Below are 262927 nucleotides of genomic sequence, written 5' to 3'. Positions count from 1 at the left end.
TGATGTAGCACGCCGTGGAAGACCATAAAGCTTTAGTCGCTTTTATTATTCTAAAAATCTATATCGCTGTTTATTTGTTAAATAAAAAAAACTACTGTTCCTACTAACTATCCTCAGATACTCGTCAATCCATATTGAAAAACTGATCAATAAAGTATACAAAGTCGTTGTTTGTACGAAGAACTGTTCAATCCTAAGTTGAGATTCAGGTCGCTTCTGGTGTGATTTCGTAAATGAATGTCCGGAGAATTTGGACCCCGATTAATTTCTCAACACGGTCTTAGGAAAATTATCTAATTGACGTAACAAATATGGATTCCACAAATACTAGTCAAAAATCTAAAATTAAATTAATCATCATATTAAATTTAATTAACTAAAAAACTATAAAATTAGTATTAATCGAACTTATGTGTACAGTATAGTAAGTTGGATTTTAGTATTTTGATTAGCTTTGGTTGATTTAATTTAGCTTTGATGAAAATATGTTTATCTGATTTACTATGATGGTTATTTTAATTTACATATAGAATCTGGGGGGTAAGGAAAGACACTTTTGTAATTTTATAAGAGCTAAGCTATATTTTTATATTTGTATAAATACCATATAATTTTGATTGAAGATATTCATTGGTCTATCTCAAACAATTTAAGAAAATAGAAACAGAAAAAATATGTATAACTATTAAATAGCACTATATTTTGCCATGGTTCTTTTTTTTTTTATATAAATACGGGGAATATAAAAAATAAAATTAATTGTCCTTATTTTTACAGTGATAGGTTTATATGTTCCATTCATATTTTTCTCATATTAGCGCACAGTATTTACATACAGTTTAGCACTAAAATGAAGATTATACAACCAACTTAGAATAGGACATACAAATTTATGGGAGAGTTAGACATATACCTCAGTCAAATTCTCTACGATAAAATTTTAACCGCAAATTATTTAAAAAAATTAAGAAAATAGCCTAAACTAATACATGACGCATGCATCATATGATGGAGATATAGGTATACGTTGAATTATTTTTTAATTATTTAAATAATTTAGCTATAATTTTAATAGAGAATAGCTATTTGGCTAGTCGATATAGTTTCTTCAAAATTTATTGGTGAAATATTGAAGTAAGCGTGTCCAAAAACCAGGACTTTCTAATCATGTAATGGAAATATGTATGTGTATATATAACGCGTATAGAAAAAATGTTCTCTTTATTGTGTACTCCTGCTGTCTAATATATATATATATATATATATATATATATATAGAGAGAGAGAGAGAGAATACATTTTTAGATAGAGAAATTTCTTTAAGTGGGCTTAAAAATTGATTAAATATCAAGATTAGACCTTAACCTTTTAAAATATCTAGAAATGGACTTTTGGACCCAAAACGGACAAATATACCCCTTAAACATTTTGAATAAGCTTTCCCTCCTCCTATCTCACTCGACATCTCTCTCTCTCTCTCTCTTTCTCTCAACAAAAAAAATCAAAAAAATTCCGGTACGATTCAGTACGACCTTGTACGACCGTGTACGATGTGATACCATCTGGTACGAGTGAATACGATGGCGTACGATGGAAAAGGTTCGATCTCGGGCGGCGGTGGAGATCAGAAATCCCGAGCTTCAAAACCAAGTAAAAAGGTAAGTTTTCATGTAATTTCTTGTTAAACTTCATTGAAAATAGTTATAATAGAGTTTAGGACTTAGTTATTCTCTGATTTGAGTTGATTTGAGGTGATTTGGGTCGGATTTAGTATATTAGGGTTTGAAATTAGGGCCAGTGTACGATGAGATTGATGCATCGTACGATGTCGTACGATTCTGTACGATGTCGTACGATGAAATTCATAGAGCTCTACGATGCGATACGATGGTGTACGATGGGTTTATGTTTTCTCAAAAAATTGTCGTACGATTCTGTACGATGTCGTACGATGCGGTACGATGCTATACGATGATTTTTAAAAAAAATTTAATTTCTTGTTTTACGATGATATACGATGCTGTACGATGCTATACGATGATTTTTTTTAAAAATTTAATTTCTTGTTTTACGATGATATACGATGATGTTTTAAAAAAAATTTAATTTCTTGTTTCAAGATCCCCGTATGCGCGGCGCGCGACTGTCTCTGCGCGGCGCGCGGTCTCGGGAAATTGAATTGTGATTCTGATTTAATTTTTTTGTTTTTTTAGGACAATTTGAACTACATATACAACGTCTCATTCCCGGGGCGTATCACCTACGGTGGGACGGGGATCTTGAAGCTTGTACGGAGTAGATTCGATGAGCTCGGGATAAAAGAACGAATCCTCGGGACTCCGTTCGAGCAATTTTTTACGGAGAGCGAGCTTGGTTTCTCACCGGTGCTCGTACATACTCTCCTTCAGAAGAAGATCGAGGCGACGGTACAGGGGGAGATACATTTTGGTATCGGAGGCAAACGAGTACGATTTGGACGCCTCGAGTACGCACTCGTCTCGGGGATGACCTATGAAGACGGTCCGACCAAAGCCGAACAAGACGAGCGAAACAACGATCGATTGATCACGGATCACTTGAACGGCGTTGCCGGAAGCAAGTTGAGCGCGTTGATCAACGCGTTCACCATATGTCGAAGCCCTGACGATGCGTTCAAGCTCGGGCTGCTCGTATTCGTCTATGGGTATCTTCTGGGGCAGCCGGCCAACAAAGTCATCGAAGAAAGGTGGCAGAAATTTCTATACATCGTTCAAGACCTCCCCTTCTTCTTCAAGATGCCTTGGGGAAATTTGAGTTGGGCAGAGACGTATTCCAACGTCTCGGTGAACCTACGGCGTTATCACGAGACGCTGCAAAAGAAGTTGAAGGACAAGCCGGATGTGGCACAGAAAAAGGCCAAGTACACATTGACGGGTAATCTCCATACCCTTCATTACTGGGCGTACGAGGCTATCCCAGAGATCGGGATGAGGTTCGGGACGAACCAGGGGATTCGTGTGCCCAGGATGCACTCGTGGTCTAGTAATGTGCTCATAATGGGCAAAGACATCGAGGCGGTCTTGAATAAAAAAACGGTAACTTTTTATTATTTATCGTTTATTAATGTATTTTACATTATTTTGGAATATTGGTAACGTTTATTAATGTATTGTAGGTGGGTGTTCTTCAAATGCTGAGACCAAGGGCACCAGAGAAAGAAATGTTCACTCTCCTCGAGACACAGACGAGCAAATGTCTGTATCCCATAGACGTCGAGGGAGAAGATGCGACAGAGCCGCGAGACATCGAAGAAGAAATAGATCGAGTCGCGACTGTTGCAGAAGATGCCATCGTCGGAGACTCCGACGACGAACACGTGTCAGACACTCCACGTGTTCGTCTTGCTAGTCCGACCACTCCCGCAATGGGATCGAGGCCCACAGCGACCTCTCGCGCCGACATTCTCGAGCCCTTTGTCATAACACGGGAAATGTGGGAAGAAATGCGAGCTTCCCAAGAACAACTGCGAGCATCTCAAGAACAACTGCTAGCATCCCAAAAACAAATGATTCAGTCACAAGGGATAGTCTTACGTTCTCTTTGCACGACCAGCCGTAGAGTTGAGCGCATGAGTGTTAGACAGGTAAGATTTTGTGACAAGTTTAAATCAATTTAACGTTTTAGAGTTGAGTTTAAATTTAATTTAACGTTTTAAAGTTGAGTTTAAATTTAATTTAACGTTTTAGAGTTAAGTTTAAATATAATTTAACGTTTTAAAGTCGAGTTTAAATTTAATTTAACGTTTTAAAGTTGAGTTTAAATTTAATTTAACGTTTTAGAGTTAAGTTTAAATATAATTTAACGTTTTAGAGTTAAGTTTAAATATAATTTAACGTTTTAAAGTTGAGTTTAAAATTTAGAGTTGAGTTTAAATTTTATTTTAACGTTTTAGAGTTAAGTTTAAATTTTTGTGACAAGTTTAAATTTTGTGACATATTTTATTACTTTGACTTTCAGCTTTCTATGTGGAAGAGGCTGAACATTTTGTTCGAGGACGCAACGGGCTTGCCTGGGGGTGAAATTCTCACGACCCAAGCTGATGGTCGTAAACGCCGGACCCCTCCTCCTCCTCCTCCTCCGGCGGCTAGTCAAAAGCCGGCGTCTCCATCGCATGAGGCAGAACCGTCTTCTACGCATCGCGAGTCATTGAAGAAGTCAGAGCCGTCTTCTACGCATCGCGAGTCATCGAAGAAGTCAGAGCCGTCTTCTACGCATAGCGAGTCATCGAAGAAGTCGAAGAAGCCGTCTTCAACGCATCGCGAGTCGTCGAAGCGATCGGAGATCAGGCCGGTGACTTCTCCCAGGTTGTCGACGTCTTCGTCGAGTCCTCGTAGAGAAGACATTTCGGATAAGCTACGCCCGCTCACAACTCCTCTAAGGAAAAGACAGAAGGCACAGCTTACTCCGGCACGTCCAGATCGGCAAGTGCGACAGAAGACGTCGCGTTGGGCCGAATTCACTGATCCGACGAGGCCCAAGTATTTGGAAAAGCCGATCCCCAAGTTCAAGTCGTTGAAGGACGCGAAGCAAAAAGAGTTTGATAATTTCGTTAAGTGGGTGAGGATAAAAAAGTGGGACGGCAAGTTCATGGAGTCTGTTCGACTGAAGACGTGCGACGGAGACACGAATTTCTTCGACACGATATTGACAGAAACCAGATGGCTACATGATTCGGTACGTTATTATATAATTTCACTTTCCCTATCAATTTAAAATAACGCTATATGTTTGTAATGTCTCAGCATATTGATGCTATGATTCACATGATTCGGGCTCGCCAACGAGCTCTCGACGGATATCGGCAAGACGTCCGAATCATGGATTGTCGGTGGGTCCAGAACGTGTACGGCCGATGCAGAACGGAAGAAGCGAACATCAAGAAGGCCATCGAGCTGGGAGCAGAGCCCGAACCCGTGGACTGGGACATGAGGGCTACTATTAGCCCGATGACTGGGTATAGGGACACCGATATTTTGCCTTGGGATGGTGCTCGCGAGATCCTGTTCGTCGTGAACTTCCAGAACCTTCATTGGTTCACATTTCGGATCGACATTGACTGCCAAAAGGATCTCATGCAGTCGTCGAACAATCAAAAGGACTTCACTGAGCTGATGGAGGTATGTAAAATGTTATGTTATTCACAATTATTACCTTAGAGCAACAATTAATTAAATTATAAGGGTTACTTAACATTGTTAAAATGTTTATTATTCAGACTTGGAGTCGAGCATTTGCTAGGATTGTGGCCATAGGTGGTTTCTTCAAGAACCATCCCTACTCTTACCGGGAGAATGGGCAAGGTGAAATTAAGTTCGCTAACCTGACGTGGCTCGTCGAGGACAACGTCCCACAATGTGCATACAGGTAAAAGTTTTTTTACTAGTTAATTGAACTTTTTTTTGACAAGTTTTAAACAATTATGTTTTTATTGACAAGTTATTTTAGAAGTTTGGTTTTTTTTTTACAAGTTTTTTGACAAGTTTATTGAACTTTTTTTTTGACAATTATGTTTTTATTGACAAGTTTTAAACAATTATGTTTATATTGACAATTTAAGTTTTTAAACAATTAGTTAATTGAACTTTTTTTTTCAAGTTATGTTTCAACTTTTTTTGACAATTTCTTTTACTTATTCTTGTGTTGTAGCAGTGATTGCGGGATGTTCGCACTGAAGTATGTCGAGCACCTAGTACTGAACGAATCATTTGACACTCTTCAAAGTGTCAATATGAGAATGTTCAGGAAGAAATGGTGCGTGGACTTATTCTACAACCACCTTATCCCGTGATTTTGTATTTTCGGATGTTTATTTTTTATCTTTTTGGTTTTCTATGTAATAGTACCTTATATGTTTATTATCGAGATGATTTGTTGACTATTGATTGAATATGTTTTTTATTGTACCTTATAAACATGTAATTCAATGAAAGAGATTCACAAAAAAAAAACATCAAAAATTCACACATTCACAAAGGGTTTAGAACTCGAGACATTTGTGGACGAAAACAAGTCTTGGGACAAAAGCGAGATGAGATCTTCGTCGTTCTCACAGAGTTGAATTGCGAAAACGTCCATGAGACGGATGACACTCCATTAAACAAGATAAAAAGGTCACTCAAATAAACGTTAAAGTTTTAAACTTAAAAATAAAAATAACACAAAGTCTAAAGTTTTAATCCCTCCAAGTACATGTTTTTCTGTTATGTCCCCTACCACCACATTTCCCGCATTTTCGTTGGACGACAATCTTTTCGCCTTGAGATGGGTATCGATTAATTCTTCTTCTTCCTTGTTTACTTTTCTTTGGTCGACCGGCTTGCTTCTTTTCAACGGGTTCCGAAACTTTCATGTTTTTTTATCTCATCCGGGACATCCCATTGATCTTCATTGCCAACCGGATATATGGCTTCCTTGTACATCTCAATCCACGTCTCCTTCAAATAAAAGTCACTGCATAACGAGTACACGTCCACGCTTCGATGTTGGGTTGCTGCGATAGAATGCTCGCACGGGATATTCAATTGTTGTGGTAGTCCGCAAGTGCATGTCTTCGCCATAAGGTCTACATCGAAATCACCTCTTACGTCTTTGACATGACATTCATATAGACCAAGTCCGTACGCATTGACGAACTGTGCCTTATTATTTAGCTGTGCGAGATCATTTTGCCACGTTGGTGTCAATTTTGTGTTCAACGTGTTCGCTATCTCTTCTCGTTCAAAAAACCAAGTTCGGAGTGTGAATCGAATAAACTCGAGCAACGTCGTAATGGGAAACGTCCTCGCATTCCTTGTTTTGTTGTTGAAGCTTTCTGCGTTGTTGCTCGTCATTAGGTCGTACCTATATAAAACATACTTGATTTATATAATCAACGACATAAAAAATTCAGTACAAAAGAAGTTCTAGACTCTTACCGTTTTCCAGGAAAGAAAGCTCTGGCCCACCGATCGACACCAACTTCTTCGAGATACTTTGCCATCTCGACATCCTTACGTCTCAACTGTCTAAAATTAGCTTCGAATGATGTTTTACTGAAGGCGTAAATGATGTTTTACTGAAGGCGTAAGCCGCATCGTAAAGTTCAAAGCGACAATGGTCTGTCTTGAACTTGTGTTGGACATTCAGTTGTAAATGATGGTAACATGCTCCGTGAGGGATACCAGGAAACACAACCTCGACACCATGTATGATGCTAACGTGGCGATCGGATATGAACGCCAAATTAGGTACGTCTTCACCGATAGCTTCTCGCAATCTTCTCAAAAACCAAATCCAAGAAGCATGACACTCGCTATCTACAACTCCGAATGCAAGTGGATATAATTGTGAATTCGCATCCATTGCAATTGCGCAAAGCAACTGTCCCCCGTATTTTGTCTTCAGAAATGCACCGTCCAATGCTATGACCGGCCGACATGCTTTGAAGCCTCTACGACACGCCCCAATGGAAAAGAAAGCATACTTGAATTTGTCACCATCTTGCACAAAGTCTGTTAACGTCCCAGGATTCTTTTGCTTCAACATGTACAGCAAAGACGGTAACTTCTGGTACGATTGTTCCGGCGTACCCCGCACGTACCCAATAGCTTTCTCCCTGGATGTCCAAGCTTTCAAATACGATATGTTCACACCTCATCTTGTCTTCACTTCTTCCCTGACGTTATGCGCCGAATACTCCGCCATAGAGTTAATTGAGTACTTGTCTTTAAATACGTGACCGATGACCTATGGTGCCGCTCCTCGATGGCCCTCTGTTCGAACAACACGCCCACATGAGTGTTTACCCTCGTACGACGTAATCTCCCACATCTCAGACCACTGCACGACACCCATCAACCTCCATGTGCATCTCTCGTTTTTGCATAGAACATACCATCTCTTTTTCGAAGAAGATTTCACTCTAAATTCGAAATTATGTTTCAACGCGTACAAGTTGATATGTTTCTTCAGTTCATGCTTGTTTTCAAATTACTGCTCAATATGTATTTCTTCTGAGCTACCTGTTACTTTCAAAGGTTAGTTAAACAATATGTGGTTCATATTATACTTGAATCTCATTTGAATCCACTTAAATTACCTGTAGAAGAATGACTTGGATAATGACTCGGGCTTTCCTTCACAACATCATCGGCGCTGAACTCGGGTGCTTTCCATGAATAAGGAACGATAGGTGATCCGATCATCGGAGGATCACGCTGACATTGACCCGATGGTTCACAATGACCCGTTGGTACCGTAAACGTTTCCACAAATTCTTCATATTCTTCGGGATTGGCGAATTCTTCAAATTCTTCACCTCTACCATTGTTATCTCCGTCATATCCATCACTATTCTCTTCATCACCATCGCCACCTTCGTTTTCATCACCTTCGCCATCTTCGTATTCATCACCATTGTGTCCATCATATTCGTCACTGTTGTGATTACAATCTCTATCACGCCTGTATACTTCGTCACCGTTTCCGACACCCTTGTACTCGTTAAACAAGTCATCGTCACAGCCACCGTCTTTGTTTTCAATTATAGGATCATTTTGTCGATCCTCGATAACAAGAGTATTCCGTCTCTTCTTCGGTTCATTGCGAGACACCATTCCAACTTCCACATCTTTCCCTTTACATACTCCTCGATACGCAATAGGTGCAATGACCTCGATCTGTTTCGGTACCAAACTTACACAGAGTGGAAATCTATTACGATATTTGTGCTTCATAAAATGCGAAACATCACCATTGTCCTTCAATACGGCAGGACCTACTGGAATTGTACCGACTGCGTATGGGACTTCGAGTTTTAAGTCGAACGCGAATCTGTCTAACTCGAACTTCTCGTATAAGAAATCTACTAACTCCGTGTACGTTACCTCTTTCGGAATTACGAATGCACGAAATTCTGCATTGGTGAAAATCCATTGGTGTCCTTCCTTCTCCCAAGTGCCGTTAATCATGACAAAAACTGCAAAAAACAGTAAAACTATGCAAAATAAGCTTCTATATCGTACATCATCGTACAGCATCGTATACCATCGTACAGCATCGTACATCATCTTACAGAGAGGCATCGTACGGCATCGTACAGAATCGTACAGCATCGTACAACATCGTACAGAATCGTACAGCATCGTACAACATCGTACATAACGCAATTTTTATTCTAAATTTCATCGTACAAAAATTTAAATTTCATCGTACATCATCGTATACCATCGTACAAACAAGTTAAACCCAGATTTTGGACTTTGTTTTCAGATCTGATCGATTTTTTTTTGCTACATTCTATCATATACAATCATAAACTTTGTAAAAATGATTAAGTTAGTAATCTTACCCATGATTCTTTTGAAACCCGCTTAAGTAGAGAGAATTTGAGTAGATTTGAGTGGATTTGAGTGTGATTGAAATGATAAAAATGAAGTGTGAGAGATGTATAGGGTTCAGAGGGGTATTTTTGTCCGATTTTGGGTCAAAAGTCCATATTTAGATATTTTTAAACATTAGGGTCTAATCTTGATATTTAATAGCTTATTAACCCCACTTAATGAAATTTCTCTTTAGATATAGGTCTACTGGAAGTCTAGAAAGCAGTTATCCCCATTACCCGCTACTGCAATAAAATAAACTAGCAAATAAATATAAAGGTGGACCATATGTTGTAATAGTTGGAAATTGATATGATATGTAATTTTTATTTTCTTTTGAAAAAGATATGCTATGCAATTAGATGTATCATATTAGCTATATCATGTTTAAAAAATGAAACGTACCTAGAACTATATATTTAAATATTAATGAGTAATCATCTAACATGGTAAAAGATAAAAGGTTTTTGGCGGTATAAATCTTTAAAGTTTTTGGCTGGATAAGATTTAGTCCTTAATGTTTTTTTCGTCGGGTAAAATTCTTAATCTCTGTTATTAGACTCGCCGTTAGTCCCTAATACGAATTAAGACGATAGTTGCAATCGGATATCCACGTGTAAAAATTTAATGATAAGTAAGAGTTATTTTTAATTAGAATACAATATATTAAAGACATTAATAAATAGAGAGACTGAATAATAATTCATTTAAATAAGGGGAAAGACGAGCCCAAACATCGATGAAAAAAAAATCTTAAATCGAAAACCCTAAATTTTGTTCTTTCTTAATCTAGTTCATCACATGATCACGAACATCAAATAGGTGATGAATAGACATCGTCATCGTTCTATAGCAAATCACCGCGAGCGTCGAGGCGAGAAAACTCTGCGAGTTTAGGTCAGAACTCGATTTCTTATAGCAAAGCTCCTGAACTTTGTTTCTCGTTGTCGTTCTATAGCAAATCACCACAAGCGTCGAGGCAAGGAAACTCTGCGAGTTTAGGTCAGAACTCGGCTTCTCATAGCAAAGTTCCTGAACTTTGCAAATGTGGTGTCGCGGCTGTGCAAAGGACAGCGTGGGCGGATTCAAACCCTGGTAAAAGGTTCATCGGATGTTACAAGATAAAAGTAAATTTTTTAAAGCTATTTTGGTGCTTTTTGTGGTGTAAAATGAGGGTTTTTAGTATTAAACTCTGTGAATTTGGTATATGTTATGCAGTCAGATTGGGGATGCGACTGCTTTAGGTGGGTTGACCCAAAAATGCGCACAATGTAAAAACAAGTCATTCCAGGGCTGTTGAGAAGAATTAACCAGCTAGAATTCGAGAATGGTCAGTACTAAGAACAAGTATCAACAATCAAAGAACGTGGAAATATGATGTCATATGTAACTGTTATAATGGTTATTTTTATGTGCGTAATGTTCATATGTATATGTGTTTGATCAGTACATAGTGTCACAATGTTATTTTATTATGTATCAGACTTGAAAAATGGAATGAAAATCTTAAGTTCAGTGTTAGATGTGTGTCATTGTTAGTTGCTCGTCGTCGTTGTGGATGCTCTCAAAGTTGCTCCCAGACCTATAGCCATCAGAGTCTTCATTTTGATTGTCGACGTCTGGACAAACCTGGTTCACCGACAACCATCATTCCTGATAGTGCTTGGTGTGCTGATCCTCTTTATACTCTTTATCGTCAACATAATCCTCCTCTACGAGTTCGAAATCATCAACGTCTCCATTAGCGTGCTGATCGTCTTCCATCTTTGACGACCACGAAACGAGAATTTTTGGGTTCTTCGATTTGGGAGTTTTTGGGCTTTAAGAGATTTTCGAGCTCTCGTTGGTTTGAGTTTTTTAATTTTCAGTTCTAATTTCTATAATATATTTATGTCATTTCATTGCATTTTATTTTTTAATACCGTTTTATTGTATTATATAAGTGAATTAACATTTGTTGGAATCGATCTAGGGTTTGAGAAAAAGTTTAACGCTTCGTTAAGCGGCGGAATTTTAAAAATTTTCTTTTTAAGTAAAACTAGTTTTTACTAACCTAGACAAGAGCATGTACATGTAAATAAAAACTAATATGAGCTATTAAAGTTACTAACCTTTCTTGAAGCTTGAACCTTGTAGAAGCTTTTGGAAAGTTGCAACGCTCGTCTCCCCTCGCAGCACGTCTCTCTTTCTTTCCTCGGCAACTCGAGCAACCACGAAAGTTTCTATCACTAAATCACTCGAAAAGAAGGAATCAGTGAGTGGGCACTTTTAAACACTACGACTTAAGAACGAGTCTCAAAGTCGCAGAGCTAAAGACTAGGTCGAGTGAGGACCTAGGTGCCAAGACAAGAGAAAACCGAAAATAAACTAGAGAGAGAGAGAAGAGGACTTCGGCCAAGTTCTAGAGAGAGAGTCTCTCAAATCTCTTAAACTTGGATGAATGAATTGTGAGGAAATGAGGCTCATATTTATAGGAGAGGTCTCACCTTCAATAAGGTAGTTTCCTCTTCTATAGAATATCACATATTCATGAGCAATTTCCTCTTTTTTCCCTTTGAGATACTCGGCCAAGCTAGGGCTTCTAGAAGCCTTGATTTGTTTCCTATTTTGTTCAAGGCTTGCCTTGTCTCTCAATGTGGCCGATTTCCTTGTGCATCCTTATGCAAATTTGTTTCCTCTTTTTCTTTTGGCAAGTATCTAAATACATTTATGCACAAAATAAACTCTCCTATTTCTCTATTAGGGTAGGCGCCCAAGTCTCTCTAGAAGGAGCTTCTAGAAGCTTCTTCATTTGTTCATGACAACATGAGAAAGGCCCATTAAGAATTTTCAATAAAATTCTCATGAAACGAAATTAATTCACAAGGCCCAATGATCAAGTCATGGTCGAGTGAAACATGTCACAAAATGACCTTGTCAAAAAATTTATTGACATTCATTTCATCCTTTGTCTCAAAAGACAAAAATACCCTTTTAACTATTTTCGTTCTTGTTTTGGCTTAGCTTCCAGTTTAACTATTCCTATCGATGTGATTCGTGACAGTGACCTCATGGACCTAAATGAACAAAGCTTTAGCTAAACACTTGGACTCAAAAGTTCACAAACCTTTTCCAAGTTTAGCTTAATGCCAACTGACTCCACTAAAGAGCTGACACTGAAAATCTCTCGGTTCAAATGAATTTATTTTCTACTCAAGAATTCGACCTAATTATGATGAGCGGATCCACTGAATATTATCTATGTTTACCCTTCATGAATGTCATCAGCTAGTCGAGATTTACTAAATTACCATTTTACCCTTCTAGCTGTTATTTCCTCAACTCCTTTGTCGCTTGTGAATAAGTTAGAAACAATGTATTGACGAGGAGCTAACAAGTCACATTGTTTCATCCAAAAGAGTCAAGACTCAATTTGGACACTGGCCAGTTCATTTATTCACACTCCAAGGAACAAAGCATGAGGTGACATACATTGCATTTCAGCAATCTTGTACATGAATTCCATATCTATGAGAACTTCACAAAGTTACTCATGACAGACTCACAACTTAGTACTTCACCAATAAGCCTTGTTCGGAATCACATAGTGAGTCCGAACTTTGACTTTCTCAAATGAGAATACTAAGGTGTGAAATGGCATGTCTCATTTCAGGATTAAGGTAAGCATGATGCAATTCATACATAGTGACTTCGAGACATAAGAGGTTAAATGGTTTGTTCTTATATTGTCTCTAGAAGTGCACTGGTCAATTCAGTACCTTCGGAAGATACCTAGAAGAACTATAGAGTCCCCAACTCTCAATGCCTCATAACCAGACATCATAGATTCTTCTAACAATCATACTGAGGTCAATAGTCCTTTGACCCTAAGATTGCGAATATATCGTTTTAAGCAAACTACGAAGAGTTTGTTCATGCAAATCTACATTTGTCTCTTCGCAAGTTGTTAAGTTTGTTTATGGACTAAAAGACTATGGTTTTATCATAAAGCTTCAGACAAGGAAGATTGAATGAACGTTTCAACTTTATTAATGAATGAATAGGCAATTACAAGCAAGAGTCTTCATGAGACTTTATTACATCAAATGTTCAAAATAAAGACTACAACTCTTCTTGTGGGCACCATTGACAACAACATTAATAATATATCACCGTTACATCTCAGCTATTGATTCGTATTGGGACTAACGTCGAGTCTAATAACATAGACTAAGGATTTTACCAAGCGAAAAAAAATATTAGGACTGAATCGTATCCAGCCAAAAACATCAAAGATTTATGCCGCCAAAAACCCAAAGATAAACGAACTTCATAATTTAATGCCATATATATTCTTTTAGATAAAAGTAATAATTTAATGAATTAGTCATCTCAGTCTCAATAATATGCATAATACAATATGGTGCTTCATAAAACCCGTATTTTTCCTAGCAAAAGTTTATCAAAAGTGGTAAGAGAATGAGCAGCAAAATTACAGACCCGACTACTAAAAAGAAACCTAATATTACCACTAACAAAGAGTTTAATAATATCATGTACTAAGTTTCTTGTTTCTAGCCTATAATGGACCTACCCTTGTCAGTATATGTGAGTCAGATTCGATGTCACACTCTGTAAGCCCTAGTCAAATCGGTAAAGATTTTTGTCCCGACTCACGACTCCAGTAATAAAAAGCCTAAAATCTGTTTAAAATTGTACACGTGTCAGGCAGTGTATGGATAGTATAAAATCGTGAGTTGTGTCAGATAGCAGCACTCTAGTCAAATACAACATACAATTCCAATCGTCAGTTATGTCTCTTTGAACGCTGAATCAACATTTAATTTAAACCACCCCAGGATTGGTCTAGTCCAGTAGTCTTTCTTCTTCCATCGGGGGTCCTCTTTCGTGCTCCTTGAATCCCGATTGTAACTGATATATTTTTCAAATAGATGACATGCCTGTTGAAAAGCCTCAGAACACTTTCTAGCGTGTTGTCGCTGGATGTGTTTGCTTCGCCATTTCCAGTTGTCCCAGCATACCGCTCCAAAGATACTGAGCTCCCTTTTTACTTTGTGTATCTCGAGGTCGTCGAAGATATTCTAAAGCTTGTGCGTGAGTCAAACTTCTCTATATCTTTGAATGGGGTCTCCACCTAGCTCTCTCGGATCTACAGGCATTAGAAAATTTGGCTCGTTAAATCGAATTCATAACCACATAGCGAGCACTACGTGGTAGTCGGGATGTGATGATCGGCTAGATTTTCTTTAGTTGGGATGATATCATGGCTTTCTCTCCATAAGAAGAGTTTAGTCTTCGGATGAATGATTAGTTTCCACACTCAGCTCCAGTCATTTGACATATGTTTGGAACCCGATGTACAGCCTAATATTCCCAGTTCCATGACAAGACGATAGCTTGCTTTAATTGAGTACCATCCAATATTGTCATAATTCCATACCAAGAATGTATGGACCAGCGACAAGAATAAAATTTTCATTGATGAGTTGTTCATTCTTGGCCTCACTAGAATGAATAAAAGCGCTTACCATGATATGTATAGGTAATGTCTTTCGTTATTGGACCTTAAAGGTCCTTACTTTAGGAATCCAGTGATCTCTATGGATTTTAATTGTTGAACCATCCCCGACTCGCCAACGCCATGCGCGATCAAGTAGTTCCTTTTCCCAAATGAGACTCTGCCACACATATGAACACTCGTCAATTATTTGAGCCTTGAGAATGGTGGAAATATTTCGAGGACTCGTCCCACTAGGGAATTCGGATAAGTAACCAGCCATCCACACTTGATTGGCGAGAAGTGCTTGATTGAATTGGATACGACAGAATCCTATATCATCATCCTCTTTTTGCCTACATAGGCTCTCACACCACTTCCAATGCATTTTCTTTTATTTTCCTCAGGTCTCCACCAGAATTTAATTCAAAAGAGTTTCTTTGCCCCAATTTAAACGAGTCTGTTTCTCCAGCCATGTAACTTTTTGAAGAGCTTTGTGTGGAGGTATTCGAACTGTACTCGCTTTGCCTAGGCTGAAAGGGTGGAAATCCTAAATAGAGAGTGAGGCTTTCCGGCATGGAACCAAACGCTAGCTAAAATATAATTTTAACGTTTAAAGAATCCTATATAAACATAGCTACAGTAACCAGTATCAAAATTGACAAGTTTCATGTGGCTTATTTAGTTATCGTTTTGATTGTATAATAAATAAAATGTTGTGGAAAAATTGAGAAATGAAGAATTTGTTTTCTATCTATAAAAACTGGAATATTGAGTTGGAGATTAACACTATTTATTCTAATAGAAATGCATTTTAGAGTGTAAAAAAATGCATTTTATAGTAAAGAGGATAACTACATTTTATTTTTAAGAGCAAGAGGAGTTTCACTAAAAGCTCTCTGATTTCCAACTGGCGCCACGAAGAGGAAAAAAAATGTCCAAAAACCATTTTTAATTAATTATTTATATTTTACATGAAAATATTCAGATTAATCTTTCCTAAAAAAAATTACAACTAGCCTCCTAAATACTCTTGATTTTGCATAATATTTTGCGTTTTCACACGGTGAGTTGACTATACTCTCTCTTCGCTATTTATACTCAAATATTATTATATAGAAAGATGAAAATATACGATGGACCGCCTAAAAATTGAGATCTTGAAGTTGTTAAAAAAAAAAAACGAAGACCTTGAATCGAAACTGACTTTCAAAGTCAAATTAGACGTTATAGTCTCACTTTCTTTCATCGTATAATTGTATATGCGTAATGGATTCTAAAATTTGATTTCTGTGGAAGTCGGTGGTTTGGTAAACGAGTATGTATACCAATAAACAAGTCAGACATTACAATTCATACAAATAAACTTCTTAACGAGAACAAGACTTTGTTTCCCAATATAGAACTTCATCAACGGAACGTTGAAGAAAAACTACAAGTACGAGATACTTCTTAGAAAATTATGCTTCGTTCTAATTTGAATTGGCTCTCACGTACACATTGTTTTATTTATCGTTTGTTTGTTTTATCAGACGTACACGTTGTTTTTGGCATGACTAGAGTGGACTAATCAAAAAGTTGGTTTGATTTAAAAAGTTGATTTTTTTTTTTTTTCAGATAAATGATATTTTTGTCCTTCAATTTTGACACCAATAACAAGTTGATTATCGAACAAAAAAAACTACATTTTTACTCTTTCGTCGTAATCACAATTTCCCATTTGACCCTTTTGTTTATTTTTGTGTCACAAAAATAAACGTAAAATTTTCATGTGACTATCACATGATGGTTATGATAATGCTCGTATATAACTTATTTTTAAAAAACTAAAGAAACAAAATAAAAAAAACATAAAAAATCCTCATACACACACACACACATATATATATATATATATATATATATACACATATCTATACATACACATACACACATTCATGAAATTAAATCGTGCCATTGTTTTATGTTCATTATTTACAGATCTTTTACAAACACAACAAATCAGCCGTAAAAAAGATACATCGTCGTCCTCCTCAGCAAGTCCGGTGCCACCGACGAGCTCCTCCGCCTCTGAGAGAACTCTTTATTGCAGAGAAAGCCCAAAATCCCAAAATCTTACTTGATTCAGAAGGTTTTACCATTTTAGAAACACCCAGAGAACCACGACAATCATGCACCTGAAAATACAACATAATATCATCTCTCAGTTGAAACTCATGTTTGTAATAACTAATCGCAGATTTCATGAAATTCCCAACGACTGGAATCTCCAAACAGAATTCAGTGAAACCGGGATTCACAATCTCCCACGTAAGAAACCCATTCGACGATGAGTCCAAAAAAATGGAAAATAAAACGAGATATTTCATTTCAAAATTATCTCAGAAATCTAAAAACAATTACCCACTGAGTCGGAACTTTTAGAGGACCTCAGAGCTTCTGTCACTACCGACGACGATGCCATGGCCATCAAAGAAACAAGCATGAGGCGAGCATTTTTCCAATTCCTCCTCCTAGCTATATCACGGCCTGATTTAGCTAGAAGGGAGAGAAGCGAAAGAGAGATTAATTCGAGAGAGACCTATCCCGAACCTAGCGTCACCGGCGGTGGAGGCGACTGCTTCATGGAAGCCAAACCACCTCAGAATGCACCGCCGGAGGGAATTGAATGTGCAATTTGGGTTCAATCACCGCAAACTCTGACGGAGAAGGTTTTTTGGTTGGTGTCGAGTGATTGTTGTGATTAGGCATGAATTTAGTGGAGGAATTGTTGTGTTCGAATTGGGCATGGCTTTACGGGTTTTTTTTTTAAGAAGAAGAACAGGGGCCTCAGACCGAGCACCTCCAACAAAACTGTCATTAATATCTGGCATCAGCCAAAAAAGAGTTCTGCACAAGGGCCGGAACATCCCCAAACTTACAAAAACCTTCCCCATATTGTCTCTACGAGCCCATTGACAGATCAAATGAGCCCCTACATTTTGACTCCTAGGAACCCATGTGAAAATACAAGAAATAAAATTCTGCGAGAGTAATAAAATCCGATCAAAGAGGGAAGTACAAGTCCAAATTGGACACTCATATTTTTTTTCAAGCGCGTCCATAATTGTCTTGTTATCTCCCTCTATAATGACTCTCCTGTGATTCCTAAAAATGTCCCGCTGAACCGCCATGAGAATTCCGGTGAGCTCTGCTTCAAATGCCGATTCTGCGGTGACACCGCTCCTCCAAGCCCAAAGCACCTCAGCCTGTTCATTTCTCGCCACCAGCCCTGCTGAGGTCACTCCTCCGGCGAAGGACGCGTCGGAGTTCATGAGAGAGGTAGAGATATATAATTTTTGTTTTTTTATTTGTTACATTTTTAAACAAAACTTACCAATATACATTTTTTCCAACACATGATTGGCACATGGTCAAATCCCGTTTATTTTGACAACATAAGTAACAGAAGGACCAAATGTGAAATTATAACTATAATGAAGGGATTAAAATGAAGATTTTTTTGTTTAGAGAGAAACTTGTAAGATGCGGCACAGTTGATGGGCGAAAAATATTAATTTTTCTTTTTTTAAATGATCATTCTCATGGACGAGTATTTGCGGTTTGACCCACTTGCAATGGAGACTACATATCTGTTTTGGTGGCGCCGTGGCGGTGTATCCAAGAGTTGGGTTGACCAAAAGTTGGTTTGACTTTTTAAGAGAAAACAAAAATCAAAAGATCATTCTCATGGACGTGTATTTACGTTTTGACCCACTTGGAATGGAGACTAGAAATATGTATTGGCGATGTATCAATACACAAAGGTTACAGAAAACGATATATAAACAATAATTACGAGCTCAGACAAACAGGACATGTTATACATATTATAGTTTGACATATAAAAAATACTTATCCTTAGTTACATAGTTAAAATGAGATAGTACTAGGAGACATAAATTAAAATGTAGAAAAAATTAGACGAACTAAGTCCTTGACATGTTCTAATTACAAAATAACTAATTTTTCAAAAAAAAAATAGTTAAATTTATTGAGTTGACAATTTGGCAAAAAAATCCTATCAATTTTGACATTTTATTTTTATGATTTAAGGTTGAGGGTTATAAGGTACATAACTATTTTTAAATTGACATTTTAAAATTGAATTTTAATAATTTTAATGTAAGTGTCAATGCAGTTTTTGGGTCAACACTTAGAATCAGCCGTAGTTCGGTCTAAAGTAGGACCCTATGACCGCACGTAGGTTGAATTTGTGGTGATATCTTCTCTTCTCGTCGTCTTTGCTTCGCCAGAAAGAGGATTCCGATTTTCCGTCACTTCGTCAATAGTTTGTCTTTGTATTCATCGTGTTTGTCACATTCGTCGAGTCTCTTATGTTCTTCGTGATCTTTGGGTTCTTCGGGTTCTTCGTGATCTTCGGATCCTTCGTGATCTTTGGGTTATTCGCGTTTGTCGTGATCTTTGAGTTCGTTGCAATCTTCGGGTTCTTCGCGATCTTCGGGTTCTTTGCGCTCTTCGTGTGCATCGAGTCTTTCGAGTTCGTCGTGTTCTTCGGGTTCGTCGTGTTCTTCGAGTTCTTTGCGATATTCGGGTTCTTCGCGTTCTTCGTGTTCGCCATGTTTTTTTATCTTAAAAGACAAGAAACGTGAACTAGAGGAACACGAGAGATTTCTCTTGTCGCGCGCCCCGACTCTCAAACATTAGTCGAGGTGGGGGTTAATATCTCGTCTCAAGTATCGAGAGAGAAATTTATAGTGAGTTGGGAGTGAAGCAAATATTTTCTAAGTCGAGAAAGACTTACCTTGAGTTGTGGATAGAGAGGGGTATTATAGATGATTGTCCTTGGAGGTAATAGGGCCTTAGAGGGCCATTTTGGTTGAGGGTCTTTGTTTGGCCGAAGGTTTGGTGAAGGCCGATAGTTTCGTGCCGATAGTCTCGGCCATGAACTGCGACGATAGTTTTGTGCCGATAGTATCGGTCATGAAGTTCGCCTATAGCAGTTTCGTGCTGATAGTCTCGACCGCCGATAGTTCGGAGATTCTTGTCTTCACCGATAGTCTTATTTTGCCAAAGACTATGGGACGCCGATAGTTCGGTTTTGAACTTTGCCGATGGTATGCATGAAGATGATTTAAGATTGTCGATAGTTAGGTCTTGAACTTCGCCGATAGTTCAAGAATTCTTGTCTTTGCAGATAGTCTTGCTTTGCCGAAGACTTTGAGACGCCGGTAATTTAGTCTTGAATTTCGCCGATGGTATACATGAGCATGGTTTAAGCTTGCCTATAGTTAAGTCTTAAACTTCGCCGATAGTTCAAGAATTCTTCTCTTCGTCCATGGTTTGAGCTTTTCGAAGGCACAATCGTGCCGAAGACTTTGCACGCTGATGGTCTTACTCCTTCATGCTAGCCGATAGTTCTGTGAGGCCGATGGTTTTGGTCCGTCGAAGGCATAAGCGTGACAAAGACTTCACATGCCGAAGGTTCTTCTGTGCCTTGCCGATAGTCTTATTCGTATGTATATGTACGTGTGTTCATATTTATGCATAAATATATATATATATATATATATATATATATATATATATATATATATATATATACATTGCTGCATTTACGTATGCATTTGTATGTATATATTTATTTGTATATATAAGTTCATGCATTTACGTATACATTCTTATGTATATATATTTAGGGTCCATTAGGAAAATAGCTAATTTAAACGTTTGACATTGCTAAATAGCAAACGTTTAGTAAATCTTAGATAAATAGACACTTTCAGACGTAAATCTTAAATAAATAGCTAGCTTTGGTATATTAAAGTGATTATTTACCTAAGATTTACGTCTGAAAGTTGCTATTTACCTAAGATTTACCAAACGTTGGTTACTTAGCAATGTCAAACATTTAAATTGGCTATTTTCCTAATTTTAAGATATATTTATGTATATGTGATTTTTCTTTTTTGTCTTGCGGGTCAAGTTTCGGAATTTCACCTTGAGTGTTGATGACGTTAGTCTCGGAGATTTTCTTTTGGGCTTGGTGCCTTGTCGTTTTTTGCTCTTGGTGGTGTCGTTTTTATATTGTGAAAACGACGGCATAATAGTAAGCATTTATGAACACTGTTAATATGAGAAAACTAAATATAATCTCACAATATAAATTAACTTTAAATAATAATAAAAACTTCCTTTTACATTTTAATGTACCGGAGAAAAAAAACATAGTTCAAACTTCAAACTATGGGTGAAAAAGTTTATTTAGCTTTGTGACGCATACGTGACGAAGTTAAGGCTTTTTTAGAAACATGATTCAAAATGTTGGTGCTAGGATTCTAACCATGGTCTTCTCTTGTTTAAGAGCCTCGACTTTTTTTTTATACTTAACGGAATGACCAAATGAAACCAGTTGTACTGAAAACTAGTTAAAATTTATCATTCTGTATTTTGGAGTATATGGAGTATTATCATTCTAATTTACCAGTTGTACTTTCAATATATCTGTATTTTGTTTTCTAATATATGGAGTATTATCATTCTAATTTTCCATTTTTGTTTAGCAGTTCTCGGATCTATTTTTTATCAAAAAATTGGCTACGTAAGCCACAGAATCTATAACAATTTAAATTTGGCCAACGTTTTATAAATAATCTGTAAATAGTCAAGTTGCTTACGTAGCATCATATTAATTACGGTTTTTTTTACAGCTTTGCCTTTGAAACATTCGGCTTTGTAACTGTAATTTAGGCAGTTTTTTTTTTTAATTTGAATCAAATATTTTAAATTGAATTGGTAAGTATTAACTGAAATTTCAAATTGAGGACGAGAATCTTTGAATATTTTTGCGCATGTTTTTAGGTGATTAGTTTCTAATTTCGTTACATAACATTATCTTACAATCTGTTAAATTAAAATATTTCCATTTATTGATAATCTTTTTTTGGCCGATAGTCTCTCATTATATTTTGGCCGCCAATTGTAATTCAAATTTTACAGTTTTCGAGTGGACTTCATGTCTTTCTATGGTCTCATTTCGAGGTTGACCTTCTTCTTCGAGGGAGACTTTTTCGCCATTACTCGTTATTACTGTAAATTATGTCGGTCTGCAAAACAAATCCACACCATGCAAATAATCTTAAAACTTGAAGACCGAAATGGCCATTTCTTACCGAATCACTCTGTTTTTACTAACCTAGGTTTGTCTGTTGCTGTCTTCACTGGAATGGGTTCGTTAGTCGCTGTATTTCACTCGCCTGAGTTTGATTGTCACCGTAATCAAGCGACGGAAGATAGTGTCGGCTAAAATTTTGAATAGGTTTTGGGTTTCGGTCGAGATTTTTTTTGGGTTTTTTGTTTCCTTCAATTATTAATGTTGTTGCGTGTTGTGTGTGAAAATTAGTATTCGGTTTTAATGACATTCCTCGATTTGCTCAATTAGTTAAGGCCGAATATTTTATTACGATTTCTAATTAATCGTGTCCAACAAATGGGCAGGAATTTTGAAGGGTAAATGAGTATTTTTCAATATTGTTAATAAATCCAATTGGCTATTAACATTAAATTAACAAAATGTTGGCTAAAAATGATTTCCTTATATCCGGGTGGTTAGATACCTTAATAACCCATTTTTTATTTATTTAAGATATAATTTATTCTTTAATACATAATCTCGCCAAAGTTCTTGCTTCGCAATGAAACATGTCCGGGTGTGTTGAAATTGAAAAGAAAGAAAGAAAGAAAGAAAAAAAAAACACATTTGAGTTCAAACCAGTACTAACATGGATCAAGATATTCAATATTCATTAATTAATCACAAAAGTTCACTTTTTCAACATTTTAAATTACTTTAATGTCTGACGAATTACAACCAGAATCAAAAGAATACTAAACAATATCGATCCATATTCATCTTCGTACAAATGTTTATTCCCACAAACGACGTCAAAAATTAATTTACTTGACTTTAAATAATACGTATTCGTTTATACATCATTTTTCCTAAAGAAAGCAATAAAATGCAAACTTACACGGCCGCGGGATAACAAACACGAGATAGGCGGGTAGCGAGACGGGATGCCGCAACAAACACGACGTTAAGCCCAACAAAAGCATCGTCAAATAAAATTTACAAAAGTTTATAACATATCATAAAAATAGAACTTAAAAGGGGAAAAGATCACATTCTACTTTCTTCGCAGTTACATAGCGGTAGCAGTGGAACGTTTCTAGTTCAAGAAACATAAGAAAACACGGTGAAAAAAGAGGAGAAATTCAAGAGAATTCTTGAGAGAGTTAAGGCGAAGAAGACGAAGGAAAGTTGTACGTCGCTTTCTGAAAGAGCGACATAAAGGCCCATTGGACCAAGTGTATACGTCTTATTTGGTCTAGGCTTAAATGTTCTATTCGCAAAAAAAACGTCTAAACCTCTCTGAAACACGATGGCACGTTGGCCATGTGTCAGCCTTTTATTTACCGCAGTTTACATGTTTCTCCTACGACGAGCGACGTCTAAGCGTGGTTATTTACCTTTTCAAATGGTCAATTAATTTATGATGATGTAGATATTGCTATCTATTTTTATGATGTAGATATTGCTATCTAGATGTGCGTAGTATAAACGCATATGGTCTACGTACCATTAATTAAATTTATAAATCTCTCAATAGTTGTTAGCCCAAAAATCTTGTTCTGAGATCCCAAAAGAAATAATTAATTTTGCTCATTGTCATGCTTACATGTTCATAAACGACTTACACAAAGACATTTGTTCCACATGGACTAATGCCTTTGTTGATCTAGAGACTTGTTTTAGACATTGGTTCCACCTGGACGACGATGACTAAAGGTTTGCAGTTAAATTGTGGACGTGAAGTAACTTATGAGTTACGGTGCTTCGATAGACGTTGGTTTGTAATTTGTAAATTGATGTGGAAGACTCTTAGCGTCAGTCTTTAACCGACGTGAATATCATTTTGTGTAGTGGTGAGATTACCATGACGAACAAATTGGCCTTGCTTCATTAAATATAAGCATATGTTAACCCTCGAACATGTTATCAGAAAGGGCTGGTTAAAAAAATTAAATAAAATATAAGAAGATGAATCTTTGAAAGACAAACGAAAGAGTACTTACAAATTTTGATGGCTATGTTTTAAATAAAAGCTTGATGAATTTCTCTATGTTTTTTTTTTATCAAATAAAGACCATCTAAACATATGTCGATTTTTTATGTACTAAAAACTTCTCGAAAATATTTGCAATTTTGTAGCGGGTATCAAGTTGCATCAGATCCTATCTTGATGCATTGAGGCATATAAAATTAGCAAGATGTAGGAAAAAAATTATCCCGAGAAATATGCAGGGAAAAAAAGTCACAAAAAGATAGGTTTTGTACTTAATATGATAATAAATAAATAAAAATAGACTAGAAACATGCAAATAAAATGGTTAAAAAACAAAATATTTTTTCAAGCTTAAGTTTTGTATGGCTCGAGAACATTTCTTGATTTTTATATTTAAGAAATAAACATGTATATTGTTAAGATTTACACTATTGCCGATACGATTATCATCATTATTACTATTCTATTTGAAATTTATCTTATGTGTTTGTTAGTTATTTTTTTCATTACAAATGGTCTATATGTTAAGTCGGCCCTATTGATTATTGTCATAATAATAAGTAATTAAGTATGATTTAATAGAAATTCTTACAAGATTATTTATGATTAGTTTAGTTCTATTAACTAAACCAACACGTTCTCAAAATTGACTTGCTTATCAATCACGAGAACTTCCGTAGTGGAATGAATTGCGACTCCATCAAAGATCAAAGAAAGAATATTCTTAATAGATCTTAGTATGGCATTAAACCTTGAGCGACTTGGAGGGCAAGTTGAGAGCGCGTTGATATCATCCACTAGACACCTGTCGATTACAGAACAACTCAACCAAACAAAACTCATTAATACAAAGCATCGTTCTATTGTAAAATATCCATGAGTCAAGGCTATAGCAATGGGAACAATGTTTAGGCCATAGAGATCAATTCACATTATCATTTGGCATCACACTTTGACAAAGTCAAACATAGTTACTTTGACAATATCACCAAAAAGCCTTACCATTCTTATAGGTTTGCTAATTTTACACCATAATTGTAATAAGGATCGCTTGACAAAGGTCTCACCCGAAGTTCTAACTAATTTTGAAAAAGACAATTGACAAAATATTAAAAATAATTAAATATCACCTTATTTTAAGGAGATCTAGTAATGCGCCATATGGGAAAACTAATTATTTTTTAAAAAGAGACATGACAAAAAAAAATTATTTATTGGGATCAAAGCATACCTAGTACGTAATGCTTCATAAAAAAAAATAAAAAAAAAATAAAAAAAAAATATAAAAAAAAACTGAATTCTCTATAAATTAGAATGCATCATAACATTTTTTTTTTCTAGAAACCGGGAGCTTGGGATCATTTTCATTTGATGTAAGCATATATTAGTTTTATTTTTCCTTTAGAAAACACTAGCATATAATTAAGAGATTTCGCTATAATTAAACTCATTAAACATTTATAAATCACAATTTTAATTTAATTCTAAAATGTAAGTATCCGTATCTTCAATAAAAATGATGATATCCTTAAAAGGGGCCTTTGCCCATCGCCCAACCTCGGGGCCACGACTGACAAAGAGATGATTACGTGGAAATGACCTCCAAATGTTTTTTCAAACTCAATCCCTAATTTACCATATTCACTTTTTATTTTATAAATAACTCTTTTTACAATATTTTCTTGTTGTTTACAATTTCATTTAACTTTTTCTTTGATGTTTACCATTTCATTTAAAATATAGAAAAATAGTGTTGTCGCTGAAAATTAAACAAAGATTTAAGACTTTTGACGGATCGACCCAAAGTCAGACCCAATCGGGCTATGCCTTCCGTGCGGCGTGCACTTGTGCTTGCGCAGTCGCTGACTGCGTACATACGAGCTTGGGCTCGGCTTGTGCCTACGACGTTAGATGGGCTTTTTGACTCTCTAGGCTTTTGTTGGACTTTCAGGGGGCATGGTCCGTTGGACTTTTTGACACGAAAATCTTCGCCAGTCACGAAGATTTTTTCGATTTTCCAAAAATGATCAACAACAAATAGCATGAATATTTTTTATAAAAAAATAGCTATTTTTCAAATGTTTGAAAATTTGAGGAAATCAAGAAAGACAAATTAAGCATATTTGTGTAACTTTACCTATGGTTATCAAGCTTGGTAATTATAATTTTTTTTTTTTAAAAAAATCATGGGTGCTAAAGCCCACAAAGTGTCCAAAGATCCATTCATCACTTTGAATTCCAATAATAGATAGAAGCTCGATTCCTGCGAACTGTCCATTCATCATGGGTGTTAAAGCCCACTAACTGTCAAAAACTCATGGGTGTTTAAGCCCACGAATTCTTTTTTTTTTTACGAGTAATTTTACACCAGAGTGTGATGTTGTGAATTCAATCCCCACCGTGATATTGTGAATTCAATCCCCACCGATAACAAAGTTGTCCTTGAAAAAAAAATATGATTTTACAGGCGAATCAAAATGAGCTACAACCATTTGACGCTCAAGAGCTCCTCAAATTAAACCGATCCTCTGTGAAATTACACAGCATCTAATTTGCTAGCTACACTTTTAAATAAATAAAAAAACTGAAGCTCCAGCTTGACACCTTGACTCATCGCCAAGAGTCTTCTTCAATGTTGCAATGATGCTAGATTGACGGGAGATTAAGTTGATCTATGATCAACTCTTCTGATTTCCAATTCATCCTCACAACTTTTGATCATCTCTAATAAGTAATGTTCAGTAACTAATCAGGTAAATCTTCCACAAGTGGCCCTTAAACTACCAATACTTCGCTGCAATTTGGGTAAAGGCTAATCTAGTATCTCTAATCTTTCTAAAAATGATTTATTTGAATTGTGCCAGTATTATGTATTGTTTATCCAAAAGTACAAAGTTTGTCGACAAGAGAAACTAGGTCAGTTGATAACTAACCCACACTCCCCTTAATTAAGGAGATGAGTTCGAGCAACCGTAAAAGTAAAAATGATAATGTGTGTGTGTGTGTGTGTGTGTGTGTGTGAAGTTTGTCTGCAGTACAAATAAATATTTAGCAAAATTTTGAAAGTCACATGTCTAGGTTTTCAATACAGATAAAAAAAAACATAAACAAATAAATAAAAAAACTAAGCGCTAGCAAATGGCATTGTTACGAAAGAAATTACTAAGTTTTTTTCTTTTTTAATCATCTCCTCATTTTAGTGGGAGGGTGTTTAGCACTGAAATATCATATCTTATCAGGAATTTAAGAAAATAAATAAACAAATAAACAAGAGTTGTCACTTATTACTGTGAAATAGTTTCTTTCTTCTGTACCAATGGCTTAGCAAGCGTTTCAGTAAATAAAAGCTCCAGGAAGAGGAAGACAGAAGCCCCTAATTCCACACAATAATAACAGTGGTCGGCTCTTAACCTAAACCCGTATACCTTGTTGGTATGGATTTTTCTCTTTTATGATCATAAAATGATCATCATAACAAAGAGCAGGCTTTTATATAATTCAGTTAAAAAAAAAAAAAACAGTAACTACGCTTCAGTCCTGTCTTTGCTTCCATGGATTGAGTTCAAAACCGCAACCACTGTTGTGAGGCTCGAATATGTTTTACAGACGATCCCAATAACCATCACATACCTTCCTTATTTTCTTTGCCACAAAACATGAACCTAAATCTTATAGAGCATTTAATAAAGAGCTCTCCCTTCATGCTAAGATACTAATCCTTCACTCAAAACATTTTCAACCAAAAATACAGCTATCAAATCAAGTTTTAGACTCACACACAGCTATAAAACCCAAACACTAGGCATTGCAAGAAACGGTCAACAATCAAGAAAGAAATAACCAAACTGCTCATTCAACAGCCGGCTTTTATGCTCTGTTTAACCTAGTCTATCGGGGTCTATAATTTAGCAACATGTGTAATTTTATGGTCCTTAATAATAGAGATACGCAGAACAGGTTAGTTTAAGACTACAAAAAGATTGTGGGTTTGAGTCACGAAATAGATTTAATGCAATCAATACTGGTGATGTTACTGTATATATTTTTTTTTTATAACCGTGGTATCCGGGTGTGACCCGACTAATATCCACGAGGCCCTGGCATTATCGACCGGGAGACTACCCCAGTGGCCCCAATTGTTGCATCCAGGGGGAATCGAACCGGGGATGTGCAAGATCCCAAGAATCGCCCTTACCACTAGACCAACCCCTTGGGGTTGTGATGTTACTGTATATATACATGTAGACATATATATATATATATATATACACACACACATACATACAATGATGAGGTACAATCACTCATGAAGTAATATGTAACCTTGGATGCGCTCACAGCTCAATATTAATCACCAGTGGTGATAACAAATCACCGAAGATATCTAGCTATGATAATAGGCCTATAAAAGCTTATATCAAGTTAATTGGAATTTCCCTGTAAGCAGTGTATAAGCATTAGAGTTACTTGCTAACTCTATAGATAGTTCTGTGTGAATTTGTGAAGTGTATGCATATGCATAGCATTAGCACACACCATTAACACAGACATTCTGACAAACACAAAATAACTTCACAAAGAGTGTATAGGCATTAGACTAACTTTCTGATTCTTTCGGTGTGAATTTTCACAGTGTATACATATGCTTATAGATCACACACCATTCACACAGGCATTTTTTTCCACACACAATATAACGTTGCAAAGAGTATATTATCATACATGTCCATAGAGAAAAGGTAGTAATCATAGCAGTGTCTAACATCCAAAGGAAACTCCATATGTAAAATCACAGTCACGCACGCACACAATTACACACATATATATTTATCATCTCAGAGAAATTCATTCATCTAACCAAATCAATGAATCAGAGCGATCACATTCATACCTCTCCGGCTTTCTTGGCGGACTCGACATCCTCTTTGGCGGATACGGCGACCACGGCGGCGGGGATCTTGACATAACCGACCTTCTTAGGGCTGAAATCCTCGTCGGAAGCAAATCCGTCGTAGTAATCGTCGTCGTCGTCGCCGCCGTGGCGAGGATCGGCGAAGAGAGACCAAGCTAGGTACATAGTCGCGGCGGTGAGAGCTCCGCAGCCGACGCCGAAGAGGAGCGCCACGACCACGCTGAGGATGTCCTTGGTGCGGTCGCGGAGAGAGCTCAGATCGTAGGGCCAGAAGGAAGGGAACGAGGTCTCGGCGGCGGAGGAGGGGACGGAGAACTGATCGGAGTCGAAGGACTCTTCGTCGATGAGGATTAGGGGACGGGTTTGTGTGACCTCGGTGAGGACGGTGACGAAGCCGACGCCGGAGGGGGAGGGATTGGGGAGGCGGCGGAGAGAGAAGGAGTATGAGGAGATCAGGAGAGTCTTGCAGGGTCTGGCGGCGGAGACGCTCAGTGTCGCCGCGGCGAGGAGGAGGAAGACGAGGAGATGAGTCCGGGGTTGACTCTTCATGGAAGAAGCCATGTTTGGGTTTCTTTGGTTTTCACTGAATTTGGGAATTTTGGGGATTTTGTTTGAGATGAACACGACCTTTTGATTTGTCTACGCTTCTATTGTTTGTTTAGTAGTAAACTATTTTCAATTATGCAAAATAATAGCCCACATTTTATGCCCTCATATTTGCAATTATGCAAAAATAATGCCCTCTCATTTTCAATTATGCAAAATATTACCCTAATATTTTATATTTATGCAAAATAATTAGGGATGACAACGAGTAGGATCCTGCAAAATCAGACTCTACCCGCAATTTTTTTTTAAAACTTCAAGTTTATATCTTATTCATATTCATTTATTTTTAATGGGTCTGAGGATGGGTAAAACCCTAAAGAGTACATAAAATCCATGAATATTTTTTTTACATATTTAATATTAAATTTATTAATAAATCTAAAAAATATTTAAATTAATAAATACGTACACTAAAATTTGCTTAGAATTCATAAATATAATAATAATTTCAAACGGGTATTGTATGAGTAAGGTCCTAAATAGGGTTCTTAAAAATCATACCCTACCCGTAGCGAGTACGGTCTTACGGGTACGTAGGTAAACGGGTAAAATTGTCATCCCTAAAAATAATGTTCGCACTTTCTTATTATACAAATTTATACTCATTCTAGTTTACTATGTGACAATTAATACTATTTTAAGAGTAATTAACATTGATATAATTGTTGAGGTCAGATTCGAGCCTCAACAACCACGATAAAATGTTTGTTTCATTTTATATTTAGAGTGGGGATCTAAAAGAGCCGTCGTATATAAACAATAACAAACTCGAAAAATAGAGATAACAATATTAAACAAGAAATGAATCGCTTTTATTAATGATTTTATCTCAATTACAAATGCCGATCTCAACAAATCGAACAATGAATAGCGAGCTCGGAGAATATAACTTAGAAGAGAGAAAGCGATAATTTTAATAAGGGAAAAGAAGGTCCATTTCTTCTCGGAAGAAAAGAATTTATAGACCGACGATGTGCGCAATCTTCGGGGACACGCGTTGGTAACTTCGTCCTTCATAACCTCTCCTTGTGTCACGATGTGTCGCCTGGTTGAACGGCTAGATGGAAATCGTTAACAAGTTCGAGTCTCGAGGTGGAATGCGTTTTGACTTCGTGGATGCTTCCTGAAGAAGTGGGCTGAACTCATGATACGGATACGTGTCGGGCTAAAATGGTTTGTTGAATATACGCGGTAAAAAATGATGAACGACAACAACGTTATCGTTTGACTATCGTATATGTCGTTTCGGCCACACGAACTTTCTTAAGTTACTAGGATTTTCGGTCCATTAATATTGATTTTAGAGAGGCCGAACTCTACACCCACAATAATCATCATCCTATTTTTGCGAAGTTCACAACAATTTTTTTTTCTTTAGCATTCTAACTTATTAAGCCACATAAAACTTGTCAATCGTTTTGTAGCCAATATTTGATTAATACTTGAAAAATAGTCATTCTAAGGGACAAAAAAAAAACATACACGAACCGATTTTAATTCAAAAGAATTGCATGCATGATTCTTTTAGAAAAAATAATTTGACTTTGTCTTTTTTTCTCTCTCTCTCTCTTTATCTTACACTATTTTTATCCTTAAATTGCAGCCGCGTATTTCTTAATAATTGAATATACATATATTAGTTGGACCATCTCTTTGTTTTAATAAAAGAAAAAGATATAAAATGAAGAGCATGTATTGTATACTTATGTCTCTTATTTTTATACCAAAGAAAATATACAAGATAGTCATTTAAAATTAACAGATTAGTAAAATAGTCGAAGTTTTAACTTGTCAACAAAATATTGTTATGTAATTAAAAAAAAAAAGTTTGACAATTTCATTAAATTTTTTGACAATACAATTTATGATCAGTTTCAAAAAAAATCACCACAGGATTAAAAAACAGAAATTACACGGATTAAGCCACTTGAAACGTGGCAATTGCATTCTAGCCTACGTTTGAACAAAGTTTCTAATATAGCCAATTTGGATGACGTGACATTATTATTCATTTAGCAAATTACTATATTAACCTCTATTAGAATCGGCTTAATACAACATGTAGTCAACGTTTTGATTATAACCATATATTGCAATTTTTTACAGATCCTTGTTTTGATCGGCATTGAGTATTTACACACGTTCAATGCTTTCATATTTCTTAGATTCTTGGCTTTCCATTTTTGTAGCGGTATTAGTTGAAACAAATTTAGTTAATGAATGTGGTTCGAATATGTGCTAATTCTTAGAGGCTGTTAATTGTGAAAACTAGTCTAATTCGTTGTTCTTTCCAGTTTTGTAGCATAATAAGTCGAATAAAATTTGAAGATTTAATATTCGATATTATCACCTACATCGCTGATTACTTTGATCGGCATTGACTTTTTAGGGCGATTATTAGCTTAATTAGGGCATAGATTTTTTTTCCTTTTTTACACATAGATTTATTGTTAAGGGTAAACATTATAGCCGTGTAAGCAAATACAGTGTAAATGTTTGTAAATTTTTGTTTATCTCTGCTGCTTTGTTAATTTCTGTTAATTATGGTAAATTTACATATGTGCAGGTAGAGCCGATTTCTTTCCTTTCCTTTAATACGCATTTAATACGGTCTTTTTGTTTTCCAAATTTATTTTCAAATTTGGAACGAGCCATGAGTAATTACGTGTATTCATTATCCTATTTGACTTATTCAATCAATAAATATTTTCTTTCCATTTTAATTACATCACCGAATTTCCTATTATGAATTCAAAAATCTGAAATCTTCTTTGTTAATTTCTGTTAATTATGGTAACCTTACATATGTGCAGGTAGAGCCGATTTCTTTTCCTTTCCTTTAATACGCATTTAAATAGATATCTTTTTAAATGCACAAAATTGGATCCGAGATTTACTAGTACCATAGTTGACTTTTGAATTTGGTCTTCTACAAGCGTTGGCTACTACTTTTAAAAAGAAAGCACTACAATTACTTAGGGGTATTTCAGTTATTTTGTACCTGTAAATTTCAAAAATTGGCTAGATTAAAAAATTAACCAAACGTTGGCTAGATCTCAAAAACCATGTTTCAATTTGGCTACGTTGCTAGTTTGCCCGTTAAAAAATTATTAAACCATGATTTATCATTAAAAATCTGTATCTTAACTATTTCACTAATTCAAAAAAAATATTGACTATTTTATAAATAAATACATTAATTTTAATCGTGTAGTTAACCGTAACATCCTATATTATTTTGAGGTATCCCTTTTTATCTTTAAGCTCGCAATTTTGCATGTTAACAATACAAAAAGAAAACTTCCAACTGCAAGAAATTGATTCAGTAAATAAAGAGATAATTCTCTCCTTATGTTGTATGGCTTCAATTTTCGTGGTCTAATATTAGGGTTTGCAAGAGTGACGAAATTGGTTCATCATTTTTGTTAATCGCGTTTTTGGATTAGCACCAAGAACCGTCCGTGGTTCGATCTAGGGCTGGACCCTATGACCGCACGTAGGTTGAGTTTGATGAAGTTCTTCTCTTCTCGTCGTGTTTGTGTTCTTTGTGTTTTTCGGATTTTCTAGCGTCCGGGTCTTCGGATCTTCGAGTCTCCGGGTCTTCGAATCTTCCATGTTCTTCGCGCTCTTCGTCGGGTGTTCGAATCCTTGCATGCACTTTCACCTAACCACAAGAAAACGTGAATCTAGATGGACACGGAGGGTTTTTCCTCGGCGCGTTCTCCGACGCTCAACATTAGTCGTGTTGTATTGTGTTTTTGGTAAACGATTTGTACTTGCCTCTATGTTTTCCAGAGAGAGAAAGTGGTGGTGTGATTTTTGTAGAGTTTTGATAAGTTGAGAGAAACTTACCTTGTGTTGTGAATGAGTGGGGTATTTATAGGAGCCAAGAGTTTGGTGAAAAGTACTTGATTGAGTAATGGAGATGGTTGGGTGGTCTTGACCGAGTGAAGACGACCGGGTGATCTTGGCCGAGTGAAGATGACCGGGTGATCTTGGCCGAGTGAAGATGACCGGGTGATTTCGGCCGAGTGAAGATGACCGGGTGATCTTGGCCGAGTGAAGATGACCGGGTGATTTCGGCCGAGTGAAGATGACCGTGTGATCTTGGCCGAGTGAAGATGACCGGGTGGTCTTGGTCGAGTGAAGATGACCGGGTGATATTGGCCGAGTGAAAATGACCGGGTGGTCTTGGCCGAGTGAAGATGACCGAGTGAAGATGGCGGGTGGTCTTGATCGAGTGAAGATGACCGGATGGTCTTCTTTTTTGGCCGATCGGGTGGTCATTTTCTTTGGTCGACCGGGTGGTCATTTTTGTGGTTTTATCTTGAAGATTTGTCAAGAAGTCTCGCTTGAAAACATTCTTTGAGAATCTTTTTTGAAAGACATTTTATGAGTGTTGACTCGGAGCTTGACGCGTGAATTTACTTGTGGGTTTGGGCCTTGTGTATAGGCTTGATGTTTCATTTTTTTGCTCTAGGGGTTCATTCATTCCTTTGTCAAACTACCCACTAAAATAAAAGGAACTCATTGCGATAAGAATAGTTACACTTATTCCATCTATGGCATGACAAAAATATTGTTCGTGCCCATGTAAGTGTGTATCGAGAATATATGAGATCAATTTCTCAAATATTAGATTGATTCTATGAGTATCTCAACTTTCAAACATTTTTATATATACTTTGTTATCTAAAATTTTAGTATTTTGCCATTTTTAAAGTAAAAAGAAATTAAGTAAAGTTAAATAAAACTATAAAAGAATAAAAAGAATAAGTCAAATGAAATCGTAAACCATAAGGAAAGAGCTGTAAAAATGAGATATTTTTGAAATAAAGTAAGATATTATCATGGTAAGAATAAAAAATGAAATATTCACGAATTGTTTTTATAAAAGAGATAGCTTAAGTAATTTTCACTTCAAGTATTTTGTGTCCAATAGGTGAAATCCGAGGCCCGGTTTGAAAATTTGTTTTGGCCCAATTTAGTTTTGAAATTATTTTTTCATTTGATCTAGCCAGACGTGGAACAAAATTATATCTATACAGATTCAACGTTGGATTAAACACACAATCTAACTTGTCACCACAAATACCGATATTTTGTTATAATATTGAAACACAAAATGTTCAGTGTGCAAGTATCTTGTATTTCGCTTCAAATATCTATCTTAAATATAAGAGCCACAAAGGCTATATATTTGGTTTTTTTTTTCTTTCCCATATTTGGTTTTGTTCGATTTGAAAGCCCAGTAAGCCATTTTGCCCACTGGGAATCTTCAAGTGGATATCGTCTAAAATTCAAAGGTGCTCTGTCATTTGGGTGAAACGACATCGTAGCGTCGGTTTAGATCGAAACCATTGATTACTCCTTGATCCAATGGTCCTTCCATCTCTCCGGCTGAATGTATCACTTAAAAAAACCCTAAACCAGTTTTTGAGATTATTACGCATTGTTTGTCCGGTAGGTTTTTCTCTTATTCGTCATCTCTCTAAGTGGTTTGTTCTTGAGCAATTGTCTTGATCGTGTTTCCTTGTGAGAAACTGGTAAAAAGAATTGCCTAATTGAGAGTGTGAGTGATTGTATTGGTGAGATTGAGAGATTGGCGAGATTGAGGGTGTAATCGAGACAAAACTAGTACAGATCGAGTTCTCCCACGAAGCTCATCGTGCACGTAGATCATTCTGATTGAAGAACGGGAAAAAATTGGCTGTGTTTTTTTCATTTAAAGTTTATGCTTGTGTGATTGAATCTGATTACGATTAGACTCATTTTTGTTTAGGAACGATTCCAATAGATAAGGTAATTAAAAGTTACAATAGATTTAATGTTTCTCTTTCTTGTTCGGTCTAGTCTTAATGTTTAAAACCTGATAATCTAATTTTGAAATAAGCTTGTGATCTAACCAAATCATGCACACTCTGACCTAAAATCGCTAATCCTTTAGAGCTCAATCTCTTTCTCCAAATTATTTCGGGCCGGTCTTTTGCATTTATCAGAAATTAACTCTTCCTCCGATTTTGTTAGTTTAAACTTGCTCCATGTACAAGTTATGTGTCTTCATAATATTATAGTTCAGTCATCTTTAAACCAACTGTTAAGTCGTGTTTTGGGTTCACACTTACGGGCACGTGACATGAGCGGACTTGGCCACGTGTCTTCGAATTTGTGAGATTAGTAATGGAATATTCCTCTTATCAAGTATTTCTCAAGTTCTTGGACACTTTTGTAGAAGAAATATAATTTGGCTTGGAGTCTTGGGTTTAGAGAGAGTGAGTTTTTCTTCTCCCACTCTAGAGAGAATGGAAGTAGATTGTTCCTTTTTTTTTGTGAAATTGTGTGTGTGAAGTGGTTTTGATTTCTCTTTGTTCTTGATTTCGGTCTCAAATGTATTTTTAGAGAGAGAAATAGCTGAGTAGAGAATTTGGTATATTCTAGTTAGAGAGAGAAAAAGTCATCATTTGACAAGTATTTGTTTTGGGTATTTATAGCGAGGTGGTGGGAGTTGGGGTAGGCTTGTCATTTTCTCTCTCCTTTTCATGGGGGCAAGGACGAGCGCTTGCCTAGAAGGACGTCGGGGCACCTCCTGGATACCTCAGGGTCGTCCAGCCTAGATACTTCGAGATCGATCCGACCTGGATGCTTCGGGACCGACCCAGCCTAGGTACTTCGAGATCGATCCAGCCTGGATGCTTCAGGATCCACCCAGCCTGGATATTTCGGGGTCGATCCAGCCCTGATAGTTCGGGTATGGCTTGGATGTTTCGAGATCGACTCTGTCTAGGTATTTGGAGATCGATCCAGCCTGGATGCTTTGGGATCGACCTAGCCTGGACGTTTCGAGGTCGATCCTGCCTAGGTACTTCGAGATCGATGCTGCCTGGATGTTTCGAGATCGACCCAGTCTGGATACTTCGGAGTCGATTCTCCTTGATACTTCGGGGTCGATGTTTCCGATTCCTCCTTTGGATCGGATCTATCATGCCACGTCGTTTTGGGTTGGGCTTTCGTGTTTTTCGGACGTGGAAAAATCCCTCGCAACACAAACCTCATTAAATAATGAACGACCTATAGGTTTCCTTTAACGTACTTGTACCCATTTAAATTTTACAAGTGAAGGATTACCCACCTAAGTTACACCCATTTGCCCACATTAACAACAATTAAGTACGTTTGGGTTGGGTCTCAATCGTGAGTTTTGGATATGTCCCTACATATTAGTGCTTTGTGATCGTGTTCATGTGACGATAAATTTGAATCAATTGACCACTACCAACTATTTCCTGTTTCATCTTTTTTTGTTTCTTGCCTTTTTCCCGATGGTGGGTTGGCCTTTAGAATTTAGTGGGTTTTATTCCTTTTTTTCAAATGCATTATCAATCTCTCTATTATTGTTATATTACTTTTCATGAGATAGAGAGCTTTTGCAAGTTCCCTTTTTTTTTTCATTTTGAATTTAGAGAACTTGCGAATCTTTTTTTTTTTTTTTTTTTTTTTTTTAGCAAACCATAGAAAACAGTGTAATGCACGTCACAAAAATTTGTGGAAATATGGGCATTAAAAATTCGTACATGATGTCCGACTCCAACTTCATTAAAACTTGATATGACACATTTTCTTCCCTTGTCTAGTCTAGTCACTAGTGTATAAAATTACAAAGTTAGAATTATTTTTTTTTCCCTCTTTAAAATTGACATAAGATCACATAGCATTATTTTTTTTCGCAATTGAAATTTTAAAAATGTAGCTAAATTAAGTATTATATACTTCAATTTATATTCTCTGTTCCTGAAAAAAATGTATATTAGAGGGTAGAGTCACCAATCAGCTGTGTAATTCAATGCGAGGGGAAATTGAATGGAGACTTGTTCTTCTCCAGGTCAATGTAAGATCGCTTCAAAACTATGGACATATTTTTTCATTTTTCTATTATATGTTTCAACGATCCATAATGATATGTGGTTTTTGTACTACAACCAGATCTTTATTTTTTGTGTTATTTTATTTTCATTCTCTAAATTTGAGTAGTGGTATCTTTTTTTTTTAACGTGACTCTCACTTAAAAAATGTTATTATATGAAAGTAGAAGGTTTTCATGGTTGTTCGTGTTACCTAAAAAGAGTGGTAACTCACAATTCTTATTATTATTTTGTGGTGGATCAATTTTTTTTTTTTAAGAATGATTTTTCCTTAGCTTATTATTTCTTTTAATGTTTATCAAACTTTCTTTCGTATTATCAAACTTTACATATAACTTCTAGTCATTATTTCTTTTAATGTTTATCAAACTTTATATATAACTTGTAGAGATTTAACTGAATGTGATCATGAAGACGATCTTTATTTGAAACTCTGATAAAATGTTACAATAATGATCTTGATTTTTAACAATACGAAGACGATCTTTTTTTAACAATAAAAGATACAAAAAAATGGATACAAGTCAAACTCTCAACGCTAAAGTTAATAATCACAGTTTTCATAAATTTGTAAATGTCTATTTCTCTTCTCCCAAAGTTTTTAAAAAATGCATAATTTGCGATCTAGACGTCTATTTATAATAATTTTAGTACCATTACAAATATCTCGACAAAATTATTATTTTGACACTGATGGTGAAGACCTATTTCTGATAAGTTGTATATTTTCTATTAATCGTGGTTGATAAAAAAAAATCTACTACATACGAAATTTAAGAACAATACATAAACTTTTTCGATTTGGACGTTTGGATTAAATGATAGAGAAGGTATTACGTATTTATACTAATAAATATATATTATTTAAAATTACACCCATGTCTAATTTTCTAACATCTATTATATAAATTTAATAAGAAATAATTATATTCAAAATAAGCATTTCAACTAAAGTAATTCCTATTAAATACTCTATCTAAATCCAATTTAAATTGTATATAGTTTTCAAATTGAATTTAATTGTCTGTAGTTAAATTTACCTTGGAAAAATCAATCATGGGCATTTAGAACATATAGATGAAAAATTCGTCCGTCATAAAATCAATACAATTGAAATCCATCTATTCCTAAATGGAACATTTATTCCATCCATCTCAATTTTTTTAATTTACATTTTTTTATATAAAATTCGGATTAAAAATTCGTTACTCCTAATTTTGTATGGAATGAATTTATTCCAAGAAAAAGTATCCGTTTATCCATTACGTATTAAGTAAATCTGGGCGACGAAATAAAGAAGCCAAAAACTTTAGTTCAATCCTTCGAGTAGAGGCCCACCGGAACTTTTGTTCGAGTGCGCTTGAAAAATGACTAGAAGTACATGGTACAACCCGGAAGCCTTTGCTTCCGGGATTATACCATCCATCTTGGATTATTTTTAAAGTTTTTTTAGAAAGAGCCTTCGGACTAATCTCCAACGGCCATATTAAATCTTCTTACATGTTCATGCATCGAATTGTTTTTTGCTGTTTTTTATTTATTAATTAATTTCCTCATTTTCTTATTATTTTAAAACCAAAAAAGTTTTGTGAAATTTCAAATCGCTAATGATCGAAATCTTCAATTATGTTAAAGACCGGAAGAGACATTAGGCTGGAGCTAGAAGCGCAGTTCCGGCTAAAACGCCCAAATTTTGCAAGGGAAAATAACACATATATATCGTGTGTTTCAGTGACATGTCGAGTTTAATATTTGGTTTTAAAAAATGTCGAGTTCATACTCTATGTTTAACTAAAATGACGAAATTATACCCTAAAATAGATAACAATGTCACAAATCTTCATTGAATTGATATTAACTATTGTATAAGAAAACCGAATCAAATTTAAACCAGTACCCTAACTTCTAAATTCCCAATTTTGAAATAAAAATAGTCTTAAGTTGAAATTAAATAATAAAATTCATATCTCTCAAAAGATGACTTCATTCCGTGTTCGAATTGCAACTCTGAATTTTGGATTCTCTGTTCGAATATGTGATTTTAATGACTATCAACTGTCGATTTTTACCCATTTGTTTATTTTTGTGTTCTTCACCATTAAGAGACTGTTGTTTATTTTTAGTTTTTAAATAAATTACATATATGGCGCGAATGAATAAAGATAATTAGTGTTACATATAAATATCACAGTCAACGTCAATGAAAAGTCAATAAAAATTCAATAAAAAGAAGATTCATCACACTGTTATCTATTTCATGGTATAATTTCGTCATCTTTATTAAATAAAGAATATAAACTCGATATTTTTTAAAACAAAAAATTAAACTCGATATTTTACTAAAACACAATATATATTTGTAATTTTCCCAATTTACAATAAGCTTGGTTGGGTAAAAAATGAACAAAGCTAAATTATATAATAAGCAAATGCATAGTAGAGCAGATTCCTATAGATACTTCATTTAAAATATAAGACCACGAATCACACAGAATATCACAACCGATCCATTGAATGAAATAAAAAAATCTCATAAAAATAGGAAAATATTCAATGATTGATTGGCTAAAATTTTATTAACAACGAAGTACAAGGGAGTAGTTTAATAAAATAAAATTTCTAGTCAGAAATACCATAGAAAACGACAGAAAATGACAACAACTGACAACCAAAAGAATTAAATAAAAAGTTACAATACAATAATAATAAATAAATAAATAATAACTGCCGTGTGTGGAAGAAGTTTAATAATGCGATTCTCCTGAAACACCACCACAGGCGTTTTAGAAAGGAGAGAGAAAGCTGAGCTCTCTGAGAGAAAGCTGAGCTTCTCTCTCTCCTCTTCTGTATAAAGCCCTCTCTTGACTCAGACATTTCTCTTTCTTAAATTTTCCATTCTTTATACGCGAATTCATTTCTGAAAGCAAAACATTATATAATTAAATCGATTTCTTTTTCTTCCTTTGCTTGAACACCACTCCTCTCTCTCTCTCTGAAACGCCTTTTAATTCACTCTCTCTTTCGCTTGTGAACTTTCTCTGGAAAATCCGAAGGAGTGATATTTTTGTTTGTTTGTTTCTGTTCGCTGGTCTTCTATTCGATGGAGAGTCTTCAGGGGAAAAGGAAATCGGCGATGAGCGTTTCTCTCTTCCGGACCCTATCGGAGTCCTTCGCTCCCGAGAGACCTTCCGCGACGAGGACGAAGCCTCCGAGGGATTTCCGCGGCGGCGTTGTCGGTCTAGGGATCGTCGCTGCCATGAACGGCGGCGGAGTAAGCTTCTCGGTCTCATCTAGGTCGAGTCCGATCCCGATCGTTTCTTCAATCAGAGCCGTGGCGGATTTCAGAGGCGGACTGTATTTGGACGGCGACGCCGATTCCGACGGCGGAGGCGAGGTCGACGAGTCGTCGGAGAGCTACACGTGCGTGATTTCACGGGGCGGAGGCGATTCGGTGACGAAGCGAGTGTATTTCGACGGGAAGCTTAGCAAAATCGACGGTAACGAACGCCCTGTGGTGTCCGGAGTTTTCTCTGCGTCGCCGGATTTTATCGACGGAGCGGAGGGAGAGTTTTGGACTTCGGATTTCTTGAGCACTTGCTTTCTCTGCAAGAAGCAGCTTGACGGACTGGACATTTTCATGTACAGGTAAAAGAAAAGCACCATTTTTTTATGGTTTCTCTCAGCTGAAGTTTGAATTTTGATTCCATATTACTTTTTTTAATTTCGCTAGTTTGATTCTTCTGAGTGATGGTTAATGCTGCTTTACTCTTCAGAATCGGTCTGTGAATTGTGCTGTTTCGATTACTGAGATTTTGTTTGAGGAAATTTTCTTTTTCGCTTAGTTAATTTTCACTCTCGCTGAGTCTGAGTTTTCGTTGTTCTAATTCTGTGACAGCGATTATTTTGATTGAGTTTCATTCATAATAGGTTTTGTGATGATATTTTGAGATTAGACTTCCCAAATCTTCATAGCATTTAAAATTTGCAAGCTGTAAGGTTGTAATTACTGAAGTAAAACACATGCAATGGCTTCAAGTTTTCTAGTCACATTTGTTTGGCATTCATTTGCTTGCTCATTAAGAAATTCCAACCATGTCTCTGTAGCTTAAATGCTATAGAGAAATGAGCCTTTTATATCGTAGACCAGAGGCAACAGCCTGGCTAGAATATCACAGGCTGTTTGGCTAATCATTGGCTTGATTATTGACAAATGATTGTCACACTTTCAGGTCAAGGTTTTGTTTTCTCAGTCCAACTCTCCATAATTCATTCAACTCATAAAGAATGCAAGTTTTGTGGTACCAAAATAAAACATCTATCTTTCAGTCTTTATTGCTAGTTTATGCAGCGTTTATTGAGTTTTTTGGGCGGTTAAGAATGACATTTGTGTAGAAGTAGAACAGTTATGTGTTTCCTATATTTATCAGAACAATACAAATGTTCAATTTCTTTTCTTTTTTCAGAGGCGAAAAAGCATTTTGCAGTTGGGATTGCCGCGACAAGCACATCATAAGCGACGGGTGCAAAGAGAAGTGTAGTTCCGAAGCTATGAAATCTCGTGATTACGCAGCGTCTTTGTGTTCAAGCCCTCAAGTGATCCTAGCTCGAGTCGCTGCAGCATGAATGTTTCCGCAGTTAATATTAATACTGAGTTAAATAAATGGGACTTCAAACAGCGTCCAAATAAACTGCTACATCGGAAAATTTTATATATTATACATGAAGTAGATACTACAAAAAAAAAAAAAAAGTTACTATAAGATGTTTTTTTTTTTTTTTTTTTTTTTCTGTGCTGGCATTAGCAGTGAGATTCTTGTGATGATTTCACGCAGTGCAAGTGCACGAAAGTTGCAAACATTTATATTTTTGGAACAATATGGTCATGATTTTTATAGTGACTGTATACCAATCAATCTCACAATTTTTCTATGTGGGTAAAACATGTGAATCTTGTCTTGGTGATTTTTTTACTTTTCTTCAATTTATGAATTCCTTAATCAAGTATATTTTACAGTGTATGGATGAGGTGCTTGACCGCTGACCAAATAATTCTGTGTAGATCCTTAAAAAAAAAATAATAATAATTCCGAGTAGAAATCAGTGTAGAGTTGTACCCCATCAACAATTAATATTATAGAAACAAATATATTTCCTCATTCAATGGAAGACTTGCACTGACAATCCACCATCAATGTTGCCAAGTTCTACAAAAGTGATTTAACTCCAATGTAGAAATTTTAACAAAAAGTACTTCTACACAGATCAAACCTTTCTTCTTCTCTCTCTCTCTCTTTTTTTTTTTTTTTTTTTTTTTTTTTTTGCGACCTCTGCTAATTCCTAATTGTGTTCAGAGATACAACCAGCTACACCTTGATATTTCTGAGAACCAGTATTATGAAGAAAACTCGGCCAGAGAAGTCATGTCAGAATTGTCAAAGCTCTCTCTCTCTCTCTCTCACCAGACATTTTCCTGAAGAATAGCCATCTATCAGCTTAAAAGGTCATTTATGGTAAAAGCATCAAAGGCCAATCTCAGGTCGGTTCTCTAACGAGTAACAAGTATCAATGACGTCCTCCAAAATCATTTTCGTGTCGGCTTTCTGGTTTAACTCCAACCACTGTGTTTCTCGAGATAAACGAACAATCACCGAGTTCCACGTGGAATAATCAGGAACAACTCCGTTTTCCGTCATCAGCGAAAAGACCTTCAGAGCCTCCTGAAAATCACCTCCCTTGCAAAGACCATCCACGACATGACCGTAACTCTCGGCATCGAGAACGCATCCTCTCGAAACCAGGTCTTCGATCAGCTTCATTGCACTATCTACTCTCCCTCGGCCGCAGAACCCGAGAACGATAGAGTTAAACGTCGAGGCAATGGGCGAAAAGCCACGGCCGATCATCTCGTTCGTCACCTCAAGAGCTTCTCGGAGATGCCCTTCGCTGCAAAACCCGTCAATCAACGAGCTATACACTAAAGCGCTCGGGAACCCGCCTTCGCTAATCATCTCATCGAAAACGCTCTTCGCTTCGTCGATTTCACGCTCCTCGCACAGCGACAAAATCTTCAAACTCTTTCCGACGGCTCTCGGGAACAATCTCTCCATCTTATTCAGAAACTCGAGAGCCTCTTCTCCGCGGCTTTCCTTGTAGAGACCGTACACGACGCTATTGTAAGGGCTGATCCGACCCTCGCACCCTTTCTCGCCCTCTTCCATTAGCTCCAGAACCCGAATCCCGTCTCTCACTCTTCCCGAAGAACACAAGCCTCTGATCATTCCGTCGTACGTAGCGAAGTTCCTTTTCACCCCGACGGCCTCCATTTCTCTGAACAGATCGAAAGCCGATTCCACCGACCCCGATTCGCTGAATCCGGACGCGAGAACGTTGTAGGTTTCCGTGTTTGGAAGACATCCCTTCCTCTCCATCTCCTTGAGAATCCCGAGCCCGACTTTGGGCTCTCTCAGCTCACAAAAACCTCTGATTATCGTGTTGTAAGCGACGGCGTCGACTTCCCCGCCTCGGCTCTCGACCCTCTCCAAGACCCGAGCCGCGTCCGAAACCCGGCCCGACCCGCAGAGGACGCCGAGCAATTTCGTCAGAGCGACGACGTCGGGGAAAAAACCCGATCCGAGGCACTTCTCGAGCATCGCGAGGGCTTGCACCGAGTCCCCTCGAGAGCAGTACTCGGAGACGAGGATGTTGAAGGTCACGCTGCTCGGCTCGGCCATCTCGTCGAAGAGCTCTCTCGCCCTCGAGACGAGCCCGTTCCTGCAGAGAGCGTGGATGAGCGTGTTGTAGATCACCGCGTTCGGCGAGGACTCGGAGTTTGACTTGGACTTGACGAGAGCCAAGAGCTTGAAGGCCTCGGAGATTCGGTTGGTTGAGCAAAGACCCTTCATGAGGATCGCGTGGGTGTAGCTATCGCTCCCGACCCCGCCGCTGCGCATCATGTGGTTCTGGAAGAAGTCCCGGGCGAGGTCGATGCTCTGCTTCACGAGGAGGTCGAGGACGGCGTTGGAGATCTTCAGTGACGTAGCGCCGCCGCGGAGTCTGGTTGCGAGCTCGGGGATTTTGACGGCGGTTCGGACCATCCCGGCCCGGCCGAGCCCTTTGACGAGGGTCAGGAACGTGGACTCGTCCGGGGGCGAGCCGAGGGAGCGAGGCATTTCGTCGAGCACGTCCTTGACGGCGTCGAAGCGACGGAAAGAGCAGAGCTTGTGGACTAAAGCCCGGTAAGTTGATTGGGAGTGCCTGAATTTCGGGAGCTCCGACGCCCAGCGGAACGTCTTCACGGCTTCGTCGGCAGATTTCTGGTCCAGTATGAGACGGACGACCTGATCCTCCGTCAGGGTCGAAGAAGAGCTCAGCCACTTCGCTTGTGATTGGCGGCGGCACCGGAAAAACTTCGCCGCTGCGAGTTGGACCCGGATTATGGGCATCGGTACTACTTCACTGTATGAAAAAGCCAGTGACTTGATGAGCTTGGTGAGGAGGCTTTGTATAAATAACCTTATAATGAATTTTATTTACATCATTAGCTTAGGTAAACAATTTGCAACTTTAATGAAATAAATCAAATACCTATCATACCATTTTTTTTTAAAAAATGTAAAATAAAAATAGCAATCAGTGCCTTCAAAAAAAAAAAAAAAATAGCAATCAGATCTCTTTATTATATTATTTTTTATATTAAAAAAAACGAATTTGACCTAAAAAAATATTTAGGTCATAAGCATTTCATCATCTCTAATAGAAACTACTCACCCTAATCTAATCCAACTTTTTTTTTTTCCTTAGTCTTTCTTCTTCTTTAATGGAAATCTCACTCTAATCATCATTTCCAACTTCAAAATTCGTGAGAAAGAACTCAAGGCTTCCATTGTTGAGTTCAACAAGTTGAAGAAATCAAACATTTGTAAGTTTATCTCAAATTTCTTACTTTAAATCTCTTATTTACGGAATATTTATATTACTAAGTAAGTATTTTGTAGTTGAGAGTTTAAGAATACAAAAAATGTATCAAGTGTGTGATTTATATTTTTATTTTGGACTGAAAGCCTGAAAGTTTCGGAAGTTTTCGAGGAAAAATGAAGAGGTACGACCAGGTCAACTATTCTGGAAAATTTCTCAGTCGGCTTGGTCGACTTGGTTGAACCGGTTGATTTGGTCGATCTAGTCGATCCAAGAACTCATATTGTGAATTTTTTTTTTTTATATTTTATTTGTAAAATCCATAATATTTTTTTATTGATCTTGTTGATATTTTTTGTACTCGGGTAGTGAAATTTTATATATTCTAGTTGCTAATAATTTTTGTTTTTGAAGGTTATGGCGGAGAGTGTTGTGTATTTTCAATATGATGTAGAATTGAGAAAGAAAGACGGAGAGTCATACGAATGGAGTTCAATGAATGAAGACTTAAAAAGTATGATACTAGACGACGTAAATAATGTTACATTCTCTTGTTTTGTTGAAAGAATACGTGAAAGGCTTCTTGTGAACACATCAACAAGGTTGAAGTTGAGCTATATATCTTTGATCTCAAAACCAGCGAAACCTAAGTATATTTTGGATGATATTGACGTCAAGTGTTATCTTTTAGACCGTTGTGCCGTATCTCATTGTCGAAGTGTGTTGTATGTCGAGCTTTATTGAAGAGAGCGAACGTAACGAGGATAAAGCAAATGAAATGCACGAGAAGGAGATAGAAGAAAAAATTCGAGATGACTATTTTGATGTTCACATTGAGGCTCCGATATCGTCCGATGTTCCTCTTACATCCATCCAAAAAGGTAATCTTCCAAGTGAGCCTACTTTTGAGCACACATCCGATCGACATGATATGACCATACGTTCAAATATGGGTATTGAAATAGATCATTGTGAGATATTAGAAACCAATGATTGTTGTACGGCATACATCTATGAAGATGGTCTAAATGTTTTCGTCGGAGAAGAATTCAAGAGAAAAGAAGACGTTAAGAATTTGGTCATCGATGCCTCGCTAAAAGCTTGTTTTGATTTCAAAATTATAAACTCGACGAAGACATTATTTGTGGTGAAGTGTGTAGTTGAGGATTGCGAATGGAAGTTGCGAGCGGCGATCGTCCCAAACTCTGGTAATTTCTCTATCCGAACATACAATAATATACATTCATGTTCTTCTAATGCCTTGGATAAGAGAAACCGACAAGCGACTGCGAGTTTAGTAGCCGACATGTTGAGAAAAGAATACCCGGGCCAACTTGATACATCGGTTCCGAAGGCGATCATGAATACTATGAAGAATCGCAGGGTGACAATATCGTACCACAAAGCTTGGAGGGCTAAACAAATGGCAGCAAGTGGTGCACCACATATGAGCTTTACGTTACTTCCCCGTTACTTGCACATGTTGAAAAAATTAAACCCCGGAACGGTCACACATTTGGTTGTAGACGATAATCAAGTGTTCAAGTATTTTTTCATGGCGTTGGGGGCATGCATTGAGGGTTTCAAGGCAATGAGGAAGGTGATTGCCATGGATGGTACTTTTTTGAAGAGTAAGTACAGAGATACAATGATTGTTTCCACAACTCAAGATGGTAACTACCACCAATATCCTCTCGCATTCACGATTGTTGACTCTGAGAATAATGATTCATGGAGGTGGTTTATGACAAAACTACAAGAGATAATACCTGATGATGATGAGTTGGTCTTCATCTCAGATCAACATCAAAGTATACTCAAAACAGTGGCCGAGGTCTACAAAAAGTCAACACATGGATTCTGCGCATGACATCTTTCTCAAAATATCAAGACACAGGTTAAGAGTAAAGCACGTGACGACCCTGAAGTTGATAAGGAAAAAAGAAAAAAAAAGGTAAGACATATCGTTCTGTAGCAACTAAGTTCATGGATATTGCTGAGTCATACACAATATCAGAATTCAATCAACTCTACGGTGACTATAAAAGTAGGTATCCAAAAGCAACATAATACCTTGAAAATAGTGTTGAAGTTGGAAAATGGGCTAGATGTTATTTTCCGGGTTCTCGTTACAACATCTTAACTACAAATGGCGCCGAGTGCATCAATGGGGTGTTGAAGAAAGCAAGAGCGTATCCTTTGATACCTTTGGCCGATGCAATTGTGGAAAAAATTTCTAAATGGTTTAATAGGCATCGGAAGGAGTCATGTTTAGGATCTTCCTCTCAACTCTTAACTCCAGCGATTGAGAAGGAATTACATTCAAGATACAAGAAGTCGACGTTCTATGAAGTTCGATAGTTGAACATGAGTACTCTTGAGTTCCACGTAACAGGAGAATATGGTAGTTTTTTAGTGGATTTGGAGAAGAAAACTTGTACTTGTAAAGTTTTTTATATTGACAAAATTCCATGTGCACATGCCCTAGCTGTTTTCCCCGGTGGTCCAAACAACATGTATACGCTATGCTCGAAGTATTACTTGAAAGAGTTATGGTCATTGGCTTATGTTCAGACAATCTACCCTGTTCCAAAATTGTCAGAGTGGATAGTCCCAGATGATGTGCAAGATGTAAAAGTCTACGCTCCAGAGTTCAAAGCCAAGCGTGGAAGACTCCCACAAACGAGATTTCCTTCAGTTGGAGAATACCGAAAGCGTAAGATTAGAAGTTTTGGCCAATCTAGTTGAAATTTGACATGATATTGCGTATTTCTTAACATTATGTTATTTATACTATTTTGTTTTATTTGAATGTTGAACTTAATTAACTATTTTCATGATATTATATTTTCTACTTATTTATTTATTGTTTAGTCTTTAGTTTTAAATTTTGAAAATATTTGATTAACCCGGTCGACTAGTGTTGAGTTGAACCTATTTTCTAAATTTTGAATGAAAAACAAAGACAACCACAACCTATTTTACGTGATCGTCCAAACAGAGAGCACACTAATCTAAATATTTGTTCGACCGGAACTACCAAAGACCGGTTGAATCAGTTGCCTAATATTGAACAAAAACTGGTTCATAATTACTAGTGCGACTGAGATGACTAAATATACGTCGAACTAGTCGTCCTAATAATGAACAAAGACTGGAGTATTTTTCATGCCAACGAGTTCACTAGTTCGACATGCACAAGTGGTTAGGTTAGTAATAGAGTGGTTCAACTAGTTCAACGCGTCATAAATGGTTGTTCTGGTCGGACTAGTCTTATACTGACAACTAGTTGAGAGTCGTCCTAGTTGGCTTGTTCAAAATAACACAACTAAAGTCTATTTGAACCAGTTGTCTCGGTCAACATATGAATTTACTAGTGAGTCTTTATAGTCAAACTTAATTAATCATTAATTAGTAATATAACATAGTCTTCATGATGATGAGAAAAACTCATTAGTCATATTTAATTTCTCAATTAACATAAAATTGATATTTCATCATGTAAGTATAACTTGAGAACTTGGCTAACAAGAGAATAGTCGACTAGTTGTTATAGACGGTCTTTCTGGTCGTACTAGTCGTCTATTGACAACTTGATGAAAGTTGTTCTAGTTGGCTGGTTCAAAATTAGACAACTAGTAATAGTTGAACTAGTTGCCTTGGTCTACTTATGAAACTACTAGTGAGTCTTTATAGTCGAACTTAATTAACCATTAATTGGTTTATAACTTGTCATTTTAAACAATTATTGAAGGTCTAAGATCTTATAAAAATAAGTAATATAACTTGAACGATGATATTTGAAAAACATATGATCATTTATTTACATTATTAAAGTTTAATTTTTCAAACACTTATAATTTACTATAACATCTAGTAATATAACATAGTCTTCATGTGTTCAACGTGGGTGTAACTTCATGACGATGAAAAAACTCATTAGTCATATTTAATTTCTCAATTAACATAAAATTGATATTTCATCATGTAAATTAATCAAAATATAGATGTGATCATCTTAAAATATATAAGTATAACTTGAGAACTTGGCTAACTAGAGAATAGTCGACTAGTTGTTATAGACGGTCTTTCTGGTCGTACTAGTCGTCTATTGACAACTACATGAAAGTCGTTCTAGTTGACTAGTTCAAAATTAGACAACTAGTAATAGTTGAACTAGTTGCCTCGGTCTACTTATGAAACTACTAGTGAGTCTTTATAGTCAAACTTAATTAACCATTAATTGGTTTATAACTTGTCATTTTAAACCATTATTGAAGGTCTAAGATCTTATAAAAATAAGTAATATAACTGAACGATGATATTTGAAAAACATATGATCATTTATTTACATTATTGAAGTTCATTTTTCAAACACTTATAATTTACTATGACAACTAGTAATATAACATAGTCTTCATGTGTTCAAGGTGGGTGTAACTTCATGACGATGAAACAAACTCATTAGTCATATTTAATTTATCAATTAACATAAAATTGATATTTCATCATGTAAATCAATCAAAATATAGGTGTGATCATCTTAAAATATATAAGTAAAACTTGAGAACTTGGCTAATTATAGAATAGTCGACTAGTTGTTATAGACGGTCTTTCTGGTCGTACTAGTTGTCTATTGACAACTTGATGAAAGTCGTTCTAGTTGGCTAGTTCAAAATTAGACAACTAGTAATAGTTGAACTAGTTGCATCGGTCGACTTATGAAACTACTAGTGAGTCTTTATAGTCAAACTTAATCAACCATTAGTTGGTTTATAACTTGTCATTTTAAACAATTATTGAAGGTCTAAGATCTTATAAAAATAAGTAATATAACTTGAACGATGATATTTGAAAAACATATGATCATTTATTTACATTATTGAAGTTCAATTTTTCAAACACTTATAATTTACTATAACAACTAGTAATATAACATAGTCTTCATGTGTTCAACGTGGGTGTAACTTCATGACGATGAAAAAAAACTCATTAGTCATATTTAATTTCTCAGTTAACATAAAATTGATATTTCATCATGTAAAGTAATCAAAATATAGGTGTGATCATCTTAAAATATATAAGTATAACTTGAGAACTTAGCTAACTAGAGAATAGTCGACTAGTTGTTATAGACGGTCTTTCTGGTCGTACTAGTCGTCTATTGACAACTTGATGAAAGTCGTTCTAGTTGGCTAGTTCAAAATTAGACAACTAGTAATAGTTGAACTAGTTGCCTCGGTCGACTTATGAAACTACTAGTGAGTCTTTATAGTCAAACTAATAAACCATTAATTGGTGTAATCATTAAAGTTCAATTTTGGTCGACCTGTCCAACTAGCTAATAGTTGTACTAGTCGAATCGGTTCATTTATATTGCCATGGAGCATTAAGAGAATCCGCAATATGCCCAAAAAAATTTGAGTGCCGTAGGATCAAAGGAATCATCGTCCTAATTGGCAACATAAATTTCTCCATTTCACTTTCGGAGAAACATTCTAAATTACAATCGAACACAAGAAGCTCTGTGTTTATGATATCAATCTTGATAGCAACCCAATGTTTCTCACCAACATTCAAAGGGAAGTATATGGAATTTGCTCCACGCCATGATCTCCCAAATTTGTGAGATGTTCCATCGAAATACTTAATGAATGCGACATCGATTACGTCTTTGTTACTTCCATGGTTGATTCTTATAAATTGGCCAAAGATCTCATCCAATACAACACAATCTTGCTTGATGATATCATGATATTTGTTTTTCCTTTTCCTAACTCCATACATCGCTTTCTCTAAGTGCTAGAATATTGAAAGAAATTCTACGTCAGATTAGATTGTATAATAACAAAAAAATTTCCAAATGAATTTTACATAAACACATACCTCACTCTGAAGCCAGTCGCGCGTTAAAATTTTATCGAAGAATATCCACGGTCGACTTTGGAGACCACAAGAACGTGGTAATTTAGATGGAGAGTCGTAGTATTCCTTGAAAGAGCTTCGCATATCATCCGGTAAATGCATCGGATCATATACCTTTACTGTGCCTTTTACAATAAACGCTAACCTTTGTGTCTCCGAGTGCTCTTAAGACTTGTTCCAATGGAGGAGATTTTTTTTTCTCTGACATCCATCGACAAATTTTAGGCTCAAAATCTGAGACCTCATCTCTAAGCTGTAACAATTATGGAGAAAGTGCTGGAATGCACTCAAAAGGCAATAACTGCATAAAAAAATATATTGTTATATAATAGGATCCAATAAATTATCCACATAGCAAATATATAAACATTAATTTTTTAATGAAACTTACTGTGAGTGGGAGAATGAAACCCGGTAAATTGCATGTAGCTTGCTCGGCTTTATTGTCAAAAGCCGCAGACGAATTATCCTCCAAGTCCATCCTATGCACTAGTACAAAATATAGCATCAGGTGCGACTTTTTTCGCACCTGAAAGTGCAAAAGTCGCACCTGATGACACTTTCAGGTGCGACTTTAGATGCGACAAAATCGCATTTGAAAGTCCGCACCTGATGATTTTAGGTGCCACTTTTCGCACCTGAAAGTTATGACTATCAGGTACGACATTTTAGGTGCGACTTCTCGCACCAAAAGTCGCACCTAAATATACTCCAAAATAATATATTAAAGCGGGATATATAGTATCAGATGCGACTAGTCACATCTGATACTTTCGCGGGAAAAGTATCAGATGCGGCTAGTCGCATCGGATACTCATTCCCGCCTAATATGTTGGCGGGTTACAGTACAATTAGATGCGACTAGTCGCATCTGATACTTTTCCCGCGAAAGTATCAGATGCGACTAGTCGCATCTGATTATCTGTAGTTTTTTTTTTAAATAGAATCAGCATATAAAAAATTCTATTAGAATCAATATTTTTGTTGTTAAATTAATTAAATTAATAATAATAATTATATAATATTAATTAGAATCAATTATAAAATGTCACAAAGTATATATCAAAACATGTCAAAAAACAATTAAAACTTAATTTTAACATAATATAAACTAATCACATTATTAAACATGTGAAATTATCATATTAATACTAACTAATTTACAATCAATTTAAACTTTTAACCTAAACTAATAGAATTATTAAACTTAACCAAATTACTAAACATGATAAATTATCAAATTAATACTAATTAAGTTACACATTAAATTAAACTAATCCAATTAAAATTACTTAACACAATATACAATACTATAATTAGTAACACATATAAACTAAACATATATGCAATATACAAACACACACATATATATATATATACATATATTATATATATATATACATATATTAGTAACATATATACATATATATACTGAAACAGGAAAAAAAATAAAAACACTAACCTTGCGTCGGAGATTCAGCAGGGACGGCGGAGACGGTGAGGTCCGGTGGCTGAGGCGCTGTCGGAGATGGAGCAGGGACGGCGGAGATGGTGAGGTCCGGTGGCGGAGCTGGACGAAACAGAGAAAAATAACAGTGAGAGAAAGAGAGAGCCAGAGATAGAGTGAGAGAGAGAGATAGAGAGATAACCTGGTGGCCGAAGCAGGGACGGTGGCAGTGGTGACTGAGGATGTCGGACCTGAGGCGAGGTCCGGTGGCCGGGTAAGAGGCGGAGGACCTGAGACGCGCGGTAGCTTGTGGTGGTCGGTGAAGGAAGAGGCCGAGAAGAGAGGGACGGGGGAGATGGTGGTCGGAGTCGGCTTTGAGACCGGAGAAGGGAAGTTAGCAGAGAGGGATAGAGAAAAAAACTGGGTTTGAGCGGCTGCTGAGAAGAAAGGGTCGATCTGCGTTTTTAAACAAACCCTAATAATCCGATGCGACTTTATCGCACCTGATAAATCTTCAGGTGGGACTAGTCGCACCTGATACCTCTACCGATGCGACTAGTCTCACCGGATTATAATTAAAAAAAATTTATTAGTCACGTCAGATTAATGAAATAAAAGAGGGGAAGATGAGGCCCGCCTAAAAATTTAAAACTATCTGATGCGACAAAGTCGCACTTGAAAGTTTCAACATATTTTCAGGTGCGACTAATCGCATCGGATTGTCAAAATCAAAAGACAATTTGAGCGAATTTTTTCGGCTTCTGATTGACTATCCGATGCAACTAGTCGCATCTAAAAGTTATTTAGATGCGACTTTTAGATGCGACTAGTCGCATCTGATAGTCGTGCGCATCAGAAAACCAATTTTGTAGTAGTGATGTAGATTGTCCATCAAATAGAAAAAAGAAAATGTCCCCCAAGGAAACTTTAGACAAAAATCCAAATCATCAACCATTCTCAAAATACCATCACCAATGTGGGCACTATCTTTTTTCAGGTGCGCCAAAACTGAAGAGATGAAAAGCAAGACCGTCATCTTCTTTTTTTCCAATTGTAGTGCCGCGGCCCTCTTTTTTCTTGCAGCAGCACTTAGCTTCTTTTTTGGACTTTGACCTTCTTCAGAAAAATCACTCAACTCTAACAATCTATCCCTAACATCCCTATACGAAATCACCTTCTTTTTCTCAAAATGCTTCTCCCTAAACGAGTTAGTACCGATCTTTTTCCATCCTTCGGGATATTTTGAACACGGTAAACCCGATATCAACGCATACTCGATCATAGAAAATCGAATTAGTTTACCGTTCACAAGAAACCATACTTCCACTTCCTTTTTTTATTGTATTCGACGACATAACATCATCCACAATGGCGTCAAATTCATGTCCAAGTATGTGGGGACTTCAATCAAGTGCCCAAATTGAGTCTCTTTGAACCAATCTCCTTCATTCTTCTCTTTATCATAAACTGTTTCGAAAACTTTAACGAACTCCTTCAATCGACATTTAGTTGATAATTTACACTTGAAGTTCATCCTCTCTGAAATCAATCTCCATTTGGGCCGAGGAGCATCAAGAACCTACAAAAATACACCTAATGTTTTTTATTTGCAAAAAAAAAAAAAAAAAAAAAAAATTAGTACAATAAAATTGGATGAAAAAGTTACCAAATTTGTATCGTCACGAGTGTCATCTCCTTCTCCATCTTGCAATGTTCGATCATTTTGCGGAACTAAATCCGTTTCTTCCGATCTATCTCCAGATTCCATATTGCTTCTAGCAAAAAAAATAATAATAATAAACTTGCTTTTTAGTCTACTAGGTCGGCATAATTTGTGGTTAACCTCTATAATTTCGTGTGTTTACTTATTCTTTACATTCCATTTATTAGACAATGTTCATCGAGTGACAGACTGTTATTGACATGTTCTTTTCATGTTGGAAAAATTTATATTCTTTCTCAAAATTCAAATTCAATAAAAAGATCTTTTGAACTATGTTCTTCTTTGTAGATCATGGATAGGCCTTTTGAACACGAGAGTCCAGTTTGACCAGACCGTCCTCCTCGTCTGTTAGGATCACTATACAAGGACATAACGTGAGGAGGAAACTCATTGAGATTTTGAGGTAATTTGTTCAAATTTTTATGTATCCTAACTCTTCTCGCTTGAGATAATCTTATTGGCATGTATTCTTAACTAAATCTGTTTATTGTCTTTCTTTACGAACTCATCTTCTTAATCTGCTCATTTGTTTTACTGCATATCAAGATAAGAGATGGTAATATGAAGTTATGTTTGCCTAAGTATTATGCTTCATCTCACAAAAGGAGCTAAAAAACTAAGCACTTTTCACTTCTCAAACAACAATAACTGCATGAGAAATAGAAACAACATCAACCATCAAAACCGATCCAAATTTCATAATCCAATCCCTAGAACTCAGATTTTAATAGAGGAAAATTTTGAATCCCGGACCTTATTATTGAAGAACTTAATCGTTCGACGACAACCACCCAATCCTTTCCGGCACTCGAGACAGTCGTCCTCCGTGCGTCCAACTTCCGGCCGCTACTTGCGCTGCTCCCTCTTCCTTGTTCTTCGCCCGACCGCGCGCCTCTCCTCGTCAAAACCTCGCTCTTCTTCTTCCTCGGCCGCCCCTTCTTCTTCTGCACGACTTCGCGACCACGCTCAAGCTTAGGGTTTCTCTCTCTCCGTCTTTTTGGTTTTCCGGCCTCCCTTTCCCCTCTCTTCGCTTCTTCTCTCTTCTTTTTTTTCGCGTTGGGTTCCTGGTTTTTTATTTTTATTTTTATTTTTATAAAGTGTTGGGTTCCTGGTTAAAAGGTTTAAAAGAGGAACAGATAGATACGGCGGGATGGGAGAGCTGTACTAAAAAACCCAGTAGAAAAAAAAAGGATAATTTAGTCTTTTTATGTCTTTTTGGAATTTAAATCGAATAAATTTAATTGTAAAAGGAAATGAGGTTTATAACCGGTCCTTATACGGAAAGAGCAGTAAGGAGAAGGTTATTGGTGCAAAAAGTTCGCTTGGTGAGTCGATAAACTAGAGGATGATCAATGGTCATAATTTTATAAGGGAAAGCAAGACGAAAATGTCGATTTTAACTTTTGATTTTTAAAAATATCAAGTTCATATCATCTATTTAACTAAAATGATGAAATTATACTCTGAAATAGATAATAATGTTACAAATCTCTTTATCATTGATATTAACTCTTATATAAGAAAAATCGAATCAAATCCAAATCAGTATCTTAACTTCCAAATTCCCAATTTTGAAATAAAAATAGCTTTAAATCGAAATTAAATAATAAAATTTATATCTCTCAAGAGATGATTTAATGCCGTGTTCGAATTACAACTCTGAATCCTAGATTCATTTGTAATTTTGATAACTATCAACTGTAGATTTTTACCCATTGCCTCTATCTGTGTCATCCATGATTCAAAGGCTGTTATTTGTTTTTTCGTTTGTAAATAAATTACATATATGGCGCAAATAAATAAAGATAATTGGTGATTACATATAAAATTATAGTTAACGTCAATGAAAACTCAATAAAAAGAAGATTCGTGTCACTGTTATCTATTTCAAGGTATAATTTCGACATTTTACTTAAACAAATGGTATGAACTCGATATTTAAACTCGACATTTCACTAAAACACAAAATATATGTGTCATTGTCCCGTAGTGGAACATAATGTTTTGTAGTTCTTTATAATTATATATCAAAAACTTGGTTACATAAGCCACTATATGAATTATAAATTAGTCAATTTTTGGTAAATACTTTGTAAATAGCCAACTTGCATACGTGGTAGCCTATTAACTGCTTATTTTTTTACATGTTTGACCTTAATAATTTCGGCCAAGCTTTTAAATTAGGCAGTTATTTTTTTTTTTTAATTTGAATCAAATATTCAAATAGATTAGGCAAGTTTTCAAGCGCGGAATTCGAATTTTTCAGCAGATTTTGAAAGTTCCAGCCCCATCTTTCTAGTTGATTTGGTTTCTATTTTCGGTTGATAGCATTAAATTACAATATTTCAATATTTTCCATTTATTGAAAATCTGATATATATTTTGGCCGCATTTTTCCTGATCCCTTTTTTTGGCCACCAATTTTACATTCAAATTATATTCCCTTCAGAGGGTTTGATAATTCCAGATTGTTGAACGTCAAAATTTCTTTCTCACTGTTTATCACAACCGTCTATTCACCATGGCACAAGAACATATCTGTAAATAAGCTTTACATTTACAATGTATTTACATTTACTTCATCTTCTTCTCTTTTCTGATTTCGGTGTTGACCTTCTTCTTGGCTAGAGACTTTTTGGCCATTTCTTCTTATTTGTGTAAATAATCTCGGTCTGGAAAACCAAAACAATCACGCATGCAAAATAAATCAAAACTTGAAAAACAATAAAGGATAAGAAAAAATTTCAAACACACTTACACTTATAAACACTCGGCATAGAGAAATAAAGTCCCAAGACCCATTTTTTTTATCCTTTTTTCCAGATTTTAAACCCATTCGGCCATTAACATCTTTCACTCGAAACAAAAGAATTCAAAACCATTAACACTTTCACTCGAACTAATTTACACAACTATAAACGACAGTCATTTTTCATTTTTTGAAACGCAATTATGAAAACCCCTTTTGATATCATGAAAATATTTTTTTATCGACAAAATTTTTCAAAACAACCAACATATTTTAAAAAAATCGTCCGAACGTTAATCGCTCTTTCTTACCATGTTCTTCGCCGTCGGGGTTCAAATCTCTTTGTTCTTCAATCGCCGGTAGATATTTTTGCTTAGAACTTTTAATGGATTTTAAGGTTTCGGTCGAGAGGTTTTTTTTTTTTTTTTTTTTTTTTGTTGCGTAAAGATTATGGTTGCGTGTGATGTTTGATTTTCGGTGTTAATGATGCTCCCTCGATTTGCGGGAGTAGTTGTGGCCGAATATTTATTTTCCATTTAAATTAATGGATTGAAAATAATTGGCGGGAATTTGGCTATGTTAAATAAGTCTTTTACTAATTTGTTAATAAATCTATTTGGCTATTTACAAGAAATTAACCAAATGTGGAATATATCCCAAATTAGCGGTATGGCTATATGACTTAATAACCCATTATATATTAGAGTCTCGTATCTCCATGTCCACATCGCTTAAGAATTCAGTCTTCAATCAAGCGATTACCACGTATTATAATGTTATTGGCAAAGTTCACAATTCAGTTCTAACCAAGGACTTAAATGCCGGTGAATTTCTTGGATTTTCGCCGGGAAATTCATTTCCGGTGGTTTAGCGGCCGACGACAGTGTGTTGTATCGTTTCGTCGTTTTTTATCGAGCGAAAGTCGTGGAAACGGCTTGTCGTTTCGCTAAAAAACGACCTCCAATTTTCGTTTGGTTTACAGTATAAAACGTGTGTATATTCCACGAAATTCTCCGAGAGTCAGAGAAAAAGAAAAAAAAACACGAATCTCGGCTTTGAATTACAGTGAAGAAGACGAAAGTAGATATGTCATTTTTTTTCTTCAAATCTAAAGCTTTTTTTCCTGGATTTACAGGCCAACAATGGTGTTGGTTGTGGTTAGAGGGTGAGAAGGAAGAAGAATATGGGCCCACCACATTCAATTGCAGATTTTAAAATTTAAAAAGAAAAACATTGAAAATGAAAGCGTGTGTGTGTATCACCAAATATTAAATGTGAAGTATATTATTGCTTGCACTTAGCCGGATTTTCTTTACCTAATATTAGCTAGTGAGCAGACGTGTCAGATATATATATATATATATATATATATGTTACGTATATTAAAGGATAGTTATATATACATATACATAATATCTATAGAGTAAAAGAATATATACATTTTGTCAAAAAATAAATATATTAGACATATATATAATTAAACTTCTAAATATATACCTTGCCATAACCTTTTAAAATAAATATCATACGTATATTAAGTATCATATATTTTAATTTAAAACTGAAGATATATATATATATATATATATATATATATATATATTTTAATATAGTATGCCACATTTTTTCAGTTCGGTTTTTCGTCGGTTTGTCGGTCTTCCATCGAAAACGGCATATCAATTGCCCTTTCGTTCGGTTTTCCGTCGACGTGTCGATTTTTCGTAAATTAAAAAGCTCGAAACGGCAACGAAAACGACATTTGAAACCTTAGTTGTAACTAACTAGCTTATGATATAAGCATTGTATCAACTTCTTTTTTGGTTAATAAAAAAGTTTTCACTCTGATCTTTCCAATCTAAAGTTTTTCCCCAATTCGTTCTTCACTTTCTCTCTCTAGAACTCAAATCGTATTATAGTATCAGAGTTGTTCTTTCCGCATTCAATATTTGATCGTCGTTCCTCTACTTTTTGATCGAGTATCTACATCGACGGATCTTATCTTCGCTCTCATTTTCAACAATGGAGTCGCAGATTAATTCACCAGCGAATCACTTGGGAAGCAACTTTCAGCGATCAACGATCGGTGATCGACGATCTAGCGAGTGTGTATTATCTTCATCATTCAGATGGACCTGGTATGACTCTAGTCACTCATCTCTTAAATGGACATAATTACAACTCCTGGAATTGCTCGATGCTTATTGCTTTGTCTGTGAAGAACAAGTTAGGGTTTATAGATGGTTCGACCAGGGTTTGGTCTCCATTTCTTCATGTCAGCATCGTTGCAGCTTCGCGCCTTTTCTAACGCTGATTGGGCCACGTGCTCTGACACACGGCGATCTGTCATCGAATTTTGTGTTTTTCTTGGGGATTATATGATCTCATGGCATTCAAAGAAGCAGACCACAGTCTCTAGTTCCTCAGCAATCACATCAAGTGCGGCTACTTGGAGATTTTGGTTTCTCATCCTCACCAGCTCTTATTTTTTACGATAACCAAGCTGGTGTGCATGCTACGAACCCGGTTTTCCACGAGCGTACCAAGCACATCGAGGTTGATTTTCATTTCGTTCGACATCGGATATTCAGTCAAGCTTCCACCGGTCAAAACGCAACATCAACTTGCAGACGTGTTCACCAAGTCTTTGCCTGGTTCGCCGCTGCCTTTCGTCCACCGTGGGGGGGGGGTGTATTAGAGTCTCGTATCTCTACGCCAGCATCTCTTAAGACTTCAGTCTTCACTCAAGCGATTTCCACGTGTTATAATCTTATTGGCTAAGTTCACAATTCCGTTGCAACCAACTAGCTTACGATATAAGCATTGTATTGACTTCTTTTTCACTCTGATCTTTCCGATCTAGAGTTTTTTCCCAATTCGTCCTTCGCTTTATCTCTCTAGAACTCAAATCGTATTATTATATCATACCCGGCTAATTGACTTCCCATGGATGTGATGAGTCTCGCTGATGACACGAACATGGTGTTTTCTCCGATAAAAAGCGACATAACTGAGTAAGTCTCAGTGTTTTCTACCTTGAAGACTTTTTTTTTTGAATTTCTCCCTTGACTTGAAGACGTTGAGAAAGCGAGAAGAAATCCAAGAGAAAACAGATTCGAAGAAGCTGTATCAAAGACGCTCGTGTCTTTGACAAACAATGTTTTATTAGTTGGTCATTCTCTCATGTAGGGTTCTGGGAGGATTTTGTTTTTCTTTTAAGAATCGGTCAAAAAATGTTTTTTTTTTTTTTTTTTTTTTTTTTTTGGGTTAGCAAGTAGTAGTATACTTTAAAACTTTAATATACTCGCACTTCACATTCACATAGGTTGATAGCTAGTCTTACTTGTCGCCATTGATTAGTAAATGGAAATTAAAGCAAATTCATCCATTTCGATAGAAATATCAACCGAAGATTTAAAATTAACCAGGATTTTGGTACTTTTTTTTTTCTTTTTAATCGTGGTAGATATAATTTACTTTTATTGTAAGTTTTAACCTCAGCCAAAAATGCCAAAAAGTACCATTTATTTTTTTCTTTCTTAGATATAATTTATCTTTTATTGTAAGTTTTAACCTCCGCCAAAAATGCCAAAAAGTACCATGAAATATTTTCATTAAAGATATCATCTTCGGGACCAAAAAAAAAAAAAAAAAACATTACAAACTAATAATTTAACTCTAAAAACAAATAAAATCTTCAAAAGTAACATGTCCACCTCCCAAAATTCAACCATATTTAGGAACCCTAACTTGGAAGAATTTCCAAGATCAACGGGAACGACAGTCAGTTCCAAATCACCACTGTAGAGGCCGGACTCAACCTTCGAGAGACACTCAGTCTCGTGCATTGCTCTAAACATAAACATAAATAAGGCAACGCCCCGGTTTTCTTTCATTATTAATTTGATTCTTTTCAATTTCAAGTAACATGATGCATAAATTGATTTTAATTATTTGATGACAATTAAATAAATTGGTTATTTTTGGACACGAAAAATGGACACAATACAAGCGAAGAAATGAACTAGTCTACTCGAGCAAAACAGACTCTGAAAATGTGAATATGAACATGAATTTCAAAAACAGCTTGGTAACTCCAAAACCATACCCATATCAATGTTGGAATTGCGCACGTCAATAGAGAAAAGCTCGGCCAGAGACACCACCAACAAAAACCGCAAACAAGATTATTAAGAGATTTGAGTTTTAAATTGTACGCATGTGCTAAAAATTGCTGATTCCGATGACAATTACTACGAGCTATCTGATTCTCATGCTGCTTCGGCACAACTCTGTCTTCCAATATCGAAGCAGCAGCGCTCATTAGTTCTTTCTACGAAGCTACTCGCATAATCTTATGGGGCTGCAGCACATAAATTGAATCCAAGCACCGATGGTTAGTCGATCGTTTTTCGAACATTAAGGTTTTGATCAAAGTGAACACCAATTCAGACTCACCTCTGCTAGTTCCTTCTCGTGTTTTGGAATAAAAGCAGTGTCAACAATGCCGTTTTTGAAATCCTGGATTATATTGCAAGATGAGAGAGATGGTTTAGATTTAATGGAATAGGGAATATGTAGAGAGTACTGTTTTTTTTATCTTTTTTTCCCTGGCTTACCTCGATTTCCAGGATAAGTTTGTGGTACTCAATGGTCGTAGGAACACCTGTTGAATCCAAATACTGATTGAATAAGACTACTTGCATGTCACAGCTAATTTTGTGGATCGAAATCCGAGATTGAGAAGGAAAAGAATCCTTTACCTGTAATAATGGTGTCCTCGAGAGCCCTCTTCATGCGCTCAATTGCCTTTGCTCTAGTCGGTGCCCACACAATAAGCTGCATTGAATTAACATAATCATCATCATCGTAATCAGAAATCGGAACAGCCGAGATCGAATGAACAGAAATGCAGATTCGTGCGTGATTGCAGTTTATAACAGCCAAAGACAATAAACATGTAAGCTTGGACATACCTTTCCAAGGAGGGAATCGTAGCTCGGAGGAACCACGTAATCAGGATAAACATGGCTATCCATTCTGACGAATGGGCCTCCAGATGGAAGATAAGTTGTTATTCTCCCTGAAAAAGAAATTCACGTCGAGCAAAGCTCTGCATGCTTCAGATATGGATGAATGTATACATATACTAATCCCTCTGATTGGTACAAAGACTGGTTTAGTTAAAGACCACATGCTAAATGTTTAAAACATACCTGGCCCAGGACGAAATCCTTTGAAAGCATCTTCAGCATTGATACGACATTCAATTGAATGCCCTCTAAGCACAATATCATCCTGCAGATTATAAGTCCGTTTATCGTTAGACTTCGAAAGATTTGTTTTCCCAGCTAGGCACGTCTAAAATGTTCTCTTTGGCTTACCTGACTATATTGTAGTTTCTCACCCATCGCAACACGGAGTTGCTCCTCAATCAGGTCGGTCGAGGAGATCATTTCTGTCACCGGGTGCTCAACCTACATTTCGAACCCAGAATACTTATTAGTTTAGCCGGAGTTGAATGCACTATTACATGGATGAAAACCGGCTTCCTCGAGATTTCATCCTTACCTGAATTCGAGTGTTCATTTCCATGAAGTAGAAGGAACCTCTTTCATCCAAAAGAAATTCAACTGTTCCGACGCCGATGTAGCCGATAGAGGCCGCCGCAGCAACCGCTGCATCACCCATGGCTTTCCGCAACTCAGGGGTCAGCGCCGGAGACGGTGCTTCTTCAAGCAGCTTCTGATTCCGCCTCTGTACAGACATATTAATCGATTGCATCAATAAGCTACTATTCCATGAGTTGTGGTATACACAAAATCGATAGTTTTTTTTATAAGAAAATGAGCCTAAGATTATTAATGGTAGTACCTGGATGCTGCAGTCACGCTCCCCAAAATGTACAACATTGCCGAATTTATCTGCAAGAACCTGGAAAACCATTTGACGAACCAGTAACGAACCTAAGAATTAATTGATGACCATTAACGATCTATGACTTAACTGACGACCAATTACCTGGAATTCAATATGCCTTGGGTTTATGATGCACTTTTCCAGATAAACTCCGTCGTTTCCAAAAGCAGCCGCAGCCTCGCTCTTGGCTTGCTGAAAGGATTTTGACAGGACTCAGTTGACAAAAAGCTAAAAAAAGACGGATTTACACTATCAAATACAGACAAATAGATAGGTGAGAAAAATGGACTTATATCTTAGATGATATCCTTTCTACTTCAGGCTCTAATTATTAATCAGGCCTGTATGGTTGGTGTGAAAGATCGTTGATCTTCAACAATCATTTATTTTCAATCTCAGGCTGAGCAACACAAAAATTATTTGAGATATTGCCCAAACATACGAAAGCTAATACTGGAACTTGGAAAATACTTAAGACAATGTAGGGTAAATTGGAAATTTATTATTTGAACAAAATCCATTTTTGTGATGATACCTGCAACAGCTTGACAAACTCATCAGGTTCTTTAGCGAGGCGCATACCACGGCCTCCACCGCCAGCTGTGGCCTGGGAAAAATAAAACACTTTTGTCAAACTATTCGGATTCAAAAGACAGAAGTAAAGTAAATCTATACAATCGGAGCATCTCCTCTTTTAGAAATTTATTAAACAATTGTAGAAGATGGTTTTACCTTGATCATCACAGGAAAGCCAATCTCGTTGGCAACCCTGATTGCTTCCTCTGTCGTCTGTGATAGCAAATATCAGTCAGCGATTAAAGAAAAGAAAGATATACGATATGATTAACCACATCATAGTATACGAAATAAAAAAAAAATCTGAAACAATATAAAACATTGAGTTGAGTAAGATGCCTGAAGTAATCCTTCACTTCCTGGAACAGTTGGAACACCTGCTTTCTTCATCGTTTCTCTGGCCGTCGCTTTGTCACCCATAACACGGATACTATCCGGCTGCAAAACCAAATGAAGTATTATATTAGACTTTCACGCAAACTTGAGAAATGAAATTTGCTCATACTTTAAAGCACTTATAAAATTCACATTAAAATAAAATTTCAGTCACATACGTTAGGTCCAATGAAGTTGATTCCATGCTCTCTGCACATCTCAACAAACAAAGCATTTTCAGCTAGGAATCCATATCCAGGATGCAGCATCGTACATTTGCGGCTGATGGCAGCAGATAAAACATTTGGAATGACTAAATACCTGGAAAATGCCAGACAAACAAACAAAAGTTAATAGTGACTGCAAATGTAAAAAAAATAAAAATAATAAAATTGAATTAGAATGAGAAATGACATAATTTGAATGAATGAAAAGTTTATAATCACTTACGATTGGTTGCTCGGTGCTTCGCCGATGCAAACTGATTCGTCAGCCATTTTCACATGAAGCGCATCTTTGTCTATGGTTGAATAAACAGCCACACAAGGAATCCCCATCTCGTGAGCAGTTCTGATGATACGAACTGCTATTTCTCCCCTATTCGCCACTAGAATTTTCTCTTGTCGGCACTGAATATCAAGAGCTCCGCCTAGCTTCTTGGACTTAGCCGTGCCAACTCTGACCCCCTGAGCTCTTTGACTTGGAAAGTGCACTTTGTTACCCACCATAAAACTGCATTGGGAACTTCTAATTCCCTTGGGTACCCACGGAAGTAAACCCTTTTTTTCATTTTAAACAGAATAAATAAATTAAATGTGTCAGTCCAATCGGGAAAAATAGAACTATAAGTTGCAATATCAGAATTTCTCATACAGAGGGTTGATCTTGTAGCTCCACTGTATTTAATATTGCCAATATGATAATTAAGAAATGGAAATCTTGAGTTTTTCGATTCAAGACTTGAGTGGAAAACGACATTGTCGTGAAAATACAAACATACATCTTGAAAAAGTATATATATATATATAAAATGACTCAGTCCAATTACAAAATATAAAATTATAGTAAGGCACAACTATATCACCAATACTCGTGAAATCAAGAATCAGATAAAGTTTTGATCTAGTAGCTCTACTCTATTATATTGCTATGTGATGGTTAAGAATGGTAGTCTTTGAGGTTTTCGATTCAGTCTGATCTCCGAACACAAGACTAGAGTCGAAAAACCACTTCAACTTATTGTGAAATATAATACGAGCAAAGTCAGATTATAGCTGCGCGTGTTGTGTGCGAGCTGAGTGAGAGAGAGAGAGATAGAGAGACTTACGGGAGGAGAAGAGACAGATTTGCAGATAGGCATTGTGGCTTCCATGGCTAGAACAAAGGCACACAATTGCTGGTGAGAGTGTTTATACAAACCAGAATCAGCATTGATAGATCGCAATGGGGAGAGAATCAATTAGATCTAGCAACGAGGGAAGGAGAGAATTACCTTGCAGAGAAAGAGCTCCGATTTGGTAGAAGAGAGATTGAGAGAGAGAGGAAGAAAGAGTGTGAGAGGGATTTTATGAGAGAAACAAGTGACGATGAAACCGAAGTGAGTGAGTTTGCCAACTCCGCCTAAATTTTGACCCGTTTGCTTTCAAAACGCCTCTCTTCCTCTTTGCTTATCTTTCTTTTCTTTTTTTCTTATTTTTTCTTAAAGACAAATTATAAATTAGAAATTCGAAAAAGCCTCGCACACAAGAAAAAAAATTGATAATTTTTCTAATAGCTGAATGACTTTCGATTAATAGTTCAAGTATTTATATATTAAAAATATAACGTAATTTATACCAAACTCTTATATAGTATATAACACATGCCTTTTATCTTAGTTTGAGCTATTTTTTTATTATTAGATAATTAAATTAAGGATAATTAAGTTAAATGATCTTCCGAAAATAAGCAATTGTTTTTTATCTCACATTTTGTTAATTTATGGTTAATAGCCAATTGGATTTATTAACAGTCAAAAGTAGACATGATTGCTCTTAGTTATTCTCGCCCATTTTGTGATCACGAGTAATTAGAAAATCAGCTGCAATATTCGGTCATTAATTCATTAATTTATGGTCATCATAACTGTCGCGTTATTTCTGGAAGCAAATTAAAATTCATTAATTTGTTGCTCCTCACTCTCTCCACAACCCACCCTCTCCTCCGAATCCACCACACCACTCCACCAACACCCTCCTCCTTCTCTCTCCGCCTCCTCGCCGACGACGATGACGAAGACGACGGAGAAGAACAAATCTCCGGCGGCGGAGAGAGTTGCGCGTACTCGCAGCCGATCATGGTCCTGGACGTGATCTGGAACCTCGCTTTCGTCCTCGTCTCGTTCTTCGTCCTCTTCTCGACGTTCCACGAGAAACCCTCGACGCCTCTCGGGCTTGGGTCTCTGGGTACACCTTTCAGTGCGTTTTGCATGTGGGTTTCGTGTACTTTGATGATCGGAGGACCAGGAAATTCTCGGATCTCCTTGGATTCCCACCACCTGGGACTGATCTCTATCGATCGGCCCGCCCGTCGTCCACGCTGAGAGGCAGATCTGCCACGAAGAATAGCCTCGTCGCCGAAAAAAACTCTGGCGCCTCTCACTTCGTCCTCCTCTCCGCGATCTACCATGAAGAACAGCCTCGTCGCCGGGAAAAACTCCGTCACCTCTCACTTCGTCCTCCTCTCCGCGATCTGCGTCCAAAGGTCCCGATCGGAATCATGGACTCTGTGAAGAACAGTTTTTTTTTTGTTGCTCACATTAATAGTATGTTCGTGTAAATAGAAAACATATTTACAGTATATTCGTGTAAATACGAAGCATATTTACAGTACATTCATTGTAAATACAAAGCATATTTACAGTATATTCACTGTAAATACAAAGCATATTTACAGTATATTCGTGTAAATATATTGGGCACGAAAATTCTGGAAATTATGAATATATGGAAGACAAAATAATATCAATAAATGAAGAATATATTTACAGATTTTATCCATAATGAATTGCCACGAAAATAGAAACTAATTACCTAAAGTCAACGCTAAAAACTTCCAAATACATAACAATAAATGGGCTGAGAACTTTCAAAATGTGCAGGAAATTTCAAATTTCAAATTTGAAAACTTCCCTATTCGGTATCATTATTTAATTCGAAATTTGAAAAAAAAAAACTGCCTAATTAATAAAATCTGCCGAATTAAATAAGGGCAAAAGTGTAAACCTAATTTAATTAATAAGCTGCCACGTAAGCAATATGGCTATTTACATGAAATTAACGAAATGTTGGTTAAAAAAAATTGCTAGTGTTTAAGATGGTTACGCTGCCAATTATTTGTTAAATTAATTTAACCTAACGAATTCTAACTAATAAAACTATTTTTTACATACTAAAAAATACCCTGAATTTAAAATAGGGTTATTAAGTTATATAGCCACATGGTTATAGTGAATTGTGATATAGCCCACATTTCGTTAATTTCTTGTAAATAACCAAGTTAACGTATTAACAGATTAATAAAATACTTATTTAATCCAGCCAAACATGTAAAAAATGTAGTTAATAGGCTGCCACGTATGCAAGTTGGCTATTTACAAAGTATTTAACAAAAGTTGGCTAATTTACAATTTCTATAGTTTAGGCGGCTTAGGTAGCCAATTTTTTTGTTTAAAATAATACAAATATTTTCATTTTAGATCTTTAATTATTTTAGGTCGTTTTTCATTAATGATCTTACATGGATTTTTTATTATTATTTAGTGACCATTTGATACCAAAATCCAGTAATTTAATCAAATGATTGAGTCACCGCTTACCACTATCACGTCACAAGTTCGAATTAATGGAAAAATTCTATGCCACAATAATTTTCTAGTTGGTCCTTGAAAAAAAAAAAAAAACTCAATAGCTGAGAGCATCAACTGCGAGAGCACACGAGATGTGTAGATATCTTTGAAAGAAGATATATTTGGAAGGTTGGCGGGATCTTTCTCTCTCTTTGAACTCATGGCTCACCATCTTCTTCGCTGAGAGGAACATGAATTTGTATCGAGATTTAGATAAAAAAAAGTTCAAAAGATGAAAGAAAAGACGCCGAAAATATCATTATCATCCTCGTGGAGGCTTAGTTTCTATGAGAATGTGGTCTTGTAGGCCTACAAAGGAGATGTACTTGACACTTTCTCCCTTCTATGCTACAACTTTTTGTGAAGAAAGAAAGATGGTGAAATTAGGAAATTCTTGTTATTATGAGAGACGAGCATACTCTTTGATACACTTCTCGTTCCACATGCTCTTAATTCATTGTTTGCTTGCCCAATTTTCACAGAGAGAGAGAGAGAGAGAGAGAGAGAGAGAGAGAGAGAGAGAGAGAGAGAGAGAGAGAGAGAGAGAGAGAGAGAGTTTTTTGTTTTTTATAATAATAATAATAAAATGATTGTTAAATATGAACTTTTGATTTAAAACAATTAGTGATGTTGGAACTAAAAAGTAACATTGTGTATTTTAGCCGATGTAAAAAAAGAATTAGTAACAAAGTGTATCAAACCTAGGATATCAGTTATTTAAATCGTCATTTTTTTTAATAGTGTATGTTTAAATTATTTTAAAAAATAGTCTTTTTAAAATAAAATAAAATTTTAAACAACAAGTTAAATAGATCACAAAAACAAAAAATATTTAAATATGAAGAAAATGATTATTTATATATTTTGGTGATAAAAACTTTATTCGTGTAATTCTTGCGATATGTGAGATTTTCATTTTTTATTAAATTTTTTTTGCTTTTACTCTTAAATAGTGTAATTTATCACATAATAATATATGGGCTTTATATTTAATTTTAAAGAAAAATTATTGTTATTAATTAAATGATTACTTTAAATTAATTATTCAAATATAAATAATCCAACATGTGTCTACGTCTCCATAATACATCATAAAAAGTTTAAATGAGTTTTATGCATAAATTTTCCAACTATACAGTAGGCTCTTTTTTAAAAAAGTCGGGTGGTTAGACAAATCGTATAATTAAATTTGACTAGAGGGAGGTCTCCTTCAAGAAAAATAAAAGTTAGTAAAGTCGATCAAATAATTAAGCTATAGTAGAGAGTCAATTATATAATAATTGGAAAAAAAAAGGTATAATATCTTTTCTTTCTTTTTAACTTAAATAAAAGGAGAAAAGAAGTATATTTCGGTAATAAAAACTCAAAACGTTTGATTGGGTAAGTGAACTCTTCAAGAACAGAAGAGAAACCCCAGCCCAGAAATCTTATCTAATTCCCACCTCTCTCTCTCTCTCTCTCTCTCTCTCTCTCTTGTCCAGTCCCCGAACGCTCAGCGTTGACGCCACCTTCGAACGCTCCGTCGTCCACCTCCGAACGCCGATAATCTCCGGTAAGTATCTCTCCAACTCTCTGTATCTGGTTTTTTAGGGTTACGAAAGATTTTTTTTATTTACTAAATCTTCACACATGATTTTTATTTATGAAAAGCTGTGTTGTTGTGTGTCCGTCTCTGTCTCTATGTGTGTGTGAGTGTATGTATTTGTGTGTGTGTGTGTGTCTCAATCTCTGTGTGTTGTGTGTGTGTCTCTGTATGTGCGTATGTCTGTGTGTCTGTGAGTGTATGTGTTGTGTTCGTGTGTGTGTTGTGTCCCGTCCTTAGCACATATATGAAAGTAAAAAAAATGTGTTGATAATGGTATTGCTGGAATGGGTTGGAATTTCACAAAATTGATGCCCAGAGACCATCCATATGATGCCCAGAGACCATCCATAGGAATGGTAGCTTATGGTTCATATGTTTTATGTGCTGATTTTACTATTTTAGGTATCATTGCATTGTGAACTTGAGCCATGGCTTCGTTACCAGTCCGAGAATGGTCGGGTATAAATACATTTGCGCTCGCTACTCAGACCAAGCTGTTTGAGCTGTTGGGAAAACTTAAACAGGAGGTTCGTTTTCTTTTCATTCCGGTATCTTTAGAACTTGTTTTCGTTTCTAATTCGACTTCTGATTTTGGTGTTTTGTTTGGACACATACTGTAGAATGTGAACACATTGACTATACTTGTGATGGGAAAAGGCGGAGTTGGAAAATCCTCCACCGTGAACTCAATCATCGGTGAAAGGGCAGTTTCCATAAGCCCGTTTCAGGTGGCTGAATAATCTCTCATTTGGGCTTTTTTTTTTCTGAGCTCGATGTGTTTTTGCGTATATTATATTACATGTCTTGTTTTGTAGTCTGAAGGTTTAAGGCCAGTGATGGTTTCGCGCTCCAGGGCAGGATTTACATTGAATGTTATCGATACACCCGGGCTCATAGAAGGGGGATATATCAATGATATAGCTCTGAATAACATAAAAAGGTATGTTCTCTTGGTCAATGTGCTTTTTTTTTTTCCGACGGTGATCTGTTAAATTTTTACGAAGCCTGTGAATATCTTTGTCATTGTGCTTCCGTTTGGTGTTATATATTCTGTGACCTCATTTTTTTTTATTCTCTGTGGGATTTATGTATTTATTTATTAATTTTTTTTGTTTTGGCTATCTATCTTAAACAGTTTCCTTCTGAATAAGACAATAGATGTTCTTCTCTATGTGGATCGCCTAGATGCATATCGGGTCGACAACTTGGACAAGGAGATAGTTAAAGCCATAACCGACAGTTTTGGCAAAGGAATCTGGAATAAGGCTTCGGTGGTTCTCACACACGCCCAGCTTTCTCCACCAGATGGTTTACCATACGAAGAATTCTTCTCGAAAAGATCAGAGGCTCTTCTAAAAGCTCTCTGTCTTGGTGCTGGGTTGAAGAAGCCTGAGATGCAGGTATGCGGTGACTCTTTGTGGTTTGCAGAAATTCATGCTTTATCTTCAACTGCCACTTCATACACTTCAATAGTCATAAGAGGCTGCGTATTTTCTTTATATATTTTTTTTAAAATAAAAACAGGAGGCTGTGTATTTTAATGCATCCTGTTGAGTGATTGCATATGTGTATATATAGACATATATATTCTCGGAGAAAAGAAATCCATTATATTTTCTAATATCCTTTTGAGTCAACAGATCTTACTCTCTACCTTACATAATATAATTCTCGGAGCTTGACTTTCCCAATATATGGAATGTCTCAAGTAACAACAGGGCTGTAATTCTCTTTTCTGTTGTAATATGCATTGCTATACACTAAACGATATATTTATCTTATCAACGGTGAAGTAAACACCTATAATCACAGTAGGTAGAATCAGTTACGAAACCTATGAAAGTTTCTCTTATTTCAACAGTTAATTTTACAATTATTTACAGAAATTTAGCGATATAAGCCACAAAAACATAAGCATTTGCATTTTAGCCAACGTTTTGTAAATTTTTCGTAAATAGCCAAAAATATGACGTAACCAACGTTATTTACACATATTTACTACAAATTTACTCTGCGTTTTTGGTCATTTTGATAGCGTAAATAGATTTATGTGGCTATTTACCAAAAATTAACGAAACGTTGGCTATTTAGAAATTTATAACGTTTCATATGGCTAGATAGCCACTGGACCCTTATTTTTATTAGGATCGAACAAGAGAGTGATTTGTGGGGTTTTCAGGCGTATCTGTTTAGCAAAATTAGTCTGACGAGCATTGATATAAGTGTTGCAGGCGAGATGTACTGCAATTATGTTATCTTTTTTTCTTTTTTCTTTTTCCTTTTTTTTTGTTTTTTATTTTTATTTTTTATCTTTGGGCATCTATGTGTATTGTCATCGCAAACTTTTTTTTTTTTTATTTCTTTCTTTGAGTGCTCATATTTTCTTTCAGGGTCCATCAATTCCCGTTGTTTTGGTGGAGAACAGCGGGAGGTGTAACAAGAACGAGAACGAGGAAAAGGTGGTTAACTTTCCTTCACAACCCAATCCTTTACCTTTTGATCCTCCAAATCTCTATACATAATCACTGCTCTCTCAAAGAATTAACGATGAGACTGGCTGTATCTTTTGTCAGGTCCTTCCGAATGGCATTGCTTGGATCCCAAACTTAGTGGAGACAATCACAGACTTGGTGCTGAACGGAAGCAAGTCTATTTTCGTTGATAAGAAGCTGATTGAAGGACCAAACCCTAACGAGAGAGGGAAGTATTTCATTCCTCTGATTCTAGCCGTCCAAGTAAGCCATAGATTTATTACCGCAGTTTTTTTTTAGAAACCACACCAATTGAATACCTCCATAATGTTTTTTTTTCCCTTTCAGTTCTTCTTTGCCATAAAGCCGATTGAACGGGCAATCAGGAGCGACATTGCGAAGGAGAGAAGACCCGCTTGGGAGATGAGGGATACAAGCTCGGGAAGCCGTAAGTTGTGATTGGTCTGCTTGTTTTTGTCCTTTTTCTTATGCACCCATTAGAGCTCTACATTTTAAGTTTCTGCGGTAGCCAAAATCTGCGGCGATGGGATTGCTTACATCCTAGAAGAGATCTGAGTCTTAGTATTTGTTTAGTTTTATTGTTCTTCGGTTCCTGATTTTTGGTAAAACTGTTGGGTCTTTTTTCCCTTAAATAATGGTTTAATGTACTTGCTAGTTCTTACAATGTTTAATATTAGCCCATCTAAGGCTTATTTCTCAACGGAACACCTTTGGTCACATATGAGTATAATTGTGGCATCTTATAGTAAGAACTGTTTGGTCACATTATAAGTATAAGAGGGAGCTTAACTTTAATTGGCTTCTCTAATAAATGGAAATTCAATTTGAAAGAAAAGCATAATTCAATAAATTATAAAATAAAATTAGTTGTTTCGATGTTGTTCACTTATTATCTTTTTTTTTTTTTTTTTTTTCATTTTTCAAGTACCCGTAAGTATATGAGTTTGTTTAGAGAACTATATTTCATAAATAAATATATTTACCATCTGTAAAGTCACCCTTGTTTCTACGGCACCAAGGCGTCACCAAAGTATTATATCTTATACAGAGACAAGTTTTAGTTATGATTTACTTCAGGCATTTGATATAAGGGAAAATAACACATTTATACCCTGTGTTTTAGTGAAATGTCGAGTTTAACCCCCAGTTTTCAAAAATGTCGAGTTCATACCCTCTGTTTAACTAAAATGACGAAATTATACCCTGAAATGAATAACAGCGTCACAAATCTCCTTTTCATTGATATTAACTCTTATATAAGAAAAACCGAATCAAATTTAAATCAGTACCCTAATTTCCAAATTCTCAATTTTGAAATAAAAATAGCCTTAAATTGAAATTAAATAATAAAACTCATACCGCCTAAGAAATGATTTCATTCCGTGTTCACATTGTAACTCTAAATTTTGGATTCTCTGTTCGAATATGCGATTTTGATGACTATCAATTATCGATGTTTACCCATTGCCTCTTTCTGTGTTCTTCACGATTAAGAGACTGTTGTTTATTTTTTAGTTTTTAAATAAATTACATATATGGCGCGAATGAATAAAGATAATTGGTGTTTATATTATAAATATTATAGTCAACGTCAATGAAAAGTCAATAAAAAGAATATTTGTGACACTGTTGTCTATTTCAGGGTATAATTTCGTCATTTTAGTTAAACAGAGGGTATAATTTCGTCATTTTAGTTAAACAGAGGGTATGAACTCGACATTTTTGAAAACCGAAGGTTAAACTCGACATTTCACTAAAACACAGGGTATAAATGTGTTATTTTCCCTTGATATAACAAAGGTGGGTGCTTTTTATTTTCTATGCATGCGGTCGAGGTTGATTTGTTATCGAGGGAGGTACTTTAGAACCCAGAACTTAGAATTGATGACAATGATGATGCTAATAACAAGGTAATAGTATATAACCAGCAAATTACTTTTGCAAAATAACCACGTTTATCTTTTTCTTTTATAGATTTAGTGGTAAAAGGATGGTCACAAATTATGAAGAAACTAAAATTATAGCTACCCTTCTATCAAATAGCGGAATGGCTACTTTTAATCAAAACTATAGCTTAATCATTCAAACATTAATCATATAGTTCAATTCATGTGTCTCCCAAAATATAACGCATATTAATTTAGGCTATTTTCTTAATTATTAGATAATTAAATTAAAGTTATAATACGAGGATCTAAAGTGGCACTCTCGATAGTTGAATTTTAGTGTATATAATTGCTTTCAGATTCTTACAATAATAAACAGCACATCCATGCAGGGACGAAGCCAGAATTTCATTTTAGGGGGGGCTAATTTGTAAAAAAAAATTCAGGGGGGGCTAATTTGTAAATTTTAAGGGTAAAAATTGTAAAAATAAAATAAAAAGTGGGTAAAAAATGCAAAAAAATTTTTTTGAGGGGGCTATAGCCCCCCCTCATTGTAACGTGGCTTCGTGCCTGCATCCATGCATTAGTAAACTAAAAACCTGTTGTATTTTGATTCGAACCTAAAAAAAATGGTATCAATACCAATCAACTATGCTATATGGTAAAGGACACTTCAAACACTTCCTCTGAACGATTTGTGATGTGAATGTGATACACAAAAGAAGAGCTGAGAAAAAACTATTGGGACTTCCTCTCTTAACAGTATTCATTTCTGATCTGAGAAGCATCCGCTGAGAAAATCATGACCTCATATCTTTCCCACTAGCCTCGGCGCCTTGAAAAATGCATCTCCTTCAATCCCTCTATCATCAACCTCACACCTCTGCAAAATCTGCTCATTATCAAACTTCTTAGTCCCCTCTTTAAACAAATCCAAGTACCCTATTGTGCTCCGAATCTTATTGGTGTAAAATTGGTAATTAATGAAGTCAATCACGTGTCCGTACTCATCAAAGGGCTCCATGTATGGCTCGATAACTGTGTGGAACCGTGCGATCGTCACCACTGAGATCACTCTCCAAATATTCAGTAGACTGGCCAGCTCGCTCACGTAGTAAGCGAAAGTTGAGCCTCGTGTAGGGAATTTTTTGTAGTCATTATCGTGAGGTAAGAGTAATTCCAATTAAAGATGCAACTTCGGTTGATTAGATTTTTTATAGGGTCTAGTGGCTATCTACCCATATGGAACGTTAGAAATTTTGAAATAGCCAACGTTTCGTTAATTTTTTGTAAATAGCCACGTAAATCTATTTACGCTATAAAAATAACAAAAAATGCAGAGTAAATTTCTAGTAAATATGGTTATTTACGAAATATTTACAACAGTTTTTGGCTATTTACGAAAAATTTACAAAACGTTGGCTAAACGCAAACACTTATGTTTATGTGGCTTATGTCAAACTATCAATTAATTTTAACCGAATTTTCGGTTCAAATTAACCGAGTAAACTATCAATTAATTGAGGTTAATCGAAATTTTTCAATAAATTAATAAAAAAAATGATATAATTAATGTTGTAATTATGCCATATATAAAATTAGAGAAATTTCATTTTCTAGACTCAAAAGTTATGAAAATATCTCAATTAGACCCGCTAGTTAAAAAATATCCAAAATTGGACTTTTGTACCAATTTTGGACGAAAATACCCTTAATTCAAAATAAATCATCTCTCCATCTCTTTCCATCTCTTTCATTCTCACTCTCACTTTCTCTCCACACCAAAGAACACCAAATCCGACGTGAGCCCCATTCTGACGCCCAACCACACCAAATCCGACGAGTTTCAACGCCCACCACACCAAATTCGACCGAATTGGAGGTGAATTTTTTATTTTTTTTAAGGTTGATTTGAATGAGATTTGGAGGTGAATTTTTTTTTTTTTAAATATGGGAATTTCCGATGAAGATCATCGGAATCCATCGGATTCGGTCGGATCCGACCAAATCCGATGGATTCCGATGGATTCCGATGGTCTTCATCGGAAATTTCCGATGGATTACGACGAAGACCATCGGAATCCATCGGATTCGGTCGGATCCGACCAAATCCGATGGATTCCGATGATCTTCATCGGAAATTCCCATACTTTAAAAAAAAAAATTCACCTCCAAAGATGGATTCCGACACGTTCCGACGAGTTCCGATGGATTCCGACACGTTCCGACGAGTTTCCGAAACCCTCAAAAACTATGAAATTTTTTTCAAAAACGATGCGAAACCCTCAAAATATCGAAGCTAAACATATACCCAAATTCCTAAAAAAAAATTGTGATGAAGATGGTTTAAAAATGAGAGGAGTATGGGTTATTTGAATTTCAAGGGCATTTTTGTCCGAAAAGTGTCCAAAAGTCCAATTTCAGATATTATTAAACTAATGGGTCTAATCTTGATATTTTCATTGTTTTTAGGTCTAGAAAATGAAATTTCTCTAAAATTACTGATATTGTTGCAACCAATGGTGCATAAATTTTGCAACGTGAATAGACACTGGTATTGAATGTCAATGAACTGAATTTACTTTGCACAATTTCTTAAGATCTTTAGGCTCCGTTTGGAACCCGGAAAATAAGAGGGAAAAGAAAATGGAAATCCCTCATATTTTACTTAGGTTGTTTGGATTGAGGAAAATATGGTAGAAAAAAAATATGATGGAAAATGCGAGGGAAAGTGTATAACTAAAATGAGGATTTCATTTTCCTTCGAAAATCAAATGGAAAATGAGAATGTCTACACATTTGTCTATGAGAGGATCACATTTGTCTAGGGTAAAAATGTAAAACTTTTTAAAAATGAGCAAAAAATGTAAATAAAAAAATTTAAGGGGGGCTAATTAAAAAAAATCATGGTAAAAATGATTTTTTTTAAAAAAAATTGGTCAAAAGTGTAAAAATTTTAGGGTAAAAATGTAAAACTTTTTAAAAATATGCAAAAAATGTAAATAAAAAAATTTAGGGGGGCTAATTTAAAAAAAATAATGGTAAAAATGAAATTTAAAAAAAAAATGGGTCAAAAGTGTAAATTTTTTAGGGTAAAAATGTAAAACTTTTTAAAAATGGGCAAAAAATGTAAATAAAAAAATTTAGGGGGCTATAATTAAAAAAAATTCATGGTAAAAATGAAAATTTTTAAAAAAATAATGGGGCAAAAGTGTAAATATTTAGGGTAAAAAATGTAATTTTTTTTTAAAATGGGCAAAAAATGTAAATAAAAAAATTTGAGGGGGAGGGAGCTAGAGCCCACCCTAGACTTGAGTTAGCTCCGTCCCTAGTCTTATCGTTACTTTCCCGTCAATTTTCTCTCATATTTTCTATGACTTTCAAACACAATTAGAATTTTGACTTTTTCTATTATTTTCTGTTTTATTTTCATTTTCTCTATTATTTTCACTTTCTCTCTTATTTTCCGGGTTCCAAACGGAGCCTTAAGAATACTAATATTTTTTAGCTTAATGTAGCTAATTTGTCACACAAGAATTTAAAGTGTTGTTTTCCTTTCTTTCTTGTGGTACACGGTTAAATTTAAGTCTCTTTGAGGGAGAAAAGGAAGAAAATTATGTAATAAACAAATTTAAGTCAATTAGAAGTAGAAGTGATAAGTGATAGATTGGGTCAGGCTTATGAACAGTAAAACTTCATCCATATATTAAGAATCATCCATATTTATACTACGTAGATATATATATATATATATATATATATATATATATATATATATACACTCGCGCACGCTTAGTTACACTCAAAATAGCCACCAGCTTATAGTAATGAAGCATTGTTTCCATCACACTATGCATTTTTTTTTATATCTTATATCTAGTATAATATAAAAACTGTTCAACTATATGTATTTATACCTTGTTATCTCTACTTTTTACACCTAATTTTTTTTGGAGCAGTGGTCGTCATTTTCATTGGTAAGCAGTGTTGAAATGATGAATCACGTATATTATATGTTACAAATTCTATTTACAATTTTTGCATCATGGATCTCATATTTTTTTTCTCGTCCAAAACAAATAAATCATCCGAATCATTTTATTAAAGGACAATCACGACAATAAGAATTGCCAAAGAAAAGAGAAGAAATATTGAACTTCAAAACCATAGATCGCATCGGAGAGTTGGCTAACTCGGTGTAGTTAGAACTCAATAAACCCCGGAGATCCTCACTAGTTTAGTGACTCAAAAATATTTGCACTAAGCCTTAATATTGACCCTCTCAGTTAATATGTGCAGAACCTGTACATTGTCATTCAGATTGCCTCTTTGAGTTACATATACACTCCGGGTATGGATTTTCATAAAATGACTCTTCGGTCCTAAAGCGTCCTCGACCTTTGATTCCCGCCACCGGGCCATTTCTCTTCCTCGGACCTCCATGCCTGTTAGCATCAAAATGTTGTTTTTATTACCACAAAAGTTTAAGTTGCATTATTGAGTTCATTGAAAAATTCAAACATAATTTCTAGTATATTTTTTTCTTAAATTGAAGGGGGTTAACTAAGTTCTTTATACGACCTAGGTAATTATGAAACACAAACGGAAATTTTGTTGATAAACTTAGTCCACTATGGGAGAGGTGAAAAAACTAAGAGAATAAATTAATCATTCTTGTGACTCGCCCCAATGACCCATTTATACTAATAAATATTTGTATTATAAATAAACCACTAATTTACCCTTCCGGGTCTAACACTTACCTATCCTAGTTTATTATCTGGTGAGGACAATCAAGGAAATACTTTTCCGATCGAGTAAATGGTTCTCATAAAATGAAAGGAGCAAAGCAAAAACGCTACCTGTTTTTATGCATCAGCTGAACTAGACGAGACACTGAAGACTCTTCCAGCTGTCCATTTTCAATCTTGTCAAATATTTCAATAAGTCCTTTCCTGAAATTGCAAACAAACTTTTGATGAAATGATGCTATAGTGGATAAAAAATCAATTTCAAGTTCAACCCTTATTTTTCAGAAGAAAAAAAATAATAATAATGAAAAAAGAAACGGAATACGACCCCTTTGCAATGGATGTTGCGAGGGGAGAGAAAATCATCTCCTAATAAGCACGGTGCTGTAAATTGACGGGCCAAAAGATCGCAATTTTGTGTATAACTTAATAGAAAAAAATGGTAAAACGTATATTCATATTTACTACTATCCTCATAAACAACCGTTTCACAAATTGGTGGCAAATGGGGCAATTTCTCAAAAAACAATTTAACATCCATTGTTTTTCGAGAAAGTCAAACATGCATTGTTTTTCGCAATTTTTCTATAGTAGTATATTCTATATTTACTACTAAAGAAAAATTGCCTCGTGTATGCTAACAGAAAAAGCAATTTCAAAGTTTTTCGAGAAAGTCTCTGTTTTGATGATAATGAAACTAATGGCTTGAGAGATGAAAAAAAATGAGCATGTTAACAAGGGAACCATAATTCATCAACTGGACACCTAAATCATCGACTTGAACCCATAATGAGATGGGCTTCGCGAACTAGAGTTAAGCACGTGAGAATTCAGATTCGTTAAAGAATTCAATTGATAGGTTATTACCTATCCGGAGAGATGGTCTTCAAGTGACCTAAGAATCTTCTGTGACCCTCAACAGCTCTAGCCATGTTACCAGAATGTGTTGGAACAAACACATCACTTTCGACCGAAATAATGTAATCAAGAGCTGCATTCTGAGATGCGTGATTAGCGAATGCTCTCAGCTCTTCCTTTGAAGCAAGAGTTTCCTGTCACCACCGACTATTATTAGTTCATGATTACAGCTTCCAAGAATTTTTACTCCAATGCAAAGGTAAGGGAGGGAAAATCAACAAACCTTGAAAACAAGATTCGAGAAATGAGCTTTGAGCTCTGAAATGTGAGAGTCACCACCATATATTTCTCCAGCAGCAATATAAACCTGTGTGGATGAAGGATAGCCAAGAGCTCGAAGAAATATCCCAACCTCCTTCGGGGTTAGTGGACAAAACCCTCCTTCTCTTTGTTCTGTTGCATTTATTCGTTTAACCTTCCAGTGGTTTGTGTTCTGCCTAAGAACAAGTAGAAAAAAAAAATTATAAAAGCTGCTAATACGATCTTAATATCTGTAACTCTTAATGCAAAGCAATATATATCTCCTCACCTCATTATTGTGAGCTCTTCAGATTCGGCATTAGTCAAGCCGTTTGTACAGCCAGTGAAAGCTAGCATATCTTTCTCATACCGCAGATGAAGAGCAATGTATCTATCCCCACGTGATCTGAGACGCTCCACCAGCTTCTGTGGTGTCACTGTCATGCATACTTAGTTAACAGGAAGCCCCATAGCAGACCTCTTAAATGCACCAAGATTTGAGTAAAAGTATGATTACGAAGGTTTATGATACTATACCAGGGTGTATTTGAAAAATTAACTTGTATGTTTCAGGGTTGACCACTACATAAAAAAATTGACCAAACTTGCTTCACTCTCTTTCTCTCTCTTTTCTAAAGAGTCTTCTGATTTTAGCGTGATTTTGGTGAATTTGGCGGGAAAGGAACAAAGGATTTTCTCCTGAGTCTGTGTGGGACAAGATCAATGGTTGGATTGTCCTTTAGCTGTTATTAATGATGAAACCTTTGCTCAGTTTCTGTTTCCTCATGCTATACCTATTGGGTTGTGATAACGATGTAAAGGGGACTTTATTTTAGCTTACTTGATCCCATTTCTCTTTTATCTCCGATTAGTTTTCCCTGGTTTTTTTATTTTATTCTTTTTCTATCAACCATATTTTGTTTAAAAAAATAAATGTTACTCTAGAATTGAAATTCAATACTCAGAATTTAATGCAAATATACTAACATTAAAAGCTTGATGAATGAATAATCGTATCTGACCTTTCCAAGTCTCTCTATTGGGGGAGAAAAGCGGAGGGCTTGATATAAAGCACGACACCTCAGCCTCTGGATATCAAGAGGTAGATCATTGTTCGCAAGACGAGAATCCGATTTCGCAACATGAATAACCTACAGGAGCTTATTTTATAAGTATTGAACTAATACCAAGAAGAATCACTACAGGTACAATCAGTTCTCCGGTTGTAAACTAAATCATGAATCATTTTATGTGTGTAGCCAAAGGAGAATTTGAATGAAAATCTCTGAACAATATAGAATCTAGATCATTCCAACCTGAAAGTTGTGCTAAAAAAATATAAGAAAATATAGCCCCTTGCAAGGCATTCAACAATAAACTTGCTGACTTATATCTCTGACGGAATTTGACAAGTTCAATGATAGAATTGTTACTTGTTTTGACTTTCACTTGCACTCCACAGTGACCGTCATGGGAATCTACACGTTCAATATTGTCTTCTTATCTAATAGTTTTACTCTATTTCCATCTAGGTTAGTATGTCCCTGAGAGGGATAAACCCAATTAACTCAAATTGACTTCTGTAGAGTGAGAAAATAAAATAATTATTAAGACTTATTAAAAACTACTACTTTACCAAAGACAGACATGAACATAAAAATGCACTCAACAGGAAAAAATCGATACTGGAACAACATATTTTAACAAAAAAAGGAAACAAGGGACACTTTTATTAAACAACGGCCATGCCGAGAAAAATACTGAAACAACCTTGAGCCAGACTATTCACAATCTTGAGGCAAATACATATTTAAGAACACGGTATCCTAGTCCAGGATCTGCTAGAAGCTTAAACAAACCTGATAATCTTTCCACAGCTGTGTCATCTCTTCATAGTAACCAGCACTGGACCAAGAGCCGAAATGCTTCCGAGCTCTAGGAGCTGTTTCCAATTCCTTAGGGAGATCCTTGACTATCCTCACATCTCCTCTTAAGCTCTCAATAAAATGAGCTTCATCAAATATATCTGAAAATACACTGATAATGGACCCAATCAGTAAGAAACTTTAGATTGAAGGACATTCTAATGCTAAAAACAATTTGTGAATGGACGAACCCTAAAAAATCAGACAGAGAACAATTGTGATTGACTACCTTGAATCGTGCCAGAATGACTTTTTATCAAGTTGAGGAATGACCAGCGTTGCATTCATAATCCGTGCTACGGCCACCATGTCCGCTATCTATAAATATGTTACATTACTAAAGTTTAATTGAAATTGCACATCAAATCAATTACCAAAATTAAAAACAAAAACGAATATAAAACAGAACAGGTGCGCACTTGTTTCAAGCACCAAAGATAAATAGAGAGAAGTCTTAAGCTGCAGTATAGTAGAAAGCAGTTTCAAATTACTCTCACATGAATTTCATGGAGCAACAAAGTTACAACTAGCCGAATTGCGACAAAGAGCATACATTTAAATATACACAAATGATCATTTCAATTTTGCCACTACTTGATACTTAGTTTTCGTTCCCAACTATTTTCTAGCCTCGATATGAATATCAACAGCAATACGTAGAAAGTCCTGCAAACATAATCAGACTTTGGCATTATTCAAATAACCAGTTTATTTTTCAGCCTTTGAAAATTTCAATATTCTCTTCTGCCAGTTTCACTAAACACATGTGAGAAGAGGAAAAACTTACTAAAGATTATTTAGTCCTCTGTAAATATATAACCAAGATTAAAATGATTATGACAAGTTCTGTTCAGTGATCATATAAGAAGCAGATGAGAAATCAAGGTGTTTTGTTCTAAGGTCACAAATTTGATAAAATTGAGCAAAAAGATTTTGTAAGGTGCAAAATATGTGGAAAAATAAAACCATTAAAATTTTAATTTATTTGTTTTTAATGTTGGCAGGATATACTTACACCGGTACGCATCTGATTTAGCCCTCCATTGCTTCTTACAGTCATGTAACGCTCTGAATTCGCGAAAGCTGACAAATCAATCATTCACAAGAAAGTAAATTTCAAAGGGAAGAAAACTTAACGAAGGCACTGCCGAAAACAACACATTAGTCGACTGATATATCTACAAGCATCATCGTTCTATCTTCAGTCAAACAACACATTAGTTAAAAACTTTGATAATCAACTTTGCTGGGAATTGAAACGGAAAAAAAAGTATCTCAAGTTATGGAAAGAAATACAATACTGACCCAGTGCACTAACTTTTTCCTCTATGACATGCTTATGAGTTTGTTATATTTCATATTTGGCAAACGAATTTCTTACCCTTATATTTCATTGTTGGTTTTACGCATTTATGCAAACCATAACTAAAAGGAGCATCCCAAAGTTGCCCGTCCATTTTCGGGGTCGGAAACAGATCAGACTTTCTATCCTGAATAAATATGAAAGGAGTCAATTAGGAAAGACGAATAGTTTAAAAGGCTGATTCTTCATCGCTCGTTACGAGCTATATTTTTAAAAAAAGTTCTAGCAACAGGTTTGTCTCATTCCTTTGTTTCTGCTTCTCGAGCACATATTTCGGGCCTGAAGTTATTCAAAACAAACTTTTCAATTTTAACCTTTAATTTTTCCTCGCCGGGATTGCCATTCCAACGTTTCTCGGCCAGTGAAGATGGCTAAATGTCTTATTATTGCCCTATCAAACTGAAGGCTAGAGAGAATACCAGTTATTTAATCTATCTAGAGAATCTTAGGTAGTAGATTTATTGAAGTTTTAGTGAAGTTTCAAATTTGCCTAGACTTCGCAAATTACACAAGTACTAAATTTGAAACGTACAGAAAAACCAGACAAGTTTGAGTTTCATCAGAACCGTTCGTACCATCTATATTTCCCTCACAAATTCATGAATAAACCTCTATTCGTTTTTCATCTACAGACTATTCCTTACAGTCTAGCTGAATCATGGCTACAAAATGCTTACGCGAACACAGCGACACTCATTTCAAAATGTGGAGATCGATAAAATAAAAAAACGCTCAGTCACACTTAGCCTAACAAAAGCGAACGCCAATTCTCAAATCGGAAAAGAATAACAAATTATAATAGAGAGAGAGAGAGAAGGACGTACCCGATGGGATTGAGATTTTCCGGGGAAAAAATGCCGTTGCTCTTCATCTTGTAAGGAATTCCTTGTACAAACAAGGAAGACGAAGATAGAAAAGACAAAGAAACAAAAGATTGTGAAAGAAATGGCGAGAGGTGATTTTCTTGAGGGAAATCTGGAAGTTGAGTGTGTAGTCGCTCTATGGTGGTGGTACGAAACTCTAGTTACCATTTCAGATCTCTCTCGCTCTCTATCTCGGCCAAACAAAAAAAAAAGAAAGAAAAAAAAAAGGCTACTATGGCTTGGTTTTAGACCCTTGAGAACAGAGCTAGATTTCACCGTGATAAAGGATAAATGTTGATCTCGCCATATTGTTTGGAAATGGTTTAACTGTCTAATGCCCATTTGCAATTGAGGGAAAATGAATGTGATATTTAGAACATCTGAAAAATGTAAAAAATGATTTTTTTTTTAATAATAAAAAAAATGAAAAATGTAAAAAAAAAATAATAATAAATAGACACGAACACGAATTTTACATGTATAAATTTGAATAGATTTTATTTTGTTTAGGGGAGATCGACACAAACAATATCAAATAGATGTCACTTATCAAATATAATCCAAAACTTCAAATTTGACACAATTAGAACTAGAGCTAAGTGAGAGAAATAATTATTTCTCCAATCACTCTCAATCAGTATTTCCTAATATTTCTCCAACTACTCTCAATCAATTATTTCTTTCCAAATTTGACACAATCAATATGTCACGAACTGGATGCACTTTGTCACAAACCTGATGTATTTCGATGTTAACAATTTTATTTTAATACTTATTTCTAATGTGACCAATCGTATACAGGGGTGGCGGAAATATGTCTATATGTTAAGCATAGTGAGAAATGAGTACAACCAGGTATATACCAAGAGGGTAGTACTCTTACACTTTTGTTGTCTACCAACTTGAATTACCCAAGTTTGATGCAAACATTTTACGCTCAGTTGAACGTGACCCCTGCAACGCATTCAATCGGCGTTAAACATGAAGCTAACGGGCTTATACCGCCAACCATAGAAGACAATGAAAGTTTGCGATGTTATTTGCATTTGAGGAAGAACGAACAGAACCGGACGAAGTTGAATTTTGTACTTGAGATTAGTCAAGAGTCATTTGAGGATAAAAAAAAGTGGATTGGACCTCTTCTCCACGCGTTGGATCCACTCCAACATCAAACACAAGCGAGAGTGGATATGCTGGCAATCGAACCAGGATCATTCCAAACATGCCGAGTCTTATATCCGGAGTCACGGAATGGGACTTACAAAGTCCTGAGGCTTTCGTCAATGATACTGTTGGGCTGGATGACATCAATACTTTTGCCCAAGCGACACCGACATCCCAACCCTGATGCCCTCCGCCACCGATTATTTTGTCGATAGAGGCTCCATCACCGACTCAACAACAGGCAGAGCCCCCTCTTCCGCCACCACCACCCACTCGATCCCAAAGAAAAGAAAAGGTACCGAGTCAAGACAATGATGGGTGTTCGTGTACGGCTCCAAAATCAGGTACATCTGTCGATTTCATTGATACTGACGTGTTGGACATTTTATATCCGATAAGTGTACAAAAAAAAGATTATATGTAAACAAAACGATTTTGTTGAAGCATTTGCGGATGGATGAAATCAATAATCATTGTCATTTCAAAATGAAGAACTCGTCTCCGCTCAAACTTTATGTCATTTGTGCGGGTCAAAATTGTGATTGGACGGTCCGGCCAGTGAAACTGAATAACACGGACGCTTTTTTTTTTTTGCTTTGGAATTTTTTTTTTTTTTTTTAATATTTGGGGTTTAAAACATTTGCTTTGGGAGTAGAGTAGAATGCCCATCAGCGACGGTGGTGGGTATGGGCGAGTGAACCATGGATTCAACGATTGAAGTCCCAATCTTCACAGACACCAATCTCAACACTCACATAGCACTCTCTGTTCATCCCCACATTCCCGCTCGCGATTTCAAGAGTAACAACCCTCTCTCTCTCTTGGTGTAATCCGAACCCAAATATAAAAAATAAAAATAAAAATAAAAAAGAACGAAACTTTGATTGAAAAGGCTTTTTCTTTTTTACGAATCTGATTGTTTCATATCTGATTCCCTGCGTAGAGCAACTTGAGGCGGCTCACTTACAATGCTTCCCCGAATCAAAGGAGATTGAAGTGTACGGACTACTGGTACACTTGTTTTTTTTTTGTTGTTATTTTTTATTCTCATGTAAATACTAATTCTATTTCGTTTGTTTGGGCGTGACGTGGGAGTTGTGCTTTGTTGAATGAATGGTACAGGTGAAGAAGAAATCGTTTCTGTATCACCTTCCCGACTCGCTCCCCATCGAGCTCGCTTTCGAGGGAGTCCGAGGGGCTTGGTTTCTTCACGTACAAGCCAGGCCTTCATCCAAATGTGTCGATTCGGTCACCGAAGACATTGATCAGAATCGGATATCTAATGACAGTGGCGTCGTAGATCCTTTGGAGGGAAAAGAATCGAGAACGAAAGTTCCGAGGAGGAGAAGGAAGAAGAAGAAGAAGAGAGACGGAGAAAGTTTCGTGATGAAAGACTCGAAAGCCAACGGTGGTTCGGCGATGAGATCAACGAGTGGAATGTCTTCGGAGGCGAAGTCTGTGACGAGCATCATTAGGAGATATTTTCCGAACCCCGCTGAGAAGATATTGTCGGGTACAATGAGCCCGATGGATTCAGAAGTGACGTCGAAGCTCAAGAAGGGCAACAATGGCTGTGGGCCGCGAGTTAGAACCCGGCCGAGCATTCTTCTTTTGCCTTCTTCGCCCGGTGAGATTGCTGGGCCTGAAATCGGGGGACGCCTCGTCACAGCCATGAACAATCTCGGGATTTTCTCGGGCAACAAAAACTCGGCGCAGCAGCGTCGCAGAAGCAGAGCTTCTCGTGCGAATGTGATTATGCGTTCGGTTTTTGAGATCAGTGATAGTGATGGCTGAAATCGCTTTTGCGTTCCGCGTGGCCGCGGTTTTTTTTTTTTTTTTTTTTTGAGCCGTGATAGCTTGTTTGTTTTATATGCTTGAGCTTTGAGAAAGAGGATTTGATCTGTAGAGACGAAATGTGTCTTCTTGTCTCTTTATTACAAAAAAAGGATTCTTACTAAACTGATCTGATTAATGACTTTGAACCTTTTAAGGAAGAGATTTGTTAAGAATTATGGGTATTGGAATGGAACCATTGCTTGTATTACAAAAAGAAAAGGGAAAATAAGTAAACATCAAGATAAATATAGTCAGTAGAAAATATGAATACATGGTTTTGGAAGTCTGCTATCTCAACAATTGATTGCTAGCCCAGTCTCTTGCCAAATCAGCAAAAGAGAAGAGATATATCTATTGACCATTTCTAAGCACACGGACACTTTGGCGTGTCAAAACGAAACTATGATGTCGATTTTCGCAGCATCTCGCCTCCTTGGATTTCCGGCTATCGAAACAACCTACGGAGCATTGAACTTAGTCGTAAATATTGAGATTGTGCTCACAATGTAGGACGTGTTTGGCGTTCTTGGGATCGTTTGCCCAAAGTCATGTTTTGTTCGATACTTGCACTATGTGAGCTCCATGAATGATAGTTGATGAATGAAATTTTAAGTGGGAAACTTGAGAAACCAAGCTTCATCTTCGTGTTACTTCACATTTGAAAATCAACCTCTATGTTGAACAATTTAAGAAAACCAAGCTTTTGGATAGGTAAAATGCCTAAAATACCATTGTTAAAAAAACTTAGAAACGATTAAAAAGATAAAGCCAAGAATTTCGAAATCACTAGAAAAATGAATGCAAGATCTTCGAAAATATAAAAATGAAATCAAATTTGTTTAAAATAGATTATTCAGATACTAGTGATTCTAAATTTTTTTTCTTTGATCTTTCTAATCGTTTTGAAGGTTTTGCCTTCATGATGTCTCGTATTTTTTCTTTACTTTCAAGCAAGCATAAATGCAAGAGATCTATCATGATTGAGTTCTTTATAATGGGTCTAATACAAAGAAACATGAGTTGGTAAAATCATATTATACAAAATCATATAGTTCCAAATAGAATCTCTTTAGAAAGAAAATCTTTTGTCTCATGGTAGATGTTTCTAGTGATTTCGAAGTTTTCGCTTTCATTTTTCTATTGATTTCGAGATTTTTTGGAAGGATATTTTGGACGTTTTACTTACCCAAAAGTTTGGATTTCCTAAAATGTTCAACATGGAGCTTGAATTCCAAATGTGAGGTAACATTGAGCTTGAGTTTCCCTTTTAAATACACAAAATCTTGCTATGTATGTCACAAAGAGTGTAACCATGAGGAGAGATGAGTCAATTGTAATAACTAATTTAATGAATACTCTTTTGTCGAATAAATTACTCAATAATATCAAGAAGAGTCGTGGTATCTAGTATAATTTAGTTGGTAATTTCACACCACCTCTAAAGTGAAGGTTGTGAGTTCAATCCCCAATGACAACAGAACTGTCATTTAAAAAAAAAAATGCCAAGAAGAGTCCACTTCCGAATTTTTAATAGAATAACGTAACAACAAATAAATTGAATAAAATGAAAATTACTATACAAATGAGAATAAACAATAGATAAACGCAGTGTAATCTTGCTATAAATCCATGATTACAAACCTAGTCAACTTACTGTATATGTCGAGCAGTGGTATACATTAGCGGTCAGCGGATTGCTGATGTGAGAGAAGAGGTGGGCTCACATGTCAGGTGATCCCACTCTTCTCTCACATCAGCGATCGGTTAACCTGGATGAAAATTATTTTTCATGTCACATTATATTAAATCCAAATATGAAGAGGTGTGTAGAAATAGAGAAAATTAGGTTACAAACCTAGATAAACGTAACTAAATACTACAAAAAATATACCAACAACAAAAATTATTAGAATATAAAGCTTCTTGGGGAAAATAGATTTGATTTTAATTTGGGTAGGATACGAGTATTATCCATTAAAAATTATACGGGTATAAGTAGGGTATACTTTTTAAGTACTCTACTCAGGTTCCTACTCATACGTTACCCGCTTGAAATTATTATTACATTTATGAATTCTAAACAAATTTTAATGTACGTATTTATCAATTTAAGATTTTTTTAGATTTATTTAATTTTTTCAAGTATTTTTTTAGATTTGTTTATTTTTATTAATAAATTTAATATTAAATGGGTAAAAAAGTAATTATGAGTTACTCAACACCCTCTAAATTTTTACTAGGATCTAGACTTATTAAAAATAAATAAATATGAAAAACGTGGATATAGTCTGGTTTTGCAGGACGCTATCCATGTCATCTTCTAAAGAGCAATGTACAAAATAATGTAAAATTTACTCATTTTTAATTAAATAATAATTTGATTACAAATTGCGTCGTTATCCGAGTAGACTTTGCGGGAGATGCGCGTAATAAATTAAATTTAATCATTCTAATAGAAACGATTGGAGTACAAAGTATAATATTAAGGAAAAAGCATCGGAAAGAGAATAAATCTTAATTCGAAAATACTCAAAAGACGTAGTAAGGAAGAAAACGATTACCCTGCCTCGGCGTTCGCCTAAAATCCCGAAACCTTGAACAATAACTGCTTCCCCATTTCGCTTTTCAAGAACTCCGAATCACAAAGCTTATAAACTCAGAAAAGTAATTTCCTCTCTTTCGCTTAATCGGAGAAGATTGGAAGCAGAAATCTGAAAGTATGGGTGTAATGTCCAACAAAATCGGGCGAGACGAACTCAAACATGGCGATCATGTTTATTCATGGAGACAAGCCTATATATATGCTCACCACGGTACTCATTCTCTTCTTCTCCTGTGAACTTTTGACTCTTAGATTTAGGTTATATTTAGGTTTTCTAGGTTTTATCGGCTAATCAATCATGTAGTCAATTTGGAGATGTTTGAGATTTCTGCTTCCTGTCATTTGTTCTGTTTTGTTTTGTTTTTTTTGTTTTTTTTTTTCTGATTCACTAGATTGTCTGGACTAGGTTTCCGTTTTACGAATATGCTCACTTTGTGTGGAGAATAAAATGTTAGTAGTTTCTGAGCCACAGTTTAAACATTCGATTCGAAATAGCACATGTTCTTCAGCATTGTCAATCCTTTTCCGTGAGATGAGAGTAACGAGACCAGAATACCCAAATTATGTCCATAGTTGTCATGTCAAACAAGCTTAATTGCCAGCAGCTCTAAAACTCACTATCAAGACTTGTTTCACAAATTTGTCTGCCCTGGGTTTCTGTTTAACGAATGTGCTCGCTTTATGCGGAGAATAAAGTGTCAGTAGCTACTAAGCAACAGTTTAGCATAGGATTTGAAATGGAAAATGTTTTTCGCAGCATTGTCAATCATTTCCATTGGATTAGAGTAATGAAACCAAAATTCCCAAATTATGTCCATGTTTGTCATGTCGAAGCAGCTAAATTGCCTGACAGCTCTAAAACTCCTAGCAAGACTTGCTCCACAAAATTGTCTGCCCTGACTTTCCGTTTAACGAATGTGCTCGATGTCAGTAGCTACTAAGCCACAGTTTAACATTTGATTTGAAATAGCAAACGTTCTTCTCACCATTGTCAATCCTTTCCATGGGATGAGAGGAACGAGACCAAAATTCCAAAATTATGTCCATGTTTGCCATGTCGAAGCAGCTAAATTTCCCAGCAGCTCTAAAACTTACCATCAAGACCGGTTTCAGAACTTTGCGTCTCTATACTATAATCTATATGAATAGATAAATCAAATAAACTATGTCTATTAAGCACCCATGTAACAAGTACTATTTCAGGGATTTACATCGGCGACGAGAGCGTGATTCACTACACCCGAGGGGCGGGGCACGAGATGGGGACGGGGACGTTTCTGGACCGCTACATATACAGCTCGTCATCATCAACGGCGAACTCTCTGGGGACTCCGTGCCAGAGGTGCGGCGACCAATCGGGTCTGGACGGTGTAATCAAGTCCTGCCTCGACTGTTTCCTCTCCGGCGGAAACCTGTACCGCTTCGAGTACAACGTCAACCCTGCCTTCTTCCTCGCCAAGCCCCGCGGCGGCACGTGCACGCTCGCCAAGTCCGATGAGCCCGAAGAGGTCCTCCGACGCGCCAAGTTTCTCCTCGAGAAAGGGTTCGGAGTATATGATCTTTTCAAGAACAACTGCGAGGACTTTGCGATTTACTGCAAGACGGGCTTGTTAGTTTTCACGAGCCTGAGTGTGGGTCGGAGCGGTCAGGCTGTTTCGATACTTGCTGCGACCAGTGCCGTTGTTTCGGCTCCGCTCAGGTTTCTCACGACGAGCACGCCCGGTCTCGCGGTCGTGGGTTACAGCGTGTATTGCGCTAGCAGATTGATGACGGATATCGGAGTTCGCCGCGATGTTCATAAAGTTTCGGTTGAGAAACTGGTTGGGTGCTCTGCTTCGGCCTCTACGGCCCAGGCTCTGACCGAAGCTCCCAAGAAAGATTGATGCTCCCAAGAAAGATTGATATCCGAATTATCTTGTGCAATGGAACAGAAGACTAGTGTTTATTTTGAAAGAAAAAAAAAAAACAACAAAAAAACTTGGAATTGGGCAAAGACTATCGTCTAGACTTTTTTTTTTTTGGATTGTTGTGTGTAAGTTTATCTGGTTACCATTGCCATAATTTGTTGTGTGTAAGAAAATCGACACTCTTTGTACCCAACATTTGGTTTTTATTGCCATGAATGAGGGAAAACTCTATGATAACATTCTTGTTTCAGAAATTTCATGTTATTCTGTTGATTTATTAAATACTTGGATAAAGATACTTCGGTCATACTACTTAATTTTTTGGTGATATCTGTTCCCGGCTAAAATAAAAAAGAGAAATCAAGTGATGAAACAATAAGAGCAAACAAAAATTAAACCATAAACAAAGGCTAACTTTTCCCCCAAGTAAGCATTGAAAAGATAACAGTAGTTGAATACAAGCCAAGATCATATATGTGTTTAAACGTATGGGAACTTTATCAAGTAATACACTTGCTCTACTATTACTTTCAGTAACTATACAAGCTTAAACGAAGCCTGAAGTTGATGGCCGACAACAGTAACTTCTCCAAGAGCGAGCAACTACCAAGAAATTTCATGGCTGATCGTTGGTTTGATTATGATCCCCAGAATCACTGACTAGAATGGCCAAAAATCTCCGTCCGGATTTTTCACGAGGATCTGATTGTACTCTGGTCTCGATGTCTGTGATCAATCACGCGGAAACAAAAAATACATAATTAGTATGGAGACCAAACAAAATTCGATTCCATATGTAATGTGTGGAACTCTTCTTAGTTTAAAGATCCAAGGAAATTCTATTCCATACCATAGTGTATTCGAATCACTGATAAATGATTTAAGGATTGACAAATAGTGAAACGTTAAATCGAGTCAAACTACCATAACTGTATCACAAGGTTTCAGGCACCCTGAGTGTGTGCTTACATAGAAAACCGTAAGAAAGTTTTAATTGAGTCTGAGAATCGACAGAAATTCGATATCATTTATCCAAACAGAGAAAGAAACGATAAGTTCTCGTCTATCTTTCGGCTAAGCCGTGTTGAATGAATAAAGTCCCGATGTTTCTTTAGAAAAAAAAAAAAAAAAAAGTTCTCGTCTTTTAAGGCTCAAGAGAACCTTTGCAGATAAGAGGCCAAGCTAATTTCAGAGGACTAATTAAACAATCTAATAATCACAGGAATCATACATAACAACACATATCCAAAAGTGATAAATGAGCATAACAAGATCTAAACCTGAGCAAAAACTAAATAAAATTCTCTACTTTCTTGGATTAAGGAAATCCTCGTTGATTAAAGCGCTAATTGACCATCCAATTTGCATTTTTTTGTTAAAATCTAAATTTAACATTTCCAGACTAGTCACAAATGCTGTTCGAATTGACCAAAAAGCTCATACAAATTGGAGATCAGATAACAACTAGGGTTTTAAGGTACGAACCAGATCTTTAAAGATCAAGAATGCGACGAGGAAGAAGAGCACGAAGAGAATCTCGAACTCGGCGATTCTAACAAATCGGAACACCGAGTTCACCGCCCGGGTCAGAGTTGACTCGTTCCTGCTTCCGCTTCTGGCTCTGCCTGCCATGGTTATGATATTCCTAACTCCTGTCTATGTTTTTATTCGGTTAATAACTCAATTCGTTTAAACGAGAAATAGAAATACAATATTAATCATGTTACAGGAGAGAAGTTTTATTTTCTAAACTTGGATTAACAAAACATATATCATGATTCAACTTATTATTTACAATATTTATAAGATTGGACTCGTGTCTTATTTTTGGATAATACCCCTCCAATCAATTTTTTTCGCTTCTTTATCTCTCTAACTCTCTCTCGGTTCTCATTATTCCGATAATCCACCGATGATATTCTGATTACCTATGACGATCTATGATGATTTTCAGTGATCTCCACTGAATACGCGCAAAATTAATTTAAAAAAAAACCAATTTCTTTTTTCATTTTTGACTCTATCATTGAAAAAAAAATATTGAATCTCATTGCAAACAATCACAAATCATCACGAATAATCGCAAAACCATCGCAAAATTTGAAGAACAACTTCTTCTTTGGAAACAATAACTACAAAACCCCTAAAAAATAGTAACTACAAAATGAGTCGCTATTTCCCCTAATTCCATTAACTTTAATTTTTTTAGAAAATTAAGAAAATAGTCAACTTAAACATTTGACAGTACTAAATAATCAACGTTTGATAAATCTTAAGTAAATAGCCGTAAATAAAGACGTGGCTTAAAATATGGAGGTGACTATTTATCTAAGATTTACGTTTGTAAATACATAAAAATGATTATTTACCTAAAATTTACCAAACGTTGGTCATTTAATAATATCAAACGTACAAGTTGCCTATTTTTCTAATGGATCCTTAATTTTTTGAGATTATTTGCGATGGATTGCAATGGTTTGTGATGGATTACGATGGTTTTCAATAGGTTTAAATCGTTTAAATGATTTTCGTCAATAGCGACTACAAAGGGAGTCGCCGCTGCCATTAATTTTAATGACTTCTGATTCGTTGCAATTATTTTCAATGGTGCGATGGTTTGGATTATTTGCAATGACTACACAAGTTGAAATAGTTTTAGGAGTATTTTTGTCCGAAAATGAGTCTAATTTCGGATAGAGTGTAAATCACAAGTCCAATTTTGATGTTTTATTCATTTTTAGGTCTAAAGAGGAATATATCATACTAAATAAGTTTATCGTCTAAGCATGAGTTGTTAATTAAATCATGAGCCGCTATATATGATGTTGATTTTTGTTTTTAATAATTATAAGACAACTTTACTCTCGAAAAATTAGAAGATAGACTAACTTAGTACATCCGACAAAATGAAATCAAACTCATTTTTAAAATAAGAATGTTCCTTTAAGTGCAAAGTGGCTCGTTCCGTCTATGCTAGCTACCATCGTGATAGTAACTTGTCACCAACACCAACACTACCTTGATCCGAATATATCACACATTTTTCAAATACTACTAGAGAAATTTTGTATTGTAAACCTCATGTCACCTTTTTTTAGACCACTTAACATTGTGGATAGTAATGATTATGATAATGGTGTCATTTTCAAACACCTGATGTCCACACTCATTTCTTTTTTTATAAAATATTAATAAAATAATAAAACACACCACTAATTTGGGTAGAGGGAAAATCACTTCAAATAACTTTTGTTGTTATTTTTGTTGGAGTGTTTTTTTTTATTTATTTTTTTTGTAAGATACTAAAATAAATGATGTGGATAGAGAAAATAATTATTTTTATTTTTTATGATAGTGTAAAAATTTGGCATCTTTTAGCTGCTACCTATAAGATTCTAGTAGTCATTTTAATCAGCGAACCAGTTACACGCAGCCACTTGGACAATGCTGCTGCTGCAGCCGTAGTGCTGTATTTCTGTCAATTTCATTCCCAAAATAATGGAATGTAAAAAATTAAGAATGCCACGTGGCACGCATCTTGCCTTTTGTGTTATGATCCAATCCAATCACATACAAAGCAAAACACAACTCCATGCCCGTGGACCGCATTATTATTTAATTAAATGAATTGTTTAAGTTCATTCTCTATATTTTATAGATAGTACTATCACTACATACATACACTGTCTCTTCACCTTAGAGAAAGCTAAAAGGAGAAAGAAGGTTTTCTGAAGCAAGAAGAAAATGGAGGTAGGGTTTTTGGGGCTAGGGATAATGGGAAAGGCCATGGCCTTGAATCTGCTCCGCGATGGCTTCAAGGTCACTGTCTGGAACAGATCTCCTTCTAAGGTCTGCACTTTCGTTTGCCTAATATTTCCCCATTATTTGCTTTTCTTCACGGTTGATTGATTCATATTCTGCTCAAGATCGTTGAGATTCACTGTAATGAAATTACATAAAATAAATCTCGCAATCCAAATCAGTTAGACATATCCTTTATATGTTGTAGCTGAAATAGATTTAGAATCAGCTGTTTGGAATGAATGAAAGACAAACATGAGATTGATTGATTGATTGATTATGTTGTGTTCAGTGCGATGAGCTTGTGGAGCACGGTGCTTCGGCAGCGAAATCCCCTGCAGAGGTGGTCAAGAAATGCACGTACACCATCGCGATGTTATCCGATCCTCGTGCTGCTCTTTCGGTTCGTGCTATTTTTTTTTACCTCTGTGTGAAAATTTCAATAATCTTCTCTTAATCGTCGAAACTCGAATTGCACAGGTAGTCTTCGATAGAGACGGCGTTCTCGAGGAGATTTGTGCGGGGAAAGGCTATATAGACGCTTCGACAGTTGATTCCGACACTTCTACCAAGATAAGTGAGGTTTGTGACTTTATACTGCGAAAAGAACTTCAGTTTTGGCAGTGAACGTTTCTAAACCGGATTCAAATATATTTTCCTGGTAACAACTTCGATTAACTAGATTTTATGACAAATAGTGGAGTAGGATCATGAAGAGATGATAATTAGAAAACGTTTTCAGTGGAACTTATTATTAGGTAAAAGAAGACACAGCTATATTCGTCGCTGCTTGTACCTGTTTCTCTGGTCAACTTGTAACTGATTTGGATAAGCTTAAAATGGTTTATACGAGGTATTTATAGGCGATTTCTGCAAAGGGTGGTTTCTTTCTTGAAGCTCCGGTTTCGGGTAGCAAAAAGCCTGCAGAGGATGGCCAACTAATTTTCCTTGCTGCAGGAGAGAAGGTACTAAGATTTTTAAATATCAGCAACACCATTTTTCTATTGAGAAGGTATTACGCCTATGTTGATCAGTTTCTTCCTATTCATAAATATATATTGTATTTTTGATGTATTGAAAGCATTTGTGATAAGTTGGGTGACATGTGATCAGTTGCTCAAACTTTTGGAGAAGAATCTCAGTAGTACTTGCTTGTAATTGTTTTCATTATTCCGAAATTGTGCGCGCCCAAGGACGTGCATATTTAATTGATATACTCAACTAGAGCTCTTGAAATTCTGAAGTATTCTTTAATCTACAACACAAGCATGCTCTAATCTGCACAATTTGTCTTTTGAAACGCAGCAATTATACGATGCAGCGACTCCTGCCTTTGAGGTCATGGGAAAGAAATCTTTTTACTTGGGAGAAGTAGGAAATGGTGCAAAAATGAAGCTAGTTGTCAACATGGTCATGGGCAGGTAATTTCTTTGCTTTGGCCATGGTAATTCTTAGATGTAAGACCAAAAATCCTCCGGCCGAGCGTGAACTATCCTTTCAACGTACCACTAATCTTATTTTCTTTAACCGTATTTTGCTTCCTGTATATTTATCAAGTACGAGGACGAGTTCGATGCATTTAGGATTTACTTCCATCCCTCTCACTTGTGAAAAAAATTCATATGCCTAGGTTTACTTTACCCACTCCATTTTTCAGGATTTCTTCCGTCCCTCTCACTTGTGAAAAAAATTCATGAAAAAATGGTGAGACAAGCTATTAGAAAAATGGATGCAAACCAATAAGTGCTCTAAGGCAGACTATCCCGAAACAAGTTACTTATCTGGTAGTGGGTGATAGGATGTTTAGTAGAATAGTGAAAGAGCATAGACTCCATTGTTAGTCTCACTCTAGTGGAACTTTCTGACAAAGCAAAATTAGTTGGATTAAGAGATGGTTGATACTTCATGTACGCCAGAAATGTACTGTTGTCAAGAAGTTATGTTAATGGGACCTCTTCAAATGTACACAGCCAATTCAGCTGGAAGAACGTAAATGATGTAATAGAGCCATTGAATATGAGAGTCCTATCTCCAAAGCTATTGATGCTGATTCTGATCTACGTGCTTCTTTCCGTTGATGATTGTCAAATAAATGCTCATTCAGGAGCTTTTTGTTCTTGAATTAAACAAGATTATACATCCCAAATTTAATTGCTGCCCATAATTTTTTAAATTGTTGGAATACGTTGATAAATCAAATTTCTTTGTCAAACAATACTTTCTTGGTTGCGAATTCATATGCGCAACTCACTCTAGATTACTAAGCATGCATGTTTTCTGTTTTTGTTGTTGCAGCATGATGAATGCTTTCTCTGAGGGTCTTGCTCTTGCTGGGAAAAGTGGACTCGATCCTTTGACTCTTCTCGACGTGTTGGTAAGAGAGAATCACTAACCGAGGATTATCGGCAAATGGTACCCAATACTGAGAGGATGATTTTTCTGGCAGGATTTGGGTGCAATTGCTAATCCCATGTTTAAGATGAAAGGACCGACCATGATCAAGAGCAGCTACTCTCCCGCGTTCCCTCTGAAGCATCAGCAAAAGGACATGAGACTAGCGCTCTCTCTCGGGGATGAACATTCTGTGTCGATGCCAATTGCTGCAGCGGCGAATGAGGTAAATCATGTTTTTTTTTCCTTATTATTATTTTTCTTTTCAAATTATGTACCCAGTCATGTTTCATGCCTAGCTGTTTGTAAAATGAGTCTGGGCGTGCCCTTTTCTCCGTTTGGTGACAAATATTTCGCATCTATGTGATTAAGGTGAATCTTAAAAAAAAAGCGAAAACGAAAACGAAAATGAAAAGCCTACTTGAGCTTTGAACCCAAATTTAAGATCTACGTAACAATAAAAATCTTAAGAAACGGTTTTTAAGCTGAATAGTGAAATTACTATTGTTTGAACAGCAAGTTAAGTATTTGATTCTTTTTAAATAATTGTAATCAGGCATTCAAGAAAGCGAGAAGCATGGGACTCGGAGACCTCGATTTCTCAGCTGTTCATGAGATTATTAATGCTCAAGGGCCTCCATCATCTTGATTGAATTGGAGTTCTGGAGAAAAGAAAAGATAATCATTACATGAGTGAATAGATGTTCACATTGTTACCTATGACTCAAGTTTGAGATGTAGAACAAGGATAATAAAGGGAAGGAATATTTGTTTCAATTATGAAAAGAAAACAGATTGCCTTCAAGATAGAAACAACATGAAATTTAAAAGGTCAGTATATGAAATTCATGTCCTTAGGTCAATATATTGTTTCTCAAAATATAAGAGGTAGACTACTCTTGATTAAAATTTTTAAAAAGCATACATAAAATTCAATTATTTTACCAACTACTATGCAATATTAAAAAGAATCTGTTTGAAGGGAATGGACTAATCCTCTAGCAAGAAGTTATGTGGCACAGAATTCTCTTTAGATACAGCTTAATTTATAAATTTTTAAGAAAAATACACTTCGAGGCAAATTTTTTTTTTTTAATTTACCTGTTCCGTTGTCTTCGAACATTTGGACCATTTCAAATGGAGTTCAACGTCTAAAATTAATTTTATCAACTTCAATCGAGTAAAAAAAAAAAAAAAAAAATAGAAACGACATTTATAGGTATATCAGTAAAATTCCACTGATACAATTAGTAGCAAGTATCATTTTTTTCTTTATAGGATATCAATTAATAAAAAAAACAAATAGAAACAATATTTATCAATGTACTCATCGATAAGCAGTATACAAATAAAATCCTATGCACAATTAATAATCGGTATTAATATTTTTTTTAATAAAAATACCCCATTAATATATCCGTTTGATAGCGTAAAATCAGAATTTTGATATCAAATATCAATATTTTAATAGTCAATTATTTTAAGGGTATTTAGGTCTATAAAATCATAATTTTCAAATTTATGATATTTACGTATAGAAACCAAACTCATATGTGTTATGACTTGTGAATTATGATCGAGTGCTTATTTTCTTTTATTTTTATTTTTTATGGCAACTATGATCGAGTACCTGTGTCAAAACTGTACTGAATAATAAACTAAATAAAGTTCGAATGTCCGAAGGTATATGATGATAATTATACTCGAATGAAACAAATAAAGTTCTAACATGAATGTAAAACAAAATGTTTTGCAACTTATCAAAGCTGTGAACGAAGTCACATCTCTCCAGTTCCAAATCTCCGCTCTTCCTTTCTCTCTCAAACCCCACGGCTCGTTGGTTCTGAGTCGAACTTCTTCCAAGAATGAGAATGGAAAATATCAGTTTCAACCTTCTCTTCGAATCTTGCACAAGACTCTGCCTCGCGAAACGTCTTCACGCACTTCTCGTAGTTTCAGGGAAGATCAACGACTTATTTCTCTCCACCAGACTCGTCAACGCTTACTCTTTCCTCGGCGACCTCTCGCTCTCTCGCCGTACCTTCGACAAAATACCCGACAAGGACATTTACACGTGGAACTCCATGATATCTGCTTACGTACGCACCTCTCGCTCGCGCGAAGCTTTGGATTGCTTCGCTGACTTCACACTCACGTCGGGTCTTCAACCCAACGGCTATACTTTCCCTCCGGTTTTGAAAGCCTGTAGAGACTTGTCCGATGGGAAAAAGATGCACTGTAAGGTCTTGAAGCTGGGTTTGCATTGGGATATCTATGTGGCCGCGTCTTTGGTCCACATGTACACGAGGTTTGGCCTCGTCGGCATCGCACGAGAGCTGTTCGACGAAATGCCCGTGAGAGACGTTGGATCTTGGAACGCGATGATCTCGGGGTTTTGCCAGAACGGGAACGCCAAAGAGGCGTTAGAGGTGTTGAGCGAAATGAGGTTGGAGGGCGAGAGTATGAATCCCGTGACCGTCGCGAGCGTTTTAACCGTCTGTGCTCAATCGGACGATGCCTTGAACGGAGCGCTCGTTCATTTGTACTGCGTGAAGCGAGGTCTGGAATTCGACTTGTTTGTGTCGAACGCGCTGATCAACATGTACGCCAAGTTCGGCCTTTTGGACAACGCTCGAAGGGTGTTCGATCGGATGGTCGCGAGGGACTTGGTGTCGTGGAACTCTATAATCGCCGCGTGTGAACAGAACGATGATCCGGTCGCCGCGCTCGGGTTCTTGACCGAGATGCATAGAATCGGAGTCGAACCCGATATGTTGACGGCCTTGAGTCTGGCTTCCGTGGCGGCCCAGTTAGCCGATCTTCGAAAGGCCAGGCCGGTCCACGGATTCGTTCTGAGGAGAGGCTGGCTCTTCGAAGACGTTCCCATCGGAAACGCAATCGTCGACATGTACGCGAAATCGGGTGCGATAGACCACGCACGCCTCGTCTTCGAAGGGCTCCCGAGAAAAGACACGATCACGTGGAACACGCTGATAATCAGCCTCGCGCAGAACGGGCTCGCGAGCGAGGCGGTCGAAGCGTACAAAAAAATGGAACAATGCTCGGGCGTGACCGCGAACCAAGGGACTTGGGTCAGCATTTTGCCGGCGTATTCCCATCTCGGAGCGCTCCAACAAGGGATGAAGATTCACGGGCAAGCGATCAAGACCCGGCTCGACTCGGACGTCTTCGTCGGGACTTGCCTCGTCGACATGTACGGAAAATGCGGTCGGCTCGCCGACGCCACGTCACTATTCCATGAAATTCCGCGAAAAACCTCGGTCCCGTGGAACGCCGTGATATTCTGCCACGGAGTGCACGGGCACGCCGAGCAAGCCCTGAAGCTGTTCGACGAAATGCGCGTCGAGGCCGTGAAGCCCGACCGGGTGACCTTCACCGCCCTTCTCACGGCTTGTAGCCACTCGGGCCTCGTCGAAGAAGGCAAGCGATGCTTTCGCGCGATGAAAGAGGAGTTCGGGATCGAGCCGAGCCACACGCACTTCGGCTGCATCGTCGACATGCTCGGCCGGGCCGGCCGGCTCGGAGAAGCGCACGAGTTCATCAAAAGCATGCCCGTGAAACCCGACGCCTCTCTCTGGGGCGCGCTCCTCGGAGCCTGCAGAATCCACGGGGACGCCGAGCTGGGAAAGCTCGCCTCGGAGCGGCTCTTCGAGGCCGACCCGGGGAACGTCGGGTACTACGTCCTCGCATCGAACGTGTACGCGAATTCCGGGAATTGGGAGTTCGTGGACGAGGTCAGGGCTCGGGCGAGGGAAAAGGGGCTGAGGAAAGTCCCCGGGTGGAGCTCGATAGAGATCGGGAAGAAGGTCGACGTGTTCTACACGGGGAACAACGAGGATCACCCGAGGCACGACGAGATTCGGGACGAGCTGGCCATCGTGAACGCCAAGATCAAGAACCTCGGGTACGTCCCGGATCACGGGTTCGTGTTGCAGGACGTGGAAGAGGACGAGAAGGAGCAGATTCTGTGGGCCCACAGCGAGAGGCTCGCCATCGCGTACGGCCTCGTGGCCACTCCCGCGGGGACCACCATCAGGATATTCAAGAACCTGAGGGTCTGCGGCGATTGCCACAGCGCGACCAAGCTCATCTCGAAGGTCACCGAGAGGGAGATTATCGTGAGAGATTCGAACCGGTTTCATCACTTCAAGGACGGAGCTTGTTCTTGTGGGGATTACTGGTGATATTTCTTTATTTTTATTTTTTTTATTTTTTATTTTATCCATTTCTCTGGAAAATTTTGCATTGTTCTTTTTACCGGTGTTGCAAACTCACACCGGTCTCGTCCATTCCTGTTTAAACTGGTCATCTTTTACAATGCTATCAAGAAACCAGGCCAGTCGTTGTTAACATAATAATCACAGCTTTCCTTGTATACAAATTTGATGTTATACCAAATACCCTTTACCTCTGAGTAATTAAAAACTATTCTTTACCGAAGAAATTTTGGACACTACGCTACGCTACAATCAGTATGTGTCAACAAAACCAGGTCGGTAATGATTTTCATCAGCGACGGCTGATGTGAAATACAGGGTGGGTCCCACATGCAGGTGGATCCCACTTGTATTTCAGCCGCTGATCGATGATGTTTAGCACCGCTCTTTATTTTGAGGATTCTCAAGGTTTAAAGGCCATTTATTCTAACGGAAAAATGATATGAAGTAGCCAATTCAAACTATGACTTTTGCAAAATAGCCATATTTTCATTAGGTATAGCAAAATAGCCAATTGAGAGTACTACGATTTTTAATCATGCCTCGATTAATTTTAATCCAGCCTTCATAAAGCTTACATTCTGTCTTTATAGTTCGTTGGGATTAAATTTAATCCAGTCTAGATTAATCTTACTTAAGCTTAATCTTACTTAGGCTAGTTTGCTTATAGTTGACAAACTATGACTATTTTGTAAAAACTTAAGTTCTATTTGGCTATATAGCCGCTTGACCCTATTCTAACGAGAGCCCTCATTTTGAAGATTCTCAACCCTCAAAAATATATATATATATATATATATATATATATATATATATATATACACACACGTTACGCACGTGGTTAATAAGACTTATTAGAATGTACAATTTATATTAATAAAGATTATTTGGCTAATATAATTAAGTTAAAGTGTTGTGGGACAAAAGGTTCAAATCAAAGCTGAAAAATAATTGTGGAGACTTTGTAAATTAAATTATTTAAATACATGCATTGGCATTTGGCAAATGAAGAAGAAATTTTTTTTTATTAGAGCTAATTATACTGAAAAATATAGATAGATTAAAAGAGCCAAAAGTTAGACTTCACTGTAGATATTATTTTTCTCTTGATTTTTATCTTCGGAGACCATGTTTGTGGGCATTTTGAACCAATGTGTCTTGCCTAGAAAATTTTCAATGCAGTCTTTGCGCTAAATAGATTTTTTTTTTATTGAATCTTCAACTTTAAGCTATTTTACCGAGACATCATTATGGGATAACCTGTTTGAAATAGGATATTTACAATAATAAAATAAATGCAGGGGAAAAATTATTAAGCATATGTCGATGTTACACAGATTTAAGACGATGAACCAACAAATTGTATCGGATTTTAATTATTTTAATTTAGTGTCTTTTAGATTGTATCATGCTTCAGCTTTTCAAAGCTTTCATTTTTATTGATTTAGTTTCTTTTTATAAATGGATGAACAATGATTTAAACAAATGATATCCTATGTTATGCTTACCTCTCTCAACGCTTCTTTGTTTCTATGGTAACTAGACGGACGCTTCGGCCTTGGATATCAAGGCTGTCGAGTTTAACATAAAGAGTTTCTTTCTTAGTCCATGTAAAGAATACAATATCAATTAGCTAAAGAAATTGTTATTTAATTTATTAATTTTATAAACCCCTATCTAAGTGAGTACCACAAGTAGTCACTTTTATCAGTTGTTATCGGTTGTTGTTTTGATTTTCTTCCAACAATCCGGTTCTGGAAAATGCATCGTCCTTCGAAATTCCAATGGGTTCGTTTATACTACTCCACGATGATGGCAACGAATCAGTGTCGATCTCGCTCCTCAAAGATTGACGTGTAAAGCTTGGTTTTGTCGTCAAAGGATTAATCTGTTGAAAAAATAAAACCCACGTTAATTTTTATTTCTTTCAATCGTTCTCGTGATGAACAAACAATGAGAAATGACGTACCTTGGTAGTGTTGTACACGACAGTCTTACATTCCGGTAGATTCCTTATCGACCAATAACATACATTATTTTGAGAATATGTTATTATATATATATATATATATATATATATATATATATATATATCTCTTTAAATAATTTTATATTTTCTTTATTAAATTCTTTTTTTTTTTTTTTTTATATTTATTTCCCTTCACCTTCACCTTATATGTGTCTCCATATTTCATTGAAAACGAACACAAGTTTTATTTATCCATGAAAGTCTAATCAATATACAAAATAATTTTTTTACATTTTATTATTTATTCGCGACTTTTAAGAGTTTTTTTTTAATTATTGATTTCTTTAATGTCAATTGTTTAATAAGCTTGATACCATAAATTAATCTCTACCAATTTTACTTTGACATTATCACTATAATATTTTAAAATCATTAGCGGGTGGTGCATTGCTAAAACTAGTACGGCAAATAATTTCTAAATTTTTAATTTTTATCGCGTAACATAGGTATAATTTTGTGCCGTCTCAAACTGAAATTTCTAAAAAATAAAAAATAGAGCGTGGCATGTTACGAAACCGTCTCCTCAAACTCCACAGCATCGCCGCCGGAGCGGCCAGTCGGTCACTGAACAAGGCAGCCAAACCACCGCCGTCTCCGATAAAAAATCCGCCGATAAACCCGTGGCCGAAACACCTCGACTCGACGAGCCTCCTCGCGATCCTCTCCCGCCAAGAAAACCCCGAACTCGCTCTCCAAATCTTCCACTACGCCGGCGAATCTCGCTCCGGATTTTCCCATACCTACGACACTTACCTCTTCATCATCCGACGGCTCTCCAGATTCGGCGCTTTCCACGCTGTCGATTCCCTCCTCGACGACCTCCAACGTTCCGGCCTCAAGTGCGGCGAGTTCGCCTTCATCGCTGTCATCAGAAGCTACGGCCTCGCCGGGCTTCCCGAGAAGGCCGTCGAAACTTTTCTAAGGATGGAAAACTTCGAGGGCGTTAAGAGATCGGCTCGGTCTCTGAACAGTCTGTTGAACGCTCTGATTCAGAACGAGCTTTACGATTCGGCTTGGAGTGTTTTCGAGAAGAGTAAAGAAAGCTTCGGCGTGGTTCCGAATGCTTTCACGGGTAATATCTTGATGAAGCTGATGTGCAAGAAAGGCGATTTTGAAGGTGCGCTTAACCTGCTCGACGAAATGCCTAAGCTTGGTTTAGTGCCGAACGTGGTTTGTTACGTGACGCTCATGAAGGCCCATGTTTCGGAGAAGGACTGGGTCAACGTCGAGCGGGTTTTCGATCTGATTTCGGCTCGCGGGTTGGAACCTGACGCCGGGGCCCACACCGCGTTGATGGACGGGTATGTCAAGCAAGGGAGGCTAAGCGAGGCGGAGAAAGTGATGGACGAGATGGAAGAGAAATGGATTCCGAAGATGGAAGCCACGTACGATATCATGATCTCGGCGTATTGCAGCGAGAACATGCCCGAAAAAGCGCTCAGCTTGCTCTCGGACATGATAGATTACGGGAAGTACACGCCGAGCTCGGCGTTGTGTCTCAAGGTCATCGACGCGCTTTGCGAGCAAGGGAAGCTCGAGGAAGCTCTCTCTCTGTGGCGAAGGTTTCTGAAGAACATCCATTTCTGGGACGACGCCGTGTGTGGCGGGCTCATAAGCTGGCTTTGTAAGGGCGGGAACACGAAGGATGCGAGGAAGCTATTTGAAGAGCACGAACGGGTCTCGGTTCCGAGCCTCTCGACTTACAACTCGCTCGTCGAGGGGATTTGCGAGGAAGGCGAGCCGGGCGAGGCCGAGAAGCTGATGCGAGAGTCCATGGCGAAGAAGGGCGTCGAGCCCGACTCTCTCACCTACGGCTCGCTCGTGAGAGGGTTCTGCGGGAACGAAGGAGCGAGAGATGGCTTGAGGATTGTGATAGAGATGCTGAGAAAGGGATTCGTTCCCGAGAAGCTTACTTGTGCATTGCTTTATAATAGGCTTAGAGAGTCGGGGGAGGAGGGAGATTTGACGCGAGCTCTTTCACTAGCAATGTCGAGTGGGGAAATCAAGAGAGACTCTTTGATACAATCCCAATCGGGCTTTGAACCCAAGAGTTTACTTTGAATAGATCGAAAAACGAAGAGCCGGCCAAGTCTCGATTCGTCGCGCCCCTCGAACATAGTATGCAGAGCAAGGAAGAGTGAGACACAAGAAGAGAAACCCTATTGTGGCAGAAGGATATATATTAAGGGCTGAAGTTGTTGAAGAAGTTTAGCTATACGCCTTTATAAAAAAGTTCATTTCAAGAAAATACCCGCCTGCTATTTCACGGCTTCGGCTCTACTACTTCAGTTCTACAGAGTTATGAATAAAAATTGAAACTTTTAAAGGCGTACATCTAAAGCTCTCAACTTTCCAAGGTTAATATTGTCTCTCAGCAGGAGAGATTTATCAATCAGAATATCTTCAGAAGCTTGATTGGACTTGTATCATGATAAGAACCTTACTTCTTGATGTAATCTAACAGAAATATTTAGTGGAATTAGAAAATGAAATCGGTATTGATAATGAAAGAGGTATAAATAGCCATCGGAATTTGGATAGAGTCAGTGCTCTCCTACTTTTGGAGGAACTCGGATCGTTTCTCTCATTTTGGTGTCAGCTCAATCTTCTATCAAAATAAGACATGCCATTATTTTATTTAATTAATAATTTATATTTATTTAAAAATAAATTAAAATAACTAAATTGGTTTATTTTGATTTTTATTTTTATTTTTAGAAAGGTTTATTTTGATTGGAGGGATACCAAATAAGACAACAAAAAAAACAGAAGATCTGAATTCATTTTGGAGAGGATCCTATTTTCTTGTTATAATGTCACACATCAATTTAGTATTTGAGTAATATGCTCATTATAAGCGTGTGACCCACACTTCTAATCTCTTCTATCATACTCACTTCATTTCAATCTGATTGGACGCTTAACATCACTCAGCCGCCCAAAGAGTCACATTGTCCGCAAGTTGTATTCACAAAAATTGTTCTGGGAGGCTTATCATCACTCAGCCGCCCAAAGAGTCATCTTGCCCAAGTGTACTCGTGAGAAAACAACCCCGAGCTCCAAATTCGAAGCTGAGCGTGGGAGTTCAGACAGGCTCGACCGACGTACCTCGGAGTGCTCGCTTAAGCTGCGACACATGAAATACGAGATGTGCACTGCCGGCCTTGAGCTAAGGCGGGCTAGGCCCAGGCCTAGGGCTCCATATGTGGATGGACCTAAAAAAATTTACACTTTTTGCTTATTTTTAAGAAAATTTACATTTTAAACTCTAAAAATTTACACTTTTGGCCCATTTTCTAAAAAAATTATATTTTTACCCTGAAAATTTAAATTTTTATTAGTATTATAGGACCCCAAAATATTGAATCGCCTAGAGCTCCCGGTGAGTTTGGGCCGGCCCTGGAGATGTGTCGTAGCCTTTGGCGGTAGCTCGAGACGGTAGGCCACATATTCCACTCGAGCAAGGACCTGGAATGTCTAAATGTGACAGGCTACATAAATCTTCAAAATACAACATTTTTTCGATGAAAAATCTAAAAAGACCTTAAATATTGAATCTTATGATATAAAACAATACAAAACGTGTAATAAAGTTATGTAACTAATAGTAACTTATCTATGTAAAATAAATTAAGAAACTTAGGAATGAAAGATAATTTCATTTATTAGCGTTAGTTTTTTTTTTTTTTTTTTTTTTTGTCCTAATCATTATTTTTTCCCATTAGACAACAAATTTTTGCCCTGATTAATAAAGATACACATATATAAATCAAATTTTTGATATTATCGGCTCATAATCCTAATTTCATCTATTAACACATACTTATCAAATTTCTCTTTTCTAATTATGCCAAATAGATATCATTTCTAATTATCGTTTTATATAAAAATAAAAAAAAAAAGTCAGATTTTTCTTTAAAGAGCCTACAAATATATTGAATTACAAAATATCGGAGGTTTGATATAATGTCCTAGAGAAAGCACCACCGTCACCATGTTCCGAAGCCTACGCCTCCCGAAGCCTATCGCCGCGGCGGCGAGTCGCTCATTCTGCGCAGAGGCACCATCACTACCACCATTGCCACGAGCTCCGCCGATAAAGAGATGGCCACTGAAACTCCCTACGAAGGAGCTGATCTCAATGCTGAGCTACCACCAAAACCTCGACCTCGCTCTCCAAATCTTCCGCTACGCCGGCGAACACCACCCCGGATTCCGGCACACCTACCAGACCTACCTCGCCATCATCCGCCGCCTCGCCCGGAGCCGCGCCTTCTCCGCCGTCGAGCCTCTCCTCTCCGACCTCCGACGCTCCGGCATCGTCTGCCACGAGCACCTCTTCATCACCGTCATCCGCAGCTACGGCCTCGCCGGCGACCCCGAGCGAGCCCTCAGAACCTTCGTGGAGATGGAAAGGTTTCGCGGGGTCCACAGGACGGTCCGGTCGCTGAACTGCGTTTTGCTCGCTCTGGTCCAGAACGAGAAGCACGAAATGGTGAAGTGGGTCTTCGGGGGATGCCAATCGAGGTTCCGGGTCGCTCCCAACGTGGTCACCGGAAACATCTTGATCAAGGCCTTCTGCGAAAAGGGCGACTTGGAAGGCGCGCACAAGGTGCTCGACGAAATGCCGTCCATGGGAATGGTCCCGAACGTGGTCACGTACACGACCATCGTCGGTGGCTTCGTCTCCCGAGGCGACATGGACGGAGCCGAGAAGGCTTTCGCGGAGATTCTCGACCGCGGGTGGGTCCCGGACGCGACGGCCTACACGATCCTGATGGACGGGTACATAAAAAACGGGAGATTCAGCGACGCGATCCGAGTCATGGACGAGATGGAAGAGAACAAAGTCCCGCCGAACCACGTCACGTACTCGGTCATGATCCTCGCGTACTGCAAGGAGAACAAGCCCGGCGAGGCGCTCGGGCTCTTCGAGGACATGCTCAGGGCGGGGACGAATTCCGACGCCCCGAGCCCGGCTCTGACTTGCAAGCTAATCGACGTGCTCTGCGAGAACGGGAAAGTCGAGGAAGCTTGTTTCCTCTACAAGGGTCTGTTGCGTGGGAGGTGCGCCGCGGACAACGCGATCGCGAGCACGCTCGTTCACTGGCTTTGCAAAACCGGGAAAACGACGGAGGCGAGGGTTTTGTTCGACGAGCTCGCGAAGGGGTCGAGGCCGAGCTTGTTGACCTGCAACACGCTCGTGGCGGGGATGTGCGAGGCCGGCGAGCTTTCCGAGGCCGCGAGGGTGTGGGACGAGATGGTGAGCTTTGGGCTGCGACCGAACTCGTTCACGTACGGCTCGCTCATCGCCGGGTTCTGTGGGATCGGGAAGCCCGAGGAAGGGATCGGGGTCCTCGAAGAGATGGCGGCGAATCGGTGCGGGCCCAACAAGGCGACTTACGAGAAGCTCATCGAGGGTCTTTGCGTGGCGGGGAAGAAGAGAGAGGTGAAGCGGGTTCTTTTCGTCGCGATGTCGAGCGGGTATGTTAACGAGGAGTCTTGGGATTATTTCTTTGCCAGGTTTTTGGGGAAATTGGACAATGGAGTGACTATTCTTGAAGAAGTTTTGGCGGAGGATGTTAGTTTGAGTAAAGACCTTGCTAAATAGAAAAGTTCGTTGCTTTTTTTTTTTCGCTGTTGGATTGACAGCTCTCTCTTATTAGCCATAACAGTTGGCCGTGGAAGGGACACATTTTTCAAAGAGAAGACCGTTCCAAAGTTTGGGGAGAGAGACACTTGGGAATCAACTCTCGGTCCGATCAGATCCGAGTTTATCACCCCAGAGTTTCGGTTTTGGACTTATTTATTATTCTTTCTCCCAAATTGGGCTCTCGAGTGTGTGTACATATATGCGTCCGAGGTGAGGTCGTGGTGGTTAGTATATCTTATACGAGAAAGAGCTTCAAATTTCAAGTAGTTTTATTTTGAAGTTTTTGCCAGTAGTTTTACGTATCTATAAGAAAACAGAAATACGATCAAATATGCTTAAAAACGCTTTGAAATCATTTTTTAAGTTGTCGTTTGGGATGTGATGAGATCTGTTCATAAACAAGACTGTTTCATAATACGATGGAATCGGCCTCGATTAGAACTTTACAAGTTAGATGTGCTGCGTATTAGAATTGCATCGACATTGAAGCTATCATTTGGGATTCAGAAAGGCTTTGTCATTGTGATTTCGGCACAACCCATACAAAGAAGCACAGGGGTATTGATCAATGTGTCGACTTTTCGTGGATTTGGATTTGAAATTGCCTTTCCACTTTGTAGATTCATATGATAAGATGGTGGTTCAATGCGAGGATTGAAATTAAAATATTAAGTTGTTTCCCCGGTATTTCAATCCCTAGTTCAGAGGCTTGTGCTTGTTTCTCATGAGGTTCGCCTTAAGCCTCAAGTGCCAAATTTTAGAAATTAAATATAAAGTTGTTTTTCAACCTCAAGTTTTCCGCTGCAGGATTCTCTCGACAAAAAGTTATTTTTAGGGGGTATTTGTTTGGAGGATGAATAGTGTCATCTTTAAGTCTATATTAGTTTTAACTTTTAAGTCCCTTTAAAAAAAAAAAAATCTATAGTAGTTTTATTTCGTATTCCATTTAGGAGGACTTAGTAGTAGGATTTGCTTAAAAGAAAAAAAAAAAAAGAAAATATGAGTATGTTGAGCAGAAGAAAAGAAACAAGAGACGTTAGATTTCTAAACATTTAGGCCTTGTTTAGTAGGAGGAAAATTAGAAGAATGGATTGACATGGAGAGATTTTTTTGTGAAAATAAATTCATTATCTTGTTTGGTAAAGAGGAAAGAAAACAAATTGAAAAGATTATGATGAATTCTTTTCCTTGGGACCCACACAAAACAATTCTTTCTAAATTGGAAGGATTGTGAATGATGGAAACAAAAAATGAAAGATTATTACAAATATAACATTTAATATTCTAATTATTATACAAATATAATGGCAATTTAGTAATTTTAATATACAAAACACTAGTCATTTTTCTCTAGTATACCAAACAAAGGATGGATTCTAATATTTTCTCACACTATACCAAACAACTTTTTAAAAATTTATAATCTATCATTTTCATTTCTCTCTTCCCTCTTATTTAATCTATACATTTTTTTTTCTCTCATTCCTACAAAACAAAGCCTTAAATTAGTCGAAGAAAGAAACGTAGTTAAAAAAAATAGTCAAAGATATTGTCAATCGATATAATAATTGAAAAATACCAAAGGAATTTTTGTTGTAATTGTCTACAACTATAATTAAAGGGTAGGTCGTTGATTAAATGGGGTTACCTCCTGATATAGATTACGAATTCCAAGATCTGATTATGACACATAAATCTAAGCATGTTTCAAAATTTGACCATGGATCTATTCTAATATCTACTGTAATAGATGCTAATTGTTTTTTCGTAATACAACCTTTTGTATATAATCCGAAAAGTTCACTTTAACCGAAACTTTAAACATCTATGCGACAAATTAAATGTAAAATAAATATCTATAAACAGCTCATTCATAGCGCTATTTTAGAATCAATTAAACAATCCCAAATCATCCGGCATCATGTTCAAATTTGATAAAATAGAATACTTAAAATCATTTGAAAACCGAGTTAAAAAAAATATCATTCAGAAAATCTCACGAATTACTTTTAAGTTTTAACATTTTTTTTTACATCAGGGATATCTTAAGTTGTTAACTAACATGCATTATGCAATAGCCGTTACAAAATTTAAAATTCTAAACGCAATAAAGAACATCACAAAGATGCCACAATCGAGAAATAGTGTTTTGGGAATGGTGAGAATATTACAAAACTACAAATACAAACAAAAGATTAAATTAAAAAAAAAAACAGAGGTTAATTTGGCTCATTAATTTAATGATAAATAATAACATTAAAAATAGGTAAAAGATTGAAGTTTAGTGCGGTGGGTGGTTCAGAATCAGAACCATGGTCGTCAGTCTGAGAAGAGACGTAGTGGTGGTAAAAAAGATTAATGAAGATCTCTCCAGCTTTTCCCAATCTAACGGCTCTATTCCTCTCAATTTGAATTCCTCTCTCTCTCTCTCCGTCTAAAAACCCCCCAAACCCAAACACAAACGGCTCTCATTTTATTTTGAAATGTTTCCTCGGGCAAACAAACCCACACATCCCTTATCCGTTATAATTTAAAATTCCTCCAAACTCTCGTCTTTCTCTTTCTCTTATTCAAAACCCTCGTTTTTTTTTTCAATTTTAGAAACCTCGTTCTTCTTCTTCTTCAACAATGGGTGCTTGTCTTAGCACGAAAAAAACCTCTTCTTCATCTTCTTCGGCTACGACTGTTCCTCGTAATCCTTCTTCTGTGCTCAATACTTTCAGCGTCGCTTTGTCTTCCACGGCACAAGCGAGCACCGTGGTCGTACCGGTTCTAGATCCGAAACCGGAGACCAAGCCCAGAAAACAACAACAAGAGCAACAACAACAAAAACCAGTCGATGAACACGAATCCGCTGCGCCGGCAAAGAAGGAGGTCTTCCTCATCAAGCACCGGAAGAGCCATGACGAAAGGGACCGGAACGCGAAGCAGAGTTTGAGTTCGAGTTCGAATCCGGATCCGGCGTCGGAGCACGATGAGCACTCCGAGGTTGCGGTCCCGGCGGCGGCGGTGGCTTCCGCGGCTCAGATCCGTACATCGAGCTGTACCAAAGAGGAGGTGGACGCGATCCTGATCCAGTGCGGCCGGCTCAGCCGGAGCTCCTCCGGCAAAGCCGCTTCGTCCTCCGCCGGAAGGAGATACTCCGGATCCAAGCGGAGCTTCGACTTCGACAGCGCCGCCGCCGAGGAGGCTTCCGGGAAGAGCGAGACTCCGGCGACGGATGACACCGCGTCGGAGAAGCGCGTCCGCGAGCGGCGCCGTCACTCTCCGTCGCCGCAGGGGCGGCGGCGGAGGACTCCGAGCCGGGAGCGAGAGAGGGAGAGCGATCACCACCATCACTCTCAGCGCTCTTCCAGCAGGGAGCGCCGAGTCAGCCGCTCCCCGGGGCGCCGCAACGCCGATCCTTCTCCGCCGGACTCCTCCGTCGCAGCCGCCGCCGCCCCGGCGAGTATCTCGAGGCCTGGGAAAATGGTGTCGGTGCCGGCCACAGTGAGCGGCGGAGATTCGGCGACCGGGACGGTGAAGAGGGTATTGGTGAAGAGAAACGCCGCGTCGCCTCGCGCCCAGTCTCCGGCGAAGGCGAAGCCGGAGCCGCCGATCCTCAGCAGAAGCTCGTCGAGGAAGGCCGAGATCTCGCCGTTCAGGAGGAACCCGCTGAGCGAGATCGACTCGAATCGTTCGCAGAGCAGAGGCAGGAGAGAATCCGAGGGATTCAACGACGAGGTAAAATAATAATCGATTCGTCCTTCACATCTCCGTTTCGAATCGAATGGAGAACTAATTCGATAACGTGCACAGGTTCAGGTTCAGAAGCCGAATTCAGGGACGAGTCACCGAAGCAACAAACAACAGACACAACAACAAGCAGCGACGGTGGAGACGACGGTGGTGATCGACACCAAGCCACAGAGCTTGACGAGGACGAGATCGGCGAGGCGGTCCCGGGACTTCGATTTCAACTCGGAGGCGATGAACTCGACCCCGTCCTACACCCGGCTCCTCCTCGAGGACATCAACAACTTCCACCAGAAGAACGCTCCGACGCCGGCGCCGGTGACTCTCCCGGCCTGCGTCGGAAAAGCCTGCTCGATCCTCGAGGCCGTGGCGGACCTCAACAACAACAACAGCAACAGCGGTTCTTCCTCTACTTTCTCGGAGGAACAGTACAGCAAGACCTACAACAACTTGGGAGGACCCAAAGACCCGTTCTTGGAGTCGGAGATCGGCTGCGATGATGACCTAACGGAGCCGAGTTTCCACAAGTACGTCACCGTCAGAAGGGGAGGAGGAACGGCTGTGGATGCCGTCGGAGAGGACCAAGAATCGTCCGGAAGCAACAGCTTTGTCGCCGGCGGGAGCAACGGACAGCTCAGCGGCGGGAACTGGGGTCTCTCGCCTTCCTCGTGGGAGCCAAACTCCGCTGATTCCACGGATTGTTGGACGTCGAGATCGAGAGAGGACGACAGGCTGTGCGGCGCCGGAGCAAAGAAGAGAGAGTCTGGGATCGGTCGTGGCCGACTCGGCGCTGCTAAAGGGCTATACCCAGCTCCTGCGGTTGCCGCGGATTCCACTCGGTAGTTAGTTTAACCAACCGGGGTTTCGTAATTTCGTTGATTTATTTTTTGTTTATGGATTCTGGTGGTTGCATTAACTTTTTCTTTCTTTCTTTGTGTTTGTTAAATTGTACGGTTGTTGCACACTTGCAACCAATTTCAAATCAGAAGCCAGTTCATTTGCTGCTTGTACTTTCAGTCGTTGTACATTTTTTTTTTTAATGTGTGTGTGGAATTTAGGTCAACTCAACCACCACAATGTGAAATTGGATTTTCCTGAGATACAACTCTACTTTAATTACAAACCCAAGAACACTCTCTGAGCCATACATAATACATTGACATTGTAATCGGTGTGCAAATTACAGTTTGTATTAACATATTTACTTTCTTGATCATACAATTTTGCAAGTGCATTGTTCGCTAGTGCCGAGGATTAAACCCGAGTATATGGGATTATGGATCTGATGCGCTTACCTACACTACCCCACTGCTCTGCTATGAGCATATGTGTTTCGCCGGAGGAGTGTACTCAAGATTCCATAAGCTTACTGGGTCAAAGTCTCGTAGAATCTGAGCCAACAGCAGCTCCGAGATTCCAATCAGCACCAGTTGAATGTTTTCAATTCGCCAAAATTTATCCGTTTCTATTCCTTGATTTCCTTGTAGTTAACCATGTATATTGCGCCGATAGTAATGATCGCACCAGCTAGTTGCAGAGTCGAAAAAGTCTCACCGAAATACAGAAATCTGAAGGGAGGTGAAGAGGAAAGAAACATCAGTAAAAAAGCCACAGAAAAACCTGTACCAGCAGTTGTTCGCTTAATGACCTTCCTTACCCGAATACCGAAGCAAACATCGGTGTTAGAAATGTAAGGGAGCTGAGCTTCGTCAGGCTGCCTGAAATGGAAGAAAGGCAACTTTACGAAACTGAGGAGAAATGTGAACACAATAAGCGTTTCAAGTCCCATACATACCTTTTGTTGCACTGTAAAAATACACGCCGTAGCTGATGGCGCTTCCGAAAATGGAGGTATACAAAAGCGCTAAAACATCAGTCGTTGTAAAATCCCCAAGATTCCCACTGACTGCGTTGTCATGATTAAGAATGGAGATTGCGATCAGAGGCAAACCTCCGAGAATCATGTGCTGCAATGAAACTGCCTAGCGTTAGTCTCTTGCAGGTCGATCTTAAGATCTTAAGGGCGAGAATACTTGTAACCGTAATTAGTTCGATGAGGGGTGCTTTAAAATACATGAAAATTGACGATCCTAGGAAACAAATGAAGAATAAGAGGACAAGAGCTCCCAAGTTTCATTATAAATGCACCTAGCATCTGCTTTCTCTTTCCCTACTTGCAAAAATCACAGTCAACAAATAAGCCAAACATCTGACTTATGCATTAAAGGTCAACAAAATTCGGGGGGAGAATGTTAAAGAAATATCACTGGAAGATCGTGCTGTTAGATCAAAACCAAAAGGGTTTTTATCAATGTTTTCCATTCTTTACAGTAAAACTAACATTTTAGTCTAATTAATCTAATTCCGATCAAAGATACGAAAACGATAATTTGAGGCCTACCCAGCCAGTTGCCATAATAGGGTCGGAGTACTTGGAAACCCAGCGGACCATTACTGTGCCGATTGCCATGCTCTGAGCTGCGAGAAGCATCCACCACTCTCCGCTACCCCACACTGAAAAGTTGCTGTCCAACATAAGTGCAGGCACCTACAAACAACACCACCGCATTGGAATCGAGAATCATAACATTTCTCAGTTGAAGTGAAACGAAAAGGCAAGAGGTAAAAAAAACTTTGTCTCGCATTGTTCCTAAAGCAATCAACACAAAAGCTCTATCCCATGATCTCGTAATCGAATCTCTCATTCACGGCTCATACAAGAACCTCGGAGTCCTCTTCTTTACTACGGACGCCGAGAGCATTTAGCAAAAAGAGAACGGTACGGAATCATGACTAGTTCTTCTATATGTGTGTTGCTAAGACCTATAAACACCATGAATTATAACGCTCCACTGTTTCAGTGTCAGCTAAAGACCAATAACTCACTTATCCTATCCGACAGCTATATGCGCGCTGAAATAGCCAAGACAACTATACTCCGTTCAATCATTCATGAACGAGTTCATATATCTCTTTCTCTTTGTCCCCGTTTTAAAAGACACGCAGTTGTTCTTGTACAGGATGATCTTAGGCTAATACAACAAAAAAAACTTTCATAATAGAAATAATAATAATCCTGCAACAATACTAATTCTCAGTTTGTAGCCATTGTTAAGGAAATGATTCCATTCCGCGCTTGCTTAGCTAGTCTCTATCCTCTGATCTCATACTCTAACTCTCTCATTAACAGCTCATAAAAGATTCTCATAATCCTCTTCTTTGATACGACTGAAAATCAATTTCCATTTCGTTTTACCTCGAGAAGCAAAAGTCCAACAACACCAAGAGCAAGCCCAGCCGCGCCAACAAAACCAATGGACTCACCGAACAGCAACGCCGCCAGTATCGCCACCGTCAAAGGCTGCGAGTCGATTATCACCTGCAACAACAAATCGACATATAACTCTTCAGACCAACACAGATCTGATCCTCTCGCTTCCTCGTTTAAACGCGTTCAGAGCATTACTTACACTGCCGAGACCGGCCGAGGTTTTCTGAAGCCCGAGCGCAAGGAATCCCTGGAAGCAAGAGGCGTCGACGAGACCGAAGAGAGCGATTGAGAGCCACGCGGCGAGTCCGGACGGAAACGGCCGGCCGCGAGAGGCGGCGAAGGCGACGAGGAGGAATCCGGCGGGAACGAGGCGGAACGACGCCACGAAGTACGGTCCGGCCTTGGGGAGAACCTCCTTCATCGCCACCATCGCCGTTCCCCAGAAGAAGAAGGGCGAAATCACCACCGCCCACTCCCACGCCTCCTCCGCCGAGAATCCGAATCCGCCGCTCCTCCGCGGCCGATCCTCCATTTCCGGCGGCGGAGACGAGATCGAGCACTCGACGTCGGTGCCGGTCCCGACGCACTCCACGGCCGAGGGTTTCTGCTCGTTCTCGGCGACGGAAACGCGGACGTGGCGACGGAGATTCCGGCGAGTGATCATAGGAGGAGAAGAAGAGACTGTTTTGAGGATTCGCTGCGGGTTGAGGATCGGGATCGGCGGCGCGAGGCGGTGGCAGGACAAGGAAGCCGTCGCGGCCGCCATTTTTGGACTCCAAACAAACTGTCACCCACTGGTGTGGTGTGGTGTGGTGAAGAATATTTTCATTTTCATTTTTAATTTATTTTTTTTAATAGTGACTGAGTGTGTCGATGTGCACAACTATTCGCCACAGATATTTTTACCTTCACAAAAAAAAAAAAAAAAAAAAAATTAATAATAATAATAAAACAAAAGCGATGATGATATTTGCTTGAAATGACCAGTATTCCAAAACGAAGCAATTGTGTGGCGTATATCCACTCCAAAGATGTTGTGGTGGATTATGAGAAACGAAGATTTTTGGTCCACTTGTTTGCTCATTGCTTCCTTCTTTTTCTCTCTGCTTTGCTTCTGGTTTGAACTTTGAAGAACTAACATTAACTGACGAGCTTCTTCTTAAAAAAAAAAAAAAAAAAAAAAGAGAGAGAGAGAGAGAGAGAGAGAGAGAGAGAGAGATTGATCGAGGAGCATAGTTTTGTTGAGTACGGCAACGATAATAAAGTAGCTACGATGATGCTGAGAGGTCACGGTGGAGAGCTTCGTTTTACTTGTTTGATCGAAAAACCACACACTAATTTAATATTTATATCGAAACGCTTACATCATCAGATGGCGATGAAATTAGTGTTAACGCCCCGAACCAGTATTGTTGCATGTTCTACAGTACAGGAATCGTCTCCTTCCGCAGGTGATTGAATAATGCTGTTTTTATTATATATATATATATATATATATATATATATATATATATATATATTTGTAAACATATACCATATTTAGATGAGTTTTGGATTAACTCTACAAAGATCAATATTCTTTAGGGAGATACACAAATATACGTTGTTCTTAATTGGCATCCATATAATTGTTGTTCATATCTTAGTTTAATTATAGAAATATTTGTATTCATCCTATCCAAGATACTACTAGACGTTAGATTTTTTTTTTTTTTTTTTATTTTAAATAAAAGCTTAGACGGCACACAATCGTGCTAACTAGTGGAATAAAGTTTTAATTGGTGGAATAACAATTCGTACACACCGGGGCAACATTTTTTTTTATGTATATATTTGATTAATAGTGACAAACACTATAGCGAGCAGTTTATTAACAGCATTTTAAATCGTAATTGGATAGCCGTGGCTGGCGAAGATAAGAAGGAAGCTCCGAAGGCAAAGGCGGCGGCAGCGAAGCCCAAAGCGGCGGCTAAAGCTCCGGCCAAGCCGCTGCCTCAAATGATGGAAGAAGATATAATTCCATCACTCAAATCCATCCTCGAATCCCAAAAGGATCTCACTCAGCTCCAACTTTCATTCCAAAACAACACGGTCAGAACATCATTATCACTCCCTCATTTATTTAAGGATCCATTAGGAAAATAGCCAATTTGAATTTGATATTGTTAAATAGTCAACGTTTGATAAATTTTATATAAATAGCCACCTCCAAACGTAAATCTTACGTAAATAACCATTTTCATATAACAAACGTTGACTATTTACTTAAGATTTATGTCTGAAAATTGCTATTTACCTAAGATTTACTAAACTTTGACTATTTAGCAATATCAAACGTTTAAATTGACTATTTTTCTAATTTTCTGTTTATTTAATTTATACTAAGATGAAAAATAAATGTACAGTTGGAAGGCTCGTTTGTGACGGAAGGCGAAAAGCCGTATTCGTTTTGGGCATTCTTTCCCAATGGATCTCTCACGGGCCCGAAAGGATTCACTTTGTCGTCCTATGGCCTGGGATCGGGCAGCATTGAGCCTTTTCTCGTGGACGAGAAGAAGATCACCGCCAAGCAAGTCGTGTTTTGGGTTGAGAAGCGGCTTGCGGCACAAGGAATCATCCCCATCTGGAAAGAGTGATCCGAGAACAAAATATGACCTTATAAACTAGTTTTACATAGTTTCTTTCACTTCTCTTTTTTTCAACCGTGATTCATGCAATTTTGCTACAACGTTAATATGCTTTGCATAATCTTGAATAAGGAATAAAATTGTTAATACCTTATATTTCACGTTATAATTGGGTTTACGTATAGGTCACGCAAGTACTAATAATCACATGCAAGTACTTCAGCAAACGAAATACATTCAGCAAAAATGTGGACTACTGGGATTAATTGACATGTGGGCACTTAAAAAGACTGTCTGTAACTCTCTTCTATTTAGATTATTAACATTGTTATCAAATATTTGTTGATTTCATATTTCCTATGCCACATATTTTCATCAGACATTGTAAAATTTAAGCACTTTTGCTGCGCCTTGATTTGCAGAACCCAAAGTTATCAATTCTACACTTGACAGCACAACAAACTATACTACTGCTACATTAACCAGCCAAAATATAGTTACAATGAAGAGAATTAAAGTAGGTTCTGTTTTTTTTCTTTTACTTTTTTTTTTTTTATCTGAAGAGCTCGTACGCGGCAGGCACATCGTGCAATGGATGCCCTTTCTGATTTCTTTCCATAATCCGGCGAGCAAGAGAGACTTGCTTTCCCACCACAAATATGAACGCCTGACCCGTTCCCGAGGCCCCTCTCGCGGTCCTTCCGACGCGCCGGACATACTCGCTCGGGTCGCGAGGAAAGTCGAAGAGCACAACGTGATTCACTGCTGCGAAATCCATCCCCCGAGACGCCCTGCCACCATTGCATTTTTTTTTAGAAATTTCATTTTTGGTACTGAAATAAGATTATTTCGCAGAAAGGGTGCGATTTATTACCTGTCGGTGCAGACGAGAAACTGAGAGATCTTTTCAGGGCGGGAATTGGTGAACTCCTTGATATTGGCGAGGCGTGACTCTTGAGTCATGGCGGCGTGGAACGGTAGAACCTGCACCTGAATTTCTTTTTTGTCGAAGCGTTTTAGCACGTTCTCGACTTTCCTGCAAGTCTCGATCTGCCAGTTTGACAGCGCTTGGAATTGAGTAATGAAGTTGGAACAACTTGGGGGCTTTGTCGCAAATGATTTACTAGGATTGTTGTATTTACCTTGTTGCAGAAAACGATTGTTTTGGGGACTCGATTACCCTCTACAAGCTGCAGGAGCGCGGTTTTTTTGTTCGCAAATGCCGTCTCTGGAATTTTTTCCGTTTCATCACCACCACTACAATCTACAAGAACCTAAAATACAAAACATGCCAATCAATATTCGAGAATAATTTCTGTCCATCAAACAGTTCTGAAAGGTCATAATTTAAGAAAGGCCTTTTAGCTCAAACATAAACTTTGATTTTATTATATGATACTTTTTAAAATTATAAACAACCTATTTTGGTTTATAAATGTGTTTCAAGTTGTTTACGTGCTGATTTTATACATAGAAAAACATATTAATAATTTTTCTTCTTTCGAAAAGGACTAAAAGGCACAATGCTAAAAGTTATCAACTAAAATTCTCCAAAACGTTCAGGGGATATTCAATAGTTTAGGGACTAAAATTCTGCAAAATAAAAAAAAAGGTTATGGACCAAAATAGCAAAATCCTAAAAGCTCAGAAATTATTTTCGCCAAAATGCCTTTAAGAAAAAGTAGATCATTTATATCAAGTCCAACCTCCTCAAGGCCAACACTTGTACGGTGGATTCCAGGTCCCATGATAACCTCGCAATCAGGGAAAACTTCTACCAACTTGTTGTAAATGGCAACCGGTAACGTCGCAGTCACAAATAGGTACTGTGCTGTCACAGGCGACGAGCTGATCAAACTCTGTAGCACTGGTTCAAAATCTTCGTCCTTGTACAGTATGTCTATCTCATCCAGCACCGCACTGCAATGCAGGATTTTAGTGTAGTCACCGGTAGTGATTGGTGGAATTGTAACAAAATTACTCGAGAAATTTCATTTTATGTGCAATTGTACGTCAAATTCAGTTTTTATGTCTAAAGTTGCATAAATTCTAAAACTATGCATATTTTACCATATTCTCTCATTGCACGGCACGGTACTCTTCGGGAAAAACAAAGTTGCAAGAGATGCCGTCAATATTTTCTTCTAAAACTATGTTTTAAGGGTAATTTGGTCAAATTGCGCATAACTTTATGTGCAGGCGCAGATCTGTAGTATATATAAATCACGACAACCTAACAAAGCTCGAGGAGTGAATGTAAGGAGAACTGATTTACCTTCTTAAATTAGATAGCTTCAAGAAACCCTCTTTCATCAAATACATAAAGCGGCCGGGTGTCGCTACAAGCACATCAACACCTTGTTCTAAATTCTCGAGTTGAGTTTTCTGTCGAAAACCACCTGTCACCACCATAGACTTGAAAGGAACTCCATTTTTCGATATCGATCGACAGACTCCCAAAACCTGCCATGTACATGCTTGCATTATTTACAGCTAAGAAAACATTTCTAGGTACTTGCTTAAGAAATTAAAAAATAAAAAAACGGCCTAATGTACAGGAAACAAACGTAGAAAGCAAGAAGTGATCCCTTAGACTTAAATACAACATTGCAAAGTATCAGCGCTTTATTTTATTGAAATATCGCCCGACAAAAAAGAACAGGCAACATAATATAACGAGTCCTGAATCTAGCAGTGAAAACGAGTAGACCTACGAAAGAGCATGTAGTGAAAGCACAATTTAGTGAGTAGTAGTAAAAACCTGAGAAGCCAACTCTGCAGTGGGTACTAATACAACAAGTCGTGGGCTCCGCGCAGTCGACACGCTTAGCCCTGCAACTTCTTCTTCCCTAAGGCGCTCAATCACGGGCGTTAGATACGCCAATGTCTTCCCAGACCCACTTTGATCTGCCAAAATACAGCTCTTTCCCTCTTTAACAGGTGCAAAAGCCATGGCCTTCAATTGACGAGGTCATTATAAGTTGCAGAATAAAACAGTCGTTATACACTCCAAACCACCATATACTAAAAATTGTTAAAACAGTCGTTACAGTTGAAATTATCATCTCATCAGAATCAGATGCTTTATATTATCTTTCTTTTTCACACTGTCGATAAATTCACCCAATTCCACATGGCACACCATTCGGCGAGAAGCAAAATAGTAACAGTGGTATGCAATTAAATTTGATAGTATATGAGAGTAAAGACTGAAAATAGTTGAAACAATCTCTCATCTAATCTGAATCATTTTTTTTCCCCCTTTTCCTCCACACCGTAATCAAATCCATCTATATTAAAAATTGTTAAAACAGTCTCTATTGAGTTGAAATTATCATCTCACCAGAATCAGATGCCTTATATTATCTTATTTTTTTTCACACCGTAGATAAATTCACCCGATTCAACAAGGCACACCATTCGGCAAGAAGCAAAACAGTAACAGTAGTATGCAATTAAATTTTGATGGTATACGAAAATAAAGACTGAAAATTGCTATAAAACCCTCTTTCATCTAATCTGAATCAGTTATTTTTTTTCTTCTTTCTTTTCTTTCACACCGTAATCAAAATTCACTCGATTACACGAAAACATTCAACATTGAACAAGGCGTGTATGTGTAATGTATACCTGAATATGCGAGGGTCGCTGGAATCGCTGCTTCCTCAGGCACTCGATCATGAACTCGGCGCACCCGGCGTCCCGAAACGAACGTCTGCTATAAAAGTCACCGTCGGAACCCGGTTTCTGACGCTGAGCCTGCTCGAACGACTCGTCGTATCTCAGATTCCATCCTCGAGAAGACTCTACAGTCGGTCTCCTGTTCTCCGACCTGTTCATATCCCTCGAACGCTCCCACCGCCAAGGGTCCGAGCCTCCCCTGCCACCCCTCGCAGCCTCGGACTCGGAATCCGAACCGAAATAATCGAAATCCTCGTCGAATTCTGATGACGGTTCTTCTTCGTCCCGTTTTCTCCGTGGAAACTTGTCGTTGACCTTCTCTTCTTTTACTCGTTGCTCCGGACGAGATGTCCTCACTCTCTGAACTTTCAGTCTCCCGAATTTCCCCGTCGAGCGCGCAACCGAAGGATTTTCGGACCCTGAGGCTGAAATAATCATTTAATTGTGTGTGTTTTACAACTAATCCGAAAAGAAAAAAAAAAAACGAAAGAAGAAGAAGAAGAAGAAGCTTTACCTGAGGGTTTGTGGGAACTCTGGGAGTGCTTAAACTCCGTGGTTGAGTCGTTGCGAATAGCCATGGAAAAGCAGGTGAGAGAAGAGAGTTGAGTCTTCGAGATTGGGAAAAAGGTTCGCCCATGGCGGATGAAGAGAGTGTTCGATTCGTTGCAATCCAAGTTTATCAGAAGCGAATGAGATTGGCAGCCCAACATTGCTCGAGTCCGTACGAATTCCAGTGAAATGCTTTTAAAATAGAATTAGGGCGTTCAGCTCTACTTCAGTAAGCTTTTGAAGCGATATAATTAATTAAGTTTGAGATAAAATGGAAAAAAAAAAAAAGAAAAAAAAAAGGGAGATAAGAAATGAAAACCTTGTCCGGAAGACGATGAGAAGAAATCCAACGCTGCTTATGGTTTTCTTCAGTTCAGGGAATTTTTTTAATTTTTGTAATCAAGTAGTGTAACAGTCTCTCGTATCTTTACTCAACTCCTTACGGTGGGTTTGGATAATCTTCCCATTTGCGCACGTACAGAAATATATCTGCCGTGAAAAGAGAAGATTAAATAAAAATGTGCAAAAAAAAAACATATTTATTGATTTTTTTTCTTTTAACTAATTAGAGACTAAATATCTCTCGATTTATTTAATATACCTTTATTTTTTTCTCACAAGTAGACTCATTAAAAATAAAAATAAAAATAAAAATGTAATTTTTTTACTTCAATGTGTATGATAAATTTTCACTAGTTTAATTAGATACCAAGATCTAAAGCACTAAGCATGGATTTTTTTTTTTTTTTTGAAAACGTGGGCGGCACCACGCAACTCACTAAGTATGGATAATATATTTCATTAAATGACTCCACTTAATACCTCATTTCATTAATGACTCGACTTATAATGTAGTCAATGCACTAAGACTCGAATACTATGTCAACAACACGACAAGTTGTATAGTTATGGACATGCATCCTTCATGCGTGAGCTCTTCGAGAATTGTGTAGGTAGTAGGCCTTAGATCTCGAAGGGCTTGTTGGCCACGAGTGTTGGATAAGATGAGTTGCGGTCTCGTGGAGTGGGCTGCTTCAAACGTTACATGGTCGAGGAGCCAAATGAGCAGGTGCTGAGGAGGGGCGTTGAGCATTCCAGAGCAGCTGACACAAAGTAATTTGAAGCGTCGGACAAGACCAAGTGTGATTGTGGTAAGCGTCAATCATCATAGGGCATTGTACTGGTAAATCCCGAGTTGGCGAGTGTTGAGCGAGTCCCGCGCTGGACAAGCATCGTCATGCTTTGGACGGAGACGCTTGAGTGTCGTACGGATGTGTGAGGCACTGGTTGAGGCAAGAGCGCAGATGCAAGGGCACTGGACTAGTAGTCGTTGGGTGTTAGACATATAACCATATATTAGGACGCTAGATGTATGAGTGTTAGATACTTGGGCTTTGGACCTTGCTTTAGCATCGAACAACTAGTAGAAGTAGAACACAATATGGGAGAGTTGGTTAAGTATCGAAGGAAGTTGAAGGAACACAATACTTGGACTTTATTATTTTAAGAGATAAAAAAAAATAAATATAAAAATTAAGGTGGAGATAGAAGGAAGTCGTATCGACACAAACCTATTTCACACATTTTTTTTCTTCTTATTCGACAAAACCTACAAATCTCCAAGCTTATCAACATTACTTTCGTGGGCTGCCAGAAAATTCTCTAAGCTCAACCAAGGATTAAAATCTCGCATCTCGCGGCCGCACCGCACTTTTTTGGGGGGGGGGGGGTATCTCGTCTCGTACCGTGGTATCTCGTGGTATTTGATGAACGTTCGGGGTATCTCGTACCGTGTGGTATACCGCATTTCACTTCACGGGATATACCGCAAAAAAAGGGTATTCCGCGGGGTATTTGAACAACTTTTTAATTATGATTTTGTATAAGTTTAGAATACACAATCTATATAAATTTTTAAAATAAAGTTTTCAAAATTCCAGACATGAAATTCTATGTAGAGTACAAATCAATACACATGTAATATAGAGTTCTCAAGCAAAGTCACACTAAATAAAGAAAACAAATAATTATACACATAATAGAGATTTCTCACACAAAAAAAGTAGAGTTCACAGTCATTGTTGTTACTCGTAGGTAGAGTGTCGGGGGCCCTGAAATGTATGAGGTTGTTGGTCTTGCATCAGGCAATACTCGTACCAAGTCATCATGTGAGCATATGTAGTCATATAAGTCTCCACGTGACGATCGTAATTATACTGATCTAATGCTTCATAAATGGAGTATTTTGGGAAACCTGGTCGGTAACGAATACGAGGTTGGGGCTCATGTGGCTGGTAAAAATCCCTTAAAATGGGGGGAGAGACAAGGATGACGGGGACATGCACGGGCACGGGGACTATCATCGGATACTCAGGATAACTGTAAGACCCGTCATGCGGCTCAATTGGATGCGAGGATTCTTGAGTCCTCCGGTGTAATCGAGAACCCACCGAAAAACTGTGACAATTGATCAACATCTTTGCTAGTAGAAGAGAATGACATTGCATCAGACAAACCTCCGTACGTATTGCCTCCATATCCTGACTCAAAAAAGGTTGGATTCATGCGGTCGTATTCATCGTCCGTTTGTGGTACGCTATATCCACCACCGCTGCCGAATTGAGGATCGTATCCACCACCGCTGTTGTATTGCCCGCCACGTTCTTCACCACCACCACCACCACCACCTCATATGATTATAATAAAAACGGAATTAGAAAATAAAAACTTGTTTTATTAAATTATGAGAGCAATCTTACCTGCGTTATCATCCGAGACATGACCAGTATCATCCGAAGAACTTGAAACGTCTTGAGTCTATCGATGGGAGGGAGGGGGGGCGGACGTTTTCGTTCAAAACTTGGTTGACATCAACTCCAAGATTTGCAGCCTCTTCAGCAATGTGCATATCTGGGTTCTGATTTTCGTCATCTAGGTGAGCAGGATCAATCCAGTGAAGCATCTCATCATCTCCTTCATTTTGGGCTCCCGACCTTTCAAAAGCTCGTTCGATGATGTCCAAAGGATCTAAAGGCACCACTGAATTATCGAACTTGTACTTCATGTCTCTCATGTTCAGCTTCATGTTATAACTGCAAAATACAAGTTTCTCCAACCTCGTGTATGCTAGGCGGTTCCGTTGCTTTGTGTGCACTAATGCAAATGTGCTCCAATTCCTTTCGCATGCTGATGAAGACGCGGTTTGGGAAAGGATTCGCATAGCTAATTTTTGCAATGTCGGAGTAGCATTTCCATAAATCTCCCACCAATTTGCTAAAATACATACACATTATCAACCTTAAAAGTCAAACTATAAACCATCTTAAATCATTACGTGAAATTATTGCCTGCTGCTAGAGTACCCCTCGCTGATATCGCACTTTTTTGACAAAAGTCTCCTTTAGCGTCTCGAAATGTTAACAACTGTATATTTGAAAATATAAATCATTAGAAATTAATATCAAAGACGTGTGCATAAATACCAAAAATATATCCCTAAAAAAAATACCAAAAATATAAATACCTCGTGTCCTATCCTAGATGAACCATCGTGTGGGTGCAAAACGTCAAAGACCTTTGTCACCGATGCCATGTGTGTACTATCCATATGAACCTCTCTGTTGTACTGTAACTTTGGATTAAGGTAGTAAGCTATATTAAAAAGAACAGATAATTGTTAATAACTATAACGTCTAAAATAGTTAACCTCATTAAAAATGTTAAACGTAACGGTTACCTGCTTCATGTAATGGATGACAAAGTTGGCTGGTCCACCTGTTCTCGACAATATCAACAACCCATTTTTTTCCCGTGAAGTCCCTCCAATCTTTTTTTTCATCTCATGGAATACGTAGTATAATAATCCCATGGTTGGATGAACTTCGGTGTCGACCAATCGTAGACAAATGTACATCGGCTCAAAGATACCACACACGTCGTCAACTCCGTGCCAAAATCGTTGGGACAAAACATTCTCCGAAACAGATCTACCTGTCTGCGTATGAGCTAGCTTGTGATCGTCCCACCATTGACTCGTAAACATTTGTTTCAGCGCAGCTCTTTTTTCGCGAAGACTTCTAAGAGCCAAATAGTTCGTAGCGAACCTTGTTGTCCCAGGACGCACAATTTCACCTGGGGAAATGTCTCTTAGATTGGATAATAGTTGACCATGATTGTAGATGAACTTTGATATCATTCTAGCTGCCTTAACGACGGCTTCAACGTTCCCTCTCTTCCCGATATCTTCAAACATCAAGTCCATGCAATGAGCGGCGCATGGAGTCCAATATACATTGAACCTATAAAACTTAGTACTTAATCAATATGATAAATTTGAAATTAAAATAACAAATTTCAAATACAAGTTCTACCTCTTCATCAACTTTTGCCCAGCCTTTTTGTAGTTAGATCCGTTATCCGTCACGATTTGTATAACATTGTGCTTCCCAACTTCATTCATGGCATCTTTGGGGATGCCATAAATGTAGTCTCCGCTCTTGATGTTGTTGGATGCGTCAATCGACTTTAAGAACACCGTCGTTCCAGCACAATACACCATTATATTTATGATGCTTAGCCTGGTGGGGCCCGTCCAACCATCAGACAAGATCGTACATCCAAACTTCTCCCAGTTCGGCCTTTGGTCATCGACATATTTTGCATATCAATAACCTCGGCATCAAGATACTTGTTGTGAATATCATACGGAGACGGCAACAGAACGTTAGGACCTACAAAACAAAATACTTAATAAATAAACTAAATATGATAAATACGAAATTAAATATAACAACTTTTAATTCACTTACCAAACTCCTGAGCGGACTGGATCATGTTTCGAAAATGATGTGACTCCGCCTTAGATGCCGGAATGTGCTCGTGAACAAAGAACTTGCAAATGTTCCGTCCGAGTTTCATCGCGTATCCTGGTATGGACATCACATCAACCCTTTGTTGCCGAGAACTGGGGGATTTGTATAAGGATGGAGCTAGAGATGATGATCGTTGCAAACGAGGTTCCGCTGAAGATCCACCGGGTCCCTCTCGTTCTGCCCTCCATTGCTCAGCTGCTTCTTGCTGTCTCACCCTCTTCATAGTTGATCGGACTAAGACCTCCTCGCCATCGTTCTCTTCATCTGACTCGTATCTACGAAGTCCTTTGGTGGTTTTAGACCGAAGATATGCTCCAAAACTACTTTTGGACTTCTTCTTATCGGATACGGCGAAAAGACACTCTCTCATCTCCTCCCTTACTTCTGGAGGACACTTATCACACACCGTCGTACTTCTTCGATTATCTGTAGCGGCAAGGTGATTCTTCACCCTAGTAACACCTCCGCTTTTCATCTCATGGCCACAAAAGTTGCATACGAAACCGTTCGTCTTTCCCTCAATGGGCGTACAATATTTCCGGGCCGGATCCGAACTCATTCTTCAACTATTAAATCTGAATTAACAAAATATATCAACATTAACAATAATGAACAACGTGACAATAACAACTAACAAAGAATTAGATCAAACAAGCAATAAATAATAAAAAAAATTAATTACATTTAGATCAAATTAATTATTAATTACATCTAAATTCTAAATCAACAAAATAAAGATTTAAATTCGAATTAAAAAAAAAACATTTTAAAGATTGCATATTTAATGGGTTATTATTATTATTCTTATTATTATTATTATTATTTTTTGTTGAAAAGTCAATGTGTTATTGATTTGGTTCCGTGCATGAATCTTGCCTAATTAATGTATGTGATAATGATATATTCAATATTAAAGACCAAGACCCACGTTTCCAACTTTCCATTCCTTTCCACTTCCCAAAAATTGTTAAAAAAAAAGTAATTAAAAAATGATATCACTTGCTTTAAAAAAAAATCATTACAAAATGAAACCAAACTTGCTTTTATGAATCGGAATCTACATGTTGCCATCTTCCTCATTTCATTTTTTTTTACAGATGTGCAAACTTCTTCTCTTCCCCTAAGCTACCAAAAAGAAAGTTTCCAGCTTTGATTTTTGAGCAAGTCACACACGGAAGTTCACCAGATTGCATAAAAAAAAATTCAAAACCCAGATCTACAGTTACCATGTGGGATAGAGGGAATTGCGCGAGATTTGGGCGAAGTTGGACAGCTACGTGAAGGAAAACGAAGGTCCGGCGCGGGAAGACGAGAGATTTCAACAGATCTCGCGATGGAAAATGAGAGATTTGCAGAGCTTTTTCTTAACGATGGTTTTGCAGATCTTGCTTTGGGTGATTTTTTTTTCATTTTTTAACTTCGTTTGAACGAGAAAATGAGGTAACTTCGTTTTAACTTCGTTTTTTTCAAAACGCGAGATATATGGTGAGATATCGCGAGAAACGGACAATTTTGCGAGTTATTAACGTCTCGCTCAAGCACCTAGGCGAGAAACGAGAACTCGCGCGAGATACCCCCATCTCGTGCGAGATTTCAATCCGTGAGCTCAACATAAGATGAATGATGGTTTTTTTTTTTTTTTTTTTATAATAAAATGACGAATAAATTGAGATATATTTTATAAAATAAAATATAAATAGAAGATCCGATTAAGGGTATTATGGTCATTTTTGATATTTTTTTAAGGGTTATATAGGTATATAGCCACACGGCTATAAGGGAATTTGATTTTAGCCAACCTTCTGTTAATTTCCTATTAATAGCCACATCAATCTATTTACAGTATGTTAAAAGACTTGAATGACCTCAAATAATTCCCGCCCATTTTCACCTCGAAATTAAAAAAAAAATCGTGCATTAATTAGAATCCAATCAAATCCCGCCCTAAATTTTCAACGCATTAATTAAAAAGGAAAAAAAATTAATCAGCCATAACTACATCGCGCAAATTGAGGGATACAATTAACACGAGATATTAAGCCATCTCACTAAAACCAAATCTTCACGCAGCAAAAAAAAAAGATAGGAAGCCGAGAGAAAAAAAGAGAGGAAGACGAGGAAAAAATTGGAATCATCGGACGAACGACGAACGACTAACGAAATCAACGAGAAAAGGTATCTTTGTAGCCGATTTACTTCACAGTTAACACGATTTTCTCATAAGGTGTGTTTGTACATGATTTTTTTGTTTATGGGTTGTTCTTCTTCGGTATGAGATGGTTTTTTCCATTGAAATTAGGTTCACGATCCGGGAAAAAGAGATGACCTGCATTTCAAAATCGGAGGGAAAAAATGATGTTCACGCGCGCGCTCTCTTCCCGTAGCTCCACAGCCCCAACGCCTACATGTGGAACACCATGATACGAGGTTGTTACATGGCCGGGATTGCAAAAGCCTGCGAGAAGGCTCTGAATATGATGATTCGTTCTTGTTCGGATGGTGTATATTCGTGTAAATACAAAACATATTTTATTCGTGTAAATACAAAGCATATTTACAGTTTATTGTACATTATATTCGTGTAAATACAAATGATATTTACAGTATATTCATTGTAAATACATAGCATATTTACAGTATATTCGTGTAAATAAACTGAAAAAAAATTCTGGAAATATTTTGGACGTTATAAAATTATGAATATATGGAAGACAAAATAATATCAATAAATGAAGAATATATTTACAGATTTTATCCATAAAGAATTGCCACGAAAATAGAAACTAATTAACTAAAGTCAATTATGAAAACTTCCAAATACACGATAACAACAAATATGCGTTGTAAACTTTCAAAATCTGCTGAAAAATTCAAATTTCAAATTTGAAAACTTCCCTATTCGGTTTCAATATTTGATTCAAAATTTTAAAAAAAAACTGCCTAATTAAAATAGCGGCCGAATTAAATAAGGACAAATGTGTAAAACTAATTCAATTAATAAGATGACACGTAAGCAAGATGACTATTTACGGGAAATTAATGAAAGGTTGACTAAAACCAAATTGCTAGTGTTTAAGACGACTACATAGCCAATTATTTGATTTTTTAGTGATAAGTCACAAAAATCATGAAAAGAGTTTTTTTTTTTTTTTTTTTTTTTTTTTTTTTTTTTTACAAAAAATTAGGAAAATAGCCAACATAAACATTTGACATTACTAAATAGTCAACGTTTGGTAAATCTGAGATAAATAACCGTATATAATGACGTGGCCTAATACATGGAGATAGCTATTTATCTAAGATTTACGTCTGTAAATACATGAAAATGACTATTTACCTAAGATTTAGTAAACGTTGGCTATTTAGCAATGTCAAACGTTTAAGTTGACTATTTTCCTAATGGATCATTTTTTTATGTGATTAAATAAAAAAATTAGAGTATAAACATATTATAAACAGTAATTTAAAATGATACATGTGACATTTTTAAAAATTCTGAAAATAATCACAATCGATTAAACACAAAATACATATCATATTTTATCTGACTTAAATTAAAAGAGAATCATTACAACGTCATCTCTTATCATTGCCCATCCTCTTCCAATTTAATTAGAAAATAGTTTTCCAATGATGGTCTGTTCTGAAGTATTTAAGCTTAAATTATTTTAGCAAAACATAAAAGAAATATCTGTAATAGAAACATATAAATCTTAACAAAACTATTTCTTTATTTATTAATCTCATTTACGTTTATCTTAGTTTTTAGTATTATGTTATTATTTTAATGGTGATATTTTAAATTCAATATGCATTTTTTAATCGTTGTTATTTTACTATTTTAAACCGTAAAGAAAAATAACAAGGTTAAATTAAACATGATCTAAAATCGAAGGAGCAAACTAGTTGGAGAATTAAGAGACTGCGGAACACATTAAACAAAGAGGGTTTTACAGGTCTCTCGGTGCCCTAAATTCGAGAAAAAGAAGAAGAGAAAAAAGGTTAGAACTTCAGAGTCAATTTAATATTCGATTTGTTCTTTGATTCTTTGTTCGGAGTCGTTGGCATATATGCCTTTGCATTTCTATTTTCTGTGTTGGGGTTTTTGGTATAATCATTGACAGTTATCGATACCATTTTATTTCCGTGGTGGGTATATAAGGATTCTAAGTTCTAACACTTCTTGTCCGATTGTGTTTCTAAAACAACATTTCGCTTTGTTCTTTGATTCGTTGTTTGGCTTCGTTGACATATGTGCCTTTGCATTTCTATTTCAGAAAATAGTTATACTTCGCTAAATAGCCAACGTTCGATAAATTTTAGATAAATAGCCGTGGCTTAATATATGGAGGTGGCTATTTATCTAAGATTTACGTCTGTAAATACATAAAAATGATTATATACCTAAAACTATTTAGCGGTATCAAATGTTTAAGTTGACTATTTTTCTATTTTCTGTCGTGGGATTTTTGGTATAATCATTTACAGTTGTCGATGCCATTTTATTTCCGTGGTGGTCATATTTGGGATCTAAGTTCTAACACTTTCTTGTCCGATTGTGTTTCTAAAACAAAATTTGTCACTAAGAAATCAGGAACGACCATACTTCCGTGGTGTGTATGTTTGGGCACTAATAGTTTCTTGTCCGATTGCGTTCTTCGCTAGTTGTTTGTCTTTGAATTTGCTTCATTTGGATCGTGCCTGACTGTGCATTTTTCCTGTTTCCTGATGTGTTTTTGAAACAGAATTTGTCTCTAAAAAATCTGGAACGAACGACGATGAAGAGGCAAAAAATGTCAAAACCTTGCTCAACCCAACCGCACAACAGCGATGAAAAAAGTCAAATGTCCGGTCTTTTCATAACCGATCTTCCTTCGACCATACTCTTCGAAATCTTTCTGGAACTTCCGACGGAGAGCATTGTGATGTGCAAGTCTGTGTGCAAGGCCTGGCGTGGTATAATCTCTGGTCGCGAATTTGTGAGGACTCACTTGGCTAAAGGAAAGGAATGTACATTGATCCGGGACATTAGCCACAACAGAATCTCGAGAAGCATCTACCTTTTCGAGGACAAAGATTTCAGACCGGGGTATTGCCGGTGCAGAGCGGTTAGGGAGAAGTGTGAACTTTGCAGAGCGGTCAGCGCACCGGCGAAGCGACGACTAAAGATTCCATTGAGGAATGCCCAATATATGCTTAGCAGATTGGGTAATGTTAGCGTCGACGATGCTAAATTTTGCGTTGGAAGCGCAGACAAGAGCAAACATCATATCAGGTTGACGTCGTCCCGTGATCACAACTACGAAGTCGTGAACTCGTGCAACGGATTGCTTTGTTTGAACAAATCGTTTTTTTGTCGAGGTTCAAACAACCTGATGTTGGTCTGCAATCCGGTCACAGGCGAGTTTATGTATCTTCCGAAGAGTGCTTGGGAAGAATCTATTATTCGGCTGAAACGCTTTGGGTTTGGTTTCAGCCCGAAGCACAATGTGTACAAGGTGATCGCAATGGGCAATCACTCGAGAATGGCTCCCGAATACTTTGGGATGGCTGAGATACACACGATCGGGACAGACTCGTGGAGAAAGCTCGATTCGTGGGCGTTTGATAGAGGTTCCTTATACTCCCCGGCCTATCTTGACGGAGCACTGTACTGGATTCTCCGTAAAGAAAATGAAGACGATATCATGATTTCATTTGACTTGAATGAGGAGCGATTTCAATCTCACTCTATTCCATTTAAAGCAAATTACAGTTCGGCTTTGCGAGTTCAAGGAGGCCGTCTTCACATGAGCGATACTTCAGCCAATGGTCGAGTGCATGTATGGGTGATGAATGAAAACGGAAACCCCGAGTCTTGGACTAAATTGTTTTCCATTGATTCTATGCTACGACATTTCGACGGTCAATTAGTTTGTTCCACAAACAACGAAGTGGTAGTGATGCTCTGTCGTCATAACGGTATGTTTATGTATTTTGATGGGTCAAGAGGGCTGAATAGCATACAACTCAAGTTTCGTAGCGTTAAATCAACCTTTGAAGCTGTTGCTTTCACTCCAAGCTTCATTTCCCTCAAGGATATTGTGGGGCTGGGTAATGTTGAAGTTCACAGCATCAATTCAGGGTATAGATGTGGATTCGTTTTTTTTTATTTTTATATTTTATTTTTATTATTCTGTACTCTGCATATTTTACATAAGTTGCTCTTTTTCAGATTCTTTATCTAGTTCTTAAGCTAGCTAAACATTCATTTTCACTGAAATCTTTTTATTGCAAATTAAAGACCGTTTTGAATCTTATGATTTTAACTGGTAATGAATTAGTAGATTTTGTTACTATAGATTTGCTTTATCAACGCCCAAATTGTTTGAATATTTTGCTTCATATTGAGTGGATATATATCATATTACTTATCATATTTATATTATCAAGTCTAGTGTACTAATATTGCCTCAAACGGTTGATCTAGGTGTGGAAAGCTAAAGCTCTTTGAAGAAACCCGTCCTCTTACATTTCGAGCATGAAGCTAGTTTTGGCGTCGTCCTTTTAAGGGACCGTGAAATCTCTCGTGTTGGAAAATTAGTCGTCTCGGTTTCAGATCTTCTCTCCACTGGGATTATAACACATCAGGTTTATGGGTTCATTTAATTTTTGTCATTATGTTTCCTTCCTTCTGGTCATCGCTCTCTAAAGTAGAAACAAGAAAGAAACAAAGGTTTTTAATTTCATTACATGCGATGCGTATACGAGTTGTTAGATAGAAAGGGTATCGGTAACCTTCTCTTTCTTTTACTCGTTGCTCCGGTCGAGAGGTCCTCACACTCTGAACTTTCAGTCTCCCGAATTTCCCTGTTGCGCGCGCAACTGAAGAGTTTTCGGATCCTGAGGCTGAAATAATTATTTAATTGAGAATGTTTTGCAACTAATCCTATAGAAAGAAAAAAAAAGTAAAAAAAAAAAGAAGCTCAACCTGAGGGTTTGTGGGAACGCTGTGTGTTTAAATTCCGTGGTTGAGTCGTTGCGAATAGCCATGGAAAAGCAGGTGAGAGAGGAGAGTTGAGTCTTCGAGATTGGGAACAAGCTTCGCCCATGGCATATGAAGAGATTGTTCGATTCGCTGCAATCTAAATTTATCAGAAGCGACTGAGATTGGCAGTTCAACATTGCTTGAGTCCGTACAAATTCCAGTGAAATGCTTTTAAAATGGATTTAGGTTCAGCTCAACTTCAGTAAGCTTTTGAAGCGATCTAATAAAGTTAATAAAACGAAGAAAAGCTTTTGAAGCGATCTAATAAAGTTAATAAAACGAAGAAAAGCTTTTGAAGCGATCTAATAAAGTTAATAAAATGAAGAATTAAGGGCTATTGACATAACTAGGAGTAAATTATGGTGGTTGGACACATAACTACTTTTTTTGAAAAATGGCACATTTAGGAGAAGTCAAATGAGAGATAAATATGGTCAACTGAGAGAGGAGAAAAAATTACCCATTTTAACCTCCATTTAAATCCGTAATTACTTCAGTATCACCCTATATACCTAACCCCTATCCCTTTTCTCTTCTGCCTTCAACCGAACCCACCGAACCCAGCTCTCAACCGAACCCAGCCATCTTCGTCATCATCTTCGGCTCTCTTCTGCTAACCCAAAAAAAAACCGCCGTTTCCCATCCCAGTTTCTGCCTCGTCATCATCTTCGGTTGTCCCACCTTTGTTGCCGAGGTGTTTGAACTAAACCGCCGTGAAGAAATTTTCCGATCACCGATCATCGTCAAGTCCATCCGATGACCGGGTTGGTGTTCATACCAAAGATCTTCGCCGGATCCCTGTAAATTTCGTGCCCAGATCTGCATCAATCAATTCAATACAGGTTAGTCTCATATATTGTTGATTAAAAAAAATCCGGAACCCAGATTAAACATTACTGAGTTTAGTTACAGGGAAATCACTGAGAAATGTATGTTTTTTTTGTTTAGTTATGTTTCTGTAACTAATTCCGGTAGTTTTCTTGTGTAGTTACGTACACATAACTAACACGCCACACTGTTATGAAATGAGTGTAATTCTCTGTAACTAATAATTTTGCAGCGGCTATGAAAGGAGATATATTCACGTACGTCAAGCATAGCGGTGAGTGGCTAAGAGATGATTATTACCAGGCCGGTGTTTCGTATGCAGCTCTCATACCGCCGACGACCAAGTATGAAGATTTGACAAAAGTTCTGTTCACGTGTTCCGGGGGAAAGTTAAATCAAAACAGTCATAAGGTTGTTAGTGTGAAATATGAAACAGAAAGGGCGGTAAAACCAATAGTAATTGACTCCGACATTAGTTTGGCATGTTATTTACATATTCGGAAAGAGAAACCGAATACATCAATAATGTCTCTGGTTTTGGAGATTGAGTCATTGAAGACTTCTTCTGCGCATGTTGGTTCGACTCCGAATACCGGAGAGAGTGGTTTTCCAGGAGCAGGTCTCTTACCGCCTGTGATGAAACGTGAGTCTCCTCTGCCAGCCGGTGAACCATCTGACAGTAGTGAGAGTGATCCTCCTCCAGCTGCCGGTGAAACGAGCCAGCCCCCTTCTCCTGCCGCCGGTGAACCGAGCCAGCCCCCTCCTCCAGCCGCTGGTGAACCGAGCCAGCCCCCTCCTCCAGCCGCTGGTGAACCGAGCCAGCCCCCTTCTCCAGTCCCCGGCGAACCGAGCAGTCCTTCGCCTTCTCAAGGAGCGACAACAGTTCCATCATCGGATTCCACGCTCTTGGACGTGATGGACATACATTCTCCCATAAGGGTATGTAAAGGAGGATTGTATGCTAACAAAACCGCGTTGCAAAAACATTTGAGCATGTATGCAATCAACAATCATTTTACGTTCAAGGTTAGAACGTCTACTACACAGTATCTCCACGTGGTTTGTCGTGATGACTCTTGTAAGTGGACCGTGCGTGCAGTTAGACTGAGGAAAACACTATTATTCCATATAAGGAGGTAATACTACAAAAACAATTAGAGTAGTGTAAATCTTTCCAAGCTGTCGTCAGTTTACATGCATATAACTTGTTATTGTGCCTGATGTTTGTAGGTTCGACCCTGAGCACACTTGTGCTGCACAATACAGGCAAGGACAACATCCTCAGGCGACCATGTATTTGGTTGGGGAGGTTGTGAAACACAGACTCGTTGATCCAACATTATCACCATGTAGGCCCAAAGACATCATGGCGCACATGGAGCAGGATTACGGAGTACAATTGAATTATAAAAAAGCATGGAGGGCTAGAGAGAAAGCTTTAGAATCGTTATATGGGACTGAGGATGGATCGTTCGCAAGGTTGCCTACATTGAGGTACGTGATGGAGATGGCCAATCCAGGTTCTTCATTCGACCTTGTGACTACTGTACGTTCTCGTCGTTTTAGATACTTCTTTATATCCCTTAGCGCGTGGAAAAGAGGATGGAAATACCTTCGTCCCGTAATTATCATCGACGGAACTTTTCTGACGAATTACTACAAAGGCACGCTGTTTTCCGCCTGCGGGATGGATGCAAACGAACAGATTTTTCCACTCGCCTTTGGTGTTGGTGATTCAGAGTCTACGGAGTCGTGGGTTTACTTCTTAACACAGTTAAAAAAAGCAATTGGGGAGAGACAACACCAAGTGATTGTGTCAGATAGGAACAAAGGAATACTTCAGGCTGTTGGAAAGGTATTTAGAGAATCCGATCACGGGTATTGCATGTACCATCTACTGAAAAATGTGAGGAATAAATTCAAAGGTTTGACGAAAGAAGCGGCATGGAAATTTTCCGGTGCCGCCAAGGCGTACACTCACGTCGAGTGGGAAAGGTTTATGGGTATGCTTGATGAAGAAGATGAGGGAATCCGAACCTACCTTGAGAAGGAGGTAGGCCATGAGAAGTGGGCTCGGGCACATTTCACCGAAAAAAGGTACTCCATCATGACCTCCAACAATGCCGAATCTTTGAACTCCGTGCTTCTCAAAGCTCGGGAGTTCCCGATCGCGAAGATTTTTGATTTTTTGAGGGAGAGGATGACAAAATGGTTTTACGAAAGAAGAGAGAAAGCTCTTGGTACCATGACTGCTCTCTCTGTGGATTCGAATGCAAAGCTTATCGGGTACATCGGGCAAGCGTGTGGAATGCAGGTAATAAGTAACTAATATATACGTGTTTTAGTTACCAATACGTAACTTATAAAAGTGTTTTAGTTATATAAGTTGGTCTGGTATTTAGTTACCAATACGTAACTTATATATGTGTTTTAGTTTCTTAAAAGGAACTAAAATATAATAGTCATATGGAACTAAAACAGTTTAATTGTGATTGTGAAGGTACGACCGTCGTCGGTGTACGAGTTCGAGGTCATTGACAGGGATGGTCAGTCATGGGCTGTAAATTTGACGAATAAGACATGCACGTGTCGAATGTTTCAAGTAGACAACTTTATATGTCCTCACGGGATCGCATGTTGCCGCTTTCGGAACTATGTTGTTGAGGACTACATTTCTTTGTTTTACACTACAGAGTATTGGAAATCTTCTTATACAGGTGTAATCCATCCACACGGCAACGTTGAATCATGGTTGATTCCCGACAACGTGAAACAGATCATAGTCAAACCACCCTCAACGTACGCACGTCAGGCTGGCAGACCGAAAAAGAGAAGAATACCATCTCAAGGCGAAGGTAATACCAATGGTTGTCGAAAATGTTCTCGATGCGGAGGAGTAGGACACAATCGGGCAACTTGTCGTAGTCCAATTCCGTTGAACGAAATGCAATAATAAATTTGTTATGAACTTTTAATTTCAGTTTTATGGTGTATGTGACTTTGAATTTTACAATAAATGTAGCTTAAAATTAAATCCAACATTACTATATGAAGCACTGAATACTATTTATAATCGATCATTTAGTTACGTACATATAACTGAAATCGATAATGTAGTTACAAACAGGTAACTATTTGTTACGTACGTATAACTATAATCGATAATTTAGTTACAAACAGGTAACTATTAGTTACGTACGTATAACTATAATCGATAATTTAGTTACAAACAGGTAACTATTTGTTACGTACGTATAACTATAATGGCTAATTTAGTTACAAACAGGTAACTAACATCGATAAGTCGTTACAAACAGGTAACTAAATGTTGTTGACGGCAATAAATGCAAATGTAAACATTATGGTGTAGGGCTAACTATAAATTCCCTCAACCATAATTCTACGAAGCATTGAATGCTATTTAATATAGTCAACAATATAAATGTATCAGGTTTGAAAGCTTCCATTATCGTTATTAAATGCCCTCAACCATAATTCTAAGAAGCATTGAATGCTATTTAATATAGTCACCAATATAAAGGTATCAGGTTTGAAAGCTGCATTTGTTATTAAAGGCACTCAGCCATAATTCTTAAATCTGCATTTATTGTCGTCGTCATTATCCGATTGGGAATGGTTTTCCCTATCAGTTACGAATCGATCATTTAGTTACGTACGTATAACTATAATCGATAATTTAGTTACAAACAGGTAACTATTAGTTACGTACGTATAACTATAATCGATAATTTAGTTACAAACAGGTAACTAACATCGATAAGTCGTTACAAACAGGTAACTAAATGTTGTTGACGGCAATAAATGCAAATGTAAACATTATGGTGTAGGGCTAACTATAAATTCCCTCAACCATAATTCTACGAAGCATTGAATGCTATTTAATATAGTCAACAATATAAAGGTATCAGGTTTGAAAGCTGCATTTGTTATTAAAGGCACTCAACCATAATTCTTAAATCTGCATTTATTGTCGTCGTCGTTATCCGATTGGGAATGGTTTTCCCTATCAGTTACGAATCGATCATTTAGTTACGTACATATAACTATAATCGATCAGTTTGTTACAAACAGGTAACTATAATCGATCAGTTTGTTACAAACAGGTAACTACAGTCGATAATTTTGTTACAAACCGGTAACTACACTCGATCGTTACAAACAAGGAACTATTATTAGGAAAAGTAGGAAGTACAATTAGAAATCCGAAGAACTAGAATAACAAAGTTGAACTATTATCAGTCCTTCTTCTCCGCTTCCGAGGTTGGCGCAGAAACCTTGCCTCTAGTGTTTGGGACTTCCGCCATAGCTCCATTGGCTTTCAAAAATTCCTCCCAATTCTGGCCGAATAGTTCTTCCATCACGGACGGAGCAACCAATATGGGACTATTATCCTCACATCCTCTATTCTCCAAATATTCATTGTATTCAGCTTCTGTTAGGTCTGCCCCATACTTGAGCCTTCTTTTTGTAGAACCCGATGAAGAAGCTTCATCGCGTATTATGATTACGTTCGGAGTCGCTTTGGTCGTGTCAGGCTTTCCTTCCATTCTGAATTCTAAAAGTACTAATTCCTAGGGTTTTTTGTATATATAACGTTTTTTGGGGGCTTTTTTGGGGCTTCTTGGGCCTGAGAGACTATAAACGTCTTGGGCCTGGGAGAGGCTTCATAGTTATATGTAACTAATTTTATGAATTAGTTATATATAAGAAACTACTAAACTCTAATTTCTAGACTGTAGTTACGTATACATAACTACTATTATGATTTAGTTACAAATGAGTAACTACAATATAGATTTTAGTTGCATGTGCGTAACTAATTAACAGATAGAATTTGATAATATATAACTAATATTATGTTTTAGTTACATATGAGGAACTATTCTGAACTCATATTACGTTTTAGTTACATAATTACAAAATACTTGTCCCAAAATACAACGTCTAATCTTAAATAACACATACATACTTGTCTCCAAATATGAACCCTATATATAATTTTCCGAGTCCGAATTAACATTCGGACTTGCGTTTTTAAGTGCCCCGTGCTTATACAAGTCGATACACAGCTTCTGTCTAAACATTATCATGTCGTCTTGTTTCAGATTGGCCAATGGAGAGTAATGTACAAGAAATTCTGCAGCTTTGATGGTGAACATGCCGCAGTCACCACTACAAAAAAAGTCACCAAAGTAGTGTTGTTAGATTCAAGTAACTCATGATCACATCAATGGTATAATATGTTTCTTTCATTACCCGTTACGTTGTTGTGGCATGAAAGACGCGTACACTACGTCGAAAGACAGTGAGCTATGATATTCATCTGTGCGAATATCCCAAACTCGTTTACAGAGTATGATTGGAATCAGCTCTGCCATGTGATCGATGACAGCATATCTTCCGGTGAGCAACGAGTCGTAAACAGTGACAGACCTCTCAGGGATGGAAATCACCGCAAGGACCCAATGGTTGCCTTTGACATGGACGGGAACATATATAGTCCCGGCTTTCACCCACGGCCTTTCTGCTCTATTCCGGGGTCTCTCAGCCAGAATTTGCTCAACCAAGGCGTGTCGTCCAGTCCAATCGTAATTATCTTTATCTTTCAATTCATCCCACTCTTTGTATGTTTTTTCCACTAGCTGACAAAAGTGACTGTCCGCAGTAGTGTACCTATGCGTCACCAGTTTTGCTTTTTTCCTCAGGTAGTAGAAAGCCACATTTAAGTGCTGCAAATTAACATAAGTAACAAAAACAATGTAATTAATTATTCATACGTATCTAAATTAGAGTAATTATTTATCCATAGTTACTAAATTATAGTCATTAGTTATCAACATGTAACTAAATTATATTCATTAGTAATTCGGACGTAACTAAATTAGAGTAACTAGTTGTCCATAGTAACTAAATTCTAGTTATTAGTTATCAACATGTAACTAATCAGTTCTCCATAGTAACTAAATTATCGTAATTAGTTATACGTACGTAACTAAATTATGAGTACTTAGTTATTAGGACGCCACTAAATTAGTTATCCACATGAAACTTACGGAACCACTGAGCCAAGCTGCCGGTGTCCAAATCTTGTAGAACCAGGTCTTCTGTGAAATGACCTCTACACGAAAATCAAACACCCTTGGCCATAGTTCTTCTTCCAATTTGGTGTACATAAGCTCATCGTCAACATCAATAACCCTGTTCATCAAAACAAAAATTAATAACCACCATTCAATCATCCTCAAACAACAAATTAAACAAAGGGGACTAACTTCTTTAATCCCTTCAACACCCACTCCTGCATTACTGGCACATCGCCATCGTTCGGGGGCGCGAATGGGTCCGCCAGTGGATGCTTTAAAGGTTTGGGCCGCCCTCTTGTGAACTTTGAGTAGATCTTCGGCTCTACTGTTGGCGTAAAATGTATTGGCGCCCGCCTTACACGTGATTGTCTTTCCGGTGATTCACAAAGGGAAATCACCTGGTCAGTGGTCACCTCAGATGCCTCTCCATCCACTGTTTGAGATCTTTCGGGTACAGTGAAATTACATTCAGATCCCGACATGGCATAAGACTCAACCCCTCCATAAGAATATGGTTGAGGAGAGCGAATAGGTCCTAGTGTGGCCGATATGCCATCACTGTCGTTGTCGTCTGAGTCAGACGCTTCAACGCCACCTTTACCTCCCCCACCACCACCAGGACACTCACTATCAGTTGTTTTATCTTCTTCTGTCTTGCACAATCCCTCATCGTTGTGTGTCTTGCGGGTGTCGTTGTGGTTCCCTCCTTTTTTGTCCTCTTCGTCGTCGTCTTTTTTTTGGACTGAATCTTCTTTGCACTTCGTAACCAACTCCTCCTCATTATCATCTTCTTCCCTCTTTCCATTTTGGTTATCTTTCTCTGTTTCTTCTTCTCCTTTCTCTTTCTCTAATGCTATCTTTTCTTTCCCATCTTTCTCTTTTGGTTGTTCCTTTTCTTCTTGCTCTTCTTTCTCTTCTCTCGCTTCTTGTTGCTCTTCTTTCCCATCTTTCTCTTTTGGTTGTTCATTTTCTTCTTGCTCTTCTTTCTCTTCTCTCTGTTGTTGTTGCTCTTCTTTCTCTTTCTCTTCCTCATGGTCACGTTTCCGTCTCTCCTCTGACAGCTTCTCTGCCTGGTCCTCCATAAGCTTTTCCTTCGCAGCCTTTTGTGCCGAGAAGGTGGTCAGCGTATCCAGGACAAACTTCATGTCCTCTGATATCCTTTTGATCTCTCGATGAAGATCAATGAAATCAGTATGCATGTTACTGAACTCTTTCTCCAGATTGGCTAATCTATCCTGAAACAACGTCATTACCAATGTGATTTAGTTACATACACGTCACTACAATCTGTAAATTAGATACATACAACTCACTAAAATCTGTAACTACAATAGAAACAAGTCACTAATATAATAAATTAGTTACATACACGTCACTACAATCTGTAAATTAGATACATACAACTCACTAAAATCTGTAACTACAATAGAAACAAGTCACTAATATAATAAATTAGTTACATACACGTCACTACAATCTGTAAATTAGATACATACAACTCACTAAAATCTGTAACTAAAATAGAAACAAGTCACTAATATAATAAATTAGTTACATACACGTCACTACAATCTGTAAATTAGATACATACAACTCACTAAAATCTGTAACTAAAATAGATACAAGTCACTAATATTATAAATTAGTTACATACACGTCACTACAATCTGTAAATTAGATACAAACATCCACTAAAATCTATAACTTAGATACAAACATGTCACTAAAATCTATAACTTAGTTACATACAAGTCACTAAAATGTATAATTTAGTGACATACATGTCACTAAAATCTATAACGTCGTGACATACATGTCACTGAAATCTATAACGTAGTTACATGTATGTCACTAAAATGTATAATTTAGTGACATACATGTCACTAAAATCTATAACGTAGTTACATACAAGTCACTAATGATCATGTCACTAAATTACCTCATGATCAGCACAGGAGTTTTCATTCTCCGCAAATGTTTTCAATTTCTTTCGACTGCGACTAATGGTTGAGTCGGGCTGAGAGGGGGGTTGTACGATGTCACTCCCAATGGCTCTAAACTCAACCTGGAAAACATTATAAACACTTCTTAGGATCTGTGCATAAACTATGGTACCTCTTGAAATGTAAATTTTGGTACCTCTTGTAACCGAATGGACTGCAATGCAGATTCGGATACTCTGGCGGAAGAAGACCATCGCAGAATCAACGGTCTAGCATCGTCTTTAAATACTGTGCATAAACCCAAAGACTCCAATTTGGGTATACACTCGTACGCCCATACCTGCAAAGGTAGCAGGAAGGCCTCGAAATGAACCTTTTTGGTTTTGGATGGGCTACTTGGGCTGGCAGCTTTCTTCACAAAACTCCTCACGGTCAGCATGAAGTGATCCCATACAACATTTCCCCAGGGGAATCCGTTGAATGTAGCCGGATCATCAACCATCTTTATGTATGATTTGTTCTTCATGGCAACTGTTCGTTGGCCCGGGAGAAGCACATTGTAGAGGAAGTGGAGAAGAAGAAACCGGACTCGCTTCTCAACGTCATTCCAGTCCGTGCTGTCCTTGATGAGTGCTGCAATGTTGCCCCGAGTGGCAAGTGCCCCTTGCTTGAAGGTTTCAACATATAGACCCCCTGGTGCAACCTGGTCGTACTCCGTCGCCTTGTACGACTCATCTACTCGGAGACCTGTGATAAGACTGAAATCTTCCCTGGTGAACTCCCTAGGGACGCCACCAATCTCTATATGTAATCTATCTTCTGCTTTGGGAAGTCCGTCAAAGTAACCCGTCCTCATCATAAGGTTACTGAGGATCTTAGACGAGCGGGTTATCGAGGGCATCTCCAAAAAATGGCCAAAGCAGGACTCTCTAAACAGGTCTGATTCCTGTTTCGACATGGCAGCTTCTTCAACGAAAGACATGACGTTCCCGTGGAAGTTGAAGTTGAACTGCCCCACAGAATCATCCGTCACGTATCTAGTCCAACCCTATAAATATATACATAAAAACCAGTAACAATTAGTTACATTTAACAAAAAAAACAGTAACGTCACAAAAAATGGTCTCCATCCATGGGTCTTCGAAATCAAACTTCTAGTCACAATCAAATTCCAACATCATTACAACCAATCCAAACATGCACCCAAACAAGTTTTGAAAAAACTACCTAAACTCACTCACCGGAATTACGAGTAAATTATCCTATACAAACAAATTTCAACATCTCTACAACCGATCCAAACATGCACCCCTATAAGTTTCGCAAAAATGACCTCAACACACCTGAATCAGGTTTTCCTGCCTCTGATTAACGTCACAGTAGGAATCGGACTCCTCACCGTCGCTCGCTCTCCGACGCTTTGAATTTGGGGTTCTATTTGCTGGACTCTTTTTCTTTGACCTAGATGACTCCGCCTCAGTTTTCTTCTCCGTCGTTTTCTTCATCGGCGACGAAGCGACCCTAACACTCCGCCGCGGTGGCGTTTGATCGGGAAGTTTGGATTTTTGGTTTTTTTGGGAGTTTCCATCGCCTTCTACCAGTTTTCTTTTCTTCATTTTTGGGTAATCTCTTTTCGTCATTTTGGGTATTCTGCAAATGGTATGGGGTTCGAACAAGGACAATGGTGGTTGAACTTGGTTCGCGATTTGGGTTCGCGACTGCTTGAACTTAGGTTCGCGATTTGGGGATTTCGCGATTTGGGGGTTTGCGATTTGGGGATAAAGCAGAGATCGTGGGAGAGAAACAGGAAAAAGGGGATAAACCAGAGATCGTGGGAGAAACAGGAAAAAGGAGAGGGAGGTGACGATGAATGTGAAGGACTCGGCGGCGGTTTCCTTGGTTACGTTGAATCGGTGGAGAAAGAAATGAAGAGGAAAATGAACAGTCGCGGGATAACAAACGTTTATATAGAGGGAAACAAATTGGGGATAAGGGCATATTTGTAATTGTACACATCAAATTCAAATACCTACTCCTAGATGTGCCATTTTTCAAAAAAGATAGTAATGTGTCCAAATCTAATAATTTACTCCTACTTGTGGCAATTTCTAAAAAAACAAAAGAGAGATGAGAAATGAAAACCTGGTCCGGAAGATGATGAGAAGAAATCCAACGCTGCTTATGGTTTTGTTCTTTTACCTCTTAAATTAGAGACTAAATACTTTATTTTTCTCTCACAAGTAGACTAATTAAAATAAAATAAAAACAAAAAATGTAATTTTTCCATCATTGAAGTTTATGATAATTTTTCTACAAGTTTAATCACATTCCGAGATCTATTTTGCCTTATTACCTGAAGTTTTTTTAGTCCAAAATACTAATCATGGATAAATATATTCAATCTTATTTATATTTATTCTTCTTTAAATGACTCCACCTAATACCTCTTTTTATTCATTATTTGACTTATAGTCAATGCACTGACTCGAACCATTGATACACTCTAACAAATTCACAACGACAAGTTGATCGAAAAAAAATACAAATCATTACAATTCGTCTGAAGAAACTAATGGGGTGATGGTAAAAATGATTGATCCTCAAAGTAGATAAATAATAATGTTTTTGGCGACTGTAGAGGTCGTGAGGGGAGGTCTTTCGTAACCTCCCACCGGTAAGTTGTCTCATGGACATGCGTCCTCTTAGAAGATGGATTGAGTGCTTCGAAAATCGTATAGGTAGCAGGTCTAGATATCGAAGGGTGTGTTGGACAAGATGAGTTGCGGTCTCGCGGTTTAGGCGTTGCATGGTCGAGGCGCCATAATAGGTGTCAAGGAGGGGCATCAAGTATAACATAGTCCAAGGTGTTGGACGAGACTGGATGCGCTTTGGAGACTGATCATTCCAGGGCAGCTGAAACAAAGCAATTCGATGCGTCAGACAACACTGGCTGTGATTGTGGCAGACGGTGAGCATTATAGGGAGATGTATGTGTCAATCTTGAGTGAGGTAAACGTCGAGCGGGTCTTGAGCTGGGTCTCGATCTTTTGGACGGGCAACACTAGTCGGATGTGTGTGCTGCTGGTTGTGGCAGATGCAAGGGCACCATACTAGTAGGCATCGAACATTGGGCGTACAGACACCAAATACTCGGATGTGTAATGCATGAGCACCGAAAGAAGAGTACTAAACTTAATGCGAGAGTTGGCTAAGTGTACTCGTATGCGGCTAGACACTTTAATAAATTAAAATAAAGAGAAATTAATTTAATTATGCCTAGTCTTTTCTAATTAAATTAGAAAAAAATTTAAATGTTTGGAATATTTAAGATTAAATTAATCTTGCAAAATATAAAAGATATTTTTGTAATATTTTATTGAACTCACGATTTCCACTTTGGAGGTGGTGTGAAATTATTATTAAGCTATGCTAGGAATCACAAATATATATGTAGTATAAACATATAAAATTTCAATAAAAATTATTTATTAATCTATTATTCTCAGGTGGTGCTAGTTGCTACTTGCTAGGCATTCATTTATCTATAATTCTCATTTAAGTTTATCTTAGTTTATATTATTATATTATTATTTTAATGGTGATAGTTTTATTGTTTTTTTTAATCGTTGTAATTGTAGTGTTTTAAACCGTAAGTTAAAACGAAAAAAGGTCAAATTAAACATAAACTGAAGGAGAAAACTACTCTTAAGATTACTAGAGTAAAGACTACAGAGCACGAACACAGAGGAAGCGAAAAAAAGGTTAGAACTTCAGGGTCTAATTGATCTTTGCTTTGTTCCTTGATTCGTTGTTCGGCTTCGCTGACATATATGCCTTTGCATTTCTATATTTTCTGGTTTTTTGGTATAGAAATAATCATTTACAGTTATCGATGCCATTTTATTTTCGTGGTGGGGACATTAGGGTTCTAAGTTCTAACACTTCTTGTCCGATCGTGTTTCTGAAACGAAATTTGTCTCAAAGAAATCAGGAACGACCGACGATGAAGAGGCGAAGAAAGTCAAAACCTTGCTTAACCCAACCGCACAACAGCGATGGAAGTACTCAAACGTCCGGTCTTTCCATAACCGATCTTCCTTCGACCATACTCGTCGAAATCTTTCTGAAACTTCCGACGGAGAGCATCGTGATGTGCAAGTCTGTCTGCAAAACTTGGCGTGGTATAATCTCCTGTCGCGAATTCGTCAGGACTCACTTGGCTCAAGGAAAGGAATGTTCATTGATCCGCGACATAAAGGACGAAAGAATCTCGAGAAGCTTCTACTTGTTCGAGGACGAAGAGTTCAGACCGAGGTATTGCCGGTGCAGCGATATTAAGAAGAAGTGTAAACTGTGCCGGGTCAGCAAACTTGTGAAGCGACGACTAAAGATTCCGTTGAGGAATACCCAAGAGATGCTTAGCAGATCGGGCGATGTTAACATCGACGATGCGATGTTTTGCGTCGGAGGAAGCGCAGACAAGAGCAAACATCGTATCAGGTTGAAGTCATCCCGTGATCACAGCTACGAGGTCGTGAACTCGTGCAACGGATTGCTTTGTTTGAACAGATCGCGATGGAGTCGAGATCATAACATCCCGATGGTGGTCTGCAATCCGGTCACTGGCGAGTTTATCCATCTCCCGAGGAGCGGTTGGGAAGATTATAGTTTTTTCCCGAAGCGCGTTGGGTTTGGTTTCAGTCCAGAGCACGATGAGTACAAGGTGGTTAGGGTGGTTAGTCACCCTAGATCGGCTTCCGAATCGGGCTACATTCATGTGCCGGAGATACACACGATCGGGACGGAATCGTGGAGATATCTCGATACGTGGGCATTTGAAGGTTTCTTAGGCTCCCCGGCCTATCTTGGCGGAGCACTGTATTGGATTCTCCGTAAAAGAAATGAAGACGATATCATGCTTTCTTTTGACTTGAACGAGGAGCGATTTCAAGCTCACTGTATTCCATTTAAAGCAAATTATAGTTCGACCTTGAGAGTTCAAGGAGGCCGACTTCACTTGAGCGATACTTCAGCCGCTGATGGTCAAGTGCATGTATGGGTGATGAATGAAAACGGAAACCTCAAGTCTTGGACTAAATTGTTTTCCATTGATTCTCAACTACAACCTTACAACCGTCAATTAGTTTGTTGCATAGACAACAAAGTGGTAGTTATGCGATCTCGTGATCGTGACCTGTTTGTTTACATGGACGGGTCAAAAGGACTAAATATCTTACAACTAAAGTTTCGTGGCGTTAGATCGAACTTTGAAGTTGTTGCTTACACTCCAAGCTTCATTCGCCTTCAGGATATTGTGGGGGGTAATGTTGAAGTTCTCGGCATCAATTCAGGGTATAGATGTGTATTTATTTTTATTTTATTAGGCTATACTCTGCATAAATTACTTAAATTGCTCTTTTTCAGATTCTTTATTTGTTCTAAAGCTAGGTAAGCATTCATTTTCACCGAAATCTTTTTCTTGCAAATCGAAGACCGCTTTGAATCTTATAATTTTAACCGGTAATGAATTAGTACAGTTGCCTATTATAGATTTACTTTATCAATGCTGAAATTGTTTGAGCTTCATATTGAGTGGATATATATTGTCTTCTTATCATATATATATATATATATATATATATATTATCAAGTCTAGTATACTAATATTGCGTCAAACTGTTGATCCAGATGTGGAAAGCTAAAGCTCTTAGAAGAAACCCGTCCTCTTACATTTCGAGCGTTGAAGGTAGTTGCAGCGTCGTCTTGTTAAGGGACCTTGAAATCTCTCTTTTTTTTGGAAGTTAGTAGTTTCAGTTTCAGATCTTCTCTCCACTGGGATTATAACACATCAGGTTGATGGGTTCATTTTATTTTTGTTATTATGTTTTCTTTCTCTCGTCATCACTCTCTAAAGTAGAAACGAGAAAGAAACGAAGGTTATAAATTTCATTACGTGCGATGCCTAAATGCGTTATTAGATAGAAAGCGTATCGGTATATAGTATCAGTATTGGAAAGAAAGAGTATTTTGTTGTGGTTTATGATTCCATGTCCGGATTTTTAAAATCTGTATAAAACTGTGTATTGACACGTTATGATGTTTTTCGTGAAGCTGCGTATACAAGTCTGAACTAGTTTAAGCTCAATGATTTATGAATTAATGAGGAGTTGTTTTTCGTTAAGCTCAAGATCCACGAGTTTCTATTTCCTGTCGAAGCTTTTGATCCCACATTTTCTGTCATGAATATATTTTACCTAAGGTTTGTTTAATAATTGGAAAAATAATGGTCATGATTTGTTATTGCACAATGCAAAAATAAAGAATTGAAACATACGCTCACATCTTCTGTGCAGTCGGAAGTTTTGATATTAAAAGTGCAGGGGTGTGCAATTCAAAAAAACCGGACTGGACCACCGGTTTAAACGATTTTTATTCAATTTGGTCCGCTCTAGTTTCTTAGGTCGGACTGAAAATAGCCTAGTCCGGTTTCAGAAATTGAAATCGTGGATTAGATCAGACCAAACTTGTCCTATTTTTCTAGGAAAATGTATAAGAGTAAAAGTGGATTAAGAAAAATATATGCTTAAACCAAGGAAAATAAACAAGGTCAAAGTAAAAATTACTAAAAACTGAAGTCTTATGAAAATATGACCTGAATTTTCTTATAAGGAGTGACTCATTGATAACAAATTTAAATCTCTAACCTTCTTCTTGAATATAAATCATAATAACACACAAATGTCCTTATTTTTAAATCAAACAATAATAAATTAATAAAAAAAAAACAAAAAATTGGCTACTTAAGCCACCTAAACTATAGGAATTGTAAATTAGCCAACCTTTAGTAAATACTTTGTAAATAGCCAACTTGCATACGTGGCAGCCTATTAACTACATTTTTTATATGTTTGGCTGGATTAAATAAGTCTTTTATTAATCTGTTAATAAGTTAACTTGGCTATTTACAACAAATTAACGAAAGGTGGGCTATATCCCAATTCACTGTAACCGTATGGTTATATAACTTAATAACCCTAAAAAAAATACTTAAATTACATTATTTTAATAAGAGGCAATTAGACTTGTACACCAACAACTAGGGTTGTACAAAACCCAACCAAAAATCGGATAATTGAATTAATCTAAAACCGAAAATCTGTGCCACGTCATGTAACTGAAACTCGGATTCGGATAACCAATTCAGTTTAAAACTTGGACTGGATATCGGATTTAAATTTTGAAAAAATCGGATATTAAATCGATTATTTTTTATTAAAAATAAAAATATAAAATAAATAGTCACGCTAGGATCGTATGATTCATTTTTACTCGGATTTGATCATTGTTATAATTTTATAACCACTAGTTTTAAAGTGATTATGAATTTTAAGAACCGGATAATCAGTCTCTTTAAACTAGTTTTTAAATTGGATCCGGATATTAAAGAACCGGATAACTGATTTTGAGAATCGGGTATTAAAACTTGATATTGGATTTAAAAAACTGGATAACCGAATTTCAGTTTTACCATTTCCAAGTTGTCATATTGGTTCTACTCGTGTGTTTTACCATGTCCAGCTATTTTATCGTCAAGTTAAAAAACATCATCATTTTTATATTTGATTTATACATAATATATATATATTTTTTTTTTTTGCTTTAAACATGATATAAATGTTTAAGATATTCTAAATGTAGTGGCAACATTAATAAATAAAAATCATTATGAATTACCACTAAATTTAACATGTTATTCTGCTAAAATTATAAAAGTAACAACAATTATGATGCTAATAATAATAATGACATTCTTCTTAATCAAAATATAAAATCATTCTTGGTCAAACCAATCTCTACTAGTTAAATTTCTTATATATCATCATCAAATTTTTGAAACATCAGTTTTTGTTTGACGAAAAATGTATTTATTATTCAATCAACTGTTTTTCTTCAATATATTTTTCTCATATAAATAATGATTTTATATATTATTCAATGTATTGCATATTTATTATAAACCATAACAAGATTAACATAAAAACCATTCAAGTGAAACCAGTACATATTAGTCAAATATTTGATATGTCATTCATTATTATTATAATTGTTTGTAGATATTCAACTGGTCAAAATCAAGCTTATAAATGGTCCGAGCGGTCTTACTGAATTGTTTACAGATTCTACTGGTTTTGTTAATTATAATATGTAGATATCCAAGTGTCCCAAGTTTAATTAGTAAAAGATTTGACCATATGTACTGGGTATACAATACCGGGTTCGACTCGTCCTAATTAGTATAACTTGTAAACATCAAGATGCTCCAAGTCTAATATATAAGGCTCGACCGATCGTATTTGTATTGTTTTCATAATATAATTTATAAATCTGTAATAAAATGTTTAATGCTTATGACATTTAAATAAAGAGATGTAATAATTTGAGTTGGTATCTACTAAATTTAGAGGAAAAGTTACAGTGGTCAACTGGCTAAACTGGAAGTAGTCCAGTCGGACAAGTCGTACAATTCGGATAATTAAGTCAAAATAGCCGATTCAGCAGAGTGAAATAATGATTAAAATTTCGGAAAAAGTCGAGGAAATGTCGTCGGAATTGCGTTTTTTGAAGGAGTCCAGCGAAAAAAATAGGAGGGTACGTGCAAAAACCGATTTCGTGTCATGAATCCGGTCGAACCGGACCGGATTCCATCGGACCATATCCCTTTTTGAGTATAAAGGAAATGGGCTTGTTTTCGGGGAAACCTACCATCCCGCTTCAATTTTTGACGAAACCCTCCCGACCCGATTTCCGTTTTCTCTAACCTTCGTTTGCTCAAATCCTGCCCTCGTCTCGAGATTTCCGGCAAAGTGACTGCGTTTCCCCGAGGATCTCGTTCGTCGCTGCCTTCGTTTTTCAAGATTCCGAGGTTTCCGAGAGGTAAGTGTCTAGGGTTTCGGAGATTTGGGGATTTTTCAATTTTTTCAAAAAATTATGTTTTAATCCTAGAATATGACGATGAATTGACTAATTTGATGGTGAATTGATTATTATTGTCATGATTATGTTGAATTTAAATTAATTTGGGGATGATTTGATGATTGTGATGGTGATTATGTTGAATTCAAATTAATTTGATGATGAATTGTTGATTGTGATCATGATTATGTTGAATTAAAATTAATTTGATGATGAATTGATGATTGTGATGGTGAATATGTTGATTTGAGATGAGTGTGATGCTGAATTGATGATTACGATAATGAATATGTTGATGAATTGATGATTATGATTATGAATATGTTGATGAATTGATGATTATGATAATGAATTGATGATTCAGATGATGAATATGTTGATTTTAGACTAGTATGATGACAAATTGATGATGAATATGTTGATTTTAGATTATTATGATGATGAATTGATATTTATGATTATGAATATGTTGATAAATTGGTAATTATGATTATGAATATGTTGATGAATTGATGATTATGATGATGAATATGTTGATTTCAAATGAATATGATGATGGATTCATGATTATGATGATGAAGTATGGTGTCCGATCCGGCACTGGAGTAATGCGAGCCCGTCGAAGGACGACCGAATGCAAGAAAATGCAAATTTTACGGGTACATCATTGGCGGTGGTGGAATCACGTGTGTGAAAAATCACTTGACGAACATAGACAATACAAATAGTGTGAAGATGTGCGACAAGGTTCCTCATGAAGTACATGAGGAAATGCAGGAGTTACTCTACGTACGCTCTCAAAAGAAGAAGGAACGTGAGAGTTTGTGTGAGTCGATGCGAGCTGACCTCCGAAAAAGTCTAGGGGGACTCTGATGAATTAATAGATGAAGGTCCCGGTGGATCTTCGGGGCCTTCTGATCCAAGAAGATCACACTCCGGGGTTAAGAGGCTGGCCAAAGCCGTCGATCGATTCTTCATTCACGAGTGACGAGACACTCAAGACACTCCACATATAATTAATTATTAATTAGTGTGTTTTATATTTTTTTTCGTACGTGTTGTAATCAAGGTTTGATTTGATGGTACTTTATGTTGAATTATCTTGGTTTGAACTTTGTGTTTATATTTTTTTGTTGTACGTGTTGTAATCAAAGTAATTTGTTTGGCAAATATGAAAAATATGAAAAAGTATGTTTATTTTTGCAAAACATTTGTCTGAATACCCATCGGTTTCCTACATTTTTCTGAATACCCCTCGGTTTCTACTACGGTGAGCGTTTTTCCCCCAAAATTGAAGTCCCGGTATGGTAACGATAACAGTAACGGTAAGGCGATCCTTGGTGTGGGCCAACTTTCTCATTGCTTTGGTCAGACACTATTGGCATTGGTTCCCACAAGAAGAGTAATAGTCATAATTTATATACATTTGATGTAATAAAGTCTTACGAAGACTCTTGCTTGTAACTGCTGAATAATTAATAAAGAGTTGAAACTTTCATTCATTCTTCCTTGTTTGTTTGAAGCTTTATGATAAACCTTAGTCTTTAGTCCTTAAACAAACCTAACAACAAATGAAGAGTCAAATATAGATTTGCATGAACAAACTCTTCATGGTTTACTTAAAATGGTAATTTTGTAAATCCTCATCTAGTTGATGATATTCATGAAGGGTAAACATAGATAATATTCAATGGATCTAGTCATCACAATTAAGTAGAATTCTTGAGTAGAAAATATATTCATTTTAACCGAGAGATTTCAGTGTCAACTCTTTAGTGGAGTCAGTTGACATTAAGCTAGAACTTGGAAAAGGTTTTTGAACTTTTGAGTCCAAGTATGCTAGCTCAAGCTTTGTTAATTTGGATCCATGAGGTCACTACCACAAGTCATTAGAGTAGGATTAGTTAAACTATAAACTAAGTCAAAACAAGTTCAACTGTTGAACTAGACAAGTTTTACGAAAATTGTCTAAAAGGTAATTTTGTCCATTAGGATATAAGATGGTATGAATTTCAATAAATAAGTTTTTGTTTACATTGTCATATGATGACAATGAAATAGACCACACGGCCACAATGAAGGTATTTGGGCCTTGAGGATTGAATTTCATTTCATGGAATTTTATGTGAAAATTCTACATGAGCTTTTCTTATATTGCCATGAACAAATAAAGAAACATCTAGAAGCATGTCCTAGAAGCTCAAAACCGTCCACTATCAAGAGAGAAAGAGAGTTTATTTTGTGCATTGATGTATGAAGATACTTGCTAAAAGAAAAAGAGGAAAAAAATCCATAGCATTATGCTATGAGATGAGCGGCAAGCAATGAGAGAACAAATGAGGAAACAAATCCAATGGCTTATGGCAATGAGTTGCACGCCGAAATAGGAGAAGAGGAAACAAGGGATTTGCTCATGAATATGTGATATTCAATAGAAAAGAGGAAATTACCTCTTCAAGGCAATCCCTCCTCCTATAAATACCACGCCTCATTCACAATGTTCAACACACAAGTTTTAGAGATTGAGAGCTTCTCTCTCTAGACTTGGTCGCCTCTCTCTCTCTCTCTCTCTCTCTCTCTCTCTCTCTCTTCTCTCTCTCTCTCTCTCTCTCTCTCTCTCTCTCTCTCTCTCTCTCTCTCTCTCTCTCTCTCTCTCTCTCTTCTTGTTCTTTTGTTTTGGCACCTAGGTCCTCATTAGACCTAATGTTTTATTTTAGCTCTTTGGCTCAAAGACAAGTTCTTGAGTCATAGTGTTTAAAAGTGCCCACACACTAAATCCTAACCATACTCGAAAAACTCTAGTGGTAGAAATGTTCGTGGTTACTCATAGGTTCAAGAAGACTCGAGGGAGGCAAGCTTAGTGGGGAGACGTAAGTTTCAACATTTCCAAAGGCTTCTCAACGCTCAAGCTTCTAACGAGGTTGGTACCGAGTGAAAACTCAAAGTAGTTTTTAAAATTTTAAATTATACGCTCGTGCACTTTGTCTAGGTAGTAAAATCGTTTTACGAGTTTTTAAAGAAATTTTTATATTCCGCCGCTTGCTAGAAGCGATAATATTTTCTTAATCCTAGATTTATTCTAACAGACACTACATCAATAATCAGAGTATGTACAAAAGGTGACTAATGAAACAATAATTTTTTTTAATCAGATTGTAATAGTTTAATAAATAAATAATAATAAATATAGATAGTAATTTGTTTTATTTTTAATCATCTATGATTTTTCTTTACATATATATATATATATATATATATATATATATATATATATATATGTAACATTATTTCCGTCGGCATTTTTATGATTTATCGAAATTTTCGTCGACACAATTTTTTCAAATTTCCACATTATTTCCATTGAAATTTCCATCGGCCACCACAATTTTCAATTTTTTGAATCATCGGCATGAAATCGACAATCGGCATTTCAATCATTCAGGTGAATATACAATTCCATGTTCATACCCAAACAATGCTTTTACACTAGTTTTCTTTCATTGTAAGATTTAACATTTGGTGAAATATGAATTCTAACAAGGTAATGTTACATTAAGAAAATAAACTGAAACATACTTCATGATCATGCTCTTATCTGGTTCAGTTTATTTATGAAATACGTTAATAAAAAGTATTTATTAATATGTGAGTGGCTGATTTATGGCTAAAATTTGAGTGGGGTCCACTCATCGAAATTGTTTAATTCCACCGTATTCTCATTGCTCGTTGCGATGAGTATATGATTGAATATTTATTTGTCAAAATCAATCTATATTGAATGAGAAATTGAAGCTCAAAGTACCATTAATTGTGAAGGAAACATGAGAGTGTTGTGGTTGGGAGTACTCTTACAAGAGTGCCACATAGAAGAGATATGGGGACTTTGTGTGAGCTTATATACCAAATTTGGTCAAAAGGGTTTGGGTTCTCAATGGTGATCTAGTTTTGTAGAGGCGCAAGGGCTTAGCGAAGCTCAAGTCCACCACACACATGTGGGCCATCGCTGACATCCGTCGTGTTGAGCCGAGCTTAGCTCGTGGTCTAATTTTTTTGTTGGCCGTTTTTATTCTTTCATAATTTATTTATTTAATTAATAAATAAATATTAATTGGTTTTATTGCATGGTGTGTAATCGAGCAAGCAATAAGTGGACTGTTTTCAACTTTGTAACTGTGCATTCATTGGCCTGTGCGTTTTGGGTTTAAACCTGCCATAATTAACGAGCATTAAGGAGCCTTAATGGCTATAAACGCTGGCTGAAACGTTTGTAACTGAATAGCTTGGCTCTCCTATATAAGGAGACCTTGGCTTCTCATTTCAACACACCGAAAGCAAGTCTCTCATAGCTTTTCTCTCTTCCTCCCATAAATTATTTTCTTTTGCAGTCCAGTGATAGTTCTGACTCCTTGCTCCAGTTCGCCAAAGTCGAGTCTTGTTGTGTCAAAACTCGTCTTGTCCGCCGTTGTATCCTGGGAGGTGGTTGCTCGTCGTTTCTTTAAGGAGACTATCCAACAGCCCTCAGCCTTTCCTTCCGTTTTTATCTATTCCAGTTGAGGTTTCCATCCGGTTTTGTTTTGTTCTTGTCCAATTCTATTATTTTTCATTTTATAATTTGTCTACTAATTTTCTGAAAATATTATTCAGAAATAATAATGTCTAACAATCTTAAAGTGTTGTTGTTTTTAGACAGATTACATCTTGCTTATTTTCAAGAACGTGATTGATTATTTTTGTAAAATTTTCAACAAAAATTGATTTGTTTTGTAAACGAGACTCACGACACGGAAATCATGAACGATGGTGGGTACGTCACCGATACTCCTAATCTGGTGAACACCCCGAGCATGCAACCACGACTCAAGTCTCCACTGTGGTGGGACAAGCGTCGATGACGGCTACGGCCAAGAACAGATTTGTGGGTCTTTTTCCAAGCGATTCTATGGCACGCGTGCCCATCGCTTCTCGTGTAAAGCTCTGAACTGACTAGTATTGTGAACCGGTGATGCAGAGCTCTGAACTGGTGAAGATTCTGCATCATGTGAGCAAGAGTAAAGCCACGTGCAAGCTATTAGGCTGCAGAACAATTCATGGCATGATCAGCCACTTTGTGAGCTGCAAGATTCAAGCCTGCATTGTGTGCCAGAAGGTCTGGTACATTTTCCATTGCCACTCTCAGAGCTGCACCGAACCCAATTGTCAAATTCCTTATTACTCGTAAGTATGCTGGAACCAAAAACAAAGTTAAATTCATTGTATTTTTGTTATGCGAGCTCAATTTCTTATATATATACTAGTTTCGCACGTGGTGTTTGTAGTTGTAATAAGTAAATAATTAAAATATGTATGATTTAATTTACCGAGTTTTTCTTTAAAACATGAGGTTATAAATGAATATTAAGATATCAAATATTTCAACCATACATAAACTTAGGGAGTTTAATTTTTGAGACTCTCATAATTAAAGTACAAACATTTCAAGAAAATATATAGCCAATGACATACTTAAAAAAAAAAAGAAAAATTGACATAAGTAAATAAAAAACCAAAAGTTTGGTGTCTTGATAGACAAATAGAAACAAGAAAAAATTAACAAACAAAAAAATTTAAAAGTAACTTAAGAAGACATGTTTTACTCTAATTTTTTTATTTTTGTTAGAGGATGATGTTGTTGGTGAGAGATCTTCCTCTTTCTTTTGGACTGTGTCTTGTTGGTCTTGATCATCGCCAGTGTGTGCTTCTTTGTTTTCCAGCTCTTGGTTGAAAGAACGAAGCTCGGTCAGCTTGTAAACTTGATTACAATTATGTTAAAATAATGATGTCTCTCATGTTGTGTGCAGTGCAATCTTAAAGGATTGCTGTTAATGAAAGGGATTATTCCTATTCTATGACTTGTACCATGATTTTGGACCAAAATCTACTAAACCCAAATAAATCCTAAACTATGACTTAATGAAATAAGTAATTACATATTTATCCTTCATATTTAGTTTATTTTTATTAGTTAATTAATAAAACAAAAACAATTATTTAGTTTATATTATGAAAACAAACATCATTACAAAAACCCGGAGAGCAGCCCTGGAAATCTCCGACGCTGAAGCTCCTGGGAACGACGGTCATGGTCGCCGGAGAGCAGCCCATGGCCATCCCGGTGGCGGCGACCTCGAAGTGTCCGCCGGAACAGCCCGCCATGGATTCCGCGTAGAATTTCTGTGGTTTTTAAAGTTAAAAAACAAAGAAAAAACGATTCTCGGGATTCTGGATAATTTTGAAAAGTTTCTGAAAATTTCTGGGTTTTTTCTGGGTTTTCGTTGAAGATTTATTGACGTTGATGTCAATAAAAATGCATATTTATTGACATAAATGTCAATAAATCTTCAAAAGAATTTTCCAGAATCGTTGAAGATAAATCTTCAACGAAAAAAATCTTCAACGAAAACCCAGAAACGTTGAAGATTTATTGACATTAATGTCAATAAAAATGCATATTTATTGACATTAATGCCAATAAATCTTCAACGTTTCTGGGTTTTCGTTGAAGATTTGATTCTGGGTAATTTTGAAAAGTTTCTGAAAGTTTCTGGGTTTTCGTTGAAGATTTATTTACATTAATGTCAATAAAATGCATATTTATTGACATCAATGTCAATAAATCTTCAACGAAAACCCAGAAATTTTCAGAAACTTTTCAAAATTTTCCAGAATCCCGAGAATTGTTTTTTTATTTGTTTTTTAACTTCAAAAACCACAGAAATTCAACGACTTAAACACTTTGAATAGGATCATATTTTTTTTCATGAAAATCTAACCCTAAACTAAAAAGACAAATTGAAAAAACAAAGATGAACCCAAACAAAGATGACGAACTGAAAAACGAAAAGAGAGAGTGGAAAAGAGCTGAACCCAAAACGAAAAAAAAGTCAAATAATTAAATAAGAAAGAAAATCAAATATTATTAAAAGTAAGGGTATTTTTGTATTTAGTGAAAATAGGTAGTCATAGTTTAAGATTTATTTGGGTTTAGTAGATTTTGGTCCAAAATCTTGGTACAAGTCATAGAATAGGAATAATCTCTTAATGAAATATCTGATATTTCAAAAAAAAAATTGGCCTTACGAGCCCAATTACTTCTAAGTTCTAACCCATTATTTTATCCCCACATAAGGTACAATAAGCCGGAGCTATCCCACATAATCACATTCTACAGCACATTAACATGAAATAACACTAAAAATGGGCCTTATTTTAGGCTTAAAAAAATTAGGCCTTAAGCGATTGCTTAAGTTGTTTAGAGGTTGGACCGAGCCTGGGGTCAGGAAACAAACATCACTAGGTCTCGAGCCACACACATTGGAATTCGACGCTTGAGGTTCCAACAAACACGTGGTGGCTGTGTTGGATAGTAACATTTGGGATCTTTACAACGTTTCTTTTTAATTTAAACATTTTGATATGCACAATATTTACGAGTTAAAAAATGTAACTACATTTATTACTAATTACATAAATTTGAATACAAAGTACAAACACGTTTATTGTCCTTATATTATTTATTTATTGAAAAAAATATATATAGGATATCATGTTAGCTATCTCAATTACACTTAATGGGGCCAAATGACTATTACTTTAAAACTTAAAAACCTATGGCTATTGGCAATAGTCTTAAGTTTGTGGAATGCTTGATGATCCCCAAATCCTTCGTACAAGCACGGGCCACCATTTTCTTAACTCCTTTCATCGCGCACTCCTTGGCCTTGTTATCGATGTCTTCCATAGTATAGTTCATAATCTCCGTCAAGTATCTTAGTACTAAATTTGTAATACATTGTCGATATAATGAACAAGTTGTATAGACTCTTCACTACGATTCCGTCTTGTGTTGCCTTCTTCAGTCACCTCAAGGTGCTTAATTTGAGAGATCATCGATCGTATATGAAATACTTAAGCACAAGTGTACACGCAAAGAAAACAGAATTTGAAGAATATACTAAAAAATATCAATGAAGCATATATATAAGTCTTTAAAAGACTCCTCTTCCAAAATTTTCTATTTTACACGGTTATCTATTCTTTATGTGAAATCTAAATATATATATATATATATATATATATATATTTTACTTTTAAGTGATTAAAAACATTACATGCTTATACACGTTTTTAAAAATATGCATGGGTTAAAATGTCGTTGTTTAGTAGTGTGAGTGAGAGTTTATCAGTAACGGCTAAAGAGAAACAAGACAAAAAAGAAAAAAATTGTAATGTAAATGTAATATGAAATAGAGACCATTTTTAATGACTCAGCAAATTGAAAAGGAAACAATGTGTTACAACGCCGAAATAAATTAAAGAAAAGCGTGAAATGACATAAGTGCATTGTTCTTTCAAATGTCCATCATAAACATATTTGAGGGCAAAATAGTATTTTTCAAGCTACACATATAACTGATGGTCGTTATAAACCATTCCGAGGCGCGTATAAGAGTATTCGCGGTTTTGATTTCCAAGTTAGGTTTTCCTTCTGCACCGAAAGAGAATTTTTATTTCGAATTTAGGCTTTCCTTTTGCACCGAAAGAGAGAGAGAGAGATGAAGAAGCGATCGCGCGGCGACGATTTCCCGCTAGAATTGTTGGAGCAAATACTGTCGAAGCTACCGGAAAAGTCTCTGCTGCGACTCAGAACAGTTAGCAAGCTATGGAACTCTCTAATCAGCGATCGCAAGACCTCCGATCAAATTTTGGGGCTCCGGCGAGAGACGCCGGAGATCGCGGACGGCGTCGACGGAGGTGAGAAGTGCTCGCTGTGTGGGATGGGAAGGCTTTTGTTTGCTCCGATTCCACTCTACTGCTCATGCTGCACCAGAATCATCAAGCCCGGTGTCAATTTCTATAAAACCCACACTTCGGAGACGCAATACAGCTTCTGCAACTCATGCTACAAGCAGCCATCTCCGACTGGGATCCCCGTCTTCAGCGGAGAACACCGCTTTCAAAAAAAGTCGCTCCTCGTCGCAAAGAACATCCAAGAAATCCAAGAACCGGTAAACCATTCGCTGCTCATATGATTATAAATTATGTGACGTACAATCAGTACTAAATCAACTTCTATTTTTTTTTTTTTTTTGAAGTGGGTCGAGTGCGTAACGTGCGGCGCAAGAAACCACAAGGTATGCAGTTTCCGCAACGAGCAACAAGAGAAGCCTTACAAATGCCCTAAATGCCGGCTCGACGATCCCGGCCTCCCAACGGCCTCAGACCTGCCCGAGACAGTCCTCGGAAACTTCATTCAGAAGCGGCTTTCGATGCGAATGAGACGCGACAGAGAAGAGAGGGCGATCGCGGAAGGGAGGTCCTCTCCCGACGAGGTTCCCGGGGCAGAAGATCTGGTTGTTCGGGTGGTGATGTCATCGAAGGCCTTCTGGGCATTCTGCAGCAGGAAAGCAAGGAGTACCCGGCGGAGTTCCGATACACAGCGAAGATGGTGTTACTGTTCCAGAAGATCGAGGGGATCGACGTCTGCATATTCGCAATGTACGTTCAAGAGTACGGCTCCGACTGCGACGCTCCCAACCGCCGCTACGCCTGCATTTCCTACATCGACTCCGTCAAATACTTCACTCCCGACATCTCCGCTTCCACCGGAGAATCTCTCAGAACCGTCGCTTATCACGAGATTCTGGTTAGTTTTTTATACCCGGTCACTAAAATATATAATGGTCTCTTTTTTCCAAACTGATATTGATGTGGCGTTTTGATGTTGCTTGGCAGATAAGCTACATGGACTACGTGAAGCGGAGAGGATTCGCAAGGTGTTACCTCTGGTCTTGCCCGCCTGTGAAAGGAGATCAGTACATTCTGAATTGCCGTCCGCGGACTCAGAAAACGCCCAATCCCGAGAGACTCAGGCAATGGTATTTGAGGCTGCTGAAGAAGGCGACACAAGAGGGGATCGTAGTGAACCAGACGACACTGTACGATCGATTCTTCGTACCGAGACAAGCGCCGATCACTGCAGCACGATTGCCGTACTTCGACGGAGACTACTGGCCAGCAATGACAGACAGAATCCTGAAGGAGATCGACGGGCAGGCCAACGAGCGCGTCAGAAAGGGAATTCACAATTCTATGAAGATGTTGGGAATCACCAACGCTTCTCGTGCAGCCAACAACAACGTCCTCTTCATGGAAAAGGTCAGCCAAATCATGTTCATATGTTCATCTTCTCCTATGTGCACATAAATTATATGTAAATACTGATTTATTTTTGTTTTAAATGCCAGCTCGGACAAGCCATGCTGACAATCAGAGATAATTTCATAGTTATTGACTTACACCACTCCTGCAACCGATGCCACGACCCCATTCTCTCCGGGACTCATTATACCGCCAGACACTCTTACATGTGCCAAAGGTATGTATACAAACATATTCGTTCTCTTCTCTCTAATCTTTGTAACCAAAACTGATCAATCTCTTTATTGATTTTGTAGATGCCATGGTCTAATGAATGACAACGAAGATTCGATATCTTGGTACGAGATCGTCGACACTTTAGCCTCAGATACTAAGGACGAAGACGGAACGCTCGAGAACAAAATATGCGACAACAGACAGATATTCTTGAGGTTCTGCGAGGAGAGACACTACCAGTTTGACACTCTCCGCCAAACAAAGTACTCCTCCGTCATGATTATACAACATGTGCTCTCCGAGCTCTCAATCCCCAGCAAAGTCGCACTATGTCAAAACGAGGTATACTTATATTCTGCGAATACTCACTTTACTGATCATTAAATTTGCAACTTGTAAACTGATTAAAAAAAAACCGTAAGCAATTAATTTTTTATTTTTTATTCTGCGACAAAAAAACATTTTGGCCCGTATTTTTGTGATAACTGACTAGTATTGTGAACCGGTGATGCAGAGCTCTGAACTGGTGAAGATTCTGCATCATGTGAGCAAGTGTAAAGCCACGTGCAAGCAATTTGGGTGCAGAACAATTCATGGCATGATCAGCCACTTTGTGAGCTGCAAGATTCAAGCCTGCATTGTGTGCCAGAAGGTCTGGTACATTTTCCATTGCCACTCTCAGAGCTGCACCGAACCCAATTGCCAGATTCCTTATTACTCGTAAGTATGCAGGAACCAAAAACAAAGTTACATTCATTCTAATTTTTTTTTTATGTGAGCTCAATTTCTTATATATATAATTTATTTTTGCAGCCCATCGAAAAAAAGGCGGAAGTGACACAGACACGGGCGTTTAATAAGCTGTTGTATGTTGCTTATGCCTCTCCATCGATGAAGTGTAGATTTATTGAAGTCGTAAAGAGAGAATGTTTTGTCACGGATGAAGTGTTTGTACATAATTTAGGTAGTATAAGTTTATGATTAGGAAGTTAATCGGGTGCCAACCTAGTTGGGATGCGACTGTATTTATGTGATACTTACGTGCAAATCAAACTTCCGTGAGACGATGTATTCCATTAACTTTTATTAGCAGCAGAGATCTCTATTTCTTTTTCAGATTTACTTCGTTACCATTTAAATCTGTAAACATACTATTTCCATAACTGGAGAAACAGAACAAAGTAAGAGCCCATGGGATTGGATATGAAAACGACAAATAAATTGCAATTGCAAGACGATTGTTTTTTGGTGCCATTTTAACAACTACAGTAGTAAACGATTCTATGACGCCATCAAAAGAAAATCTGACATGATGATATTCCTTTGAATTATTCAAGTCTACAATTTGGTGACATGATACAAAAGCTTTTGACCAAACGCTATTCTGTTACACACCTTATTATCTGAAAAAACTGCCAACAAGTTAAACAAAGCATTCGCATTATGGCTCATCTCTTCACTTTCACTCATTCACTGATATCTTTACTTGAGGAATATTGGCCTGTGAGTCTGAAAACCACATGTTGCCTTGTAAGTACTCATAACCCGGAAGATCGAAATGTCTGGACCCACACATAGCTGTTAAGATCATCTTCACTTCACTTCACCAGGATTAGCCCTTCTGTCCTAGCAAGCTGTATCACACCTAGTCATGAATTCCGAAGGATAAAAATGTGTACTCTAGAACGGAGTCATCCCGGAGGAGAATTGTCTATGCATTGAAAAGATGAAAAAACCAAAAAATTAGGCCTTAAAACAATTAACAAAAAATTAGCTACGTAAGTCACCTAAACTATAGGGATTGTAAATTAGCCGACCTTTTTTATTTTTTTTGTAAATAGTCAAGTTGTATACGTGACATCTTATTAATTGTTTTATTTTTACATGTTTGCCCTTTATTAATTTCGGCTCATTGTTACAAAATAGGCAGTTATTTTTTTAAAATTTGAATTAAACATTGAAACCGATTAGGAAGTTTCAAATATAAGAATTTGAATTTTTCATATCTGTTATTTCGAATTAGGGTTTGTAAATTAGGGGTTTTGTACACTTTGTTTGATTTTCGTGGAAACCTGGCTTTGTAGGGGGTTTCGATTTTCAATGGCTGTTAAAAATGTCAGAAAAAAAAAAAAAAAAAATCAAACAGATCTGAACTCTCACGCTATGAGGTCCTTGGCTGATAAGCTCGGGGCTGTAGACGGAGGCGTTAACGGCTCGCTCCATGGCTCTGAACTCGGCTTGGAGGTCCTCGGCTCGGTCGATCGCGGTTCGGAGGACCGCAACGCTCGGAGGCGGCGACGGAGGTGTCGTCTCGACCACGGCGGCTCTGACTCTGACTCTCGCTCTCCCTCTCACTCTCGTGCTCGCTCGCTGGAGACGCGCGACGGAAACGGTTGAGAGTTTGCCAGAGACGAAGCAGCGACCACCATGGCGGCCATGGTAGATGATAAGCTCCGTAACTTTCACAGATTATGAAAATTCTCTATATTTGAGGACTATATGATCAATTGAAAAAAAAAATTAATTATTTGGTCATGAGTCATTACTCTCCGAGTCAATCGGTTTATACAGATCTAGGCATGAAAACAAGTTTCTACTCCTAGTTCTTAAGAGGCCAGTTCAAACTCATTATGATTAAGATTTGAGTGGGGTCCACTCAAAGAAATCGAATAATTTCAGCGTATTTGTAATCCTCGTAGCGAGTTGAATAGGATCAAATATATATTTGCCAAAATCGAACCTAAAGTTGCGAGAAATTGATGTTCAAAGTGTGTTGAAAAATACCAATAACTGTGAAGGAAAATGATTGTGGATTCACAAAAGTTCTACATAAAAGAGATAGGTGGATTTTGTAATGCTTATATATGCATTTTTTTTGCATAAGCATTGAGCTCCCAAAGGTGATTCATTTTTGTAGAGAAGTCGGAGCGTAAGCAATTAGTTCAAGTCCACCACACACGCTCGCACGCGCTCCCAAAGGTGATTCATTCTTGTAGAGAAGTTGGGCATTCTTGTAACCCGCTAATTTTTTCCTTCCAGATTTAATTTAATTTATTTTTAAATTAAATATTGTGTGTATTAAAGTGCTACGGTTTGTGTGTGTAACCGAGCACTCATGAGCATTAGTTTGATAACTTGCACTAATCATGCACTAATACTTTGAATGAATTCAAACGGTCTTTATGGTCGTGGTTACTGCTGAATGATAATGTTTATTTGGCTCTGTCTATAAAAAAGAGGTCTTATGCTTTCATTCAGAACACAATGAAGTTCATACTTCACAACTTTTCTCTCTTTCCTAAAATTTGAGTGCTTGCTTCCTTTCATAGTCTGGTGGACAGTGGTTTTTGTTTGCCGTAGTCGAGCCGAGTGGTGCTAAACTCGTCAAGTAGTCTTTGTATCCTCGGAGACTTTCGCTCATCTATTTCAACACCCGTGAGAAAGCAATAAAAAAGCTTCAATGAAATCGTCCTACGGGATTTGACATCCCTTTATTCTTTTCTGCTTTGTTCGAACCGATTAAGGTTTACATTGATCTTAGTTTTTCTTATATTGTAATATTTTTTTTTTTTTCCTTTTATTAGTATTTTGAAAATAAATTTTACCTTACCTTTTTTGCTAATTGTTTATGTCCCACAAATTTTATTTCTAATATTGCTAATAAACGCTGGAACTTTCATCATAGACAAAGAAAATTCCAAAATGTGAACTCTCCATATACATAAGTAAGAGTGTTCTTGCCAGATGAGACGTGATGAGAAGCGTTTGTCTCCAAATCTTTGTAGACATCGACGACCTTGTCTCTTGCCTTACCAAATTCTCAGGGAACATGACAAATAGTAACGCTACTTAAAAATAAATAAATAAAATAAAATAAAATAAAAAATAAAAATATTTTGATATAAATTTATATTAGCAAACACATTTATGCTTATGAGTTGAACAATGTAATTATGCTTAAGACTAATTACATAACTTATAATGCAAACACATTTATTGGCCTTGTTTTATTTAATTCATTAAAAAATAAATAACATCAATGTTAACTCCTTTTCCTCGTGTCTTCATTGGCCATTTGTTTTATTAGCAATGTCTTACATGTCCACCATCTTATCACTACGATTCCGTGTTGTGCTACCTTTTTCATCTGCCTGATTCGAGATATATTCCATGATATATTAGAATTTATGCACAGACTTCTCTAATAAATATATTTAGTGAGATATGGAATCAATCTTCTTTCAGCTCTATCTCCAATAATGCTAACTCCCAGAATTCTTGTTGCATACCAATATCCTTCATGTTGAATTGTGTGCCTAGTACCTTCCTCAATTTTGCTATTTTTTATGATCCGATAGTCTAATTAGCATGTCATTAACATACGCAGGTAGATACAAAATTTTAAGAATATTAATGTCACAATTAATTAACTAAGCTACCAAAATTTGAAAATTTGCCAAATAGTCAACTTATTGTAAATTTTAAGTAAATAACCATTATGATGATGCGACATTGTTTAGACGTTTTAAGCATTTCATTTATACCTTTGGAGACCGATGATTCTTAATAATTATTAAGGAATATTTACAAGTATTAATGTCTTTTTTACTTTATTAACAAAATCTCGTGGCTATTACTAAAAAAAATTAGAATAATTAGACGGACTAGTCAAATTCAAACGTTGAGATTGCATGTTAGTCAACGTTTACATTTATTTTGAGAAATAGCCAATTTCGCTGACGTGCCGTGTCAGCCAATATTTTTATGTCGGAAATACCCCTAATACAATCTCGATTCATTTGAAAAAAGAATCATATGAATAAGTCAACAAATGATTATCCAAATATATTGATTTTTAGGGATTAATATCTTCAGATCTTGTAATTAAATAACTCCATTTACTCTCTCTCTCTCTCTCTCTCTCTCTCTCTCTCTCTCTCTCTCTCTCTCTCTCTCTCTCTCTCTCTCGCAAGCTGTGACTCTAACAAACCACGCGTCAACGCAGTGGCAGCAAAACGCATGCCCGCACGTGCCGAGAGCATGTCACCACTGGCCGATGTTGCGAATTTTCTCGCACACGCAAGTGCACGTGGTCGCAATAGTAATAAATCGTAAGAACGAGTCGATCCCTCAAGGATTAGCTAAATAAGAAATCCGATAATCACAAGCTAATATAGAACTAAATATAGTTGATTGGATTGTTATCACAAAATTTAACTAACACGTCACAAAATTAAATAACTAGATGCACAAAAAGTCTATTGGATAAAGGGAAGGACTATGGTTCACGGGTTCACAAAACAACTTGGATTCGCTGAATTAAGAAAAGAAACAAGCTATTGAGATTCACACTTTTTACTACTCATACTCACTTTAATTGAATTGATAGATCTCTCTCAAGCATCTAACAACCTAAACTGATACCGGAATATCATCTTTCGATCTCAACTCCTAACAAGCACGGTTAGCATTAAAAAAAAACAAGAGTATTCTCACGAGTCTAGAACAACCTAGCTATATCTAGCCTAGGAATGAATTCTAGTAATCCACACAAAAACACAACAAGCCAATCTTTCTCAAGCATTAGATTTGAACATAAAACAAGCATGAGTTCATGACATTCATACAAGCATTAAGCATAGTTATGGATTCAGTAAAAGTAATGAGAAAAACAACAACCTAACAATTCTAATATCATGAATCCTACATCGTAATGAACCCGCTACACCATAGCCCTACATGGGATTAGTTCATATTGATGACTATGACAATAAACATACACAAAGATGAACACAAGAACAATGAAACAAAAGACATCATACTTGAATTAAAAAAATAAGAGATAGAGAATAGAACATTGTTTTAAAGTCGTACAATGGTAGAACTCAGCAACTCAATCCTTGTCTTCAAATTTGAGCTACAAAGTATGAACAAAATGCTGGAAAATTTCAACAAAAGAAGAAAAACTAAAAGATGAAAAAGTGTTCTTGGTTGATTCCCTCAAAAATCCTTTCATGCATGCCTTCTTCTGAATTGATTTGTCTTTTTAAGGTTGAATGAGCTACAAAGTATGAACAAAATGCTGGAAAATTTCAACAAAAGAAGAAAAACTAAAAGATGAAAAAGTGTTCTTGGTTGATTCCCTCAAAAATCCTTTCATGCATGCCTTCTTCTGAATTGATTTGTCTTTTTAAGGTTGAATGGGCTTGTTTTCGGAGTAATCTAAGCCTTCAAATCTCATCCAATGGCCGAGAATCGATAAAAAAAATTGAAATAAACAAAGTTTGTCAGAATGACCGCGCCGCGCGGTCCTTCATTTCGCTTCCGCGCGGTTCGCGCGTAAGACTCTGTGGCTTTTGCTGCAGAATTCCCACTCCACGCGGCGCGCGAAATGGACCTCGCGGCGCGCGGAATTGGAAAAAATGTTTTCTTCGCTTCTTTTCTTCGTTTCCACTTCGTTTTGACTCCGATTAGCTTATTTTTCCATATTGAGACTCTAAACACTAGTAGAACCCATATAGACCTGAAAATCCATAAAAAAAAACACTTTAGAGATAATAAAAATCCTTGAGAACTCGTTGGATTTAAGCTCGGGAGATAGGAGTTTACGCGCGATTAACGCACCTATCAGCCGACGCGGAGGGCGTCGAGGCACACCGCACAATCGACCAGCTCATCCTCATCATCGCAGTCGACCGCCATGGATCTTGATGGACGAGCTCCGACCCACGAAGACGACCGGCTCATCCTCATCCTTGCAATTGGCAATGAAGATCCCAAGATTTATTTTTTGTAAATCAAGTTTATCCCGCAAAGACGACGCGCCTGGGCTCAGATCTAGGCAACGCACGCGAAGGAGGCGACCGGTCTGACGTCGGGCCGGTGGTGTGAAGAAACTCGCCGGATCTTGACGTCCTCGTCGTGGATCTGATTCAAGCGACGAAGGCGCACAAAGATGATAATCTGCCACCGGATTTTAAGGAAGCGTCGTCGGAGACGCGTCGCGAGGAAGAATGGCGTCGACACCGGCGATCCCATCAGGCGAGTGTCAACCCATGGAGACGCCAGGCCCAGATCTGCATGACGACGTGACTAGACCTCCGCCTCGATCTAAAATTCGCAGGGTTAGGTCGACTCTCACCCGTGTTAATTCATGTTAATTCGGTTTGCCATGTCTGGCGCCGCCAGTGTAAGGCTCCACTTCTACCCCGCCCCAATCGCCAATCACGCCAATGTCTCTTCCTTCGCCGTCGCAGCGAATGGCCTCCGGCTAGCCGAGCTCGACGTCCCCGGCAAGATTACGCACCAGAACTCCTCTGAGGCGGTGGTCGATCGTGAAGGATTACTTCCTCTCCGTCACGCTAGCATCTCAAACAAGGCCTCGAAGCCTCTAGTATCAGGGTGAGGTTTTTTGCTAATTCTTGTATATTTATGTTTATTTGTGTTAATTAAGTGTATATTTATGTTTCGTGTTAATTCAGTGTATATTTTGTTAATTCGTGTATATTATGTTTATTATGTGTTAATTCTTATTAATGAAGTGTTAATTTAGTGTTAATTATGTCTTAATTCTTGTTAATTTAGTGTTAATCCTTGTTAATTCGGAGGCGGCGAAAGCGAAGGGGGCTCTGTGTTTTCGGTCGAAAAATCGGTGGCTCAAAATGACGAGCATGTGCGTTTTATGGAGTTATTGCTTCAGGTAGAGAGGCCGAGGTGGGGGCACTGAAAGTGAGGGAGGCTTTGTGTCTCCCGTTGGGGAGAATCGGCGGCTCGAGACGGATAGCGCGTTGAAGAATAGTGGTGAAGATCGACATTGAAGATCTCGTAATATTTTTAGAGAATTTTTTAATCTATTAATAAAAGAGTTTTTTATTGGGCGTTCTAGAAATATGGCAAAAAACAAACCTCATTTTTTGGTTTTAGCTCATGTTTGTCAAACTTTAGGAATATAGTCAAACGGACTGATAAGCCAAAAAAAAGTCTGATTTGCCATTATCTATTAACAAATTCGTCACTTTCTCTCTCATATTTTTTTCCTACACTTTATTTTCCATAAAATTTCAAAAAATCATATCTCTCTAATATGAACTCGAAATTGAGTTATTCCAAATCCTACGAATTCGTGACGACGAGATCTTCAAAAATAGATCCATTGTGTTTGATTAAAAAACATGCTTAATGTCATAGATGTAGAAAAATCACTTACTGTCTTAGACATGAAAATAACTGAAAATTTTCGGAAATCATCTGGAAATAAATGAAAACATAAACATGATGCATTAAACATGATTTTTTTTATCAAACACAATGGTCTATTTTAAAGATCTCGGCGCCACGAAGCTGTAGGATTTAGAATCACTCAATTTCAAGTTCGTATGAGGTAGATATGGATTTTTGAAGTTTTGATGAAAAAAAATGTTTGAAAAAAGGTAAGAGAGAGAAAGTGACGAATTCAAAAAAACAAGAGAGAGAAAGTGATGAATCTAAAAAAAACTTTATATTTATTTAAGGACAAGCATGAAACTTTAACTCATTATCTCTAGTGCCACCAAGTACAATTGGCTATTTTTCTAAATCTCTCCAAACGTTGGCTAAATCTCAAATCTTGAGTTTAAGGTGGCCTAGTTAGTTACAAAATTCTTGTTTATCTTAATTTTTTTCATGTATTAATTTTATTTTTGTTAATTGATTTATATTTGGTAAACTTTCATTTTAAATGAAGGGTATTTTTGTCTGATCAAGTGTGTTAATGTGGTTTATTGGTTATTTCGTAAAATAAACAAACATTGTCTATTTTGACAATTTTATATTTCTGATTGGTTAGTTTAATAAATGGTATAATAAAAATAATAAATCGTTTTTAATATAAAAACGTATATAATAATAATGAATTGATTAAGTATTTTTCCTAAAAAATATAATTAATACTTGACTAATTTTAAGAAATAATTCTTAAAAACATTTTTAAAAGATCATCAATGCTTAATTATACATAAAAGTACTTTTTAATTAATTTTTTATTATAAAAATGATATTATTAGACTTAATTAATATTTAAAAAAAAAAAATTAAATCGTATTTAATTAGAAGCTGCAGCATGTATTTTCGTCAAACTTAGCAGATTTTATTTAACGGTGCAACCCCGGCTGGTCCGGTAATAATTGTGGCTTTAGGCAAAATTAAAAAAAAATACCTTTTATGCAAAAGTTAAAAAAAAAAAATTAAAAATAAAACTAACTATGTCAAGAATGGAGGCCTTTTTTGTTCTCCAACTTTATTTCAATCAAGAAATTCTTGTGAGAAAAAAACAAGAAGAGAAAAACAAGTTAATGGCATTGTGAAGCTTTATTATAGGATATAAGGTTTTTGCTGTTCTTGATGGTAAAGGATGTAAAAGTTTGTAACGGTATTTTTTATGCATTAATATTACGTTTATATTTTTCAAAGAGAAAATTGCTGGACGATGTTTATATAAGTAAATGTTCATATTTGGCTGTTGTTAAGAATAAGATCTAATCTGGGCCTTATCACACTTCCAATTTCATCGTACTAATCATATTTTTTTTATAAAAAAAAAAAAAAAAACACCCCAGATAAACATCTTGAGCATAGGCGGATCTGATGCTTTTTTTTCTCCAAAAAGTCTTGAAACCGTAGGTGGTTGCCTAAAATGCCTAAGGGTTGGACCGGGCTTAAGTGCAACTGAAACTCAACATTAAATATTTTTATCGCGAAAAAAATAGATATTTAAATGTATGTTTACGAAAACATTAAATATTTATGCAGTTATTTCCTCCTTATAAAATTATATTAAAAAAAAAAAAAAAAAAAACTATGGCTATTGTTGACAGTCCTCAAGTTTGAAGAGTGCTTGATGATCCCCAAATCCTTCATAGAAGTATGGGCCACCATTTTTTAACTCCTTTCATCGTGTTTACCTTGGACTTGTTAATTATGTCTTCCGTAGTATAGTCCACCATCTCCGTCAAGTAGTTTCATCTTAGTACAAAATTAGTATTACATTGTCAATATAAGGAACAAGTTGTATAGCCTCGTCACTACGATTCCGTCTTGTGATACTTTCTTCAGCCGTCTAAAGGTGCTTGATTTGAGAGATCATCGATCATATATATAATTTTTTTGTAGACTCCTCTTCCAAATTTTCTATTTTACACGGTTATCTATTCTTTATGTAAAACCTAAAATATTAATTCATTTTACTTTATTTGACTATTAGTGATTAGAAACACTTTTAATCATTGTTTAATATTGCGAGCGTGAGTGTGACTTTATCAATAACGGCTAAAAAGAAACAAGAGAATAAAAATTGTAATGCAAATGTAATGCATACCATTTTTAATGACAGCGAATTGAAAAGGAAACAATGGGTAAAGAATAACGCCCAAATTAAATAAGAAAAACGTGAAACGACATAAGTGCAGTGCTCTTTCAACTGTCCATCATTTAGATATTCGAGGGCAAAATAATATTTCAAGCTACACATAACTGATGGTCGTTATAAGTCATTCCGAGAATTTTTATTACGAATTTAGGTTTTCCTTTTGCACACAGAGAGAGAGAGAGAGAGCGAGAGAGAGAGAGAGAGAAATGAAGAAGCGATCGCGCGGCTACAATCTCCCACGAGAATTGTTGGAACGAATACTGTCGAAGCTTCTGAGGAAGTCTCTGCTGCAATTCAGAACAGTTAGCAAGCTATGTAACTCCGTAATCAGCGATAGCGAGAACTCCGATCACATTGTGGGGCTCCGGCGAGAAGCGTCGGAGGTCGCGGGCGGCGTCAACGGAGGTGAGAAGTGCTCGCTGTGTGGGATGAGAAGGCTTTTGTTTGCTCCGATTCCACTCTACTGTTCATGCTGCACCAGAATCATCAAGCCCGGCGTCAATTTCTATAAAACCCACACTTCGGAGACGCAATACAGCTTCTGCAACTCATGCTACAAGCAGCCATCTCCGACCGGGATCCCCGTCTTCGGTGGAGGACACCGCTTTCAAAAATAGTCGCTCCTCGTCGCAAAGAACATCCAAGAAATCCAAGAATCGGTAAACCATTCGTTACTCATATCGATCATGATTATAAATTATATGACCTACAATCAGTACTAAATCCAAGCTCTCAATCCCCAGCAAATGTTGTATAATCATGATGGAACTGGTAGTGTCACTCCTCGCAGAAGCTCATATTGTGTTCTCTAGCGTTCCGTCTTCGTCCTTAGTATCTGATGCTGAATTGTCGACGATCTCGTACCGAGATAGCGAAACCTCTTTGTCATTCATTAGACCATGTCATCTACAAAATCAATTGAGAGAGGCTAATCACTTTTTGGTTACACAAAGATCGCAGAAGAAGAGAATGAATATGATAGTATACATACCTTTCGCACGTGTAGTAGTTTCTGGCGGTATAATGAATCCCGGAGAGAATGGGGTCGTGGCATCGGTCACAGGAGTGGTGTAAGTCCATAACCATGAAATTTTCTCTGATTGTCAGCATGGCTTGTCCGAGCTGGCATTTAAAACAACAAAAGAAATCAGTATTTACATGGGAGAAGATGAACATATGAACATGATTCGGCTGACCTTGTCCGTGAAGAGGACGTTTTTGTTGGCTGCACGAGAAGCGTTGGTGATTCCCAACACCTTCATAGAATTGTGAATTCTCTTTCTGACGCGCTCGTTGGCCTGCCCGTCGATCTCCTTCAAGATTCTGTCTGTCATTGCTGGCCAGTAGTCTCCGTCGAAGTACGGCAATCGTGCTGCAGTGATCGGCGCTTGTCTCGGTACGAAGAATCGGTCGTACAGTGTCGTCTGGTTCACTACGATCCCTTCTTGTGTCGCCTTCTTCAGCAGCCTCAAATACCATTGCCTGAGTCTCTCGGGATTGGGCGTTTTCTGAGTCCGCGGACGGCAATTCAGAATGTACTGATCTCCTTTCACAGGCGGGCAAGACCAGAGGTAACACCTTGCGAACCCTCTCCGCTTCACGTAGTCCATGTAGCTTATCTCCCAGGCAACATCAAAACGCCTATCAGTTTTAAATAAAGAGACCATTATATATTTGAGTGACCGAGTATAAAAAAAATAACCAGAATCTCGTGATAAGCGACGGTTCTGAGAGATTCTCCGGTGGAAGCGGAGATGTCGGGAATGAAGTATTTGACGGAGTCGATGTAGGAAATGCAGGCATAGCGGCGGTTGGGAGCATCGCAGTCGGAGCCGTACTCTTGAACGTACATTGCGAATATGCAGACGTCGATCCCCTCGATCTTCTGGAACAGTAACACCATCTTCGCTGTGTAACGGAACTCCGCCGGGTACTCCTTGCTTTCCTGCCGCAGAATGCCCAGAAGGCCTTTGTTGACCGGCAGAGTCTTCTTCGATGACATCACGACCCGAACAACCAGATCTTCTGCCCCGGGAACCTCGTCGGGAGAGGACCTCCCTTCCGCGATCGCCCTCTCTTCTCTGTCGCGTCTCATTCGTATCAAAAGCCGCTTCTGAATGAAGTTTCCGAGGACTGTCTCGGGCAGGTCTGAGGCCGTTGGGAGGCCGGGATCGTCGAGCCGGCATTTAGGGCATTTGTAAGGCTTCTCTTGTTGCTCGTTGAGGAAACCGCATACCTTGTGGTTTCTTGCGCCGCACGCTACGCACTCAACCCACTTCAAAAAAAAAATTAGAAATTGATTTAGTACTGATTGTACGTCACATAATTTATAATCATATGAGCAACGAATGGTTTACCGGTTCTTGGATTTCTTGGATGTTCTTTGCGACGAGGAGCAACTTTTTTTGAAAGCGGTGTTCTCCGCTGAAGAAGGGGATCCCGGACGGAGATGGCTGCTTGTAGCATGAGTTGCAGAAGCTGTATTGCGTCTCCGAAGTGTGGGTTTTATAGAAATTGACGCCGGGCTTGATGATTCTGGTGCAGCATGAGCAGTAGAGTGGAATCGGAGCAAACAAAAGCCTTCCCATCCCACACAGCGAGCACTTCTCACCTCCGTTGACGCCGCCCGCGACCTCCGACGCTTCTCGCCGGAGCCCCACAATGTGATCGGAGTTCTCGCTATCGCTGATTACGGAGTTACATAGCTTGCTAACTGTTCTGAGTCGAAGCAGAGACTTCCTCAGAAGCTTCGACAGCTTGCAGGAAATCGGCGCCGCGAGATCGCTTCCTCATCTCTCTCTCTCTCTTTAGGTGCAAAAGGAAAACCTAAATTCGAAATCAAAATCGCGAATACATACGCGCCTGGGAATAACTTAAAACGATGGGCAGTAGAAATAGGAAGAGAGTTCATAAACTTAAATTATTATTTTACCCTGTAGTATGTTATGATGGGCACTAGAAGTAGCAGTGCACTTATGTCATTTCAAGGTTTCCTTTATTTTATGGATTTGGGTCTGTGTTTTTGGCCCATTGTGTCCTTTTCAATTTGACGTCATTAAAAATGGTCTCTTGTCATTATTACATTTACATTACAGTTGTTTCTCCCGTTTCTTTTTACTCATGTTTTTTTATAAAGTCACACTCACACTCACACTCACACTCAGTCATACACTAGTTTTTTTTTAAATCACCAAGAGTTATTAAATTAAAAGAAAAAATATTTTTAGATTTCATAATGGATAACCAGGAAAAATAGAAAAATTTGGAAGAGGAGTTTAGTAAAAATTTATATATATGCTTCATCAATTTTTCTATGTATATGTACATAAAATATAAAGAATTGATTATCATTTATATTTTAATTTACACGCAGTGTAAATCTTTAACACTATTTCTAGTATTTGACTTGAAAGTTCTTTTAATCCTTTAACTATTAATGTTCTTTTTTTTTTCCTATATAATACCATAAATTATCGTTGAGGCAAATACAAACTATGATAATGATTAAAATATATTCACATACTATTCTTTATATACAATTTATATTAAAATACGAATATATTCACATTATTACATATATATAAAAAAGAGGAAAGAATTACTATTCATCTAGACTCGATTTACTATTTATCGAAGTTACAAATTTGCTCTTTATATGTCAAAACATTAAAATTAATGCCATTATTAAAATTAGCCTTACACAATAATAAAATTAAAATTGTTGCCATAAAAAATATCATATACTCTTTCTCTCTATACTCTCGATGTTTTTAGAATAATCTTATGAACTTTTCATACTATCTCTTGTTGATGTCTCTAGAATAATTTATGACATGATTTTTACAATGTAGATATATATGGATTTCTCAGGTATATATATATATATATATATATATATATATATCTCCTCTCTCCTGGTAAAACCCCCAAATCGGTTCTCAGATACCCTAAAAAAAAAAAATTCGCCGCCGCCCCTCTGGGTCCGGACGCGTCCCTGGGCTACCCAGCGACTCGGCTCCGTCCCGGGGGGGAGGGCGTCTCGCCTCAGCGATTCCGGCGACCCTTATTTTCTCCGTTTTGGCGTTGTCCTGGACCTCCACCAGATCTGCCTGCCTGCGCCGCCGTGCTCGTACGCCTCCACCAGATCTGCTACGTGTTTCTCCTCCACCTCGTTCCGTTGGTCTTGCCCGCTCGGGCCTCTGCGTCCACCCCCGCAGAGTTTCTTTACCGACTCTAGCGTGTCCTTCGACGTGCTTGGCGGAAGATCTCTGCGGCGGGAGCTGTTGGAGAGCTCCGGCGTGAAGGTGGCTCCGGACTCCTACGGTGCGACCGCCGTCCGCATCGGACTCCTACGGTGCGACCACCGTCCGCGTCTGACCCTCGGAGTGTGGAGCGTGGCTCTCAGCGTGTTGTCGTTGTGCGCGTCCGTGTCCGAGCTACCGCTCTCCGACCGTAGTGCGACCGCCGTCGGTGTGCGCCGCCGGGCTCTGCTCTCCGATCGTTGTGCGACTGACGAAGGGTCGCAGATCTGGGGTTGATTGGATCTGAGGTGGTAGTAGATCTGAGGTTTTGTGGTTGGTTTACTGGTTTTCAGTCTAGGGTATGGATCCTTTTAATTATTTTTATTATGCTTGTTTTGTTTTGGTTTGTTTTGGACTCGGATTAGCCGTAGTCTCATCTCCCGTAGTGGATTTCCTGTTAGGTTTTTATCTATGCAGGTTGAAGAGCCACCCTAGTCGTGGTTATCGGACCAAGTTTGGTTGGATTTTTCCATCGCCATTCTTTGGGTTTTTTAACGAGCCTCGTGTGTGCTCTATTGGTGCTTGTAATTCTTCCCGTTGTCGAAAGTTTGCACATATCGTACTTTTACCGGAAGTTAGTGTTAGATTCACCTCGACTTAGGTCTTGGTAATCCATGTACTAAGGTGCTATTCTCCTGTATTGATGGGTTTTTTTACCCAATTTTAATGGAAAATCCGTATTATTAAAAAAAAAAGGTATATATATATATATATATATATATATATATATATTTGAAACAAGAAGGATCCTTTCCATTAATTAGACGGAGAGTCTGTCAATATTACATGAGAAATATGTAAAGGACATTCTAGAATCCAGCAGATGTTGGATTGAAAATTAAAAGAGTTATGGACAAGGGCGTGTGCTGCATTATTTCCCTCGCGGGGAATGAACTTGCAGCAATGACCTCTAAACCACGAAAAGAGAGCGCGAATATCGGCGATCACAGCAATTACTTCCATAAGTTTAACAATTTTTTGTATTAGTGATTATTTGACAATAATTGTAAATTATTGTATATAAATTATGGTAAGAACTGTACCTTTGTTATTGTTCTTTTTGTTAACAGTTCCCGGATTTGGCTCTTTCATCAAGTAACCACAAGCCGTCTCTTCTTCAGTCAGGGTTATTTGTCAGGATATCAATCTAAGGTCTTAAATATCCATTTGCAACCAATGGGGTTCGCACCTTATGGAATATTAAGTAGTGTACCTACGATACTCTCACATAAATTTTTTTCAATGTGCATTACGTCTAAGTTGTGGCGTACCAATAGTTGGTCCCAATATTCAAGCTCGAAAAATATTGTCTTTTTTTTCCAACATTTGTTCCTTTCCGTTTCTTCTTCCGAATCCTAATTTTTTGAGTTGTCTTCACTTCGAGGACGCTTCTTGGACTTTATTTTCTTACATTTTCCAAACTGAAAATTCAATTTGCTCACTCTGATTCTCACTTGTGCTCCTGTCAATATTTTTGGAGCTTTTTTAACCTATTTCCCTCCATAAAACTGTTTACTTTTTCTGAAGGGATGATCTTTAGGTAAAAACCGTCTATGCTCAAGATAGCAATTTTTTTTCCATGTGTCCGTATATGTGAGCTTATTTCGTCCCCGCTTATGGGACATGCATGATAGCCTTTGACATTGTGCCCAAACAAATTTCCATAAGCAAGATAGTCGCTAATGAGCATCATACGTTCTTTCTTCACCTTTCAAAAGTTGTTGTAGATCTTCAATCAATAGTGCTAGATACACGTCAATGTCATTTCCAGGTTGTTTACTTCCAGCTATCAACGATGTTAACATCATATATTTTCTTTTCATGTACAAAGAAGGAGGCAAATTGTATATCACAAGTATAACTGCCAACAACTATACTGACTATTGAGCGATCGAAAATGATTTATACCATCCGTAGATAGCCCGAGACGAAGATTTCTGGGCTCATCACCAAATTCTGGATATTTGTGATCGATGGACTTCCACGATGGTGAATCTGCAGGGTGTCGAAGATTTCCATCTACAACTCTGTCAGTTGCATGCCAAATTAAATTTTTTGCATGTTTTGGATTTCGAAAAAGTCTCTTGAAACGCGAAATCGGTAACAAGTACCATAAAACTTTTGCAGGGATTCCTTCCATTACCTCGTCAGAATTTTTTTCTTTTTCCAACTTGATATATCACAAACTGGGCAACGATATTCATCCTCGTAGGCTTTCCTGTACAAGATACAATCGTTAGGACAAGCATGTATCTTCTCATAATCCATACCCAAGGCAGATAACTTCTTTTTTGCTGCATATTCAGATGGAGGTATTCCATTATCTTCTGGCAACATTTTCTTCAGCAAATCAAACAGCTTTGAAAATCCTTTGTCACTCAAACTGTTTCTTGCTTTAAAACTGTACAACTCAACCAATGCAGATAAATTAGTATACTTATCACACCCTTGGTATAAAGTTTTTTTTCATCTGATAATAAGTCATTGAACATCGTAGGATCATCAATTAATTGCTCCTCTGCATCTTCTACCATTACTTCAGGATTATCATTATAGTCGCTAGCATAATTTGAGCGTGACTTTTGGCGTTGAAAATTTGCACTTCGTCTCATTTCTTCGCCATGAAATATCCATTCTTTATAACTTTGATCTATGCCATTAAAATACAAGTGTGCTCGAACATCATCTAGTTCAAGTTTTTTTATGTTTCCACATTTCAAACATGGACACCTGATAAAATTTGATTTCAGAGAACAAAAAAAAACCTATATCAATAAAGATATACTTTGGAGACACTTAAGGTCGACGTCCAATAATAAAACTAGTAGCCAATCAACTAAACGAAAATCTATTACACTACTTACATGATACAATTTTGACCACCGGCGTGTATGGAACTGAACTTCAAAAATTCTTCAACTCCCAAACTAAATGCTTCAGTAGTTCAATTTGTTGTCATCCAACTTTTATCCATTGTCAACGTATACAAATAAAATATTTATGAAAAATATTCCAAATCGCAATAAAAAAAATCCAATAAATCTGGGAGCAATTAATAGTTGTGGCTTTTTTTTTATAAACGTTAGTAATTTTTTTTTAACATATGTGTACACTAAAATTCAGTCCGGAAATCAGTTTATCCGAGACCGAAAATCTGTTTTAAAAGGCTAATAATCAGTCACGTTATCCGAGACTAACAATCAGTCACGTTATTCGAGACTAACAATCACATTATCCGGGACTAACAGTCAGTCTTAAAAAGGCTTATTAGTGACTAAATACGAGTTCTCGGTCGACCTTATTAAGGACTGAAAAATGTGGTATCTGAGACTAGTTCTTTGTCATGAATATTGCGGCGTATCCGAGACTGACTTTCAGTCCTTGATAGTAGCATCCACCACTAGGTATCTGAGACTAGCCTAGGAACCTAAAAATCAGTCTCGGATACTCATCTGAGACTGTTTGTCAGGTATCGGAGACTAAATAATTAGTCTATGATACCATGTTTTCTTGTAGTGAACCATCTGCTTCTATACCCACTGTACACCCACATTCACATATTCATGCCCTCATTGCGCCTATTAATCCACAAATCGATCATGCACCCACTTATCACATTCAAACCAGGTCTAAATCCGGGATTTACAAGCCCAAGGCTCTCATATCCACCAACCACCCTTTGTCCGTTGACCCTGGTCCCAAAGAGCCTCAGTCCGTTTCTCAAGCCATCACAAATCCGTTGTGGTGTCAAGCCATGAAACTTGAGTACAATGCCTTGATGCACAATGCAACTTGGTCTCTCGTTCCGAGCTCTCCTCAGCAACATGTGATCGGATGGGTGTATAAGGTCAAGTTCAAACCGGATGGTTCTGTTCAGCGTTACAAAGCGCGGTTAGTTGCGAAGGGTTATGCTCAAACTCCGGGCATCGATTTCACCGAGACGTACAGCCCTGTAGTTAAACCATGCACGATTCGAATTGTTCTTACTCTCGCGGTTGCTTGTGGCTGGGATGTCCAGCAACTAGACGTGAATAACGCATTTTTGAATGAGGTTCTCAACGAAGAGGTTTATATGCATCAACCGGAGGGCTTCGTCGATCCTCAACGACCTCTTCATGTGTGACGTCTTCACAAGGCTTTGTATGGCCTCAAACAGGCTCCGCGGGCGTGGTTCGATCGTCTCAGTGTTGCCTTAAAAGATTGGGGGTTCATGAACTCTCATGCCGATTCTTCTCTCTTTGTCTTCATCAAGGACGGTGTGTACATTCTCTTACTAGTGTATGTCGACGACATCCTAGTCACCGGAAATGCTCCCACAACCATAAAGCGCCTCATTTCTGATCTCAACTCCCAGTTTGCCCTAAAAGAGTTAGGTTATCTGCACTACTTTTTGGGCATCGAAGCTTGTCGTGACACCTCTGGTCTTTACTTGTCTCAAGCAAAGTACGTTGCCGATCTGCTCGCGAAAACAAACATGTCTGGCGCTAAGGCTTGCTCTACTCCGGTAGCTCCGACGCTTGCTGTGTCCAAGGACGAGGGGGAGCCAATGGACAATCCATCCTTGTACAGAAGTGTTATCGGAGCATTACAATATTTGACAATCACGAGACCGGATATCTCGTTTATAGTCAATAGACTCAGTCAGTATCTTCAACAACCAAGTGAGATTCACTGGCTAGCTTGCAAACGTGTACTAAGGTACCTCAAGGGCACTATCTCGCATGGCTTAACCTTCAGACCCGCTCAGAATCCGGTTAGTCTGGTTATCAGAAGCTTCGCTGACGCTGACTGGGCAAGCAATCCTGATGATAGAAGGTCGACTAGCGCATATTGTGTCTTCCTCGCAGGGTGCTTAATATCTTGGAGCTCGAGAAAACAGGCAGTGGTTGCCAGGTCTAGCACAGAGGCTGAGTACAGAGCCCTCGCTCATGTAGCAGCAGAAATCGCGTGGATCAGGTCACTGCTCTCCGAGATCAAAGTGCCAATGCCAATCCCGCCTGTGGTGTGGTGCGATAATCTGGGAGCCGCAGCAATGGCATCAAATCCTGTTTATCACGCACGAACCAAACATATGGAGATTGACCTTCATTTCGTCAGGGACATGGTTCTGAGGAAAGAGTTGGAGATCAGATACGTTCCAACGGTCGATCAGACTGCTGACGTGCTAACCAAGGCACTGTCTGTGAGCCGGTTACTGAAGCTTCGGAACAAGAGTTGAAGATTGAAGCTACACCCTCCAACTTGAGGGGAGGTGTTGAAGGTGTGACCACGTCAGCACCCAGCTCAGCAGTGACACGTCAGCAGAGCCGTTTTCAGCACGCAATGAATTATGTTGTAACAAAGTCTGTTAGGAGTTGAATCAAAAAGTCAGAGCGCTAGAGCGCTAGATTGTATTTAACCAAAAACAGTGTAAAAAAGATGTACTGGTTGTTGAATCAATAACAAACTTACTCAGAGAAGATTTTCTCTCTGCAAATCTCTCAACCTTCTCTTCCCTAATTTCTTCAGTAATATCATATAAGCAATACATGCATTTAAAAAAAAAATCATATTTTTAATATAATCAAGTGTTTTAATCAGCCTATTATTTTTATTATAAAGAAATAAATAGCAATCAATATCAAATGCATAATTTTTTAATTTCGGTATTTGTAATAATTATATATAAGGTTAAATTATGTATGATAAATTTACAATAACGGCTAAAAAGAAAAAGAAAGGAAAAAAATTGTAATGTAATTGTAATATGGGATAGAGACCATTTTTAATGATAGCAAATAAAAAACGACACAATGGGTAAAGGATAACGCCCAAGTTAAATAAGAAAACGTGAAATGACATCAACTGTCGATCAACATATTCGAGGGCAAAATAGTATTTCAAGCTACACATATGACTGATGGTCGTTATAAGTCATTCCGAGCGCAAATTCGACTATTCGCGGTTTTGATTTCCAAGTTAGGTTTTCCTTCTGCACCGAAAGAGAATTTTTATTTCGAATTTAGGTTTTCCTTTTGCACCGAAAGAGAGAGAGAGAGAGATGAAGAAGCGATCGCGCGGCGACGATTTCCCGCTAGAATTGTTGGAGCAAATATTGTCGAAACTGCCGGAAAAGTCTCTGCCGCGACTCAGAACAGTTAGCCAGCTATGTAACTCCGTAATCAGCGATAGCAAGAACTCCGATCACATTGTGGGGCTCCAGCGAGAGGCGCCGGAGGTCGCGGGCGGCGTCGACGGAGGTGAGAAGTGCTCGCTGTGTGGGATGGGAAGGCTTTTGTTTGCTCCGATTCCACTCTACTGCTCATGCTGCACCAGAATCATCAAGCCCGGCGTTAATTTCTATAAAACCCACACTTCGGAGCCGCAATACAGCTTCTGCAACTCATGCTACAAGCAGCCATCTCCGACCGGGATCCCCGTCTTCAGCGGAGAACACCGCTTTCAAAAAAAGTTGCTACTCGTCGCAAAGAACATCCAAGAAATCCAAGAACCAGTAAACCATTCGTTGCTCATATGATTATAAATTATGTTACGTACAATCAGTACTAAATCAACTTCTAATTTTTTTTTTTTTTTTTTTGAAGTGGGTTGAGTGCGTAACGTGCGGCGCAAGAAACCACAAGGTATGTGGTTTCCACAACGAGCAACAAGAGAAGCCTTACAAATGCCCTAAATGCCGGCTCGACGATCCCGGCCTCCCAACGGCCTCAGACCTGCCCGAGACAGTCCTCGGAAACTTCATTCAGAAGCGGCTTTCGATGCGAATGAGACGCGACAGAGAAGAGAGGGCGATCGCGGAAGGGAGGTCCTCTCCTGACGAGGTTCCCGGGGCAGAAGATCTGGTTGTTCGGGTGGTGATGTCATCGAAGAAGACTCTGCCGGTCAACAAAGGCCTTCTGGGCATTCTGCGGCAGGAAAGCAAGGAGTACCCGGCGGAGTTCCGATACACAGCGAAGATGGTGTTACTGTTCCAGAAGATCGAGGGGATCGACGTCTGCATATTCGCAATGTACGTTCAAGAGTACGGCTCCGACTGCGACGCTCCCAACCGCCGCTACGCCTGCATTTCCTACATCGACTCCGTCAAATACTTCACTCCCGACATCTCCGCTTCCACCGGAGAATCTCTCAGAACCGTCGCTTATCATGAGATTCTGGTTAGTTTTGTTATACTCGGTCATTAAAATATATAATGGCCTCTTTTTAAAAAAAATGATATGGATGTGGCGTTTTGGTGTTGCTTGGCAGATAAGCTACATGGACTACGTGAAGCAGAGAGGATTCACAAGGTGTTACCTCTGGTCTTGCCCGCCTGTGAAAGGAGATCAGTACATTCTGAATTGCCGTCCGCAGACTCAGAAAACGCCCAATCCCGAGAGACTCAGGCAATGGTATTTGCGGCTGCTGAAGAAGGCGACACAAGAAGGGATCGTAGTGAACCAGACGACACTGTACGACCGATTCTTTGTACCGAGACAAGCGCCGATCACTGCAGCGCGATTGCCGTACTTCGACGGAGACTACTGGCCAGCAATGACAGACAGAATCCTGAAGGAGATCGACGAGCAGGCCAACGAGCGCGTCAGAAAGGGAATTCACAATTCCATGAAGCTGTTGGGAATCACCAACGCTTCTCGTGCAGCCAACAACAACAACGTCCTCTTCATGGAAAAGGTCAGCCAAATCATGTTCATATGTTCATCTTCTCCATGTGCACATAAATTATATGTAAATACTGATTTATTTTTGTTTTAAATGCCAGCTCGGACAAGCCATGCTGACAATCAGAGAAAATTTCATGGTTATGGACTTACACCACTGCTGCGACCGATGCCACGACCCCATTCTCTCCCGGATTCATTATACCGCCAGTCACTCTTACATGTGCCAAAGGTATGTATACAAACATATTCGTTCTCTTCTCTCTAATCTTTGTAACCAAAACTGATCAATCTCTTTATTGATTTTGTAGATGCCATGGTCTAATGAACGGCAACGAAGATTCAATATCTCGGTACGAGATCGTCGACACTTTAGCATCAGATACTAAGGACGAAGACGGAACGCTCGAGAACAAAATATGCGACAACAGACAGATATTCTTGAGGTTCTGCGAGGAGAGACACTACCAGTTCGACACTCTCCGCCAAACAAAGTACTCCTCCGTCATGATTATACAACATGTGCTCTCCGAGCTCTCAATCCCCAGCAAAGTCGCACTATGTCAAAACGAGGTATACTTAATTTCCGCAAATACTCACTTTTACTGATCATTAAATTTGAAACTTGTAAACTAATTAAAAAAACCATAAGCAAATAATATTTTTTTGCTCGACTAAAAAACATTTTAGCCCGTATTTGTGTGATAACTGACTAGGATTGTGAACCGGTGATGCAGAGCTCAAAACTGGTGGAGATTCTGCATCATGTGAGCAAGTGTGAATCCACGTGCGACATCTTTTGTTGCAAACAAATTCATGCCATGCTCGGCCACTTTCCGAGCTGCAACATTAAGGCCGAGGGAGGATGCATTGTGTGCCAGAAGGTCTGGTATATTCTTTATTGCCACTCTCAGAGCTGTACCGAACCCAATTGCCAGATTCCTTATCAAGCGTACGTATGTCCAAACCAAAAACAAAGTTAGTAGTTCATATTTTCTTTTTTTAAAAGGTTTGTTTGATCTCATTTTTTTTTTGTGCAGCCTATCAAAGTAATACGGCGGAAGTGACATAGACTCGGACGTGCAATAAGCCGTTGTATGTTGCTCATGCCTCTCCATCAGTGAAGTGCAGATTTTTTGAAGTCACGAAAGAGAAAATTGTTTGTCACGGATGAAGTTTTTGTATATAATTAAGGTAGTATAAGTTTATGTTTAGCAAGTTAATCGGGTGCGAACCTAGTTGGGATGCGACTACATTTATGTGATACTTTAGTGCTAATCGCACCTAGTATTGAATCTCCGAGGATGAACATGAGTACTCTAGAGCGGAGTCATCCACGAGGAGAACTGTCTATGCATTGAAAAGATGAATAAATAAATAAAAACCAAAAAGACTTGGCCTAAAACAGTTAATTTACACAATAGCATTGTAACTTTCACAGATTAAGAAAATTCTCTATATTTGAGGACCATAGTATTAGTATCAATTGAAAAAAATTTAACTTACAAGGTTATGGGTCATTACTCTCTGAGTCAATTGGTTTGTACAAATCTACGCCTCTCCTAGCTCTAAAGAAGCCAATTGAAACTCATTAGTCACTGTAACTTTGATCACAGACAAAGAAAATTAAAAAAAATGTGAACTCTGCAGATACAGAAGTAAAAATGTTTTAGAAAAATGTCCCAGGGAACATGTCTTCTGTGTTTGAATTAGAAAGCTTGAAAAGCACAGGCTCCAGATTCCTAGGGCTTAGCGGCGGCGGAGGCTTCACCGGAAGATCGGCGATCAGATTGTTCCATCGCTGCGGTGTTTCCTCGGATCAGAGTAAAATAGTGCAAGTTTTGACTAAAAACAATTGAGTATTGCAAAATATTACGAACTAGCTACTAGGGGTGAAACTGGATCGGTTCGGTTCGGTTTTTGACATTTTTAGTATCCGAATCCGAATTTTCGGTTTTTAAAAACTCGGTCCAGTATCCGGTCCAATTTAGTCTAAAACCGAAATTCGGTTATCCGAATATTCGGTTATCCGGTTTCTTAAATCCAGTATCCAGTCCAGTATCCAATTTTTAAAATTCGGTTATCCAGTTTGTAAAATTTCAGATCCAGTTTAATATCCAGTTTTATAAAATGGATATCCAGTTTCTAAAATCCAAATCCGGTTTGTAAAAATTCAAAAAACGAGTACAAACGACTCTTATAAAGCTCCAAAATGACAATACATAATCTAAAACTGAGTAAAAAAAAAAATTCAAAAGGACACTCGTCTCCAACTACCTGCACATGTAAATATCATACAACAATTGAATTTGCATGTTACCTTTATAGATCACATAATCAAGTTATAGTAGCAGTAGGAGTTGATATATGAGAAGTTTGTTCTTCTATGACAACTTGACCATCATGTGTTAATAATAGTGACATAAATTTGTTTTAATATATATTTATTTTTAATTAAAAAAAATCGGTTAAATATCCGATATCCAGATTTTCCCAAAATCAAATCCGATATCCGGTCCAGTTTTGTAAACCGGATCGGTTATCCGAATCCGAATTTCGGTTAGCTGACGTGGCTCCAAATTTCGGTTTCGGTTCGGTTTGGATATCGGTTTTATCCGATTTTCGGTTCGGTTTTGTACAGCCCTACTAGCTACTGCGAAAAAATTTCATGAATTGAATTATTCTAGACAGCAAATTATATAAAGACACGTGTTTAATGAGTACACGTAAGCAAAAAAAAGACTTAACACGACTACGTTGCTCTTCTTCTTATTCGTTTCTACTTTCTTCAACCGAGTCCGACTAGAATTTAAAAAAAAAAAAAAAAAAGGAAACATAAGTACATAACCGGAAATTCCCTATATATACAATACAACCCTCCATCAGAAACACAAAACATTCATGGTTCCTTAGTCCCAATTCGAGAGAGAGAGAGAGAGAGAGAGAGAGAATGGATTCGAAAGCAGTTGTGACAGTGAGAACTAATGACGGCGAGAAGTTCGAGGTGAAGACGGAGATCGCGGCGATGTTCGGAACGGTGAAGAGGGTGGTGGAGGACGGCTGCGTCGGCGAGATTCCCCTCCCATCAATATTCGTGACCGGCGACAGCTTCCGGAAAGCCCTAAAGTGGGCGGCCAGGCACGCCGACGCGGCGGCGGTGACGAAGGAGGAGCTCCAAAATTGGGACGCGAAGTTCGCCGGAGAGACGGAGGACATGGACGAGCTTTACAGGGATCTGATGACGGCGGATTATCTGGACGCGGCGGCGCTGGTCGATCTCTGGGCGGAAAGAGCGGCCAGTGAGATGAGAGGCAAGAATTACATTCAGATCAGGGAACGGTTTAATATCATCAGCGATTTTCCTCCCGGAGTCGAGGAAGAGATTATCAGCAAAAACCCTTGGGCTTTTGAGTAGCCTAACTATGAACATTATTATTTATTATTTTGTTTTTCAATTTAACGTTTTTCCACATGGTCTATGCAACTGTGTGTGCGCGATAGAAAATTTACTGTAGTCAAGATTTATGTTTCTGTATTTGATTTTGTTCGGTGAAATCAGTGGGACTTGGTTTTACTTAAGATACATGATGATAATCTAATTTACTAAGTTCGACAAATTTAGTATCGGATGATGAGACTATACATTGAATTAGAACTCTTAATTAGTTCATGATCATTAGAAAAATAAAAGTATCAAATACAATACATGTGCGATTTAAAATTACTTTTATCCAATGGAACGAAATTTTTACATGATCAATATTGTTTTTGCATTGGAACGATCCCATATAATAATACTCGTATTTTTTATATTTTATTAGAGAAATCAATAATATTTTAATTTTTTTTATTAGTCTTCTCGATATATTTGTACTCGGTTAATTAAGTCAAGTATTAATAAACTACTAATTATCATTTGACAACTGGATGAGAGTCATTCTAATTATCTAGTTCAATATTAGACAACTATTTAGTAGATTAACTAGTTAGTTTAATCAAATTATGAAAGTACTAAGAAGTCTTTATATATAGTCAAACTTAATAAATTATAACTTGGTTTAATCATTAAAAGTCGATTTTGCAAACCACTATAATATCTTATAACAATTAGTAATATAAATTCAACGATGACGTTTGGAAACATTTTATAAATTATTTACATTATTGAAGTTCAATTTTACAAACAAGTCTAATATACTATAACAATTAGTAATATAACATAAATGTGATACAATTAATGTGGTGTAACTTTAATGATTACAGTAAAGCCAATTAGACATTTAATTTCATAATAACATATGATAATCTATAATTTATCATGTAAAGTTATTAAATATTAGTGTGATAAACTTAAAACAAAAAAAATATGATTTAAGCGACTACCTAACCGGATTATAGTCGAGTAGTTGACATACACAGTCTTTCTGGTCGAACTAGTCGTCAATTGACAACTGGATGAGAGTCGTCTTAATTGTCTAGTTCAATATTAGACAACTATTTAGTTGTTGAACTAACTAGTTTTACTTGAATTAAGAAACTGTTGAAATCGAGCTCGTCAGTTCGCCCTCACACGTCAGCTCGACAGCTCGCGCTTCCGCGTCAGCTCGCCAGTTCGTCAGTTCGCCCTTCCGCGTCATCTCGCCAGCTCGTCAGCTCGTCCTTGCTCCTGACCAGCGTGCTTTCCTCCTGACAAGCATGCCTCGGGAGTCCTCACCCCTTGGAACTCATTCCACATGGGAAACTGTCGCATTTATTTCTCATGCTATTTCCTATGACTTGTTCTCTGTGTATATTTATTTTTTCTCTATTTCCTAGAAGTAGTTATTACATGTATTTATTACACTCTCTCTTGTATCCACCATATGTATAAATAGGTGATACAAAATTCATATCAATGATAAAAAATATTCAAAGTCTCGGAACACTCTCTCTCTTTTCCGATTCTCTCTTTCTTTATCTTCTCTCTAGATTCGACTCTCTCTCTCTCTAAACTTCAACATGGTATCAGAGCAGGGAAAATCAACCACCATGAACACCACTCAAACCACGCCCACTCAGTCGCAATCTGAATCCCTCTCCCAACATATCACGAGCCACAAACCCAACGGCCACAACTTCCTACAGTGGTCTCAATCTGTGCTCATGTTCATATCGGGACGAGGTAAAGATGACTACCTCACAGGCGTGGCCACATCTCATGTGATCGAAGATTCGGCGTTCAAGAGTTGGAAGGCCGAAAACAGCATGGTGATGTCCTGGCTCATAAACTCTATGCTCCCCGAAATCGGAGAAACCTTCCTCCTTTACCGAACGGCTGCAGAAATCTGGCAAGCAGCTAGAGAAATCTTTTCCAACTCAGAAGATATGTCCGAGCTGTTTGAAACTGAGAACACTCTCCACGACCTACGTCAAGGAGAGATGTCTGTTACTCAGTTCTTCAGCTCGCTCACACATCTATGGCAGAAGATCGACCTCTACGAACAGCACCAGTGGACCAGCTCCGTAGACTCAAAAATCTACCGCAGGACAGTGGAGACCAAACGTGTGTTTAAACTACTATCCGGCCTCAACCAAGACCTTGATGAGGTCAGAGGTCGGATACTTAGTACAAAACCACTACCATCTCTCCGTGAAGCCTTCTCCGCGGTCAGACACGAGGAAAGCAGGAGGAAACTCATGCTGGGAACTATCCAATCGAGCTCACTTCCGAGCTCATCCTCAGACTCGTCCGCCCTCGCCACGCATGGAGACGAAGTTCTTGCAGCCCGCGTCTCAACAGAGAGACCTCGCAAACCTCGCCCCTACTGCGATCATTGCAGACGACCTGGACACCTCCGAGAAACCTGCTGGAAGCTGCATGGGAAACCACCGAGCTCGAAGTCAACCCGAGACACTAAGGATCCGAACTCAGTCGGAAACTTAGTCTCCACTTCGTCCGCTGCCTCGACCTCGACCTCGGACTCTCCCTTCAGCAATGACCAGATCGCTATTCTCCAAAAGCTTGTCCAACAAGTCCAACTCAGTGGAGAAACCTCCAGCATTGGTCCTCTAGGTAACTCTCCTAGAGCCCTCCATGTAAGCTCAGAGAATCCCACAGCGTGGATTGTCGACTCTGGTGCATCTGATCACATGACTGGTAATCGAAGTCTATTCACAACTTACTCCGCTTGTAATAAAAGCATATCAGCCACCATCGCCAACGGAGCCAAGACTCAAGTCACTGGTATTGGCACCGTGGTCTTGACGAAATCCATGAGGCTAGACTCGGTGTTCTTTGTGCCTCAACTACACTGCAATCTCTTATCTATGCATAAGTTCAACCAAGACTCTAAGTGCCGAACTGTTTTTTATGAACGTTCATGTGTGTTTCAAGAACAGGCCACGGGGAGACAGATTGGTAATGCCGAGCTGAGTACCGGACTCTATGTCATCAAGCCAAATCAGTCCGCCATGTGTCAGCTCGCCCAACATTCACCCCATTACAAAGAGATCATGCTCAATCACCTTAGACTAGGACATCCAAATTTCATGTATCTCAAAAGAATGTTTCCTTCTTTGTTTATCAATAAAAATATCAATTCTATTCAGTGTGACATGTGTGAGTTCGCCAAACATTCTCGAAGCTCGTATCACCCCACCTCGTACAAACCATCTCGACCTTTTGCCACGATTCACAGTGATATATGGGGGCCCTCAAAAGTTCCCAATATCACTGGAGTTCGATGGTTCCTTCTCTTTGTTGACGACCACACTAGACTCAGTTGGATATACACGATGAAACAAAAATCTGAAACATTCAATCTATTCAAAACCTTTCACAAAATGGTCCAAACACAGTTCGACACATCCATTCAAATTGTCCACACTGACAACGCTCGAGATTACTTTAATTATGAGCTCGACGATTTCTTCAAAACACATGGCATAATTCACTCCAGCTCGTGCGTTCATACCCCGCAACAAAATAGGGTAGCCGAGCGGAAAAATCGACACATTCTCGAGGTCGCCAGAGCCATCATGTTCTCCTCAAACGTCCCATCTCACTTCTGGGGAGAAGCAGTCCTCACAGCCACCTACCTCATAAACAGAATGTCATCTCGTGTCCTTGGCTATAAAATCTCATCTCAAGTCCTACTAGAGACATACCCTCACTGTCGACTCATCTCAACCCTACCTGCGAAAGTGTTCGGTTGTTCAGTCTTCACCCATTCTTATGGCCAAGGTAAACTTGAACCAAAATCGCTCAAATGCATCTTCCTTGGCTATTCAGCAACCCAGAAAGGCTACAAATGCTATGAACCCCGATCACGAAAATTCATAGTCGCAATGGATGTATCTTTTCATGAATTCAGTCCTTACTTCGCCAATTCAGCTCGTCAGGGGGAGAATGACGAAAATGACTTCCCAAAGTGGCTCATCATAAACCCAGAATTCAGCTCGCCTCAAAATCCGACCTCACCTGTTCCAGAAATTCCCAGCTCGGCCCACAGTCCGACCTCACCTGTTCAAGAAATTCCCGACTCGCCCAGTCCAACTCATGTCCCCAGCTCGCAAGCCTCTGAACACTCTCCATGCGAACTGAATATCATCCAGAGTCCGGTACAAGCTCGCGACCAAGATGTCTCTCCGAACCTGAACCACGACACTATTGAACAAGGTAACATCGAATCTCCAGACTTACCCATTGCAGTCAGAAAACCTGCTCGGTCGTGTGGCCAATACAGGATGGAGGATTACGTGTACTATGGGAACTTATCTACGGGCTACCAAGCCTATGTGGCGAAGTTAGATGAAGGAAAAATGTCAAACTCCATCGAGGAAGCCCTTCAAAGTCCCGAGTGGCGAGACGCAAGTCATGCCGAGATCCAAGCCCTCGAAAAGAATGATACGTGGGATATCGTCGAGCTACCACCAGGCAAGCGAACTGTTGGATGTAGATGGCTCTCCACCATCAAACACAATCCAGATGGGACAGTGGAGAGATACAAAGCCCGACTTGTCGCGAAAGGGTACACGCAGGCGTATGGCATTGACTATCAAGAAACATTCGCTCCAGTTGCAAAGTTCAATACCATCAGAATCCTCTTTTCACTAGCAGCCAACTTAGATTGGCCTCTCATCCAGCTCGATGTGAAGAATGCTTTTCTAAACGGCGAACTGGAAGAGGAAGTCTACATGCAACTCCCACCAGGATTTGACAAAGATCAAGGAGCCAACAAAGTCTGCAAACTCAAGAAGTCACTCTATGGACTAAAACAGTCCCCTCGAGCATGGTTCGGAAAATTCACCAACGTGCTCAAACGGTGTGATTACGAGCAGAGTCAAGCAGATCCAACACTCTTCTCAAAAATCTCCACACAAGGCAAGCACACCATTCTTAGTGTGTATGTGGACGATATAGTCATCACCGGAGACGACCTGGAAGAGATCAGGAGGCTGAAGCAAACTTTGTCATCTGAGTTCAAAGTCAAGGACCTCGGCAGCCTACGATACTTCCTCGGCATGGAGGTAGCTCGATCAGAAAAGGGCATCTCTGTTTCCCAGCGAAAGTACACGTTGGACCTCCTCAAAGAAACTGGCATGCTTGGCTGCAAACCAGTTGACACTCCGATGGATGCCAATGTGAAACTTCTAGCTCGCACCAACGAGGCCGCCACCGACAAAGAAAGATTTCAGCAGCTCGTAGGAAAACTCATCTACCTAACTCACACGAGACCAGATATTGGATTCGCAGTGAGTATGGTAAGTTGATTCATGAGTAATCCCTCGGAAACTCACATGGACGCAGTCATGAGGATTCTCCGATACCTCAAATCTGCCCTAGGGACTGGTCTCTCCTTCAAGAAAAGACGGAGTCGAGGTGTCGAAGTATTCACAGATGCGGACTGGGCCGGTTATGTTCCAGACAGACGATCAACATCAGGCATGTGCACATACGTCTGGGGAAATCTTGTTACCTGGCGAAGCAAGAAGCAGTCCGTGGTCTCAAGAAGTAGTGCTGAAGCCGAGCTCAGGTCTTTAGCAAGCGGAGTATGTGAAGGCATCTGGCTGAAGAGAGTTCTCGACGACCTCAAGATCATCATCGAAGGTCCAATCACGCTCTTTTGCGATAATCAAGCTGCTCTCAGCATAGCCAAAAATCCAGTCCATCATGACAGAACAAAACATATCGAGATCGACCGATAATTCATCAGTGAAAAGATTGAAGAAAAAATAATCGAGATGGAATATGTTCCATCAGGTCATCAGCTCGCCGACATTCTCACCAAAGCCCTTCCTCGAGCGACCTTCTCCGAGCTATGTAGCAAGCTCGACCTTCTCAACATATACAGTCAAGCTTGAGGGGGAGTGTTGAAATCGAGCTCGTTAGTTCGCCCTCCCACGTCAGCTCGACAGCTCGCCCTTCCGCGTCAGCTCGTCAGTTCGCCAGTTCGCCCTTCCGCGTCATCTCGCCAGCTCGTCAGCTCGTCCTTGCTCCTGACCAGCGTGCTTTCCTCCTGACAAGCATGCCTCGGGAGTCCTCACCCCTTGGAACTCATTCCACATGGGAAATTGTCGCATTTATTTCTCATGCTATTTCCTATGACTTGTTCTCTGTGTATATTTATTTTTTCTCTATTTCCTAGAAGTAGTTATTACATGTATTTATTACACTCTCTCTTGTATCCACCATATGTATAAATAGGTGATACAAAATTCATATCAATGATAAGAAATATTCAAAGTCTCGGAACACTCTCTCTCTCTTTTCCGATTCTCTCTTTCTTTATCTTCTCTCTAGATTCGACTCTCTCTCTCTCTCTAAACTTCAACAGAAACTACTAATAAGTCTTTACCGTCAAACTTAATTAAGATTTATAACTTATCATCTAAAGTAATAAAATGTTGAATACTTTTGAAAATCATTCTAAGATACTATAAGCGTTGGTAATATAACCTAACTGTGACATATTTAATCATTTATATAAAATTGAATATTAATTCATGTATGAATCTCTTAATTAATATGTTATGATCTATAATATATCATTTAAGTCATGAAATATTGGTGTGATAATATTAAAATATAATACATGCCTTGTGCGGCTAGCTAACTAGATTGCAGTTGACAATTTGACATGTTCGTCTTGCAATTGCAATTTATTTGTCGTATTCATGTCGGTCTTCCGGCTAATGAAAAGAACTTACATTCGGAGGAGAAGATCAAAGTGTCAGAGGCCAATATTACTCGAGTAACAATGTCAGCGAATGAGTAAAAGTGAAGAGATGAGCCATAATGCAAATGCTTTGTTCAGTTGTTGAACTTGTTGGCATTGTTTAGATAGTAAGTTTTATAACAGAATAGAGTTTGGTCAAAGCTTTTGTCATATCATCATGTCATCAAATTGTAGACCTGAATAATTCAATTAAATATCATCATATCAGATTTGCTTTTGGTGTTGTCATAGAATCATTTACTGCAGTTATTAAAAATGACACCCAAAAACAATCATCTTGCAGTTGCAATTGCAATCTATTTGTTGTATTCATATCCAATCCCATAGGCACATTGCTCTGTTTTTCCGGTTAATGGAAGCAGTATGTTCACAGGGAAAAAACAATTTTAAGTAGTAACGAATTAAATCTGAAAAAGAAACAGAGACCTTTGCTGCTAATAAAAGTTAATGAAATACATAGGAAGTTCGATTTACACGTAAGTATCACATAAATATAGTCGCATCCCAACTAGGTTGGCACCCGATCCTAATCATAAACTTATACTACCTAAATTATATACAAAAACTTATCCGTGACAAAACAGTTCTCTCTTTACGACTTCAATAAATCTACACTTCATCGATGGAGAGGCATAAGCAACATACAACAGCTTATTGAACGCCCGAGTCTGTGTCACTTCCGCCTTTTTTTCGATGGGCTGCAAAAAAAAAAATTTATATATATATATATAAGAAATTGAGCTCACATAAAAAAAAAAAAATTAGAATGAATGTAACTTTGTTTTTGGTTCCTGCATACTTACGAGTAATAAGGAATCTGGCAATTGGGTTCGGTGCAGCTCTGAGAGTGGCAATGGAAAATGTACCAGACCTTCTGGCACACAATGCAGGCTTGAATCTTGCAGCTCACAAAGTGGCTGATCATGCCATGAATTGTTCTGCACCCAAATTGCTTGCACGTGGCTTTACACTTGCTCACATGATGCAGAATCTTCACCAGTTCAGAGCTCTGCATCACCTGTTCACAATACTAGTCAGTTATCACACGAATACGGGCCGAAAGTGAGTATTTTTGTCGCAGAATAAAAAATAAAAAAATCAATTGCTTACGGTTTTTTTTAATTAGTTTAGAAGTTTCAAATTTAATGATCAGTAAAGTGAGTATTCGCAGAAATTAAGTATACCTCGTTTTGACATAGTGCGACTTTGCTGGGGATTGAGAGCTCGGAGAGCACATGTTGTATAATCATGACGGAGGAGTACTTTGTTTGGCGGAGAGTGTCAAACTGGTAGTGTCTCTCCTCGCAGAACCTCAAGAATATCTGTCTGTTGTCGCATATTTTGTTCTCGAGCGTTCCGTCTTCGTCCTTAGTATCTGATGCTAAAGTGTCGACGATCTCGTACCGAGATATCGAATCTTCGTTGTCATTCATTAGACCATGGCATCTACAAAATCAATAAAGAGATTGATCAGTTTTGGTTACAAAGATCGCAGAAGAAGAGAACGAATATGTTTGTATACATACCTTTGGCACATGTAAGTGTGTCTGGCGGTATAATGAATCCCGGAGAGAATGGGGTCGTGGCATCGGTCGCAGGAGTGGTGTAAGTCAATAACTATGAAATTTTCTCTGATTGTCAGCATGGCTTGTCCGAGCTGGCATTTAAAACACAAAATAAATCAGTATTTACATATAATTTATGTGCACATAGGAGAAGATGAACATATGAACATGATTTGGCTGACCTTTTCCATGAAGAGGACGTTGTTGTTGTTGGCTGCACGAGAAGCATTGGTGATTCCCAACACCTTCATGGAATTGTGAATTCCCTTTCTGACGTGCTCGTTGGCCTGCTCGTCGATCTCCTTCAGGATTCTGTCTGTCATTGCTGGCCAGTAGTCTCCATCGAAGTACGGCAATCGTGCTGCAGTGATCGGCGCTTGTCTCGGTACAAAGAATCGGTCGTACAGTGTCGTCTGGTTCACTACGATCCCTTCTTGTGTCGCCTTCTTCAGCAGTCTCAAATACCATTGCCTGAGTCTCTCGGGATTGGGCGTTTTCTGAGTCCGCGGACGGCAATTCAGAATGTACTGATCTCCTTTCACAGGCGGGCAAGACCAGAGGTAACACCTTGCGAATTCTCTCCGCTTCACGTAGTCCATGTAGCTTATCTGCCAAGCAACACCAAAACGCCACATCCATATCATTTTTTATAAAAAGAGGCCGTTATATATTTTAGTGACCGAGTATAAAAAAACTAACCAGAATCTCATGATAAGCGACGGTTCTGAGAGATTCTCCGGTGGAAGCGGAGATGTCGGGAGTGAAGTATTTGACGGAGTCGATGTAGGAAATGCAGGCGTAGCGGCGGTTGGGAGCGTCGCAGTCGGAGCCGTACTCTTGAACGTACATTGCGAATATGCAGACGTCGATCCCCTCGATCTTCTGGAACAGTAACACCATCTTCGCTGTGTATCGGAACTCCGCCGGGTACTCCTTGCTTTCCTGCCGCAGAATGCCCAGAAGGCCTTTGTTGACCGGCAGACTCTTCTTCGATGACATCACGACCCGAACAACCAGATCTTCTGCCCCGGGAACCTCGTCGGGAGAGGACCTCCCTTCCGCGATCGCCCTCTCTTCTCTGTCGCGTCTCATTCGCATCGAAAGCCGCTTCTGAATGAAGTTTCCGAGGACTGTCTCGGGCAGGTCTGAGGCCGTTGGGAGGCCGGGATCGTCGAGCCGGCATTTAGGGCATTTGTAAGGCCTCTCTTGACGCTCGTTGTGGAAACCGCATACCTTGTGGTTTCTTGCGCTGCACGTTACGCACTTGACCCACTTCAAAAAAAAAAAAAAAATTAGAAGTTGATTTAGTACTGATTGTACGTCACATAATTTATAATCATATGAGCAGCAAATGGTTTACCGATTCTTGGATTTCTTGGATGTTCTTTGCGACGAGGAGCGACTTTTTTTGAAAGCGGTGTTCTCCGCTGAAGACGGGGATCCCGGTCGGAGATGGCTGCTTGTAGCATGAGTTGCAGAAGCTGTATTGCGTCTCCGAAGTGTGGGTTTTGTAGAAATTGACGCCGGGCTTGATGATTCTGGTGCAGCATGAGCAGTAGAGTGGAATTGGAGCAAACAAAAGCGTTCCCATCCCACACAGCGAACACTTCTCACCTCCGGCGACGCCGTCCGCGATCTTCGGCGCCTCTCGCCGGAGCCCCAAAATTTGATCGGAGGTCTTGCGATCGCTGATTAGAGAGTTCCATAGCTTGCTAACTGTTCTGAGTCGCAGCAGAGACTTTTCCGGTAGCTTCGACAGTATTTGCTCCAACAATTCTAGCGGGAAATCGTCGCCGCGCGATCGCTTCTTCATCTCTCTCTCTCTCTCTTTCGGTGCAAAAGGAAAACCTAAATTCGAAATAAAAATTCTCTTTCGGTGCAGAAGGAAAACCTAACTTGGAAATCAAAACCGCGAATACTCTTATACGCGCCTCGGAATGGTTTATAACGACCATCAGTTATATGTGTAGCTTGAAAAATACTATTTTGCCCTCAAATATGTTTATGATGGACATTTGAAAGAGCAATGCACTTATGTCATTACACGCTTTTCTTTAATTTATTTCGGCGTTGTAACACATTGTTTCCTTTTCAATTTGCTGAGTCATTAAAAATGGTCTCTATTTCATATTACAATTTTTTTTCTTTCTTGTCTTGTTTCTCTTTAGCCGTTACTGATAAACTCTCACTCACACTACTAAACAACGACATTTTAACCCATGCATATTTTTAAAAACGTGTATAAGCATGTAATGTTTTTAATCACTTAAAAGTAAAAAAAAAAAAGAAAAAAAAAGAAGTTAAAATAGAATAATATATTTTTAGATTTCACATAAAGAATAGATAACCGTGTAAAATAGAAATTTTTGGAAGAGGAGTCTTCAAAAGACTTAAATATATGCTTCATTGATATTTTTTAGTATATTCTTCAAATTCTGTTTTCTTTGCGTGTACACTTGTGCTTAAGTATTTCATATACGATCGATGATCTCTCAAATTAAGCACCTTGAGGTGGCTGAAGAAGGCAACACAAGACGGAATCGTAGTGAAGAGTCTATACAACTTGTTCATTATATCGACAATGTATTACAAATTTAGTACTAAGATACTTGACGGAGATTATGAACTATACTATGGAAGACATCGATAACAAGGCCAAGGAGTACGCGATGAAAGGAGTTAAGAAAATGGTGGCTGTAGAATTCCGGGTAAAGACTAGCTTCAGCATACAAAGCCGTACGAGCTGGAGCGAGCTGAGGAGTTGAGCGAGCTGGAGCAAAGCTCGCTGAGGAGTTGAGCGATCTGCGATCTGCGAGTTGAGCGAGCTTCGAACTGCGAGCTGCGAGCCTTGTTTCTTTTTATTAAAACTCGTTGGTTGTTACCTTTACACGTGTTCCTTTATTATCGGCTATTAGTTAGCCTGTTATTACGTTACCTATTCTTTAGGCATGATTTGCTCCGATATCTTAGCTGTTAAGCTATCGGAATAATAGGCTATTGTTATGGTATTTTAGTTATTGTATTCGTCATTTCCCTGTATAAAAGACTCATTCGAGTATCTGAAATAATATCGAGTATTCCCTCATAAAACACTAGCCTAAATTCCAAATGGTATCAGAGCCGATGGTTCAGGAGATTGGGAGATTGGGTTGGGCTTGCGATGTGGAAGGAGAATCCCTCTGTGTGGTGACCTCGCGATGGTGTGTCTTGTGTCGAAAGTCTTCCTGACAATGATGCCGGTCAAGCAGCGGGTCCCGTTAGCGTCCAAACGGCGGTACAAGATGATTCCGCTTGAGGGAAGGACATGTGTATGTGGTCCTTGGTTTGAGGGAAGGATTGTTGGGATGCAAACCAAAGTCCCACATCGGAAGTAAATGCAAAGAATGCATTGGATATAAGAGACCCACCTAACTCCACTAGTATGAAGCCTTTTGGGAAGGAAACCCAAAAACAAATCCGTGCGGGCTTGGGCCCAAAACGGACAATATCATACTAAGGTGGGTGGCAGCCCAACACGGTGGAGGAACTCGGCCCTAACAAAAGTGGCCCGTGCTTGTACGAAGGATTTGGGGATCATCAAGCATTCCACAAACTTAAGACTATTGCCAATAGCCATAGGTTTTTAAGTTTCAAAGTAATAGTCATTTGGCCCCATTAAGTGTAATTGAGATAGCTAACATGATACCCTATGTATATTTTTTTCAATATTTAAATAATATAAGGACAATAAACGTGTTTGTACTTTGTATTCAAATTTATGTAATTAGTAATAAATGTAGTTACATTTTTTAACTCGTAAATATTGTGCATATCAAAATGTTTAAATTAAAAAGAAACGTTGTAAAGATCCCAAATGTTACTGTTTGTTCGAGCTATCCAACACAGCCACCACGTGTTTGTTGGAACCTCAAGCGTCGAATTCCAATGTGTGTGGCTCGAGACCTAGTGATGTTTGTTTCCTGACCCTAGGCTCGGTCCAACCTCTAAGCAACTTAAGCAATTGCTTAAGGCCTAATTCTTTTAAGCCTAAAACAAGGCCCATTTTTAGTGTTATTTCATGTTAATATGCTGTAGAATGTGATTATGTGGGATAGCTCCGGCTTATTGTACCTTATGTGGGAATAAAATAATGGGTTAGAACTAGAAGTATTGCACTGCGCACAACATGAGATACATCATTATTTTAACATAATTGTGATAAAAGCCCTATTACTTTAACGTTCTCCACATGACTATCCTACTATTGTGATAAGGCCCCATTATTTATTTCTTCTCATTTACTTATTTTGTCAAATTATATAACCCACCATTGAAATATTCAAATTATTGGAATTGTAGAAAACATGATTAAAGATTATACTACTTCTTTTTGTCATAATATTTTAAATACTATTTGACATTTTTTTTTAGCAAACACTCCCTTCTTTTGTGATTATAATAACAAACACTCCCTGTAAGAATTAATAGTCTCTAACCCGAACATATATGATTAGAAACATGAACCCAAAAGAGGAAGCGAAATGGATCAAGCGTTTACCTCCGGCCATTGTTATCGGAAAATCGTCGGAGCTTTATCGGTGACTCGGAATGGCTTCGCCGGCGTCAAGGAACGTCGTTTTGCTCTTCTAAACCGAAATAACCTCGAACTAGATGGTGTGTGTTTATGAATGAGATTAAAAGGCTTAGGGACCAAAACAACTCTCTCTCAATTTATAAACCGGTTCCTTTCCATCAAAGAGAAACGGAAATGAGAGGCTTAATGTGTATTGATTCGTTGCTATAATTATGGGATTTGATAGACCATAAATGGAGAGATATATCATAACGTATTTACTTAATATACTCCATATACAATATACGGTAATTAGTATCCATATATTCTATATTCGTAATGTATATCTTACATTCTCCCACTTGGCCTATAAATTCAATATATGTCACAAGAAAATTAATATATAGATCATGGCGATAAGTCCTCTATAAATGAGTATTATCTTCCATGTATCATATATATTACTTTTCACAAATTACCCATCAAAATATAATGAATAAACCATATGTTTATTCTAGGTCCAAACATAATAAAATACTTCTCAAATCAATAATGATAATGAATGTGCACAAACCATATGAGAAATATTAAACTGAATACGAGTTTCATAAATGGAAATGTAGCGTACTATGAAAAATTACATTATGGAACCAAGTCCCATATTTTCCACATGATCCTTAAATTTCTTTGGTGGCATGCCTTTAGTCAAAGGATCGGCAATCATCAACTCGGTGCTAATGTGTTGGATGACCACTTTATCATCTTTAACACGTTCTCTTATGGCTAGATATTTGATGTCGATATGTTTACTTCGACTTCCACTTTTGTTATTCTTAGCCATAAAGACAGCAGCCGAGTTGTCACAGTACATCTTAATAGGCCTAGAAATAGAGTCTACAACTCTAAGCCCAGATATGAAACTCTTCAACCAAACACCATGCGATGTAGCTTCAAAACACGATACGAACTCAGCCTCCATAGTGGAAGTAGCAGTCAATTTCTGCTTTGTGCTTCTCCAAGACACGGCTCCGCCAGCTAGCATAAAAACATATCCTGAAGTGGATTTTCTTGAATCAATGCAGCCAGCGTAGTCAGCGTCAGAGTAGCCAACCACTTCCAATTCATCGGTCCGTCTGAACATAAGCATGTAATCCTTTGTTCCTTGAAGGTATCTCATAACCTTCTTTGCAGCTTTCCAATGGTCAAGACCTGGGTTACTCTGATATCTACCCAATACTCCAACAACATATGCAATGTCAGGTCTGGTACAAACCTGAGCATACATAAGGCTTCCTACAGCGGAAGCATATGGAATATTCTTCATTTGATCCCGCTCAAGATCATTCTTTGGACATTGATCAAGACTGAATTTGTCACCCTTCACAACAGGTGCTATACTTGGCGAACAATCTTTCATCCGAAATCTCTCTAGAACTTTGTTGATATAGGTTTCTTGAGACAAACCCAAAATGCCTCGTGATCTTTCCCTATGGATCTTAATGCCAATGACATAAGATGCCTCACCCATATCTTTCATATCAAAGTTCTTAGACATAAATTGTTTCACCTCGTACAACATTCCATTATCATTAGTCGCTAACAAAATATCATCCACATATAAAACAAGGAAACATATCTTACTCCCACTGACCTTCTGGTATATACATTGATCCATGACATTCTCTTCGAAACCGAAAGAAGTTATATCATCATGAAATTTAAATACCATTGGCGGGAGGCTTGTTTTAAACCGTAAATGGATTTATTAAGCTTGCAGACTAAATGCTCACCGTGACTAGAGGAGAATCCTTCTGGTTGTTTCATGTAAACCTCTTCCTCTAGATCTCCGTTAAGGAAGGCCGTTTTCACATCCATTTGATGTAGCTCGAAGTCAAAATGAGCTACTAATGCCATAATTGTGCGAAGTGAATCTTTCTTTGATACAGGCGAAAATGTATCAGTGTAATCAATTCCTTCTCTTTGAGTGAACCCTTTGGCTACAAGTCTTGCTTTATGTCTCTCGATGTTGCCTTGTGAGTCTTTCTTTGTTTTAAAGACCCATTTGCATCCGATGGCTTTTACACCATCAGGCAACTCGACAAGATCCCAGACTTGATTCTTTCCCATAGAGTTCATCTCCTCAATCATAGCCTCGTGCCATAAGTTAGATTCTTTAGAACTTACAGCTTGTGAAAACGTTTCAGGATCATTCTCGGCTCCAATGTTGCCGTCCATTTCTTGCAGATATACTTCATAATCACTAGGGATTGCTGAATTTCTAACTCTAGTAGATCTTCTTAATGGTGCTTCATCATGATCTTGATGATCTTGTTGTTCAATAGGTTGTTCAACATGATCTTGATCAGCAACTTGATCTACAGGATCAGCATTATCAACTTGTGGAACTTCAATAGTTGGTTGTCGTACACACGATTGAGCTTGAGGAGTGTGTATGATAATCAATCTATCACTTGAACTAGAAGGTTCAGCTTCATTGTGATCCATTGCAGAGACCGAATCACGCAATGGGTCACTCCCTCTAATCAAGTCATTCTCAAGAAATTTTGCATTCCTTGATTCCACAATCCTAGTACTGTGAGATGGACAATAGAATCTATAACCTTTAGACTTCTCGGCATATCCAATGAAATACCCACTAATAGTCCTAGGGTCTAGTTTCTTTTCTTGTGGATTATAAATTCTCACTTCAGACGGGCATCCCCAAATGCGTATATGTTGCAAACTGGGTTTCCAACCTTTGAATAACTCAAAAGGCGTTTTTAAAACAGCCTTGGTTGGAACTCGGTTTAATATATACACAGCCGTCTTTAGTGCTTCAGTCCACAAGAATTGAGGAAGTTTTGTGGTACTCCTCATACTTCTCACCATGTCCATTAAAGTTCGGTTTCTTCTTTCTGATACACCATTTTGATCTGGAGTACCAGGCATCGTATATTGGGCAACAATCCCATGTTCTTGAAGAAACTTCGCAAATGGCCCAGGTGCTTGTCCATTCTCTGTATATCTACCATAATACTCACCACCCCTATCTGATCTCACTATCTTAATTTGTTTACCGCATTGTAACTCTACTTCAGCCTTGAAAACTTTAAAGGCATCTATAGCTTCATCCTTAGAACGAAGTAAGTAGAGATACATATATCGTGAGAAATCATCTATGAAAGTGATAAAGTATTTTGGACTACTAGCATCCATGTCTGGACAACAAATGTCAGTATGTATGATTTCTAACAATTCAGTACTTCTCTTTGCACCCTTTTTAGACTTATTGGTTTGCTTTCCCTTAATGCAATCCACACAAGTCTCGAAGTCAGTAAAATCAAGAGTACTAAGTACCCCTTCATTCACCAACCTCTTGATTCTTAAAATGGAGATATGTCCCAATCTCCGGTGCCACAATAGAGAAGAATTTTCATTCATAATACAACGTTTCAACCCAGCAGTAACATTCAAAGAGTTATAAGCAGTATTATTGTAAAGGATAAACTTTTGAATCTCGCCGTTTGTAATTTACGGTTAATAAATGAGCTTTCGTGTATTACAAGTAAGTTCTTGAATGAATTATGGACGTTGAAGTTTAGAGAGTTAATTTAAATTATTTTAAGGTAATGGAAAATCTCGGAATAAATAAAGGATTTATCGAGTTCGTCTGGAATAATAAATTATTTTCCGAGGAAATATTCCGGAAGCTAATTTAAGAAAATAAATTCTCAAGGACGAGAATTATTTCCGAGAAACCTTAAAAATATTTAAATTAATCGAGAACGAACGAGGAAATTCTCGGTTTAGTTATTTAATTAAAATCCGATCAGTCACGGATTTAATTAAATAATTACATTACAACGGACGTGATTGTAATGAAAGTTCGGGACCCATTTATAAGAATTTTTGAGTTTGGGGTCGATTTGGAGAGGAGGATATGGGAGGGATCTATGAGCAAATAAGGGATTCTTTTTTCTTCTCTTATCTTCTTCTATCTTCTACTCTCTTCTTCTTCCCTTCTTCACGTGACCTTCTTCTTTTTCTTTCTTCTTCTCTTCACCCGCGTGAACTGCAGAGGATAACAAAGAGAAAAAAAAATTCGTTAGCTCCAAAGCATCGTCGCCACCGAGCGCTATCTCACCGCCATCTTCTCTCCCTCTCCTTCTACCTTCTCCTTCATCGCGCGTCCTCACCGAGAAGCTCCGAGCCGCGCGCGCGCCATCCAGCCGAGACCGAGCGTCGCCGCGCGCGACCGCCGCGAGTCGCCGAGCACGCCGGCCACGAGGAGACGCCAGAGAGTGAGAGGGTGGACACCGGAGGGTTCAATTCCTCCAGAAACGAGGTGAAATTCCTTTTACCCAAATTGAAATTCAAGATTAGGGTTTCATGAGATTGATTTGGGGATTTTGTAATTCCGGGGTGTTTATGAGGAATTGATTGAAGATGGTTGTTTTTTTGAGCTCGTGTTTTGATGATTAAGACTTGAATTTATCAAGTGATTATGAATTTGGTCTTGGCTGGGTTATTTGATTTTAGCCGTGTGGTTCTTTGTTGTGGCCGTGAGTTTACTTGGCCGAGGGACTTGTTTCAGTTGTGAGTCCTTTTGATTGTTTGTGAAGATAAAATCTGAGTCTCGGGGATTTATTTTGTGGTTAATGCTCGGTTTGATTGTTGGTTGAGTTAGTTCTCGGGTTGTGAAGTTATGTGAATTTGAAATCGTCGTTTGTGTTTTGAGATGAGTTGGTTCGTTTCGCGCTTGGTTAGCTCGTTGTGAGATTGAAATGTGAATTTATTGACAAGTTTGGGTTTTGTGACAAGTGATGTTATTAGTGGTTTGATTTCGGATTCTAAGTCGAGTCGGGAGTTTGGATTTGTAAATTGACTCGATATTCGTTTTTATTTCACAGCTCAGTTACAGATCAGAGAGAATCGAGCGAGAGCCGGCGGACTTGAACACGTTGAAGCCGGAAAAGTAGTGAATTCAGAACAGATTTTTAAAGCTCGATCTCACTCGTGAGTCGTTTATCGCTTTATAGCGTTAGACTCGAGTCTTAATTTTGGATTTGAGATTTGTACTCAAGGATTATTAATTATTTATTAAGAGATGTTCGAGAATTTATTTAAGACTCATTAAATAATGATTTGGATTTTATTTCGTACTCATTCTCTGGTACGAATTCGTACGAGTCTTGAATAAGTTTAAATTCCGAAAAGCCGGGAAATAAGTGAATTAAATTCTCGAACCCCTGAACCGACTCGCAGTGAATCCCGATAACGAACCTTAAGCTTGTCATCACCTTTCGGATCATTGGCTAATGAGTTTTCAACTTTGGGTTTTAGTTTCTCGACGCCTCAGAAAGTGATAACGCTCCAGGATGTGTAGAGTCTCGGGAAGCGTGAAAAGGGAGGAAACTCCAGAAGTCAACCAATTTTCAGACGATCTTTTCCGGGTAAGTGTGGAGACATAAGTCAACTACATACCAAGGGAATAACCATGTTTGTTTGCGCATTTATTTGCTAGTAAACAAGAGTAGGTGAAAGCCTAAAATGAATAAACTCGAAAGCTAAGGCTTCGGCCACTCTTGCTTGAAAACTTAGTTCGGGTACGCCCGTTAGGTTCAAACGCTAACTTGAACCATCCATGTTTGCTTTGTGTATAGTTAGACTCTCTTCTAACTCTAGGAAGTAGGTTAGAATCGAGAGGACGGAAGAGCGATAAGACTCTCGAATTCAATCGGGAGTAGAGAGTTCGAAAGTCACACTTCGAGCTTTCAACTTAAAACACTTAACGAGCTTCAAAGAGAAATAATAATTTCTTTCGGGGTTTATCCCGTTACGCTCTTCCGTATATAAGTTTAACGTGTACGCTGCTAGCCGCAGAGTACCCAAACTTTAATTAAACTCGTGTCGGTGGTACCCACAAGTCAACGACTTGTGTTTGTGGCAGACCTAGGTGGTCTGTATGGCGCTGAGTACTCAAAAATGGGGAGAACCCAACGGTAACGGGCAGTCGCCACGAGCGAACCCGATGGTAAAGGGCAGTCGCCTTGAGCGAACCCAACGATAACGGGCAGTCGCCACGAGCGAACCCGATGGTAATGGGCAGTCGCCAAGAGTGAACCCATTCAGCAATGAGCAGTCGCCTCGAGTGAACTCATTGTCGTGCCAAGGCGGCACACATGCGCCGACGTCAGATGAAGATGGTACCACTAGTGGATCCCAGACAATCTTAAAACACCCAAGCCGCCGTAAGACTGCTGCTCGAGGTCTGAGGCTGGCTTATTGTCGTTTTGGAGATCGTAGCAGAAGAGGATGTACGATCTTGCAAAACAACAAGTGAGTAGATAGAGTGTGATATCACGCGTCAGTCATGCTCTAATGTTATGTTCTAGCTACATCTAGCAATCATTCTGCATTCTTGTGTATTTGTTTGCACGTCACATGGCATTAGTCGTTTTACTTTATAGATAGACTCCCACTTACTGAGTCAATCGACTCATAGTTTTATGACCCTTGGTAATGTAGATAAGGGAAAAGCTGGTAAGCGGGACACGAGATTGAAGACCGAGACCGAGCGCGTATTGCCTTGACCTATGGGCTATGGGGTTTCTTAATCGGGGGTTAGTGTCTTCTGTTGAAACGTTCCGGAACATATTTGTATAGGAGTCGCTATAAGACTCTAAGTTATAAAAGCGAAAAATTTCCCCGAATTTTCGCAAACTATTTTATTATATAATCTTATGAGATATTATGCTTAATTAATGTGTTTATATTATGAGTTATGTATAGATTTGAGTTGATCAGTCGCGGTTCGTGGGCGAGCTGTCGCTCGCGGGTCGTGACAATTATTTTGCAAAGTAACAGAATAAAGACCATCATGAGACAATGTACCATAACCAACAGTTTTAGATTTATTTAATAATGTAAAACCATCATCCAAAAAGTTAAAACCAAAACCAAAAGGTACAAGTCTCGAAACTGAAATTAAATTCCTTGAAAAACGAGGAACATAAAAGGTCTTTTCTAAATGCAAAATAAAACCAGTACTCAAAACCAAATTGCAAGAACCAACAGCCTCCACATGTGAGCTCATCTTCCCTCCTGAGAGGATATAGCACTCACTACCCACTGGCTTCCGTAGGTTTTGCATACCCTGCAAAGTATTTGAAACATGGATTGTAGAACCAGAGTCAATCCACCAAGTATTATGATCAACATCAGTTAGATTTGATTCATAACATACAAACGAAAATTGAATACCTTTCTTCTCAAGCCAATTCTGGAACTTAGAGCAGTCTTTCTTCATGTGTCCTTTCTTCTTGCAAAAGAAACACTTTGACTCTTTCTTAATGTCCAGTTTGACAGAGAGCTTGCCTTTGCCTTTGGCACGATCTTTCTTCTTCCTTTCGGAGAAAGTCAAATTCACTTTCTCACCCTGTTCCATAGCCAACCTATGCTCCTCTTGAACACACATGGTCATGAGTTCATTGATTGACCATTTATCCTTATGTGTGTTATAAGAAATCTTAAATGGACCATATTGTTGGGGCAGAGTGCACAGAATAAAGTGAACCAGAAAGGTTTCAGACATTTCAACTTCCAGTGTCTTTAATTGAACCGCAATATCCATCATACGCATGATATGATCACGCATACCTCCTATTCCAGTGAGCTTCACGGATGAGAACTGCATGATAAGAGTACTAGCCAAAGCCTTATCTGAAGTGACAAATTGATCGTCTATTGCTTTCATTAAGAGACGAACATTGTCATATTCCTCAATTGAACCCCTAACCCCAGCAGATACTTTGGTCTTTATGAACATAACGCAGAGGCGATTAGATCGCTCCCACTTTTCATAAAGATCAACCTGATCAGGGGTACTTTTCTCAGTGATTTTAGGGGGTTCAGGCTTCCTTATGGCATAATCAATATCCATCCATCCCAGCTGAAGGAGAACTCTTTCTTTCCAAACCTTAAAGTTGTCCCCTTTGAGTTCGGGGACATCGCACTTAACATCAGAGTAACTAACAGTTTGACTAGCTGCAATTTACAGAAATTAAACATGCTTATAAGAATTATGTTTTTTTTTTTGAAGAAATTAACTATATCATGATTTACGAATGCAAAACATGTATTACTCAATGAATCTAGAGACATAAAACTTGCCTGTGGGCTAAAGTTCTAATTCAATTAGATTCACACGATTATGATAAAACTGTCAAACTATGTTCTTTTTCCTAATACCTGTGGGTTAATTAGGAAATATAATTTGATATTTTATCCTAATTAATCATACAAATATTACAAAATTCCTGTGGGTAGATTTCATAATATAGCATATGATTAACCACAATTATTATTTTAATGTGATTTTAATTCTAAATATACAACCTATATTAATTAAAGATGCTGTGGCTACTCTCTAATTAATAAAGATCATATTAATCGCAAAATAATATAACTAAAAATAAATAATATTATGATAGTCATTAAATTGCTAAATGTTATATGCATAATAATAAAATTATGAAGCATATAACTTCTAAATATTGTACAATATTATTAAAACCGAATATTCAATTTATATTCTATATAAAAGAATTAAAAGATGAACCATCACACACTACTGCTTGTAACAAAAGTGTGCACATTTCCTATATATACAAAAATAATTAAAAGACCAAATATGTATACATAGCATATATGTCCGTGCATATCACCAAAAGGCACAACAACATATAAACAAAATTAACTGTACGTGAAGTAAAAAAAAGTGGCTGAAAACATATATATATATATATATATATATATATATATATATATATATATATATATTAAATAAAACAGGTCCAATAACAACAACCGGTTAGACTACAACATTGGTGATTGGACAGCAACCATTAAAACAATAGCAGCCAAAATAGTGGGCCCAAGGACTGACTTAATGGTACGTAAAGTGATTGAAGGCAAACAACAATATATAAACGACGCAAAATGTCAAAACAAGCGACATGTCATTTTTGGTCATCTTCAACCTCCAGACGGGTCAAAACGACCCGGTTAAAACCCATATTATGACCCGGCTCGTTCTCTCTCATTTTAGCATCAAATTAAGCGATTCAAAAGCCAAAAGAATCACAAAACAATTTTCCAAAAGATTTCCATAATAATATTAACATTTCGACGTCAAAAAACGCAAAACATAAACACGCAAGAATATGGAAAATTTCAAAAACAAGGTAGAGGTTAGATGGTGCTCTGATACCAAATGTAAGAATTAATAGTCTCTAATCCGAACATATATGATTAGAAACATGAACCCAAAAGCGGAAGCGAAATGGATCAAGCGTTTACCTCCGGCCATTGTTATCGGAAAATCGTCGGAGCTTTATCGGTGACTCGGAATGGCTTCGCCGGCGTCAAGGAACGTCGTTTTGCTCTTCTAAACCGAAATAACCTCGAACTAGATGGTGTGTGTTTATGAATGAGATTAAAAGGCTTAGGGACCAAAACAACTCTCTCTCAATTTATAAACCGGTTCCTTTCCATCAAAGAGAAACGGAAATGAGAGGCTTAATGTGTATTGATTCGTTGCTATAATTATGGGATTTGATAGACCATAAATGGAGAGATATATCATAACGTATTTACTTAATATACTCCATATACAATATACGGTAATTAGTATCCATATATTCTATATTCGTAATGTATATCTTACACTCCCTACTTACGTAAAATCCGATCAATTAGACTTCACACCTCAACATTCAACATGCTTCTACGACACGACATGCAAAAATCAAAGAGAAGACTTGAGAAAAACCTTGGCCTCAACATCAGCATCTTCTATTCCTTCCAAGACCCTCTCGAGCTCTTCGACGAACCTTTCCATAGCCGGGGCAGGGAGGCAGATCGGCACCACGATCCCCCCATCGGACGGTATATAAAAGCTCGAAAAACCGGGGACGACCCCGACCCCGCTCTTCGCGGCCCCACCATAGACCGGCCTCCCCCACCCAAAATCCACGTCACCAAATCCCACCCGCACGAGGTCCGACACCGCATACGCCCTCGCTGACACGAAGTGGGGCCGCCCCGTCGCCACCATAAGATCCGCCACCGACTTCAAATACTCCTCCGTGACCGCCGCCTTCGCCTCCCTCACCAGCCCCACCGCGTGCCCCAGAGGCCTCCGGCAAAGCTCCCCGGAAACCGCCACCGCCGTCGAGAAAGCGAACACGTTACCGTAATACCCCTCGGGCAACCGAGGGCCGAACTTGGGCCGGGCGCTCACGATGCAGATCATTCGGACCTCCTCGTGCGGGTCCCACCCGAGGGCCCGCGTGCGGCACCGCCACAGGCACGCCGTCAGGAGGTCGAAGGCGGAGGCGGAGCCGCGGAGCGGCGGCGGGAGACGGCGGCGGATGGCGGCGATCTCGGGTTTTCCGAAGAAGAATGAGCGGTCGGCCATTTGGTCTAGGGAGACGGTTTGGACGTCGTCGTCGATTTGTTGCACGTGCGGGTTGTATTCGTGGTGGAGGCAGGTCACGCGCGGCGGGTCACGTGCGTTGAGGAGGTGGCGCTGCCACGTGGGGAGGAGAGAGGGTCTGTGGGCCCCGCGTGCGATGTCGGCCACGGCGGTCATGAACTGGACGAGCCCCTGAGCGTCGCTCATTGTGTGGTTCAGGCGCAGAGCGAAGATGAAACCCCCGCACTTCAGCAGAGTCACCTGTCATTATCATCACAAAAGTCAATACCATTAGTTTGTGACGACGTCCATTTTTTTGTATCGGATTCACTAATTACCAGTGGTTATTTAGCCATCGTTAAAATTTTCTAAATAACCAACATTTCCTTAATATATATTAACATGTAAATAACGTTCGTTAAGTATTTTTTTTTTTTTTTTTTTTGCTATTTACGACACATGGTTATTTACAAAAATTTACAATTTTAAATAGAGATTTGAACTGACTAAGTCTTCAAACTTAAAGAATTTTATTTTATTTTACGTTTCAGATTTTTTTTATTTCTAACCATTCTGTTTATGTGGCACATTGTTTATACCATTTTTACTGTTATTAATTAGTTAATATAATTTATTTTCGAAATTAATAAAATCTAATTTATTATTCAAAATTCTTAATTATTAGGATCTCAGATATATATATATATATCTCTCTCTCTCTCTCTCTCTCTCTCTATATATATATATATATACACACACGTTCACTCTTTCTCTCTCTCTTTCTATCTATCGTCACATTTTTTAGCCATGGACAAAGGTCAAAAACATTAAAAAAAAAAACAAAAAACGTCGTTAATAACTGTTAATAGGTTTTTGCTTCAACTAATAGTCGGTAATAACTGTTAATAGATTAACTGTGATGCTGTTTTTTTTTTAACTTTTGTTATGGCTAAAAATGTATCGAAGAGAGAGAGAGAGAGAGAGAGAGAGAGAGAGAGAGAGAGAGAGAGTATTTAGATATAGATAAATGATTTTCATTTAATTTATTTTTGGCAAAGAATTAGGAGAAAAAATAAAGGTAATTAATTATGTCTTATTACATCAAAGATTGGTTAATTATCAAATATTACTAAAACGTTGGCTATTTCACAATTCTAAGTTTTAAAAAGGCTAGTAAATTAGAGCGCCCTTTTAAATATTTATTTTTTGTGACTTATATTGCTAAATACTTAATTTTACTATTGACTTTTTTTTAATTTTTCAGAGAAGAATACTGAATATAGGCTCTCCAAATCAAATGTTTGTACTAAAATTTGTGACATCTTAGTTACCAAAAAAATATTATATTACGTGATTGATAAAGGAGATACATACGCACACGTGTAATTTGGTGTATATATGTTTATAAATTGGAAAAATAATACAAAATAGCCGTTTTAAAAATTGGTTAGCTAAATAGTTCAAATTTTCAGTGAAATAATGTTGAAATATATTTTTACACTTTGATTAAAAAAATTGACGATTTATACAAATAATTTATCACTTTCAAATACCTTAATAAAAAATATACTAAAACTTAGTACTTCTTAGCTTCTTCACTAATATTTTAGTTGAGTCGTTACTATTTTGCTAGACTACGTAACTAAAACACACATTGTATGTTTATACCTGAATAAGCAACAAGGGAGAACCAATGACACCCCCAGATCCAGGGACGTCAAAAAGAAGCTCCTCAAAGCACGGAAACGGAGGCTGAAGAGTCGGCCCGAAATCCGACAAAGTCACATCAGCTTCGGCGGCGATGAACAGAACGCCCTCGGCGGTGCAGTCCACCGCCAGCTTTCGCCCCGTCAGCTCTCTCAGCCGCCCCGCGAATGGGTAGTAGAACACCAACGCCTTCGCCACCGCGTCTCTGATCACCCCAACCGGGTCCCTCGCCGCCGCCGCCACGTCAGCCTTGTAGAATTGTATCACCGGGATCTGGAACCGGAGCCCCTCTTGGTCGTCGATGTCCGACAGAAGCTTCAGCTCCCGAGGAGTCGGCTCTGCGGGCCCCACCAGCTCCGGCTCGGACCTCCTCACTGTGAAGACCAGCGACGACGATTTCGGAGATGCCATATTATATATGTGTGTGTGTGTGTGTGTGTGTGTGTGTGTGTTTTTAAGTGTTTATTACTAGTTGTACTTTGTATATATAGTGCTGTGCTATAGACAATGATAGTTAAGACTATTACCAGAACTAGTTAATAGTAACAACTCTCTCTTTGGATTTTTCTTTGCTCTCTGCTCCGTTAGGTTCACATCATGTGATGGTGGGAAATCATAATTTACTTGAATTTTATGTGGACATGATAAAATTACAAACCTGCACCACATGGCATGACTGCCCTGTTAAATACCATAATTTCAATGACAGTGATACTATTACTAATTAATAGTAACAACCCTCTATTTGGATTTTTCTTTTCTCAACTTCGTTACGTTCACATATGCCGGTGGGAAATCATAATTTATGTGAATTTGACAATATAATAGAATTACAAACACATGACTGACTCTGCCAGATTATACACTATGATTTCTAAGTATAATTGGGGGATTGCGATTGAACTTTAGCGAAAGGAAAGGTCGTTCAATTTCTTTTTTTTTTTATTATTATTATTACATAATATGGTCTTTATTTAATTTTATATATATACGGATTTATCTTATGTTCGGAGGGGACCAAATGTAAATTATATTATGATGCATGTGTCTTGTCATAATTTGAGTTATTTTCTTAATTATTAATAAATAATTAGATTATACTTTTAATATAAAATAAATAATTCATATGCCTAACTCTTCTAAAAATTAGTATGTGAGTTGGTGCAAAATTTAATATATTTGTATACCGTTTTTACATAAAAATATCAATCATTAAACATTATCCAGCAGAAAGCTAGGTGGAGTTGAGCCCTTTAAATCTTCTTTTAGAAATATATTTCCTACATTCTTCTATCCACTTTTTCTGAACCTTTTTCTTTCGTAGCATGTATATAGTAGTATTTTTTTTAAAACTCATCGTAAGAAAGTGTGTCTAAAAATTTTATGCGAAAATATTTTTTTCAAGTTTTAAACAATCAATTTTCTTGATTTTACATAATTTTATTAAAGGGTCCGGCGGCTATATAACCCAATAGAACTTAAGCTTTTGCAAAATAGTCATAGTTTGGCTATTATAAGCAAACTAGCCAAAGTATTTTAAAAGCCCAATTATGCCCCTCGGCCCAATTATTGAATTCTCTCGATTCCCTCTCGCTAATTTTCTCCCCGATTCTCTTGCTAGTTCTCTCTCATTCTTCATTTAATTTCGTCGGCGAATTCTCTCGACGAAACCCTAGAAATCACCATCGTCGCCGTCGTCAGTCTTTCCCTCGCACGTCTGCCTTCGCTGCTCTCGAGTTCTTCTCGAATTCTGACACCTGTGTGTGCAAGGAAGAAGAGACGTCGCCGTGAGCCGCCTATAATCTTCAATCCATCTCCGGTCTTCAATATTGGCCAAACCAAATTAACTGTAAGTAAATTTCGTTCGTTTTAGTTTTGAAACCCTAGATTAATATTAAAGTAGGCTGGATTAAACTTGGATGATTAATCGTGGCCTTAAGCTTGTGCGAGTTTTGAAGGTGTTGATTGCGGTTTTTGTAACCCTAGATTAATATTAAAGTAGGCTGGATTAAACTTGGATGATTAATCGTTGCCTTAAGCTTGTGCGAATTTTGAAGGTGTTGATTGCGGTTTTTGTAACCCTAGATTAATATTAAAGTAGGCTGGATTAAACTTGGATGATTAATCATGGCCTTAAGCTTGTATGATTTTTGTAGGTGTTGATTGTATGATTTATTGCTAGAGATCAAGAACGAATCCTATTAAAGTAACCTGGATTTAGCATGGATTAACTTTTTCTTTGGCAACGTTGAAGCAGATAATGAGGCAAACAAGGCAATCAACGGCAAGAAATGAAGAAGCGAGAGCTGCATTGACAAGCCAAGAAGAGGCTACACAAGTAAGTAATTGTTTGAATCTTTAATAAATAAAATTTTAATCCAGGCTAGTCTAATTTTAATCTGGTCTCTTGTGCAGTCGCGCAACCTGAGCGATTTCGTGATTGCGAGAGAAGCATGGAATAGCAACGCCAAAATAAATACACACACACGACTCGATGGGATTAAAGGAATCCTGTCAAAGCTTAGTGACGAAGAGATCATGTCAGTGAAAAATGGGGTCTTCGGTCACTTGCTAGAGATCGAAAACAGCGCATTTCCGGGGAAGATTGTGCACCAGCTGCTACTGCGGCAATGCCATGCTGCAAAAACAAATGAGCTGGCATTCAACTTCAACGGAGAGATTGCAAAGTTTGGTATAAGGGAGTTTGCAATCTGTTCTGGGCTGCTCTGCAAACACAACGACGATACAGATGACATAGAGGCTACACCACAAGTAACAATCGTCGAGAAGTTCTTCAACAACAAGACTGCATCCGTAAACAGCCTTCTGACGGTGTTCAATTCTTCGTTGAGCGCAACAAGTGAAGAGAAGGTCAACCTCGCAAATCTGTGTATTCTGTACACACAGATTTTGCCTTGCCAACATTCAGTGAGCTGCGACCCAAAATACTTGGAGCTTGCTGACTATCCCGACAAATTTGCGAATTATCCATGGGGGTTAGAGAGTTTCAGAAAACTCCTCGAGACGATGAAGAAGCATCGAACATTGAAGACGGGAAAGCTCCAAGCATACGATGCTGGTGGTTTTGTTCATGCCCTAGTAGTATGGGCTTATGAAACAATTCCACTACTGTTGGAGAGAGGATTCGCAACAAAGTTGCGAACAATGAAGCTGCCCCGAATTTTACGGTGGAACTTCAACCTCGCGCCCAGCTTCTTCAACCTGTCAGAGGAGGTTTTCGACAACCCAGCGGTATGTTTTCATGTTTTCATGTTTTGTTGTTAGAAAATATATGTTTTAAACTGGGATTATATTTAATCTATGATGGATTATGTTGTTAAATGTAGCTATCGCTGATCGAAATCGAGTGCACAAGGGCGGAATTGAATAAGGAGTACATGGAGCCATTTCTAACCACGATGCAGCTAGTACCCGAAGGACAACAACAGGAGAGTGGCGATGAGGACTCGGTGCATACACCACAACAACAAGCACCGTCAACACCGATGCCTTCAGTGCGTGAAGATGTCATACTCAATGCTATGAAGGCAATGGAGATGAGATTGGAGAAGAGATTGGACAGACTCGACACCAAACTCAATGCACTCCATCAAATGGTACTAAAGATAAAAGACAAAACTATGGCGGAATCATCAAACGCCGGCATCGCCTCACAATCGCCCCACATCTCTGACTTCAATGATATAAACTACATTGTAAACGACATACAAACTACTGTAAGTAATAATTAACTTTGTTTATTTGGTATAAATTTCAAATTATGCCTAGTAAAGAATGTTAACTAGAACGCTAATGTTTCAGTTGAACACCGAGATGGCTGAAGAGATTCCAACCGACCCACCAACAGTGAAGGACACCGAAAGGGTTGCAATCGACCCAGCGACATCAACTATACAGGTTTGAAAACTCGGCATATTTTTTAGTGTTTAGAACCTGGATTATTAATAGTGAAGCATGGGTTAATTTGTTTCAGCTCAACACCGAGATGCCTGAACAGATTCCAATTGACCCGGCAACGGTGAAGGAGAACGAAAGGGCTGACACTGCGGTGGCGGAACAGATTTCAACCCGGGGCGAGGACGGCGTAGGTCAAATGGTTACACTCCGAAAAGGAAATTTGAAGATGAGGGTAATTGGTCATTAATCCTGGATTAATTCTTAGGAAGGCAGGATTATTTTGTTGTAATTATTGTAGGTTTTTAAAAAAGCTGCAAGGCGAGAAGCTCCAATCGTCCGCAGGTCACCGCGGAAACGCGAGCAACACAAGGCTGCTGTTATGTGTCTGCCTTATACAACGGAGTTTGGATCCGCGAACCCCAATGTGCAAAAACAAAAAAGGCAAAAGAAGGCTGCTTTGAAGAAGAATGAAGAAAAGCCCGAGAAGCCGGCCGTGGAGACGACGACAAAGCAGCCCGAGAAGCCGGCCGTTGAGACAACAACAAAGCAGCCCGGGAAGCCGGCCATGGAGACGACAACAGAGCAGCCTGAGAAGCCGGACGTGGAGACGACGACAGAGCAGCCTGTGGAGACGCCTACCCCCGAGGACATGCCAAGCTTCAGCCTTAACCTTACTCAATCTATGACAAAAAAAAATGAAGAAACATGTAATAGGAAACGTTAGAGTAATATTTGTGTTATTTTCAGTTCTCTATCAATGTTTGTAAAGAAACTGCATTGAAGGTTAGATTAGTCAGTTAATATCTTTTGAAGTTTAATCCAGAATCGTTAAGAGTAATATTTGGGTTATTTTCAGTTCTCTATCACTGTTTGTATCATGGCATTGAAGGTTGGATTAGTCAATTAATTTCATTGTTAAGTTTAATCCAGGCAGGACTAAAATTAATCCTACCTTAAACTCATGAAAATATGAACAAAATTAGTCATGCCAATCTATTCCAAATATTCTGAAATGAAATTAACAATACCAAAGTCAACATAATTGCAAAAAAATTCAAAAAACCAAAAACCAAAAGAATACACAAATGAAATGAAATGAACCCTAGATCTTCGCACAAGTTCTAGTGTTGTGTCCGGCTTCACCGCATGAACCACAATGCACATGTTTGAATTCATTCGAAGAACGAATCCTTTTCTTCCGAGGCCTTCCAGGAAGAGTCTTGAGCTTAGGCGGTTTGATAACGCTTGTATCACCCGCACGAACCAATGAGGCTTGATTCTCGTTTACAGGATAGACGCATCTGGAATAAGTCGCCATCAACGTCTCCATGGTGTAATATGAAGACACATAGTTCATCGGGTCGAGCTTTCTCATCCAAAGAGCGGCCACGGCATGTCCGCAAGGAATCTCTTCCAATTGCCAAAACAAGCACGAACAACTTCTGTTCAGGATATCTACAGTAACAGATCGTTGCCCATCAACCACCTCGAATAGCGTCAAATGAACTTCATTGACCTAATTCAAGATAAATATGGCACTGTCAGTAAGATTAATCCATGATGGATTAAAATTAATCATACATTAAACACATGAAGATATGAATTAAACTACAATGTGAAACAGTTAACAGCCTAAACATTCATAAACACTAAAAAAACATACATAAAGAAACACGTACCTTCATAGACCGAGCTTCATCTTCCTTCTCCAATATGAGCTTATACGCCCAAGAAGTCAACCGAGACTTCATCGATTCAAAAGACGACATACGTCTATAAAACCATTGCTGTAGTTTTTTCCTAAAAGCCAAGACTAGGAAAGCTACCGGCCAACTCCGATTTTCTCGTAGAACAGCGTTCATGCACTCCGAGATGTTAGTTGTCATGACTTGATATCTTTTTCCCGGGAATTTGGAACGAGCCCACAATTCCGGATTAGCTTCCATCAAATAATCCTCTATTCCCGACTGCTTGACACTAAGTTTGTCGAAAAAATACTCGTACTCATCGTGCGTGTATGCCTTGGCAGCCTTGAGAAAAAGTGGCCGAAGTTTACGACAGCGAAACTTCGTCAGCAAGTTACCCCATAAATGCTGAATGCAAACGCCGTAATTCGCATACGGGAAGACTTCCAATGCTCCCTTGGGGATCGACGTCTTCCGATCCGATATAACAACCAAGTTCTCGCGATCGCCGAACGCGTTCTTGATATTTTCAAAGAACCAACGCCATATAGCATCACTCTCCGTATCAACAAGTCCAAACGCTAATGGAAGGATATGTGTAATGTATAAACTTTTGTAAACGCTCGACTTGTGAATTTGAATAAAATGGACGAGTTTTAATTCAAATTCTTGTTGCATATGAGACGTCATTAAATTCTAAATATCTTGGAAAATGATAATATTTAAGGTCGATGAAATTTCGGAATGAGAATATTCGAGTGAACTCGATATTGTTTCCGAATAAAACTATTCAGAATAGACTCGGAGATTTAAAAATCTCGAGAGTAAAAATAAATTCCGAGATCCCTTAAATATATTCATGATAACGGGAAATAATGATTATTTTCTCGGTTATTTTCCAAGATTATTTTTAATTAATTAAGGACAGGATTGTGAGATTTTATTTTGAAAGGACTTATGTGCAACGTTTTGAAGGACGAGATTGAAAGAAAAAGAGAAAAAGGGGTCGTTTTAAGAGATTCGTGTTAAGATATTAGTGGACCACTTGTTCACGGGTGGCGTGATGTGAGAGAGCCACGTATTCTCTTAATCCACTCTTCATCTATCACTCTCGGCCACCTCATCATTTCACTCTCTCTCTTTCTTCTTCTTCTCCCCTTCTCTTCTCTGCGGGCGCCCAACCTGCAAAGGTTAACGAAGAAAAAAAAATTCAACACCAACGAAGAAGCTTGGAGAAGCTCGGCCACAACCACCTCACTTTCTCCTTCCTTCCTTCTTCTTCCTCATCTCCATCGTCGCTCTACCTCTTGCGAGCTCATAGCCACCTCCGTGCAGCTGAGACCGAGCGACCGCCGTAAAGGTTGAGCCGCCGCGAGCTAGCAAGAACGCCGGTGAAGAGAAGGGTGAACACCGGAGAGTTTGATTCCTCCAGAAACGAGGTAAATTTCTTTGACCCGAATTGGAATTTAGGGTTAGAGAAATTGATTTGGGGGTTTCTATTTGTGAGCGTGGGTTGATGGGTTTGAATTGTTTTTCGGTGTGATTTACGTTGGGTTTTGATGTTGATGATTGGAATTTATGAGATTTGGTTTTGGAGTTGAGTTTTGGCCGTGTGGTTGTTCATGACCGTGTGACATATTTTGGTTAAGTGGTTTGCCTTGGCCGTGTGGTCTTTGATGTGTAAATTGGTATGAGTTATGATTGTTGTTGTTGTTACGAGGCTGTGATGATATTTGTAAATTCTGGAATCTGGATTGATGATGATTTGAGGCCATGATGAGTTGTTTGTGAATTTTGGATACTTGAGATTTGTTTGTTATCGTGGCCGAGTGTTGTCTTGGCCGAGGACTGTTTGTGGCCGTGAGTTTGGTCTCGGTTATGTGTTTTGGTTCACTAGTTATGTTGCTAAACTCTAAGCCTCGGGAATGATTTATATTGAGCTTGTTTTGTATTTGTTGATGAGTCGGGAATATTTTGTGACAAGTTGAGATTCGTGCTAGTTGTTCGTTTTCGGATTCTAGGTTTGAGTCGGGAGTTGGACTTTAGGAATTGACTCGATGTTCATTTCTGAATTTCACAGCTCAGTCGCAGATCAAGTCAAAGCGAGCGAGAACCGGCGGAAACTGAGCGCGTCGAAGCCGAAGAGTAGTGAATTCAGAGAAGAAAAAAAAAAAAAAAAAAAAAAAAAAAAAAAAAAAAAAAAAAAAAGATTTGTAAAGCTCGATCTCACTCGTGAGTCGTTTATCGCTTTATAGCGTTAGACTCGAGTTATCTTTAGTAATTTGAGATTGTATTCAAGAATTGTTAATTATTTAATTAAGAGATGTTCGAGAATTTAATTTTTGGTTAATTCATTTAGAATTCTCGGTTGTATGGTTTCGGATTATTTAATTATTTAAGACTCGTCAAAATAATGATTTGGATTTTATTTCGTACTCGTTCTCTGGTACGAACTCGCACGAGTCTTGAATAAGTTTAAATTCCAAAAAGCCGAGAAATAAGTGAATTAAATTCACGAACCCCTGAACCGACTCGCAGTGAATCCCGATAACGAACCTTAAGCTCGTCAGCTTCTCCCGAACCATTGACTAATGAGATTTCAACTTCAGGTTTTAGTTTCTCGACGCTTCAGGACGTGTTAACGCTGCAGGATGTGTAGAGTCTCGGGAAGCATGAAAAGCAAGGAAACTCCGGATGCTAGTTCTTTCGACGTTTCGACAAGAGTCAAGTGCCTCGAAGAACGTGTGAAGCAAGACATATTCGGGAATCGTCGAGCTTTCTGTCAAATAATTCCGGGTAAGTGTGGAGACCTAAGTCAACTACTTACCAAGGGAATAACCCTGTTTGTTTGTGCATTTGTTTGCTAGTAAACAAGAGTAGGTGAAAGCCCTAAAATTAATGAACTTAAAAGTTAAGGCTTCGGCCACTCTTGCTTGAAAACTTAGTTCAGGTACGCCCGTTAGGTTCAAACGCTAACTTGAACCAGCCACGTTTGCTATGTGTATAGTTAGACATCTCTTCTAACTCTAGGAAGTAGGTTAGAATCGAGAAGACGGAAGAGCGATAAGACTCTCGAATTCAATCGAGTGTAGAGAGTTCGAAAGTCATATTTCGAGCTTTCAGCTTAAAACACTTAACGAGCTTCAAAGGGAAATAATAATTTCTTTCGGGGTTTATCCCGTTACGCTCTTCCGTATTTAAGTAACGTGTACGCTGCTAGCCACAGAGTACCCAAACTTTAATTAAACTCGTGTCGGTGGTACCCACAAGTCAACGACTTGTGTTTGTGGCAGACCTAGGTGGTCTGTATGGCGCTGAGTACTCAAAACTGGGGAGAACCCAACGGTAACGGGCAGTCGCCATGAGCGAACCCGATGGTAAAGGGCAGTCGCCTCGAGCGAACCCAACGATAACGGGCAGTCGCCACGAGCGAACCCGATGGAAATGGGCAGTCGCCTAGAGTGAACTCATTGTCGTGCCAAGGGGGCACACATGCGCCGACGTCAGATGAAGATGGTACCACTAGTGGATCCCAGACAATCTTAAAACACCCAAGCCGCCGTAAGACTGCTGCTCGAGGTCTGAGGCTGGCTTATTGTTGTTGTGGAGATCGTAGCAGAAGAGGATGTACGATCTTGCAGAACGACAAGTGAATAGTTAGAGTGTGATATCACGCGTCAGTCATGCTCTAATGTTATGTTCTAGTTATATCTAGCAATCATTCTGCATTCTTGTGTATTTGTTTGCACGTCACATGGCATTAGTCGTTTTACTTTATAGATAGACTCCCACTTACTGAGTCAATCGACTCATAGTTTTATGACCCTTGGTAATGTAGATAAGGGAAAAGCTGGTAAGCGGGAAACGAGATTGAAGACCGAGACCGAGCGCGTATTGCCTTGACCTATGGGCTATGGGGTTTCTTAATCCGGGGTTAGTATGTTCTGTTAAAACGTTCCGGAACATATTTGTATAGGAGTTGCTATAAGACTCTAAGTTATAAAAGCGAAAAATTTCCCCGAATTTTCGCAAACTATTTTATTATATAATCTTATGAGATATTATGTTTAATTTATGTGTTTATATTATGAGTTATGTACATATTTGAGTTGATCAGTCGCGGTTCGTGGGCGAGCTGTCGCTCACGGGTCGTGACAATATGGTTATCACCGTCCATCGCAGCTGCTAGCAATAACGTCCCTGCAAATTTCCCTTTCAAAAATGTTCCATCGACGGAGATAACGGGGCGAGTATGCTTCCAAGCTTCAATTGAAGCCCCGATCGCAATAAAGAAGTTCCTAAATTCTCCGGAAGGTTCGATCTCAAAAGTATAATAAGTTCCTAATTCAAGAAAAATATGACACTATCAGTCAGATTAACTTTAATCTAGCCTGGATTACAATTAATGACAGAACCAAAAGAGGAAAAGAACACTACCTTGATTCTTTTCTGCTATCATCTCAGCAACAACCGGAAGAAGTGAGTATGAGGTTGCATGCGAACCTAAAACTTCTTTCAACGCGAAATCCCGACCTTTCCACGCAGTAAAATAAGATATGTTGACTTTGTAATGCGTCCGCATGTGATCCACAACATCGTTAGGAACCATATGGTCTGCACGACCACTGTAGAACTCTCTCTTCACACACTCGCTAATAAGTGACGCCGATGCTTGCCGATGCTTTGCTGAAACTACTTCGACAACGCACGTGTGTTCTTTTTGGTACTTTCTAATCACCCATACACCCGAATCCCTACACACGGACGCACTCAACTTCCAATCGCAAGGTTGTTTGTTGCAAACTATGAAATACCTGCTTTTGCTAGACCGGGAAACTTTGAACTCAAAGTTGTTCTTGATTGATATCATCTTCAAAGAATTCACCAATAGAGTTTTTTCAAGAAAAACACTACCCTCCTTCACATCAAAATTAGACGACATGTTGTTCAATTCCAGGTTGTCAACAAGATCAACCTCGTCCAAATCTGAAACAGCTTGCAAATCATCATCGGAAAGGCCAACGTCGTCAACACATGCGAGAGCTTCGAACAAATCGACTACACAATGAAAAGGTAGATTAACATTAAGAGAACCTTGATTAGTGTTAACGAAATCAAGGAATTCAGGATCATGAACAAAATGAACAAAATTAACGAACCACAGTCAGAATGAAAGCATTACGAGCGAACTATAAAGACAACATGTAAGCTTTATGAAGACGGGATTAAATTTGAGGCAGGCTTAAATTTAATGAAAACCTGGAAATCCAATTCATGAACGTAGAATACAAAACAAAACCAAAAACAACTTGAAAAAATTCAATCTAAGAACGAAACTGACCTGTTTTAGCAAAATCTGGTAGAAAAATAGAACTCGTCACCAATGCCATTGAAAAACTCCTGAATAACAGATTGAATACAACAACAAAATATAAAAATCCACAACAATATAGAAGACAAAAAAAAATACAGAGAAAAGAAACGAACGCAAGGAAACTGACCTGCTGGATTAATGAAATCGCCGTCGAAATTCGTTGATGAATTCGCCGACGACTGAGAATCAACGCAAACTCAAAGAAGGAACGCTGAAATCAGAGCAATTCGCCGAAGACGAAAAAGATGGCCGAAACTGAAAGGACGATTTTGACGAAATGAAGAGAAGATTGAGTTCGAATGATAAATTCGCGGATCGAAATGAAGATTTTGATTGAAATCGGAAGAGAAGAAAGAGTTTGAGCATAAATTTGAAGGAAAAAAATGGAGTGAGTTTGAGCGAAATTAGAAGGAAAAAGGGACGAAAATTTGAAACTGAAGCTTATAGACCAAACTATAAAGGGTGTAATGGTATTTGTACTCTCAATTGGCTATTTTGCCTAACCTAATGAAACTATGGCTATTTTGCAAAAGCCATAGTTTGAATTGGCTAGTTCATGCCATTTTTTCTTTATTAAAATTGTTTACTTGTTTGGGTTCATTTATATTTTAGAATAAAACTATTCTTGAAAGAATTTAAAATACTCATTGTTTTAGAAAGGTTGCACTTTTAAAAAACTGTTCCTATAATTTTCCATTTTCGTTATGTTCCTATTACATTTTCCTTTATTTTCGGCTAACTCATAGATGGTATACATAAATGGATTTAAAGAATTATAAATACTAGCGCATAAATAGTATACAATAGTCCTAACTCCTATATCTACTTTCCAGTTATTACTACAATAGTCCTATATGCACTTTTAACGCATTTAAACTCTAATATGTGTCAAACAATTTTAATAATAATGTGACTAGTATTTTCATAATAATATAGATTATAATGTTGAATTATATTTTTATTTTGAATTCAATTGTACTAATATATTTCCTATTTAATTCTTAATTTAATGAATAATGACAATTGTTAATGGATACGTTTTCTTCATGATAGTTGTGAAATAAATTTAAAAAAAAAATAACTTAATAATAGGAATCCCTTAATAATATATAATTACATGTTATTGGTGTCACACTTAACTAGATCTATGATTATCTCTGGATATGTTAAATTCTATTGATGTTCAAAATATTGAAACATACCAATATCATTTTAGTCAGAAAGGCGTCATTGTTCGGGATCAGAAAATAGTCCCACGCAAAATCTTGGTTAAAAAGGTAAGCCTCATTCGTACTTTATCTTACCGAAAACATGATATTGTTTCAAAGTTCAGACATCTCTCTCGAAGCCATATACAACTATACCTTGTCTATTATGTAAATGTTTGGAGACTAGTATTAAGAAAGAGAAATTGCTCTATTTGCCACTCTTTTGATAACTTTTTCCCACATTCCACTAAAACCTTAATTTGTCCCAAAATGCCACCATGACAAGAGTAAAAAGTCAAGTTTGCCCTTCACTATCTATTTTCTTTACAAATTGGCAGACTTCTTTACTCACCCATTTTCTCGTCCAGTACATAGGTCTCAGTCTCTCTCTCTCTCCTCATTCGTCTATCTCTTCTCTCTCTCTCTTCCAGTCCATCTCTTCTCTGTCTCTCTCTCTCCCCCATCTCGTCCAAGCTCTCTCGTCCAGATCTTCTCTCTCTCTCTCTCCCCCACTCTCCCCCATCTCGTCCAAACTGAGAAAACTCGTGAACACGGCTCAAAAAATTCGTCGGAGGAGCTCAGGTATTGTCGGAGGAGCATTCCGACCAAAAAAAGAGAGAAGTTGCATTCCACGAAATAAAAGAGAACCCTAGGTTCGTTTTTTTTTTTTCATTTTCTGGGTATAAAAAAGCTTTTCGTCTTGAAATAATGAAGATGACGAAATAAAACCCTAGGTTCGTTCGTTTTTGTTGTTTAAAAGCATGGGTTTGTTATGGGTATGTTATGTGATTTTTGAAGATGACGTTCTTATTTGTTGACATATATGTCAACAATGTTGACATCAGATGTCAACAATGTTGACATCTATGTCAACATTGTTGACATCTAAACTCAACATTGTTGACATCTAAACTCAACATTGTTGACATTTGAATGCTTTTTTTGTGGCCTGAAGTTTATTGAATTTCTTAACCCTTTTCTTGCTGACTAAGTTTATCCTTGTTATTTTTCTTTTCTTCCTGGTAGGTTTTCTAGTTATTCATTTGCTTGCATTACATGATGGTGAGTTTTTGTTCTACAACTAATGAACGTTGTTGACTCTAATATTGTCAAAAATATGCAGAAATGTCAGGAAAACACTCCATTGAATCTCCGGTGACAAACTATGACGACTTCGAGCCCCGAAAGAGAAAATGTTCTAAAAATGAGGTACATTTTGATGCCAAGCAAAGCTGATTTTTTGTTATTATTTTTTATGATTGTAGACATTCATACCTATAATTGTAGACAATTACTAAAATTGTAGTCAATTGATGTTAATAAGGCAAGCGGATCGGAACTCGGTGATGCACAACTCACGGAGTTTCAAATGAGCCAGGCTGAGTACATATGGTACTTGGATACTTTTTGTAGTGAAACTGAATCGGGTCCGATCATGTGTCTCGAAAGTGTTATGAAAGAAATCATCGGAGACGACTGGGAGACTCAGTTGAAGAAAAAATGAGATTTTATGGAAGTCGTGCCCAAGGGGACACAACTGTTTATGCTGAAAACACAGAGAGAGGAACTTCTCTATTATAGGAGGATGAGGATCAACAAGAAATGACTCTGACGATGAATTTCTCACATCATTGGTCTAAACTTCGTAATATTTATATTTTTGTATGGGTTTTTGTATGACTTGAATGCTTGAAACGGCTTAATATGTCTATTTACACTATGTTTTATATATGTGTAATGATGTGAATTGCATGCCTAAAGAACTAAATTTAAATTCATCTCGCCGGTAATTTGAAGACTGCTTTTAAGGGGATTTCGAAGGATGTGAAGTGGAAATTTTACGGTGCCGCAAAGGCATACACGATGAGTGAATGGGAAAGTTACATACCATAATCATTAAAGTACCATAATTTTTACAAAAAACTAAGATTAAGTTAAAGTTTTACATACCATAATCATTAAAGTACCATAATTTTAACAAAAACTTATATTAAATAAATAAGAGTTTATGAATCAATTTAGCTCATTCATCCTTGTCGACCAACCCTGAAAAACTGAAATTATGGTCTACAATGTTCCCTTCGGGAACAAATCCCGACCAACCCTGAAAATAAAGATTATCAGATAAGGAAATGATATGAGAATCAAGAAATAAAAACAATAAATTGTTGACATATATGTCAACATTGTTGACATCTATGTCCACATTGTAGACATCTGATGTCAACATTGTAGACATAGATGTCAACATTGAAGACATCTGATGTCTACAATGTTGACATCAGATGTCAACAATGTAGACATAGATGTCAACATTGTAGACATAGATGTCTACATTGTAGACATCATTGTCCACTATTGATATAGATTTCTACAATGTCTACAATGTTGACATCGTCGATGTCAACATTGTTGATATCTATTCAGAGACAAATACAAGACCGATTCCCATGTTCAGAGACATAGATATGTCAACAATCCGAGTATCAATACCAACCACTACCACGGCTGTTGGGAGTTGATCCAATCCCTGCTGAATCGGGACCCGATTGTTTTTCATTTACTTCCAATATCAATTGAAAATTCTCCATGTCATCTTCTCGTCTTCTCCGCAAATATAAGAAACCTTTGAGCGTGTCATCGTTGGTTATCTCAACAGGCTGCACTGCACCAGCCATCGAGTATGCAACACCAACAGTATGAGTGGATGGTGATTTACGCAAGTTCGTGTAAATGATTTGCATCAAACTAGCGAAGTTGACGTTGTACGGCACCACGATTCCGAAAGATCTTTTCTCGTGATACCGACCAGGTTCAACCCAAGTACCACTGTGCTTGAATAATAAATAAATATCATCCATCACTGCGTACAAAAAAGTAAACAGAGTTATTATTTGGAGATTGACTTTAGATGTCAACAATGTTGACTTTAGATGTCAACATTGTTGACATATATGTCAACAAATAATGAACGTCATCTTTCAAAAATCACAAAAAATACCCATAACAAACCCATGCTTTTAAACAACAAAAACTTCATTATTTCAAGACGAAAAGCTTTTTTATAACCGGAAAATGAAAAAAAAAAAAAACGAACCTAGGGTTTTATTTCGTGGATTGCAACTTCTCTTTTTTTGGGTTGACATTCGGAATGCTCCTCCGACGATAACTGAGCTCCTCCGACGAATTTTTTGAGCTGTGTTCACGAGTTTTCTCAGTTTGGACGAGATGGGGGAGAGTGGGGGAGAGAGAGAGAGAGAGAAGATCTGGACGAGAGAGCTTGGACGAGATGTGGGAGAGAGAGAGACAGAGAAGAGATGGACTGGAAGAGAGAGAGAGAAGAGATAGACGAATGAGGAGAGAGAGAGAGACTGAGACCTATGTACTGGACGAGAAAATGGGTGAGTAAAGAAGTCTGCCAATTTGTAAAGAAAATAGATAGTGAAGGGCAAACTTGACTTTTTACTCTTGTCATGGTAGCATTTTGGGACAGATTAAGGTTTTAATGGAATGTGAGAAAAAGTTATCAAAAGAGTGGCAAATAGAACAATTTCTCATTAAGAAAACCAAAGTACATTTTACCACAATTAATAGGTGCACTATTAGCGGGCAGACAATAGCCATTATGTTTACAGAAACTAGGCGCTGCAAAAAATGCAGTTGATAGTACTGAATGGTTGACTGGGAAAATTGAAATTTCAACATCAAGACATTACATACACAAGAATTTGTAGCTGAACTTCCGGAATGGAAAGAAAAGAAGAAACATTCTATATCTAGAGTGGCGATACAAAAAAAAAAAAAAGGATGGCAAAACATATCTAGCTAGCCATCATCACATGTTCACTCGAGTGAAGCGCTTGGTTGGCAAAGTACCTTACATCTACATCTGGATCCTCGCTAAGATCGACTAAACAAGGCCGGATTGTCTTCTCCACAACCTAAAATCATTCACCGCGACAATTCAAAATCAATCAATCAAAACCTAAACATGTTGACATCCGTGATTGAATCACTATGATAGGGACTGATTTTGAATGCTTCGGAGAGAAATAGGAAGAGACTTACGGATTGATCAACTATCGGAATGAGCGACTGCAACACCTTGGCCACGTTGAACTTGATGTTGGGTACCCTATAGAAGCACAGGTCTCACTCAGCTCTGTGTGCACTTGATATGAAACAAACAAACAAAGAAGCAAACCAACGAAGAATGTTACCTGTCCTTGGATGCATTAGCAACCACTGGCAAAAGTTGAGAGCACGTAATCTCGGACCCAATAACAGGGGCAAGAAGAGAGATAGCGTGTAGAATGGTCATACGGTACAGATAGTGTGGGTTGTTGATCATTTCCAGCACCTTTCAAGAGAGCAGGCACGAGTCAGATTCGATAGGGAAACCACATAACTAATGACTAGCTACATACGATTACAGAAGCATAAAATTATATGTGACAGGGAAAAAATAATTGATCAGGCCTTGTTTGGTAACATTTTCGTTAGTTTGTTTTTTCCATTTTTTTAAAAATAAAAAATAAGGGTCAAGATGCTCCCTAAATGACATCGAATGCGCCTCGAAGCTTCATTTTTTTATTTAAAAATCAGAAAACGGAAATTAAATAGTGTTATCAAGTTATCAGCCAAGGCCTTAATATTTCAGGAACAAAGTGCTTACTAAGAAGATCTCCTTTTTTAACCCCCCAAAAAAAAATCCTCAAAACTTCAGGTGATTTGATAGACGTAGTTATAAATAGCAGATAAACAAGGTTATCGTTGCACGCATTCAGATATACCTGTGGAATTATGTGCTGCATAGCCCATTCTGGTCCGAATTCCTCTGCAAGGCGCTTCACATTGTTTGCAGCTGCATCACGTATTGAGTAAACCTGAAATCACATTTCCCTCATCAGTCACTCTCTGTGGCAAACAAGCAAGGTCATTTTACAAAACATCACTTTTTTTTATAAGAAACTGGAAATTTTATTGGATAGGGGGAAAAAGTTCAAAATGCACCATGAAACGGGACACAACAGCACATAACTCTTGACCTAAAATGAATACGCAATGTCTTAATTAGCTTTAAGCTGATTAATGCATTCAGCATATCTCAAATTTTCTTCACCTATGATTTTAAGCATGCTACTCAAGATGAAGACGGCCCTAGAATAATTAATCATCACAGTTCTTCCTTTTTCTCGATGAAGATTGTAAGTTCTATGTTCATAATCAAAGAAACAAGTACAAACCTTGTCTTTCAACCACTGCATGCAAAGAGCGCCAAGCTTATCATCGAAAAAACCTACACCTAACTGGCTTGCCAGCAGTGGTATGTACTCAATTATTGCTAGCCGAACCCTCCAGTGTCTATCTTCTGCAAGTTCAACAATTGCTGGTAAGAGAGACTGTGACAGCAAGTCGATTCCTATCACCTGCATCATCAGTTAAAACACATCCATCAGCAAATCACCATAAACAGCGTAATGGAATAAATAGACTCGTGTTCTTTTGTTTATAGGATTTTTAGTGCAAAACTGAAAATAGTCTCTTGCTATGCGTGTGGCATAATTTAGGCCCTGGAAGTTCAACCGAGAGACGCCCCCCAGTTGCCCCAAGGTTTTGAGTCTAGGGGGAGAACCCAAGACCATACAACCGGAAGTATTATGCGTGTGGCATTTTGATTGCAAAAATAATTCAATGTCAAAAATACCCCCAGTACTCATTTTGTAGCATTTTAGTCTGACCTGGTTGACTTGGTCAAGTTTGCTGATAATGTTCAACCGAACATCGGGGAACTCGTCCTTTAGAAGAGAGAGGAAAATTGGGAGTAGTTGCTCTATAGTTGCATCCTGCGACCACAAAAAACTCATTCAGAGAGAGAGAAAGAGAGAGGACATATTTGACTGTAGTGCATTGAATCATAACATAACTACAGTAGATTATTTTGCCAAGCTACATGTATAATATTTTGAATGATTGCTTCCTTGAATAACGTGCAGTTTCTATTCCTCCCAGCCCCACTGCTAATAAATACTCTATATTAGTGAGCAAGCGGTACAAGGAGCTTGCAATGAAAATAAAAAAGTAACATGAAACATGGGATGAACGATCTTAAAATGTATGTATTAAAACATGTTGCCTACATGCAGCAGGGGGCGAGCCTAAAGGCCATTTGAGGGGCTAAAATCAAATTCATAATAAACTAGACAATTAAATCATTAATAAATAACTAGCTGTGATATCTGAACTTTGTACTCAATCTCCTTTTTCCTTGATAAAACTTTTGGTTTCTTCTAAAAAAAAGATATCTGAACTTTGTTTTCGTTCATACAACTGTAACATGATATCAAAAATTTTAAAAATTAATAATAAAATAAATTATCGACCGATTTTAAAGGAGATAAAAGATGGGAAGTTGGGTGTTCTTTTTCAAATTTAGAGGAGATAAACACACTCAAAGAATTTTCAAGCTAATTGAAGCTTTAGCACTGATACGGGCCTCAAATTATGTTGGTGAGTGTAAGCCTTATTGCAAAATTAGCCTCTCCCTGAGGTAAGCCATAAATATGCAAGGAGAATGGCCAAAGATTGTACCTTTCCTAGAACTGGTGCCATACCCATTATAACGGAAGCCAACGCAGAACGCACATGCTGAGATGAATCGGTTGACAACTCCTACAAGGATGAATCTTGATTAAATTAAGTCTCTATAACTTTTTTTAAGTTAAAGTCTAGGCACAATCGAAATGAACTGTTTGCAGTAAGTATAATAAAGAATTTCATGATTTGCTAAGCATATTCGCAAGTTACATACTTTCACACATGGTAGAATGTGTTGAATTGCGATTTCTGGACTCAAAATCCGACAAAATTTGGTAACTTTTCCAGCAGCAGCTATTCTTACTTCAGCCTCGTTATCACGAAGTAGTCGTACATATGCAGGCACCAAATCAGACCTAAGTATTAAAAGAGACGAACACAATCAGAGGATAAAATCTATATTACTGTTCAGAAAAAGAAAAATCGATGGGTTCCACTTCATGTTCTACTTGTGTGGGACCTAATAGTATGTGTCTTGTAAAGTCGAGCATACCGGATAGAAAAAACACTAGTATTGTCACCAAGGACAACCCTTTCAAGTAACATAAAACTACTAAATACTCAAGTCAAAACTTACATTATAATGCCAATGGGAATTTATAGACCCAAGAATAACAAAAACTAATTACCTGGTGGGTTCTGGACCAACAGCTTCACATAACTCATACAACTGGTTTGCAACCATGTAGCGTACACGCCAAGATTTATCCTACACAATAAAGAACTTAAATTACTTGTATGGCTATTCATCATTCGCCACCACAAGTACCAAAAGATATATGCTCTTTGTTTTCCCTTATGTTGCTTATTTTCAAGAGCATAAAGGAAAAAATAGTTATATAGCAAACGCCACTACATTGCGAAATAGAAAAAACTTCAATTGTTAACAGACCAACCCAACTCTTGAGAATTTCTCCAATAAAACTACACACACAATAAACAAAAAGGTCATTTGCATTTATACAGCCCAAGAAACACAGGAAAACACTTATTAAAAACTTTTGGTGGGGGCTGATAGTTTTCATTTCCCCTCTCAAAGAAACCTTTTTCACTCCACTTAACCCTAGGCACATAGCCCTCTCTAAGTATTTTAGTCATAGGTCCTAGATAAACCTATTGGTCAAATACCTAGCTAAGAAGGTATATGTTCCTTAACACATGAAGTGAAACTCGACATTTAAACATCCCAACTAGTATAATGTTCTAGAAAAGAAGCATATATTTTAGCTAAATAAAAAAAGATAATGAATTTCAAAATCATATTTTGTACAGACAAAACATGTTTTTATTACTATGACAAAAGATTACCTAAACCAGAATGCACTAGGCCAATCCCGAGCCCAAACAGGAAGCCCCATATCATTACATATGAATATTAAAATCTTTACACAAACCAAAAATTTAAAAACAAAACCCCCATCCCAGAAATCAACCAGTTATTTACCTGCGAAAAATTCACTATGACAGGAAGAATATGAGCCACACAATCTTGGGGTTCCAACAGCTTCCCAAGGGCCGCACAGCCCTCGACCGCCAATAACCGAACAGAATCCTGATCTGTTTGGACCAAAAAAGAATTTGAAGAAAAATAGAACAAAATCATGTTTCACAAATGTTGGAAATCAACATGCTGAATTGAAAAGACATACCATCTTGGGTGAGATCGTCGAACATGGACATGATCTCAACCTTCAAATAAGCAGGCTCGACGGTGGCAGCGAATTTCCCAAGGTTAGTGGCAGCAGATCTCCTAACCATAGGCATGTCATCTTGGCACAGCTGGCCATAGATCGTTCTCAACTCAGTCTTCAAAGTCTCCGAGGCACTCGGGTACGCGACATGAAACAAACCGCACGACGAAACTCGCGCCGTGAACCATTCCCCGGCCGCCAGTCTCTGCACACCAAAAACACATATCCCGTCCCAATCGCTCGCTTGCTCACTCAAAAATCGGTAATTACAGAGGAAAAGAACATAATCGAAATTCAAAAAACCTACTGACCTTAACCATGGGGATAAAGTGATCGACGAGGTCGTTTTCTCGGATCTGAGAGCCGATCCTGCAGAGACTCTCGACGGCCTTGTCTCTGACGCAGGTCTCCTCGACGGTGCAGAGAGTCTCGAGCGGCTGAAGAAGGACGGTGGCGTGTTCGACGCCTCCGACGTAGGGGACGAAGACTCCGAGCTCCTCGGCCATGGCCAAGAGGACTTCGTCGTCGTCGTCGTTGTTCTCGGTGAGGAACGGAATGAGCTCCTTCCTGGTCCGCTCTTCTCCGAGGGCTCGGGCGATCGTGGAGAGGCGGCGGATCGAGTTTAGCCTCAGCTGGATGTCCTCGTTCTTGAGCTCGTCGATCAGAACCGCGATTGGGTACAGAGGCTCGTCCACCATGGCCATCTCCGCCGCGAGATTTCGCCGGCTCGCTGATAATCAAGGAATGGAGATCGAGAGAGGAATCGTGGTTCTCGCGATTCAATTTTTTTCTGTTTGGTTCGTGGGAAGTGAGAAATGGGAATTAGGAAAGAGGGAAAGGGAAAGTGGTGAAGAGAAAGACATACACTGTTTGTTGTCGTTTAAGGGTAATTTAGTAAAAAGAAAATGAAATTATTACCGAGGATAACATGGGCTGGGCCTAGTTAGTGGGTGTAACACAAACTATCTAGAAAATTACTTGAATAGTGTATTTATAAATAGTGGGTATCATAAAAAAAATTTAATAATATTATTTTTTTAGATGGTAAATAATTAATTTATGAAACAAATTTTTTTTAAAATAATCATTTATTGTTTTCCATTTGAAAAAATATATATTATGCAATAAAACTTTAAATACATTATTCTTGTGATTAGTTTTCTAAAACGCTACCATAGACAATTTTCAAAACTAATTATTTACAAGTTATTATCCTCAAGAACTATCTACACTTTTTTCTACTTAAAATTTTATGCGAATGTTGTTTTTTTTTTATGGCGGTGGGGATTGAACCCACAACCTCCACACAACACAGGAGGTGATGTAGAATTACCACTAGGCTATCCTAGGTACCACTTATGCGAACGTTGTTTAATATGTAAAGTTACTCAGCCTAACATCTTGGACGAGCCACAAAACATCCGAACTGGTAAAGGCTTGAAGACTATATAAATGAGAGTAAATACTCGGATCTTTACGATGAAAATATTGTACGATGAAAATATTGTACGATGAAATAATATTCCAAAGTAATTGAATGGCTTTTTCTCATTATCCATTAGGAAAGTTTTATTCCAGTTTTATGGCTATGATTTAGTTAAATATAATTTTTATGACATGTTTATTATAAAAATGAAAAAAAAAAAAAAAATCTTACTTAATAGTCTTTTATTTATTCATATTCTTTTTGTAATAATTTCTACTGGATTTTGTAGAAATAATATTTCAAAATTTTGGTTAAAAAAAAAAAAAAAATTAATTTCTAATGTCCACTTCTCTCTAGAAAGAGGTTTCGTCCTCTGCCAAATTTGTGAAGTAATCAATGGCAAACTTCCAGCTGCCCTTCGATTGTTTACAGTGCCACAGTAGTTTCGGTCTCACACTTTGCAAATGGTGTAAGTGCTCAAATTACCCAAAAAAAAACAATCATTTTTACGATTTCATAACTACGGCTATGATTTGATCCCCCATTTTTAGAAGCCTGCCAAGCTTTTAAGGAAACAAATAAAAAAAAATTTAAAATAAAGCTGAATCACTTCACTTCTTCGACGATCAATTCATAAATTATGTTGATTCCAAAACATCCCTTAGCTACTATTTACACGTAGACGCCTAGAATATCTATAATCCAGCAGCAATATGAATGCATAAACTAACTGCGTAGCAAATCAACCACCGCGATTCGGACATACATTTGCGAAATGTGATGGATCGCCACAAACGAAACACCGTCCGCCTGAAATCGGGTCCCCAGTCGCCGACACAAAAGTCGAAGCAGCACCGCGAGCTGAGCCTCTGCCTCGACCCGCAGAAGCCGCCGAAGCCCTCACAGCCGAGCGCTGGCCATTTCTTCCTTGACCGCCATTGCTGACACTATCCTCCCATCTGCGTAACAGACAAGACGTATATACGAAAGATGATCATACTCGTACCAGTCAATCACTTGACTTGGAAGTACTCAAAAAGGAGAAATAGGGCAATATGTTTCAAGATGACGTGGAAAAAGGGGGAGTAAAGGACGATAAAAACAACAACCAAAATTTAGAACAGAAAATCAGGGGAAACTTGGATGAGAGATGTAGATTTGCACATACGTGAAAAAATTGCATTCCTGTGACTGACACGAATAGAACTTCCGTCCTCTGTTATTTGATGTATTAGCAGTCCGCAAAGGACACGGTGCCCCACAGTTATTACACGGAATCGATGACCCTCCTGCATAAAAGCGGAACTCACTCTAACTAAGCAAGGCATATCATCGAAATTCCATACGAGACATTTGGACACAAGTACAGATTTTTTTACCTAACCTAATTATTACGCATCATGTAAAATGTTTTGATTTTCATAAGCTTCTTTCTCGAGAAGCGTACGTAACTTCTTTCAGTTAAATTTGCAGATACTACAGTAATGACAGCTTGGTAATTAGCACTCACCACTTTGCTCGGTTGTTCCACGGGAACCAGCACCTTGACGGCCAGAGAACCGGGAAGGGCAATCTGTTGAAGAATGCCCAATTTGATGGCAATATACGCAGGAGCTTTGCTGGGCATAGCTTTGTTGTTGAGCCCCGCCCGATGGTGCAGTAGATCCGCGTCCTCTTCCTACAGTACATATCGGAAAAGTGATCAGAATGGTTTTGGAAGTTTACAAGTGATAGGGATCTCAGCCAAAGACCCACTGGACATGTTTGTTTATCCAGCATACAGTAGAATATTTAATCCAGAAAATTCTCAAATATATACACGTTTCAAACAAAAAAAAAAGTTATCATGAATCGTGATTAATGATACCATAATCTGAGTTTGTTCTCAAAGTTGGGTACTTTAATTATCGAATACTTGACAGATGCATACCTGACATCCTAGTTCCAGTTCCACAAATTTCTATCAGCCGTTTAAGAGTTTCATCACAGCCACCTATGCAACCTGATTCACATCATGAATCTCATATTTTAGCACAGTTATAGATTCTCCACCGCTTTATGCTAAAAGAAAATTCTTTAAACATAAGAATGTTAAGTGTGTTCATCAAAATCAGAATTAAATTTTTGCATGTAAAAGGAGTAACAAAGGTATAACAGTACAAAGCTTAAGAACCAACACCCGTGTCTTGCGTACGAATACAGAATAAATATACAGGCAATTGACTAACAAAAGAATCATAGTGCCTCATTTTACTATTCATAGGACTAATGCTAATGCCTCATTTTACTCATTTCTTTTCAAACCACGTGAGAGCCACTAAGGAGCATCTGATTCACAAATAAATTATTTTCAACATTGTAAAGCCCCAAATACAAAATTGGTAGGAAGGAAGTCCTATGAACCTACCCAAATGGCTGGGATCAAAGTCTGCTGGTATTTCTAGCTGGCGAAACCTAAACTGAATCAATCGAACGGGACCTGTAAAATAAGTTGCATATATTCAGAAGAAAATTTAACCCGTAGCAGACTTGGCAACTTGGAGGTTAGTAAAACTAATCATATAGTAACCTGGAGTGCAAGAGTTGCAAACATTGGCTGTTACAGCTGCTTCTGATACCGATCCAGGGAGCCATACTACATTCCTACACTAATGTACAAAAAGAAAAAGGGGACCGTAAATATAGTTGCAAAAGAAATAACGCAAAATGACTTTAGAAGGAGTAAGCATGTTCTTCAGAAACAGTGATTGCGTGAAGAGTATCAAAAAGACAGTAATGAAGACTGAAGCTGAAATTTCTCTTTTCCAAAAAAGCAAGCTGATGGAGAAATGAAAATATGCAGCATATTTGAAGGCTCCGATGGCAGCAAAATTATATACATATCATCTTTTTTTCTTCTAAAAAAAATATAGTATCATTAGTCCATGAGGATGATGGTAACCTGCGGATAGCCCAAGCATCCAACCATGTAATTCCCATCCTGCAGATAATAATTTATGAGTTTAACCATTAAAAGATTAATGAAAACCAGAAATGAAATACAAGGAGATGTTTCTCGTGAAGGAGCCCAAACTGAAATTAAAAGCAATAAACCGTTTAATTAAACATGATTTACTAAAAAGTAACATTTTAGACACTGATAATTTTCCCTGCACTCCAGAAAATAGAAGATTAGAGCGCATTATATACAATCATGCAGAGTGTAACAACAAGACAAGTGTGAAATTATAGGAGCTACTACTGAGAATGTATAGACATAAACAACCTCTAACCTAGCAGCTCTATTCTGGCTCTGCACCAGTAATTGTATGGAAAATTATATACTACAAAAATTGGAATGCGGCAGAAAGAAGGACTTCTTTCAGCCATGAGATCATAAGGCCATTGGATTATTTGACAGGGAAAGAGAACTGCTAGTACAAGTTTTTGGGAAATTTCGGGGACCAATAATTACCCTGTTTCGCTTCAGAAACATTTCTGATTCCCGGCAAACTCCACATGGGCGAACAACTTCTCTGGATGCATGTTCATCTCCACCAGGTGCATTGGATCTATATGATGGGTAGATGTACAGTGTTAATCAACATAATATTTTAAGGACAAGGGAAAAATGAGATAACCTTTCAAAAAAAATTGCCATGGCGTCCATCAGTTTAGTTTTGTTCTGCCTAGCCTGCATATAAATCAACAATTCGAGAAGTAAATAATAACTTATATTCTTTTCCGTGATCTCACAATGAAGAGACAAGTGTGCAACTGTGTGAACAACTAGTTTCTTATTCAATTATTAATCAACCATCGGGTGTGATCCATGCATTGTTATAAAAGAAATGGCTTCAAGTAAAAAAAAAATATGGAAAGTTTTCGCAAAAATCCAGCGGTAGTGATTAACATAATGCATCATCCTTAAATATGTGCGCTTATAAACAGTTTTATAATCTGCACACAAGAAACCAAATCTAATGCACATAATTACAACAGCATAGAGTCAATATTTTAACCCTAAAAACACGCATAACTTACATCTAAAAAGCAAGCTTTCATCTGCTGCAAGCAGGTCTGCAAAACCTCAGATTTGGTTTTGGCACCTTCACTGACTGCTTTCATGTCGCGCTCCATAACAGCTCTAAGGTACGGTTTCCATAATTTATAGCTGAACAGAAAAATGTCCGATGTCACTAAGTAAAACTATCAAACACAGTGAGAATGTAGAATAATAGTGAGGTAGAAATTATTACAGGGTATACAATAATGGCATTGGCAACTCCTAATTTACTAGTATTTACACAAGTCGATGCGCAAGTAGACAAAACACATCTACTAAAAAAAAAAATTCCCTTCTATGAGAAAAATGGGAAGAACGATTCACGATTCAATCACTGACATCACTTAAATTGTCTATTTGAAAATCAAAAGTATCATCCTTGATTTCTCTTGGTAGTAATGTGAAGTAGGCGCAAATGACTTATCAACAAAATAATGTGCCACGAACATCTCCTGACTCCACAACCCGGAGTTACATCCGATCTTCCAGAAGAATTCAATTGAAGATGGTGATTTAGTTCAAAATATACCGTCTTATCTTTAAAGGGACTTCTCTTTTCATAACAGTCTAAGATGGAATGGCACAACGGCTAATTAGTCCAATAAGTTTAAATAATTTACTCCATCATGATCCTTTCTTTGCCTCTGGAAAAGGCTTCTATGAATAAAGGGCACACATAATATTTCATTCTATTAACCAGGCAAAAAGAGGTAAGACTGAGATTAATCTGTTTCCAAAAAGTTGGCTGAGATTATCAACTGACTGACAAGCATTTTCCAAATTAATTTCTAGTAGTAGTAACCAACTATTATTTTTGCTTTTGAACCTATACTACTTTCAGTGTTATGTGTTCTTCCTTGGAACAAGTTTTTATGTCGCAGCATAAAAGATATAAACATAAAATTAAATTGAAAATTACCCCATGTCATCGTATCCCATAACCAGTGCCTCCCCCTGAAACCATATGTCACTTCAGCTCAGTCAAGGGATCTTTTCTAGTTAGTTCATGCTAAAAAAAGATAATTTAAAGAATAAAAATCTGTATGGTTGTTTAGTAGTGTCTTCAGGAAATCAGAGGAGTGCAATAAGTAGGAAAACACCAAGCTCTCGATATTTAAATATAGATTTATAGGAACAATTTTACAAGTTTGGTGGGCGAGAAACGGAAATTGGCATCTTTAGTAGCATAAAATCGATCCAGCAGCTTTTTAATGTGATCGTGCATTGTGGCATCTGTGCCAATCCCCTCCTAAAATGTAGAAAGAAGACTGGAAATAAGTATTATGCTTAGGAAATGAAATTTGAAAGAAAAGAGAAAAAGATATTAAGGATTAATTTTATATTTTCACACCTTGTCCATACAAGTGAGCAAATCAGCTTCACTCAGAAGTGGTGGTGGTCGAGTAATTCCTGAATCAAGTGTCAAGCTTGTTGGAACAAACTGCAAAGAAAAATAGATACATTGAGGAAGACAATGCGAGGAAGATGATCCAAGGAATATGATACTAAAGAGCCATGTGTAAACATAGAAGGCTTCAACTTTAGGCTGCAGTGAGTTTCAAAAAATAACTTTAGGCTGCAGTAATGAAACTAAAAATAATTTTAAAAAGAAAGTAAAAAGGAAGCTTTAGGGGGGTTAAAGCAAGATACAAACAAACTAAATCCGACAGGACCAATCTCGATTAAAATCGGTTAGAGAAAAAGAGCGAAAATCCGAATCTAAAATGGACAGCCAGCAAGATGGATAGATTGATCGCCTCCCACAGATCCACAAAAAGAAAGGAAATTATCCTCGAAATTACATCTATTCCAAACACGCCATAATAGTATATTGAACCAGGACAACTTTGAAATCCATCCGGAGAGCTGGACTTTTGATGGAACTTTAGCTTTCCATACAGCCTCCCAAAAAAAAAAAAAAAATTCCCACGTCCTGGTTCTACAAATCTGAGGTCATGGATGCGTCGTGTAACCAGGCCTTACAGTCTTGAATCCCTGCCCAGATGGGAGATAGGTTCGTGCTCTGAGGCTTTATTGACTTCAGGTCTTAGTCATCATAACGAGTGCTGATTCATTTGGGATAGCGAAGTGGTTAATGTGGAGATTAACCGAATTGAATATCCTGGAAAGGGCAGGGAATCTAGATTAGAGGGGTTCGTCGATCTTCTAGCAATCCCTGAGCCATCCCAGGGTAACCAATGCACCCGACCCGACTGAAAGAAGCTTCTGGCACCGAAGCAACAGATTTCAGGTGCCTCTGCCCGCCATTCCGTTTTTTCCAATGACTTTGTGCCAGACCATAAATTTCTTGAACGGTACTCATCCAATCTTGAAGGAGAACCAAAAAACGTAACTCTCAAAGATCATTACAAAGCAAAGATATGGCGACGAGGAAACACAACACGGGAAAAAAAGAAAAAGTTTTCTCAGTGTAACAATGTGAGTCGAAGGGATATATCATATTCTGCACCCAAAAAATCTGTTCAATTCACCCAAGTTCATCATGAAAGTAGAACAAAGCCATATTTATAAAATTAGTGAAGCATATTTTATATGCATTGAGTTAGAACAAAAAATTATATTTCCTTGACTATAATTAGACCTTTTTTTTAACTTTAGCATTACTTGAGAGCTAACGAATTACGGTGAGCATGAAAGAGCATCACTATAATGTAGAGTCACAAGCACTGTAGCGAACCTGTTGTCCCATGACATAATTTGGTATCAGCGAGCCTCCCCATGATTCAAAGCGGTACACATCCAAATAGTTTTTCTGTTGATAGAATAAACAACAATGCACAAGTTTGTATCAACTTCTAAGAATTTTTACTTAAAGATGCCAAATTCCAATGTAATATATAAACTGAAACATTTAAAAGAACAAAGAAGAAGAAAAAAAAAAAACAAAGAAATTCTGTTTCATAAGGTGGTGTTGCATTCTAATAAATGATCATGCACCAGGGTAAATAATATAGGTGTTACTGTAGAAGAAGCTGAAAATTACCGCCAGGATCATCCTCCCTGAAGCAGAAAATAATTCACCGGCAATGTCAATATCGACTGTAGTTTCAGCCCCTACAGCTGGCTGTGAGACGCACGCCAAGAAATGGCGAACCACCAATTCGTATAGCCTCTGAGAGAATGGATAGAAATTATATTCATTCCTAAGAAAGCGATGCAAATTAAAAGAAAAAAAACGGTCTTACTTACATGGTGGTCTTGACTCCATCCTGGTTCTCCAGGAGAGAACTTTGTTGGGTGGATCGGAGGATGGGCTTTGTCATCGTGTCCACCATTACCAGGATTTCTCCATAGCCCAGCTCCAGGATCCAATAATCTTTGTGCGTACGATCCCCATACAGGGTGTCCTTGCTGTTCTTCCACTATTGCCTAGACTAAGTGAAAAGTCTAATGAGCTATTGAAAAGAGAAATTCCATGCGAAAACACAATCAAAGAACTCCAATATTTCATAAATAATCCAACCATAAGAAAATCGCACGGAAACCCCGATATAAAATTCCTAGAGGAAGGATTTATCTCGAAACAGTGCAGCAGCGAATCCCAAGAGCATAATTTCAGTAGACCAGAATAGAGTTCCAGATAAGACTAATAGTTGTTAAAGAACTCACTAAAACATATGATAATATAATGCAAATTAGAGAGTATTACTAAATGGGGTTTTTCAACCAATAAAAAAATGATACCATGTATGTTATAGACAGTTACCAACATGGAGATTAGTCCTCTCAGAAAATTTGTCAGTTTCTGTGCGTGGATAACTTATATAACCAGCTTGGTACAGCTCTTCTGCCACCTACAAACAGATAACGGATGAGTCTCATGCCAGGATAATCCGATCAGAAATATTATCGCGAAAGAAAGATACTACTAGTTATTACGGAGGGAAAAGAGGATTAAAATAATAAATTGGATATCCCTTCACCAAGTTCATAGAAGAAAACATTTTTAATCGTATATGTGCTCGGGGTGTACAACTCTTGAAATCACAATGATTAAGAAGCTCCCTAACTTTTGCGATTCTTGTTAGTATTAGGCCAGGATCAGAATACCCTAACATGTTATTACAGATATTTGATAGTTCCTTTATTTATTTCATAGTGTCTTCTGCAAGAGTCTTAGTTTGGTCACAAAACCTAACTAACAATATAACTAAGAAATTTAATGAAAGTGCATAATAGACCAGGTCCTCACCTTCATGGCCTGTTCAGAACTCATTCGGAAATACCGTGAAGCACGTTTTTCAAGCTCAATGGTATTTAAAGGATGAGGAGGATATTTATGCTTCTCCTGATTTCTAACGTTTGTAACCTAAACGAACAAAAATGCAAACACGATAGTTTAAATAAGTGCTTTAAGGACGCCAATATGCATGAATCGGGTGTCAACACTCACAGTCGCAGTTGGTTCTTGAACACACATCTCATATATTATAGCGGTACAAGTATAATCAAACAGATGTCCACGCCTGCAAAATTGTTAACGTCAAATTTAATTCCTTTAAAAAAAAGGTTCTGAAAATAAGTCACTCGTGTAACATTATACATCCAGTTGAAGGTTGAAGTGCCTTCGTCAGATCTGTGTGAGCAGTTGATGGCCCAAAATTCTTCTGGTTCATGCGATTGCACTTCCCAATAGCGTTCCACAATAAATCCCAGAGTTGGGAACTGTACTTTAGAAGAAAGGTAAATAGAAAGGGAAAAAAAATTGAATAAGCATGTCATGTCATCCAGGTATATGTTTAGAATCATTTCAATCACTTTAGAGGATCGAGTGATTGTCAAAGACATACCTGGCAAGGACCATAACTTAAAACGAGTTTTCTGTCATCTGTTACGGAGTCAATAACAAACGCATCCTTCAATAACATAGTTTGAAACCTCGTAAAAGAGGCACCAATGCGGAGGTCTATTTCCTGCATTGAGAAAGAAAAAGAAAATCTTTAAATTAAAGGACTCAATTTTGCAGTAAACTCCTGGAAAGAAACTTCACCAAGTTGTACAGCTATACAAACATAAATAGGATACTAAGTAAGCTCTCAAAGGAAACGTCAAACCCACTAGTTAATGATTTTAAGAACCTAGAGACTGCTAATTTGGGCTTCTCAATCAGAAAGCTATTTTGCTAAATTCTAATCACTAATTCAAAGCTCTATTGGTTTTTTTTCACTCCCGAATTTTTAAATCAGACACATGTAATTTCACTGGAAAAAGAGCACTCACCTGTCGAGCATCAACAGCATCGGCAAAGAATTTGTTAGGCTGGACGAGATTCTGCGCCGCCTCATGAATATCTCTGGAACGAAAAAGAAAAAACAAAAATGAAACCAGCAAATAAAAATAGAAAAGCAAAAGAAAAGGCAAACCTGTCGATCAAAGCAGAGAAACGAGCCCTGAGAACAGTGAGTCTGGGATTGGCAGCGAGACAGACATCAACAACCTCGAAGGCGATATTCTCTCCCTCTCGATCGCAATCGAGCCAGAGAGCGAGACAATTAGCATTACGAGCCTCTTCCTCGAGAGTGCGCTTGATATCGAGCTTGTCGTCGGGGACGGACTTGTGGACCGGAGCGGTGAAGAGCTGGGCGGGGTCGCAGGAGTGCCATTTGCGGAATCGGTCGTCGAATTCGAGCTCCATGAGATGGCCGGTGACGGAGGTGACGACCATGGTGCAGGGACGGCCGTCGATGGAGTAAGGGAACTCGTATATGCGGTTGTAGATGGACCGTCCGTTTCGGTTTCGGAGATTGGTGTTTCGGGAGAGGATCGCTGCTACGGATTTCGCTACCGACGGCTTCTCCGCCACGTTCAGGATTCTCGCGCCCCGACCGCCGCCGCCGCCCCACATTTCTCTCTTCTACACGATCGTTGCTTACTCTCTGGCGGGCCTCTCAACTTCAAATTATTTATCATTTGCTTATTTTTAAGTAGGGAGGGTATTTTAGACTTTTAGTGCATAAAGAATCAATTTTTAAGGTCTCAACTCAACATCTCGGTGCCGATTAGGCTCCACAGCTCTAACATCTCTCTCTGTCCGACGCGGCGGAGGCGGCGCTCGCTCGCATGTCTGGCACCGTGGCCGTCACGTACGCTTAGGGCCTGGCTGACGTAGCGAACTCCGTCGGCACGCTGGATTCTATGTTGACGGAGATCTCACCTCATCCGCCGAACTTCGGCGACTCCTCGGCCTTGTCTGGCTACGATCTCAACGCAGTCGTCGGTCTCGCCATGTGTTCCAACTTTTCCTCGTCCAACCGGACGAGGATAGAAGCTCCGGTGCCATCTCCGGCGACAACGCATCAAGTTGTGGTGAGAGAACAGGTTGCATATTTATTTTTGCTAATATGAGTATATATATATACCGAGCTTTTCCAATTCTGATCATGCAGTGCCCAAGCTCGCCGAACTCTCTCACGTTATTGGATTCCTATGCGATTCACCTCCAAAAATGCCTCAAGGTCAAACACCCTTCGGCCGGGAAATCAGTCCACGCTCAAATCATCAAAGGCGGGCTTTCCGGGGGCGTTTACTTGCTCAATAATCTACTCAATTTTTACTCAAAAACCGGGTGCGTCGCTGATGCCCGCCAACTGTTCGACGAAATGCCTGTTCGAACGACATACTGTTGGAACATAATTCTCTCGGCCTTTGCAAAACAGGGTCGGCTAAGCGAAGCCCTCGACATTTTTCATCGGATGCCAGAGCGTGATTCCGTGTCTTGGACCGTGATGGTCGTGGGCTATAATCAGATGGGCAGGTTCGGTACCGCAGTTAGGATGTTTCTGAAGATGATCTCGGAAAAAGTTCCGATCACACAGTTCATGGCTACTAATATTCTCGCCTCGTGTGCCAGCATTGGAGCTGTTGATATCGGTAAGAAGGTCCATTCGCTCACCGTTAAAACCGGGTTTGGTGGCTATGTTTCCGTGGCGAATTCGTTGCTCAACATGTACGCGAAGTTTGGTGATCCGTTGAGAGCAAAGGCAGTGTTTGAGCAGATGAGAGTGAAGAACCGGATGAGCTGGAACGCCCTGATTAATTTGCATATGCAATCGGGTAGTTTCGATGCTGCTCTTTTGCTGTTCGAGAAAATGGACAGACCCGGCATAGTTTCTTGGAACACGATCGTTTCGGGGTACAGTCAGAGTGGATTCGACACCGAAGCACTCGCGTTCTTCTCGGATATGATAAAGCACACTTCTCTGAACCCCGACAAGTTCACATTCTCGAGTGTTCTCTCTTCTTGTGGAAATCTCGGCAACTTGGGACTCGGGAGACAAATCCACGCTCGGATCATCGCAACAGACGAGTTCGAAGTCTCGACCTCTCTGGTCAACTCTCTGATCTCGATGTACGCGAAATGCGGTGACGTCGAGTCCGCGAACAACATTTTGAACCGCTCGAGCCTCAATACAATAGCTTTCACGGCTCTATTGAACGGGTACGTTAAGCTCTGTAACGTGGGTCCCGCCCGGAAGATATTCGACTCGTTGAAGAACCCCGACGTGGTTGCCTGGACCGCGATGATCGTTGGGTACTCGAGGAACGGCTTGAACGAGGAAGCCTTGGAGCTCTTCAGAACAATGGCAAACAGAAATGGACCAAAACCGAACCAATACACCCTAGCAGCCATCTCGAGTGCCTGCTCGTCGTTGCACCACGGGAAGCAAATTCACGGGAATGCCATCCGATCTGGGGAGGTCTCTTCGGTTTCCGTGGCCAACGCTTTGATTGCGATGTATGCGAAAGTGGGGTCCATAAGCGCTGCCAGGAAAGTATTCAGGCTAACGCTCAGCGAGAACAACAGAGACACTGTGACTTGGACCTCCATGATTGTATCGCTAGCCAAGCACGGGGTCGGAGAAGAAGCCATCGAGCTCTTCGAGGCCATGATCGCTCTCGGCATCAAGCCCGACCGTGTAACCTTCGTCGGGGTACTCACAGCCTGTACCCACAATGGGTTGGTCGAAAAGGGCCGACGCTACTACGACGCAATGAGAAACGTGCACCGAATCGAACCCGATTCGAGCCACTACACGTGCATGACCGACCTCCTCGGCCGAGCCGGTTTGCTTCGAGAAGCGTTCGATTTCGTGAAAACAATGCATGTCGAGCCAGATGCCGAGACTTGGGGTTCGCTCCTCTCGGCTTGTAGAGTTCACGACGATGCTGAAATGGCCAAAATCGCGGCCGATAGATTGCTTCTCGTCGAGCCTGAAAACGGCGGAGCATACTCAACGCTCGCGACTGTTTACTCGGGCTGTGGGAGATGGGAAGAGTCGGCGAGGATACGAAAGTCAATGAGAGATAGAGGAGTGAAGAAGGAGCGAGGACTTAGTTGCTTATGAAATACACTTCTTTCGAAATCAAGGCAGAGAGGTCATGAAAGCACTTCTTCCTCTGGCTCGAAGTTGTTTGTAGGTACGTAGTTTTGTGATTGTTTTTAAATACACGTAAAATATCTTATATATTTCTGTCCTGGAGGTTGTTTTCGTGTTCATAAATAGCGATTGATGACTCGTCAGAGGGTCTGAACAGGACGCTTCTCAGGTTTTCCTATTTTACAATTCGGTTGAGGACAATAACATGATATCCGGGGGGAAAAAAAAAACAACTTCAGATATTTTGTGAAGGACAATAACATGATTTCGCTCTTCTTCTGTCTGAATCAATCGATATTTTGTGCACAAAAGTTTTATTGAGGTTGTCATGGAGCTGAAACTGGCATGAAATGTCACCTTGTTGAGCTTTTCACCTTACAATTTACGAACTACTGAAGTAAACGTCTAAAGCATATAGAATAATGTCTCTATGAGCTAAAAGCCAGTGCAAAAATTTCTGCTGTAGACAGTATGATGGAAAAGACATGGAAATAGATTATATAGTTGGGTTTCGTGAGGACGAGGTTAAGGAACGGATTTTGAGAAAATAGCCGTTGTGTTTGGGTTATAATAAGTACAACCTGAGCAACGCTGACTTGCTTGATGGACTTGCTCCGGGAATGAGGATGGGACTGATTTGCTTGATGTGGACAGGTACATATCATGGTGAATTCTCCGTGAAATCAGTCACGAAGCTCCTTTGTCGAGCTCCATTCAATCCAAGGCCAGAGCTATGGAGTAAACTGTGCAAGACTAAAGTTCACGAGAGAGTTAAAATGGTGTTGTGGAGGCTTGGAGGGAACTATTTTCCGCTAGCGGAGTTCGTTGGAAAGACTGTCCGAATTTGAAATAAATAAAAAACAAAATATATCATTAAATAAAAAATCGATAAAGTAAACACATTTAAAATAAAGTATTATGTGTGTAACTCATACGAACAAGTTGTTCGTAACAACGAAGCTCATTTAATTTTGTAGAATTCTATTAGGTGTTTACTTTAGTCGTACATATTATTTTGTGATAAGTCTTGTGGAAAATATAGTTTTATTTACTTGATAAAATACATAGGGCTCTCATTAATGCAAACTTTAATATATACCAACAATAATACTTTAAATTGGCTTTTATATACAATAATTTAATAATTAGTAAAGTATCCTTTGCAAGGACAAAAATACTCGTACAGTTTAGGAAAAATGATACTTTTAGCCCTTCAACTTTGTCACCAGTAACAAGTTGGTCTCTGAAAAAAAAAATCTACATTTTTACCCTTTCGTCATTGTAATTGTATCATATTTGATCCTTATGTTACTTATATCGCCCCCGGAACCGAGAAGCGTCGCCGGGTCAAAAGGAGTATGAGGAGCCTGCGCTGGATTGGGGCTCACGCGTCCGCCGCCGAGAAGAGGGGGCCTCGTCGGGCTGGGGTGTAGGGCGTCGTCGGGAGAGATGACCGTCGAGCTTGGATCTCCAACGCGAAGAAGAAGACCAGTGGTGGTGACTTTCAATTACTGGCACCAGACCTCAGAGGATTAGGGTTGGAAAAGAGAGAAATGAGGTAATCAAATTCAAGTTGTAATTAAGAAGAAATTTATTGCTATTAATCACGAAATCATACACATTTGATTTTTTTTATTTTTTTATAATTATAAAAATAACACGTTATATTATCAGCATGGTCATTTTCGACCAAAACAAATGGGTTGAAATGCCACATCATCAATTTTGGTTATTTTAAAAAAAAAAATTATAAACATTGACTAATATGCAATCTCAACATTTGACTATGCCCTCTAATTATTCTAAAATAAATGGTCGATTGCTATGTTGAAAACGAACTTGAAGATCATGCCAGATTTCTCAAGGTGAATTAAAAGACAGTACATGAACTAACAAAGATACTAGTTTCCTTGATCGTCAATTTGGCAATCGATTCATCAATGAAACCAAGTTTATTTTTAACGACGAGAGCAACAATCATCGAATGACTTAAGGAAACATATAATTCTCGCCAAGTAATTAACTACTTTGAAATGAAATTTGAACATGTACTTTATGAGTGATACAAAAAAAAGGACTAAATGTCGATCATCGACTTCGACCTTTGCAAAACTCCGCCTAAAGATGCATGTTCAGGGTCTCTGATTATCCGTGATCAATTATTGAATAAATTGATGACTGGGAAGAAAAAGGATCAATAATGAACGATCGAATAGGAATTGTGAGTTGTGGAATAAATCCATGTTACTATATCAAGGTCGTGTTTCCATTGATGAACTAAGTTAGAGGCGATATAAAGGGAATAGAGAATCAAGGATTCATGTTGAGACGAAGATGGTCCGAATGGTTGGGCTATTCTCATTAATTAAGGAATGAATGCTATAGTGTTGCTTTATATACGTAATGAACTAATATAATGTAACAACCATGCCCCGGTTTATAACAGACTATGCTACATCAAAGTAAAAATAATACACATGGCTACACTAAGTTTAAATATAAGCTTAGAAGCGTAAGAAATTATGTTTATTTGAAAACAATTTGTGAAAAAAGTTAGTCTGAGCTCGTATGATCTGAGCTCATATCATCTTAGCTATAAGCTCACAATTCGGAGCTCATTTTCTCTGCTCGGTTCACTCTCCGAACTGAGCTCACTACCTTGGAACTAGTCTATATATACGACTATACCTTGAAATCAGTATTACATTTATTATTTCTTAGTTATTATGCATTAATTGTTAAGTACATGTTGCATTTATTGCTTCAAATCTCACGTTAGTATAAATAAGTGTAATTTGACATATTCAATATACAAGTTGAAAATCATTTCATTCAACACTGTATATCACCGTTTCTTCTTTCTAAATTTTGTACTTTGAAATTTGAATTGATTTATCACGGAGGACCTGCCTTAGGATGAATCTTTGAATGAATATATATATATATATATATATATATATATATATATATATATATATATATTATAATATGTAAAATAAAGGAAGGGTGGACACTCACAAAATAAGAGATTGGATAAAAAAAGTTTTGTGATCTTGGAAGTGTTTTGTGATTTTTTTTCCAAAAAAAGCTTTTTTTTTAATAAAAAAACAAGAGATTGGACCCTAAACACAAACAGTATTCATTCATACCGATTTTTTTTTATCAGAAAGATTAAAATATCTTAAAAAAAACTTTAAATATATTTTTTCAAATCTAAATATTTTTAGACATATCTCTATATATTTATTCTTTCGAATTAAAATATATTAATTATTCCGCGTCAACGCTTGCGGGATATCGCTTATATATAATATTATTAAGCACATAACGCTATCATTGTGACGCGACACATTGTTTTCTCAAATACGATAAACACATTTAATTATTTTTTAATTTGTTGCTAAAAAATAACACATTTAACTGAAAGAGATTTAATATGACAAAAGAGCATCTGTGCACTCTAGATATCACTTTTTAATTATGATTATTATATATTAATAATAATGGATAGCGGAGTATCTTTTGATGCATGTTCTAAGCAAATAAGTCGTAGCCTTGTAAAGTCTTCTCATCGGCTTGTAATATACAAAAGTTATTTGTAGATTTTTCCCCCCCTATGCAAGTATGGTACTCGTCATAATTAAACCATTCTTTTAATATACGTCATATATACTTCCAAAATACGTGTGATCACGTGGTAATATTTTTTTGGCAGAAATAATATTCAAAAAAATTTTATATAAAAATGATAATAGAAATTAATACAATTCCTGTAGTGAAAAAAAATCTCAATTTCATACATATATCCAGATCTTCTGCTGGTTTAAGGGTTTTTTTTCCAATGCCATTATTTATTTCTTTTTACGATTTAAAAATTAAAAAAATTACGTGTCACAGTTCAATTGAAGGGATAAAAAAAAACAAACAAAAAATAGAATAGGAGTGGGTTCTTTCAATACGTTCTTATGAGGTAGTTAATGACGCACAAAACTCTTGTTTAACGACTCCAATAAATTCCGTTGAACAAATGCACGATTGATAAATAAAACCTGAAAAGAATCACAAAAACACAAAGAGATATCACAAACGCGTATAGAGTATAGACTATAGAGAGCCTCTTACTTTTATATACATTTAATATCTTTTTCAACAATTACCGCGTCCTTTTGTTGAATTCCAGGCAAAAGCTATATATATACGTTGATGATGTATTTCCCGAAAGTCGACTAGTCAACCAAAGCGAATTCTTCAACCCTTCTTTCTAAATCTATCTAACCTAACAAACGCACCATTAAATATCTAAACCAATATAATACTTCCACAAGGCAATAAGTAGAGGACTCTATATATATACATATATATATACAAACATTCACATCTCCACCAAAAGTAAGAGCATAAAATGGCCGACCATCAAAGAGTCCACCCGGCAAATAACGACGTAGAGACACCCCAGACTCCCTCGGCACCTCTCTTCCCCGGCGGCGCCGTGAAGTCCGATCAACCTCCGCCGCCGCATCACCGCCTCCCGAAGCCGAAGCGGCGGCGGAGCTGCCTCCCGCGGTGCCTCTGCTGGACGATCCTCCTCTTGATCCTAGTCATCGTCGCGGTGGCGGCCTCCGCCGGAATCCTCTACCTGGTGTTCCGGCCGAAGCTGCCGGACTACTCCGTCGACGGACTCCGAATCACGGAGCTCACGGCGGTCGGAGACAACAGCCTGTCGGCGGCGTTCGGGGTGAACATAACGGCGCGGAACCCGAACGAGAAGATCGGGGTCTACTACGAGGCCGGGAGCCGGATCGGGGTCTGGTACGGCGCCGCCGAGCTCACCAGCGGCGCTCTGCCCACGTTCTACCAGGGCCACCGGAACACCACCGTGCTCTCGCTCTCGCTCTCCGGCCGCTCCGACGACGGCACCGGACTCCTCGCCGCCGTGAGGGACGACCTGGCCCGCCTCGGCTACGTCCCGCTCGTGCTCCGGGTCAGGCAGCCGGTTCGGGTCCGGCTCGGGAGGCTCAAGCTCTTTAAAGTCAAGTTCTTGGTTCGGTGCAGTCTCGCCGTTGACAATCTCTCGCCCAATAACGATATACGTATTCGGAGTAGTAGCTGCAAGTTTAGGTTTAAGTTATAGTTTATTTATTTATTTATTTATTTATAATATATATGCTCGTCCACATAAAGGTATAGATACATAAATAATCACATATATGATGAGAGGATATATGAGATGAGACGAGATGAGATATATAGGTATACTTTTTATACACACACACTACTGGGATTGATTCTTATTTTTTTTTAATATTTAAATAAATAAAAATATATGTTGGATTATTTCATAACTCTATATTGTTTGGAATGTCGATCCCATTTTACTTTCTTTCTGGTTATTTATTTAGAAATCCAACGTGCTTGCCACCTTTAGTAGTGGTCTCGTAAATTACATATTTTAGCTTGATATTGTAGCTTTTAACTTTTTATTTATCCTTGCAGAACATGCGGTAATAATATAGATTCATGTACAACTTTAGTACACGAAATTCAAGTATACAAGTGAATTGAAGATGAATGGTAATAAACCTTTTAACAAAAAAAGAAAAAAGAAAAGATGAATGATGGCATTTAAGGGCTGCTTCACTTCAAGTGGTTTTACAAAATTGACTTTTGAGTCGTTTATTATGATATTGGTATGTCGCACATGAAAAAATATATGTTAAAGATTACAACTGTATTATGATATGAGCATATACGCTTATGGGCGAGTGGTGAGTTATGAAGACTCGTGTAACTAAAGCGTAGGTTGAGCATTATATTTTTTTTATTCTTGAAGATGGTTCTACCACTTCTATGAGTGAACGTGGGTCAGTGACCGTGAGAGCGTAGAATGCCAAATTCTATGGAGAAAAATTAATCGTGCTCACCTCCTACATATGTATTCATATATATGTTTCTCTTATATAGAAAAAGATATAAAGTAGTTTTAAGAGGTTTTCTTTTATGTGAAACCACTAGGATATAATAATCCTTCTAGGACCTATGGGAAATCATGCACTAGCATGAACTTTGTAACTCCATCGAGATTAGGTTATAATAACACTAGATGTCAATATATAAGTACACTTAAGTGTAACTATTTTTCTCATTACGAAACAAACATTATGAGATGTGCCATTAAGTTCTAACTTTTACAAAGCCGGACCCGCTGGGGGCTAAAAGCCTCTTGTCCACCCCTTGCATGTGGACTCAGACAGCTCGGTCTGATAGGTGTGCTGGGCCTAGGGCCCGGCAATAACTAAATCGGAGCGTGAGTCTTGATTGATCATGATCGAAGATCTGGTCTTATGGGAGGAGATCTCACCTAGTATGGCTTCAGCGGTGGGCCTCAAGACCCAGCTCCTCGTCGCACCTTGAGCTTAGCGTGTGTCGAAAGACAGATGGGCTTCCTGAAAAGCCTTGTAGGCATAGGCCGAGCTTATATCTATGGGATTCGGTTGGGCCATAATTCTTAAATTTTAGGGTTATGTAGATATATAGCCACGCGGTTATAGAGGTTTTAGTTTTAACCAACATTTTGTTAATTTTCTGTTAATAGCCATAGCAATTTATTTACAGCATGTTAAAAGACGTGAATGACCTCAAATAACCTCAGCCAAATTTCCGCCCATTATTTTCAGCCTATTAATTTAAATGAAAAACAAATATTCTGTCATAACTACTCGCACAAATTATGGGAGGATTTAAAACTCAATAAATACACATAAATGACCCTTTTTTATTTTTGGTTTATAACTACTCGCACAAATATTATGTATATATGCTAATAGGAAATGACATTTTTTTTTTTTGGTCAATTCCATCCAGTATTGTAAATACGACGTTGATTTACAGTTAATACTAATTGTTTCATCGTAAATGCATTGTAAATACAAAGCATATTTACAGTATATTCGTGTAAATAAACTGAAAAAAATTTTGAAAATATTTTGGACGTTCTAATATTATGAATATATGAAAGACAAAATCATTGTAAAATTCAAAGATTTTTTCCACGAAAATAGAAACTAATTAGCTAAAGTCAACGTTGAAAATTTCCAAATAGACGTTAGCAATCTTTCCAAATCGGTTAGATTCAAAATTAAAAAAAAAACTGTCTAATTCAATTAGCGGACGTAATAAATAAGGGCAAAGATGTAAAACTAATTCAATTAATAAGATGCCACGTAAGCAAGATGGTTATTTACGGGAAATTAACGAAAGGTTGGCTAAAACCAAATTGCTAGTATTTAAGATGGCTACGTAGCCAATTATTTGTAAATTTTAATTACAAAAAATTAGTCAAATAAGCCACCGAAAATCTAAGAATTGCTATATAGCCAAAATTTTGTAATTTTTTTTTGTAAATAACCGACTCAACTTATTTGCGGCACTCAAAAAGATAAAAATACCCAAAAACATTCCAGCCTATTTTGGGTTTTTTTTGTCTTTTTGAATGCCGTAAATAAGTTTATATGGTTATTTACAGAAAATTTACAAAAAGATTGGCTATTATACAAAACCTTATAAGTGAAATGGCTATAGGTAAGAGACCCTTTTAATTATTCTTTCAGTCTAGTTGAGTAAAAAAAAAACACCGACCAAAACAAACACAAACACATAATTATATAACAAAATGGAATTTGACACTTATATTATTATTTCAGACTACTATACTAAAATCAACTAAAAACTCAAATTTGGTACATCTATTACTAAATCATTGTGCAAAGACTATTATATCGCTTCCCATTTCTTTCTCTTCTTTTCCCTTTTCCTCTATCGGATTCTAAAAAAAAAAAAAATCCCTAAATCAAAGAAGAAGAAGAAGAGGAACAACAACAACAACAACAACAAAATTTCAATCTCCGCTGGATCAAAGTCCGTGGTCGTGTGCTCGGAATCGTGACGGAATCACCGGATCATCCTTTGTCGAGGCACCTCCTTCTGATCCATCTCCGACGAGTCCCTCTCCGCCGTCCTCGACTCCCTCCGCAACTTATGGGAACTCCTTTGTGTCCATGGCGTCTCCCCGTCCAACACCAGCTGTGTTCCCACCTCCGCGGTCCATCGATACCCCAACCACTTCAATTTCCTCGCTACCGTCGTGGAAGCCACACGGGGATAAAAATCCGCATGAGCTTTGATGAAGAAAAGGCCAATCTGGTCTCTTCGGAGACACCCGAGAAAAGGCCAATCTGATTTTGAGGGTATATACCATGTCCTATGTTAGAGTATTCCACATTATTTGCTAACGTTTGGTATCTGCGTGATATACTATTTCCCGCAGAGTTTCTCGCAAAAAAAATGGTATCCTGTAGGGTATTTGAGCAACGTATAAACTTTTTAAATATATTTTTCATACATAGATAAAGTTATCCCGTATTTGAAACTTTGATAATCATACATATTAAAATGTAATAATTTTTTTATAAGTTATACAAATTAAAAATGTGATAAGTTATTTGAGTAAATAATTAAAATTTACATTTATAAATATTCCAAACAAGCAAAAAAAATTGTTTCTATTCACTAAGTATATATCATAAAAATTGAAAATATAGAAAAAGAAACTGTTAATAATAATTACATAAAAATAATTAAAAATTATCATAATTACATAAAACAAGAAAATTGTATTATCAAAAATAAAATAATTACATAAAAGTTACATTTACTTATATTTTTTTCAACCATTAAAAAATTGTAACCTCGGAGAGGCCGCAAAAGAAGAGAAGCGCCCCCGAACTTGCCTGGCTAAATAATAATAATTCCAACACAAAATTCTTATTATATGATACTTCATATCAATGCTTCACGTATATTAGAATACACACACACACACACACACATATATATATATATATATATATATATATATATATATATATATATACATGTGATAATTATGTTTTTTGAAATGTTATAGATGGCAATATATTTTCTGAAATCTTATGTATGACAATATGTTGTGTAAGTGAAGATTGGAGACATAGTAACAGGATTAGCGTGATGAGCTGCCGCTAAATTCTGATGCACTGCTAAAGTTTTGCGTTTTGTGTGTGTGTGTGTGTGTGTGTGTTTTTTTATGGTAGTCCCACATTGATAAAAAAAAAAAAAAAAAAAAAAAAAAAAAAAAAAAAAAAAAAAAAAAAAGCGAGTAAGATTTGTTTTATAGTATAACAAACTACATTGCATAATAAAATAATTAATTATATGAGATATTAGCCACAATATCATGATACGTTACATACTCGTGTAAGTTGTGTTGCTGCACAAATAAGATGCGCATATGATGCGTCCTAATCATAGTAGTGAACTGCTAACTCATCATGTGAAATGAGGAATCGTGATCAATCGGTCATAAATACTTTTGAAATCGTGACCGATTAGTCATTAAATTTTGTATAATTTGTGACAAAACGGTCACAAAATTCAAAATTTTGTGATCAAAATATAGTCACTAATTCTCTAATTACCGTAAAATTATTGGAAATTTGTGATCAATTTAATAACAAAATTTGGAATTTCGTGACCGATTTCATTAAAAGTATTAGTCTTTTCATAGCTCATTTAATAATAGATGCGTCAATTTTTTTTTTATGATTGATTTTGATAAAGCATCATACGATTAATATTAATGTCAATCTTTCATAACAAAGTTTACAAAACAAATATAGAGGAAAAAAGTAACGAGTGAGTTATATAAGATAAAACTTTTAAATAGTATAATAAAGATATGTATCAACAAAGTATAACTTTTTTTATTTTTTATTATGTATTTCTCTTGATCTTATTTCCCTCTATATAATCATCTTATATTTAATGTCTCATGGCCTCTTTTATTAGTATGGCAAAATCATTGTAAACAAGTTTAAATAAGGCATTCTTAGAATAAAATGGGTATTGTTATAATAACAAGGGCCGGCCAAAGAACTAACCAAAATGACACCCCTACTTTAAAATTATAGCCAAACTATTAACATATTTAGGAAAATAGCCAATTTATCATGACAACATTTCAATATTCCAATTATACCCTTAGGTTAATATTATTAACTATCATAGTAAATAATATCATCTATAACAAAAAAATTAGTAAATCTAATTAACAATAACAAAAACTATATTAAATCTTATTTGTTGTAACAAGAATAATAGTAAATCTTATTTACCGTAACAAGAACAATAATAAATATTATTTACCGTAACAAGAAAACAATAAATTTTATTTACCGTAATAAGAACAACAGTAAATATTATTTACCGTAACAAGAACAAAAGTAAATTTTATTTACCGTAACATTTTGTAGCTAGTCTAACAGGAAAAATATCAGAGATGAGGACTAGTTAATCTAACAGTAAATACGATTTACTAATTATTTCCGTGAACAATCGAGGACTAACAATCCGACAGTAAATCATATTAACCATTGAGTAAATTATTCGTTTTTATGGTAAATATGACTAGTCAATCTAACAGTAAATACGATTTACTAATTATTTCCGTGAACAATCGAGGACTAAAAATCCGACAGTAAATCATATTAACCATTGAGTAAATCATTCGTTTCTATGGTAAATATAACAGTAAATACGATTTACGGTTAAACAAATGAGCTCAATGTTAAACAGTAAATTGGCTTATGCTCGGCATGAAGTCGTAGACTAGGTGGCGCGTCTTGGGTTCCTCCGATGATCCTCCGTGAGAGACTACGCAGCAGCCTTGGAGGGTGACGAGATTGCGGCGGCGGAGATTGGTGATGATCTCGACCTCGTTGAGGAAATCGGAGTCGAAATCTTCAGGAGTCGAGATAAATATTGGATATATATGACTAATCAGAAGTCAAGAACTATGTATACACGAAGATTCTGATCAATTGTTAGTTGTATATATATATAGCTTCATTGTATATATATCTGCCTATGACTCAAATAACAACTACATTATGACTCGAGAGTGGATAAGCGGAGATTCCGGCAGAGTAATCGACATACATACATGAAATTTTAGTACTCCATTTCGTGATGGATATACATAATATAGCTTCAATAAATATCTACAGAACAAATCTGATACCAGATAAACGAAGAGAACTCATATTAGTTCAAAGTTCAAACAGAATACCTTGTAGTCTATTTATATATAAGTAGCTTTGGGTTATCCAACATTATTCGTAACAGGTACGGAAATGAATACCTGCAAGACGAGGAGCGGATAGGTAGAGATTCTGGCGGAGTAATCGACGGTGGGGATGAGCGTTCGAAGCTCCGGCGTGGGCCTGAAGTCGCCGAAATCGTCGACGAGGGAATCAGTGTGGGCTTCGACGAAGAGGACGCCCTCGGCGTTGCAGTCGATCTCGGTCGCATATGGTCAGATCGGCGAGATCGACGAGATCGGCGCGGCAACGGAGTTCAAATCGGTGCTCCGACCTAGGAGGCGAGTCCATTCGCCGGCGGTTCGGATTCCGGCGCAAGCGTGGGGACAGGAGACGAACTGTCGCGGCCTGAGGCAGTACGAGACCACCGCGTCGGAGATCGAGAGGTTGCGAGTCTGGATCGGAAATCGATGAGGTAGGCAGCGAAGGTTCGGTTGTCTGGGAGGTCGAACCTGCGAGGTGTTCTTGAGGTAGTTAGCCAGATCTGATCTTTCTTCTGGAAAAACAATGGAAAAACAAGGGTAATTTAAGAATCTAAAATAAAATTGGCTATTCTCTTAAATAACTAGATAGTTGGGCTAATATTTTAATGTTCCCTCACTTAGAAATCTCTAATAACAATAAAGTGGATTGTACTATAGGATAAAGTATTTGAATTGAGATTTATTTTTAAAAAATGAAATATAAAACCTGAGAGAAGGCCTTTATTCAGAGAGGGCCTTGTAAATCGATGATACAACCAATAAGAGGTTAACCGTTGTCATATCTCCAAGTGGGGTATCGTGCCCCTGCTAGTAGTGGAAATCCATTGTGAATCGATGTTATTAAGTTTCTTATTAAATTATAGGATGTCACGAAAACCTAATAATAAGCGTATTGAAACTAGGTTTAATGGCTAACTTGGAATCGCTGCTTATTACTCAATAGGATTTATAATAAAGTTTACCAAATCTTAAAGTGAATCATTTAGATGAAATGTTTGGAATAGAAAACTTATAATACTAGAAAAAATAGTGAGTTCTTTTTAGTTTATAAATTGATAAAGCATATTGCGATGATGAGAGATCACCTCGCGCCAAAAAATATGTCTCGTCATCTATTATGAGCATTCCCTTTAGAAAGCCTTTATGAATATAACAACATGGTTATATCTCTATCGATGGATTTAGGGGATGTATTTCGATCCTAACTACCCTGCCATATATACTCTCATGTGGTTCATGTCCTCTATTTAAAAATATCGTGTTAGCTCATCATGGTCAATTTAATATGCAACATTTACTAAATTCAAAGTTAATAGTCGATGAGCATATCGATAAGAGGTTACGTATAATAATTATTCGTTAACGTGAAATAGTTTCAGTCTTTGACTAAGTAAATCATTGATTATTCAGTAGGTAAATTTTGTGTGCGCGGCTAGTCGAATTATCAAATGAATTTAACTATGGTTATATTTTTATTAATATGGCGTGTAAGTTTGTTTTTTTGAAAAATAATTTGATGAATGTTTCTTTTCAAATTTTTATATTGTACTTGCTTTTATTTTTTGAACTCATGTTAAACACTATTATGACCATGTATTCAATCAATTTTTTTGTCATGTGATGTGAAGGTCAAATATGTACCTCGTGCTGGTTAGCAAAGTATTCACTTAATTTTCACTCAAGTGCGACCATTTGTTAAATAAAGGATTAGTGATGGGTCACATTAGATATACCCAAATACTTATGATATTTTGTTACAATTTAACCACCAATAAACAACCATAAACCAGACTCATGCATTTAGAAACACCGTAATTTTTGTCATATATATAATTGAAACAAAGATAATAAAAACATTATCCCTTACTTGTCACTTATAAAAAATCACCCAAAATCCAAATATTGACATATTTAGTACCAAATGTGTCACAAAATCAACAAATTAGTGACCAAATATGTCACGAAATCAGTCAGTTCGTGACCGTTTAGTACTAGATATGTTAATATTTGAGTTTTTGGTGATTTTTTGTAAGTGTCAAACAAATTGTATTATTGCTGTCAATTTCCTATAATGAAACCTACAAAGAAAAATATAAATGTCTTTAAAAGAGGTCAAGAAATACCTGAAACTAGATTCAAATAGCCTCGACAATTAGGCTCAAAGACATATTTATTGAAATTAGTGGAAACCATAGAAAACATCGAGATTCATTAGGATAATGATTTTATAAGCGTTCTAATGAGTTTCCTATGTTTTCGGTTGTCTTGTACAATATTTTCTTCAAAATTCGTCAATATGCCTCATAAATCATAAAAAAAATACGAAATTTTATTTTGAATGTATTTGAACTGCACCTTTTAATTTGATAACCGATTTCAAACGAGATTAGAAGACATTTTTTTTTAGTTATGACAAAATGAGAAAATTAGACAAAATGAGATGGGAGATTGAAAGTAAAATAAGATTGCATGTGAGAAACACAAAAACATTTTGATGCAAAAAGAAAACGATGTTAGCATGGTCTATGCATATTGAAGGTAAAGAAAAATCTGAAAATGAAAAGATATTTATAATCTAATATTACAAATTTGACATTATAGTTTGTGTTTTATCAACTTACAATGGTAAGGCGAATATCTTATCAAATTTATCTTCCAATTTAGATTTTTTATGCGAGTATAAAAGGATAATGTATCACATTTAAATTCAATCACATGACTTTCAGAAAATAATATTCACCTTATAGTGGCATACAGGCTTTTTATTGATGTACTGTAAAGCGTCACGAGAGACAATATCTTAGAGAAAGATCTTGAGAGTGAACCCCTAATTACCTTTTTTTCTTTTTATTTAAATTATAAAAATTGCGTTTGTTTGACTATGACCCT

General features: G+C 37.9%; 34 protein-coding genes, 1 long non-coding RNA gene and 1 pseudogene across 40 annotated transcripts; 20 read left to right on the top strand and 16 right to left on the bottom strand.

The window, feature by feature from the left end:
* Nucleotides 1-28714: 28714 nt before the first annotated feature.
* LOC149406879 (uncharacterized) lies at nucleotides 28715-29598 on the bottom strand. Its single transcript, XM_089609525.1, has one exon. It carries the CDS (start codon nucleotides 29491-29493, stop codon nucleotides 28906-28908), a length of 588 nt encoding a protein of 195 aa, XP_089465651.1. The 5' UTR covers nucleotides 29494-29598; the 3' UTR covers nucleotides 28715-28905.
* A 10622-nt stretch (nucleotides 29599-40220) lies between these two features.
* On the top strand, nucleotides 40221-42402 carry LOC149406878 (FCS-Like Zinc finger 14-like). The gene is made up of 2 exons (XM_089609512.1): nucleotides 40221-41105; nucleotides 41924-42402. The coding sequence occupies exons 1-2, from the start codon at nucleotides 40561-40563 to the stop codon at nucleotides 42081-42083; spliced, it is 705 nt and encodes a 234-aa protein (XP_089465638.1). The 5' UTR covers nucleotides 40221-40560; the 3' UTR covers nucleotides 42084-42402.
* Nucleotides 42403-42551: 149 nt separating this feature from the next.
* LOC149406877 (Pentatricopeptide repeat (PPR) superfamily protein) lies at nucleotides 42552-44902 on the bottom strand. The gene has a single exon (XM_089617895.1). The coding sequence runs from the start codon at nucleotides 44900-44902 to the stop codon at nucleotides 42980-42982; it is 1923 nt and encodes a 640-aa protein (XP_089474021.1). The 3' UTR covers nucleotides 42552-42979.
* A 16636-nt stretch (nucleotides 44903-61538) lies between these two features.
* On the bottom strand, nucleotides 61539-65761 carry CAC2 (acetyl Co-enzyme a carboxylase biotin carboxylase subunit). The gene is made up of 17 exons (XM_089609501.1): nucleotides 65578-65761; nucleotides 65413-65481; nucleotides 64536-64864; nucleotides 64265-64406; nucleotides 64050-64148; nucleotides 63867-63923; nucleotides 63670-63741; nucleotides 63237-63326; nucleotides 63090-63149; nucleotides 62787-62972; nucleotides 62600-62692; nucleotides 62432-62513; nucleotides 62192-62298; nucleotides 61979-62054; nucleotides 61835-61881; nucleotides 61674-61736; nucleotides 61539-61578 (listed from the first exon to the last, which is right to left on the bottom strand). The coding sequence occupies exons 2-17, from the start codon at nucleotides 65455-65457 to the stop codon at nucleotides 61549-61551; spliced, it is 1578 nt and encodes a 525-aa protein (XP_089465627.1). The 5' UTR covers nucleotides 65458-65481; nucleotides 65578-65761; the 3' UTR covers nucleotides 61539-61548.
* A 3576-nt stretch (nucleotides 65762-69337) lies between these two features.
* Nucleotides 69338-72767, top strand: LOC149406875 (translocase of chloroplast 34-like). The gene is made up of 8 exons (XM_089609490.1): nucleotides 69338-69523; nucleotides 69959-70083; nucleotides 70177-70284; nucleotides 70372-70496; nucleotides 70692-70956; nucleotides 71947-72015; nucleotides 72130-72291; nucleotides 72376-72767. Exons 2-8 carry the CDS (start codon nucleotides 69985-69987, stop codon nucleotides 72484-72486), a joined length of 939 nt encoding a protein of 312 aa, XP_089465616.1. The 5' UTR covers nucleotides 69338-69523; nucleotides 69959-69984; the 3' UTR covers nucleotides 72487-72767.
* Nucleotides 72768-77921: 5154 nt separating this feature from the next.
* LOC149406874 (O-fucosyltransferase family protein) lies at nucleotides 77922-84308 on the bottom strand. The gene is made up of 11 exons (XM_089609469.1): nucleotides 83956-84308; nucleotides 83150-83258; nucleotides 82784-82851; nucleotides 81998-82086; nucleotides 81703-81880; nucleotides 80866-80994; nucleotides 80133-80269; nucleotides 79827-80040; nucleotides 79553-79737; nucleotides 78797-78889; nucleotides 77922-78379 (listed from the first exon to the last, which is right to left on the bottom strand). The coding sequence occupies exons 1-11, from the start codon at nucleotides 84160-84162 to the stop codon at nucleotides 78247-78249; spliced, it is 1542 nt and encodes a 513-aa protein (XP_089465595.1). The 5' UTR covers nucleotides 84163-84308; the 3' UTR covers nucleotides 77922-78246.
* A 1504-nt stretch (nucleotides 84309-85812) lies between these two features.
* LOC149406873 (uncharacterized) lies at nucleotides 85813-87182 on the top strand. The gene is made up of 3 exons (XM_089609477.1): nucleotides 85813-85959; nucleotides 86102-86169; nucleotides 86281-87182. The coding sequence occupies exons 1-3, from the start codon at nucleotides 85860-85862 to the stop codon at nucleotides 86950-86952; spliced, it is 840 nt and encodes a 279-aa protein (XP_089465603.1). The 5' UTR covers nucleotides 85813-85859; the 3' UTR covers nucleotides 86953-87182.
* Nucleotides 87183-89443: 2261 nt separating this feature from the next.
* On the top strand, nucleotides 89444-91757 carry LOC149406872 (NC domain-containing protein-like protein). Its single transcript, XM_089609444.1, has 2 exons — nucleotides 89444-89807; nucleotides 90800-91757. The coding sequence occupies exons 1-2, from the start codon at nucleotides 89714-89716 to the stop codon at nucleotides 91477-91479; spliced, it is 774 nt and encodes a 257-aa protein (XP_089465570.1). The 5' UTR covers nucleotides 89444-89713; the 3' UTR covers nucleotides 91480-91757.
* A 138-nt stretch (nucleotides 91758-91895) lies between these two features.
* Nucleotides 91896-93444, bottom strand: LOC149406871 (GRIP/coiled-coil protein). The gene is made up of 2 exons (XM_089609457.1): nucleotides 92989-93444; nucleotides 91896-92229 (listed from the first exon to the last, which is right to left on the bottom strand). The coding sequence occupies exons 1-2, from the start codon at nucleotides 93133-93135 to the stop codon at nucleotides 92164-92166; spliced, it is 213 nt and encodes a 70-aa protein (XP_089465583.1). The 5' UTR covers nucleotides 93136-93444; the 3' UTR covers nucleotides 91896-92163.
* Nucleotides 93445-95135: 1691 nt separating this feature from the next.
* On the top strand, nucleotides 95136-98530 carry LOC149406870 (glyoxylate/succinic semialdehyde reductase 1-like). The gene is made up of 8 exons (XM_089609432.1): nucleotides 95136-95352; nucleotides 95597-95707; nucleotides 95785-95886; nucleotides 96168-96269; nucleotides 96610-96725; nucleotides 97600-97678; nucleotides 97751-97921; nucleotides 98252-98530. The coding sequence occupies exons 1-8, from the start codon at nucleotides 95248-95250 to the stop codon at nucleotides 98342-98344; spliced, it is 879 nt and encodes a 292-aa protein (XP_089465558.1). The 5' UTR covers nucleotides 95136-95247; the 3' UTR covers nucleotides 98345-98530.
* An 865-nt stretch (nucleotides 98531-99395) lies between these two features.
* On the top strand, nucleotides 99396-102152 carry EMB2758 (Tetratricopeptide repeat (TPR)-like superfamily protein). Its single transcript, XM_089625589.1, has one exon. It carries the CDS (start codon nucleotides 99561-99563, stop codon nucleotides 101898-101900), a length of 2340 nt encoding a protein of 779 aa, XP_089481715.1. The 5' UTR covers nucleotides 99396-99560; the 3' UTR covers nucleotides 101901-102152.
* Nucleotides 102153-104466: 2314 nt separating this feature from the next.
* LOC149406868 (small ribosomal subunit protein mL103 (rPPR7)-like) lies at nucleotides 104467-106023 on the top strand. The gene has a single exon (XM_089617892.1). It carries the CDS (start codon nucleotides 104467-104469, stop codon nucleotides 106021-106023), a length of 1557 nt encoding a protein of 518 aa, XP_089474018.1.
* A 1872-nt stretch (nucleotides 106024-107895) lies between these two features.
* Nucleotides 107896-110271, top strand: LOC149406867 (uncharacterized). The gene has a single exon (XM_089609420.1). The coding sequence runs from the start codon at nucleotides 107957-107959 to the stop codon at nucleotides 109571-109573; it is 1617 nt and encodes a 538-aa protein (XP_089465546.1). The 5' UTR covers nucleotides 107896-107956; the 3' UTR covers nucleotides 109574-110271.
* Nucleotides 110272-111939: 1668 nt separating this feature from the next.
* LOC149406866 (uncharacterized protein At1g65710-like) lies at nucleotides 111940-114366 on the top strand. Its single transcript, XM_089609378.1, has 2 exons — nucleotides 111940-113338; nucleotides 113414-114366. The coding sequence occupies exons 1-2, from the start codon at nucleotides 112244-112246 to the stop codon at nucleotides 114191-114193; spliced, it is 1875 nt and encodes a 624-aa protein (XP_089465504.1). The 5' UTR covers nucleotides 111940-112243; the 3' UTR covers nucleotides 114194-114366.
* A 122-nt stretch (nucleotides 114367-114488) lies between these two features.
* LOC149406865 (nodulin MtN21 /EamA-like transporter family protein) lies at nucleotides 114489-117505 on the bottom strand. Its single transcript, XM_089609403.1, has 6 exons — nucleotides 116821-117505; nucleotides 116607-116729; nucleotides 115752-115898; nucleotides 115146-115317; nucleotides 115008-115068; nucleotides 114489-114918 (listed from the first exon to the last, which is right to left on the bottom strand). The coding sequence occupies exons 1-6, from the start codon at nucleotides 117385-117387 to the stop codon at nucleotides 114816-114818; spliced, it is 1173 nt and encodes a 390-aa protein (XP_089465529.1). The 5' UTR covers nucleotides 117388-117505; the 3' UTR covers nucleotides 114489-114815.
* A 116-nt stretch (nucleotides 117506-117621) lies between these two features.
* Nucleotides 117622-119611, top strand: LOC149406864 (DUF2996 family protein). The gene is made up of 3 exons (XM_089609413.1): nucleotides 117622-118072; nucleotides 118522-118712; nucleotides 119027-119611. The coding sequence occupies exons 1-3, from the start codon at nucleotides 117895-117897 to the stop codon at nucleotides 119255-119257; spliced, it is 600 nt and encodes a 199-aa protein (XP_089465539.1). The 5' UTR covers nucleotides 117622-117894; the 3' UTR covers nucleotides 119258-119611.
* A 19-nt stretch (nucleotides 119612-119630) lies between these two features.
* On the bottom strand, nucleotides 119631-123945 carry LOC149406863 (DEA(D/H)-box RNA helicase family protein). 2 transcript variants are annotated; one of them, XM_089609386.1, is made up of 9 exons: nucleotides 123798-123945; nucleotides 123444-123670; nucleotides 122879-123354; nucleotides 122010-122204; nucleotides 121524-121711; nucleotides 120955-121168; nucleotides 120391-120522; nucleotides 120123-120298; nucleotides 119631-120039 (listed from the first exon to the last, which is right to left on the bottom strand). In XM_089609386.1, the coding sequence occupies exons 2-9, from the start codon at nucleotides 123637-123639 to the stop codon at nucleotides 119802-119804; spliced, it is 1815 nt and encodes a 604-aa protein (XP_089465512.1). In that variant the 5' UTR covers nucleotides 123640-123670; nucleotides 123798-123945; the 3' UTR covers nucleotides 119631-119801. The 2 variants fall into 2 exon arrangements, with proteins under 2 accessions (XP_089465512.1, XP_089465518.1); XM_089609392.1 differs by having other exon boundaries at nucleotides 122879-123348.
* Nucleotides 123946-125878: 1933 nt separating this feature from the next.
* LOC149406862 (uncharacterized) lies at nucleotides 125879-128036 on the bottom strand. Its single transcript, XM_089617888.1, has 8 exons — nucleotides 127849-128036; nucleotides 127406-127776; nucleotides 127215-127304; nucleotides 127002-127129; nucleotides 126826-126901; nucleotides 126339-126751; nucleotides 126238-126295; nucleotides 125879-126141 (listed from the first exon to the last, which is right to left on the bottom strand). Exons 1-8 carry the CDS (start codon nucleotides 128034-128036, stop codon nucleotides 125879-125881), a joined length of 1587 nt encoding a protein of 528 aa, XP_089474014.1.
* Nucleotides 128037-132215: 4179 nt separating this feature from the next.
* LOC149406861 (F-box/kelch-repeat protein At3g06240-like) lies at nucleotides 132216-135577 on the top strand. Its single transcript, XM_089609363.1, has 3 exons — nucleotides 132216-132350; nucleotides 133095-134473; nucleotides 134819-135577. Exons 2-3 carry the CDS (start codon nucleotides 133128-133130, stop codon nucleotides 134871-134873), a joined length of 1401 nt encoding a protein of 466 aa, XP_089465489.1. The 5' UTR covers nucleotides 132216-132350; nucleotides 133095-133127; the 3' UTR covers nucleotides 134874-135577.
* A 1152-nt stretch (nucleotides 135578-136729) lies between these two features.
* LOC149406860 (uncharacterized) lies at nucleotides 136730-138388 on the top strand. The gene is made up of 3 exons (XM_089617883.1): nucleotides 136730-137340; nucleotides 137435-138301; nucleotides 138358-138388. Exons 1-3 carry the CDS (start codon nucleotides 136730-136732, stop codon nucleotides 138386-138388), a joined length of 1509 nt encoding a protein of 502 aa, XP_089474009.1.
* Nucleotides 138389-147937: 9549 nt separating this feature from the next.
* LOC149406859 (F-box/kelch-repeat protein At3g06240-like) lies at nucleotides 147938-150361 on the top strand. The gene is made up of 3 exons (XM_089609345.1): nucleotides 147938-148012; nucleotides 148236-149603; nucleotides 149940-150361. Exons 2-3 carry the CDS (start codon nucleotides 148255-148257, stop codon nucleotides 150019-150021), a joined length of 1431 nt encoding a protein of 476 aa, XP_089465471.1. The 5' UTR covers nucleotides 147938-148012; nucleotides 148236-148254; the 3' UTR covers nucleotides 150022-150361.
* Nucleotides 150362-161756: 11395 nt separating this feature from the next.
* LOC149406858 (putative histone acetyltransferase HAC-like 1) lies at nucleotides 161757-163693 on the top strand. The gene is made up of 5 exons (XM_089617880.1): nucleotides 161757-162268; nucleotides 162356-162667; nucleotides 162724-162906; nucleotides 162996-163418; nucleotides 163508-163693. The coding sequence occupies exons 1-5, from the start codon at nucleotides 161816-161818 to the stop codon at nucleotides 163691-163693; spliced, it is 1557 nt and encodes a 518-aa protein (XP_089474006.1). The 5' UTR covers nucleotides 161757-161815.
* Nucleotides 163694-163724: 31 nt separating this feature from the next.
* Nucleotides 163725-164972, top strand: LOC149406857 (histone acetyltransferase HAC5-like). Of its 2 annotated transcripts, none has more exons than XM_089627703.1 (3): nucleotides 163725-163979; nucleotides 164152-164357; nucleotides 164451-164972. In XM_089627703.1, the coding sequence occupies exons 1-3, from the start codon at nucleotides 163731-163733 to the stop codon at nucleotides 164473-164475; spliced, it is 480 nt and encodes a 159-aa protein (XP_089483829.1). In that variant the 5' UTR covers nucleotides 163725-163730; the 3' UTR covers nucleotides 164476-164972. The 2 variants fall into 2 exon arrangements, with proteins under 2 accessions (XP_089483829.1, XP_089483824.1); XM_089627698.1 differs by having other exon boundaries at nucleotides 164131-164357.
* Nucleotides 164973-174026: 9054 nt separating this feature from the next.
* LOC149406856 (putative histone acetyltransferase HAC-like 1) lies at nucleotides 174027-180874 on the bottom strand. The gene is made up of 10 exons (XM_089617876.1): nucleotides 180831-180874; nucleotides 180528-180741; nucleotides 180249-180335; nucleotides 178418-178600; nucleotides 178083-178319; nucleotides 176397-176795; nucleotides 175742-176314; nucleotides 175236-175658; nucleotides 175031-175161; nucleotides 174027-174945 (listed from the first exon to the last, which is right to left on the bottom strand). Exons 1-10 carry the CDS (start codon nucleotides 180872-180874, stop codon nucleotides 174942-174944), a joined length of 2295 nt encoding a protein of 764 aa, XP_089474002.1. The 3' UTR covers nucleotides 174027-174941.
* Nucleotides 174027-199596, bottom strand: LOC149406852 (histone acetyltransferase HAC12-like). The gene is made up of 5 exons (XM_089617859.1): nucleotides 199144-199596; nucleotides 198483-199055; nucleotides 197966-198391; nucleotides 197530-197875; nucleotides 174027-174832 (listed from the first exon to the last, which is right to left on the bottom strand). Exons 1-4 carry the CDS (start codon nucleotides 199594-199596, stop codon nucleotides 197699-197701), a joined length of 1629 nt encoding a protein of 542 aa, XP_089473985.1. The 3' UTR covers nucleotides 174027-174832; nucleotides 197530-197698.
* On the top strand, nucleotides 184283-187357 carry LOC149406855 (putative histone acetyltransferase HAC-like 1). Its single transcript, XM_089609317.1, has 7 exons — nucleotides 184283-184833; nucleotides 184925-185497; nucleotides 185589-186014; nucleotides 186103-186233; nucleotides 186313-186574; nucleotides 186739-186953; nucleotides 187042-187357. Exons 1-7 carry the CDS (start codon nucleotides 184381-184383, stop codon nucleotides 187052-187054), a joined length of 2073 nt encoding a protein of 690 aa, XP_089465443.1. The 5' UTR covers nucleotides 184283-184380; the 3' UTR covers nucleotides 187055-187357.
* On the top strand, nucleotides 188952-189416 carry LOC149406854 (SKP1-like protein 4 pseudogene; annotated as a pseudogene).
* LOC149406853 (histone acetyltransferase HAC12-like) lies at nucleotides 196653-197651 on the bottom strand. The gene is made up of 3 exons (XM_089609325.1): nucleotides 197403-197651; nucleotides 197022-197227; nucleotides 196653-196916 (listed from the first exon to the last, which is right to left on the bottom strand). The coding sequence occupies exons 1-3, from the start codon at nucleotides 197649-197651 to the stop codon at nucleotides 196892-196894; spliced, it is 480 nt and encodes a 159-aa protein (XP_089465451.1). The 3' UTR covers nucleotides 196653-196891.
* A 6744-nt stretch (nucleotides 199597-206340) lies between the features above and the next one.
* On the top strand, nucleotides 206341-209108 carry LOC149406851 (uncharacterized). The gene is made up of 4 exons (XR_016301342.1): nucleotides 206341-206680; nucleotides 207246-207351; nucleotides 207679-207788; nucleotides 208864-209108. It is a non-coding gene; the product is annotated as an uncharacterized LOC149406851 (long non-coding RNA).
* Nucleotides 209109-209760: 652 nt separating this feature from the next.
* LOC149406850 (uncharacterized) lies at nucleotides 209761-212048 on the bottom strand. The gene is made up of 3 exons (XM_089617839.1): nucleotides 211696-212048; nucleotides 209912-210381; nucleotides 209761-209799 (listed from the first exon to the last, which is right to left on the bottom strand). Exons 1-3 carry the CDS (start codon nucleotides 211703-211705, stop codon nucleotides 209761-209763), a joined length of 519 nt encoding a protein of 172 aa, XP_089473965.1. The 5' UTR covers nucleotides 211706-212048.
* Nucleotides 212049-212059: 11 nt separating this feature from the next.
* LOC149406849 (benzyl alcohol O-benzoyltransferase-like) lies at nucleotides 212060-214977 on the bottom strand. Its single transcript, XM_089609302.1, has 2 exons — nucleotides 214481-214977; nucleotides 212060-213073 (listed from the first exon to the last, which is right to left on the bottom strand). Exons 1-2 carry the CDS (start codon nucleotides 214928-214930, stop codon nucleotides 212144-212146), a joined length of 1380 nt encoding a protein of 459 aa, XP_089465428.1. The 5' UTR covers nucleotides 214931-214977; the 3' UTR covers nucleotides 212060-212143.
* A 13601-nt stretch (nucleotides 214978-228578) lies between these two features.
* Nucleotides 228579-229956, bottom strand: LOC149406848 (uncharacterized). Its single transcript, XM_089628979.1, has 3 exons — nucleotides 229802-229956; nucleotides 229202-229567; nucleotides 228579-228808 (listed from the first exon to the last, which is right to left on the bottom strand). The coding sequence occupies exons 1-3, from the start codon at nucleotides 229848-229850 to the stop codon at nucleotides 228765-228767; spliced, it is 459 nt and encodes a 152-aa protein (XP_089485105.1). The 5' UTR covers nucleotides 229851-229956; the 3' UTR covers nucleotides 228579-228764.
* A 320-nt stretch (nucleotides 229957-230276) lies between these two features.
* LOC149406847 (uncharacterized) lies at nucleotides 230277-235843 on the bottom strand. Its single transcript, XM_089609295.1, has 12 exons — nucleotides 235304-235843; nucleotides 234951-235197; nucleotides 234746-234858; nucleotides 233931-234010; nucleotides 233516-233657; nucleotides 233296-233376; nucleotides 232446-232550; nucleotides 231951-232133; nucleotides 231498-231590; nucleotides 230925-231064; nucleotides 230773-230839; nucleotides 230277-230645 (listed from the first exon to the last, which is right to left on the bottom strand). The coding sequence occupies exons 1-12, from the start codon at nucleotides 235694-235696 to the stop codon at nucleotides 230526-230528; spliced, it is 1764 nt and encodes a 587-aa protein (XP_089465421.1). The 5' UTR covers nucleotides 235697-235843; the 3' UTR covers nucleotides 230277-230525.
* Nucleotides 235844-236942: 1099 nt separating this feature from the next.
* Nucleotides 236943-246384, bottom strand: TOP3A (topoisomerase 3alpha). Of its 2 annotated transcripts, XM_089609265.1 has the most exons (23): nucleotides 245848-246381; nucleotides 245705-245777; nucleotides 245275-245397; nucleotides 245028-245149; nucleotides 244878-244950; nucleotides 244677-244793; nucleotides 244195-244278; nucleotides 243674-243853; nucleotides 243468-243596; nucleotides 243162-243236; nucleotides 241815-241904; nucleotides 241608-241712; nucleotides 241383-241417; nucleotides 240442-240571; nucleotides 240039-240091; nucleotides 239873-239969; nucleotides 239360-239398; nucleotides 238988-239066; nucleotides 238826-238897; nucleotides 238349-238420; nucleotides 237929-238096; nucleotides 237587-237707; nucleotides 236943-237377 (listed from the first exon to the last, which is right to left on the bottom strand). In XM_089609265.1, the coding sequence occupies exons 1-23, from the start codon at nucleotides 246327-246329 to the stop codon at nucleotides 237161-237163; spliced, it is 2736 nt and encodes a 911-aa protein (XP_089465391.1). In that variant the 5' UTR covers nucleotides 246330-246381; the 3' UTR covers nucleotides 236943-237160. The 2 variants fall into 2 exon arrangements, 1 of the variants encoding a protein (XP_089465391.1); XR_016296081.1 differs by lacking the exons at nucleotides 236943-237377; nucleotides 237587-237707 and having other exon boundaries at nucleotides 237930-238096; nucleotides 238988-239061; nucleotides 245848-246384.
* A 217-nt stretch (nucleotides 246385-246601) lies between these two features.
* LOC149406845 (pentatricopeptide repeat-containing protein At2g22070-like) lies at nucleotides 246602-249703 on the top strand. Of its 3 annotated transcripts, none has more exons than XR_016296085.1 (3): nucleotides 246602-246790; nucleotides 246871-248902; nucleotides 249517-249703. XR_016296085.1 is itself a non-coding variant. In XM_089609279.1 (2 exons), exons 1-2 carry the CDS (start codon nucleotides 246620-246622, stop codon nucleotides 248827-248829), a joined length of 2130 nt encoding a protein of 709 aa, XP_089465405.1. In that variant the 5' UTR covers nucleotides 246602-246619; the 3' UTR covers nucleotides 248830-248964. The 3 variants fall into 3 exon arrangements, 1 of the variants encoding a protein (XP_089465405.1); XR_016296087.1 differs by lacking the exon at nucleotides 249517-249703 and adding an exon at nucleotides 249329-249346; XM_089609279.1 differs by lacking the exon at nucleotides 249517-249703 and having other exon boundaries at nucleotides 246871-248964.
* A 3372-nt stretch (nucleotides 249704-253075) lies between these two features.
* LOC149406844 (NDR1/HIN1-like protein 6) lies at nucleotides 253076-254320 on the top strand. The gene has a single exon (XM_089625759.1). It carries the CDS (start codon nucleotides 253265-253267, stop codon nucleotides 253991-253993), a length of 729 nt encoding a protein of 242 aa, XP_089481885.1. The 5' UTR covers nucleotides 253076-253264; the 3' UTR covers nucleotides 253994-254320.
* The last annotated feature ends 8607 nt before the right edge of the window (nucleotides 254321-262927 follow it).

This window comes from Urtica dioica, chromosome 1 (genome assembly GCF_054948205.1).
Source record: "Urtica dioica subsp. dioica isolate 48M chromosome 1, U.dioica_male_clone48M_v1_H2, whole genome shotgun sequence".
NCBI classification, from domain to species: domain Eukaryota; kingdom Viridiplantae; phylum Streptophyta; class Magnoliopsida; order Rosales; family Urticaceae; genus Urtica; species Urtica dioica.
The sequence above is the reverse complement of the archived record's forward strand: the minus strand, read 5'-3'. Positions and strand labels throughout refer to the sequence as shown.

What these genes read in the sequence shown, in the direction of transcription:
- LOC149406879 (XM_089609525.1), bottom strand. Translation starts at nt 29,493, where the DNA reads ATGGCTTCTTCCATGAAGAGTCAACCCCGGACTCATCTCCTCGTCTTC.
- LOC149406878 (XM_089609512.1), top strand. Translation starts at nt 40,561, where the DNA reads ATGGAGAGTCTTCAGGGGAAAAGGAAATCGGCGATGAGCGTTTCTCTC. An exon ending in CTGGACATTTTCATGTACAG is followed by an intron (nt 41,106 to 41,923) that starts GTAAAAGAAAAG and finishes TTCTTTTTTCAG; the next exon opens with AGGCGAAAAAGCATTTTGCA.
- LOC149406877 (XM_089617895.1), bottom strand. Translation starts at nt 44,902, where the DNA reads ATGCCCATAATCCGGGTCCAACTCGCAGCGGCGAAGTTTTTCCGGTGC.
- CAC2 (XM_089609501.1), bottom strand. Translation starts at nt 65,457, where the DNA reads ATGGAAGCCACAATGCCTATCTGCAAATCTGTCTCTTCTCCTCCC. An exon ending in AATCTGTCTCTTCTCCTCCC is followed by an intron (nt 64,865 to 65,412) that starts GTAAGTCTCTCT and finishes AATGAAAAAAAG; the next exon opens with GGTTTACTTCCGTGGGTACC. An exon ending in AGCGTGACTGCAGCATCCAG is followed by an intron (nt 62,973 to 63,089) that starts GTACTACCATTA and finishes ATGTCTGTACAG; the next exon opens with AGGCGGAATCAGAAGCTGCT.
- LOC149406875 (XM_089609490.1), top strand. Translation starts at nt 69,985, where the DNA reads ATGGCTTCGTTACCAGTCCGAGAATGGTCGGGTATAAATACATTTGCG. An exon ending in TGAAGAAGCCTGAGATGCAG is followed by an intron (nt 70,957 to 71,946) that starts GTATGCGGTGAC and finishes ATTTTCTTTCAG; the next exon opens with GGTCCATCAATTCCCGTTGT. An exon ending in AGAACGAGAACGAGGAAAAG is followed by an intron (nt 72,016 to 72,129) that starts GTGGTTAACTTT and finishes ATCTTTTGTCAG; the next exon opens with GTCCTTCCGAATGGCATTGC.
- LOC149406874 (XM_089609469.1), bottom strand. Translation starts at nt 84,162, where the DNA reads ATGGTAACTAGAGTTTCGTACCACCACCATAGAGCGACTACACACTCA. An exon ending in TCATTCTGGCACGATTCAAG is followed by an intron (nt 81,881 to 81,997) that starts GTAGTCAATCAC and finishes GTCCATTATCAG; the next exon opens with TGTATTTTCAGATATATTTG. An exon ending in TCTCGAATCTTGTTTTCAAG is followed by an intron (nt 79,738 to 79,826) that starts GTTTGTTGATTT and finishes CGGTGGTGACAG; the next exon opens with GAAACTCTTGCTTCAAAGGA.
- LOC149406873 (XM_089609477.1), top strand. Translation starts at nt 85,860, where the DNA reads ATGGATTCAACGATTGAAGTCCCAATCTTCACAGACACCAATCTCAAC. An exon ending in TCCCGCTCGCGATTTCAAGA is followed by an intron (nt 85,960 to 86,101) that starts GTAACAACCCTC and finishes TTCCCTGCGTAG; the next exon opens with AGCAACTTGAGGCGGCTCAC. An exon ending in TTGAAGTGTACGGACTACTG is followed by an intron (nt 86,170 to 86,280) that starts GTACACTTGTTT and finishes TGAATGGTACAG; the next exon opens with GTGAAGAAGAAATCGTTTCT.
- LOC149406872 (XM_089609444.1), top strand. Translation starts at nt 89,714, where the DNA reads ATGGGTGTAATGTCCAACAAAATCGGGCGAGACGAACTCAAACATGGC. An exon ending in CTATATATATGCTCACCACG is followed by an intron (nt 89,808 to 90,799) that starts GTACTCATTCTC and finishes GTACTATTTCAG; the next exon opens with GGATTTACATCGGCGACGAG.
- LOC149406871 (XM_089609457.1), bottom strand. Translation starts at nt 93,135, where the DNA reads ATGGCAGGCAGAGCCAGAAGCGGAAGCAGGAACGAGTCAACTCTGACC. An exon ending in TCTTGATCTTTAAAGATCTG is followed by an intron (nt 92,230 to 92,988) that starts GTTCGTACCTTA and finishes GATTGATCACAG; the next exon opens with ACATCGAGACCAGAGTACAA.
- LOC149406870 (XM_089609432.1), top strand. Translation starts at nt 95,248, where the DNA reads ATGGAGGTAGGGTTTTTGGGGCTAGGGATAATGGGAAAGGCCATGGCC. An exon ending in CTTCTACCAAGATAAGTGAG is followed by an intron (nt 95,887 to 96,167) that starts GTTTGTGACTTT and finishes AGGTATTTATAG; the next exon opens with GCGATTTCTGCAAAGGGTGG. An exon ending in TTGCTGCAGCGGCGAATGAG is followed by an intron (nt 97,922 to 98,251) that starts GTAAATCATGTT and finishes AATTGTAATCAG; the next exon opens with GCATTCAAGAAAGCGAGAAG.
- EMB2758 (XM_089625589.1), top strand. Translation starts at nt 99,561, where the DNA reads ATGAGAATGGAAAATATCAGTTTCAACCTTCTCTTCGAATCTTGCACA.
- LOC149406868 (XM_089617892.1), top strand. Translation starts at nt 104,467, where the DNA reads ATGTTACGAAACCGTCTCCTCAAACTCCACAGCATCGCCGCCGGAGCG.
- LOC149406867 (XM_089609420.1), top strand. Translation starts at nt 107,957, where the DNA reads ATGTTCCGAAGCCTACGCCTCCCGAAGCCTATCGCCGCGGCGGCGAGT.
- LOC149406866 (XM_089609378.1), top strand. Translation starts at nt 112,244, where the DNA reads ATGGGTGCTTGTCTTAGCACGAAAAAAACCTCTTCTTCATCTTCTTCG. An exon ending in CCGAGGGATTCAACGACGAG is followed by an intron (nt 113,339 to 113,413) that starts GTAAAATAATAA and finishes TAACGTGCACAG; the next exon opens with GTTCAGGTTCAGAAGCCGAA.
- LOC149406865 (XM_089609403.1), bottom strand. Translation starts at nt 117,387, where the DNA reads ATGGCGGCCGCGACGGCTTCCTTGTCCTGCCACCGCCTCGCGCCGCCG. An exon ending in TTGGACTTTTGCTTCTCGAG is followed by an intron (nt 115,899 to 116,606) that starts GTAAAACGAAAT and finishes TGTTGTTTGTAG; the next exon opens with GTGCCTGCACTTATGTTGGA. An exon ending in TTTTTACAGTGCAACAAAAG is followed by an intron (nt 115,069 to 115,145) that starts GTATGTATGGGA and finishes CTTCCATTTCAG; the next exon opens with GCAGCCTGACGAAGCTCAGC.
- LOC149406864 (XM_089609413.1), top strand. Translation starts at nt 117,895, where the DNA reads ATGATGCTGAGAGGTCACGGTGGAGAGCTTCGTTTTACTTGTTTGATC. An exon ending in GGAATCGTCTCCTTCCGCAG is followed by an intron (nt 118,073 to 118,521) that starts GTGATTGAATAA and finishes GTAATTGGATAG; the next exon opens with CCGTGGCTGGCGAAGATAAG. An exon ending in TTTCATTCCAAAACAACACG is followed by an intron (nt 118,713 to 119,026) that starts GTCAGAACATCA and finishes ATAAATGTACAG; the next exon opens with TTGGAAGGCTCGTTTGTGAC.
- LOC149406863 (XM_089609386.1), bottom strand. Translation starts at nt 123,639, where the DNA reads ATGTTGGGCTGCCAATCTCATTCGCTTCTGATAAACTTGGATTGCAAC. An exon ending in CTGCAGAGTTGGCTTCTCAG is followed by an intron (nt 121,712 to 122,009) that starts GTTTTTACTACT and finishes TGTACATGGCAG; the next exon opens with GTTTTGGGAGTCTGTCGATC. An exon ending in TTTCTCGTCTGCACCGACAG is followed by an intron (nt 120,040 to 120,122) that starts GTAATAAATCGC and finishes CAATGGTGGCAG; the next exon opens with GGCGTCTCGGGGGATGGATT.
- LOC149406862 (XM_089617888.1), bottom strand. Translation starts at nt 128,036, where the DNA reads ATGGTGTATTGTGCTGGAACGACGGTGTTCTTAAAGTCGATTGACGCA. An exon ending in TCATCCATTACATGAAGCAG is followed by an intron (nt 127,130 to 127,214) that starts GTAACCGTTACG and finishes TTTTTAATATAG; the next exon opens with CTTACTACCTTAATCCAAAG. An exon ending in GAGGGGTACTCTAGCAGCAG is followed by an intron (nt 126,752 to 126,825) that starts GCAATAATTTCA and finishes TATGTATTTTAG; the next exon opens with CAAATTGGTGGGAGATTTAT.
- LOC149406861 (XM_089609363.1), top strand. Translation starts at nt 133,128, where the DNA reads ATGAAGAGGCAAAAAATGTCAAAACCTTGCTCAACCCAACCGCACAAC. An exon ending in GTTCACAGCATCAATTCAGG is followed by an intron (nt 134,474 to 134,818) that starts GTATAGATGTGG and finishes CGGTTGATCTAG; the next exon opens with GTGTGGAAAGCTAAAGCTCT.
- LOC149406860 (XM_089617883.1), top strand. Translation starts at nt 136,730, where the DNA reads ATGTCTCTGGTTTTGGAGATTGAGTCATTGAAGACTTCTTCTGCGCAT. An exon ending in CTATTATTCCATATAAGGAG is followed by an intron (nt 137,341 to 137,434) that starts GTAATACTACAA and finishes TGATGTTTGTAG; the next exon opens with GTTCGACCCTGAGCACACTT. An exon ending in GCACATTTCACCGAAAAAAG is followed by an intron (nt 138,302 to 138,357) that starts GTACTCCATCAT and finishes TGCTTCTCAAAG; the next exon opens with CTCGGGAGTTCCCGATCGCG.
- LOC149406859 (XM_089609345.1), top strand. Translation starts at nt 148,255, where the DNA reads ATGAAGAGGCGAAGAAAGTCAAAACCTTGCTTAACCCAACCGCACAAC. An exon ending in GTTCTCGGCATCAATTCAGG is followed by an intron (nt 149,604 to 149,939) that starts GTATAGATGTGT and finishes CTGTTGATCCAG; the next exon opens with ATGTGGAAAGCTAAAGCTCT.
- LOC149406858 (XM_089617880.1), top strand. Translation starts at nt 161,816, where the DNA reads ATGAAGAAGCGATCGCGCGGCGACGATTTCCCGCTAGAATTGTTGGAG. An exon ending in TCGCTTATCACGAGATTCTG is followed by an intron (nt 162,907 to 162,995) that starts GTTAGTTTTTTA and finishes GTTGCTTGGCAG; the next exon opens with ATAAGCTACATGGACTACGT. An exon ending in ACGTCCTCTTCATGGAAAAG is followed by an intron (nt 163,419 to 163,507) that starts GTCAGCCAAATC and finishes TTTAAATGCCAG; the next exon opens with CTCGGACAAGCCATGCTGAC.
- LOC149406857 (XM_089627698.1), top strand. Translation starts at nt 163,731, where the DNA reads ATGAATGACAACGAAGATTCGATATCTTGGTACGAGATCGTCGACACT. An exon ending in TCGCACTATGTCAAAACGAG is followed by an intron (nt 163,980 to 164,130) that starts GTATACTTATAT and finishes ATAACTGACTAG; the next exon opens with TATTGTGAACCGGTGATGCA. An exon ending in TGCCAGATTCCTTATTACTC is followed by an intron (nt 164,358 to 164,450) that starts GTAAGTATGCAG and finishes TTATTTTTGCAG; the next exon opens with CCCATCGAAAAAAAGGCGGA.
- LOC149406856 (XM_089617876.1), bottom strand. Translation starts at nt 180,874, where the DNA reads ATGGTAGAAGATGCAGAGGAGCAATTAATTGATGATCCTACGAT. An exon ending in AGGATGAATATCGTTGCCCA is followed by an intron (nt 180,336 to 180,527) that starts GTTTGTGATATA and finishes GACACCCTGCAG; the next exon opens with ATTCACCATCGTGGAAGTCC. An exon ending in TCTCGGGCTATCTACGGATG is followed by an intron (nt 178,601 to 180,248) that starts GTATAAATCATT and finishes ACAAAACCTCAG; the next exon opens with ATCTACTACCACCTCAGATC.
- LOC149406855 (XM_089609317.1), top strand. Translation starts at nt 184,381, where the DNA reads ATGAAGAAGCGATCGCGCGGCGACGATTTCCCGCTAGAATTGTTGGAG. An exon ending in TCCAAGAAATCCAAGAACCA is followed by an intron (nt 184,834 to 184,924) that starts GTAAACCATTCG and finishes TTTTTTTTGAAG; the next exon opens with TGGGTTGAGTGCGTAACGTG. An exon ending in ACGTCCTCTTCATGGAAAAG is followed by an intron (nt 186,015 to 186,102) that starts GTCAGCCAAATC and finishes TTTAAATGCCAG; the next exon opens with CTCGGACAAGCCATGCTGAC.
- LOC149406853 (XM_089609325.1), bottom strand. Translation starts at nt 197,651, where the DNA reads ATGAATGACAACGAAGATTCGATATCTCGGTACGAGATCGTCGACACT. An exon ending in TCGCACTATGTCAAAACGAG is followed by an intron (nt 197,228 to 197,402) that starts GTATACTTAATT and finishes CAGGTGATGCAG; the next exon opens with AGCTCTGAACTGGTGAAGAT. An exon ending in TGCCAGATTCCTTATTACTC is followed by an intron (nt 196,917 to 197,021) that starts GTAAGTATGCAG and finishes TTTTTTTTGCAG; the next exon opens with CCCATCGAAAAAAAGGCGGA.
- LOC149406852 (XM_089617859.1), bottom strand. Translation starts at nt 199,596, where the DNA reads ATGAAGAAGCGATCGCGCGGCGACGATTTCCCGCTAGAATTGTTGGAG. An exon ending in TCGCTTATCATGAGATTCTG is followed by an intron (nt 198,392 to 198,482) that starts GTTAGTTTTTTT and finishes GTTGCTTGGCAG; the next exon opens with ATAAGCTACATGGACTACGT. An exon ending in ACGTCCTCTTCATGGAAAAG is followed by an intron (nt 197,876 to 197,965) that starts GTCAGCCAAATC and finishes TTTAAATGCCAG; the next exon opens with CTCGGACAAGCCATGCTGAC.
- LOC149406850 (XM_089617839.1), bottom strand. An exon ending in AAATGTCTGAAACCTTTCTG is followed by an intron (nt 209,800 to 209,911) that starts GTTCACTTTATT and finishes TGTGTGTTCAAG; the next exon opens with AGGAGCATAGGTTGGCTATG.
- LOC149406849 (XM_089609302.1), bottom strand. Translation starts at nt 214,930, where the DNA reads ATGGCATCTCCGAAATCGTCGTCGCTGGTCTTCACAGTGAGGAGGTCC. An exon ending in CTCCCTTGTTGCTTATTCAG is followed by an intron (nt 213,074 to 214,480) that starts GTATAAACATAC and finishes TGATAATGACAG; the next exon opens with GTGACTCTGCTGAAGTGCGG.
- LOC149406848 (XM_089628979.1), bottom strand. Translation starts at nt 229,850, where the DNA reads ATGTCAACCCAAAAAAAGAGAAGTTGCAATCCACGAAATAAAACCCTA. An exon ending in TCCACGAAATAAAACCCTAG is followed by an intron (nt 229,568 to 229,801) that starts GTTCGTTTTTTT and finishes TTTTGTACGCAG; the next exon opens with TGATGGATGATATTTATTTA. An exon ending in TCCCAACAGCCGTGGTAGTG is followed by an intron (nt 228,809 to 229,201) that starts GTTGGTATTGAT and finishes CTTTATTTTCAG; the next exon opens with GGTTGGTCGGGATTTGTTCC.
- LOC149406847 (XM_089609295.1), bottom strand. Translation starts at nt 235,696, where the DNA reads ATGGCCATGGTGGACGAGCCTCTGTACCCAATCGCGGTTCTGATCGAC. An exon ending in ACTTTATCCCCATGGTTAAG is followed by an intron (nt 235,198 to 235,303) that starts GTCAGTAGGTTT and finishes TTTGGTGTGCAG; the next exon opens with AGACTGGCGGCCGGGGAATG. An exon ending in GCTAATGCATCCAAGGACAG is followed by an intron (nt 230,840 to 230,924) that starts GTAACATTCTTC and finishes GTGCTTCTATAG; the next exon opens with GGTACCCAACATCAAGTTCA.
- TOP3A (XM_089609265.1), bottom strand. Translation starts at nt 246,329, where the DNA reads ATGTGGGGCGGCGGCGGCGGTCGGGGCGCGAGAATCCTGAACGTGGCG. An exon ending in GTTCTGAACAGGCCATGAAG is followed by an intron (nt 244,279 to 244,676) that starts GTGAGGACCTGG and finishes ATCTGTTTGTAG; the next exon opens with GTGGCAGAAGAGCTGTACCA. An exon ending in CAGGGAGGATGATCCTGGCG is followed by an intron (nt 243,237 to 243,467) that starts GTAATTTTCAGC and finishes TTCTATCAACAG; the next exon opens with AAAAACTATTTGGATGTGTA.
- LOC149406845 (XM_089609279.1), top strand. Translation starts at nt 246,620, where the DNA reads ATGTTGACGGAGATCTCACCTCATCCGCCGAACTTCGGCGACTCCTCG. An exon ending in CGACAACGCATCAAGTTGTG is followed by an intron (nt 246,791 to 246,870) that starts GTGAGAGAACAG and finishes CTGATCATGCAG; the next exon opens with TGCCCAAGCTCGCCGAACTC.
- LOC149406844 (XM_089625759.1), top strand. Translation starts at nt 253,265, where the DNA reads ATGGCCGACCATCAAAGAGTCCACCCGGCAAATAACGACGTAGAGACA.